Here is a 288,358-nt window from a genome sequence, read left to right as displayed (position 1 = left end):
AAGAGGTGTCTGCAGGAAGCCGGCAGGTCTGCTCGTGAAGGTCCTCACGGAGGGATCGCACTTATCTGAGACTGCGGGTGACACCCCCTCTGAATACACACGTCGACACACTCCTCACTCTTGACACCCCCGAGTCACGGGTGGAAAGGCTGACAGGCTTTTTATTGGTTGTCATCACAGCGCCGGGGATAGTTACAGAGCACCCAGCTGCGACAACTCAAATTGTTGTAAATTGAGCCGCTCGAGGTGACACAAAGCAAAGAACGCAATTTTTTTCGCAATTTAAAATAGTTCCCAGGTGTTTTAATGATAATCCAGCCACCGAGAATTTCAGCGGGCTGACTTTACTGTAAAACTGTCTCTCGAATGATAAATTTACGAGCAGACCTAATCCTCCAGAAACGCCCCGCCCCTTTTCCTCACCCGTTGCATCGCTTTACATTGCCCAAACAGATGTAGTCCGGGGTGGAAATTTGCCATGAAATTGGGAGCCGCTTGGTGAGGAGCTGTTTTCATGACAGTGCACTGACTGAGCACATCCAATCGAGCCACATATCCCCCCCTCCCCCTTTCTCCTCACCCCTGACATCCTCACTTCTTATTATGAAGGGGGAGAGTGGGTGGGCTGTTAGATCTCACGTCTGACTCAATAAATCCTTGGCGGGTTTTTTTTTTTCCCGATTATTCAAAGTACAAATGACTTTGTGACAACCCCATCTTAAAAAAAAACTAGGAGCCTGCCATTTTAAGGTCAGCCTCCATCCAAAATAATAATTTGTGGTTCTAAAAAAACAAATGTACCTTGAATGTTCTCCCAAAAATAATATTCGCAACAGGCTTCCAAGAAAATATTTACGGCGCTAATCTGAACTTCACTCGACGATAAAGGGTGTTGAGGAAAAATATGATGCATCATATCATATTTCCGTCTTTTGCGCTTATCGTCCTTGTATTCCTACTGACTTTGCGATGAGGGGCGGGACTTAGCCAGGACCGGCTGCCTGTCAGTTGGAGAGGCGCTATAGACGAAGCTATCGCCACGACGACGAGTTCCCCTCCACAGGTGACGAGACCCCGAACCCATCAAGGTGCTAAATTGCTCTTTTATTCAACGGGAAGATCTGAGTCCTCCCTCACCTTTTGCTCCCGTCTCCCTCCGACGTGCTTTGGGCTTTTGTTCACCTCTCATATTTGCCCGTCATTGTCACCACGCCGTGGTCGCTTCCAGCCCCGGAGGGCAACGGAGCAGCGGCAAAAGCAGAAGCGGCAGACGCGTCACCCCTCAGTCTCTCAATTTGCTGCTTTTCATTACCCGCTCTAGCCGACCTACTATTTCAGGCAGGGGGCAGACATAGCCATAAAAAGTCTGGACCGGTGACCCCCTCCCATCCCCCCCCCCTGCACGGTCATGGTCATGGGTCACTTAGTGAGTACACGCTGGAATTTGCCTCGCTACGGAAATCCCCAACGGGTGAACGACACTGAGACACTTTCATCTTTATTTCATCTACAGTAAACACCCAGTCACGGGGGGAAGGGGGGGGGGTCCCACAGGTTCACATTTCCGACATTTTTACAGATTTGGGTCTTATGTGTATTGTTGAGTTCCTCCAGACACCTCAGGCTGAATTTAACCTTGCGTAACTACGATGTTCAGTAGAATTGGAAGGTCGATGTTTACACTTTAAAATATGGTGTGAACTATAGACTCATTACTGGAAGGTTTCATTCGAAGCGTAGATTTTGATTTTAATTGGTTTTGCACAAGTTCATGTCACACTTTTGGACCATGTGTTCTGAGAACTACCCTTTATCCAAATTATTTTGCTTAGAAAATTCACTTAGCAGTGAATGATTTATTTATTTACTTTTTTAACAGGTCATCTTGTCGACCTCCTACATATCATCCATATTACACGAGACAAGATACCAAAGAGCCGAGTTGTGGGCTGATGTTGCAGCTGGGGAAAAAAAAAAAGACAATGGCCTTTTTGTATTTACTCGAGTTTCCTTCCCTAATTGAGTCAGCAGCGACCAAAGTGAAGCGATACAAAGCTTTTTTTTTTGTGTTCTATTTAGAAGAAACACCTATTTAAACACATTGTATTTTGCGAGGCCATGCTGGAGCAATTAATACCTTTGCCTCTTGTGGACTTATTCTATATTTTCTATATTTACTCCAATAATACTTCAGAAATAAATCATAGCAACCAGAGGTGTTGCTCCAAAGTCTGGATGATGGATATTTTCCACGCTTGCAGAACCCAGGAAGTCTTCCCATTTCTCCCAGATCGACAGCCATGATGGCAACTAATATTAACTAGGTGTGATCCAATTGTAGTCGCCTCGTCGCCCCTCCCCCTCCTGAAGATTTTAGTACTCCAGCCACTGGTTGTGTCCCCCTTGGCACACACTAACTGGATTTAACCACTGCAGTCTTGACAGTGTTATGAAGCGTTCCTCTCTGCAGGGATGATCTGTTGCTTCTGGAGCTGTTAGTTATTTCCTCATGTTTTCCACAAGCGCACCAACCCCTCCCCCCCCCCCTCTCCCATCACCCCCCATTAACACGTAACACTTAGGAGATCGGCGGGTAAATGATCGACTCGCAGGACAGTTATGGGTCTCTGGCTGCAGATGACGGGGTGCTTTAAAGGCGCCGTAAATTATTTTGAAAGTAAAAGCAAAGGCGGGTGGTTAGGTGGGCGAAGGAAGGTGGGGATGGTGGGGGGGGTTTGTCACGCTATTAACATGCTTTCTATTAGAAATACACACTACACATTTCATTTAGCTGACATTTGTGTGGGCTGCTACAATTAAGGGAATATGAGGCTTTTCTGTGCACTTTGCAACACTTAATTGTACACGGGAGCCGTGTTGGCTTTAAACGAGTTAATTGGAACAGGGAGGGTTTTATTGAGGGCTGGTTGGGGGGGGTTGCTTTTGCGGCCCCTTTGACCCACAGGCATACACCTGGTATTGGGTCAAGTTACAGCTCGGCTCCAAACGCCCGCGGGTCGAGACCCGCTGCTTGGCGCTTGGCCTAATCTAAGGGTGGGCAAAGGATAGCCAGAGGGGCTAACGATCGTCAGCGTCTCTTTTGAACCCAGCCCACCTAGCATTTACATTATCGAGAGTTTGTCAGTAGTTGCATGCCCTTAAAAATGTTTTTTTTATGGATATAATTTGTATCAAGATTGTTATGTATATTTTGAAAAATATTAAAATGTAAATCTGTAAATTAAATTATTATGAATATACTTTCTGTGTATAGTGTACATTAACTTTATTTTTCATTCAATTTAGATAAATAAGATAATCAGTTTAAAATACTTGGATGGTCAAATAAACGTGCATTTAATATGGATTTTTATTCATCATTAATCAAAAAACTAAAAAAACTTTTTTTTTTAGAAATAATTAGTTAATTAATCATAGGTGGTTAATTTATTATAAATACATTTTTAACAATATTGGTTGTTTTAAAAATAAGTGTTCAAAATAAAAAGTCAATTCATGTACACTCCTGTTTTACTTTGACACACTTGAATATTATTTATCTCTTTAGTGGTTCCTTCAGTTATTTTCATCCACATTCATTTGTTCATTCATTCGTTTTACGTCATCGACAAACGACCAAACCCGGGCAGTTTATCCGTCCGCTCTGAAAATCGAAACCACAAAAGTCGTCCTACCACTGCTGTGATTCCTCGCAAGGCAAACATGTTGGATGGGGGGAAAAAAAAAAAGAAAGTCAGTCAGATGTTGTCTTGAAAGGCTGTCTTCTTTTGGCGCTTCCTGCCAGCCTAGCCACAAAGTGATGATTTAGCACTTAAAGGATGGGGAAGGGATTTTGTGGAGCATTAACCTCATCGTGATTTATGAGCTTTCTGAAATACGAGAAGTACATTTTGTCTTTACACATGTTGGAGTGGGCGTACGCGTGTACAGTGTGCGTGCGTGTGCGTGTGGCTGAACCCCTTTGTGTGCTTTTCGATACTGAGAAGACTTGAAAAGAACTCACCGCAGAATTTAAATCCACACACGCAACTTTTCTTTTCCTTTCTTGCGTAAAATATATTGTTTAAAAAGAAAAAAAATGTCAGCAAGTCTTATACAAGGCTCCCTTGTCGTGTTTTATTTTTTAGTTTTTGCCAAAACATTGTCCACTCAACTTTAATTCACACAGCTGAAACACAATGTGATTAAAAAAATCAACATAAAATAAAATACTACTAATAAAAGCTACTCGTATAAAAAATAATATATATATATATATATATTTTTTTTTAAATGACACCCTTTATAAAAACAACATTGAACATAAAAACACACTAGAACAAAAAAATAATTAAAAAAAACTACAGCCCTCTTTATAAAAACAGCATAGAACATATTTTTATCCCTCTCTCTCTGCGTCCCCTTTGCACTTTGTGCCCTTTGACCTGGGGCGTGTCTGCAAGCTAATTAGGAAGCAGCCCGAGCTTGTGCCAAAAGGCAATGCAGCAGCCAGCACACCAGGGGGAGCAGTCACACTGCTCCTTAAGCTCCCCAATTGTCTGGAAGACAACGAGGAGCTTGGAGCGGTCCCATCTTTAGCCCGTCAATGGATATTCCTTGCATGATTACATACATAAACGCGCTTTGGTTCCCCTCCCTGTGCCTTTTACACTTTGCTCAATTGCACCGCCTGAAGTGGCCCCCGCGGCTCCTGTTTCAAATTATTCCAGCGGCCTAATCCCCCCTGCCTGAGCCGACCGACTCCTGCGCAACAAGCAGTGAAAGAACCACCGGTGGGCAGACAAACATGAAAGTCAAAATACTCTTTATTTTTACAATAATAAAGTTCAGGACAACAAAAAGTCGGCAAGTAGTGTTGCCTAACAAAATGTTTCTAACAAAAATAGTTTAATGAAAAACATTTAATATTAGATACACAGAACCCCCCCAGCAAGACAAGAAGTGGTCCGTTTTGTCCTTTGTCGATGCCAGTCACATGACTCAGCACTTCTAACACGCAGAAAACACAATAGACGTTCCCAACGCCAAGCCATTCAGCCGTTTTTCAACAATTGCAGAAAGACGACTCGACGGAATGTGCCATTTTGTGTACAGGCCAACACAATGGAGGCCTCGAGCGGCAACAAAATCGTTCTTATTTACGCCGGTCTAGTTACAGAAATGTCGCCTGGACGTGAATGAGAGCGTTTAGTGCATACGGTGCTTGGCGGCAGTAATCCCAACCAAGGAACGATGTTGACATTAAAAAAAAAAAAACGCTCAACACACCACCTGCCTGTCACTGTGTTGCTAGCATAGAATGATAATTTTCAGTGAAACCATACCCTGGTGGAGAATCACTTGCTCTGCTTGAATGACTTTAAAACATCAAATTGTTTTACTTTGTTCATCGTCATGACGGTTAATTTTTTTTTCCATATTTGAGGAATAATTTTGCCAATTTTAGGTCACAATTACCTGGGGTTGAAATCCATCTTTGAAATTTTGCTTTGATTCATGGGTAAATAATTTTGACACATTAAATTTTGTGTATTTACCAAAAAACCCTTTTTAAATTCTTTTTATGATTTTGTTTGTTACTATTATTGTAAAAAATTATTAGGCAGTTTTATTATTATTGGAAACATACACAACTTTTCTGTTGAAATCTTATTTACGCATTTAATTTTTACATTCATCTTCATTGCTGCTATTATTACTATTACTGTTAACATTAGTAGTAATCAACTGCAAACTACTTGCAATGCTTTTTAAAACAAATCAATTTCATGTATAATAGTCATCATCCCTTAAGGGAAAATTGAACTCCCATTTGGTGCTATATTTAGTGCACATTGGCCAAATAAAGCATTCTGCCTTCAGTAATGTCATTGTATTTGCATGGCCAGCCTTATCTGATTCCATTGCACCTTTTGATCTTAAAACGCAACGTTTGCCTTATTGCACACTCCAAACTTATTGTGTGTGACCCTGTGCCTGCGCGTGCGTGAGTGCGATTTGTCAGGATCAGCTAAGCGTCTCTATTAGCACCCTTCCCAAAGTTGCTTATTGCTCCATATAAGTGACGTACGACGGCGCCTCCATTTTGGTGGCAGGCAGTTACGGGGCGGCGGCGATCACGTGAGGAATTTCTCTGGCTGCCCTTGGTTTAATAGGGTGTGTGTCTGATAGATACTCCCATTTCAGCAAAGTAGTGCACAATGCAGGCGACTCGCCCCCCTCCCCTGCCCATCGTCGTCTTTTTTTTATATATATATATATATATATATATATATATATTGTAATGCGCCGTATATGCCACACTTATCCATGTGAGCGTTTAAAGACGCGAAAAAGAAAACAGCAGCTTTGCTTCACCTGTTCCAAATAAAGAACATTTCATTCGGAAGTGTTTTTTGATTTCGAGAATCAGCACTTTAAAGTACTTTATTAAAAACATACAGTAACGATGTCATTAAATTGTCTCTTTTGCAAATTTCTCTACTACAAAAATGGATTCGGCCACCTGGGGGCAGTGCAATGGCTTACTAAACAAAGACACGAAGAAGAGTTTCACAACTGACTCAGTAAGCTACAATAATACATCCATTGTCAGACAGTATTGTTTGTCCGTGCGTGTTGCGCCACCATTTGTGTTCAAATTTCGTAACACCGATGTTTTGCAATATTTGTTTTGGTTGTTTCAAATACACAAACACATAAAACTTTAATAGCAATCTTTCACCGTATTGCTTGGCCTTCTTTCCATAGCAATTGCTGAACTCTGACTTTCCCACTCCCCCCCCCCGCACACACACACAGACACACACTCTGATTTCCTGTCTTAACAGATGCAGGACGGCGCTGTCGTTCTGTCGCTCTTGGCCTTTCCCTTCCTGCGGGAATCACCTGGCGTTTGCGGCGCGGCGAAACAACTCGTTTATTAAGTTTCCACGCTGTTAATTTCCCGCTTTGTTGTGTCTCTCAAAGACTTCAGCTTACCATGTGGACTTCCTCCTCTGCACCCGCCACCGTCTTCACATAAAATACGTCATGGCTATTAAGTGTCTGCTATTGTCCCGCGTATGGTTATATGATTATGAATCAGTATTTTTTTAGCTTTTGTAACTTTGAATAATTACAGTGGTGGGCGGTCAGGGCAGTCAGAATAATCGTCCATATGCTTCGGCCATTTTTGTTTGCCCGCTGTATGCACCACGTACACAGATCTGCCGACAAAGCGACAAATATATTTTGACCTCTTGTTGCATCCATGAGTGAAAAGTATGTTGTCTAAGCAAGCACTGGGAAATTTAAAGGGAATTTTGAAATCGGGCAAAGCATATGGCGTCAGGATTTTGATCTGAAGCGAAAGCATCCCTGCCTTTCCCAGTCCTGCAGTGTGACGCTTCCCCCAAGCAGCAGCTCACACTTGAGGTGTTTTCATGTCAGACCAGCAGTGAATTTGAGCCCTCAGGGAGGGAATGAGAAAGGGGCGTGGAGGGGGGGTACTCAGCGACTCCCCCAGAAGAGGCCGAGAAATCTATACAGCAGATGTATGACGTTATATGGTCAAACTGGCAAACACAAAAGGTCTAAAAACAAAAGTGGCTGAATTAACAGAGAGGCTTTCAGCGGCGTGTTTTGAAAACAGCCCAGCTGAGCGCTCGCATGCATCTCCTCCCTCGCAGCTCTCTTTTCTCCTTGCCTTATATTTACCCTCTCGCCGTCTGAGTCTCCCGGCCACCCCCTCCGAGACGAAACGCTTGAAAAAGAAAAGAATGGACACCATTTTTGCTAATTAGCTGAAGACTTAACAGGCGCGGCGGCGTTAGGCAGACTGGAAGGTTTTTTTTCGTTTTCTTTTTCATCCGCCGTGCACGGGCTGTCGAGCGCCTTGTGAAGTGGAGGCCGGCCGGCTAAAAGCAAAAGAAAGGCGAAGAGAGAGCGCACAAAATGCTTCTGTGAAGATGTTGAACAGGCCTCCAGTGGGGGTTGAACTCAGAATGAGGGGAGGTGCCGCAGGGGCTAATTATTAGTATTTAACATTTGGGCGCAAAGAAGCTTTAAATTGGAAGTGTAAATGGTTCTGAAGCCCTTTTCCATCTTTAGAGGTGCTCATAGACGTAGTCAAGTCGGCGGGTTTATTGATCTAATACACGTTTTGTCTTTAAAGCCATCCCCTGTTCATCTCTGAGTCAGTCAACGTGTAGGGAACCACCATTTTGTTTCCGTGACTATATTGAAAATTTATTTTTCTAAATAGTTTCGGTGCCATGTGACATCAGTGAGTCTACGTGTGAGTGTTTTGCCGTGAGCTGTGGCAAACAGCAGCTTTTGCCTGATGGTGCTTATTGTGTTTGTGTTTAGCCTGACTTTCAAAACAAAACAAAAAGAATGTTAAATATACACAAAAGAAAAAATGGAAACCCCAAAAAGCCTCGCGAGACGCTTCTTTGATTTTTCTTCCTTCATCCTTTGGTCATTATCCAAAGACTTGGAGAGGTGCTTGCACCGGTTGGGAATGGATTCCACTCCTGGGATTCCACTTCAACAATTGATTTGATTTATAACGTAGAAGTCAAACTCCCTCTGCATCATGCTACAAAGCAACGAAAAAGATTAGCGGTCAATGTTAGCAACATGCCAAACTTTGCCGCATGCAAAAAAAAAAAAGACCACTGCACCCATGAAGGGGAACGGGAAAGATGGAAAGTCCAAACATGTACGGGACTTATAAATTAAGAGCTGTCAGTATTACAATGTATATTAATAGTCACACCTCTTTTTAATGAGTTTGGCATTGGCAGCTGTGAGGAAATACAAGCCATCACAGCAACCCCCCCTCCCCCCCCCCGATGAGAGAAGCTCTAATAAATCTCACAGAGCAAGGCTCACCATAAATATGTATCGCATAAAGCATCTGTTTTACATTCTGCATATAAATCAGCCCCGCCGCTGAATAGCAATGAATCAGACGCCCGACGCTTGATTTGATAACAAATCGACGGCAAACTTGGGAGGGGAGAATTTAAAGCCCCCTAACAGGAGCGCTGAATGCCGGGGTCACTTAAGAGACATATTGGCTGTGTCTAATCTTTTACAACTTGTACATTTTCAAGAAAGAAGGACGCAGCTATGCACTTGGCCCTCATCGCCCCATTTTATGACATTTTGACTCGAAGCGACTCATACTTCTTTTCAAATTATGGTTAAAATTGCGTTTGACTAATGAGGTTAAGCATCTTTAAGCGGGTTGATCACTTATTGATTTGAACATCTTCGTCAATGGTGGCTCGGCTCCGCTTGCTATTGACAAGCGTGCACGGTTTTGACGTTGTGAATATTCAACATGTGTGTTACGGCGGTTAAATTTGCAACAACCGCTTTGTTGGCTACAACTCCTCCTATACAATCACTTCGCAAACATGCAAATGAGCCGTCAACAAGCGGCTAAAAATAAGCATCCCTCTTTGGACGTTTCCGGAGAGTTATTACGCGACGCTAAAATCAACCCCCCGTTTTGCAAACTGAACGCTTTTATTGCGAAACAGCGGCGTTACCTGCTGAGTAGTAATTTAACTCGGCTCCGACGCAGCGTATAGAGAGTCGACGGCTGTTATCAATGAGATATCTCTGCTGGATGCCTTGTTTGCCTCCCAATTGATGTTTACATGGGCGGCCGATGCGAGAATAATGGCTAGGAGGATTAAAACGAAACAATAAAACACACCGATAACAAGGTGGACTAGCGGTTACCATGTTTGCCTCGCACTTTTGGGTTCTGGGTTGAAATCCAGCCTTGTGGAGTTATCCAAGTCTTTATTCTTAGCGAACGTTTGAGGTCCTACTGTATGGTGTAGTGACCCCGGGATATTCTTATATTTGGGAACCTCGGGACCAAAAATATAAGCTCGACTATGCTGGCTTGCAAACGGAGCAAAACAATCGGAGAGACGGGGAGTCAAAATGGGAGGCCTCTCTACAAATATACAAACCATATTGTGATAGCAGCTGGGCTCCAACATCTGTCTGGGAAATCAAATATCCGGGGAGCAGATGTTCACATATAACCACTGGTGTTATTTTTTTGTACTTCACATTGCCCTTGGCCGTTAGGGCGCTCCTAAAAAAAATAAAAAACTTGAATATATCCGCAGAATCCACTGACGCGAAGGCTAAGCACTGCTGCGCTGTTAGCATAGATTAGCTTTAGCTAACATTCCAAGTCCTACCTTCTGAAAATCAAAACAAATTGTCAACATTTAGGTTGTTTGGGTTTTGACTTTTAGTTGTTGCGTCATAGCAGCCCAAGTCAACTCTACCAGAATTGAGAATTAGCTATCTCCAAAGACGGGACGCAAAAGGAAGAAGCAGAAGCTAGTTTGCGAGGTACATCTTGAGAGCACGTTGTTCTCCCCTGTTGTTCGGAACAAGCAGATGTGTTCGCTGAGATTCAGCAGTCTTTGCTCGCTGCAGGGCTTGCTTGGAAAAAGATGCCTGGCGATAGGAGCTAAGGCAGCTCAACGTGATCTCTTGACCCAATCAGCTTTGGCTATTCAATATTTACCGTTTGATTTTTGGCAAAAATATCTTCGTGTAGATTGGGAGTAGTAAATCGACAATGGGTACTCGTTTCAGTCTGTTACAGAAGTATTTACTGATTTGTGGTTGTATTTTCTTTTTCGTGGAGAAGATAGCCTCAGGTTTCAAACCATAATTGTCATTGCTGACCTCCAAAGGTCATTTTCGAAAGTTTTTTTTTCTTTTTTTTTAATGATTTTCAAACTGTATGGCTATTTCAGCAGTTCAACTGACAAGTCACGCCACGCATCGTGAAATATTTTGAGTATTTTCGCAATTTCTATACTTGCCAACCCCAAATTCACCATCTCATTTAAGATAAGAACGTAGCAAATTGTTGCTAATTCGTATGGGATTGGTCTCTAACTCCGCAAGGTTTGACGATTTCCCCCGAGCCGTTGCATCCACTGTATTTGCCTTAGTGTGCTAATTTATCATCTTGAGGTCCAGGGTCAGTCAGCGGCGCTTTAAAATATTTACGCTAATGAAATCCCGCCATTAAAACAAATCTTATTTCATGTATAAGTCAAGACAATTGTGCAATACACAGTGGAAAATTTCATTCAGATTGATTTGCCTCATCAAGATTGATCCTTTCCGTTGACTAAAGAATAACTAAAGAAACGGCCCGTGGCAAATAAAGCAGATTACAGAGAAGGTTTGTTGTGAAAAATGTTCTCTACCGCTGCTTTCACACATGCGAAAACGCTCCGCAGCAGCATGTTCGGCGAGGCTCGTCTGTTGCACGGCGGGAGTATTTGGGGATGATTAATTGCTCTGTCGTGTCAACGGTGCGCGCCAAACAGCGGGATCCTCTGCATATGTAAATACGAGCGGTCCCGCCGCAGCAATCTAGAACAGGATTAACACCGGCGAGTCTCAGGATTGGGACCCTATTCACCAATCTTTTCTATTAGCGCTGACATCCCAGTCATGTTTGGCGAGACAAAACATCCCTTTCCTTTCTCCTGATGCTCACGCATACATCTTGTCATGAAAAGCCTACATCCTCCCTCAGACAACACATTCATCTTGTACACTATTTGGCTAATAAACAACGCATTGTCCTCAGTGTGAGGTGACACAGGTGCAAATAAATAGTGGCGTCATTTTGAAGACGTCGAAATGCTAATGCTAATGTTTATACACGCGAGCTAATAGCGGTGGCAAATCATTTGATTAAAGCAGTTTGACCAAGACATCAAAATGCTAATGCTAATGTTTATACACGCTAGCTAATAGCGGTGGCAAATCATTTGATTAAAGCAGTTTGACCAAGACATCAAAATGCTAATGCTAATGTTTATACACGCTAGCTAATAGCGGTGGCCAATCATTTGATTTAGTTAGTTTGACCTCAAAGAACCAACATAAGGGACTGGGGAAACTATCTAGTATCACCATGACGGCTAGAATAATAATTTGGATGTTTATTGTATATTATTGCAATATATATTGTCCAACTAAAAGGAGCAAGGCTTGGCTAAATGAAGATGAATCCAACACTTCTCATCTCGTAACGCTGCGCGGCTTTTTATGGGTGAACTCGCAGCCCGCTGGCAGGTAAAGGATTTACAGGCGCTCCATTATTAGGGGGACGGCACGGAAAGAGAGGCAAATCGCTATGGTTTTCCGAGGATGTTACGACCTCATCCTAGATTACGCCCGGTGACAGGTTTGTCATCGCTGTGCGCTGATGTTCCGTATAGAGTGCTAGATGTTATTAGCGTCATTGCTCCTAATGTGTCTGCCCCCCCCCCCCCAACCCCTTGAGGACGACAGGTCATATATTGTGCACATCAGTGGAGGAAAAGCTGAGAGCTGGAGATTATTGGATATGCGATTGAGTTAGAAAGGAATTTCAACTTAAGTCATGCTTTTGCCAGAACGCGCCGCAATTCTTTTATGCCACCTGACCTAGTGCTGGGCGTTTGCGCCGTTGTGGGAGTGAACACAGACGACTTCAGAGGGCCTACGATCATTTCCACATTTGCTCGATATTTATTATGATGATGCATCGACTGACATCGGTCTTATTGACAGCAATGATATAATTAATTAAAAACATTTGCTAGGTGTAGGTGAATATATCGTCCACTACATAAAAACTCTATACACTATATGAGTTACTTATTCCAAGTCCAGAAATAAAATATCTATTTTTTGAATATATTTTCTTTGGTCTTTAGACTTTCATTCACGCATCCTTTAAAAACAAAATTCACATGACCTAAAATAACTCATCAGTCACGACTAAAGTTGAGTTATTTATCTGGCTTTCAGTCACTGCCAATCAGTCGGGACAGAGAGCGACAAAATCCCCCCTGAGACGAAAAAGTGCTGAAACCGCCAGTGTTGACAGGTACACCAATTTCGGAAATTCCCATTTTCTCTGTAACCCGGGGCGAGCCACGCGGTCCGACGGAACGTTTTGTATATTTTGGTTGGGATGGAGAGCGGAGTTGAATGGAGTGAATATTGCTGAAAGAGCGTCGCTCGCATCCAGACGCACACAAAAGGTGGAAATGAAATGACTTCCTTTTCTCGGGAAAACACAGGCGCTCTTGACAGAATAATAGCAGCCGGGTAGATGAACAAGGTCCTGCGCCGCCGCCTCTGAAACAACGGAAACTCTCGTGCCGCCTGCTTGCTTTATTAAATGTGAAGGGACACACTCCCCCAAAACAAACACCCTGTCCTGAACATTTGACTTCATCAGTGGCAGGATATCGTAGCTAAAGGTTAGTCCCTTTTGCAATTTTACTATCATGGTGATGACGGACTCATGGATGTTACTTCCCCCCAAATATCACATATTGAGGTAAAAACATGTGCTCATGCATTTGCTAAAGAAAAAAAAATGAACCGACAGATCTCCGTGTCGCATCGAAGCGTCTCCACGACATGTTTTGAATTTTCACCGGCATCAATCTGCACACTGTTAATGATGTAGGACAGGGGTCCCCAAACTTTTTCCTGTGAGGGCCACATAACCTTTCCCTTCTCTGATGGCGGGCCGGTGGCAGTTTGTAACAGAAAAAGTGTGACGATCGTAGGGGAGCTTAAAAAAAATATTGTTTTCCAGAAAGCCACACATAACCAAATAACGGTTATTTAATAACCCTTTCCAGGTTCTTTACAGAAAAAAAGTCAGGAAACAAATAATAACACTATTAATGAAATAAATAATAACTAAACCCTCTCTGAGTTCTTCACAGAAAAAACAGGAAATAAATAACTAAATAACTCTCTCTGGGTTCTTCATAGAAAAAAAACCATGGAACATTAACTTTCTGTTGTGCCATGAACAATCTTAACAGATAAAAGTTCAGCTCAGTTGTCAGAGCAGAACCTCTCTGACACATATGAGCAGTCTCTTAAAGTTCTTGTGTTCTTCCTTATAATCCTTTTGTAGGTTCCAGTAGGCTTGTAGACACTGCTGTCTTTTTTGTTAAAGTTTGATAGTGCGTCATAGTCTGGAGTAAAATTTGTTGTGGCAATTCTTAGGCGAGATCCGAGGTGTTTGTCCGTTTACCTCGATCTGTGACGGGTAGATGTTGACGTTCATGTGGCTGAACGTCACGTCGCGTACGTCGAGCCAAATTGGCAACTCTTTTAAACGCTCGGCACTGTGTTCACCCTGCTTTACTTGGGCGACATTTTAACGGAAGGATTCCAGGGGAAGGTTTGTGGGTGGCTTTAGCGCAAAACTGCATCTGAAAGCTCAGCGCGCAAATTACAAGAATGCTGTCGTCACAGCCCACGCTCTAAATTCGGGACTGATACAAATAGAGCGCGAGTGCGCCATGTCCGTACACGCACTTGTGAGTGTGCACCGAGCTTTCTGACACGGCTTCCGGTAGTAAATGCGCAGGCGAGCGCTTCCCCATCTACTGGGCAAACGCAGTCATTGCAGGCAAAATGAGCAAAAAAAAAAAAAAAAAAGTTTAATAATACAATTTGTTCAGGGTTGGCGGGCCGGATTAAACGGTCCCGCGGGCCGTATCCGGCCCGCGGGCCGTAGTTTGGTGACCCCTGATGTAGGACATTAAACAACCTCATTTGAGTCCCCGCATTCCTCCCGTTTTTTTTTTTTAAAAGCTCCGTCCAATCAAGCAAATGATTCCTCTTGTGCAATATGATAATGACTGCGTGTGTCTTCAAGAGGACAGGGGAGGGCCTCCATAGATTATATTAACGCCGTAAAAGATAATTACCATGTGTCTGCGCATCCTGTAAACTGATGCGCTGGATGTTTGTATCGAGGATTATTAAAGTGTCTTTACTTAATTACTTGAGACTCCGCTTGAGTGCCGATCCAGAGTCGGTCATTTTTCAAGCTCTGTGGAAGGTGAACTATTGATTCATGAATGCAGTAAGTCCTTGAGACTGTTGCTATAGCTTTTTACCAAATTTTGTTATGATCGGATTATTATATATATATATATATATATATATATATATATATATATATATATATATATATATATATATATATATATATATATATATATATATATATATATATATATATATATATATATATATATAATTTTATAATGATTTATTATATTATTTTTAATTATTATTTGAAAATGATTTTATTTATTTTTTAATTTATTCAATGTTTTACCAAGTAAGACAATTGAGAACGCTTTCTCATTTACAATGGCGACCTTTATTATCATATTATTTTATAATTATTTGATTTATTAAACATATTTGCATCTACAAATCCCGTAGCAACCCATTTTGTAACTAAAGCGCTGAGTTGCATAGTTACATGACATGTTTGGCATCTGAGTGTGAGAACTCATTGTGCGTGAACTCGCGTATGTAATTTCATTATTCAAAGCCAGCGTACAATTTATTTTTTTCCACCCTTCATCATTGTAAGCGTCGCTGATGTTGATACTTGACCTGCGCAGGTTATCATTTGTGTATACCTGAGCCCCGCCCTCCCTCCCCCCCGAATCAATTGTCTGCTAATCTCTCACTCTCGCTTTTCAATTGTGAGAAAATGTAACCAGCGCGAGGGCAGACCCCGTAATGGCTTGACCTCTGTGTGCTTTTTTTTTTTTTCTCACACAAACAAAAGGCCTGTGAGGAAATTTGAAAAGTGGCTTAATAATAATAAATGTTGAGAACTCTTCACGGTAACACTGCTCAGAATAGAGGAGGATGTATGCGCTCGTCATAGTTTTATCAGCTCAAATATTTACTTTTATTCATGATTACAGCTTTGTACCATTTGAATTTTCTCCGTAGGTGGAAATTCATTTAATTATTATTAGCACTTCCTTTTTCTCCACCATTTGAATTGGGGTGAACATTGAATATTTTGAAACACAGTAGCACTCATTTGGATCATTCATCTTAAATTCATGACGATTTTATCCGCTTTGTATAGATAATAAGAGGACTAGTTTTCGCCACCGTCCCTTGTCTGCTCACAAAATACAAGGACATACGCCGCATACATACATAAATGTAATAGACAACGGACGGCTATTAAGCGGTCAAGTCATTGAGGTTGACATAAGCGCTCGTAATGAAACTAAACTGCAAAATTGTCAACTTATCTTATTTGCGCCATTGTTGCGTGTTTTGAAGGTCTCCTTTGCGCGGTCATTTAGCCCCTCAATGGCGCATAATTAGCTCGCTTGCTGGACCTTTGGCTCAGTGAGCGCCTGCCTGAAATGATTGGCGTCATGAAAGTTGAAGCTTCATATAAAGCGGCTCCTACTTTACCAAAGGGTGAATTCAGGGATGGAAATATTGTTATAGTCTTACAAAGTGCATGCATTAAATGAGCCTTTCATTGACAGCATTCATGCTATTTAAGCTAATGATGTGATTTGATGTTTATGGTCGTACGGTATATGTTGACATATTTTGTTTTTATAGACTATTTTCATTCAACAAAAAATAAGACATCATAATAATTTGAATGATTGCATAGCATATAAATGTTTTAAAAAAAAAGATATGTTTTAAAACCAAGGACCTGTTGTTGTATTTATTGGAAGTGAAAGGAATCTTTTGGGCAAGGGGCAGGAAGCGTTCTGCCCCGGTGGTGGTCTTGCTAAAATGCTATTATCATTCCAAACTCATCTGACATCGTTACCCTTTAAAATAAAAGTCTTATATGTGAATTTTCCAAGTAAAGTGGCTTTGAGTGTTAAGAAAAGCGCTATATAAAACCGATCTATTATTATTATTATTAGAGATGATTATTTTTAATGCAATGCGGATGTCTGTGTGTCGCCACTTGCTAACCTGCAAAAATTACTACTTTCCTATTAGGCAGCAACTTAAGGTGCTACAGAAAGCACTCGAAAAAAATCGAATTGTTTGCGGACTAGCAGGTAGGCAGAGCTTCTGTATTTTTTTTTTTTTTTTAATTTAGCCTAATGAAATAGCTCAGCTATTTCACTTTTGCAGTATTTGCTGTTAACCTTCCCGGCTCATCCCGATTTCTTTTTTTTTTTCTTCTGTCTACACTCCGAGACAAATCCCCAAGCCCCGCTCGCTGCTTTTATTAAATTCGCCTCAATAAAAAAAGCTCAGACAGGATTTATTAGGTGCTCAGAGCGACCGTTTAGTATTTCCCTGCGTTATTAACTGAAAATCAATAGAAAGCAAAGAAAATGGAAGTCATACAAGTGTTGTCGCCTTTATATTATGTCGGCCGTCGGCTCAGATTCATGGTCGGCGGACTTTCTGCTTACATTGCAGCAGCTCAAGTGGAAGTTATTCATTAGAGGAAGCCGGCGGTCAGATACATTTTCCGTGGCACCTCTGGCACATCTGTCTTGGTGAGGCTGGAATGGAGTGAGAAAGGATGCCGATGTGGCCTGATAGAGATGTCACGCGCAACACGCCGCCCGCCCGATTTATGATTATTTTGTTCTTAAGACCTTTTTTAACACCATTATGAGGCCTGTACCCTTGGAAAATAAACTGTAATAGCATTACGCTTAACCCGCTCTCCCCGCTATAAAAGCCATCAGTCATTATTTCGCCGTGCCTCAACTTCTGCCATTGTCACCCTTGTGGCGATGACAAGGCTTTCATCTTGAGCTTAAACAGAGAGGCTGCTACCTGCTAATTCAATATACTCCCAATGACTCATACAAGGCTAAAAGGCTTCGGAACCTTGCGGAGAATAGTCGTGGTTCAATGTAGCCTGTTATGTTTGGAATTATTCAGAAAGTAATACCAAAAGAATTCAATTAAAGGACAAAAAAAAAGTTTCGCAACTAAATGAGTGTCTACATGTGTTGCTGCACTGTTTGTGTACAAATTTCCGTTGCTTATAAGACTCGGACGACATTGATGCTAGTTTTATTTGCTCATCTAAAGCTATCATGTGTTAGCATTAAGCTAGCTGACTTTTATTGATGTTTTGGTGAATACTTAACATTTGCAACAATTGCATATTTTGAATATGGGTCATTTTGGCAAACAACAGAACAGGAGGATTCATGTTGATATTCACCAAAGATCAGAAATTCAAATGTTTTTGTTTCATCCAAAAAATGATATTTACATTTTTGTGAGCATTTTCAAACTGGCCAATTTGACCCACAACACACCAGGTGGATGTTACTGCAACTCCATTCACCAATTTATATCTCTTCTCTCCTACCAACAATGTCCACGGGTCAATGTGACCCGCTATATCTTAAATCATACACAAATATGAAAATGTAATTTATTTAAATAAATGAACAAAATCAAGGGCAGAATAAGTTCATAACTTCTAACGGGTCAGTTTGACCCACGACATAACAGCAGGGTTAATTATGCTATATGACATAATAGCTAAGCCTCCAAGCAAATTCCACGACAGAGAAATGTGGCTTTGTTCACATATTAGGCCTTTTTTTCTCAGAAAAACGTGGAAATAAAGAGCTTACCCCGGCGCTAATTTAATTACTCTCAGGGACCTCATGACAGTAATGTAAATATTCCATCACAAGAACCCCAGATACAGCCAGTAATTACTTAAAGCTTTCCTTCACATCTCTCCTCACTACTTTTTTTTTTTTTATTACCCAAAAGCTTTTTAACATTAGCACTCTCTTCCTGACAAATTAAATGAAATTTCATTAGTCCGGCCGTCCTAATGGCATGAAACTATCATGTTGTTGTACGCTCTTCACGCCGGGCCGGCCCTAGCAGATTAATCAAATAGTCAGCTCTGGAGTCAAACTAAGGCAAGGCGTGGATCGATCGCCGTGTCCGTGTTTGTCTTGCGTATTGATCTGCATAGCTTCAACATGCGCAGTCCATCACAAAACAATTATTACAATGCCGTGTGCTTAATTAGAAGTGAAAGGAGATTTGGGCTTGTGGTTTATTTTTCACAAATGTCTACCAGCATGCCTGACTGACCGTTGTGTTGTTTTGGTTTAAGTTTGTGATTTTTTTTTTTTTACGCAACATAATACTTGTATTTGCTTTCGAATATAATTTTTTTTTTTCTATTAAGGTATTGAAACATGCTTTGTCTATGTCGCAATATAGCAGGTTAAATGCTCAACTTGATGTGAATAAATGCATAATAGAAAATTCAAATGTGCTTAATGAAGCACAAAATCATATTAGAAGAATGTGTGGGTACGAGCCCATGAATGTTCTTTCCGTTGTTTTTTTTTTTTTTTTAACAAGCCACCATTAGCTATCACATTTAACACCTTGGCTCTCGTCAACTTTGAGCCGCTTGACCTTTCAACTCTGATGGGGTTAAGGTCCTGGCCAAATGCGCCTAGGCCACACGGGACCCTTAAGGGACTTTTCAATCCAATTGGCGTCTGAGAGCGGATGCAGATCTCAAGGTTGCACCTGAGTGTTCAAGGGCAGGTCCAAGTGTAATCGGCACTTAGATCATAGATTAATCTTATTTGCTATCTATTAGGCTTGATTCTTGCTTCCTTGCCTTCCCCCGCCAGCCCACCCCCCCCAAAGCCAGGATTACTGCGATAGTTTAAGATAATGGATTCTTATGGAAGAGGAGGTCAAGAAGCGTTCTTGTTTCCCCCCAACCTACGTATAATATGATTAATCTAAAAGCCACTCTTTCAAAAGAGGTCCCACCTTCGGTGTCCCTAATTGGCAAAAAGGTATAACGTGAGTGGCGGCCAGGCTGCTATTTGATTGGCTCCCCCTCACGTGTAGGTGAGAGGAAATACAATTTGTGTCATTCACTTATTTACCGATGGAAAACGCAGCCGGCGTAAAGTGCGTTTTCCTTCAAAACAAATCAGCCAGGCTGCACAGATGGGATTTATTCAATATATTACGGCTAATCGGATATTCCTAAGCGTTCAACCTTTTCGGTCCCTCCTGTGCATTGTATTGCTATATAATGTCGTACATTGACGTTAATGATCCGAGACCGTATGGATAATTGACATTTCCTTAATAATAACAATAATAAAAAAACATTTGAGTGAGGTGAACGCAGACTTTTAAGACATAAAAGTAGATATAAAAATGGCTCAGTTAACATTTAAAAGCACTTTAAATGCCGCATAATTGTCCATCAACACAAAAGGTTACATTGAGAGATTTATCGATTTCCCTAAGTAGCTCATTCTGATTCCAAATCTTGCCCTTGTTTTGATTTCTGCGCTTTGCCACGCGCCGGCCAGATAAACGGCAGATAAACTCTGATAAAATATATCCAAATGTGGCAGCCTCCCCGATAACCTCCCTAAGACGCGTCGCTTATCGCTTCCGCTCATCAGCAACTGAATATTTATCGCAAACAACAGCCGCGTGTTCATACAGATTATATACAAGTTGCACATCTTGTTTATTTCCCCCCTCGACCCCCACCGCAGCTATATCAAGTATTTTAACCCTGGCTGTTTAAGTCATTGAAATGTTAATCCCCCCCCCCCCCCCCCCAAAAAAAAATAAAAAAAAATATATATATATAATAAAAAAAAATAAAAATAAAAAAAAAAATATATATATATATATATATATATATATATATATATATATATATATATATATATATATATATATATATATATATATATTTCTTTTTTTCCTTTTTTCTTTATATGAATACATATATACGTATATGTATGACCGACTTGAATTTCAAACCATCTGACCCGGATTTGTCACCTCACCGTCTATTTAGCGCTTCAAAAATGAGATTTCAATGACATGGCGGGCATCTGGCCCACCTGCGTGTGTTCCTACCAACCAGGAGCGTAACCTTTTGCAAAGAGAGATTGAGGCCTCATTTCCATGCTCACCCGATAGCGTCACACTACTCTGCTCATTAAAAGCTGTCAGTCACCCAAAGGCGTCGCGCTTTGTTTACACCATTTGTCAACGTCAGTTGTCGTCGTGGGAGTCGAGACGACTCTCGATCGGAAGCTTTTTCCACCTGCGATTAATAGTCGGGTTTGAATTCATTTCGAAGGCATTTCAATATGTTATTGATTCCTTACTTTAAGTCCTGCAATTGAAAATTCTAGTTGGGGGAAGCAAAATATGCAGTGCAATGATGTGGACATATTTCCTATGAGCAATTTATTTTTTGATTACGTTTTAAGCCAACGTTTCCCAACCGTTACGAGTCAAGTGAATATTTTTTGTTTTCGCGTTGACGTTCGGCAGCAGTTTTACGGCTCTCTAACAGTTTTTCCCGTCGCCAAGTAACACACACCACATCGGCGGGATTCGGGCTAAAGCGGCTAGCCTCACACAAAACACCGTAATTTTCGGAATATAAACCGCACCGGACTATAAACCGCACCAGATAAAATTCAGGGTTCATAATTTGCGAAAAAAGTCGTGGCTTATAGTCCGAAATTTATGGTACACACTTTTTATTAAAAAAAAAAAAAAACTACAGGATAAATGTGACATCAAATCCATTTTTTCCAAACACACTCCAAGTAAATTGTTGCAAAGTTTTTCTCTTCATTCCCCGATCCTGCTGTATCCAGTGCTTTTCCTCTCGCCTTCTGATTTACCTCCATATGAGCTTTATATTTTGTGCTGCATAATCACTGCATCAAAATGAAGTTGAAAATGCTAATGCCTCTAATTGGACTGCTAATAGAGACCGTTTCCCCAGCTCCAAGCTTTCGGGGGGTCTGTGTAATCAGTGTCGACAGTCGTTAAGGGAATGGAGAGGCAACTAGGAATGTCAGGAGAGGGCCCGGGCGGTTCCGGCTGACACTACCCCAATCTTCCGGCACCCATTAAATGGCAGTTTCAACACATTACCAACCATAACATCCTTGAATATCACTGATTTTATTTGCAGTATCAAACATTTCATTTCACGCGCCATTAATGGAAAAGTGCTGAGGTTCTAATGCCGCCAAACATTTAGTAACTACCTGGACTCGGAGAACCAATTAACTCCGGCGACAACATGGCCAATTAAACACACAAATAGGTGAGTCCGGCGTTGGTTACTGCCCTAGTAATTTACTTTTGAATAAACCCGTGCAGAAAAATACAAAAAAAAGCACTCGTGGAATTGTCCTGTGAAGTGAGTCGAGGAAGCTAAATGGAGACGAAGACTGTCTTGAAGGATTTCGTAGAGCTGCAGGAATATTCAGTTTGGCAGAGTACAAAAAGGAATAGATGATACGGTACAAATTCACGTAAACGTACGGACAAAGTTTTGGTGAGTAATTCAGCATGGAAAAATCTACGACACATAACGCTAGAAGTTAACGATTTGCAAAAAAAAAGGCTCGTGTTACATCTTATAATGTTTCTCGTTGTTTTATCACCGAACCAGTCTTGCAAAAAAAAACAGCACAATATTAATAGAACTTTGAAATACAGCAGTGTAGTGGGTCCAAATGTTCATCAAAAAAACGATTCTGAAATTGTATATTTGTTTTTGTATTTTGTAAAATCCTACTCCAAGGATACTCAAAACAAAACACAGAGAATATATATTATGTTATTATTTAATAATCGATGCTGAAAGTGAAAAGGAACCAGTTGTGTTTGGCCATGAGTCGGCTGCAGGTGCCACATGCACTAATAAGCTACACTAATTGATAATTCATTTGGATTTCTTGGATCGGATGAAGCTTTCCTGATCGCTTTAGTCATGGAAATCTGCATAACCAGTCTGTGTTAATTCTTGATTTTTCCGAAACTATATGAAGACACCCGAGAAAAAAAACGCATCGTATAAAACAGAAACCTGGAACGTCATTTGCATATCCGAGAAAATGCCCTTTTGAAATAAGGCCGGGAAATGGCTCAGTCCAACATCTTAATGTTAAAAGCCATTATTAATTTTTTCACTTTACCCTTTTAAAGTGATTTCCAAGAAAATCACGGATCATCAAAATCATTTGTTGCCGAGCCGATGACGAGCTCCCGTTTTAACCTAATGTCGTTCTCTTGTCGTCGTACTGTACAATGTCCTCATTTTATTTTCTGTCGCTTTAATCCGTTCCTTTTGACCACCTCCGGGATGGATATCTTGTAGTATTCCCGTTTATTGTTCGGGACCACGGAGGTAGCCAAAGGCCAGGTAACTCGGATTTGACTGGTGTATTCTCTCGTCCCGCAGGACACAAGATACAAATCAAGTTCCTTTGACCCCATTGTCCTCTCCACACTTGGACTCCCCCGAAGGCAATACCCCGGTATGGACTTTCCCTTTTATTTATTTATTTTCTTTAGCTCTAGCTAAAGCCATAAGGTACATACATTTCCTTGGGTAAACTCTGCAACTGCCAGACCAGCTAATGTTTTGATTACAAATGATGTTTACACATCGTGCAGGCTAAATAATCATCATTTTTGTGGAGAAATGCCCGGTTGATATTTTGGTTGCTTTTTCATTTTAATGAACTGAAATTTCTGCTCCTGATCCCACTGCAATATTTTTTTTTGCGGGTGTAATCGATGAACAATCTTCTGTAAGAGAATTAGCTGCAAACTAGTAAAGCCAGACACCCCAGTGGCTCGTTGTACGCCGTGTGGCCGAAAGCCGCTCTTCTTGTCATCCTGACCTTTCTTCCGTTTTAATGAAATCAGAGTTGGCTTCAAAATAAACAAGCCTATTTCCCTGCCCTGTTAGCCCGCAGACGCCGGTGACCTATGAACTTAATTTTCTATCCAAACATATATTCATAGGTGGCACCTTCCTCTATCCGTGATGGAAAGTGTCACAGGTGTTGAAGTCTGATTAAAAATATGATAATGTCCGTGTCCTCGCTCACAACTATTTTGACCATGCGCTGACATGAATTGGATTAAATGTAATATGAGGCGTATTTTATGTGATGCTTCGGCTTGACTTTATAATTCTTACACTGCTGCAATCATTTAAATAGCATTCTTCAGGATGTTGAACGAAAACATGTTTTATTCCGTCGTTGGGAGGCAATGTCGTCAAACATGACCGTTACCATAGAAATATAAAAACTGCTGCGATTTCCAGTCAACCAAATAATCAAACGTATGACTTGGAGGTTTTTCATATTTATCTACTTCACTTGCTTGGTTCTCTAAATTTCGAGTAACATTCTTTCATCTTGGGAATGCTTACCGTATTTTCCGCACTATAAGGCGCAACGGATTATAAGGCGCACCTTCAATGAATGGCCCATTTTAAAACTTTGTCCATATATAAGATATATACATTTGGCCCGCGGGCCGGACTTTGGACACGCTGCTGTAGTGGCTCAATATTGGTCCATATATAAGGCGCACCTGATTAAGGCGCACTGTCGGCTTTTGAGAAAATTTGAGGTTTTTAGGTGCGCCTCATAGTGCAGAAAATAAGATATATGTTAACAAACTAGGACTGAGGGAACACCGAAAAACAGATCCCACCCAAAAATCCAAATTGAACATTAAAACCCGCGGTGTGAACGCAGCCTTAGTGGCACCTGTTTTCCGTCAGTGAGACAAAGAGTATGGACCTCTGCACCCCATAGCACCATCCTTACCAGCACCTTGCCCACAAAGGGTTAATTCAATCATGTCAAAGTTCCCTGCGCCGTTCCTCGCCTCTGCCATCATACTTTAGGCCCATTGGAGCATTTCCTCATTGATGGCACCTTTGGCTTCACAATAGAAGCTAATTTGTTAGAATCTTTCACAGGTCAGGGGCTGCTTAAAGGCGAACAGGGCGCCTCGGCCCCGGCGGAAAAATAGAGCCATCCGAGAGCCGAGGGCAAATTAAATGCCCGCTCGTTTTATGGCCGCGGACATACAAGGCATAAATATCCATTTATTTTACTTCCTTTCGGTTGGCGGGATCTTGCCATGCCATCCCTGTTAACGTAGGTTAATAGATTGATTCTACTGACATGGCTCATAATGAACAGTAAATTGTTTTATCTCTTAAGTCTTATTTGGTCGGCCAGGAAAACATACGAGGTAATATGGCTGTGGCTAAATGGAGCGTATAATAGATCTCTCCCTAAGGCATAAGGGTAGGTTGATGGCGGGGCTATGATTAATGAAAATAATAATGCTCTTGAAATAGACATTTTTCTCCCTTTTTGGCACTTTTGGCCCTCCCCACCCATGGTCATACCGATTGCTCATGCGCAACGTGATGGATTCTTAGCATTTTGATTTCTGTCCGTCGGGTTATGTTGCCTGGGAGAGGCGCTCTGGACGCTTGACTCAACGGTGAACTCAACTCACTTCATATAGCCGTGAGTTCAGCCATGTTGCTGCGATCCAAACTGTGACAAAAATAGCAATATCATCTAGAGACAATGTTACTTTCTGGACTACATTTTTCATTCTTGCTATCGACACAGACGACCAATGAAAACATCCGCTGCTCTACTGCTATTATTTTTATCAAAATGTTGAGTTAGTCCCATCAAAATCAGGTTCTCCAGCCTCCCAAAACTGATCCAAAGAAAAGTTAACTCGGGAGTTTCATCTCCTGATAAAGTTGCTTCTGCGCCTAAATGACATTACACAAAAGCGCCATTGAATGGGCTCCTCCCATTCCGTCATTTAAAGGCACCTCGGCGCCTGATGTCTTCTTTGAACCAAATCAATGACTTTTAATTCTGTACTATTGATATGCTTAGATAATGCACCAATTGAACTGTGCTTCTGTAGATGAAGAGTAATTGGGCCCTGACCCTTGTGTGCTTCCCCATCACCGCATCACCAACCCCAGTACGAGGAAGAGGCTTGGCGGGCGGGGGGGGCTCACTTTGTAGACACTCACTTGTGGCAAGGTGATAAATTACACTTCTTAACTACCATTGATTACCCAGTGTTTCTCGAGCTCTGGTGACAACTGTTCAGTCACTCTGAATGGCTTTTAATGGCACATTAGAGAGAAGAAGGTGTACAGTTTCCCCAACATTGATTCCACTCGCTTGTTGCCTAATAAAGACAAACTGACACGCACTCCTCTTTGGGAATATCCAGCTTCAGATATCCAACCCATTTTTTTTTTTTGCAAAGCAATACATTACGGCTGCGAGTGCACAAATGCTTCCGATGGCCTTGTGCCAAAGTTATATTGTTAGACCTTAACCTTGCGACGTTTTAAAATGTTGTTTTTGTTATTATTTATTGTATATTGGGAGACAGGCCGACAGCTTTACTCTGAGTTTATACTCTTGGGCTTTCTTAGTAGCAGTTAAAGGTGAAGATATTAAAGTTGCAAATAATTGGAGGATGTTGTATGAATGACATTTATAAAGCATGTTAAATCTAAGGAAGGTACAGTTTAAGAATACCGTAAACGTAGACCAATTTCAAGGAAGTAGCTGTAATGCTATCGCCAACTCATGCTAACGCGGTAGTGCAAGTTATATTTTAGTATGTGTGTATGAAAAAAAAACACTTCCAAGTCATAAATGTAAAATTAAATGAAAAGTATGCGGCTAACTGTTCACGTATCCTTAGACCGCTGCGCAAGCTAGTTTATTGCTTGCCATTTATCAAGCGGAAACCCCGTCCGTCGGGTTTGTCACAAACTGAGGGCTACTAGTTTAAAAAGTCAAACAGAAATTCTGCATTTTGGTCAACAACATGGTAACATGTTTGCGGTTGTCATCGTAGCAAAAGCTGTATCGTAGCATTGTGCTAAACAGGCTAATTTTACTCGGGTGTGTCGTGATTTTCGATTTCATTTTTGGGGGAAAAAAAAAAGCATCATTTTTTTACAAAGTACTTGAAATTCTTTCCATTGTCCATTCTCTATTTTTGATACAGGCCAAAGTGACCCTGGTTGTGTATATTTTGATACACAGCTTTCTTTCCGGTCTATTTTTGTTTTTCCTTAAATCACGCTGTGCTTTTGTCTGCAAGCGCTGTGCAAATGCAGGTGTCCGACACTTAAGTATCACACGCCGACGCCACACCGCCCGCCCCGAAACAAATGAAGCGGCGAAGCCTGTCGCCGGGGTCCTATTTTAACCGCGGGAGTGCAATAAGCGGAGCAAAGCTGTGGAGTTGAGCTCACAGAGCGTGTGGGGCTTTGCGCCGCGCACCTGCTCTTTTGGATCTTTTTGATTTATGTACGCACTCGAAGCACCAAATGCACATTGGGTTCAGGTGAATATAGATCAAACACTGTCAGACACTCGCCGCATAACTCACACCACTGCTTTAAGTGCACACGCATGAAGTTTGGTTGAAAAGTTGATGAGTAATAACAGATGAAAAATAAACCCAAAAATTTGCCAGTTATCTAGTTTGGTAGATTAGAATATTGGAGGGGAAGAGGGAGCCATGGGAAAAATTAAAAAAAAGAATAAAATACTGTGAGAAAAATGTTTAAACTTCCAATAATGTTATGAGAATTTATTGTATAACAAAGGTCAAGAGAGAGAGCGACAGCTCACTTCGGACCGTTTGGGGAATTTTGACTTCCCCTCGTTGAAAATGACTGCGTTATTTCATCCTCTTAATGTTATGACATCATTCTCCAGAGCGCCAGGCTGTGCAAAGGCCCTCTTGGAAAAGGCTTGGGTTGTTCTGATGAAGTAATCCATTTTTTGCAGAATCACATCAACACATCGATTTTGCATCTATCATGAGAAACAGTTAAATGCCATGTAAATGTCTTCACACTATTTTATTTATTTATTTATTTTTCTAAATCCAGAGCTGCATCTTTAACAATATTCTAATGAACATTATCAACTCCAACTCGTGTTTTTTTTGGTGTTCTCCTGGAAGATTCAGCGCTCTTCCGTAATTCCGTAACATGAGGCGCACATGAGGCAAACGTAATGAGCTTATCTCTTTTTTTATATAAATATATCCACAGCTGAAATCCATGCGCGAGAGCTTATTGACCTAACGGGCGTGACGGGTTGTGACTTCCTGTTGGGCTTGTGAAGTTTCGAGATCCCCCGGGATGACCACGTCCCGAGCTTGAGCGAAGGAAAACAAGACGGGCCATCCTTGAGTTATTAGTCATTAAGGGATCAACAGGAGTTTACAGGAAATGATCCGCCTTGCTGTTGGAATCAAGCCACAGAGATTTCATTTAAATTACAGCGTAGCGTCATCCGTCCAATTACAAGTATGCTGTTTTGTTTCGGGAGCAATAAAAAAGTTTTACGGCACAAATACACCACCCCCCCCAAAAGAAAAAACGTTTTGTGTGCACGTTTTATGTAAAAAATACTTTTTGGTGACGTGCTGATGACCCATAAACAATTTTTAGGTTGTTAAACTTAAGACAAAGTTCCAAATATGCGTTTGATTCATCACAATTTATTTGATCAGTTTTAGTCAAATTATTTTAGGAATTGTTCTGCTTTTTGACACTAAAAATTGAACCAAAATGACCCTAAAAAAAAACTTTTCTTTGTTTTTATTGTCGGTTTATTTTAACAGTACACGTGAGAGATGTCCTCATCACTGTCCACCTGTAGATATATTTTTTTATTAGTAGTAGTATTATTTTTATCAATTCTTTACATTTGTCGTTGACAAGTGCCCACCAAAAACAAGCCTCCCGTTTTTTGACGTCGACTCAACTTGTCAATCGCGAGCAAAGCAAACACTGCTGATTGTGTTTGAATAGCCAAGGAAAGCATTTTTGACATTTCTGTCAGCTTGTGACCCACTCCTCATCCAGCTTGACCCAGTCCGTCAACAAAATGTCACCGGAGACAAATGAAAAAACAAAAGCAATGAGCCCTCATTTGAATGAGCATAATATCATAATAGCGACAGGTTGAGGAGTCCAAAAGATGCCGTTGGAGCCAACGCCATTGTGCCTGAACCTGATGTCAAAATGCCACGAGACGCGTCCCCCTCTCCCGCCTCGGAGGTCGGGGCTTTTGCCCCTGCCGCGGGCACCGGGGCCGCGCTTAACTCTAGAGTGGGCCTGGCACTTCTGTCAACTCGGCATCATGTGAAAGTGCAGAGTTGAAGCGGTGGAACAGGGTTAAACTGATTAGCAATGCACTTGTGTTCCTCGGGTCACATTCTGAAGAACAAAAAGTCATATTAAAGGATCTTTTTGTTTCTGCGTGGCTCGCCTAATGCCGCGCTTCTCCCGACGTACAAAAGTCACTGACGGATAGCTGCCATTTTTCCTTTTCACTTTTTTTTTTTGAACCGCGCTCTCTTTGTGGATCTCCCCAAATCCCCCCGCGGCCTGAGCCCAGCCTTGTCATTCTTAACCCGCCCTGTCAATACATGAACTCCTCTATTCCTTTTAATTCTCACTTTGTTGGCTTTCACTCAAACTTGTGCTCTGCCTCTCCGTTTCCTTCTCACTTTCACCCACACTCGTCCCTGGGAAATGTGGATCTTTTCCTGACAAGTTCCTCGTGAAGCAAATCCTCCGGAGATCATCGGCCGAGCTCTGCCAAAAAAAAAAAAAAATGTGTGGGAATGTCTGGATGGGAAGGAAAAAAAGAGGGACTTTTAATTGTTTTTCTATTTTTTCATTCTTCCTCTCCTGGAATTAGAAAACAGAAATTATTTTTCCTACAGTAAGTGAGATTACAAAATGTTGGAAGTTCTGAAAATGTTCTCCATATGCTACAAATTACACATCCCAATTTCACGTTGTGTGATACAAATCAAACTACTTTTTTTTTTTTTTTTAATGTACTCATGATTACACAGCGGCTAACCTGCCTGCAAGCAGCTGGAACAACAAGTGCTCTGGCCCGACATTAATTAAGAGCTCCCTCGCTTTTCCCAACCGGTGCGCTGAGGTCGAGAGTTAAAAAGTGCTGCCGGAAGTTCATGCCGTTTGGAATTGGACAAAAATCATTTTACTGTTTTTATTATTCATCCTAGCACTGTGCCTGTTTTATCTCTGTTGACTTAGCAGTCTTTTTATAATCCTTTTGGCTGTGCCGTACTAACTTACAGTATTAGCGGAATAATATTGACCACCCCCCTCGCCTTGACTTTTTTTTTTAAGTCCACTTTGAAAGAGTTTGCGTGTCAGTCGCCGTCCTTGCACGGTGATGGACATGAAAGGGCGTCCATTGTTTCCACACAATGAGCCTCCTTCTTAATGCAGATAAGCATAACAAAGTAAAAGTGGGGGGCCGTCAAACATCTAAAACTCGGGTTGGATTATTTACATATTAGCCCTTCTCATGAAAGGCTGTGCTGAATAAATAAGACGTATCAACTTTGTGCTGAAAATTATTCTCATTAACAGCAGCTACTTTGGACTATTATGCTAGGGTGGCAAATAATCGGGACGATTACGTGTTCATAAATCAGCTGAAAATCAGGGAGAGCGCACTTTGGCTCATTTAGTAACTTTATTGTCTTTGCATTGCAATTGCCGTGATTGCCACGTCTATTACTGCATCACATCGGGGGGCTGATTGCCCACATTTATTCTAAAGATAACAACTGGCTGATGTAAACAAAGCCCGGGAGGACGTTTGAAGCCAAGGTGGAGAAGCCTCGGCCGGGGCGGAAGGTTCCGACGAGAGGTCCGGTAGCTAGCGGCGGGCCGAGGAGGTCTTAACTAGTGCCTGCGACTTGAATGGCGGCTCCACAGGAAGCAGGCCCGCTGGTTTGTTTAGCTGGATGTGATTTCGAGCGGCGAAAAAGGAGGGGGGGGGTTTGGCCCCACACATAGGAAACACAATGGGGCATACTTTCTGAACACGGCTATTAGGCAATAATGATGTGGCTCGGGTCCAAGCCGTTGGCTCTCCGTCCGTGTGTGCGTCGATTAAAATATGCCCCTCCTTGTATTAATCAAATAGTGGCCTCCGTGTGAGGGCGACGCATGAGTGGCTGCTCCTGGAGCAGGAGAGGAAAGGCCACTTCCTCACATTTTTCACCCTGTGACTGTGACACATAGCTTCCAAAGTCAAACGCTATTGATACGTTTGAAATATTTTGTGTAATGGGTTTGTTTTCTTATTTATTTCCTTGGATTGTTTTGCCTTCTGTTTGAAGTATTGTTGCCCATACGGCGTCGCAATATGCAAGTAGGCAAGCTCGGTTTTCGACATTCTCACTTGTTTTTTTATTTGATTGATTTATAGGTATGATTTTAGATTTGTTGTACACACAAATATTCATAGGGTAATGCTTTTTAAAGAAATATTTACCAAAAAATGTTTACGTTACCAGTGCGTTAGCTTAGGTTAGCAGTGGACTACGAAACGGCGTTTATTTTATATTCATGGCCCGCAAGTGTTTGTCATTATCGTCTTACGTCAACTTTATATTCATTGTAATTGCGACTTTACTGCTGCGTTAGCTAGCAGGCAAAGGCGGGTTCTGACTTGCATGCTAATTTCGGTTGCGGCGCCGCTTTGAAAACGTGTCATCGCTGGCTACAGGGAAATACAATTCTCCAAACATCAATTACATCCAAAAATACATTTTTACATGGCTAATGGAACTAGCTAGCATGTAGCCAAAAACGCACGCAACACACGGCATTTATTTTCGAGCAATACCAACTAGCAATAGCATACGGCGCTCTTTCTCTTCCCTCCCCATTCCTTTCAATGTCTTCAAAGTATCTGTACTTTTAATTTTATTGTACAGCTTTTAACTCCTCTTACGACTTGTGTGTATGTGGCTCTTTTCGTTTGTACTAAACCCTCGATACATAATTTCTCAGGATGACCACTCTTAACCCAACTTTCGCCGTAATAACGTCCCTCGTGTGCCGTCCTACAAACAGTGGAATAAATGCGCTATTAACATATTGAGCAAACAGAGAGCAACCCTCCCCAAAAAAAAATCACCGACAAAGACACCCAGGAGTATCCCATTGCAGGAAATAGCTCGTCTCATTTTCTCTGTAACCGATTCCAGGAAAGGAGCTACATGAGAGAAAGAAGTCAAGCGGTGGGATTTAGACCACTGAACAAGATAGATTCTTCCAAATTCTAATTGGACAACAGTTGATTTAATTGGGATCCATTTGGCTGACAAAAGAAAGGGAGCGTAGCGGGCCGGCGAGGAGCGCCTCGAGGGGCCCGGGGCGAACACCGAGCAGCTCCGCTCAGCGCTCGGGGACGGATCACTTCCAAGGCGAACCGTGGGAGCTGGAAGGATGCTCGGCGAATTGGAAGGGAGGGCCGCGGAATTCGCCACAAAGTGAAGCGCTTTCACTAGAGAGGCATCTTTATTTGGAGAAGGGGGCCCCATTTTAAACCCAAAACTTCCACTCGGCCCCGTAATGTGTAACGTGACTCCGACTTGGAGATGAGTGGATATGGTTCAGCGGGAGTTGTAAACGGACCGCCGTTAGCGTGACCCGAACAAATTGTCGGAATCACAGAATAGAAAGAACAGAGGAGGAGATAATGTTTGACTAATTGATTCTAACGCAATCTCTATGTGCAAAAAAAGTCTCAAGTGATATTTTAACATCCTGAGGGGCTAGCCATCCATTTTCTAGACCGCTCATCCTTATTTGGGGTTGAAGATGAGCCCCGTGTTTTATTTATTTATTTATTTTGGGGTTATTTTGGGTTGATGAGGCCCATCCTTTCCATGTGTATTTATTTATTTATTTATTTAATTTTGTTGTTAATTTGTAGGGTATTTTGGGGTTGTTTTGGGTTGAAGATGAACCCCATCCTTTCCATGTTTATTTATTTATTTTTATTTTTTAGGATTTAATCATTTTAATATATTTTTTTCCAACCTTGTGCATAAGTTTGATCACATTAAAAAAATTGGCTACGAATTGGTATCTGTGAAGCCTGCCTTACAGTTTACGTCAAACTTATTAGTCATGTTTGAAGGTCAGATCGTAATTACGTCGTAGCGACCCGCCCCCCCACCCCCTCGATATGACCGGGCCCTCACCAGAGTTTTTTTGTTTGGCCATCGAGATCACAAAGCCTCGCCTCTCGTGTGCTGGCTTGTCTGCAGATGAAAAATATAGTCAGCGGTGCATTGCAGCGAGGGGGGAACGCAGGTGCTGGAGTGTTTTTACTGCCTCTGCAGAGAGGAAGGGTAGGAGAGCGAGGTCACATGACCTGAAGGGGGTTCAGAGGTAGGGGCCAGACCTTCACAAGGGTGCTCCGGGGGATACAGCCACTGCTTATCTCTTCCTCCACTTTTACTTCTTTTTTATCCTCTTCCACAGTACTGCTTTCATTTCCCCTTCCTCTCACTTCAGCGGGACGAGTACCCTTCCATTATTTCCGACCAGACGCAAGCCATTGTTATATTTGCTGACATGCATTTTTTTCGAAGGCTGGAAACACTCTTTTTTTTTTCCTCTCTTTTCTTTTTTTTTTGTACAAATATCCGAAGTGATTGTGAGTTGACGCACTGTCGAACGTTTAACGAGTCGCGATCAATGCGAAGCAAACGGACTCAAGGCAGAATATTTTCTTTTGGCGGCGCCGTTACAGTGGCGACTGTGGGTCGGCTTTTAATCCGCACACATGGTGTGTCGGGCTTGCCCTCACCTTGCCCGGCACTTAAAGAAGCAATCTCTCACAAAGTCCCACCCCCCCCCCACAAAAACCCACGTGAATGTGCGCGGCGCTGATGGAGAATGGGCCCATTCCCGATGTAAATGAAGAGATGCATATCGGGGTTAATCCATTGCTTTGTAGTCACAGCCATACCCAAAGTCTGTCTAATTTCCCCTCACACTCCCTTTTGCAGCCATGAGTGTATCGATCGGGAGTAATTGAAGTGTACTTGATAATCCGTGAGGCAATGGGGTGAGGGGGGGGGGACCCTCAACTCTCACATCGATGCGCAGAGAATGGGGCTCGGAGGTTGTGTGTGTGTTTTGAGTGTAGGGTAAAAAGGGGGAGGGAGTGGGGAGGCAGCGCTCTAATGTATGGGCGGGTAAGGCAACACCCCCCCTCGCGGCTTCTTCTCAGCTGATTAAACTCATTGAGGAGCAGACAAGTGGAACAAATAGATATAAAGGTTTTGCCTGGCAGCTTACAGCCGTCGCCATTTCTTCATTGAAACGGCGAGCCAGCGCATCTACATGCTGAGTTGTGTGCTAATATTTAGCCAGCGCCCGGGTGCGCTTTCGACAACACAACCGGGCACCGGGTGGCAACGCATGGTTTTGTTGGAATGGCAGTTACCGGTGTGGCTAGTGGTTAGCATGTCTGCCTTGAGATTACTGGTGTCAATCTACTCTTGTGTGAGGATGTTCCCCCCTCATACTTGATTTTTTTTTTTTGTGGCCACTCTGGCTTTTTTGTTTAGGGGAAGACCTTAAATTGTCTGTGGTTTTTTGTCTCTGTCAACCAGACGGTGGGGCGCCCCACCTTTTGCCCCACCTCACCTATATCAAGTGGTTTATAGTACTGCACGGTTACTTATTGAGGAGTATTGCCATCACAAGAAACTTATTTAAAGTGCTTTATCAAATATTTGTTTTATATTCATGTGATACAACTGTTTTCATTAAGCCTAATGATTACCGTAATTTTCGGACTAGAAGTCGCGTTTTTTTTCATAGTTTGGACAGGGGGGGGGGGCGACTTATACTCAGGAGCGACTTATATACATATATATGTTTTTTTTCACTTTTTTGGACATTTTATGGCTGGTGCGACTTATACTCCGGTGCGACTTATAGTCCGAAAATTACGGTACTGTAATTTTACAGACGACTGCAATTTCCAACTTAAAATTTAAGTGTGACTCATGCAAAAAGAATTCTCAGACTACAAACCCAACGCAGGACAATGGCAGTAACAAGTTGTCTTTTAAACATGAAGTGCAGTTGCGACCCCTCACTTGTACAACTGCCATGCAGAGGAAGGCGGGGGGGGTGCAGAAAAAAAGAAGAAATAACCATAACTCCTTGCGCCGCCAACCTGCCCTGCGTGACCCCTTTTTTAAGTGGCCAGCGGGTAATTGCTGAGGCGGCGTTCCCCCCATCAGCCTTACAAGTCTGCGTGCGTGTGTTCCTTACGTGTCATCTCTATTTATTATATTCCGCACGCCGCCCGGACCCCCGGTAATCAATTTCACAAGGATACAAGGCTGATATCGGGCCGCCGTGCACATTATGAGGCCAGCCCTCCCCTTATCAAGTGCAGAATTGCCGGCTAGAGGTCACCGGCAGATAAACAGGGATGTAACACAACCCCCCCACCCCTACCTCGCTCACCTGCCCCCTCCTCGGGTGAGCACAAAGGTTGGAAGGTGACGGCGCTACGAGGGGAAGGGGGGCCCACGTGGAACAAAACACCCGGCCGGCGAGGGCTAGCTTGTTACGGACGACCTTCAGAATTTCATCACCGTCGCCTCTCGATGATTCGGAAGCACCCGTCTGGTCTCTCTCTTGAGTCAGCGTTTGTGTGCACATGTGCGGTGTCGGGGTTGGGGGGGGGTTGCCGACACCCTGGCGTTGATTATCTCCAAGCTCTCTTTACGGACCTTTATAGAGCAACCACAAGTCCATCAATCATTTTCTCGGTCGTCCTGCCTCACCGCAGCACGGCTAATATTATCACAATCGTGCACTGGAAAACACAAGCAGGCTTTTTGACTGATGCGCCAGAAATGATGCTTTTTATCTAGCGATGGCCGGAGACCGTTTGTGAAAACCCGATATAACATATTGTGTTTACGTCGCTGGAAATAATCATACCACTTCCACAGATTTTTTTTTTATTCCCGTCACCGGCTGTCCTTCAAAACAAAGTAAAAAAAAAAAAAGTTTCTTGTGCCCTAAGTCCATTTGATTCTTTTAATCTGTTTTTATGGGAAAATAAAATTTTATGCAGTCTCATATTTCAAATTATCAAATTTATTTTCTTTTTATTTGTATAATTTCCCTTGTGTGAACAGTAAAATGTTTTGGGTGTCAATTACAACATCGTTGTCAGTTAATTCCAACTTTTTTTGTGTAGTTTTGTCCTATTACATTTTCGCAATTCCTTGTATTAGCGTAACATAGTACATTTTACCTTCACTGTTTTAAGTTTATTCGAGTAAAATATTGTTTTCTTTTTTTTTTTACAACTTTCCATCCATTTGCATGATTTCTGCATGCAAATATTACAATATATGAAAACGTTCTACCTCATTATTAATTTTTTTAATCATTGCAGTGTTACTCTCATTTCCATTTTTGGACTTTCCCAAAAATGATCCAATTTATTCCTGTGTTGTTTTTATTTGCGATAACTAAATATCGCCGCCCTCCCGTTGATTTATTCTTCTTCAAAAATATCAACTTTGTCACTTTCTTTTCATTTCTAATCCTAATTTCCTTTCACATATTGCGATTGTATGCGATTCATGGATCATCGGTCCTACTCGATTGTTTCTTTTGGGTGTGGCCCTGTGTACTCCTTCCCAATCAGGCAGCCCTGAGAGCGTATGTTTAAACATGTTTGCGGCATGTCTGCGTGTTTATGGAGCTCATTTGTGGTCAGCGGACACGGCAGAAATGTCATGTGCTTGCATCAGCCTTAGTAAACATTAATTACCACTCCATCTTTGTTTACTTTTTCTCGCTGGCCCGCGCCGGCAGCTGTGCATATTTGCCCAGAGGATTGGCTGGCCGTGTCACTATATTTTGGCCATATTCCCGTATTGCGGACTGGGCGGCCTATTAGTATTTGAGGAAAGCTCAATGCTATTAATGGCTAAAATAGGTCAGCGTTGGTGGCGGAAATGATGCGGTGAAATCGAGCAATCTGCCTTTTGTTGTCGACATGCGTCCGGTTGGCCCGACCTGCCCCGCCCCCACGACCGCGCACCTGACCTTGTGCAGCCTTCCAAAGATTTGATGAGTGTTTTTTTTTGTTTTTTTACCCTCCTTCCCCCACCGGCACAACACCCCTGACATCCCTCGGCATGTGCGTCGCACATCCGATCTGTCATTAAACCCTCCGACCGTGGCTTACGGATGCAACCATATGGTGCAGCTAGCCGAGTGTTGCGAGCGAGGCTTTGCCGTGCTCATAATCTGATGAATCTTTCTGGGAAATGAGGTTTTCTATGATGACATCACAACCAATCGTCTGTGCTACAATCTGCCCCCCCTCGCCCCCTCCCACGTTGTGTTGAATTTTGAGTAAATACTTTATATACAGCTGGGGATATTTTTTCAGAGCTCTTTAAATAAAGTCGACTTGGGTTTTTCAGTTATATAATATATACGATAAATCGGAACACTAGGGGGCACTGTGATAACTTTGATGGACGTTCAGTAGATGGCGTGGAAAGTATACAGCACGTTGGTCATATGGTATCAGTGTGTAGTATCGGAGCATTCGGAATTGTCTGCCCTGTTTACCAAATGGCTAGCCTTGCTCGAATGTAAAATTTTTGTAGTTGGCCTCAACTTAGAAGTGACAAATAATAAAGTGTCATTTTTCATTTTCTGAGATATAAAGCCAAATCACTTAAAGTTGAGATTCCTGAATTTTTTTGGAAATATCTCTCCCCTGTAAAGAATCCCAAAAGTTTGTTGTAAATAACACCAAGCGTTGTCGAAAGCCTTCGCCACCTCGCCGCCACATGAAAGGTTGCCAACGGAGGCGTTGCAGGCATGTTCAAATGCAGCACCAACAATAGTTGCCACTTTCGCAGTTAAGACATGACCAGTTGTCTGGCAGCACGCTTAGTATGCAGCTAGCGAAGCGTATCGCACACACGCACACAAAGATGGAGGAGATTTTCCAAGAGGCTCGCCCTGTTCCAAAAGAAGCCGTCAATTCCCTGACCTGAGGGTTGAATAGACGCCGCTGATGTTCTGAAGATGTTATCGCTGCTCAGATTCATGTTTGGTAAAGGCCTGGGGGAAAGCAACTAGAATGGCACTTACCCTCCCCCATTTTAAAATTGTGCATATATTTTTGGATGTACGACCTGTCGCAATGAAGACCGCACAGCCTTCAATCGAGCATGCAGGCTGACAAATTGAAGTATTGTGACGCCATGACACTCTGATGGCTTCACATTGAGATCTCTTCATCACTGCTTAAGCCGTCACACTCCAGCGGCCTCGAGACCATCAATATCAGGTCATTACATCGGAAAGCACCCTCCAAATATCTTCATCTTCCGTACCGTGGGCGAGCAGGTGCCTAGGGGATAGGCTGGGCGCACCCTGAATCATTCACCAGCCAATCGCAGGGCACACCAGACGTACGATGTTTGTCGAGCTGCCCATTTTCCAAAATCGTTCAAAGTCGGCATAAAACTGCGTTGACATCGAACTTGTCTGTGATTGATTTGTCTTTTGGCAAAGTGCGGCAGATTAAGCGGATTAATTGACCTGCGGTAGGCGCTTTTCACAGCCAAATGCCCATCTGTACAGTTCCAATGAATATGCACGGGGTTAAGTGTGCTCTAACCTCGGACATTAATAATCTTGTCAGTGCGTCGCTTTTTTTTTTTTTTTTTTTTTTTGGGGGGGTCATCAAAACGGGACAACTCCTGCCATACCACAAATGATACAACAGTAATTTTTTTTTCTCTTCTCAGGGATTAAAAATAAGAGAACCCAGACTGTACAAACCAAATAACTGCTAGCTTGAATGTGCCGGCGCATAACCGTACGCGACGGTGCACTTGCCCTCTGCTGAGCCGCTATCAACGGCGAGAAAAAGCAAAGGGGTAAGAGGACTGACACAAGGTAGCGTTTGCAATTGGGAGGTTTTGGTTTCAAGCTCTCCAGTCATCAATCATGCTGGCCCTATTCTGCTCTTTGACAGCTCACTACAAGGCTTGACATTTAACACTCGCGAGCCTGCGCCACCGCCGTACACCGCAGACAAAAATGGAATAGAACGACACTTTTCTCCCCCCCCCCTCTTCGGTAAGTGGGCGACGCTGAGGCAAAGCAGATACAAATTAATAATTCCCATCTGCAGTACACTTCAGAGTGTGGAGAGAAATGACTGCCGTCCACCCCCCCTCTCCTCTTTGGCCTCACTCTGACACGCACAAAAGAGCTAAATGAGAAAGTCAAGAGGCCTCTGGGCCTATTAGACTAAATGCTAGTGTGTGTTGTTTCTCTTTTTATGCTGGGATGGACTCTGTGAACTTTGCGAGAGGCCGGACTTGGATAGTTATTGCACCGCTCGTGAACTATTAGTGTTCAGATTATATTTTGGTATCTTAATATTTCAATTAGCCGTGCAGTCACATGCTGTGTGTTTAATAGGCTCAACTGATAACAGCACAGTGGCACTTCATTTAATTAGCAATTCATGCTACAAAACTTGCCTTCAATTTTCGTAACTAATCCACAGTTTTGTGTACTTTTTTAAGTTTGGCATAATCTTAACTAAACTAACTAAATAGCTAACAGCTAAATAAATAGCTAAATTTACTTGATTTCATAATTTCACACAATAAATATGTTGGGAGTAATAAGTCCAATAAAAAGAAAAATAATAACGATAATAAATAAAAATCTATTGCAATAAATGAAATTATCGACATTATTTTATTCGTATTTATTAAGACGTACCTGTAGAACCCATTAAAAAGTTACTTTTTCCAGATGTCTTACACTTTCTTCATCTAAGCTCTGACGGTTGCCGCTGAGCCGTAACCTATCGTTAAGGCCGGCGTCATTTCACTCACTTTAGAGCAAATCGCAGCACAAATCACCACAGCACCTGACCGCCTTTGCCGAGCAATAATAATCCAGATAAGCATAACGCTAAATACCAGGCCACGATCTGTTAACTTTTATGATCACCGGAGTGATTGGCTTATGATTTTTTTTTCGCTTTGCTTCGCCAGAGGGATCGGAAATCGTCGGAAAGAATACGAGAGCGTCTCCACTTTTAAGTCTCCTGCATATATAATTGTCAGGTTTCCCCCACTTAGCGTTGGCACAAACTACCATGGGCATGTCGCACACAATAATGTTTGATATGTACTTAAAGGGCCTCGGCAAGGGGGCAGCGCTGGGGACCGTTCAAGCAGCGTCTACATAAATATAGAGCGCATGTCGCTTTAATTAAAGCCTGTCCTTTTAAAAGCAATTCTAAAAGATAAATGATGCATTAACCGTCGCAATCGAAGGTCATCTAAATAATGTGTAGTACGTTTTATGTTCACTCATTGGACGCCTGCGCTAACCGTGACATTTAACACGTTGAATTTCGGCTCTGACGAAGATAATAATGAAAAGTTTTTCTGCAATTATTATGCGGCGGCTGTGTAAAATTATATCTTTGATAGCTGTTTCCAATATTTTGCACTTCTCGTGTCACCAATGACGATGTAGTACAAATTCAATAAAACCACAAAAAAACAAGAATGACAATTTTTTTTTAAAGACGGGAACTTTTTGCCATCACTTGCTATGTGGCTAAGTGGGGCAGTGACCCACCAGAACCATCAGAGAAAAAAAAAAACTGTACAAGTAATCCCCACTCAGCCTTGGTAGATTTAATCACTCTATTGAGATCCATTCTAGTCTTTCCAGAATTTTTACTAGCTTGCGCAGGTGCAACCAGTTGTTTCCCTGTCGTTGCAATGAAGTAATAATTTCCTACTTGTCGTGAAGACTGTAATTTTCCTCGCTCTCGGTTCTTGCGCTGTGATTTGTTTACCCCAATGGCAAAGATCCATATTTCACCGTTTGACATTTAAAAGGGTGGAACTGAAGGTCGTCAAGAGGTAGGGGATGCGGGCAGACGTCTGCAACTGTTTGTTTACCATAGCGCTCGTTGGTGTCAGACTTCCTGACATTCTTGTACCTTATCTGCGCTATTCCCAACGTCTGCGAACCGGTGCCAGCAAACAGGCCGGGAGGAGGGAGTGTGTGTGTGAGTGTGTGTGTGTGTGTGTGTGAGCTCCGCACTGGGCCTACATCCAAAAGAGTCAGTGCTTGTGCTTTTGAGGAGTCAGGGTCACGGAAGATTAACCCATGTGATCTGGCAACGCTAGAAGAAATGTGACTGAGTGCGGAGCAGAGGTGCCGCGGAGGGCAACGCGGGCCGAAACAGGTTCAGCCCCTGCTTGCTTATCTCGGGAGGTGGGAATGTCGACAAAACTCCCTTGGTCAAAGAGTGCTGAGAGTGGTGTAAAAAAGCTGTTTACAATTCAAGAAGGTCAAGGACTCGAGGACAGATAACTATTAACAGAATAATGCCACAGTCACTCAAAGGACACTGCCGCATGGCAGCCGGCGCGACCATACAAATTATTTTAGGAGATTAATTGGCTTTATCAATTGCTCACGTAATTACCCTTCGCCTCAGATGACTTTTTTGAACGATAAGGCGCACTCAAAGACTATCTGTACCATTGGTCGTTAACTCCGGGTCATGTAAACATGACCTATTGAATATTAAAATCCATGTTTTTCAGCTTCATGTTTTTAATTTGATAGAAAAATTTAATTATTCTTGGAAATCTGTAAAAAAAAAAAAAAAAAATCTGTGTAAGATTTAAAAAACAAAATCGTCATTAACTTTACTTTACTCACTCTCGCTTATCATTATTTAAAAATACACTCGTATGTAAGTCAGCTGGCAGAGGTGATAATCTTTAGCCCTTGAGGATTTCTTCTTTGTTTTTTTCTTTTTGAAGGATCGATTACACATGCCTCAGTAAATAGGTGACAAAAACACAGCGGAGTACTTTGCCCTATGGATCGCCGGGGCAGCTGCGAGGCTGTCAGTCACGCCGGTGAATAGTGTCACACTTCTTCGAGGTCCCTGCCTTCTTCAGGGACCTGCCATCCGACTATCTTGGATCGGCCTGTATCCGTGCAGAGTAGTGTCGGTGACAGGTGGCTCGCCGATTCTCAGAAGCGGCAAACGCACACAATTTCCTCGGACGAGACATTAAGCAAACGTTCCACAATGTTTTTCCACGTTTTATTGTCAAATATAAAAGCAGTCACAAGACCACAGTATTCAAGGTGGTGGTGAGACCAACCTTCTGTATCCAGTGGCTACTTTCTCTTTGCGGCAGCCGTGTCTTGCCCAAACCTGTCTAAACATACAATCGTCACATTGTTAGCAATGTGAAGCAGCTGTTTCCCTGTACTGTATGGAGCCTCCGCTTCTTCAACCCACCTCAATCCTCACCAGCACACATAAAAACACATTTCATTCCCGCACAGCTCATGTGGAGCTATGACCCGGCAGGGCAATTATAGCTTCCAGTCAAACATCGTTATGACCTGATCAATGCAAAGATGAATTGTTGCTTTTTTAATCCAAGATACTGTATATATACCGTAATTTTCGGACTATAAATCGCACCGGAGTATAAATCGCACCAGCCATAAAATGCCCAAAAAAGTGAAAAAAAACATATATATGTATATAAGTCGCTCCTGAGTATAAATCGCCCCCCCACCCAAACTATGAAAAAAAACGCGATTTATAGTCCGAAAATTACGGTAGTCCGAAAGTGTAGACATATACTGAATAGTGTTCAAAAAAATCGTTCAACGCAGAAGTTTTAAGGGTGTATCATTACATACATTTCAAGTGACACATAGCTTGCCTTACTGTGTTTACATTCACAGAATATGTGAAGCGACCCGCATGGCCAGGCACTTAAACTGCACGTAAATACCCCCATGACAGGTGGCAGTGACAAAATGGTTGTAAACGATAAAATATCACGAATACCAAATGTTAACATCGCATTTTATTGATCTGAGTTGACAATTATTTTGGTTATTTAATGATTGACGTGCATGGAGTTTATTGTCCTTTTTTTGTATTTCTATTTTTTTACCATTCAAATGTAGCCTTAGATGCTAGTTCTATGTTTTTACAAATTTATTTCATGCTTGTACAAAGTGACGCAGATGACATTGGATGGTCGAATTATCCCGCGTGTGATGTCATGATATGGCGATTTTAACGCTGACGTTTTATGTGACTTTATAGTACAGTGAATTACTTTATAGTATGGTTAACACTAGATATCATATCGTATCAAACGCTTTAACAATAATAGATGAAAAAATCGAATTGTAAGATGTCCGCATGTATATCGCCGTGCCAACCGATCACAAGCGTTCTACTAGCAAGCGCTACTAGCAAATCTTTTTACAGTAGGGTGCTACAGAAAGTGCACGATTGGGAAAATCTCAAGTTAGATTCCGCAGGACAAAAATTTCAGGCGGGCAAATTTGTCAATAGTGAAAATGTAAATTGTCAGTATTCAACTTTAGCTAAATTGTTGTGTTAGCGTCTAGCGTGTACGGTACATTCAACGTTTTGGCTCATTTGTTTGTATTGTGACACTTTTAAATAATATTTTCCAACTTTAGAGGGAGGAAAGGTGCAAATATTAGTTATTACGTATTCTTGATTGACTTAGGATGGCCAGACTGTTTTTGGGGTGACACTTTTTGGCAATTACCTAGATGCCGTTTGCATTTCACGTAGTGTTTCGTCACAATCCCACATGAAGCCATATTAAATGTGACTGCATCCATCAGCACCTCCCTGGCAGCAGCCCAGTTGTCTGGCTCGGGCTGTTTAATCTATTAAAGTGCACCCGTGCCTTCCTCTGTGACATTGAGAATGTGGGAGCGGCTTCTAGCTGACATCATGCTTAAGGATCAGGCTTCGGCGGACACCGCCGGCTCCTCGTCTTATTGATACTGTGACTTTAATGTCATTGAACGCGTCGTTCGCTCCCTTAATCCCGCTTTCCGATGAGAATAATGCTCTTTTGTTACAGTTAGAATGCATCTAGTTTTTGGATTGCTTTTAAATCAATATGAATCACCCCCCCCTGTCCAAATATAGGGTGAAACCGCCAAACAAATGTTCCCATCGGAAATCATGTGAAGTGGATCCAATTGTTGCTGCTGTAAAATATTTAACTGTACAGGCTATGTTATAAATTGTACATATAAGCATAAAAAAAAAACTCTTGAGGCTCATGATTTATACTGACTTTGCTGACTTTTCAATTTCTTGGTTTGGTACGACTTTTACTTCGAATTGGACTATTTTTAAGTAGGGATGTGCGATAGCACTCACTTAACAGCATCTCCAGGGCTTGCAAAAAAAATGAAAAAATAAGGGGAACAAGTGTCAGTGACGTGATTAGCCTATGCAATTGGTGTAACAAGGAGAGAAAGAGAAAGTGGCGGTAGCTGGTACTTTAAAGTGTCACCGTCTTTGTGGGAATGACTAGTTTATGATGCTGATGTCAAGCATGGCACTCAATGAGGTCTTTGTCCCGGGGGCTGAGACCAGGGCAGTGGGAAAACTGCCCACTCTTAGTCGGCAGTCCCATCCATCTTTCTGAGAGACCTCGGCGTCCCCCTTTGCACCAAAAAAGAAAAAAACTCTTGTGTATTAAAGATCTCTTGGGTTAATGCGCTGGAAAATTGGCTTGCATTTTTATTGGTGGAGGCCGGCTAGATGAAGGGGAAAAACAAGTCATGGAGGCTCGAAAAGGAGACGAAAAAATTTCTGGAGGAGTTACGGCGGGGGCACCCAGGTGGACACTGGTGGAAAACTGTATAACGGAGTCTGTTCTCAGTGCCGTTGGGTTTTTGTGGAGTACAAACAGATACCCTGAAATGAACTTATTTATTTGATATTTCCTCCCACTAGTCACAAATAAATAAATAAAAATATTTAATACATAAAAGTATAATATAATAATAATTAATTATAATGAATAAATAGATAAGTAAATAAATTAATTAAAAAATAAATAAATAAATAGGGGTCATCAAGTATGATGTATTTTCTTTTCCACATTACAAAATGTAATGTTATGAGAATTAAGTTCCTTTTTTTCTTCTTACAAAAGCAATGTAGCCGCCTCCAAAAAGGATGACACCCTCCCGAATAAGTTCTGTTCAGATTCCTCAGAATTTTTGTTTGTATCCCTGCTAAACTGCAATGGGAAAAGATTAGGACTTTTTTCCCCCCCTTTTATCCGTCGGGGGGCACCGCATAATTCTTGTGACATCATATTGTAAAATGTTACCCAAAATGATGTTGGATGTCATCACAAAACCGAAAGTCTACACAATCATCCTGTCCGCAGTCGGACATCTTTTAGTTCCCCCACCCGCACAATTGTGACAGCATGAGTGATGGCGGAGGGCAGGTCCTTAAAACTTGTTTGCTGTGACTTTGCAAAAAGAGAAGTGTGCGGCTGGCTGGCTGGATGATGTTCTCACTCCGATCTCAAGTGTTCCTACCGCCCATTTTTCACCGGCGTCATAACCGGCGCAGACTTGTTGACCCGCTTGACACGTCCTGAATAAATCTTACGAGAACACCGCGGGACCTCTACCATCACATCCGACGAATGCCGTCTTCCTCAAGACACGTCCAAAAAAACGTGCCGGAAAGCTTTCCCCCGACATTTACGGATTGCTGACGTCACCTGCCGCCTCTCGTTCATTTTGATGAAGTGAAGCTCGGCGAGGAAGGCCTCGTCGCGATCGATGAGTGCCGAGTGACTGACCTACTGGACACATTTATGGGTGTGGGAGGCTAATTAGGAAAGACTTCCCAGGCTTTGGAAAGGCAAGCCCAGGGAACAGCTGCCGGTCAGCACTGGACTCCTCCGCTTGGGTCAAATAGGTGGCGGCTGGTCACGGACGCTGGCAGCGCCAAAGGTCCAGAGAGGACAATTTACTTAATGGCCAGCCCTCAGGCTGCCGGGGACTCCTGCTATTTTTTACCCGGGACACTTGTGGATGATGCAGCCAGAGCCAAAAGCATCCACTTAATAATCACTCATAAGAGGGCCACGACTGCAGGAGCATCTTTTGTCTTTAAAAGTGAATTTAATGGAGTGGGACGCTGAAGGGTGCAAAGTAACAACAAATCTATACCAACGCTCGATGTGAAGGTTGGAATCTGGGTGTGGTTCCGTCCAACCTGTTCCCTTCCATCCGCAATCTAAACGTTGTGTTCAACACCCCCAGGAGATCCAGCCGCTTTTGTCCAAAACGTCTCTTAACACGCAGATGCTACAGTAACACAGGCAGGAAATCATGGGCAAACATGACCCTTGACCCCTGGTGTCAGGTGATCCGCCACCACCCCTTTTGAAATAGACTCTCCACTTCTATAAATTAGCCGCTTTTCCCACCGGGTCCTCACATTCATTGAGCTTGTGGTCAACTGGCAGCGATTGCACACTTTGCCCAAAATCTGTCCCCTTTGGGCTCGTTGGGGTCAAAGGGCACACACCGGGGTCAGAGGCGCTCTTTATGTCTCTTCCCACCAAAGGCTTTGTGATGTGTTGAAAAAGCCCCCAGGAAACAAAAGCTGTCAGCAAGGAGGAGCGACGTGGCTCAATGCATCAGCACCGCCACTCGCTGACATCTTTGCTAAAACTTCTCTTTGAGAAAATAGAGATGTAAAAAAAAATCGGAATATGAAAATGTTTTTTTCTACATAAACAGAACATGTATTTATTTATTTATTCATTATTTATTCATTCTTATTTAATTGCTATTTATTTATTCATTCATTTATTTATTTACTTACCACTGTATTTAATCGGACATAAGGTGTAAGAACAAAGTGTGAACAAACCAGTGTGGAAACGATTTATAGGTGCGGGTTATTCTAAAATAGTTCCCACATATGACCCGATTGGCCATTTTAGTCGTCCACATTTGTTGAATCTGCTCCATGTCAAAGTGGAGGCGCGTCCTAATAGGCAGGCAGACCTCCTTTGTTCCCGTCTTCTCTCGTAATGCGTTGCAGATTCCAGAGGTTGAAACTGTCCGGGAGATTTTAAGCAAATGGCATCTGGTTAAAGGTCAGATTCGGGGGGGGTGGGGTGGGATCCCAGTGGGTGAAAGGTTGAATAACTCCAAGGCAACTAGTGACCAACATCTTTTACACCTTACAGCTTTAAGTCACACAGATGTGTACAGCAGTATCGCATAGTAGTGTAGTAGGTCTATGTGTTCATCAAAAATGAGGCAGAGCTTTTATTCTTAAAAAGTAATGCAATTGAATAATGCTATTCATATATTTAGCCTATATTAGAAAAACACATAAAAAGAAATTAAAGTCATGTTTCTCAAGCTAACTCCATTTCCATCCATTTGTAAAATGTCAATGCGCCATCATCCGCTCCTTAATTTATGCTAGTTCAACATTTATTTCCAAGTGGCATGTCGAAAGCCTGCAGAAGTGATTTACAAGGCTTTAGAGTGAAACTTTAGATTCGAGGACGCAACCTTTTTGCTTGATATTTTTCAGGCTTTAAAATCCAAAGCGCAGGTGTGTAAAACGGAACATGCACTTTCCCCGCTTGCAAATTAGACCTGGAGGCTTCTCAGCGAGCTGGAGGAAAATTAGTAGAATAACCGATTGATTCGAACCAGATGATTGCGCCAGTTGGACACCAGAGAGTTTTCATTAGGACCTCTAATTTACGAGGGTCCCTCTGCATTCCAGCTCGTGGATGGCTGGACAGACAGACAGACAGACAGACGGATGGATGGATGGCTTGACTGACCACCGGGTCTTAAATTTTAGCCTCTGAAGCTGAGCTTGTGAACGTGCCCAAACTCAGGTGAGTTGTGTCGTTACCTGAACTCTGAGCAACTGCAATTGTCTTACATATCCTTCTCCATTATTTTTCCAATGTTTTCCTTTTTTTTTTTCTTATTATGAATGAATGAATCTTTATTTCGAACAAGATTTAAAGAATAAAAAAGTAATAAAAAATTATTAGAAAAAAATCCTGAATAATATTAAGCACTCATAATTATTTTATTGACATGATTTAAAGAATAAAAAAAATAAAAAAATATTAATTATTAGAAAAAAATCCTGAATAATAAGCACTCATAATTATTTTATTGACATTATTGAATTGATGAACAACTTAGCATCAAATAATGCTATCGCTGACATTGCGTGTCATCCTTGCAGTGCCCTCTCATTTACAGCAGATGCTTCCAGCAAAGCAGGGCTTAGTGTGGAATTATCTTGTTAAGTTTAGACACTGACACGTCCTAAAATAAAAGCATGCCGCTGAGGCCGGTGTTTGTAAACGCGGCGAGGGGAGCAGGCCTGCCGTGTGGCCGAGCTAATGATGTTGTCGGAAGGGCGGGGCCGCCACGGGAGGCCCCGTGCTGCTGCTTGACTTTCTCTTAGCCGCTAGGTCATGTGTGATTAAGAGGCTTGTGTTACCTGGAGCCCTGCAGAGGATCTTTTCCCTGGAGGGGAGTTTGTCCCATCCTGAAGCATTTTACACTACTTTTATCACCGATTCCTTTCCCGGAGGAGAGCTCACAGGTGCGCTCTTCCGTTTAGTAAGCGGGCAAATGTGTTTACGCCACGTTAATTGTTTGTTGGACACCGTACAAACAGGGATCAGGTAATGCAAGATACGGCACGGAAGGGCAGTCTGCTATCGTAATTACGTACAGTCATCAGACACACAAATACAAAATGGAAATGGTAGTTGCTAGGGGCATGGGGAAGATGCTCACATGGAAATAAATGTATATGATTATTCATTTACTCGCCCACACCCCCAAAAATATTATTAATACAAATTAATGGCATTAAAATCCATTTCACTGGGGAAAACAGTTTGTCAATTTAATAATAATAATAATTAGTAAGAAAATAAAGTAAATTTAGGAAATACTGCATATTTTAATTTGAAATATTTGGATTACTACCTATTTATTTTGCTCATCCTCTGCCGTGACAAGATTCTCATGTTTTCTTTTTGCACAATAAAAAAACAAGCATTTTTTTTTTACTCCCAATGTGCGTTTTTGGCAACTGAAATCCCACGGAACAGTAAAGAGAAAAAGTCCAATAACAACACACAAAGAGTAATAACCTTCCTGTTGATCCATTTATGAACCCAATCGATGTGTTTCACACACACAAAATGCTCCTCTCCTGTTTTTTTATTGACCAAAGATAACAAACAGACCTCAAATTGTTCTTATAAATGACATCCAACTGTGATTACAGCTGATGCCCTGCTGTGTGTTTGTGTGCATGTGTGTGCGGTGAAACAAGGCCGCATGCACGGTAAAGGTAATCACACACACACACACACACACACATAGGCAGAGGTCCAAGCATGACCATGCTCCTGCCCCTTGTTTGTAAAGTGATGAATGAGAGCACAGAGCAGCGCTGGAGGCGCTGACTTGTCTTGAAAGGACACGCTGTCACGCAAAGGCTAAAGCAACAGTCGACGAAGGAACTCGCTGACACTTTCACAGGGATGCTAACTGATTCCGTGAAAGGGTTATACATCAGGAACAAGCGATTTGGAAAATGTTCTGAGCGGAGCTACGATTATTGTAGATTAAAGTTGCATCAGAGAAACGTAGCAAGCTAAGCTACAGTAAAATGAAGCTAAAGTACAATAGAGTATTATAGTTGCATAGGTGGTCATTATTGTCAATCCAAATAAATGTATGAGCACCTCATATACAGTAAAAGCTACAAAACAAACTGACAAATAACTCGTTTTCAAATCAGATGAGTAAAAACTGGTCAAATATTAAAAATAAAAAAAAAGATATTAATAGTGAAGACAATTTGCAATTCCAGTAATGACGCACGAATTTGATGCAAAATTTGTCTTCGCGGGCCACATAAAATGATGTGGCGGGCCGTATCTGGCCCCCGGGCCTTGTGTTTGACACAGGTAAATGTTATTCGTCATTAAATATCAAATTATTTTTTTTACACCCGACTTCAACAATGTAGTTTTGTCGAGAAAATCAACTGCACACTCAATTTCTTAGTCTGTTAGCTGTTGTTATTTGCTAGCTTAGTGTTGGATTGTTGCTTTAGCTTTGTGGTTAAATTGGTCATCATGGATGTTGACAGGAGCTTCCTTTTAGGGTTCCACAGTAAACACCGGAACGTATACGTTAAGCGATCTGTTCGGACTTGATAAGTAACACGAAGTTGGCCATCTTCGAGATGTAGTGTATCCTCCTCCCCTGCTATTGTCTCCAGCTGCGCGCTTTCCGTCCTGCTCGGCTGCATTATCAGACACTTTGCTACAACTCAACGGGAGGAGACGTACGTGACGTCAAACGGCAGAGATGCGTTTAAGAGCTTTTAACTGTCAGGGGAAGAATACTTTATTCTGCGTACACGTCACGACTGAAAAAAGTCTTTGACGTTGTGAAGCTACTTAGAAATTTAAACTAATAAAAAAAAAACAAGTGGCTAGTCCCCAATATTGGTTAGGGGTCATGGTCGTCCTCATATTTAATTTTTTTGAATTTTAGTTTGTATATAACCCCAGAAATGTGGTTAGGACAATCCCTAGTTACGATATTAATTAGCTCTGTCTTTTCCAAAGACGGCACATTTGTATCCTTCAAATGATGGAAATCAAAAGGACAGAACCTAATGAAGCTTCCCGCCCCTCGGCCAGACACGGCGCCCTCTGCCAAAGTGCTTGTAGTTCAGATAGCGAACGACGAGGAGGCGACCGATGTTGTCAACGTGTTGAGTTGTTGCAGTGTAGTGGGAGAACCGAGGGAGACCCAAACACGATTGAGGCCTCGAGTTCCGCCAGCTGCAGTCTGTCTTTGAGGAGGCGATGGAGAGCTCTTCATTGAGCTTGGCAAACGCCGGCTCATAAACTTTCCCCCGTCCCTCCCTTTGATTCTGCTTGGACATCTGCCTGGCCCTCTCATCAGGAATGCGCGGCAGCTGTTTGCTGCGAGTGTCTTCGCCGTGTGAACTCGGGCTTGTGCACGGGTCCCGGCTTAATGAATTGAACCAATTCAAACCGGGTCGCCCGGGACACTGGGCCTCGGTGCATAACTCTCCTCCGGGATGGGGGCGAAAGAAGGGGGGATGACAAGCAAGCTCACAGAAAGAGGCTGGGAAATGTATATTATGGAGGTTAACCATTTGCCCCCGTACTGTAATTGGCTTAGATTGTCTAGCAACCGGATTTGCAGGGGCAGAACCCGCACCATGCTGCAGTGCAAAAGTTCAGTCGCAGCCGACATGATTGTGTGTTCTGTGTGATGGGGGAGGGGGGGTGTCTAACCAATGGGCGACAGCGATGGGAAGTATCTCAGCTTAATAGGTCGTAAATGTTGGCGTTTCCTTCTAATTTCTGCGCTTTAATTGAAAATGTACAATTAGCAATGGGAGCAAGGTAAAATAGTAGTTAGCATGCGTAGCTCACACTTCTAGAGTTGAGGTCAGGGTTCGGGTTAGTTCTAATCGCTTGTTCTATTTCCAGCTTCTGTTGATGTGGAAGTATCGAATCCGCCATTCGGTCCAAACCAAAGCAAAGTCTAAACTTTCCTTTCTCAGACAACCGCCAGTCGTCATTCAAGAAGCGATCTGGCAAACATGGGAGCGAAGGGTGGGGGGGGGTGACAAGAATCTGCATGCTTACGCTGCTTGTTTGTTTGAACGAGGAGATTAAGGGAGGTGCGAGAACATCGAATTCAGCAAAGTAAATAGCACAGGCAGATTGGCGCCACCGCGACGCCGGCGGGGCCCGCTCGGAGAAGCCGTCGCTCCATTTGCCTTATTGGGCGAGCAGGCGTGCGGTAATACCTGATATTGCAAATCCCTCATAAAGTCCATGCGGTGAGATGCTGTTGACAGGCCAAATGCCAGCCCAAGATATGAATTAGGGACTAGAGTCAAACCTCGGCAATAATAATGATAGTAATAGCTCGGATTTATATAGCGGAAATTGATGGGAGGTGTGCAAAAGCCATTTTGCCTTCCAGGGGAGCTTGCTAGCAAGTGAGAGAAAGAGCAAAAACACCAAAGGTGAATTTAAAGAAAGCAAAACTAAGTCAAAGAATCAGAGTTCTTTGTTGCTAGCTTGACGGTTCTCTCTAAATAATTCGACCGATGCTGCGTGAAGCTTACGATACCGATTAATAAGACTCTCTTTCTGTAGCGTTAGCGAGAGCGCTTGATTCTCAACATTCCCGCAATAAGGAGAATCCAAATCATTTTCTCTCCTCGAGTATTCCGACGGCGGGCCGAGCTCCGCGAGCCATGATGAGTTGTTTAAAACCTAATCAGCAACTAACAAGTCCCCGGTTATTTGTTTCTGCCTGGGTACTTGAGAGTTCCCAGATGTTGTGGAAGGCGGGGAGTCGATTGTTTATACAGCGGCGAATCCCTCGCAAACACACGCGCTCTATCAGCCTTCGTGGCTATCTATCAGGGGAGGCGCCAGTTACAGTTTCTGTGAAGTCAGGCAGGCGCAAAAGCCCTTCGGCGGCAAATTACAAGTCCCGCCCCACCTGCTGAAGCCAGCGTGCCGGCGGCGCGGCGTTCAGACGCTAACTCGCCTCCCGATCGATCGCTTGTTGTTGCAGCTGCGCTCTCGTTGATGGTTTGTTTAAGCGGCTCCGCATGCTTGTCGAGAGCGAGGCAGCTGAATACATAAAACGGCCTCAGCCGACCGCCGGGACAAAACGGGATAATAAAAAAGCAAATGGTTTCATCCCGTCTCGGAGGCTCATTAATCGGCGAGGTTGCTTCCTTATTTTTACGACGCCGCTCGTGTAGCGTGGAGCGTCGCTACTCGGCTAGCTGAGCGGCTAATGTCAGGCCTCTTGACTATGACGCTTCCATCTGCTTCTCGCTGTCATGTTTTATGAAAACATTGAGTTCATTTAAGACGTGTCTTTCACCCTCAGAAATAAAGTCATAATTATAGCACACTTTTCATATCGTTTTACCGTGACGACAATACGAACTCGTATCTGGCCTTCAAGGTCGAGCCTTGACTCTCTCCGCACGGAGGTCAGTGACGTCCTCTCTTCCTTCCCTCGGGCCCCACTTCCTGCTGCACACATACAGGAAATTACTCATTTGCCGCGCCATGTCAAGACACTTGCGAGTTGGACTGTAAGGGAGGCTATGTCATTTCGACTTCAAAACCGTATTTGCGCTATGGACTGATTTTGATTTGGTTCATCCACTACTGCATCGGTAGCGCCGAACGAGATTGTAGATGGCGCTGATAGGAAGCGCTGCTCGGCCGCCTTGCTTATCGACCTGTCAGATTGTCTGTAAACAATTGATGATGTCCTGTTCCTCGAGATATTTACAGACACTCTCATTAGAGCTTTACTGCGCAACTCGTTTTGTCGGCGGTTCTTATTTTTTTTCTTCTACCGTTTGGAAATAAAAGAGTTTATTTACGGTACGTTCTCGACAGTTCACTTTGCATTCAAATTACCCATCGAGTGTTTTTAAGTAAAACTACTTTGGACTAAGAGGGATGAGAAGCAGTTTTAAAAGCTACCACTCAAGAAGCATGCTCCACTAGGCCCGTCAGTGTTCCCAAAAGAGGTTTCGAGAGGATTTATTCCGTTGCTACTTGTGTCGATGCTATTTCCTAATAATCACGATGAGATATCACACTCGTGATGTATGTTCTCCGCTAATGAATTCAGTGAAAACATCATCGGACTGCCTTTTGATGACGTGGGAGAAGGGACTTGGATTATCGTGACACTGACATCCTGCGTTTCAAGGTTGCGAACAATTGGAGAAAGAAGGAACGGCATTCCATCGTACTGATCTCTTATCGTAAAATAAGATAACCAAAAGAAGAAAACAGAGGAGTTAGGCTTAGTATCCTGTCTGCCACAAATGAGGCACTCATTTGTGAGAAATTTAAATATACTATATTACACACAACAAACATGCAGTTTAGTTTAGCTTAGCTTTCTTTTGTTTTGTCTTGTTTTGTGAGGGTCAATGGCCACATAAAATCATATGGCAGGCCAGATTTGGCCCCCGGGCCTTAGGTTTGATTACCTGTGGCCTAACCCTAAGGCAAAGTTTTTTTTTTAGAGGTTATCAGAGAAAATATGTGTGCATACACTGACGTAAAAGTAGTATGAGACTGTAAAATTGTTGGTTGGACTCTTGCGACATTCTGTAACATTCTGTTGTCAACCCTAGTTGATTTACATGGCCCTTTGGAAATAACAACAGGGGGTGGGGGGGAGTGAACGTCCCCAAAAAGCCATCACGTGGGTATTTGTGTCGACTCCCAAGGGTACGCGCTCGCCCTAGAAATGGCCGAGGACTGAAAAATGTTGCCAAAGCCGCACGTCTGTTTATGCAGAGCGGCGGGGAAATATTAAGAAAATTCTTTGGCCCCCTTTTCACTCCAAGATAGTTTGGCCCACGTCTCGCTGAGAGCGACCCAGAAACGACCCGCAACCCCGCAACCTTCCTCGTCACATCCAACTGAAACACGTCAAGAAAACAAGGCCAGGATTAATAATATCATAACCGTTTGCGAGCCATCAATCACCGAGTACGTTTATTTACTTTATGCGAAGATAAAACAGAAAATAATCCACACTGAAAGGACCTGAAGCACTTTTTGTCAGTCCGGTTTTGTTAAGTTTAAAGTGAATTAGCCCGTCGTAAATCACATCTCGGACCATTTGAAAATGTCCGCCGACTTGAGTTAGTGTGGTTGTAATACAACACAGAGGGGGATATATCTTTGTACGACTTCAAAACCGCATTTCTGTCTGCTCAGGGACACACAGGAAGTTCTTTGGAGATAAACACAGCAGAACTTCCTCATGTCCTTTCAAAGCATTACAAATCACCCTTCGCCTGCTTTCCCTTCAAAGTGCTTACGCTACATTTCTTCATTGTTTGCTTCGTTTTCTATTCACGTTCGGACTTCCATGCCGTATTTGGACTCTCCCAAATAAAGTATTTTTTTATTTATAAATGTGTTTCTGCGGATGTGTGCGAAAATATGTTGGTATAAAAAAAAAAAAAATTATGCAGACATTCTTCTTGCGTCACTGGGAACTCTTCAGCCAAGTCGGTAATTGCCGAAGACAATTCAATCATCTGTTGTGCTCTATCCGGGAACACCCTTGAGAAGGATTTTTTTTCACCAGATCTGTCACTGAATCGATTTCCTCCTCTTTACCTGAACCAACTGCACATTTTGCATCATGACAGGCTCCCTAATTACCTTTTGCTATTTATGGGCATGCTAACCATCTGTTACTGATTCCTTCATTATCTTCAACAGTACGATTAGAGTTCTGGGGAAAAGCCAAGTTGGGCAGATCATCACAATGTGTGTGTTGTATCGACATGTCTCATTTTGGGATGGTGAATCGTGCTAGTTTGAGTATGCTAACAATTTGACCATGGAATTTTGAAATGTCCTGTAGTCTGATGAGACCAGGACAAGACGGGGTCACAGGACAGTATTCCATCATGGTTACAGCTTCAAGGGGGACCATTGTCTTCCTACCAAAGCTGAAGGTAAAAATGTGGAACTGGCTAAGCATATCTGCAGACCCAGGTCAACAAAAGTTCTTCCACCAGCTCCGTGATGTGGAGATGTGAAGGATTCCAGTGGCTACTTGTCAAGCTCTGGTAAACATCATACACAACTGGGTTAAAGGAGTGCTGGGAAAATAATAGCACACAGATTATTCACACTCTGGACACAATTTGGACATTTTCACTCAGGGATATTTTTTTTTCTTTTTTAGGGCACAGTAAATTTAAACTCTTGTAAATTATACAAGCTACTTTTGCCAATCGACAGTTGTTACAGGACACAAGCAACCTCTCTGGTCTTTTTTTCTTTCTCCACCCTCTCTCTCCCTCTTTCTTTTTCCCAGAGAGGCCATTAGACATAATTCATCTGCCCACTCTGTTGTGTGTTGTTGTTGTTGTTGTCACCGTTTACGTTTGATGAAGTCCCCTGTTGCATTAGTGACCGGCGGCCGCATTGATTGGCCGGCCTCCTTGTTGAATTGACCGGGCCCGGGAGCCACAAGAGGCTTTTTGAAGGCTGCTGATCTCTGATATATATTTGTAGCACATTTGTTTTAATTAAGTTGTTCGCACAGCTTGGAAATTGGATAGGGGACCAAATGACTGGAGCCAACAGTAATAGGGCTAATTGTGGTTAAGGATCAATATTTAGAGTAGCTGGCTATCGATTTGGAGAGCAGTCAGAGCGCTGCTCAAATGACCCGATGGCAGCTATCTGTCTGTTTGCTTTACTGTAGAAACTATTTTCTTAGTGAACACGTGTATTTTGCAATAAAACAGTGAAAGTGTTCTTATGTCTTTTGAAAGCGGAATTTACGGTGTATGATAATAGGAAATGTACTTTTTTTCAAAAGTATTTAGATTTTTGTACAAAAGTAAAATTTTAAAATTCATTCCTCTTGTTAATTGTGCATAATACACATTTTAATAACTTGGCACTATTTAAAAATATAAAATAAAACGCATCCATATTATTTCCATTTATTAACTTACTACATAGTTCTACAGTACAGTCAATATAAAAGTAGTCAAAAAAATAGGGATACCTGAAAAAAACCACCCGAGTATTTGCACCTCATCACTTCTTCCCACTGCTGCAGCCCTAGCAAGGCGGATTTTTTGAAGCTGCTGAAGTGAATGAAATAAAACACTCAAAAGGATTAGAACAATTTAGAAAGCTGGGCCCCTTTTTCTTTTTCTCTTTGTGCCTCTCACACGCTGTGGCTATTTCTCTATACCCAGCATGGGCTCCACTTTGTGGCTTTTAATAACCTACCCCTCCGAGCGTCCACCCCCCTGAGACACATTTCCACCACCCCCTCCTCCTAGCCGCCCAACTTTATTTGCACCGCTCTGTTTCTACCTACCGGCAGCTGCAAACAAGGAGCCCAGCAGCGCAGTCAGGCAGCGGCGGCAAATTTCTTCCAGTTGCTCAACAACATGCTAATACACCCCCGCCCAGATCCCCCCCCCCCTTCTCAGCTCAAGCATTATATTGCAGTTTCATTGACTGGGAGGGTGTTGTGTTGCCGAGGAATCAATAGCTGAGGGGATCCCAGCCTGACCATTAGCTTGTCAGTCAGACCTGTGCGCTTGAAAGGAGTTGCAAGGCGGCGGGCGGCGTAAATACCAAAGGCCACCGGCATGGGAAAGTCGGAATGGCGTGGGCTGCCGATCACGCGCCGCCACCTGTTGTACGGGGCAACATGTGCTGGCTGTATTAACCTTTCGGCTACTGTGCTTTAGCCGCCCAGCGCTACCGCCGCTCGGCCTTATGAAGACTTGAACCCCAAATGATACATTCAAATGATTTTTTTTTTATATGCCTAAATGTAACAGTTTTTTGTTATTTGCTTGTGGAAGAATGCCAGGTGCTTTCCTTTGCAGCTTGTAACATGTTTGATTGGTAAATAGCTGAAATACAGCCTGGTAGTGTTAGTGCGCTATGGAGGGACTTTATTGAACCCTTGGGAAATTCTGCTAGTTATTTTGCTTTTTCTTTCTTTCTTTCTTCCTTTTCTTTTTTTTTTAACATCACAAATATAATAAAAAGAAATGTATCTAATTATTACAACTACTGCTGCTCCTTCATAATTGTTATTATTATTTATTATTATTGTTATTATTATTATTACTATTATCATCATTGTTATTATTATTATTATTATTATTAATTATTATTATCATTTATATTATTATTATTATGCTCCCCAAAAGACATTTGTTCTTGTTGTTAGAGAGTTGCTCTAAACTATTTTTCTTTTAAAACATTTCACATCAAGAAAAACTGCATATAAAGCATATTTTTGACCTTTCTGCTTGTTTTGGATGTTCTGCATCAATGGTAAGCTACAGAACACGCTATTAGCATGATGACCTTTCCTTACCGCTAACCATTCATTCATCTGAAACCTAACCACCATGATGAGTGTAGCAGTATAGCCTGCCTGGGCTCTTACATGCTTGCCACATGTGTAAGACTTCCCAGGACCAGCCCGTGGAAAGTCAATTACTCTCAAGTTTTATCGCTTTATAATATGAGACGTGAAAAGTCGCTCCCACCTGTATTTCTCATTCAGCAATAACATTTGCGTTGCGGCGCCGAGATACGGTAGTAACTCTTCCATCTGCGAGCGCTTTTATTGACGATCTTGTGTTGTTTTTAGAGCTCAGCGACGGGATCCCCAACGCCTGTGAAATCCGTTTTTGTTTTGAAAGTAGCGGTAGATTCGGTCGGCGATTATAGGAGACCGCAATTTCGTGTAAATGCTTTATTATGATACTTGAGTAGATGTTTCGGGTATTTTTACTTGAGTATTGATTTTTCTGACGACGTCCTCAGCAAAAGTCAACCTAAGTTGCTAGCAGGCATAGAACTGTCAAACCAGGGTCGCAAAGGGCCCGAGGTCCAAAGGAGGAGTCAAGGACAGTCGTGGACAGTTTAGGACGGGAGGAGGGAAGGGTCACCGCGGAGGGATTGAGGACCCATTAGCGGCGTTACACTTACTTCCACTTGCTTAGCCGCCGACTTCAACACCAATTTACTGCTCGGCGACGTGTTCCTGACAGTTGAAATCCTACTGACGCCGATTTTACCAACCACGGTTACGTAAATATCTCTTGCAAGTTGAATGAGTCACATTACCGAGATCATAACTCCATCCCGTTAGTCTCATCCGACCTTCAAAACCAAACCACATTTTGTTACAAGTTTTTAATGACGCAAAATACAAACTTAGACTTTTCATTTTGAAATTAGACAATTTTCATTGGCTGTTACAACTTAATATTCTAGCTGGAAAATAGTCATAATAATACAAATAATGCAAACACCATACATTCAAGGACTGTTAAAGAAATCAAAATAATATGCAAGAATGTTTTTTTTCTACATTTTCTCACTCCGAACTTTATTATTGAGCAACTAAAGACATGTTTGTCATGCATATTATTTCAAATACATCCTCAAATTATTCATGCGACTCGCGTTGTAATATTCAGCAGCACAGGAATCAGTGTAAGCTCAACTCTGTCACCTAGCGGTCATTGGTGATACTACAACTTAAAGCACAATCCGTGCCTGCATATTTGTAGTTTTTTTCTTTTCAACAATTTTTTCATATTTTGAAATGTTCCCGTTGTTTCTTTCTAATTCTTACTCATGGAGACATTTCAGGGTAATATTCTATGATCTTCAAATCTTCTCGAGCTCCGCTGAGTACGTATAACGATGTCCACGATATTTTCCCTCACACTCCGGGACGTATTTTATACGTTCCGTCATACTGGCGTACGTGTTGTGTGTAAGACCAAAAAAAGAATAAAGAGAGTGCGAGTCTTTGTGTGGAATTTGGCGAGCTCAACAGAGTCCCTCAAGGGTCCTTGAGCAAAGGGATCTGGGAGAATGTTGGAGGTGCCAAGAAGAAAGACCCCTCAAGAGTGAAAACACACTAGCGTTAAGTTATTAGCTCCACTTTGAGACGTGTATGTGAAACAAGCTCTCACAAGAGGCGCTGAGAATCCCTTAACTCGCATTACTCCACCCCCTGGCTTTGTGTCTTTTTCACAAGGCGACCAGGAGGGTTCTTCTCTCCATGTGGATAGGTCCTCGGGCCCAATTATCTGGCTACAATGCTCAATTAGCCCTAATCCCTCTTTTGGGTTGATAATGGAGGGGCTTTACGTTTTACTTAAGGACTACCAAGCTCCTTATGGAAGGTAGATGTCAGCCAAGATATAAAAAATGATGTTTATAGATTTGTGTCGGAGCGGTTTGGATGAGGAAATCATATTACGACGTTCCCAGATCAAATGTTGTGAGTCGGTCAGTGAGTCGGTCAGTGAGTCAGTGAGTCAGTCAGTGAGTTAGTCAGTGAGTCACTGAGTCAAAGTTACATAAGAAAGTAAAAATGAATTTCGACCTGCACTCTTTTGTCTTCTAAGAATTCATTGCTGGTTGGGTAGCGTCACTTTTAACTGGCCCAACAAGCAATGTAATTTTCTGTCTTGGGATTCGCAATTAAAAGAAGCATTAACCTTGTTTACAGAACACAAGTGCGGGTCTGTGACTGTATTGACATTAAACAGTCGGAGGCTGCTTTGTTGGCCACTTGCCTTCGCTGTGAGTCGCGCTCTTGTGGCGGCGGAGTCATCTCCAGGCCTCCATCTGGGGTTAGCGCTCGCTTCACTTGGGCTCGCAGCTTAACAAAGTCGTTTTGAAATACATTTGGGAGAAAAGAAGGCTTGGAGGGAAAATGTCTGCCTGAGCTTTACGATGTGGTAATTAAAGGCACTGAATAAGGTGACTGCAAAGTAAGACCTGACATAAAAAATAATAATAAAAAAAAAGTAGAAACCTGGCACCCGCAACGTCCTTGTGCTACCACCACTTTTTTTTTTTTTTTAATTCATGTGCCAAAAAGTACACATGATAAAAAGCTCCTTTCAAGGTAAAATAAAACAGTCCTTTGCTTTTATGAGTGACTCTCGTGAGGTATGTGGCAGTTAAGTGTTCCAAAAAGTCTGATTCTGATCAGACCGTCGAGATGATTCTACTCAGTTCTGACATGTAGTGGGAAAAAAAAATCTTTATTTCACCATTTGACACCAAATATTCTACACTCGTTAGGTACCCCTGCTCAATCAGGTAGTAATGCTGAATGCTGGATAGTGCAGGTGTCCCTAATGAAAAGACCGCCGAGAGTAGGTCATATCCGACGTGTCTTGATTCATCCCGCTGATGCCGCTAAGCTCCGTCGCAGGTTGCTGCCAATCAAGGCGCTCCCGACCGTCTGCTCCGCTGGGCCGAGTGGCACTCGGTTAACCTCGAATCAAGGCCCGTAATTTGCGGTTGATGGCACACTTTAAGACCCGACTGATCCCCGCGCCTCGGGCGGCTCGGCGCGGGACTTGATTAGAGGCCGTTACATGTGGGAACGACCGCGCTAACCGCAACCCCGGGGCCAAACATGAGTCGCATGCTCGTCATGTGTCTTATGTGGAGATGCCTTCTTGTAGCTGCGGATTCCGAGTTCCCCTTGAAGGTATTACGACTCAAAGTCTAGCGCGGCTGGTGACAGCCGAGCTCACATGCGCTAATGCTATTGTGTGAGTCGGAAAAAAAAAATCTTGTTAGTATCCCTCTCATTATTATTTTTTCTAATGACACAAACCAAATACAATCTAGATTAATATCTGGACACAATTATGCAAGCTAGAGCTGCAGAGAACTTTGCATTATAAGGATTCAGCTGCCCCCCCCCCTCCCCCCGACTTGTATATTTCACGCTACACATTGAAAGAGGCCAAAAGAAAGGCGAGTAAGACCCCGCCACACCTTTGGACGCCTGTGCTCTTGAGGAATTCCACCAGGAACAAAAGTGGAACATTTGGAACCTCCCCCCCTCCTCCCATCCTTCTGGAGTGGCCACACATACATATAGTGAACAACTATTTGTGCAGTGGACTTGCCGATGGATTCATTAGCGGCCCCTTCATCGCCCCCCTTTCCCGGCTGCCGAGCCCCTCTGTCTTTTTTGTCTTCCTCCCTCACTTCAACGCCTTGCTCTCACTTTCTTTCTTTCTTTCTCCCTTTCTCGCCCTCTGTCGTCTTTTCTCTCCCCTTCACCCCCCAACCCTCTCCTCGGCCCGCCTCGGAGAGCTTTTTAAGGCCGGCCAGTGTTTGTAATTAGCTCCCAGTGTTGGAATGGAACATGTGGAGGTGGGTGTTAATGGGCTGGCCAGGCCCTTACTCTCACAGCGGGCTGAGAGCAGAAACAGAAACCAGTCTTTGTTCTGTGCATTACGAGTATGCAGGAGGAGGTGGAGCTGGAGGTGAGGGGGGGGGGGGGGGGGGGGGGGCTCCTGGAAATATTAACGGGCATATTTGAAGCAAGCTTTATAACGACTGTCACCTTCTGGTTAGCTTAGCAGTGTGTACCCTGATTAAGTTGGGATGGACAACTCAATGCGAATCTATTGCTTTCTCCTATTGCGTCTAATCCGGTATTGATTTGGAGAGTTTTTGTGGGTCTCGTCATGCTAGACATGACTACCAAAATGTCATGTTGCGAAGTGATACGGGCTTCAAGAGTTTTTGTGGGTCTCGTCACGTAAGACATGACCACCAAATTGCTAAGTGAAACGGGCTTCAAGAGTTTTTGTGGGTCTCGTCACGTAAGACATGACTACCAAAATGTCATGTTGCGAAGTGATACGGGCTTCAAGAGTTTTTGTGGGTCTCGTCACGTAAGACATGACCACCAAATTGCTAAGTGAAACGGGCTTCAAGAGTTTTTGTGGGTCTCGTCACGTAAGACATGACTACCAAAATGTCATGTTGCGAAGTGATACGGGCTTCAAGAGTTTTTGTGGGTCTCGTCACGTAAGACATGACCACCAAATTGCGAAGTGAAACGGGCTTCAAGAGTTTTTGTGGGTCTCGTCACGTAAGACATGACTACCAAAATGTCATGTTGCGAAGTGATACGGGCTTCAAGAGTTTTTGTGGGTCTCGTCACGTAAGACATGACCACCAAATTGCTAAGTGAAACGGGCTTCAAGAGTTTTTGTGGGTCTCGTCACGTAAGACATGACAACCAAATTTCATGTTGCTAACAGGCTTCGAGGTGGGGTAATTTTTTTTTTGGTGGCGGGTTTGTAGTTTAGGATAGTAGTCAAAATGGTGAATTTGAGCTTATTTGATGGATGATTTTACAGAATTGAGCATCAAGCCAACTAAATTGCAATAAAGGGACAAGAGTGGTGCTCTACTCCCACTTTCAGAGGATAAAAATTGCTGCTTTGAACGTTCACATTTTCAGGTCAGAGTTCAGTGGCACTGGGAAAGCAGTGGGCGTTCTGTTCCGAGGCTTATTCAAGATCTTCTCCCCCCCCCCCCCCCCCCTCTTGTTGTTTTTTTTTTTCTGGCATCTTCACATGGAGGCTGTGTGGCTGCTGGGGCTCATCCATTATTGTGTCAAAGTTCTTGTCCTGCATCGGCCTGCGAGCAGAGTGAAGCAGCTTGTTTTCATTTGAGTGGTGTAGGGAGTGTGGGTTGGGGGCTTATTGGAGATGGGGGGGGTTCAAGGTCCCCGCCCCTCCAGATGTGCCTTGATCAAGGGAAGTTGACTATGCGCTTTGTGTTGCTGAAGACACTAATGTGATTATGTCACATATTTTCAGCTGATTCCCATTTCTGTGCGTCGTGGTGTGGGGTCCGTGTTTCAATGAAGCCTATCGGGATGGGAGTTGGACGGAATGTTTCTCTCGGCAAGGTCTGAATCCCGGCCAACATGCTTGTGTGTGTGTTTGCTTGGGTTTTGTCCTCACTCTTATATTTAGCATAATCTCTTCAAGTCACAATGATTCACCTAGAATATGTTTTGTTGCTTTGACTACAAACTGTGTATTTATAATAATAATAATAATAATAATAATAATAATAATAATAATAATAATAATTTATACCACCTGTTATGTTATGACAGATGAATTTGCCTCTTCAAGACTTACCATTCCTGGTGAAGATTTACAGATTTTAATTTTCCCCAACGCAACCTACCCAAAATGTATTCAGTAGTGCCACAAATACTGGCAATAATAATAATTATTATAATAATGAAGCTGATGATGATAATAATAATAATAATAAAGGTACTAATAATAAAAATATTAATGGAAAATAATAATAACAATAATAAAATGCCCCGATATCAGGTTCAGCCATTGATATGGAAAAACAAACAAACAGGAAGTCTAATCATTTTCGTTTGGAGCGGACATTTTGCGTGCATTCCAAGATCTCCACACCCAAGCAGACCCTCTGCAACCTTCATTATTATACTTATGGACTTTTATTGGCTCATCCCGGCACTGTGCAGGTGTACCAAATGTCCAGACATGAATATGCAAATTGTCCTGAACAAGCTGCTGTAACTGCTCCTTGCCCCCACCCCGCCTCCCCCCCCCCAAAAAAAAGTGGAAATTCAGCTCTTCATTCGCAGTGATGAAAACACTGAAAGGTTTTCTCCCCCTCCACCCTGCTCTCCACACTACGGCTCATTAGGCCAACAGAAAGAAACGAGACCACCTCAGCACCCCTCGCTGCCAAGTCCGGACGGCTTTTAGCGAACCTGCAGGCATTGTTGGCCCCTGTCCCCGCTCCTTGTAAAGTGCCCCCTAATGCGAGTGCGTGCGGCTAAAGAGGGATACCTACTGGCGACGGGAGACACATTAAATCTGGCAACCTGTCCTCAAACGTGTCATTGCCGGGGAGGATAACGGGCGCCGCGTCACAACCCGCCGTGAGATTAGATGCCATCTGGGAAGACAGCTCTGTCATCTGCGAATCCAAATGGTGAACTCCACTTTTATTTAAGCTGCCAGTCTGTGTAAAAACAGGATTACGCCTCCTGCTCGCCGACTGCGCCTAGATTCCGTCCCTCCGGTGACTGCCAAACGATTGCCGCGACAGGCCGCTGTCTTCCACGATTCGCGAGACGCTTTTTTTTTTTGGTCGCCGTCGAAGCTTAGCCTCTCGGATTTACGGCGGATCAGGTTGCGAGGCTCCGTATCTGCCGCTAGAATGCATAAACTTGTCTGTGCAGAAGGTGTGACGTGACGCCGCTACAACTTCCTTGACCCGTGTTGTCATTCCGGCAAGGAACGCATAACACCAAATGGGGTCTTTATATTCTGGAATCTCGAGTGTCATTCTGTCAACTGCGGTTGACAGCCACGCTCATCCAAGCTTCGTAATCATCCCCCTCAGTAAAAGATGAGGCGCTTTGGAGCCATCACTTTGCTTTCTGTCAACAAGTGTAATTGTTGAGTATAGGTTTCAATCAAGGGCGGCGGGTGGGGGAGGGGTCGGGGCGGACGGGGTCGAATGCCTGTTTACGTGCACTCACGGCTCGGTTTGAATCGCCGCAAACCGGATAATCCCGCTGTCAACAGTTTGTTAAACGCAAGAGCCACTTTCTGGGTTCATCACTGTTTGGAGCAGATTAGCGGAAGCCAGTCGATCTCATATGGCCTGGTCAGAGGCCATCATTGAAGGGCTTAAGGGATTAATGTTGTCTTGCGCTCTCACTCCGTCGCTCTCCCGATATTCAATCAAACTCCAGCACGCGCGGGACAATTTGTCCAAACATGTCGCCGGCGTCATCGTGGCGCTTTTGACGCGTTTATTTGCTGAAATCTCGACAACATCGCGCCAGATGGTTTGCTGAAGGATTTGCTGTTTAGGCCTCCAACGTTTGACAAGCGTCGCGGCGTTGCGCCGCTATCCGTGGCCACTGAGTCAAGATGTCGCCGTGTCCGCTAGCTTGAGAAGGAGGAAGGGTCATAGGCTAAATCCCCGCTTAAAGAACTCTTTTCTATCAACAGACAGGCCATTTCAGTATGTGCCGCAGCAGATGTAATTTCCCCATCTGCTTTATGGCTATTTCTGATCCAGGAGGTTCTTGTCAGCAAACTCTTCAGGACAGATATCATCAGTAATATAAGGACGAGAGAAAGGGGGGGGGGCAATACTTAAGGCCTTAAAAGGCCATTCTCTTCTCCGCTCAGTCATGCGGACGGCTTAAGGAGTCAGAGCGCACGGGTCACAAGTAAACGTTTCACAAACACTATCAAACGGGACAGATTTAAGTGGCTTACGACGGCTTCCTCACGTAAGGATGTTGCTGTTGTGCGGTGTGACTAAGAAAATGGTTCATAGGATGAAATTGGTTGTTTGTTCCCCCCCCCCCCCTTCCATCGTTGAAATAAGCATTAATTTGGCTGCATAGGAGATGAGGAAGTGAGGGGGGGACTTAAGCTCGAGGGTGGGACGGATGGTGACCTATATTTCTGATCCAGCTGTTGGGTCAACATTGTCATCCAATTACACACGAGCTGGCTGCGTTGCTTTTAATTCTCATTGGCTTTCCATAAATAGTGATTTATTTATTTTTTCATTATTTGAATTCGATTTTATTTATTTATTTTTCCCCCCACGGCTTAGTCAGTCTGCGAAATGCCGCGATGTGCAAACGTTGCTGGAAAAGGCTGTAAAAGAAACCAAATGGTGAAACGATGCTGAGTCAGGCTGTTGCTTGTGGGTTGATCACATGAAATTTTCACACAACAGCTTTCATATTTGTGGTCGTATGAAATATATTCATACTTGGCTCGCAGAGCTGAAATTCTACGTCTTGAAGTACTGACATGTACAATCAAGGAAATGTTTTTTATGAAGAAGAAAAATGTTGCATTTTGAGATTTGATTTGTTGGCACCTGTCTGTCAGTGAGTGACTCCAAAAGCTTCCAATTTTCCCAAATGAAGGTTCACATTTGGCCACGTTAGGACCCGTTAATTTGTCGCGGCGAATCTGTTTAACATCGCAAATAAACGGCACTTTCTTACATTTGCATTGGCTCGCCTCCAAGTGGCCATCTGTCATCTGGAGTACACCAAAACTAGTTGCGCATAAGAGTGGAGTAACCGCCCCACCCTCCACTCGCCGCCGTTGGAGACTTATTGTACTTACTTGTCATAGCAGTTCTTATTGAATGCAAAAATTAAAATTTACAACTCCCAACATAGCATTTTTTAATACAAGAGTGGAAGTTGTTTTTGGTTTTTATTATATATATGATGTATTTATTATATTTCCAGTCTTTGTCTTGTCAAGTCAATTATGATATATTTATTATATCATATATATATACATAAATAAATAAAAAATACAAAATAAATAAATATATATATTATATCATATATATATATATACATAAATAAATAAAAAATAAAAAAATAAATATATATATATATTTTTTTTTTAACAATTGAAAAATTATCCTCCGCAGTCTCCATTTTGCTGCAGCAGGCCGTCCGTCTTCTCTGGGGTAAAGTGGAACAACCGCCATGTGCTGTCAATACAAAATTATGGTCAAAAAAGCAACCGCAGCCCGATTCTAAATGACGGGGAGCAAAATGCTCATCAGAAACCACTTTTTTAGGGAAACACTCACTCTCTATTGAAACAAAACAGCCCTGTAAAAGTGAAATCACTCGGTTTCTGCCTCGTTATAGGCGAGCAAAACGTTTGGCTCTGGAGAGGAATACAAAAACAGCATGAGCTGCAGTCTGGCCAGGAATGGCGTACTTATTATAAAATGAAACATTAACTCGGCTCCACCGCATCGTCGCAACACATGTTTGGCGCTGGTTCCGCCGCCCAAATTTGTGATGAAATAATTGGTTGAAGTATTTTTAACGTATGTTGGTACATCTGAATTTTGTTATTCCTCCTTCCCACCTTCCAGTATAAGACTAACCCTGCTATTAATAACGCCTAACCCCTGACTTAACCCTAATCCGCCCTCAACCATTTAACCAAACTAGAAGATCTCGCTAACCAAATTTTTTTCTGCTTATCCTTTTCCTCTCTTGGCCATATCTTCTCTCCTTTCCCTGCAAATGTTGCACGATTGTGTTCTTCCGCACTCCCACAGCAAAGATGGAGCGTCCAAGCACACTTGAAAGAATCCAGCTGTTTCCCCTTGGCCGTTTTTTAACTCCCTCTTTGCCCGCCCGGCGTTGTGTGCGGGTGGGTGTCGCTGAAGACAATGAATTGTTTTCTCGGAGTCACTCAATGCGCGGGACTCATATCCAGCTGTGTTTCCTCAAGCTTGTTACACTTCACTTGTTAAACAAGGCCATTAGTTAGTCAACACTTCTCTGGGCTGGCTGGCAAGGAATTAGTGATGACAGTCTCTCCTTCATGCAACCTCCCACACACATACACACACAAACGCACACACACACACACAAACGCACGCGCCTCCCACCACCACTTTTCTCTCGTCTCCGTTCATGGGAAAGTCCCTGAGCTGCAAAAAGTTACGAGCGAGTGAGCATGATTATGTAGGAAGGCAAACACAAATTGACATTTTAAGTGTTATAAGCACGGCTACAATTGCTCCCCAAACCAAGTCGGTAAATGCTCTTTTTAGTGTGAATACATTGTAAAGTCGACAAAAGCGGTTTGTGTAAAACAAAACAATTTCAATTTAGTGGCCGTTTACATGGCATGGTTTTCAAACCGGCAACACGGCGCATGTCGTAATTCCTGCCATTTGTTTGCACGATAGCGCCAATTTGGAGGAGGGAATGGTTGTTTGAAAGAGTTCAATGTTGTTTGTTTGTCTCGGTTCAAGTGTTGCGTTGTGGCTTTTCGTTGCGTTTTCAGTTTCCTGTGGTACAACTTAAACAAAGTCAAGTTTGTTCGGTGGATTTCCAGTCTATGCTAGGCTAATGCTAGCTTTGCAGTCAAGTTATAATTACAGTACAGTAAACCCTCCAAAGTTCATCACCCCGAATGTTTATAATTGCCAAGATTATTTGAATTTTTTGTTCTATTTTTTTACTACACTTGGCCGAAACGCAACAACCCTGCCATGTTTTATTCCATCGCTTCACAACCTGTAAAAATGCTTTAAAAAAAAACGTAATTTCTCTCCTATTAGCCATTTTATTCACTTTTATTGTTTAAATGTTGACTCATTAGCTTTTTGCAAACAACCCCGTCATTGTTTACGTCTGAACGACGAAAACGTACGAAGACTTTTAAGATGTGTCGTAAGTGTTTGGTGTGTTCCGTGTAACCGCATAACTACTAAAAGCAATTAGCATTTTATGACTTTCATGACTCTCCGGTGTCAGCTTTTCCATTTTCACACGTGCACATCTGGAGGTAAAACTTTACAAAATATCTCCTGCCATGTGACATCCATCCTTCCTTTCAAGGTAGCGACCTGTCACATGGACATGAACATCAGCTGTGGAATGCAATGATGTCCTTCCTCGTGTGACATTGAGGCAACCCAGGACCACCATAGATCAAACATGACCTGCCTTTTAAATAAGCCATGCGTGGGCGACCCCCCCCCCCCCCCCACCACACCCCTTCCTATCACTAAAGGAATGCTTGTTATCAAAATTACCTCCAATTTTCCTGCAGTCGATGATGTTGTTTAAGTGCAACATGTGATAAAAGCTGCGTCGGGAGTTGTCGACACTCGGTAACTGTCAACGGGCTTCATTACCGAGCTGTAAAAAGAAGCTTTCTTTATCACGCGATTGCCACGCAAAGTCCTTGGGAGGAAGCATATGCTCTCTTTCAGGCACGCTCGGTGCGTGTCGGCCGTACGTTTTATTTCAAGTCTCCGGAGGTCCGTGCCAGTGTTTCTCCTTGGAGTTTCGTTTGAGGAATGCAAATGTGCCTTGGGCGCAGACACTCTGTGATTTATCTGCTCATTTATCTTTGCACACATCTGCCCGTGCCCTTGTGTGTCTGCCTGTTGCTCGTTCTTGCCTTCTTTCAGACAGCGCTTCTCCCAAAGGACTTCGGACCCCCGACAACACCCGAGCCCTCAACGCCCCTCCGTTTTTTGCATGTGTTATGTCAAGAATATGAAGTGGTCATTAAAAGGGAGTAGCGTAATCCCCCGGCTTGTCACAGATAGGAACCGAGTAGTGTCAAAGTACCCCAAAGTCCCAAAATACTCTATTGGTGACTGTTGGTGCTGCCAGATTTGCTATTTCACCCAATTTGTGTCACCTTTGACCCAAGAAATCCAATTTGGGTCCAAAACGTACCAACTTGGCTCCATTTGACACAACTTTCTGGGCATTTTTGTCCAAAACGATACGAGTTGTTGGTGATAATTGCCAAAATATTAGTGAACATTTTGGTATATTAAGTTATAGGACATGGAGTTGTCAAGTTCGTCATCAGTTTCTTCGAGTCTGCCATAAAACTCCCTTTGAACATTTGTGTCGTATTTAAAAATAGAATATGCAGTGCTGTCAAGAGGCTATTTTTGAACAACACATATTTTTTTATTCTTAACTTCCATAAAAGTGGGTGTCGACAAAAATGCACGTGGCACGGTGACAATGCCGGTTTACACAAAACACGCCACAAAGGCCACATCGAAGCTTTGTGTGTTTACACGTGTCACTAGCGTGAAGTAAACGCACTCATTCCAGACGTCCTCTGTCCCGCGTCCTCCACCTTTGCGCCCCCCTCGTCCTCTCCAGACGTGGCCCACATTGTGGATCCCACGCAGGCTGGTCTTTCCGGGCCCGGCGCCGGAAGCCCGCTGCGTGTGAGGTCAGCTGTTATTTATCACCGCCGCGCCGTCGTAATTGACTCTCCTTGTCTTTTTGGAGGACACGGGCAGATATAAGTGTGTCAGGACACCTCGGCGCTGTATATCAGCCTCCTCACCCAGGGAGGGGAGGAAAGGGAGGGGAGGGTGCTGTGTTATCATTGCGGACCATAGCCGTGCTGCACACTAAATGAGACACGGTCCAGTGAAAGTTACTCTTATTTTTGTCTGAAACGACTAAAATAGTTATTCATTCATTAATCATTATTAGCTGTAGGTAATTAATTTCATTAGATAATTGTATTATATGATGTACTCATTTTTTTAAAATTTGTATTTATGTATTTATTTATTTTTTTATTTACAGTATATCAGTTGATCATTTTATTATATGATGTACTCTTTTTTTTTTTATTTGTATTTAATTTAAATTGATTAATTACATTTCTTTAATTATTTTTAATTTCTATTTACAGTATATCATTAAAAAAAATCATAGATGACCTCTTAATTAATTTAATGTTTTTTAATTAATTCTTATTTTTATTTACAATATATCAATCGAAAAAAAAAATTATAGATGACCTCATCTGGCCTAAAAGTTGTCATTTGTGGTTCCGTGCTGTTTTTTAGGGGGCAGGTCATCTGGAAGCAAACACTTATTAATGGTTACCTGCTTGACAATCAGATAACAGGTTGCGCTAATGATTAAGCCAAGGTTGAGTACAGGTTAGAGGCCAGGCCATGTGTGCACAAACGTGTTTGCATGAAAAGTGCTGCTGCATGGAAGGATCCGGAACAGAATTGTTGCTCATCTTTTAACCTGTGACGACTTTTTCACAATCATACTCAGTCATTGCTATGTACCTGTAAAGGGAAGAAAGAAGAACTCTTCGTAATGGCTCGTTGACTCCTGATAGAGTCCAAAAAGCAGGTAAAGAGCAAGTTGTCGACTGAGTAGCAGGTCGTGGAAAAAAAAAAAAAACGACACACCGAAGCTGATTTGAGTTCACAAGGTCATTTCCAGCTCGAGGGATTAAGTAAAATAAACAAAAAAACGACACAAGCAGCAATTTATCAGATTTTGTGTTCACAGTCATGTTTTTACGTTTAGCCTCAGTGAAATTAGCCTGTTTTGAGCGGGTTCTCCTATTTCATGCTGTGCTTCCAGTAATGCAGCTCTGCTTATCTTTTTGGCTTTGTGGAGTATGAAAATATCCAACCTTATATTATGTAAATCAGCTCCACTGTTACATCACAATCTTGCTCTTGTGTGTTCAGGTGAAAATGCTAAAATCGCTTAAACGGTTACAATTCTTCCAAACAGATTATTTAAGTTCTTTTTGTTTATTTTTAATTCAATGATATTCTTTTTGTAGTTTGTAGGCAACTTTTTTTAATTGTTTACATTTGAATTCTGATTCAATGTGTAATAATGAGCGTGTTCCAGTCAAACGTGTTCAACATTCCCAATTGTAATCAATATTAATCAAATCAGGCATAAAAGATATACTCTAGAAAAAAAAAAAGAAAAAAAAACTTGCACATTGTAAAAGGGAGGGGAAGTCACAAAAAGGGAGGTCATCTGGTTTCCATTAAGAAGATAAACTGGTTCACTCTGAGCCTTTTTACTGGCTGCTTTTGTTACCGGGGGGGGGACGACCATGGGCGCTCGCTCCATCATCATCCAGTTGACACAACGTTAAAGGCCCTCAAACAGCCGCACGGGGCTTCCTTAATCAAAAACTAATTGAAACAGATATTGAGGAGCACTTACACTCAGCTGGTATCACGGCGCCGAGGCTGGAGACGCCGTTAAACACACTCGACATGGCATGACAAGCTGGAGCGTGTGTGAAATACAACATGTGGAGCTGAAAAGTTGCAGATATGGAGATACTATAAAGCAAAAGAGCGCCTGTCGAGTTGGATTATTTCAACACCAAACAATGGAATGGCGCAGATCCTTAAGGTGGATACGGCGTGGAGAGTCTGAGGAGCGTATCAGATTTTTTTTAGAATCCCTCAAGTCCAATCAATGGCTTGTACAAACTTAACCAGAATATATGTCGGCAGAAGCTCCGCCTCTGAATCTTCAATCATTCAGTCGCAAAAGATTGACATGGTAGCCTAAAAGTCCGAAATTAAATACAGTTTTTGGTAGATGAGAAATTCTTTGATGATAGCCTCAAAGTCTAAAGTTAAATAAAATAAAATAAAAATTTTGGTGGAAGAGAAATTCTTTTCAAGTTACAACCAAGCTCATGGAGCCGATTATGTTCATTAATTGAGATTCCACTGTGCGTAAAATCCATCCATCCATCCATCCATCCATCCATCCATCCATCCATCCATCCATCCATTATCCGAACCGCTTATCCTCATATTGGTTCTCAGAATGTGTGGTCCAACTTGCTAGTCAAAAGCGGACTCACTTTCAGAGGCATTATTTTCCTCTCTTCACAATCAATTAAAAAAAAAAATAAGAAAACGTCATTTGGACCTTGTTTTGAGGAAAACAATTTTTCTCAAGTCACACTCTTGGGACCATACTTTCTGAAAACCACCCCTGGTATCATACACTTGTTCACTGTTACATAATCCCAATCATCGTCTCAATCAAACCGTTCATAGTTGATTAACAGAAGCTCTGCTCATCTGCCCCGCCCTAATTCGTTTTTTCTCGCGATTTCTCTCCCACGGCAAAGTGTGTCGTCTTTGCCAAAAAGACGATCTCCATTATACGCCTGTAGCATGTAATTGTGTTTCAAATGCATGCACCCTGCACCTTGCATCAGCGCCCCAGCCGTACTCCCGTGGATAACAAATGGGCCTTTTCTGTGGGAATTGAGCCTAAACGATGGTTTCACTTAGAGAGCAAAGTGATTGTCCGTCTTCATAAGGCCGCTCTCCATCAAAGAGCAATGAATCCCATCCCCACGTGTCTTTGATTAAACACAGACCCCCCCCCTTCCCCATTATTAAGGCCTCACATCAAGCCTTGCACCTGTAACTTGTAATGGAGACACCCCTCGCATCTGGTGGAGGGAATCGGCGGGCGATTCCCGACTGAGAGCGACGCACCTTTCGCTCGATTCTAATCAACTCAGGCATTTCCTATCGCCGAGGTCACAAAGTTCACCCGCCGAGAAACATCAGTGGTGCTTTGAACCTTAGCCCTGCCTAATGACTGCACCCATCGTACGTTCAAGTGGTGCTCCTTGAACATTATGAAACCAAACAGCCCCCAAAAACGTCCACCAAATAAGTCGCTTATCAAAGACTTGCTAGCTAGCGTTCGATCACTGAGCATCTCTTTCAAGACGTCTCGGTCCGCTCGTTTGGTGTTCAGAACGATCCGGTTCACACTTGAGTGAACACACTCCGGCAACAGAGCAAAAGAAGTTACCAAAGAATAATGTTCAATGGATGCCGAAAATGATTCAAAGGCTGAATTCTCCCTCTCACAGTGGCGGCTGGTTTCTTTTCCATTGTCCCTACATGGGCTAATGTCATTATCTTGTCTGTGAACTCCGAAGGCCTATTCTGCTGTTATAGGATTTGCCGGCACCTTCGCTGATCTCATTGGTCTGGCACAGTGACAAAAGCCAAGACAGGATAAACAAGCACATTTTGTAAAGTGGTATCGATGTACCAGCAGCAACTTGACACTCGAGACCGCTCTGACAAGAAGAAAAGACTCGTAGTGAAGCTCACAGTGAAAGAACTTCTGGGTCTGGCGGAGCCTTTTTCTAAATGTTCGAAGTGTGATTTTCTTAGGAAAGTAATCGTTGTCAGTCGTGGCAATCGTTACCTTGAACCCTTTCAAGCTTTGTGACAAAATGGCCGCCCGCCAAGAGGGATTTGTTTGCTTGATTCATATTTGATTGAGATTATTCGGAATGTTTGTGCAAAAGAATAAAACCCGAATGGCAATTTAAGTTTTCCATGCTTCATCAACAAACTTTATAAGTAGAAAAAATACATTTTTACGCCACTTTTAATTTGAGTTTATAATCAAATGTCTGTTTTCATCCTTTCCTTATAAGACCCGCATAACATTACATTCTCTCATGGCCACATTTATTGATATCAACGAGAAGATTTGAACATTGAATTTTTCCTCCGTCTACATCTACTTAATTGACTGCTGTCTGTATTGTAGCTAAGGAAGGTCGCGAAAGCTTTCATAATTCTACCCTGGAAAATCCTTGGACGACCTCTTCTTGTGTCGGTTGTCATTTTTATTTCCCTGTACTTGCTTCATTGTCCTCATCTCTGCCATTATGCCCAACACACTGGAGGCATCCTTGGGTATGAATGTCAGCGGCCTCACATTAGAGCTGGCCCAATTGTTCTGTACATAACGCCGGTAGTGTAATAGAGCGTTTGATTACAGATAAGCAGACAAATAGCTCCCAGACCGGATGGGGTTCTTTTTGTCCCGAGACTTGAATGTAAGACCACGCCGCATGTCAGCGGCGGGCTTGAGGAGATCGAAATGACGCCGGTGTGGATTACAAAGTTCCTCGTTACAATTTGTCATTTTACGTGACAGTTGGAATTGATCTCCTTTGCCTTCTCATTGTGTGGTGTGAAGTCCTACAACGCTTTGGACGCTTTCTATTTGGATTTTAAAGAGGACGTGTTATGGAAAGATAGCGTTAATCGCCCTGTCCACTGTCAAATCTAATAACCGAATAAATATTCAGATGCTTGGAAATGTAACGCTAAGAATGACAAATAGTGACAACAATCTTAACCCGTCGCTCTTCAACACTTTGTGTTTTGATTGTAAACGTCATCGTCATTTAGTCTAAAAGCAGTCATGTGACGCCGCCGGCTATTCAAGGACCTCTTTGTCCATTCATCAGCACCCCTGATTGTGCCCAAGTCATGGTTAGCTGCAGGCCGGGCCCAGATAGAGATCAGCGGATGATTGGACGCACACATTCTTAACATGACTGACCTGTGACATCTCCGAGGCTGGCCGGCAGCCTGTCATTAGGTGAACAATGGCGCGCTTTCTTTAACTCTTATCTTTCCGCGATGACATTGAGAGTTTCTGCATTAACTCGTCGTCGTTAGAGGCATCGCGCTGATGTTGCATCACCGAGTGATCGCCGAGTGTGTCGGCGGTTCTTTGGCAGCGCGATGACAGAATGACACCGCTCGGGGTTTGCGCTGTGACCCGTTGCCTCCCCCAAGCGCAGCATCTGGAAGTAGGATTAGCATATTGTGCATTAGCATATCTTGCATATTCTTGCATCATTATATGCTAGCCGTTTAGCTCCACTGTAGGCTAGCTGACTCAATGGCTGATTGATCACTTGTAGCATCTTTGCCCAAAGTACTATGACCCAGATTTTTTTTTCCTGGAATCCCAAATAGCTGTCGCTAAAATCTATGTTTTGTGTTTTAGCTAGCGCTAATGGGATATTATTTCTTAATACGCCGAGTCAGGCCTTACATTATGACCTCGCTCGGATTTCATACAAACGCCGCCGGATGTTTGCCCTACGAGGTCCGCGTGTTGGCGTTGGCGTCCATTTCCAATCAAACGCAAAGTGAATGAGAGTGCTTATGTGTTAATATGTCATTTCCAGCGATCAGCCTTTTCTCTCTTGTTTACAGCCGTGCCACCACAATTACAAGCCAGAGAGAGGGGGGGGGGGGGGTGCAGGAATGAAGTGTCTGTGAAAGATTGATAGCTTTGGTCTTTAGTTCAATTGTAAATTAGAATAGCAAGTCCCCGTGGGATACAAGAGCTCTATTTATGATTAAGAAAAAGCTTCCATTATGGAGTGCCGCTTGGAAAAGTTTGCTCCCTCTTCACAAACAGGCAATTAGCTTGATGGAATGGGCTCGACTATTTTTTTCTTTCCCCCGACCCACTTACGTGAACCCATATTATGACCATCAGCCCGATAGTTTATGGTATTATTTTCATGCTGTTTGAATAAACTTTTTTTTTCCCAGCACTAAATCACAGACTGTGTAGTGAGCAGAGCGGGAATCAGAATTGGAGGTTGTATGTTTCGCCTCTTTCCGCACATGTTCGATAGGATTTAGATCAGGGCTCATTATTACTTTTGTTGGGGAGCTAATTCTGGAATGAACTTCTTGTGTTGGAAATTTTGAGGAAAAAAAAAAGCTAAATTAATGCAAGACAAAAATGCTGAGTGAACTCGATTTTTCCGCACCAGCAAATTGTCATGGATGTTGTCTCTTACGTGACAAAATGTCAAGAATCCATTTTGAAACCAACTGTGTTGATGTCATTCAACGTGGCACTAATAGCTGGCAAACACGTTGGAGAGTTCTCAAGTTACGACATGTCATTTGATTTCTTCCTAGCACTTCTCGCTAACGCCGGTGTCCAGTTGTAAAGAGAAATTGTGTTTATTTGTCATTTCCACGTACTGCCTCCAGTCCGTGCTATATATACAGAAAGCGCTCGGTCATCTATGCATGGACACACACGTTACTCTCCGAAGAATATCTTTCACGAGAAGTTCGTGCGCCACCTCAAAGGCCAAATAAATGAGATTAGCACAGATGTCTAAACTTTTTATTTTTGAATTTCTCTTTCGATCCAAGTATGCATTTCACAAGCTATTACTGGACAATTATTTTCTTTTCGTTTGACAAAAAATAGACGCTAAACATGGTGAGCAGTCACATCTGGAAATAAAAAAGGTTTTTGGGGGCGGGGTTAAAGAAACTGATCACACCTTAGTTAGCTAAATCCTGAATATAAGTCATTCTTGTCAATGAAATTCCATTTGATACGTTTTTTTCTTACTTTTTTCAGCATTTCTTTGAATGGATTTAAGTCATTTTCATTTCCAAAAATTTTCTAAAATTAATTTATTGTTTATTTGATAGAAGTTAAATAATAATCAATAAATCAATCAATCAAATTTAAGAAGGAAAAATAACGAATATATTGTTGGGAAAATCGGAAAATCGATTTTCATTTCATTCATTTTAAAAGTGCTTTTTGTAGTATATTATAATAATATATTGCATTATAAAGTTTTCATCAGTGCGATCTCTTTTCTGATTGGCAGAAACTAATCACATGGTTCACACAGCAGCTCTCCATATTTACATTTCTAAAATATTACTTTGCAAATATTATCTGTAATTCAAACAACATAAAGCAATGTCGTCATTACCTTAAGTGTTCATTAAAATACAAAATGCCTTTATTTATAATTCAAATGTTTCTGTTTTAGTTTTTCCATTGACTCGGGTGTGTAAGGCAAGACGGTGTCAAGCGAGTCGCTGTGGTGGCCACTTGACCTGTTGACGCCATGATTGTTAAGTCTTCGTCTTACGAGTGAAAGTGATACTCGCTGACCTTTCAGGTTGCCGCAAGCTTGTTGTCTTGTGATTGTGTCTTACGGCTCGGGGTCTGCAGGAACAGTGGAATTTCCTTCCAGAGAAAAAAATGTCTTTGTTGACAACTTTCTTGGCTGTTTCCACAAACCCCGCCCGCCATTTTCAGAATATCTTTAAGATCGTCACTTTTTAATTTGGATTTGATCCTATTTGTAGCCTTCAACATGACATTAGCCAAAGCGGCTACGTTGATAGCATGGCTTATTCATTTGGAGAGTTGCCAAACAAACTGTTACAGATTTGATGTTGTCTGATTTGGAATGTTCAATCTATTTAGGTTTTCGTTGGAAAACTTAGGAAACGTTTGTTTTCCAGACGTTCGCGTAGAAAATCACAACTGCTCATATCGCCGCCAAAATGGCCGCTTTGAACCAAAATGGCAGATTTTGTGTCTCTTCAGGCATGACTACTTGAGACTTGTGGGACTTCTTCTCAAAGACTCACCTACTACAACAAGACATTTATCACATATATCTCTCCACGTGCACGTCGGTAGATAATCACAACGTAGTCACAATAGCAAAACAATTTCCAAGCTCCCTAACGCCGCCAGCGCCCGCAGCTCTTTTTTCCGTCATGTAGAGAAAAAAGAAAAGAAAATCCTTTTGATACTTTGCATCACAAGCCCGCCGAGTGTTCTCAGCTCTATCGCACCACATTGTGCGGCCGCCCTCGCTTTCATGCTTTGGCCTCGGGGCGCCTCGTCCTCTGCCTGCTGCTGCTGCTGCCGCTGCTGCTGTTGTGAACATTACACTCGTTTATAATGCCATCATCCAGTCAGACGCTCGCCTTTCTGCGCCGCTATTCCACCGCCGCCGTTTACTGCCTGCTCGTTCATGCGGACATTTTTTGTTATTTCATCATCTCGTGTTTAGGGCCGTGTTGTAATCGTTTGTTATTCTTCCCAAGAATTACTCGAGGGCTGTGAATGCCTGAGGAGTCACCAATTTTTGCAAGCGTGGTTTCAGGTGAATTAAAACTCCCTCAGTAGCGCCCCCTGGAAAGCTGAAAAGAATTAGCTACTGACATCAGTTTCTGCAGTGGAGACAAAATTTGGTGGAAATGTCGAACGGCATAGAACTCACAAAAAGGGTTTAAGGACCTGTACACAAAATTGAGCAAGAAATCGGCCATTTTGGTTTGAAGCGGCCATTTTGGACTGAAGAAAATCGGGTGTATTTAATTTGCTCAATTTCAAAGGCAAAAGCAAATCATCTGGATTCAGCTAAATTTTATGAGTAGACTGCGTTCACTTTTTATAATGCAAGTCAACACCAAATCGTGAAACACATTTTGAGCGCTTACATACAGAATTTGCAGAATAACAGACAGGATTTTTTGTTTTGAATTTTTATTTCAGCAAACTAAAATCCATGATTTCTGAAAATGCCACGAATGAAGTTAAAAATAAACACTCAAATAATTAAAAAAATTAACTCATCTGAATAATCAAATCATTTACATAAAATAAATAAAATAATTATAAAAATGTATCTGAAAAATAAAATATGTCCAGAATGAATATATAAAAATATAGAAGTCACAAATCAATCTGAAAAGTATAACTCAGGTTTCACTATATTACATCTAGAATATACTTTAATGATCAACAAACTATTAAAAACACTCCACTCATCAACTCCAACGCTAGACAACAGCACAAACGCGCCATACAATACGCCGTCTGCTGGACAGCCGACACCTCAGAAGAAGAATCAGAAGAAAAATGTGTGCACAGCTCGACCCAAGGGCACTCCGAGCTGCAGCAGTTTTTCTCCGGGGCTTTACATTAGTGGTGGCGAAAATACTCACACGCTGTCCTTACTGATACTTACCCTCACATGTATGTGCTGGAGCCAATCCCAGCTGACTTTGGACCAAAGGAGGAGTACGCCCAAAACCACCCAATCACCCGGCACAATTCACGGTCTTCAATTAACCTGATGCGTTTCTTTGGAAGTCCGGATCCAAACCCACAACCTCAGAACTGTGAGCCACATCCGCTAAGGTTTTTCAAAAGTACATTTCCAGCTCCCTTCTTTGTAACGCCCGCTTGAGTGCATTCAGCGTTGGAACTGCTGATTTTAACAGGCAAGACTGAAAGCAGGCTGGCAGTGGGCCTATAGAGTGATCATTGAGATAAATTGATCTCTATCTGTGCAAATTGCCGCTGTCGTCTGTCATTGGCAAATGTGGACTGTGAAGGCACACACACATTGCAGTTGTGTGTGTGAGGGAGTACAACTTTATGAATAAGGCCACACACAAGTTGCTTAATTTTTAAAAACCAAACACACCCACCATTGAGATGTCAGCATTAATGACACAAGCCTAATTTGAGTCATTTAATGTTACATTTGTAGTACTATGAGCACATGCCAGAATATTAGGTACACACAAAAACCTCCAATACGTCTGTCTAATCCAGCAATCCTGCCTTTAAAAAGACAACAATGCTTCGCTTTGTTCAATGTGATTGACGTTTACAGTATAGTATCATAATCATTATAAACTGTCCAGAAAATGTGACATAAAATTCATAAACATCATTTGCATCAACATCAATTATGACAAAGCAGGCAAAATCTGTTTATTGTTAGAGTTTTGATATTTACACTACATCGGCATTTAAATCCATAAGGGAGAAAATTAAAATGTCAAGGAGACTTTAAAGTAATCTCTGATTTGATAATAATAATAATAATGATAATTAATTAATTGTGCAAAAAAAATTACCTGCATTTTTGAGTGTGTGTGGAAGTGTCCCAGTTGAAGATGTGACAGAGTCGCTCTCTTGAAGTTGATTAGGCCGGTTAACCTTTGCTCCCGCGCCGCTCTGCCGAGGTTAATCAGGCCGGGAACTTTGCGGACCCCCGGGGTCAGCGCTCCGCTATCTGGGCACAGATAACATTAAAGCCGCCCCAACCCACACCATTGCCATTTTTCTTTCCACTTTACATTTTTGGCTTCTTTTATAATTCTTGGTGTTGAATTAGACGCAAAGATGAATTTGCTTTATTATGATCAGTCCAATTTTTCATTTTGTGAGGGATGACATGCACGAGCAGCCCACGTGTGAATTTATATTTTTACTTTTAATACATTCAATGTATTTTAATTAACGGTTTCTTGGTTTTTGCTGATTGTAATTCCTAACTATAAGAATTCAACAAAATACAAGATTTATACTCGATTTTCCCTAAAGTCTTTTATACAAACGATTATGTATCGATCGGCACTGCTGCCAATCAACGCGTCATGTGCTGTGGCGCGCGCGTGCGCGCACGAGTAGAGCTTTGTTCTACTAACATGAGAAAATCACGCGTGTGCGCGTGATCAGTAAATATAAAGTGCACGGCGACATCCTCTTGTCTGGCTCGTCTTAATCGATTGTTGTGTGCATACACACGTCATGTTGTGCAGCAGTGTGTGTGTGAGTGTGTGTGCGTGTGTCTGTGTCCATCATGCCGCCTGAAGGAGAAACAACTGCTAATCACACACAGTAAACTGTAACAACCTGCTATGAACATGCAATAAATAAAATACAATAAATGAATTAGCATACAATACCTGAATTTAAAATCCTGCTCTCATTTCAAACTCACGTTTTTCATTTTACACGCATCCCGTCATTCATTTATATAACCTCACAAATAATTGGAAATTATAAAGATTACGAGACGAGAGTATTTTGTAGCAAATACGCTTGATGATAATGCCAGTTGTCATTTTTTAAAAATATTTATGATGCTTAAGTGACGTTTTATCGCCCCTATCATATCATGCAGGCTGTTTATGATATCATCCTGTATTCTGTTTCAATAAATCCATTAAATGGCCTCATTTATGTTAATAGTGCGCATGCGCGTTCTTAAATGAGCTATAAGTGGTTAAATATGTCATATAATACATGCTTTCTATACATATAACAGCCTGTATACAGACAGGTACCCCCCTCCCCTCTGCCTCCCTCCCTCCCCCTCCTCCCACCAGCACCCCCTCCCTCCCAGCTCTCGACAGTTTTTTCTTTTTTTTCTGCCAGTTTGCGCGCTGTATGAAGGAGACGAAAGGCGCTGGGGATGTATCTAAACTTCGTCGTCCTCCTCCTAATTCTTGACAAGCCTTTCAAATTGATTTCATGCAATTTCCAAATGAGTTGCCTCGGAGCTCTGTGCAAAGTTTTTGCACGCTCAGACATCACACTTTTGCAATAAACGACGAGTTCTTGTTTTGATTTTTTTTTTCTAACTTTCCTTAATTATTTTGTCTTTTGCATGTGGGGAGAAGAAGCCCGCCTGACTCTCACTCCAAGACTAAATTAAAGATTTTAAAGGGGAGAGAAGATGCAACCCGCCACGGACGAGTCCGCAGCGTATGCATTTGGTAGGTGTGCTGCCGTAACAACAACATAAACCCGATTTCAAATGAGTTTGCCTCAGACATTTGAGTCATACAAATAATTTAAGGTGAAGGTTAAATGCATGCAAAAAATAATCTTACAGCCGTTACTTTTAATACAGACATCTCTCCAGTCTATTGCTTTTAAATAACACGACATAGCAGTTTTATCCTCACAAAGCGTGCAAAAATATATACTTACCACAAATGCAGCAATGCTATGTCCGAAATTTTACAAGTGTTTATTTTATTTACCGATCCTCCATTTGTGTAGAATCTGCAAATAAAAGCGACAAAGTCGCGCTAATGAGCAGATAATTGGTTTTAGAATGCGGGGGGGGGGGGGGAGCGGTCAGTTTCGAAATACGAGTTAATCCAAGTCGGCCACCAGTCTGTGCGGTGGTTGGTTTGAGTTGCTCCGAGGCTGCGGCGAGCAGACGACTGAAAGCAGGCTGCCTGTGGTGCGAGTTGCACCCAGCGCGCTCCTCGCTTGCAATCAACAAGGCGATGAATGAACGCGGGGCGGGCGGGATTGCATGTCATATATTTTCTGACGCTGGGGGGCAGCCATACACTATGCTGGGACTACAATGCGTGGAGCAGAAGACAATCACACATACACACACACACCCAGAGTTCAAGTGTCACAGCCTGTGGTCATGAATGAGGTCATAGCCTGGCTTTTAATAATAATATTAGGGAGGGGATTTATTGACAACAGCAGCAAATTTGTGGTTATTTTCCCCTAACGTGTCATCTTATTGAGCATATTGGTTTAGAATTCTAATTATGCGGCTATTTTCTAAAAATAGTGCCAATTTACAGGCATCTTGAAAACCCTCATTTTTGACTTTTTTTATTTGTCACTTGTACTTGGGAAGTCGTGTAAGTACCATTGTACACGTATATTTGAACAGTTTTCATATGAGAGACGGATTGAGCTGAAGTGTGTGTGCGATTGTAATATCAAAAAGCACTTTTGCATCCATCCTTCCTTGCACTTTCTGGACCCCTTATCCTCTTCATGTTTGCGGGGGGCTGCAGAAATTGCTGCAGAATCAGTTTGGGGTCTGCTCGCCAGCCACAGAGCGTATTTTCTTTATGTATTTTATTTTTTAATTGTTTTATGGATTTTATTTTTTGCCATTTTATTGTTTTTAATGAATGCATTTGAATGACTATTTTGTATGTCAAAAATTGTGTGTGAATGGCAGATATAAAGAGAAATGCTACTTAGCCTATCATAAAACTCTCTCTGTATTTATAATTGTTTTTTAGTTTAAAATGTGCATCATGTGTGAATGCATGGGACATTGGGGAAAATCCTTCTTTTCATTTTGTTTTCTGTGTGTAAATGATAATTGTAATATCTATTCTATCTACTATAATTGTGTATTTATTTTACTTCATAATTATAAAAGATTATTTATTCATTTTATTTCATTTTCAACATTTGGATTAAGTATATAATCATCCCCGTTTCCTCTTATTTATTTTAAAAAATTAAAAGAAAGAGCAACGGTTGCTTTATTTGTGTTTAATTTTGATGTCCAAGACAGTATGAGACATATTTTTCATGTACGGTATGCCTGAGAAGAAACGACTCCCCCCAAGCCCCCCACCCACCCTTTCGCCCCTTCTTCCTGGAAACCCGCCTCCTTTTAGGACCCGGCGGCCCTGGCTCGACCTCGGCTGCGTCTTGGCTCGGCACCAAGTGGCACAGCCGCGGCCCGGCAGCCAATGGAGAGCGAGGGGGGCGGTCCTACACACACTCCGCCTGCCTTATATGGCAGCGCGTCGCCATGGCAACGTGTGCTAAGTTGCAGCAGTCGTGTCAAAGTTCACTATATAGAGAAGCTCAGCGAGCTGATCAGAGAGAAAGCATTCTGCCAGCCGTGCTCGTCTTAAGCCAAAAACCTCCCCGACCGCCTTTTTAACATATTTCCACACTTTGATTCGCCTTTTTCAACCACATTCTAATCATAATTTTCATCGCACGGAAGAGAACAAGAACAAGAAGACGAAGACGCGAGGAGGGATTCTAAAAGGCGCAGATCTCCAACATTTGCTGGCTCGAGAAGCGGATTTTTCTTATTCTTTCTTTTTTGTGGAGAGAATTCTTCCAGACTCGCACCCGGAGCTTGTTGGTCCCCCATTCGACCGCCGGTCTTCTCCATCCATCCTCGCCCCCCCCCTTTTCCTACCCTCCTCCTCCTCCTCCTTGTCCTCCTCCTCCTTCTCTTGCTCCCTCCAAAAAGCCAAGCCGGTCCATGCTGTTTGCTCGCTCTCGTCCCGGCACTCGGCCGACCTTCCCCGCCGACGGGGGTGCTGGATGGCCGGCAGTAGGAACCCCCTTGACTCGGCCTCGCTGGTGAGAAGCAGCCTCCTCCTCCTCGTCGTCTTCTTCCTCCGCCTCCTCCCCGTCGTCGTCGTCGAGTCTACTCATTCCCGGAGCGGAGCGTCGAGCGCGGCGCCTCGGCTGTGGTGATATACCCCCACACACCACCAGCACCAGCACCAGCACCACCACCCCGGTCGGCGCGTGGAACGACAACCCTCCAATAAGGTCAAAAGAGAGACAAAACGGCCGATCAAAAAGTTTCCCCCCCGTTGACTGAGAGGCAGATATGGCAATGGTAGTGTGGAGAGGCTCCCAGGACGACGTGGCGGACACCCAGGGCGCCCTCTCCTCGCAGACCCAAGGCGGGCTGGCGCTGGGCAACGCGCAGCCGGGCCAGCTGGGGCTGACGGCCGCGCAAGTGGCGCCGCCGGCTCCGCAAACCCCCGCGCAAGGCGGCCCCAACGGGCAGTCGGCGCCCGGTGGCGGCCAAGGCGCCCAGCAGCAACCGGACAAGCAGCCGCAGCACATCGAGTGCGTGGTGTGCGGGGACAAGTCGAGCGGCAAGCACTACGGCCAGTTCACCTGCGAGGGCTGCAAGAGCTTCTTCAAGCGCAGCGTGCGGCGGAACCTGACGTACACATGCCGGGCCAACCGGAACTGTCCCATCGACCAGCACCACCGCAACCAGTGCCAGTACTGCCGCCTCAAAAAATGCCTCAAGGTCGGCATGAGACGGGAAGGTATTGGGACTTTTTGTTTACCTCACTTTTTTCTTTTATTCTTTTTTTTCTTTTTCGCTTGGCTTTGTGTTGCGGTCGGTGCGCGCGTGTGTGTGCGATGCAGCGGGGGCTCCCTCGCGAGGTAGCCGGCCGGAGCGTGCCTCAGTGCCGCCTTGTGCCGGCGCTCGAGTCGGGGGGACTCCACTGGATCTTTTTATGATCTTGTTGTTTTATGTCTATTTTTGTCATATACTCACCTTAGGCGATCGGATATAACCGTGGGCATGGAATATGTCTAGCTATGCTTACAAAAATAGTCACGCTCGCGGCGCGTCCACTTCCACTCGAGGTCTATTGTTTACCGAGTGTGCGTGGAGTATTCTCGCCAAATGCAACCGTATGGGTTAAGGGTTCCTTCCACACGCGACGCCTTTGTGCATGCAGCCTTCCCCGCTGCGTGTACGTGTTTTACTGCTGCCATTTTGCAAGGCGCTAAGCAGTTGACGTTGAAATCGCCGCCGACCCGCTTGGTCGGTGCTTGACGTGCAGAATTCAGGCTTCAATATCTGTAGTCTCTCTTTTTACTGCAGCCGTGCAAAGGGGACGGGTGCCGCCCACGCAGCCGCACCACGGCCAGTTCGCGCTGACCAACGGGGACCCGCTGCACTGCCACTCGTACCTCTCGGGATATATCTCGCTGCTGCTGCGCGCGGAGCCCTACCCGACGTCCCGCTACGGCAGCCAGTGCATGCAGCCCAACAACATCATGGGCATCGAGAACATTTGCGAACTGGCGGCGCGCATGCTCTTCAGCGCCGTGGAGTGGGCCCGGAATATCCCCTTCTTCCCGGACCTGCAGATCACCGACCAGGTGGCCCTGCTGCGGCTGACGTGGAGCGAGCTGTTCGTGCTGAACGCGGCGCAGTGCTCCATGCCGCTTCATGTGGCCCCGCTGCTGGCGGCGGCCGGCCTGCACGCCTCGCCCATGTCGGCGGATCGCGTGGTGGCCTTCATGGACCACATTCGGATCTTCCAGGAGCAGGTGGAGAAGCTCAAGGCGCTGCACGTCGACTCGGCTGAGTACAGCTGCCTCAAGGCCATCGTGCTCTTCACCACAGGTGAGAACCGGAGCCACTCGTGGAGCGCGATTATAGCACGTTTCTTGCTCTCCTACTCCGCCATTTGTCACCCCGAGTCTTGTTTGGGGCCACTGACAGATATAAATGATGTGTGTGGGGGGTGATGGGGGACTCAGACAGACTTGGGGGAGGGGGTGCCAAAATGATAGAGAGAGAAAGACAACCCTAATATTGCTCAGAGTGTTTGTGCGCGTGTGTGTGTGTGTGTGTGTTGGGGGGTGTCAAGATTTAATGTTAATGGGTTTTTTTGACGTCAGGTTGTGTAAATATCTCCAAATACAAGAAGGTGCTCTCAATTCCATTGGACAATTGTAATGCTCCACAAAAATAACCTACACGCATGTCCTGATGGTCAGCTATGTTGTCATTCTTATTTGGGAACTGTGTTACTTAAAAAAAAAAAAAAATTGGTTACGCATGTGTTGCCCAGTTTTTTAAATCCCGTTTTGGATGTAAACACTCCTGGGTAATTGCTGTCTAAAATACGTAGAAGAATAAAAAATAACTTTGTTGCTCACTAAAAGCACATTAATCATTATAGTTACATATAAAAGGGAAGGATATAAAAATAATCCAGTATGGAGATGCTGCTCAAAACAACAAAAATCTCACATTTTAGTGGTGCCCCCAATAAATATTAATTTAGAACACTTAAAAGTAATTAATTCATGCATTTCTTCGTCAATAAAAACTCTCCATATTTCATAAATTATTTTTTATGGACTACAGCAACAATAACATGTAACGTGCAATTGTTGCGTTATACAAACTTTAGATAATATTTCTATATGGCATTGATCTTTATTTCATATGTAATTTTATTGCAGAAAAATAACAAATTACAAGTAATTGGGTAGAACACATTTGTTACTCAATATAAAACTAAAATATTCATTTTTTCCCCCTATACGCCTTACATGGTTGAAATTGAGACCACAATATTATTTTAGATACACATAGAAGGTCTCATTAGAAAGTGTATTGCTACCAAAGAAAAACAAATCCAAACTTAATAATTAAATATTTGAATGCCCTGCAATGACATCAAATGCTAGAAAATATAAGGACGCACCCATCGTGTACTTTAGAGGGGAGGGGTGGGGGGTGTAAAGCGCAATTATTATTTTTTTTGCAGTAAATCCACCCACATAAACAAGAGTTGATTGTAAACTCAGTGATAATGCGAAGTGAGGAGGGATGGTGCGTGTGGGGTGGGCTTTCCTAAAGGTCAGACCACCATAACACCCCCACAGCCACTTCTTCGTCTTGCACCTTGCAAGCATCAAACATGCATATTGCGTTGAAAATTGAGTTTGTTTGTTTTGTTTGCCCCCCCCCCCTCCTCCCTCCTTCCCACACCCACGCCCTAAATCCACCCCACCCCCATCGCAGACGCGTGCGGCTTGTCGGACGTGGCCCACGTGGAGAGCCTGCAGGAGAAGTCCCAGTGCGCCCTGGAGGAGTACGTGCGCAGCCAGTACCCCAACCAGCCCACCCGCTTCGGCAAGCTGCTGCTGCGCCTGCCCTCGCTGCGCACCGTTTCCTCGTCGGTCATTGAACAGTTGTTTTTCGTCCGCCTGGTAGGTAAGACCCCCATCGAAACGCTCATCAGGGACATGTTGCTGTCGGGGAGCAGCTTTAACTGGCCTTACATGTCCATTCAGTAAAGAAGACACAAGATGACGATGGTGGTGCAGGTGGCGGTGTGCGCGTGTGTGTGTTGTGAGGGTGGGAGGGGCTGCTGGTTGGAGGTGACGATTCAATGATTTTAGCTGCTTCTTCTTTTTATTTGCGCTGAAGGAATATTGGAAGGAGAAAAAAAAAAACTGTGAATTATTCCCTCCCTCACTTCAACCCCCCCCCCCCCGCGTTAAAAAAAAGACACCAATCCACTGACTGAACTGAAAATTGTTTTTGTAACGAAAGCAACGACAAAAAAGGAAAACGCGGGATTTTGTTGAGGAAATTTTAAGTATTAAGTGCATTTTTTTTTTTGTTTCGAAAAAGGAAGGGAATTTTGTTTTTATTCACGTGTCCTGTGTCCAAATGTATAGCTGTGTGCGTGCTTGCGTGGGTGCGTGTGTTTTGTACTTTCCTCCTCCATTTTTGTTTGTTTTCTCTGGTTCCAAACCGGCTTAATATGTGACTGTGTTGTACACAGGTGGTTGTGTTTTTTTTTCCCATTCACGTGAAGAATAATGTGTACAAACAAAAGGGGGGGAAAAAAGGAGAGGAATTAAAACCACAGCAATAGGAGTTGTTCGAGACTTTTTTTGGTCCATCTGTAGAAGCTTCATGCTTGCAAGCGCACTTACGTTCCCAACGAGCCACTATGAATAATCTTGCATCATTTGTCCTCGCTGAACAATTGGCAGCCTTTATCTTTCGTTGAGAATATTATTATATCGACTTGTGATTCCTGGGGAAGGTCAACCAAGTTTAAAAGCCAAGCCTATGTGGCGTTTAATAGCAGTATTACACGACGAAACAATAAAACAAACGATCCCCTTTTGTCCGAATTAAGTGCCTGACAAGCATGACGCGATTTCTCCACAACAACGTGCATGGTGAAAGTGGAGGAATGGTGTGCTTTCTCCCCGATGTGCACCCTTAAGATGAGTGAATCGGCCGTGCAAGCATGCCGATGTGGGGCAGTATTGTTGTAAATATAGGTCAACTTGTTTCTTTTCTACCAGCTCTGTGTGGCCCAGAGCAAATGTGTGGTTGCCATCATTTTCGCTCGTCTTTCCAACGGAGTGTCGGACTCAGCTCGGCTCGGTAGCACTGACGAGTTCTGTACATACATATTATTATTATTAATATTAATTATTATTATGATTACAACCACATTTTCTTTGGTTTTGTTTTCTTTTTTTTTTTTTTTTTGGTTTCATGTATATTTAGACTGTGAATGCATGGCCACAGGTCGCTAACCTATTTTACCCTATTTGCTATATAAATGTAAATGTTCTTTCTTTTTATTGGGTGAGTGGAGGGACTCGAGGGCGGGGGGGTTGTATAGATATAATCTGTGCGTTCACTACACACAAGCCCTTGTATTTAAAGACACGCATACACATACACACATACACACACTCAAAAAAGACACAAATAAGTGAAAATTCATCTTCATATGAGGACTTAGAAACAGGGTGAGCAGGTTTTTATGGGGTGCTTTGCAGTGTGCGTGCGTGCCCGTGCTTGTGTGTGTGTGCGCGCGCACGCGCGTGTGAGCAATTAATTACACACACGTCTAAAAATTAATTAAGAAAATAACGGGAGCACACAACACACACACTGTACGCACGCACACACGTGGACCAGAGAATGATACATGATTGTAATTATGAACCCACCTTTTTTATATAAATATATAAAAAATATATGACTGCAGGGTATTGATAACGTATAGATACTTTTTTTTAAAATGATGATCATGATGATGATGAATTCATTGCAAGTGATACCTGTGAGTGTGTGTGCGCGTGAAAGTTTCTAATAGTTGAACACGATTCTCGTTCGTTCGTTCGTTCGTTTGTTTTGTGTTAGCTTATTGTACAACGAGCATTCTGCTGTAAATTTGTTCTTGGTATTAAATTATAATTTATGAATTTGATATCTTTTCATGGCTTTTTTCCTCTCTCACTTCTTTGTGATGAATGGATGAATTTGGATTCGTTCCTCCTCCTCCTCACTTTTTATGATACTTTTTAATTGTCCAGGTTTAGTGCATCTCCCCCAAAAGTCACCACAAATCCTCTTAAAAAAATGCCTCCAGACGTTTTTGTGTGCTTGTGGCTATTCATTATTAGCAGTGTAACTTTGACGTCTACTGCTGCTGCTGCGGCTGTGTTGCGCATGCGTACTTGCTTTACTTATGATGACTCGGATGATGGGCGTCATTTATCGACTATCTGCAATAGTCGTTATGACGTCACCAAATAATCACTAAATGACGTTTTTGGATCGGTCACAGAATGATCATGACAACGTCATCATTATTATTTCTATGATTATTATTTTAACTCTCAAGTCAATTCTATTCACGGCCATGCGCGTAAGTGACGTAATACGTAGGGCGATATTTGTTTTCATTTGATTACATTTAAAAAGCAAAATCTAAACATTCTTATGTTTAGTGCACATTAGCAAGTCATATTTAGTACTTTTATCAGACCCCCAAATTATCCCAAATTATACTTGTTACTGTTTTTAAGTGACATAATGTTAACATGTGTTACTGTTAACATTTTCTCCATCATGACGTACATTTGCGCATACACATTGAGTGGAGGTCAGGCCATAAATGTAAGAAAATATCGCCATCTACCCGTCGTGCTCGAAAGTGCACACACCTCGTGAACTGAGTGACCAACTCGCACTCACCCACGGTTAAACTTTTTCAGCGTGCTCGTAAGGATTGGGAGCTTGAAACTTAATTGATGCGTCTGCCTATTGGGGACACTTCATTAGGTACGCCTGATGACGTCTTCCATTAGACGCGTCGGAGAAGAAATTGTTGCGCTGCAGAGGCGAGTTTATGTTCGAGGGAACGACATGCGATGCCAAAATAGCTGACAGGTGTAAATCATGATGCGCCACGCTCAATAAATATATTTGGTATTGTTCAGTAAAAAACGAAACACTCCAAATGGAGTGTTGTTTTAGTGTTTAGCAGAAATGTAGCATTTAAATAGTGCAAGTGGATGTAATGTGGATAGTTATAATTCGTGGATTCGAATGACAATATCAACTTTCAAAACCAATTTTGAATTATTTCGTAATTATTTTTGTAAGCGTTGCTCGTTCACATAACAAGTGGAGGGGAAATTGACAGTTGGTGCAAAAATGGGAGTTTATAAAATAGAGGAAAAGGGTGTTGATTTTACTCGATGTTCTTTTGTCATAAAATCATCCGGATCTTGATTTATTTTTTAGTAGATGTTATTAAAAAATAATTAAAATCCAGATGATGGTTGTAAATAAAATTTACAAACATTTTTTTTTCAGTGTAGTGTCCACACTAAATAAACACACGCGCACATTGATTGCAAACCAATCAAAAATGGTCGTGTTTGTAAAGGCGTCCCCCACACTTTGGTGTATTTAAATTGCGCAAAGCGCTCCAGTTAGACAACCTTGAGTTTCACTTTCTCATTATTATTTTCTACAATAGATGGAGAAAAGACCAAACCAAATTAATACAGACTGATAGTTGGTTAAAATGTCACGCACACGCACAGTAGCACTGCATTATTTATTAAGTCTTGCATTTACAACCAATGCTCAGAATGAGCCTTAAAGCATTTGGAAGCCTTCATAAATATGTTCATATGTTTGGTTCTTTTATCGTAGCCAATATTTTGTAATTTTATTTTTGCCAGACTTGAGGAAGCATGTATGTGTGATATAGAGCAAAAGAGCTCAGTTTCATTTAGATATTGAACTTTAAAATAACCTGCAAATAAATACAATTATTTTTATTTTTAAAACAATTTAAAACATAGATGATCATTTTGTGGATAGTCCACATTCATTTGTTCACCACCAGTCCTTATGATTTGTCCCCAAGAATTTGGAGATCACGTGGGACATGTCATCCATTACATTAAAAAAAAGAATAGATACAAACAAACAAACAAATAAATAAATAAATAAATAAATAAATACATACATACATAAAAAAAAGTATTGCACAGGTTCTGGTCATAACTAAACATTATTTATAGCGCATTCAATAACCACCAAAACTCATCTTCATCATCAACATATATTTTGAAGCTGTTTGTAGGTTTTCACAACACTAATTGCCAGTTTGGAGAATTTGAACGCATGTGGGATTCAGCCCATTTCGGGAGAAAAACAAAAATCTCCAATTTGAGAGCCCTCAAACCCTTCAGATAGAAGAGGCCCTGCGGGATGCGTTCAATGTACAATTTTGCGACGTCCAAACCAAACCAAAATTTGTCTCGAAGCGAGTTGTGCTCACAATCTGTTGCTTTAATTTCGGCGTCACTTGGTGAACATCATCATTATTATAATCCATCATCGTCGTAATGACCACAAACAAACCACGCCTTCACACCCACAGGTGAAAAACAGGCAAAAACGTTTTGGAGTTTTTAGTTGTTGGTTTAGTCTATAATTCACTTTGTGCAAATCAAATGTGATAAATATGTTATTATTTTCAAATGTTTGTTTTAAGAGAATGTTTGGTTATCGTTTTTTTTTGTGGTAAAATCATATATCCAATCTCTGGAGCCTTTTACCTTGTCATCTGGACGGAATGGAAAAAAAATGAATGCGAAAGATACCAATTACCTTTATAATAGAAAATATCAAATTCCTAGTATTTATTCATCTTTTAAAACACAGTCTTGCCATTTGATGTACTTCACACACCAAACGTCCAATGCATTTCATTTGCTTCCACTGCCATGTAAAAAAAAAATAGAACAAACGTAAATGTATGCCTTATTATTGTCCTAGAAAAAAAGCGAGTGATAAAAAAAAAAATCAATTGTTTTGAGGACTTAAATAGTGAGCCTGTAAATGTGCTGATGATGTACGCTCAATTGTGGAGATGACATTACAGGAGGAGAAAGAATACACTCGCCCATCCCTGCCTGCCTCTCCCCCTCGTCCTCCTTTCTCGTCCCCCCGCCGCCGAGTGACCCCCACAGGACCTGGTGAGTGGCGCCGGGCCCCGCTGCACTAATAACTTGCAAGTGGCGACCACGGCGTTCATGCAGGGCCGGCTGAATGCATGGTGGTGCAGTACTGGTGGCGTGCTACAGAGGGCGCGCTGCAGCACCTTTCACCTCAGCTGTCTGCTGGCTCTTTCACCCGCTCTTTCACTTGCTTTCCTTTTTAATCTTCATTTTTCTATTCATAAATATACGAAATTATTTTTGTCACTTTTAGAAAAACAAAATATAATTTATATAACAAAGACCTCGAAGGAAATCATTTTTAATTCACTTTTACTCCATCCAAGAATTTACAAATAAAAAGACGCATTTACTGAGGGAATATTTTCAAGTATTACATGGATGGTATAAATGTGACAATTACATGCAGATGCGTCTGATTAAATGACACTATGATGGGAAACGGAATCTAGTCCAGTAATTCAAACTATAGTGAAATATTCAAAATTATAAAAAGGCCGATTGGCCTTCTGAAATTACGTTTAATCGACAGGTATAATTTAAAATGCATCCACACAATATTTAATATGTTAAGTGGCTGACAATTATTTTTAGTTCATCTCGACTAGTTTTGATGCGTTCATTCTGTTATTTATTTTAATGAATCGAAATTCATACTTGCTTAGAAAACATGTTTATTTTCTATTCTTTTCATGCATTTCGTTTCTTTTAACCATATCGACAGCTACAAAGGTGTCTTCAAAAGGTCAAATATTTGTTCAATTGTACAAGTCCAAAATGTGCACAGTCTTTTGCTCCAAGCTTTACATAATGAATTTGCTCTAATAACTGGCGTTTATTTTTATGGCTGTGCGTTTATAATAATGTGTTCAATCCAAACAAAATTAATCCACCTGTCACATTTGTCTGTTTTTTTAAATAACAACGTCCGCTAATGTCAGGACTGTGTGCATTCTCACTCAAATAATTGAAATATACCAAATTTAAATATTAAAAATACAAATGAAGAAAAATATATCGTAAAGCCTTAATTCCAATAAGAATAAAATAAGATCTTTGTGTCAGCTTTAATGTCATTGAATGAAAAAAAATGCAGTGGATTTTGAAGTTCATTAGTAAATAAATCACAGTACAGTTTAGGTCTCTAAATTTCGACATCATGTGTGCACATTTGTTTGAAACTGTTTAAACAGATAGCAAAAAAATGAAGAAACTCGTAACGAATGTAAGAAAATTAAATTGGATTACACGTACAATTTTCTCTCTAAATGTCAGCAAGCTTCAACATGTTTGATTTCAAATACATAAAAATGTCTTTAATTATAAGAGTGTTGCTCACATCTTTGCTCGGATTGAAAAGGAAAGGACAATTTCAAATCTGCAAACTACAGCTTTATCTGCAATTTTGCTCAAGTCATTTCAATGTGACGAAGAAAATCCGAAAAATGTCATAGTTCTTTTAATTAAACAAAAAAGTAAATTTTACACCAGCATTTTTTACATAAAAAAGAGAACCGCGCCATGAATATCTTTTAATTGAAGTTAGTTACAATAAACTACATTGTAAAATAAATACATTTCTTTTGCGCTACTAATTTAAAAACATGAGAAGGTGCCATTAAAAACTCATCCATATGATACTTTCAACTTTTCAGTCGGATCTTTTTTGTGTGAAATTCCCAAACGTGCAAAAAACGAGCAACCTGCGAGGTTTGATTTTTGTTCTTGTCTTGCCTCCTCTTTGCATGGCTGCCGACGATCGTGCATGTTTGGCCGCGGCAGCGGCGGACAATAACGCGCTAATTGTCCAGGTTTTGTGACCCAGCAAATGCGAGGGGGGCTCTCGTGGCTTTGCTATGTAATTATGCAAAACACTTTGCATAAAGACTTTGCCATCCGATCTAATGATAGGAGCCCTCTGCCTTGCATGCGTGGAGCCAACCAGCCGCCGCTGCCGCGCTGCACAAATCACAATCCAGCAGGTAACACACACAAAAACAATCTTGCGTGTCTTTAGATGATCGATATAGCACTGATGCATTCAAATACAGTCGTTTCCAGTGTACATGAAAGTCGAGACACCCTCAAAGGACAAGAAATGAGATCAAGCGAGATCATTTGAAAACATTTAATACCATCCAGAGGCGGAGCTAGGTGGTGGTCAAGGGTGGCCATTAGAGAAGATGTTGGTTAATTTTTTCACTTAATCACTGTCTTCCATGATACATTTCATGCATTGGATATTAATTTGTTCCTGATGCTAGAACAATGAAAGCCCTCTGATGATTCAAAGAGTCAGGAAAAGCCACATCTGAAGTTTATTTTAGTCACTTGTAATGTCGGCAGGTGTGTGCTGACTATCATTTCATGAGTTTTGAATGCACATTTGTGCAACATGATATTATTATTTTTTTAATGTACTCACGTGAAAAGTTTTGCTTGGTTTCAACGGCATTTTAACAGTGGAATCCGTTTAGAGAGAATTTGGTCTCATTTTCTATATTACAAAAACCTGATTTGACTCTTTCTATCCACTTTTGAGCTCATGTTTGTGCCCTCTTACATAGACACAGCAGTGATGTGTTCAATAACAATGATTCATATTTTTTCAGTGTCTTGAATGCAATAGCAGCGATTTTGGAAGCAGCCTACGCGATCCGTGTGACATCCACGCATGTTTTTCCTGGCCACGCTTTCCCCAAGCCCTTGAGGTGCACTCCGCCATGCGTGTGTGCACTTAATAAACACTTGCAGAGGTGTGAATCTGAGAGCTTTTGCAGTAAATGAAGTGCCAGAGGAGCCGGCGAGGAATAAAGACGTGCAGCTGTCAGGGGTCACAAGCGGGCCGAGATTGCTTCCAGACCAAAAGAAAGAAGAAAACACATGTGACCCACGAGAAGACTGCTGCATTTCGAGAAGAGATGAGTGAAGGACGGAAGGAAGAAGACGTGAAGGTGGCCTTCAACCATGCAAACGTGACAGATGAATATTTTCTTCCAAGTGAAAAGCATTGCCAAGTGGAAAAAGTGTGTAGAATTCATGTCGGGTTTCAAAATAAGGTTGGAGTTCCAAGTAGGGTTTCGAACTGGGGTTAGGGTTTCAAGCAAGGGTTAGGGTTTCAAACTAGGGTTTGATATTGATGCCATCACAGATACGGTGTCTTATGTTACAAGGTGGATTAAATGATCGTATATAATTGTAAATTCTACTCTTCTTTTGTTAATGCTCCAGGTTAAGTTAAATGTTTGCATAGCTCCAACTTAAATAGCTTAGCGTAGCTTTCAGAGTAGATTGCGACTTTGAGAAGAAAGCCGGCGTGGTGTTAGAGAGCTCTGATCTCGGCCGTGACAGCTTTTGGTCCGATCAGACAGTTGAACATGCCGCTCCCACTGTCACTTTCAATCTTGGTGTGACCCCGCCGTGCCGGGATGGGGGAGAAGTGTCACAAAGTGCGATGGAAGGCTCGTATTATCCATCCGACAGCTTCACTCATCTGCACGTAATGACAACAAGAACGTCAATACCAAACGAAAGAAAATTCCACAGACTGTGTATTGTCAGACTTTTATTTTGAAAATGACCATTTATTGTATTGATAAACAATAAAAGGAACCATAGCAAGACAGATTTGTGAAACTAAATGGAGCGCTAATGTTTGTGAAAGGTGCCATGCTAGCTTGGATGTATGAATTGTGGCGGGTGAAAAAAACAAACATACTATACTGTATTTATACAGTTTACATGTATCTAGATACACTATTCATACTTTTGGCATGTGTTGATGACATCATCGATGGTCTGGCATTTCCCCATGTTGCGCTGTGTGTGCGCGAGCACTAATGAATTGTGACTAGGAGACTGGCTGGCTCCCGCCGCTGACCTCGGCTATTATTAGTGTGACCTCCCTTTGGCTTGACCAACAATAGCAAACAAAAAAACTGTTTTCGATATGATTGCAGGGAGTACACTCGGGCTGATGAATCTGTACGGGTAAAGCATCGGCAGAATACAACTTTTGTTAATTGCTGAGTTTCAGTGCAGCCCAGTGAATAGAAAAGACTTTCTGGGGCTTTGTGCACACGCCTGCTTGTCTGCCGGCTCCGGGAGTTTGGGTTTTCATCAGTGGTGGTAGTAGCACAGTGTTGGAACAATGTGACGGCGAGGAATCTTTTTAAAACCTCACTCCAACTGCATCAACCGACAGAAAAACGTCTTGCCGGCCGCCATTTTGCTGCACTGCTGCAACGTCAGTTGGTGAACCATGGCCAAGTAAGTAACGTCTTTTCAAAAATGCTGTCTGAATTATACCTGAAAACAAAACACAAAAAGGGAAGAGCATATAGTGACTTTTGGGACAAAGTTGATTTTTCTTTCCCCCATTTCTTTGTCTTTGATAATCACATGACATAAAATAGTCACATCAAATTTCATTAGAAGTACTGTAATTTTCGGAGTATAAGTCGCGGTGTTTTTCATAGTTTGGCTGGGGGGGGCGACTTATACTCAGGAGCGACTTATATACATATATATGGTTTTTTTTTTTCACTTTTTTGGGCATTTTATGGCTGGTGCGATTTATACTCCGGTGCGATTTATAGTCCGAAAATTACGGTAATCCAGTTGGAATGGAACCCGCACACTCTTAACTGTAAGGTGGACGTGCTAACCAAATTATGATAATATTCTATTTCTTACATAACGTTCACAAGGCACGTGCAGGCTTGGCATGGATTAAATGAAGCAGCAGGAAGGAGTCACATGACAACACCGTTCTTATTGGCACATATGATCGACCACTCATTTGCGCCGCTGACCTCGCCCCTTTTCTGTTCCTCCCCACGACCACCGCAGTTAAGAAGGTTCACTAAAAGGTTTGTTATGGCCAACAATTTGCGTGGGTGGACTTTCACACAGAGCACACACCGAGGGGCGGATCGGGTCGCAATTAAAAAGACAATCATTAGACCTTGGCTGACATTTTAAGCAGGGAGCGGCAAAAAAAGGAAAAAAAAAAAGCTTATGAAGACCTCTTTCCATCCAAAGTGAAAAAAAAATTGAAAGAAAAATATAGAGAAATAATAAAAACAATGCTAGTCAATTTAAAATAAAAAAAAATTGAAAAAAAAACATTAAAAATACAAAATGTACACCATACTTTAGTATAAATAACATTTTGACATATTGAATGAAAACACAACAATAGTTTAAACACGACATGGAGAAAAGCATGAAAATTTTTCCACTAGCAAAGCACAAGAGAATCTGCTGATGTGCTGACAATGTGCTAAATGTGTCCGAGTTGAACCTTTGACCTCTGCTTTAAGAGGAAAATGATGGAAGTCATCATCCTCATCCTGGGGGGGGGGCTAATTATGGGATGGATGATGACTTGAGCTCCAAGTGTTGTTGTTGTCAACTGGAGCTATCCTTTCTTTCTGGCAGAAATAGCAAATCTTTTTGTTTTAGCCCCCCCGTTTTTTTTTTTAAATTGCTGGCCACATTTGCACCCCTCTGTCCTTCCCCCTTAGTTTTGCAGGTGTCTCCAATTACCTGTTGGTTTGACTCTTTTTTTTTTTTTTTTTTAGGGACACTTTTTCTTCACAAGCACAACATGCGAGGGCGTCCGTATTGATTGGCAGCAAGTCCACGCACGCACTCGTCGACTCCTCGGCGAGATGGTTGGCATTTCATTATAGACGAGAGCAAGAGATAAGTGGCCACAAGGAGCGCGCGGTGAAATGTAGCGTTGCTAAGAGACGGCGAAGGCGCCAAACTTTAATCAGGATGCTCGACTCTGACCTTTATGCTAATGAGTTTGTGACAGCCATGAAACAAAAAAATAAATCAAATAATAAACAAATAAATCAAATCAAAATAAATTAATTTTGATGTAGAATCTACGAAAAAAAAGAGATTTCTTTTTAAACTTTCCAGGGGGCGCTACTGAGTGAGTTTTGGGCAAGACATGACCTCTAATGCTTTTCATCTGACATATTTGGCGACATGGAGATGAAGCGGTTGCATGACATTTGGCAGCAAGATTATTCACATGTGAGACCTCGACGTGGAGCATCTTTCTTGACCCGAGTGTCATTTAACACAAGCGTGATAATGACGCTATGGAAGGGGGGGTTTGCTTACACAAAGGCCAGGCGAGGTTGCGACCTACCAGAAAGGCCCTATTGGGTCCATCTGAAGAGGACGCCGATAATGGCCTTTTAGGTTTCACCCGCCCCCTCCCACTGCCACCAAAGTCAATCAATAGAGCGCTATGAGGTTACTGTATGTGCAACGGTGAGCTAGCTGCACGCCGGCTAATTGGTAAGAAAACTCTAGCGTTAGATGAAATCCATTCAACCAATGCTGTAGATCAGAGGTGTCGAACCCATATTTGTCGTTTCCTTCGGAAGGGCCATTATGACTGTCAACCCAAATAAATGTATGAACGTCTCATATTATATACATATATTAGATTTGGCCCACGGACCAGAGTTTTACACCCCTGCTGTAGATTATTCTGAAAATATGAATTGATCACAGCGTGCTACAGGCTCACTCTGAAGTCCAAATATGATTTGATCAGGCCAACCATTAACTGTTTACATCCGTGTTGAAGTACATTTGTGTGCGATCACAAGGAAACGTCCCACTTGAAATGTATATGGAGACAGATTGAAAAAATGCAAATGGGAATTGGGCACTTGGACATACAGTGTAAATCCATCTGAAGATCTCAGTCCCGCTGTGGTGCTTGCACAGCCAGAGGGAGGGAGGGGCAGGGGGGAAGGTGGACCGAGGTGAGTAAAGGGAGCGGCGTTCAAAGCCAGCCTTGTCAATAGTACTCACAGTGGGCCAGGAGAGTGTAATAGCACTTGGCTGATTCCACATTGATATCATATAATCCAGTGTGCCCCCGTTTCAATATCATATTTATCTAACCTGCTGGGGGACAGGCTAAGGGGCGGCGGCGTCCCCGCTGCTCGGAGCAGACCCGCTACACGGCGCCCTCGTGTATTCTTATTGATTACTCCCACCCGCACCCCCGACACCGTAATTTAACTCAGCGGGCGCTGCACTTTAATGCTGGAATTCAAACATTCCAGCCACACTTGAAGAGACAAAAAAAAAAGAGACTTTCAAAATGTGCAGAGCCCTCTCTTAAATGGGATCTGAGGGAAGTGGATCATTTCATGTTCAGTGTAGTGTTGGCTCGTGAAAGAACGATTCGTTCAAAAGAACGAATCTTTTCAGAGAACGAGAGTGAACGAATCACTTCTTAAACGGAAATGCACATCACTAGTACAAATGAGTGCAGACAGCCAGTATCTGCCAGGTCGAAATAGCCGACTGGTTAGTGACACAAGCTCTCACGCAGTAAGACCTTGGTTCTATCCCAGGTGTGTGCACATGTATAAATGTCCTTTTAGACTTGGAACCTTGCTGTGTATGCGTTTTTCTTCATTAGGGAAAAACCTTAAGTGAAAGTGAAAAGTACCACACTCACCCCACCTCCTGATTAGCTATTTGATCTGTGACGTCATTCGGGCACCCCTTTAGGTACACAGCCATTTTCAGGTGTACCTAATCTCAGGCCACTTCATTAGGGAAAAATCATGGTCAAAGCTTCACGGAAAGTGAAAAGTGTCTGAGTGACGTCACAGATCAAACAGCCAATCAGAAAGTGGGGGTGAGGGCGGGTGTGGCACTTTTCACTTTCAGTTAAGCTTTGGCCATAATTTTTCCCTAATAAAGTGGCCTGTTATTAGGTACACTTGAAAATGGCGGTGTACCTAATAGAGTGTCCGAGTGACGTCACAGATCAAACAGCCAATCAGAAAGTGGGGGTGAGGGCGGGTGTGGCACTTTTCACTTTCAGTTAAGCTTTGGCCATGATTTTTCCCTAATAAAGTGGCCTGTTATTAGGTACACTTGAAAATGGCGGTGTACCTAATAGAGTGTCCGAGTGACGTCACAGATCAAACAGCCAATCAGAAAGTGGGGGTGAGGGCGGGTGTGGCACTTTTCACTTTCAGTTAAGCTTTGGCCATGATTTTTCCCTAATAAAGTGGCCTGTTATTAGGTACACTTGAAAATGGCGGTGTACCTAATAGAGTGTCCGAGTGACGTCACAGATCAAACAGCCAATCAGAAAGTGGGGGTGAGGGCGGGTGTGGCACTTTTCACTTTCAGTTAAGCTTTGGCCATGATTTTTCCCTAATAAAGTGGCCTGTTATTAGGTACACTTGAAAATGGCGGTGTACCTAATAGAGTGTCCGAATGACGTCACAGATCAAACAGCCAATCAGAAAGTGGGGGTGAGGGCGGGTGTGGCACTTTTCACTTTCAGTTAAGCTTTGGCCATGATTTTTCCCTAATAAAGTGGCCTGTTATTAGGTACACTTAAAAATGGCGGTGTACCTAATGGAGTGTCCGTGTGAATCCCTCATTAAGCGCACCTGCGTGAAAAGTTTTAGCTCCTGCGGAACGTGAAAGTGGCTAAAACTTTTCACGCAGGTGCGCTTAACGAGGGAATAACACGGACACTACATTAGGTACACCCCCATTTTCTAGTGTACCTAATAACAGGCCACTTTATTATCTTGGAAAACATGTTGGAATGCGGCCCCAAGGACTAGCGCTTGATACCTGTGACCTTTGACCATGCTATTTCCCTAATAAAGTGGCCTGTTATTAGGCACACTTGAAAGTGGCGGTGTACCTAATAGAGTGTCCGAGTGACGTCACAGATCAAACAGCCAATCAGAAAGTGGGGGTGAGGGCGGGTGTGGCACTTTTCACTTTCAGTTAAGCTTTGGCCATGATTTTTCCCTAATAAAGTGGCCTGTTATTAGGTACACTTAAAAATGGCGGTGTACCTAATGGAGTGTCCGTGTGAATCCCTCGTTAAGCGCACCTGCGTGAAAAGTTTTAGCTCCTGCGGAACGTGAAAGTGGCTAAAACTTTTCACGCAGGTGCGCTTAACGAGGGAATAACACGGACACTACATTAGGTACACCCCCATTTTCTAGTGTACCTAATAACAGGCCACTTTATTATCTTGGAAAACATGTTGGAATGCGGCCCCAAGGACTAGCGCTTGATACCTGTGACCTTTGACCATGCTATTTCCCTAATAAAGTGGCCTGTTATTAGGTACACTTGAAAATGGCGGTGTACCTAATAGAGTGTCCGAGTGACGTCACAGATCAAACAGCCAATCAGAAAGTGGGGGTGAGGGCGGGTGTGGCACCTTTCACTTTCAGTTAAGCTTTGGCCATGATTTTTCCCTAATAAAGTGGCCTGTTATTAGGTACACTTGAAAATGGCGGTGTACCTAATAGAGTGTCCGAGTGACATCACAGATCAAACAGCCAATCAGAAAGTGGGGGTGAGGGCGGGTGTGGCACTTTTCACTTTCAGTTAAGCTTTGGCCATGATTTTTCCCTAATAAAGTGGCCTGTTATTAGGTACACTTGAAAATGGCGGTGTACCTAATAGAGTGTCCGAGTGACGTCACAGATCAAACAGCCAATCAGAAAGTGGGGGTGAGGGCGGGTGTGGCACTTTTCACTTTCAGTGAAGCTTTGGCCATGATTTTTCCCTAATAAAGTGGCCTGTTATTAGGTACACTTGAAAATGGCGGTGTACCTAATAGAGTGTCCGAGTGACGTCACAGATCAAACAGCCAATCAGAAAGTGGGGGTGAGGGCGGGTGTGGCACTTTTCACTTTCAGTGAAGCTTTGGCCATGATTTTTCCCTAATAAAGTGGCCTGTCATTAGGTACACTTGAAAATGGCGGTGTACCTAATGGAGTGTCTGTGTGAATCCCTCGTTAAGTGCACCTGCGTGAAAAGTTTTAGCTCCTGCGGAACGTGAAAGTGGCTAAAACTTTTCACGCAGGTGCGCTTAACGAGGGAATAACACGGACACTACATTAGGTACACCCCCATTTTCTAGTGTACCTAATAACAGGCCACTTTATTATCTTGGAAAACATTTTGGAATGCGGCCCCAAGGACTAGCGCTTGATACCTGTGACCTTTGACCATGCTATTTCCCTAATAAAGTGGCCTGTTATTAGGTACATTTGAAAATGGCGGTGTACCTAATAGAGTGTCCGAGTGACGTCACAGATCAAACAGCCAATCGGAAAGTGGGGGTGAGGGCGGGTGTGGCACGTTTCACTTTCAGTTAAGCTTTGGCCATGATTTTTCCCTAATAAAGTGGCCTGGTTATTAGGTACACTTGAAAATGGCGGTGTACCTAATAGAGTGTCCGAGTGACGTCACAGATCAAACAGCCAATCAGAAAGTGGGGGTGAGGGCGGGTGTGGCACTTTTCACTTTCAGTTAAGCTTTGGCCATGATTTTTCCCTAATAAAGTGGCCTGTTATTAGGTACACTTGAAAATGGCGGTGTACCTAATGGAGTGTCTGTGTGAATCCCTCGTTAAGTGCACCTGCGTGAAAAGTTTTAGCTCCTGCGGAACGTGAAAGTGGCTAAAACTTTTCACGCAGGTGCGCTTAACGAGGGAATCACATGGACACTCCATTAGGTACACCACCATTTTCAAGTGTACCTAATAACGGGCCACTTTATTATCTTGGAAAACATGTTGGAATGCGGCCCCAAGGACCAGAGCTTGACACCTGTGACCTTTGACCATGCTATTTCCTTAATAAAGTGGTCCATTAGGTACACCTGAAAATGGCGGTGTACCTAATGGAGTGTCCGAATGACGTCACAGATCAAACAGTTGGCTGGAGGTGGGGGTGACTGTGGTACTTTTCACTTTCACTTAAGGTTTTTCCGTAATGAAGAAAAACACATACAAAAGCACCATCAGATTAATGCGGACACCTGGGATCGATCCAAGGACGTATCAAGTAAGAGCCCGCATGACTAACCAGTCTGCTATTTCGACCTGATAGTTACTGGCCGTCTGCACTGTTTTGTACTAGTAAGGTGCATTCCAGTTTGAAGTGAACTGAATCTTGAGAATTGGTTCACTCAAAAGGTTTGTTCAAAAGAATCGTTCATTGAATCGTTCGCTACACTTTCTTATTTTTATTTTTTACCTTGTGTAGTGTACCTATTCACGTGTCCATGAGGTGTACCTAATCACAGGCCACTTCATTAGGGAAAAAGCTTAAGTGAAAAATGCCACACCCGATGTTGATGTTTTAATTTTGTATTTGTTGGATTATAGTTGATGGTGTTATTATACCGAATGTGTTTGAATAAAAGGTTGAAAAAAAAAATCCGTTATGTCGACATTTGTTATTTTGGGGGACACCAACTCACATAAGGTAAAACACATATTGTCATATAAAGCAGTGAACCAAATGTCTGATTTTAAGTTTTAATTGGCAAATGTAAAAAGAAGGAATAAAACACCAGACACGTTTTAACAGAAATGTTTATTAAAATAACATCAAAAGTAAATTTCAAACCAGCAATCCAATGTGAAATTGCAGTAGATATATATATATATATTCATTTAACATTGTATAATTATAAATCATGTTTAATTAGTGTGTTCAAAACTGAATGAGGCAGTCTGAGTGATCCATAGTTCAGTTCAAACCAGCATCAGCCAGGAGGAACGTGCATCAATGAACTGTCACGACTTTGCTTCCGTTAATGAGAGGGAAAGGATTTGATGTTAATGCTGTTGATCAGCACACAGGCTTCAATGCACCTAATTAACTACACACAAAAATAATCAATGACTAAAAATGATCTTGGTGAAAATAGCACGTTTATGTGAGCATTTAGCCGGCGGGCGGGCGGGCGGGCCCTGCACTGTTGCAGGCTGTGCAGCAGAGCGCACTCCAGAGATCCATCCATCTCAATCGGAGGCTGCAGCTGACACCTTACAAAGAGGTACAATTAATAAGGGCATTATCCAGCGGTGGGCAACAATAGAGTCCCAACGCACAGACACCAACCTCGGGAGGCCCGATGATGAAGTGTGTGTGTGTGTCTTTGGAGGAAAAAGGGTCTGAGGGGGGAAGGGTGTGACATGGTGGCTGAAAATTGGATGCATGACAAGCAATGTCTTCACACCATGAATCACTGAAAACATGTGAGGATTGACAATTCTACCAGCAAGAACAGCGTCTCAAAAAGTGTGCCCAAATATTTGACATAGGTGGATAGATTAAATAATTAAATAATCACAAATTATTATCATGAAATTTCATTAAATATTTTCTTAAATTATTAAATTGATCTGCTGATGGAAACAAATTTTTATCTTTACCATTTTATCCAGGGGACAATTTCTTTCCCATTAAAATAATATAAAAAAAAATAAAAAAAATAAAAATAATTAGCAGATGCGTTTCGTCTGTTTTTTGGTGTACACTTCAATTCATTTTTATTTATTTAAACCAAACCCATGATGATGCTGCAATTAAAATTTCATCCTGACCCCTGAAATAAAAAAAATTAAAAAAAAACACATTTAAAAAAAATAAAAATAATTAAAACTATTTAGAAAGTCTAACATCAAATAACTGAACTATAATTTTGGCTTAAAAATAATCAATTGTGAATTATTTTTGAGAGGTCTACATTAAGAAAATTGTCTACATTAAACGAGGTCATTTAACGATAGGGAAAAAAAAATATATGTATGATATATATATACATGTATGTACACACACATACACACATATATATAATGAACAGCTTTTGAGGTAATCCTGTCACTTGGACATGGTGCCCAGATAGAGAGACAGAGAGGAAGGGTGAGAGAGTGAGTAGATCAATCAAACAAACAGGACAAGCGATGATGGCGCTGCCATCAAAGTGTCCTATTAGTGCAGCTTGAGCGCAGCATTGTGCTTCACAGGCTAGAGGGCGGGAACGGCGCCGGGCTGACATTTACAGCAAAACCAGGGGTTGTTTGTGGTCACTGCACTGGAGACAAATGCCGGACCCCGAGGGTCAGGGGGTCACGGGCTACATTTCACCCGCAGCGGAGGTCCCTCTGTTGGAGAAGACAAACAGATAAAGGAGCCGAGGTGTGACGAGCTCCCGCTGTCGTGGAAATCAATGCGAGGACCGGAGAAGGAACTTGTACGTCTCCTCAAGTTCTTAGTCAGTCCTTTTTTTTTCTCTTTATTCCCGCTCGAGGAAAGGATGCGCTTGCTTATGGATTAACGGCGTGATCAATAACAAGATAGGAGGCTGTAAAGCTGAGGAAAATTAATTCGAAATGCAGTCAAACTCTTATCGACCGGCGGCCAGGCTAGCAGGTAGCTGATAATCCGCCAATATTGCGATGAGCGGCTAATCTCTCATTTTAAATATGACCTCCATCGCCGCATAATAAAAGTTGAGAGATGCCACCCATTTTGTTGGCGTCTAATCAGCCCGGAGATTTTCTCAACTATTCATCTCCGTCCGAGCGCTAATCTTCCTTTCTGAGCCCCAGTCAATTAAAGCACTTTCATATCGTCACTGGCGGGGAACAAAAACACTCGCTGAACTTTGCTGTGACGTCACTAGTCGCCAAGTCCAATTTTTTTTGCAGCTTTTATAAACACGATACGCAAACAATGGTATGGAGGATATTCAGAGTACTGAGACCTGGAGTAAAAAAGGAAATAAATACCGTAATTTTCGGACTATAAATCGCACCGGAGTATAAGTCGCACCAGCCATAAAATGCCCAAAAAAGTGAAAAAAAAAAAACATATATATGTATCTAAGTCGCTCCTGAGTATAAGTCGCCCCCCCACCCAAACTATGAAAAAAAAAACGCGACTTATAGTCTGAAAATTACGGTAATCTTTTTCTCTGGACGTCGTAGGATTTCACAAAGCATTAATTGGTGTCAAGGAAGTATGTGATGTTTTTTGGACTGAGGGACAAACTTTGATTCATTTTAGCCCCAGAAGTAAATTCAAGTATTATTTACTACTGTTTTTTTTTTTTTAAACTTCAAATCATCTGTAGCTAATTATTGGTACCTCAACACAGTACAGCTATCCAATCAGCGTGGTCTTCTTCTAATTTCATTCTAGTGGAGTGCAAATGAGACAATCATTTCGTGTCAATCCATCTCATCAACACATGAGGCTCACCTAAATATCATCTTAATTATTCCCCACTGAGATTGGCCAACTCCAAGCTGTCACTCACCTCTTCCCTGGCGAGGACCAATCAAGGCTCGCGGCCTCGCCACCGGGCGCCACTCGGGAGCGGGTCACCTCCGACTCGCGGCCTCCCTTCATCGGGGCTACGAGCTGAGGGGGAGCATCAAAAGGAGAAAAACAAAGCAGGTTAATTGGTGATCAACACAGTGGGACTTTAATGAGGCTGGCTAGCCCGCGGCCGGGCTCGCTTCGCAACTTTCCTCCGTTTTTCTTTGATCGCCTTGGCTTGTTCCGTGTGTGTCATTGTCGCTCGTAATTACCTTTTGCGCCAAATGGCCGCCGTGAGAGATAGGTGTCTGTAATTAATAACATTTCCATAAATTTGAATGGCTAACTAGTCTCATTAGCCGCGCCCTTCGTCTTTTTTGTCTCGCCTCGACTTCTCTTGTCATCTTTTTCCAACTCCGACGATATACAAACGTGCCACTTAGGGCGAGGGACTCGCTTGATGTGCGCCACATTTTTCCAGTCATCCAATTTCACTTGCGGGTCAACACAAATTGTTGGAAGAATGGAAGTTGTTGTTGTTGTTTTTTTCAATTAAGTCAATCAAACTTTGATGAAGTGTAAACACGGAGGAACAGTGGCTAAACGTTATTGGCGCTTCCTGTTTTGGATCGCCGTCGTGTTGGCAGCGAGAGGGCCCGTGTTGTGTTCACTTGACAACTACAATTACACAGAGAAGTGTGTGTGTGTGTGTGTGTGGGGGGGCTCTTTAAGGAAACACATTTGTTTTGATGACTTCCAATATGTGCCAAAGCTTTTATTGTGACACATACACAGGAAACAATTATGTGATCCCCCAGTTGAATTTGTAAGATTGCTCACTTAGAAAGAACTGAGTCAAGCAAATCAGTTCAAAATGCAGAAAAACACACAAAGTGTGCAATTCATCCAGAATTTTGGCAGAGTGTCTGGCACACCTGTTTTGGGAATCCGTTTCTCAAATCCCGATTTTGATAGTACCACCGGCAAGATGAAAAATGCTCAAAAGAAAACAATCAGCAACATCTGCCATCAATGCTTATTGCCCGTTTTCATCTACTCTTCATCGTAATCAATAAACATTTTTGAGAATTTCTTTGCACGTGAGCAAACCAAGTGGAACCAATCACAAGTCGGCGTCATTGGAAAGCGAGGAAACATAAGCGGCTCTCACTAATGCGGCCGTATTAATAATTCATTCCCCATTAAAGACGAGTAGACTCTTCCATATGCCGTCAAGATTGTAATCTGTGTGTGTTTACCTGCCGTGAGTGAAAATGAGGCTTTGCTCAACGATAGCGGGCGAAGCGAGTCTTTGTTGACGCCACTCTATAATCTGCTGGAGAGCAGCCTATCATTAGAGCGGGCGGCGCCCTATTAGACTGACACGGATGCGATGGGGAGCAATTGATTCTGCGCGTCAATCAGCAGGCGGCCGAGAAGTGGCTTGTTTGTGTCGTACGCGCTTCACAACAACCGCTTTGGAAAAGAACCACACCAAGAAGGAGGAAGTCATTAGCCGACTCTTCCTCCTCTTATGCTGTGTTGAACACAATTGCGATTGGAATATTTTGCCCCCCCCCCATGATCAATTCGAGACTTCAGTTTGTACAATTAGGGATAGATAAATAAATACACAAATAAATAAACACACAAATAATTAAATAAATAAACACACAAGTAAATAAACACATACATAAATAAATACACAAATAAATAAACACACAAATAAATAAATGAAAATCATCAATCTGATCAGAAGTTGGACCAATCTATTTCAAAACTTATTTACAATTTTTTTTCTTTTAATAAATGAGGGAAAAGTAAGCAGCATCCCCCTTCCTCCTTTTAAGACTTGCATCTTTATCAGCGGACATCTGAGCCCACTTGGAATGAAAGTCGCAGCTGGAAGTAGAGAATACATCTCACTGGCTAAAAAGGGAAGGGTCCCACCTGATTAAGAAGGGCAGGGGAAAGACTTTGGCAGGCCAATAGGAAGGGGTCAAGGATACCCCCCCCCCCCCCCCCCTACTCTCCCACCCACCACTGTCATTTTTCTATGACGGCCCCTCCCCTCAGGTCAAAGTTGAGGCTGACTTTTCATGAACAGAGCGCTCCGACGTCAAACACGAGATTAAAGCGGCACGGTGGCATCTTGCGAGGGGACCAAATGAAAATATCAAGCGCTAAGCCTCATCCCCCGCCCCCCCTCCCCGATTGTGAAAAGCCAGGGACAGGTATTTCATATTAGAGAAGCAGCCTAGTTAGCAGAGGTGGGCCTGCTGCTTTCCACACTCTCAGCGCCGGTCAAAAGGCCAGGCTGGCTTTGGAATTGCTTTATTGCTGCAATATATTACAGTAGAGGCCCGTGCAAGCAGCTTATTAAGGAGGCAGCCAAGAGATGCCCTCCTGACACACACACACACACGAACACACACACGAACACACACAGCACCTCGCAAACTTTCTTAGAGCGCAGAATGAAATGCTTTTTTTTTTTTTTTTTTTTTTAAATAAATGTTCTATAAAAGTCAACTCAATTACTTTTTGTCAAAAAAAAAAAAAAGATTTTGATTAATGAAGAAATCTATACAATGATTCCACTGTGGTTATTACAAAAGAGCCACGTGTAAGGAAAAAAAGATTTTTTTTGCTGCCAAAATAAAGTCGCAATATTAAAGTCCGTCCATCCGTCCGTCCCTCCCTAACTACCTCCCTCCCTCCCTGTCTCCCTCCATCCATCCAATTCTAAGAGGCTGAAAAAAAAATAGACAAAATCCCTACTTTCGCTTTTTTAGCGGAACAAAATAGATAAATAAAGGCTAAAAAAATAAATAAAAAATCCCAACGCGCCGCTTTTTCCTCCTGGCATGTCCGTATTTCCAATCATAAATTATAGTAAGACATGAGCTGATCTGGAAGGCTTTTCTCTAATCCCCACACCCCCGCCCCCCCAGAAAGGGGGTCTTTACTGGAAGGCAAATTTTGTGATGGAGCGGGCCCCAGTTGCACAATGTTGCGTCGGGCTACAGCATTCAAGCTTAAGCCAACTTATCAACTACATTCAAAGCACATCCATTGAGCTACGCTGCGACCAGACTTTTTTTTTTTTTTTTTTGCAGATCTATTAGGAATACTCTTATCTGTATTTAGCATATGCTGTGTGTGTGTGTGTGTGTGTTTGGCAGCTTTGGACGGATTTACACTCAAAACACCTCAAGCTATTCTTGAGCGAAAACTGCTGATAACATTGGCAAAACTTGTGCAGACAAGCACAAAAAGATAAATTCATTTGACAAACTGTCATATCGCTTTTATTTACATTCTGCTGGTATTGTCCATTAAAAAAGAAATACAATTTAGCATTTAAAACGGTGGGTTTGTTGATTTTTTGGTGTGCTAAAGGTCACAGGTTTTTGTGCATTATCTTGTTTTTATGGTCGAGAATTGAAGGAGGGGAGGCGCGTGAAAGAAATGTTGCAAGTTAGCAGGAACTTTTTCCGCGGCAATTGAGCCACGGCTAATCCGAGCGTGAAGCCTTTCAGTGGGAAAAAGCCCTGCTGCAAGACAGAGAGGGGGAAAAAAAAAAAAGCTGCTGCGGCGGCTGCTCACAAAAGCCGTAATTGCACACAGCACCGCTAATTAGGCTTACATTTGCTTTTAACTACAATTAGTCATTAAAAGGGAAATTTTGTTCCATGCACCAAATCATTAGGGGGTATTTTCTTTTTTTTTCTCACCAAAAATTATTTTAACACCCTTCTGTTATCTTTGATACACTGCGAAAAAATAATCAATATGACAATTACGTCAGTCCTGATTTTTTTTGTTTCGCTTTATTATTCCTATGTTTGCTTTCCAGTTATCTGCATTTTCAAGTAAGCTTTTTTTTTTTACCTCATGAGACCCATTTTTGCTTTTTCTTCTTTTGGGGGGGGGGGGCTTTGAAAGGAGTGTGCATTCACAGTTTCCAAGCAGCAGTGTCCTCTCATACCTGTTGAGAACACTTTCATCCTATAATGGGGCTCATTAGCCACATTGTTAACGGGCGCTGGGAGGGAGCAACATCATAGCTGATAATAATAATAGTTTACTTACTTCTTGAGAAAATGCTGCTGCACAAAAACCACTCTGCAAGAAAAAACACAATACAAATGATTAGTAAAAGAAAACTAGAAACTGTATATATAAATATATTATAATGTTAAAGTTATGTTTTTTTTTTCTGAAAAAGGTTTTTCAAATAATAAAAGAAAGTAAAAAAAAAAAGTTGTATTTGTAACAAAAGAGAATTAAGTCACATATTTATGAGACAGAAGAAAGAAATGTCAGAATATGACAAAAGTATTTGAATATGAAAAAAGTAATAATATCACAAGACAATTTTTTTTTATTTTTGACAATTGTGATGAAAACGCACGTCACAATCTGGTAGTTTTTATAAAAAAAAAAAAATCAGAAAACAGAATGTCATATTACAGTATGATATAAAGTGACATTTACTCTGAAAACATACTACTAATGATTAGAACCAGACTGCCATTACATATTTTATACATTTTAAATGTCATAAATTTACTGTAAATACGTGTAACACTTTTTCTTTCTTTCTATTATTATTATTTTTTTGTCCACCAGTGTGTGTCTGCTAGCACATTAGCGGATAAATGGGATCTCTAAAATGGAAACTAACTCATTGGAATTAAATTTATCAGCATGTGTGCTCAGAGGTAATAAGCTGTCAGTTAGAAAATGAAGATTTGTATTTAGATATATGACAGCAAAGAGGCGGTCGGGGGCCGGTGGGGGTGGGTGAGGTGGGGCATGAATAGGTGGAGTAAATGAAGCTGCTTTACACCTAAATGACTTATTTGGGAGGCGACCAAGAGAATCGCGAGGACGACGAGGGCGATGACGACGACAGCGATGATTGCAGATAATATTCTCCCCCATGGAGCTGAAGATTGCAAATATGAAATAATAATGATGTAAGGCCAGTCCGCAGAGAGTTAACAAGGGGGGGGGGGGGAAGAAATGCATCTTGTCAAACCTTACAATTATTATAATCTCATTAAAAAGGAAAAGAAAATGCTGTGATGTGCTGATGAAAATCAATTTGGGACTTGTATGCAAGCAAAACACCAACTCAAAACAAAAGTTTGGAGTCAGCTGTCCAAGCAGCATACGCTTGACCTTTGTTATGTTGTGGGTCAAACCTGTTTGAGAAGCTGGAGGAAAAAGAATCAGACATTGGTTTTCCTCTTCTTTTTTCATATTTCAGAAAACATTTTCATTCATTTTTTTTAATTGGGGGGAAAAATGTAATTTACTGCAAAAATACATTGTGCTGTTGCATTGTTGGATGATTAAATGTAAAACCGGTCTACTCGACCCTTGTGACAAAGAAAAAAAGTAGCCTTCAGAAATTGAGATTTTTGTTTTTCACTCTTAATTTTCCGAATTAGGAATTATATTCAATATAGTACATTTTTTATGATAACATCTATAACGGCCCATGTCAGAAACAAAACATAAAAAAATTGAAGAACACCTAATTTCCCTATCATTACTCTATTATTTTTAAATAAACAAAGATTGTTTTAGTATGTAGCGTAACTACAAATATACACAAAATAAATAAAATAAAAAAAAAAAAGCTATTTTATTTCTTCGTCTCGTTTACTCTTTGGCTTATTAAATATATGTAGATCAATATTGAAAATAAATTGCTAAAACAGATTTATTACATTTACACACACAAAATGAATTTCCATTGTTCCAATTATATACGTATATATTTTTTATGATGTCACAAAGATCATTCTCCCGTTTCTTTGAAATCGAATAATAGAATTTGCATTGTTTTCCACCCACAAACCAAAATAAAGCCAACTGGAGAGTTTGAAAGTCCACATAGGTATGCGAGCAAAGTATCTGTTTCAAACTGAAAAATTCATCAGAACAGGAGTCCTCTTTTTAAGAGCAGGCTGAGCTGATGAAAGCAGAGCGAGTCGACGTTACAACCTAGTTTGGGGTTTGGGGGGAGGAGGGGGGATATGGGTGGGTGGCTGCGCTAAGGCAGCTGGATTTCAATTGATTAGCTAGCCATGCATGATGAAAGTTTTTTTTTTTTTTCTTTCCCCTGCCTCCCCTCCCACAAGTGACACCGTCGCTGTAGACTTTCAAAGAGAACTACGCCAGGATACTGCTGCAAAAGTGCCAGAAAGCAATCGAGAGCAGATGAGAAGTGAATACATTCAAAGTAAGCACGTGTGACACCAACTGTCTTATTAGCACTGCTAGTACTTTTTATTTTAAGGCATTTGTCACTTGCGTGATGCTTGATTTTGTGTTTATTAGTGGAGTGGTGGTAGAGCTTCCAGGAAATTGAAATCCCCATTTCCATTTTCAAATGGGTTAGTGTGACTTGTTTTACACTTAATCATCAAAACACATTGCAAATCTTGTTTTACTTAATTCGTAAAAAGAAAGTAGGGGAGAACATTTTTTGTCAATTTTTTACTCGATTTTTTGCAAGTTCAACTAAAAAAGGCAGTATTTTTATTTTTTTTTAAATGAAAAGGAAAAAGTGAGGCTACCAGAATAAATGTATCCGTAACTCTAACACTAAACATCCGTCTAGATTTTCAAACGTGTAAATATGACCCACTCTATAGCTTAAAAAAAAAGCAACTCAGTATTCTGAAGTAAATGAAGAAAAACATGACCATCAAAATAAATGTAATCCCAATTTATCAATTTTTCCTTCCAGATTATCCAAATGGGACGTGACCCACTTTACAGCAAAATCAACAAAAAACACAATACAAAACATTATTAATAATTAAATGACAAAAAACATGAGCACCAACATAAATCTAATTCCAATTTAAGATTTTCTATTCTTTCCAAAAAAAGGTCAATTAGGCCGATCTATTTCTTTCTCTGAATCTGTGAAATCTGTATTTGACGCACAATAAAACAGATTAAAAGAAATGTTTCGAGACTTTTGACCGTTCAGCAAAATACCATGGGGGTTCAATATTTTCTCTGCATTTTAAACTTTGAAACGATTCATTTCATAACAAGCACTCCATTTTTTATTTTGGAGGGGAGGGGGTAATATATCAAAAGTGAACATTACATATGAACGCACAGGTTTTATTTTGACTCTCCTTTTAGTACTCATCTAATTGGGGTCCTATCGAATTACAACAATCTGTAGGCGTCAATATATGTCCCCCATCGTGAGAAAGAGTGCGATGCAATAGATAGATGTGCTTTCATGTGAGCAGCGTGGTGTAAACAAGTGCATTATAATAAAAAAAAAAAAAAAGCACCGTCTGTCTAAGGCTCATGTCAGATGCCTGTCAAATCATTGACAAAAAGGAGAGGGGGAGCTTTATCGGATAGCGGGGATCAGCAATAGTGGCGACCACATCATGGAGATGTCTTCCATATGAGGGAGAAGGCTTTGGTGGTGGTGGTGGTGGGGGACTCGAGGGCTTTTTGTGAATTTATAGAGGCGGATAGATAAAAATCAGCTTCATATTCCTCCAGCCAATAGTGCTGATGAAAGCACGGCCGAGAGAGAATTACACGGCAAGAGTTTGGTCAGCGCACCCGACGCCTTTCTAAAGCAGGGAATTGAAAAGGTAATGAGAAAAAGGCACGCCGCAGGTTGGCTCTGTTTAATAAGTCATCATGCCTCGCTATCTATTGTTACGTGGGGGCTCACACTCACAACAGACTACAAGCCCCCCCCCCCATCAACACACGAGCGCTAATGTTCAAAATAAGTCACAGTAAGGCCAGGATAAAGTATATTTCTGTTCTTTAACAATGAAAGTTGAAATATAAAATGAAATTGAGCAATTGTTGGATTTTTGGACAAAACTGAAAAAAAATTAACTCCTGCAAAATTATATTTTTACTCATGTTGTAGGTTTGTGCCTGTAAAGACTTTTTTACTTAAAAATACATAACGTACCTTACCGATTTAGATTTTAGTCGGTAAAATTGTGACAAATAAGGATCATTAGAGATTTAATTTTCAAAATAATTACACCAACTTTTTCATTTATATTTAATTGCAACTTTATTTACATGATTTTTTGTCTTATTATTTAGTGCATTAAAAAGAATAATATGGTGTGTTGAATTTATCCAAAATTATTTATTCAGGTCGTGCACAAAAGGTGATTTAAAAATTTATCTCAATCCAGATGATTATATTTTATGCACTTGACCAAATAAAATGGATTCAACAAAAACATTTTTTCAGTGTAGCCTCTAAATTTGTGTAACATAAATAAAGCTGAAACCTAACAGTAGAAATCAATCTTGTTGATTAGTTTATAATGAAAAAAAAAAAGAAATAATGCCAAAAAAATTAAACTAACTGTAGCAAATGCTTCCGTGTGCAACGAAACACGTCAGTGTTGTCACGTCGAATGCAGAGTGACGTAAACGTTGTCAGATGAACACGCTTGTCACCGCTGCGTTTTGGCTCCTTTTGTAAAAGTGCTTCTTCATCTCGTCGCTCATCAGACAAACCACCGGCGCGCCACTGATCTCTTTTCTTCTCGCCGCAAATGATCTGTCTCCCGGCAAACTCTGCACGTATGCAGAAATTAAAACAAAAAAACAAAAAAAAAAACAGAAAAGGAGCCTGAAAGAAAATGAATTTAAATATGGAGCCAGTGATGAATGAATAAAGCGCTCTGATGACACTTGACACACATTTGATGAAAGGGAGAGTAAAAGCAAAAAAAAAATAATCCAAACTAAAAACGACGATTTTCTTTGTGCGGCGTATGTGTGTGTGATTACAGGCTGACACATATAATAGTCCATATTTCCCATTTTGACAGCACACTTGTCAGAAGCGTCTTTTGTCTCTTTATCATAGCCTGTGGCTACGCGTGAAAACAACACGATTAGCGCACGGCAACCGGAACCGAGCGTTTGTTGTACACTTGTACACTTCCATCTCGCTACGCCGGCCCCGTCGCACTCTCTGATCATCTCGCGGGGGCCGTCGCTGGGATTTCTCCAGCGGCGTTTTTTTTTTTTACCATGGAAATTGTCTTTGACTCCCCCCCGCCCCCTGCTCACCCCCAGGCGGCGGAGGTGGCCGCATCTTCGGACCTGAGCTACCTACCGCTGGCTGCTGACAGCTTAAATCAACTGGCAATTCCTTCTAATGTGGCCTGATGATTAGCCTACTTAGCCTGGCCAATTTCAGCCCGCTGGAAGAAATTTCTGCTTCCCTATCTCCATTGAGAGGACCTTGGCTAGTAAGGACGTCCATTTTATTTACTGTATGAAGCACCTCACAAGGATTAAAATACTGAATCAAAAAAAATAAGTCTTACTGGATTTTCTACCAAAACATGTTTTGGACTGTTTCTCAAAAATGAAGCTTTATTGGAAGAGCGAGAAAGTGCAAGGCTCTATCGCCTTTAATTTGGAGTGAGGGACGGTCTTTAGAAGGCCGAGCGCAATGACCTCACGGGACTGACAGCACATTCAGTACTGACAAATTGAAGACTGTAAGTGACTGTAGTGAATCGGAAAATGAACAGGAAGCCACGACAGGAGTGATGGGACCTGTGGGAGCGAGACAGATTGTCTCTTGGAAATGTTCTGCTGAAGAGACAGCGATGCCATTATTTCCAACACTGGTTGTTTTGCTAGAAAAGAAAGCCGAAAATTAAATAGGAATCCTACCTGTGAGGAAATGCGGTTGAAATCACCAAAGCACCCCATAAATTAAAGAAATCAAGGAAAACCAAAAGTCTACATTTTAAAAGTGGACACTGACCAGGACACTTGATACAAATCTGAGCCAAGATTCAAAGTGTGAAGTGCGTCGAGCGACTCGGGCAACGGAGGAAAGGGGGGGGGGGGGTGTTGAGAATCTGTCAACGTCCAATCTGGGATGTCTTTATTTGACACCGTCGGGGTTTTTGTCTGCTCTTTTGGCGAGGCCGTTCGGCCCCGCTGGTGTCCCTTTCACCCCTAAAAGGCAGCTGGGCCGTGACCCCCGCACCGCGGGGTCCTCAAAAAGCCGAGGGGGCTCACGACATCCTATTCACCCCTCCGCCCCCTTCCAAATAACTTTATTCATCCTGCGCATGGTAGTCGCCACATTCACGCCGATACAATGTGGACACTCGAGGGCATTCAGCCAAAGGGAAGAAGGGGAAGGCGTTATGTCTTCATTTCTCGGGTTTGACAGCTCAAGACGCAATGGGCTTGAAAACGAGCTATGCCCGCACGGCAACGTCCATTTTGGTCGTGGCGAAGTGGCCGAGTGGAGATGAAGGCAGCTGGCGGGGACAGTGGAGCTTATTTTCACCTGCCTAAGAGCCAGAAGCGGCGCTCGGACTAGACCACCCTGCTCCTCTCTCATCATTCATATTCAAGCCGGGGCCTCTTGACAAGTCTGCTGATCTCACTCAATGTTTTGTGATCGGGACAATACGTGTTCAGTGCGTGGGCATTAAAAAAAAAAAAAAAAAAAACTAGTCCGTGCATATCACTCTCCAGAAAATGTCATCAAATGACTCATTCTGGCAGAAGAACAAACAAAACTGAGTCAATGTTTTGTCAATAATTGCACTAATAACTGAGATCCAAATTTTTTTGCAATTTTTTGGAGTCAGCAATAGTAAGCGAAAGAAAAGCGGTCGAAAATCTGCAGACAACAGCAAATTCCTAAAATGTGGCCATGTTGTGATGAATAAGTCATGAGACAGGAGCTCTTGTGAAACTAAATCCAGAGTCTTGCTTTAGCACCACAAAAAAAACAACAACAACAACTGGATTTTTCCTGATGGCATTCCTCACTCGAGTCAATATTGGACAATCCAGCCAATGAGAACCGACTTGAAAAGAAACAAATATAAAGAACAAGACTAAAGTATCAAATTCCTTGTCTCAATTTATAATCAACATCAAAAGCATTTCTCGTTTGCCAAAAAATATCAAGTAGAGCTAAAATCACAACAAGCACAAATTCCACAAACCAAGAGGACTGGAATACATTTGAAAAAACTAATTTAAATTTAAATGAAAATGTGCTCAAATTTAATAATCTCTCAAACAAAAACATTTGAGATGCATGCACTGGCTAAAATTCTTTCTTTTTTTTTTTTGGGGTGGGAGGGGGTTGGATTTTGATATCCTAAAGGGAGGTTTATACATTAGCGCTGTAGTTGCAAAACACTGTTGATATTCAAATGATTATTGTGCAAAATCTGGGATAAGCTTGTGTGTGAGAGCTCTTCTAAGTGCCTACAACTATTGCTAATTCCCCTCACCATTGTGGAGCGAACAAAGGCCTTAATCCCATTTCACTTTTGCGGAGGGCCGGGACTATTTTCCCTCTCGTAAACCAACAACACTCCCCCCCAAGCCGGAGCTGAGAGCCTCTGAGAAAGGGGCCAGTGTGTGTAGACTTCAAGGCCTTTTTTTTTTTTTTTTTTTTTTTTGTGTCCAACTTGGCTAGTGCTCTGCATAAACTTTTAAGTGGTCCCAGTAGACCACAAACACCTTTTTGCCAGAAAAATAAGCTAGCGCAAAATGTAAGAAGAAGTGGGAGGGAAACCAAACACTCTTAACCCGCACAATGCGAGAAGAAAAAAAAAAAAAATCGACGCTCCTTTATGCGCAAGACTGCAAAGCGCTAACATTTTTTTTCCCCCTTTCCCCTCCTTGTCCTCCTTAGAATTTTCATTCTACCGATAGCAAGATCTCTTTCTCTGCATTGTAAATGCTTTAATCCATTATTTATAACGCGGGCCGGTCCACTATCAAAGCGAGCCGGGCGGGAGGATCCGCTGGTTGTACTTTGTAGTGGAGCTCGGCGAGAAGCGAAGGAGAGTACTTTCTCCGGCTTTGACTTCGTACTTTGTTGTTCAACCCGCACTTCATCTTGATGATGTCATCGGCACGGCATGTGAGATATACACTGTTCAGTTTCAGGGCAAAGCGAAACCAAACCAAGCTTATCTTTTTTTCTATTTCCCTGCAGAAAACCATCCCAAGCCATCTTCTTTTAATCTAAATCAATTAGACACCCATGTAGGGCAATCAACTTGCAACTCCTGTCAACGTACACAATACACTGTTAAGAAATCCCAATTACATGGCGGTGAAGACAAGCTGAGCTGCACTTAGGTCATGTTTGTGTCGTTGACTTGCAGTCAAATAAAAAGGCTTTTTTTTTTTTCCTTGCTAAAACACGCCCAGCGGATTCCACAAGTGTTGTCTTAATAACCTCAGGGACACGCTGAGGTGAGTGTAACCTTTCACATACAACGCGCACTCCCGCAAAGTGATAGGCCTTTGCCTGATGTTAATGGTTTTGAACATCCCAAGGTAGCGTGATGTATCTGTGTCCAAGATGGCCTATAACAGGGGTGGGCAAACTACGGCCCGCGGGCCACATCCGGCCCACGGGACCGTTTAATCCGGCCCGCCAACCCTGAAAAAAATTGTATTATTAAACTTTTTTTTTTTGGTCATTTTGCCTGCAATGACTGCGTTTCCCCAGTAGATGGGGGAAGCGCTCGCCTGCCCATTTACTACCGGAAGCCGTGTCAGAAAGCTCGGTGCACACTCAAGTGCGTATACGTACTCAGTAGTACGGAGTTGGCGCACTCGCGCTCTATTTGTATCAGTCCCGAATTTAGAGCGTGGGCTGTGACGACAGCATTCTTGTAATTCGCGCGCTGAGCTTTCAGATGCAGTTTTGCGCTAAAGCCACCCACAAACCTTCCCCTGGAATCCTTCCATTAAAATGAGTCGCCCAAGGTGGACACAGTGCCGAGCATTTAAAAGAGAGTGGCCAATTTGGCTCGACGTACGCGACGTGACGTTCAGCCACATGAACGTCAACATCAACCCGTCACAGATCGAGGTAAACGGACCAACACCTCGGATCTCGCCTAAGAATTGCCACAACAAATTTTACTCCAGACTATGACGCACTAGCAAAAAAGGGAGACCAACAACACTGTTCCCACTGAAAATGAAGGGGAGGCATTTTGAATATGATTTGTACACATCGCAGGGATTGAAACTAGCGACCATTCTCGTTTTCAAACAATGCAGGATGCTCAAGGACATTGATGCACCACTTGTTTGCGACTAATCTTAACCTGTAAAGTTCTTAAGGCTTACTTTAAGGAAGTGTTTCTCGTTTCCTCACCTCTGTTACAAGGTGTTTGTGAGTTAAAACTCTGCTCTGATTTTCAGATACCCCTCACCGTGTTGCCGTTTTGATTACTTTATTTGGATGTATGCGTTCACCGATTCTTCAAGATAATATATTTGGTCAGAATGTTTGCCGTTTGATGTGATCTCATAAGATCTTTCATTAATCTGACCTCCAGGCACTGAAGTGATGGAGACTGTTATTCATAATAACAGTCTCGTATTTTATGAGAATCACTGATAGCAGTTTTTTAGTGAATTATTATTATTATTTTTTAATGCTGTTAATAAATGCATTTGTTTTCAAAAAACTTGTTTGGAATATCCATGCTTTACTACCTACTAAAGGCCAAAATCTTTTATGCAATGACCTTTACAGGTCGCTTATATTAATTCACACAAACACTACGTCCATCTGCTCCTGGTTCGGCCCTCCGGTCCAAATTTAGAACCCAGTTCGGCCCGCGAGTCAAAAAGTTTGCCCACCCCTGGCCTATAATGTTGTTTTCCCCAGCTCGCCTCGGGCAGATAGACGAGCTGCAATGGTTTAAAGTGATATTGAATGTGTTCAATACTAACGCATTCCTCTATCAAACTGTATCGGTTTGTTATGTCAACAGAGGACCACTAGAGACAGTTTCCACTTTTTCGATGACGACCGTTGAACTAACAAAAAATGGCAAATTTCCCAGTTTGTACCATTTTTTTTAACTTTAATAATCACTATTTGCTTACTCAAGTTGGCCCCAAAAATCTGATGAGAATAAAAGATTAAAAAAAAGCAATTTAAATTGTTTTAAATATTACCGGTAAATAGGCCTATTTTTATATGAAAGTCTTTTTCTTATTTAATTAAAAAACTGTGAAAGCAAAAGATTACTTAAACCCATCATTGTAATAATGTGTGTTAAACCTTTCACATGCAATCTTTTTTTTTTTTAATACATTATTTTACTTCACAAAAGAAGTAGGCTACTTAGCCCCCAAGTAGCTTAGCGATAACTGCTAACTTCTGGCTATTCATTAAAATAAAATCTCTTATCAGGCTCGTGGAAGAATTAAAAAAAACAAAAAAAAAGGTAATTTGGTGTGGGGGGGGTTCACCTCAGAGTTTAATGAATAAGAAAGAAGTTGCAAAACAATAGCCCCCGCTGCATTTGGAATCTTAACCCCCCGCGCCCTCATTTGGAGAGCCGGGCGTATCTCCCGGCCGCACCGGTCTAATCTGTGGCGCGTCCGCGTGACCAGGTGAGACGCGGCGTTAATTCCAGATTGCATGGAGAGCGGCGCAGACAGGTAGAGGGACGCCACGGGAGCCGACGTATGACCCCGACAGGGATTGGCAGGCGGGGTGTTAATTGGATCGGTGTGCGATGGGAGGCCGGAACTCCTTCTAGACTCAAAGACGAGTGCTTCTCTTTCGACACGCTCTGGTTACAAGCCAAAAAATGATTTGTGACTTCTTTCCCACTAGGCGCAAAGATATTGTATGGGGGATTTTATAACTTATTTTTGGTTTTATATTTGACCTCATTTAGAAAAAGATAGCGCCCAAGTTAGCATGGTACAGACTTTAGTTTGATCAGGACGGAATGCTGTCAAAATGCAAATATCTGGATGTAAATGTGATGTTCGGTATGAATGAATGTAACTTCATTTGTCATTTATCTAGAAATTGAAAAAAATTACATCGCAATTGTTTAATTTCTCGCATTTACCGGTTGCCTTCACAATGCAAAAAATACACATTGTTATGCAATAAGCAACAGTTATTGCAGCTTTTATTTCAATATGAATACACTGGAAAATGTATGCAACCTTGTATTTAACCTCAGCTATTGTGTTGGATGGAGATGAGCTTTTTTTTTTTTTTTTTTTTTTTATCTTTGTCAACTGCTGCATCTTACTCTCAATAATAAGCAAAAGGATTAAGTGAAATTATATGCAAGCCAATATTTTTTTTTGGGGCACAGCCATTGAAAATGTGTGCGGAAAAGATAATTGTATTTAATAGAGGCATTGAAAAAAATGGCTCCACTTCTAGCTAGACATGGGAACAGCTAATTAAACATGATTTGGGGTAATTGATACATTCGATAACATTTCATCAAGACTTCAACTGCAAGGTAAACAATTGGGTACTGCAAGACTCGCCTCATGCTTGCCAAATAGTGAGACTACTGAATTTGCTAGCTGTAAGCGCAACTGGCCAATTGTGGTAAACTTCATAATATACCTTTGTAAATTGTTTATAAAGTGGTTATTAACACATTTGGAACACTTGATGGAAACAGCGAATTAATGCTTGGACTAGCTAATTGTGCTAAAACAAATGTAAAACTCAAGCTTGCCAAATAGTGAGCGACCCGCCCCCGCTACTATTCTCCTAGCTAAATGATAAATAGGTGTAGCTTATTAACACTATTTTCAATGCGAATTATTTTTTTCATTCTCTCAACATTTTCCCACACTTGGGAGCGGGAGTAATAACACTAAAAACATAATCGAATATAGTGGTTATGGTATGAATGAATGCTCTTTTGGCCGGCTTGTCAACGTGCTATAGATTTCTCAACAGCCGTGGACGAGGCCGCTGTGAGCTGTCAGATTTGCGGCTGATATCTCTATTAAGCAAAAGGGGGAAATCTATTGTTGTCGGTGGGTGTGTGCGAGAGGGGATTTCCAAGCGGGCCGACTTTTTTAAAAAAAACGACAATGTGCACGTTCAGCTTGATCAGTGCGGGAGGATTTCAGGGCGCGTCGGGAGGGGTACTACCCTCTTTGTGGCACATGCTGCACGGACATAATGAATTATATTATAATTACAAAGCGCAGTCTGTAGAAGTGGACAATATAGATATTTGGCCAGGGGGGCGGAGTGTGCTGCTCCATAGAGACCGTTCCACTCCAGACTGCATTTCTATTGAGATCAATTTAACTAAGACACATCTCAATATGAATGAATGGGGCTTTGTTTGGGGAATAAAAACATTTGAACAGGGATGCCTCCTCCTTGTCATTCGCGCAGGGGTACAAGGCCGGTTTTACACGGTCGAAAATGCATTAGAAAACGGATTTTGGAAAAAAAGAATAATACATGGATAACCGGTCGAAAAAGCTGCACACACATGTACAACTGTCATTGAAATCTTCTGTAATGTTGCAGGTCAAATAATCTTCTACATCTTTAATAAAGAGGTAAAAAACCAAGCCTACAGTTAAAATTGTATTTTAAAGTGCAATAAATGGATAGTGTCATATAAATGAGCAATAAAGTCGCCTAACATTAAGTTGAGATTTACAGTTCGCTCTCAATTATGTTCAAGTTGTTTACGTCATGTTTAAAATGTTACCAAACATCGGTAGCCACTTCCATTTATAGCTGTGGGGGGAGTAGTCTCACTATTTGGCAAGAGGGGATTCAAATTCATAGCAAATGGAGGTAGCTCAATTTTGGTGTACAGGAGACAATACAGATGTGTGGCACTTGCTATTTAGTGGGCCCACTTACCGTTGAAAGCAATTAATGATTGTTAATTATGCATTTAATACACAGTTATGACATTTTTCAAACCAACTCATAGTGCATGTATTAGGAAACACTTATTGCTAAGTAGCAGTGATATTTCAGAGCCATCAGAGAGGCTCGTGTTGCTTTTCTGTCTAGTGCGCCATGCTGAGATTGGGCCAAAAAAGCGGTAGGGAGGGGAAGGGGAAAAAAAAACCTGGCAAGCGGCTGAGCAGAGGAGGATTTGACGGCAAGGTGACAAAGAGTTCAAACAAAATGAGGCTTGTAGATTAGCAGCGCTCCCCTTGGTGACAGGTGTCATCTCTGGGGGCAGTCTGTCACTCTGCTGCCTGCCACTCTTCATCCACAATGACGCCACGGAGGATGAGGAGGGAAGGCGGATTCTGCTATAGCTGCCCGGTAGACCGAAACCAAACAACAACAAGCAAAGGTGGAGGAACCGAAGTCAGGCAAATGCTTGATGACTTCCTCCTCTTCTTTGCCTTTGGGTCTTAATTAACCAGTTTGTAAAACCGTTCACATAAGCATTATCATCTTGTTTCACTATATCAATAAAAAAATAACAAATTAAAAAAAATATACGTATATATATATATATATACATATACATACATATATATATATATATATATATATATATATATATATATATATATATATACACATCGCATTTTCCGCAACTAAAAACCTCCAATTTTCTCAAAAGCCGACAGTGCGCCTTATAATCCGGTGCGCCTTATAGTGCGGAAAATTCTATCTATCTATCTATCTATCTATCTATCTATCTATCTATCTATCTATCTATCTATCTATCTATCTATCTATCTATCTATCTATCTATCTATCTATCTATCTATCTATCTATCTATCTATCTATCTATCTATCTATCTATCTATCTATCTATCTATCTATCTATCTATCTATCTATCTATCTATCTATCTATCTATCTATCTATCTATCTATCTATCTATCTATCTATCTATCTATCTATCTATCTATCTATCTATCTATCTATCTATCTATCTATCTATCTATCTATCTATCTATCTATCTATCTATCTATCTATCTATCTATCTATCTATCTATCTATCTATCTATCTATCTATCTATCTATCTATCTATCTATCTATCTATCTATCTATCTATCTATCTATCTATCTATCTATCTATCTATCTATCTATCTATCTATCTATCTATCTATCTATCTATCTATCTATCTATCTATCTATCTATCTATCTATCTATCTATCTATCTATCTATCTATCTATCTATCTATCTATCTATCTATCTATCTATCTATCTATCTATCTATCTATCTATCTATCTATCTATCTATCTATCTATCTATCTATCTATCTATCTATCTATCTATCTATCTATCTATCTATCTATCTATCTATCTATCTATCTATCTATCTATCTATCTATCTATCTATCTATATATATATATATATATATATTAGAGTTGTTCACTCATAGCCTTTGGCCCAGTACTGTCCAAGTCCAAGCAGGAAATACAAAAACATGTAACAAAGGGCACACAGCATAGCAGCAACCATTTTGCCACCAGGGATGGAGCTCACAAAATAAGTGAGCCAGCAGACGGGAGCTATTGTTCTTCAGTGAACAGGGCCCTGTGAGTTTTTGCCCAGACTATTAACAAGTCTGTGATACAGGAAGGTATTAAACGGGGCAGCTCGGAGGCAGCCAGGCTGAGACCTGCCGCTCTCTGCAGCCATCTGCTTCACAGATTGCGGCACGCCATGCTGCCGCCGGACCCTCCGGCTGGGTCCAAGTGGTCCGAGGGTCAGCCGCTCGTTCTTTATCTCTTCTCTTGTTGATTAACATTGGCCAGGTATGATCATCTGGGCAAGGTGACAAACAGGAGGCGAAGAAAAGGAGCGAATGGCATGAAACGTATTCCGATGTTTGGTTTTGACAGATGAAGGATGCCCCCTGTTGACTTTGTCAAGAAAGATCGAAACCAGTGACCAGAGAGAGAGATAAGAAATCATGTAGAGGAGCTCACATTAGAAGGGAAATGGCGCTCCAAAGGTGGATCTGGCGAGAAATTCACTCTTAAAATATTCATTGCGCAGGTTGGGGAGGGAGGAAAGGTTACATCGAGTATTTGGCACCTTCACCAATCGTGAAACTCACTCTGAATTGCAAAGCGAGTGCTGTAGAATCAGACGGCCAATCAGGTGGTGGGCGCTGCTTGTCTACAGCATGTAAAACATTCTTTTCACAGAAACGACGCTAGGCCAGAGACCGTAGGGTTGCACTACAATTACTCTAAAACTATTCAAGTAGCTATCAGGAGGACTGTGTGAAAATTAGTCTTGCAACAAAAACTACATTGTGAGTTCGTGGAATTACACAACAACTCGTACATACCAGGTAGTTACCTGGACTATGCTAAAAATTAGCTAGCTAGTAGTTGTAAGTGACAAACATTACACAAAACAACAGAAATTGCTCAAACCCGGTTACTTGGTTGGATCACACAAAAACTATCTTCATTATTAGTTTGTTAGTTCAAAGGACTACACTAAAAGTATAGATAGTTATGAGTCAAACTACAAAAAAAACGACAGTAAGTGACGTAAGTATTACAGTGAGTTAGTAGCAAATTATGCTAATGCTACATTTACTGTAGTTAGTTGTTTACTTTGGAGGATTACACAACCGCAGTGATAGATAATAGCAAGATGACACTAAAATGACAATTGGGTAGTGAGTAGGGTCACAAAAACTATAATGGTTGGTAAGAGTAGGATAACGCAGAAACCAGAGTTAGTCGGTTGGTTAATGAGTAAGTAGGACTGCCTTAAAAGTTGTCAAGTTAATTTGTCAGTCAATGGGAAGGAACCCACAAAAACAACTACAAAAACACAAATTCCGCTGAAACTATCCTTAGTGACTGAGTTGGATAAAACAAAACCGACTTGAATTGTATTTCCTTGAAATAAATGAAATAAACTCGCCACTGAGGCACTCACACATAGTACACACACGCACAGGCTCTGGGGGGAAAAGGACCACCCCCCGGGCACAGTTGTGGCGGAGTGAGTAATGAGGCGGGCTGTTTCCAGCACGGCTGATGGAGGCGCCCATTAACAGGCACGCTTCAGGGTATCTCTCGGCTACCCAATGGAAATGAGATCTGAAAGAAGCATGTAGAATGTGTTGTCACATCCAAGTGACACTTATTAGCTTTATTTCCTCCTCATTGTTACAGGCGTACCACCTCTGGGTAAATCCACTATCGGGCCACATCTTTGTTGTTTGACGCCTTCGTAGTTATTAGGAGCTGATTCCCGGAAAGATCTATAACGCTATTGAGCAGAAATAAGTTCGCAACTCAATACAGCGGTGTGTTGACTTGTGAGTTATTACTATCAAGCTTCACGTGCAACACCACTCGAGTGAACAGAAATGAGAGATTGGAGATACTGTGTAACGTTCTCACATGTGGGCAAGGAAAACCACAGTTGGCCATTTATTTGAAAGGTCTGACACAAATTGAAAATCTGCTGTAGGCCACAACTCACATCCAGACACTCCCACACAGACAAACCGGTCGACGGGACTTTAGCTCACTCGGCCACGTCATTACACGATATAATCCATTTTTTTCTGAAAATGATTTTACGTTTTTATACAAAACAGTTTTCTATATTTAAAAAACAACTTGTGTCTTCGGGAACTCAAACAGGTTCAAAGTCGATGAAGACGGATCCGACCGTCTGTCCGCTTGTATTTGAATTTCACATTTGACACAATTTTCTGAAGGCCCTCTGTCTTTTAAAGCCACGCTTTTCCGATCAATGTGGCATCAAACCGCTACGACTTGGATGTTGCATGCTCTTCAAGTCTTTGTGAGAGGATATTAGCGTCCGCACGACGACCATCGCAGCACAATTATGTTTCTATCCAGCCGACAGTGTTGAGCCCGCGTAGTATTTTAGCGGCGCGTCGGCCGTATGGACGGCTTTGGGAAGGGTGAGTGGCACCTCATTTCACACAGCCTAATGGCTTGACACCGAGAGCACAGTGAGGAGCTTCCTTTCATTTTTGCGCTCCAACTTTTATGAGACGCTAGGATTAGGGCTTGATTGAAAGTCACCGTGAGCTGACTCCTACAGCGCAGAATCTTTTTCAACTTGACGGCTTCATTTTATTAATGACACGCACGCGTAGATAGACAGCAGTCAACTCGCCTCTCGGGGAGGTTGCCGTGAATTTGACCGCAAAGATGAAGCCGAATTGATACACAGTGTGGACCAAATATTTATGCGAGTAGGATTGAATGGAATGAAGGTTTAAGATCACACAATTGCTTCCTGATACTGGGGATAATGTAATGCTGACACGCCCAAAAATTGGTCATATTCATATTATAAAAACAATTCTTGCAAAGTTGCGCGTCTCGCCAATGTATGAAATATGTCAACCGTACCAACATTCATTTTATACTGCGAAAACATTAATCTATGACTAAATTATTAATCTATATCTAAATGATGTCCTAGATTATTCTTGTAAAATTTGGATTTTAATCTCAAATTTGCAATTTTTATTTTGTTTCAAACATACGACCCAAAAATCTTCAAGATAACCTTAAGCCTAAAAAAAAAAATACAGTGCTTCTTTCACGCAAGGTTAAGAGAACGACTTTAATTCAAAATAGTTTTACATTTCTTTCCAGGTTACCCAAAAGCTTTTTTAATACTACAATGAAAAAGATTTCGTATCGTACCTGTATTTTCTTAACACGGCAATAAAAACAAATATCGTTGTCATCAAAGTGGTTTCGTTTGACAAAATCCTAATCATTTCAAAAGATAGTATAACAAATATTTACTGCGAAAGAAAAACAGCCTCCTCTTAATAATTGACTACACAGTGTATTCATGACACACCCACTAATCATCTCAATTGTTTTTTTTAATGTGCGAGCATGTGATTTGAAAGACGAACCCACAAAGGAGACTAAATGTATCCCCTGCATGTGACAGACACGCCAGCCCTCCAGGCTTAGTTGTCACAAAACCGGCGACCAGTCAGAGCTCGTCAGGTCGCCGTCGTAGCATAATTGTGTTGTGACACCTTGAACCCGCCACTGGTTGTGCCGCGTGCTAATTTTCTGATAGCGCGCCGCGTGGGCTGCTGGAATCACAGCTATGATGGCTGTAATTTGTGCGGCGAGGGAAAAAAAAAAAAAAAAGGGAGGGGGCATCAACAGGATAAATACAAATTAAAATTGATGCTGGTCTTTGAGTAGTTTACGTTGGGGGGGGGGGGGGGGGGGCTGTGCGGAGAGAGCTTGCTATTTGGTCCCTCCATTACACGGCAGGGCCCCGGAGGCAAAGATGTGCTGCAGCATGTGATCACAGGCTTGATAATAAAGCTTAGAAAGCACCTGCTTTCATGCGTGTCGCTTTGAAAATGTTGCATGGCGACATGTCAAGGCTGTTACCCTCCACAATAAACACGCTGGAACAAGCGGGGGAAAAAAAAAGAATCTGCGATTTATCAAACAATAAGAGTGTATCCGTGTGTGTGTTACCATCCCGCAGAGCCAAAAGGGGCGTCCTGCTGGACTCTCATCTCAGCGCGTCTCCGCCCGGCAGTTCAAGAGCTCTTCATTACAGACTCCCCGAACGTCTAAGGGAAAGAAAAGAAACAATGATGAGCACGCCGTGTACACGTAACCTTTCCGAGGCTTCGGTCGACCACGACCGAGAGCGCCGCGGGATCAAAACGGTGACGGATATAACACGCATGTGAAAGTGGTTCACTGACAGGACACATCATTAGGTACGCGGAGAAATTTGCACATGGAAGCACCCATGTGATGCCTGATTTATTTGACCAACTTATTTATTGTACAGTCGACAATGAACAAGAAGCTTTTTTTGTTTGAAGCCGCCATTTTGGACCATTTCCAACATTTAGAGAATCCACTCAAATGAGTCTAAATTGGAAGCAGGTATTGCAGATGTGTTCATCTCCAAAGCAAAACACGGCGCCAAAAATTGATGTTGACGATTCACTACTTGCAGCTGTAATTATGATTATAGCTTGCAGCGGTCCAATCTAAGCCACAAACTAGTTTTGACAATTCATCATCATTTTATATTTTATACATTCGTATATGCGTAAAATGGTAAAAATAAATAATGATGATCAATATAAGTGTTTAGAATTCAAAAATATTGAAATATATGGAAATCTGTATTGATTTGACATTTGCACAACTTCAGGTGGCTGGTAATCTGGAACCCAGGTGCTGCTGTGAGCCACAGCTCACGTCCCAACACTCACCCGCAGACTCCGCAGAGACAGACGGATGTACATTCTTCTCGCAACTTTCATATCACATATTTTCACCGATAATGTTTTGCTCTGGAACATAACGCCGATGAACAAGGTAGTCAGTTTTAGTCCAAACATTCCAAACAGCTTCACAGATCCGTCGGAGAGCGAGTGTTTGCGCAGCGCCGAGGAATGGAGCTTGACAGGCTCATCAACGAGGCGCTTCTCGCAATCCACTGATATAATAATTATAGCGTCCCCCGTCTTTAGTGGAGGTTGATTGTTCTTGCTGTGAGCTAACACACTTAATTGTGCTATGCAAATGAGAGCAATTACAAAGCTTTTAGGTGAAGCGATGACAGCTGAGCTTGGTTTTCCACCGAGGCCTCGCCCCAAAACAGTTGTCATGGGAACTCGCCATAGAATAACACGCACACGCATTCAAACCCACACGCCGTCTAATGGATATAATATCATGATATGGCCGCAAATTGCCTCCTCTCCAGTCGCTGGGGTTGATCCATTCTTTGATTACTGAATATATTTATATTTTGCTTTGACTAAAAAGGAGGTTTGGGTTTGAGTCGGAACGACAAAAAAAAAAATTAACGAGATTGTAAAATATGCTCACATCCATGCAGCGAGACGATGTCAACAATCGGTCAAATGTATCAAAAAGGATTTTACATGATCCCGCCGCACGCATTTAAAAGTTTATAATTGCGAGTGTAATGCTGTGATCAAAATGGCTTCATTGTGCATGTGATATGCGGATGAAAGACTGCCACTGATTGTATCGAGAAGCGTGGAAAGACTCAAACTCGCTGCCAGTCGCACTTTTACAGACAATTAAATCAAGCCACCCATTCATTTTCCTTACAATTAAAATCAATGTTTTCGACGGATATGCAGTTTTTAATCGGAATTTTTTTTTTTAATGCCAGGCAATGAGAGGAACGCCGGCTGCGGTGTTTGCTCCACGTCATCTATATGACAATTAATCTCGCCGAGTCTTTCATGAATTAAATATGAATGAGGTGTTCTGGAGGTAAATGACAAGAGGCAGAGCGTAATTGAGGTGGCGGCAACGCGGCCTTCCCCGACTAATCTCTGACTGGGTCACGTGACTGGGGCCGCTCCCCCAATGCCGGCCGCTCTTTTTGCCACAAAAGCCGGGGCGGCTGGGAAAATTGATTTCCTCGCACGAGGTGTATTTGATAGCTTTTGAAATCAAAAATTGAAATGAACTAACCTGCGCCCCGCACGCAAAAGAGCAAATTAAACAAGCTCGGCGGCGGTTGCATTTTTTTCCTCCCCTCGGAGCTCTGGAGACAAATTCTAAGATGATTCTCAGACCAACAGTAAATTTGTATTAATATCATATTTATATTCATATAAATGTTTGTAATCTCTAATATATATATTGGACCTTGAAGTTATTTTATTCTTTGTAACTGTAAATATGCATTTTTCTATGCAACATCCAGTTTCAGTATTCACTATATAAAAGATGTGTATTTATACACTTGGCTTTTTTTTAAATTAATTTGCAGATTTATTGTATGGTATACCAACATGCAGTCATTTCCAGAATATTTTTTTTCCATGATTTCTTCTATATGAATTTGAGCTTAAAATAATCACCCGTTTGCATGCTATGATCATATATAATTGTGAATTCATTTTCATGATTTCAACCAAATATTCATATAATCCAATTTGCTTTATTATTTGAAATGATGAAGCATGTTCTGTGTATTTTTACCAATCTCAACCAGATATTATTAATAAAGCAATGGAATTTGTGTTTTTAAGATACTATTTGATGATCAATTATAAATATAGTATTTCCTCTTGAAAAGATTTCAACTAAATATACATCTTTTTCTTAATTTAAATTTTTGAATTAGTTGTAATAAATTCAAAATAGTCATGTCTCGTTGCAGTTCCAAGCAAAATAAAATCTCACTATATCAAGACTAATATTTCCATTTGAATAAAAGTCAACTTTAAAGAAAGTATATATATATATATTTTTTTTTCATACTACGCCCACTCCGAAATGGTTAATTCCATCTTCATTACAGGAACAATGTAAAAAGCCGCGCGAACAGACGCGCGTAGTCCTTTGTGCGAGCGAGTCAAAGTGGACCAGACGAGCCGAGGGAAACGAGCGCCGACAAAAAGGACGATGCGGCCGAGCAGATGTTGCTGCAGGTGGACGCCGAGATCAATAGGCGGCGCGGTTACCTGAGCCTCGGCAACTCGTAGCAGATGTTAAACAGACTGATGCCCCCTGGAAGGCTGATCAATGGACAGGAGGCAGATGGACCAGAACATGGGGGAGTGCTGCGAGGCGCTGCTAGTTAGAACACACAAATTGCTGGGGAAAAAAAAAAACACACACAGACAATAGAAGTCACATTTGAAATGCAAGTTCAGCTTTTAGGAGGCGTATTGCAACTTGTGCCAAAAGTCTGTCACGTTAATGACTTAAGTCTTATTTACAGGTAGACGTGACCAGGTGAGAGGAAAAGGAGGACTCAGCACTTCCTGCCGAGCTCCAAACTTGAGCTCATTAGCAAGCAAGCAGCTCGAGGAGGTGTCACACGATGCCACACGACACCAACCTTTAACGCCCATTAGGCAATTAAATACACACTCAAATGGGGGCCACTCGTTTGTTATCAATCTTCTTCTACGAGCACTGGTCAGTAAATTACGCTTGTTTGCGGAGGGGAAATACTCTTTCATACACAATTCGCTGTGTGATTAGAAAACAATGTTGTTGTTTTTTTTAACTAGAAGCACATCTATGAATCTTGTATTTTGATTTAACTGAAGAACAGCGAAACTCAAATTTCAATCCACCAGATGTTGGTTAAAATTATTATTATTATTTTTTTAATCTTTTTTTTTATTGTAATAGCTTTGAACTTTTTAATTGGTTATTTTGACTGAATTGAATTAATACAACCCTAACTCGGGAACGCATGTGTATTTATTGATTGATTGATTTTTAACCTCCTTTTATATTTTATAATAATAATAATAATAATATTAATAATAGAATGGGTCAAAATTGGAAAATAAATCAATGACATAAAATCAATTATATTAAATAGTATTTATGTTTTATATATATATATATATATATATATATATATATACATATATATATATAGTCTGTTTTTTAAATTGTTGTAATCTAAACATTTCTTTTTTTTAAATACTTGGTTTTCATTGAAGGTTGACATTTCAATTTATATTTTAATACCTATCATGATATACCTATGGAGCAATAACAATACAAGCAATAATATATGTTCCCTATCTATATTTATGTTCCATGAATCAAGCTATTCTAACTGTGACAAGGATGCATCGTGGGCATTAATAGCGTCTCGGACACACGACGGCCATTTCAAACGGGAAAACGTTTCCCACGCACTCAAACTCCAACAAACACGCACGCAAGGATTGTCTGACAGGGCACGTCCCCGTGGCCGCGGTTGTCCGAGAAGCAACTTGAACCGGGCGATAACCCGACAGACTTTATCTTGTCTTGGGTGAAGCCCGAAGACGACACTTCAACCGCACGCGGCGACGTACAGCCCCCGAGAGCCCTAACCTTCCCCTGGTCCCCACCGCCGTAGCCTGAAAGCTGTCAGCGGCCCTGTTGCTTATTGATGTTTCTGCATGTTTTATGTCTCGGGGAGATATGACGGCCGTGACACGGTGCTGATTTCAATCGGCCTTCGCCGAGTGACAGCTGGGGCAAGTGAGAAGAAGAAGTAGAAGAAGGGGGAAAAAAAAAAAAGGTTGGGATGTCATTGGCTCAGATCAGATCTGGCCTCGTTCTTCTCCTCCTTTTTAATGAAAATGTTTCATTCACGTCTCACGGCTCTCTCCCCCTGGCTGATGAATTCAAGGAGAGGAAATAAAAGGAGAAACGAATAGCGGCGGAGAAAGAAATTCGGCTTTTGTCCGATTGGGCCGGGGCGAGAAGAGACGATGACCTCCGGAGCCAAAGGTTCTGACACCGCATCAATCCCTTTAGGGGGCGAGGCCTGCCGGACCGGCGCTGGCTGGAGATTACTTGAGCACATCTGAGGGATGGCTCGCTCTATCTATTTCACACGTTCTATGCAGAGTTGTATGCTTTGGATCCTGAGCTGCCCGCTAAATTAGGTCTGAGATCATTCTGCGGAATGAAGGGGAGCCATCCAAGGCAATTCAATCCCACAAGCATTGACAGAGAGCTTACTGAATCCCAGGAAAAAAAAGAAGAAGAAGGGGGACGTGCATCTATTCCCTCTTTCTCTTTATGATAGTGATGAGAGGAATGTAGCCCGGGTAATCCCAATAAGGCTCTTAACTTGCAAATTCAAGTATAGGCACATATGTACCGGTAAGACGCTCCCACGCTGCTTTTTCCACAAGCATATATCGTGGAAAATTCAATTTTTTATTTTTTTTTCAACTGAGCTCAATTAGTTTAACGCTTGGTAAACTACAGTTAGCGTATCGCCCCCCCAAACATCTCAATGCTAACTTAAAAATGAAAAAAGGAACAAAACTGCGTCATAAATCACATGTGACAAATTTAGCCATAACATTAAGATGAATTGGTCAGTAGGCTATGAGTGCTAACAAGATGTAGCAAATATTCAGATGGGGATGAAACAGTTTAGCTAAGATTCAATTTCAATATATTGTCATTATTAACAATACCGCATTCAACACCTCTGAGATTAAACGGTGATGAATTTGGTGATGCAGCGCATCATTAGCCATAGCATTGGCAGCCAACGGGAAGATGCTAGGTGCTAATGATTTGCTTCAATCTTGCTCATAATTCATTATCGTGATGTGTATTATTTTTTTTTTGAATATAATTATCAAACTACCGTATTTTCCGCCCTATAAGGCGCACCTAAAAACCTAAAATTTTCTCAAAAACCAACAGTGCGCCTTATAGTCCGGTGCGCCTTATATATGGACCAAATTCCTAAATTTAAACTGGCCCAAAGCATTGTGTCATGAAATCAATCATAAGTGGCCCGCTGAAGACTATGAATCATGAATCAAAAAGACTATGGATCATTATTTTATGATTATAAAGTAATTTGTTACGTCTGAAGTTGAAATAAAAAAGATAAAATGGAGAATGATTTGATTTGGATAAAAAATCTGACATGATGCATTAATGGTGCGCCTTATAGTCCGGTGCGCCTTATATAAGGATAAAGTTTTAAAATGGGCCGTTCATTGAAGGTGCGCCTTATAGTCCAGTGCGCCTTATAGGCCGGAAAATACGGTACCTTGATTTTTTTTCTTCTTCTTCTTCAATCAGTCATATTTATTTTTTCCTCGTGTCATCTCTCCTTGGACAAGTTAAGTCTTTTCAAAGTTTTTGTTCTCTTCAATCAGATAAAACAGTTCATTTGCTGCACTGTCAAATTAATAGCGCAAGTAGCTCCTTTGCTTTGAGTGCAGTCATATTTTTTTCCCTCTGTAGAAACACAATTACTCCGAGGAGGGGGGTGGGGGGGGGCATAATGAGATTCAAAACAAAGACCAAATTAGCTGTCATTAAATTATTTCAATTTCCTTTCCCCGCTAATAGAAGATTGTGACAGGTGTCATAGTCGGGCATCACGTTGGCCCGGCAACATGCTAGAATGGATAATTGATCCATCAAAACGCATCTAGCTTGGGCAATAACTGGCTCCAGACGGAACGCGCATAGAAAATCGAATTTAAAGCCTGGCGTTGACGGCTCCGCCGCGCCTGCGCTCAGTCGATCAAGTATGTAGTCCCCTTCTGACAACTCTGTTCACATGCTGTTCAATTATTTAAAGCGCTGGCTGGTCCCCAACCACCAGTCACGGTCGGCAGGACATTCCGTACTGGCTCGCACGATAAGATTAAATATTATTTAGTTGGTTTCACTTTGAAGCTGCGTTTCAGAGACAATTTCAGCAGTTATATCGGAAAAGCAGGACAGGCACAACAAGATAGGAACCGGCTCATTTTCATTTACAAAGTCTTGAAAGGCAACGTGCCACCCGTACATCAGCACTTTATTAAATCTGTCTCATAATACCCACTCAACCCTTCCAAGTGACTGTTGACTGCTTTACAAAAGTTCCATCTTCCCCGGAATACAGTAGACACTCAAACGCAACAATGCTTCCAGGACTATTTAATGCAGCTGAAGCGTGAACGTTTGCTCAGTTATTTTGTTTCTGTCCTCTCAACATGATGCCTTGAACTCAGTTACTTGAGATTCAAATCAATGTTTGAATACTGAAAATCAGAGTAATGGCTATCTTTTATAACTGATTCGCATTTCTGTGCTGGTCTGTCAAAATATTGCAAAAAAAAAGTTGGCGACCACTGAGCTAAAAGAAGGAACATGAAAGAGAAAAAGCATTCTCCAAGGAGCTGTCATAGAGAAAGCAAGATGCCACAGGAGGGGAGGGGGGGAGCGTCTGTTGGAGGAATGCCTTCAGTAGCTCAGCTTTTCACATTTTAATTTGAGGTCTGCGACGGTAGAGCCCGAGCGAGCGGGTCCTGGGAGTCGGGCCTGGTGCTCTGACCCCTGAACATAGACTGTCAGCCCGGCTCGGCGGAGGATCACCGGGGGCCGCCGGGCCGGGGCGCTTTGAAAGCCGCCGCCAATTCAGCCCAAAGACGCGGCTGAATGGCCGCCGCTGTCGCAGACGCCGCCACCAGTGAAAAAACAGGTTGCGCCAGGAAGAGAATTTGCTTTCAAAATGTGTTTGTCCTCTGACCTCGCGTCCAACCCCGTGGCCCCGCCGCCTTTGAAGCCCGGAGTATGTTGTTTTTTTTGCATAGGGGGGGCACTGAAAGGAGTGCCCCTGTCAGTATAAATATATTAATAATCTGACAGCTTCATCTGCTTTTGAGGGCCCGGCTTGACAGGCTCACAAAAGGCCGGGCGCTGTCTACACGTCCGCGTCTTCCTGTCTGAACAAGACGCACACACTGAGTTGATTAAGACATCACACTCCTGCCAGCCATTGATTTTTGCAGCCGTCTCTGTCACTTACTGTACCAGAGCCCCCCCGGCGGCGGCGTCCAAATCGACCGCGACAGCCTCGTGTGAGGCGCAGAAAATGTTTGAGAGGAATGCTCAGTTCAAGTAAATGCGCTTTTTATTCCGCCGCGTGTCTTTTAATCTCCTATATGCTCGCCCAGTTGCGGGATCAAACGTGATTATGCGACAGAAATTGATTCTATTTGATTTGGTTTTGGTAAAGACAAAGAATGGAGCCCCTCCCTTTTTTTTAAACGTCAGTTATTATTTGGGTTAGGGGGATAATATATATATCAACAACTGGATCAAATTGAAACAGTTTCCATCCTTTTAAATCAAAGTCAGAAAAAAGGCCCGATTTTTGGATGTTTCGAAAGATTATCCAGCTGTGGCCGAAAAATGGTAAAACTTTGAAAAACTATTGTAAAATTTAAACAAATTGTTAACTGCTACAAAAGTCACTCAACCAGAATGAAATAACAAGGAGAAGAAGTGTCTGCCACTCAATCAGTCGATTCTTCTTCTTCTTGGTATTGTCCGGCCATCTGGATGCCCTGTGGCACGATACTGCCTCTCACAGGTCAATCTCGGTACTACGGCCAAATCTGGCTATGTGTGGCGTGATGTATTAGTCACCGATGAATTTATTCCCCCCCCCATCATCGTGTGGGTTCTCTCACATTTTAATAATCGATTAAAAATCTCGACGTGTGGATTCGATTGGAAGTTTTGATTTGAGCCAGTACGAGTTGAACAAAGGAGGAAGGGAGCGAGTGCATTTGTGCATGTGGAAAAGAGCCCCGCCTCTCAGACGGCGTGGAGAGACAGAGGGAGAGCAGGGGTCAGAGGGAGCACAGGTAATTGAGGTGTCCCCGCCCCTTCCCTCTCCTCTCCCCCTTTTTTTTTTCCGGGGCTTCTCACCCCATCCTTTCACCCCGCCACCCTCTATCGGCACAGCGGGCACAATTACGCTTCCCATCACCCCACCAGCTGGCCCCCGTGATCCTGCACTTCTTACTAAACGCGACTCCATTGGCCCCCTTCCCTCTTAACCTCTCAGCAGCCATTCTGGGGGGAAATAGGCCGAATTGCACGGCACGCCGACAGCGGGAGGAAAAGAACTCCGGGCCGCTACGCTACTTTTCAGCAGTTTGGGAAAATAGGGTCAAATGCAGGTTGTGCATTGAGAATGAAGACTGGGTTCATAGCAGGTGCAGTACGCGGCTTACGTTGTTAATATTTCTTGATTCTCATGAAAGCAATTGCTGTAACTGCAATTAGTAGATGAGATGGCTCTAATTATGATACAGTTCAAAGTAAAATATTGTAAAGGAAGGTCTCTGTCACTCAACTATGAGCGACCTTATATGATGTCGAACGGAAATAGATACACACGCACGCAAGCAGTGTTTACATTCAATTTATCGAGCAAGGAACTTTTTCATGGTAATTGATGTCAAGTATCAAATAAAACTACTCATTTAAAATAAGACAAAATATGTGATGTGCGGATGGATGGCAGCGACATTTTTTTTTGTCCGCTTGTTGCGATGCTAACAAGTTGAATCAAGCAGAAGTGTCTTTCAACATGTATGTTAATTGCGCTTCTATTTTCGGACGCGGACACCTGCGCGTCGGTCTGATCCGATTCCTCCAACACGCTCGCTCGGGGTGTCTCTTGATAGACAGCGTTTTCACCCCATCCCCTCGCATTAATGAGCGGCGAGGCGCTCCAGCAGCGTTATTACCTGAAATAATACCATATGGTAAAATGTAAACAACATCTGCATATTCATGTCACAACTTCATCTGTTTAATTAGTTCCAGCAAAGCAGTTTAGCCTCTGAGACACACACCCCTCCCCATAACCCTTTCCTACCTCCCTTCCTGTCAGAGAGACGTGTCCCGCTGTCGCTCCCGACAGTCCTCCCATTGTTCAAGTGATGCTGCCTAGCACTGACGCCAGGAGTGTCCTACAGGCCACAGATCAGGTGAAGACACTTAGAGAGGCTTCTCAAACCTGTCTTGTAATATATATATATATATATATATATATATATATATATATATATATATATATATATATATATATATATATATATATATATATATATATATATATATATACACGTGTATATATATATATATACACACGTATATATATATATATATATAATTATATATATAAATAATTTTATATATATTATATTTTATATATATAAATATAAAAATATATATATGTATAAATAAATAATATTAAATAATATATACATATTGTATACATTATATATATATATATATATATATATATATATATATACAATATATATATAATATATATATATATATATATATATATATATAAATTCTAAATCCTATTGGGACTCGTATATTCAAAGACAACAAAGGGAGAGAAATAGTTAAAGAAGGAAAAACAGAGCCATGTGGAATGAGAAGCTTAAGTGGGCATTTTCTAATTAAATTCTCCTTCATCAGACACTCATTTGTGCACAGGCATTAATACTTTTGACCCCTGCGTAGCCTGAACGCTAACATGCCTGAGGAGAAAGGGCGGGGAAAAAGAGGAGAGCAATGAAAGCGGGGGGGAAAAAACATGAAGGAATATCTTATTAAAGGGAGTCAGGCGTGTTTTGGCCTCGCTCGCTTGATGGCCGGCTCTCGGTGTCGCGACCTACTGGCGTCGGAGCTAATACGGCAGTGCGCGCCCCGTCATTGTTCTCAATCAATAACTAATTATCAAAGTACTGGCTCCGACCGGTATTGTCCTCTCGGCCCGGAGCCCCTTGTTGCGCGCTGAATGACAGAAATGGGGAAGAAAGGGGAACAGAGGGTGGCTTTTGGCTGCACACTGATGTGCTGCCGCCACAACATCCTTGCAGGCCTTTCAAGGAGCACTGTGCCGTCAGTTTGCATTAGCGTCCCGTACTAATTGATATGAATTAGAACAGAAGAATTATTGTTGCGGCTGAACGTCATAACGATATCCAGGGAGACAAAGAGGGTAGAGAGAACGGCGCACAAAAGTAAGAAAAGACCGAGCAGACTGCTGCAACAGATTGCGATTCAAACCGGTGCTTACCGACCTTTTGAAAGAAAGACTTGCGAAGAATCACACTAAAGTAAAAGGTTAAAGATAGTTTACACTGTGTCGGTCGAAAAGCGCAAATGGACGCTTTCATCAAGCACCTTCAATGGGAAAATACAAATTGAAGTGAAAAATTAGCAACATGCTAGTAGCAGGCTGTAAAGTGAAACACGCCATCTTTGAACTTCCATGGACTTTAGCTAGTTCTACTCTCAGTTGATTTCTGAATTCATAACCCAACAAAATATCAACTTTTTCCAAATAAAAGAGTGTCTGCTGTATCTTAAAGCCTCACCAGCGCTCTAACCGTTGACACAATGTCCTTTTATCACCTTGTCATTGTTGGTTGCTTTTTACAAATGAGCTGACAGAAAAAGAGGGAGCCAGTAATTTGTAGCTGGCAACACAGGCCGGATTGTGTGCTGGTGCCTGTCTGTCTCACTGCTTCCTAATGGGGTGGCTCGTCCTGTCATCCCACGTGGCAGCACAGTTCACTTCTCCTCAATCCCGTCGGTGCCACAGGCACCGGGACCAGGAGGGGGTTGGTTGGTACGTAGCCCCTAGGAGGAGGGTGGGGGGGATGCTTGCTTGCCTCAGTGGCGGGCAGGGGTCAGCCTGGTTAAAAAAAAAGTGCAGCCTCGGGACAGTGAGTCTAATCCCACAGCAAGAGCATGGCAGCTGGAGCAGGCCATCCGTTCAGACTGTATAATGATATCCCTTGCCCTGGATCTGATGTTTGACCTCATTACCAGAGTTTAATTGTGTTTCTAACAGTTTTTCTTCTTTCCTGCTAAAGCCTTTTTTTTCTTTTTTGACAACTCTCCAGGACTTCCATTCTTTTTGCTTACCAAAATTAATTACCAAAACTATGCGGACATTAAGGGACTGAATCACAGGAAAAGGAAACCGGAATCGCTTTAAATAAGCGGAAACGGGCATGTCTACGATGCGGTCGATGTGGACAGTGGAAGTGGAAAAAAATAAAAGAATAGGCTTGCGTGTAGGCAGTTGTGATGCACTTTATGCCAACAAACCAAATGGCAACACTCAAAAGCCATCATATCTGGAGAGTGCACATTTTTTGCTGACTATGCAAAAATCAAATGATCTTTAATTCATACAATTAAAGCAACAAAATACATTCAATGTATGTAATGTATGTTTTCAGCATCCACAGAAGTCATATCTTAAAAACAAAGCCAAAGTTAAATAAACACGCAAGCTAAATAAACAACAGCTCGTTACGCAACTTTTATGTGTTCTCAGTCCTTATTGGACATAGAACGGCAGGTATTGCCAAAAGGTTCATTAACACCTTTGGAATCTACCTGGTCCTTGTCACTTTTCGTTCATTATCCAGGAGTGTGAAATAACCAGACCGAGTACAACAGTATCAGTAAAGTATCAACAACGACAGTGTTGCCAACACTTCTAATTAGGAAAACCCTTCGGAACTGACTGCAGTAGATCTGCCATTTTCCTGCGCTACGATGCTACGATGCTAAAAATCTGACCACATTTTTGGATTCCCTCTCTATAAATAAAACATATAAATAAGTTAAATTCCAACACCGAATAAACACTACAAGAGGACCTGATTTTACGAAAACAAAAAATCCATGCTAGCTGCTCTATTCCCACACGGATCAAAAGCTATTGTTCCAAGTCCTACTCCAAGCCACAAAGTTCCAGAACTCGCAACCCGCCGGCTACCTCCGTGTCACGCGGATCGAACCTCTGCCGTTAATGGCGCCGCCGGTCTTTTGAAAACATCAAATCTCAAATAAACAGGACACGCCTTTGTGTGTTAAGTGCAGGCAAACTCTGGAGTCTGGTCACGGTGAAAGGTCAGAGTCAGAAGGCATCTTCATGTGTGCAAACAGCACGATAGCGAAAACGATGATGCGCCGTATTGGAAATGTCTCATGACTACCACCCCTCCCCTTTTTGTCTCCTCAGGCTTAACCAGTGTAGCAATGTGCCCTTGAAAAACAGATGCCAATTAATTCTTTTGCCTTGCGCGTGCGGACGGATTTTCCAATATTCTCATCATGAAAGAAAAATGATAATTCCGTGACTCATAACTGCCAACAATCCATTTTGAAGCGCCTATTGTCGGAGAAGAGGATACAAGCATGAAAAGCGCTAATCCTGCAACGGGCGGCAGACTTTAATGAGCAGTCTGTCTCGGGCATGTGATATCCTGGCTGAGGGCAAAGCGCCGCATCGCGGGGGTCAGCTCCTAATGGAAGGTTCCGCGGCTTCCCCCTCTCCGGAGAAGGGCGGAGACAACTTAGGTTGACCCGTTAAGTCAACTTACTCTCCTCTGACCCTTTGAAAAAGATGACTGGATATGACAGATTGCCAGGATAGCTACCTGCTGCTTTGAAAACGAGGATGCAAATTCAAATGGCAAAACTTGAACCTTTGGGCTCAAGTGAAACGGAGCTGTCACTTGGAATTAGGCGACTGTTGGGAGTTGAGGCCAGGGGCGGACATCCGGTGGTTCGGATCCACATCGTGATGACATCAGTGACCGACGCTCTGAGCAAACGACGATCCCAGGTGGCATATAAAAAAGGGGTGGTGGCCAAAAGGTCTTAGTAAAAGGGGAGGAAAGATTTCCTCGAAAAGTGGAAACGAGGCTGAATATCATCACCGGACTTGACTGAGCTGCGTAAATAGTCACGGAATGGCAAAGTCAATAATATGTGCAATCTTCGCAGAGAGAAGGCTATAATCAACAAAAATCCATATGGAGGGTTGAATGCCAGAATTTTTTTTTTCTCTCAAATGTCAGCAAAGTGTGTTTGCAGAAGGGCAGGAATGACAGATGAAGAGCGACGAGGTGAGCGGCAGAGACGCTGGGACATGGCGACTCTGTGCTGATGAGGTCCTGAGCAGTCAGGAGGAGGCAAAGGGGGGGGGGGGGGGGAATAGCGGCCCCCCGTCCCGACGCTCCTAAAGTTCCAAAAAGCCAAGAGGAGTCATCTAATGGGGAGGTCCTTTGGAACCTCAATAACAGCTGCTAACAAATGCTAGCCTAACTTGATGTGGGGACTGTATTATGCAAATTAGCAGGCTTGTGACATCACAAGAATGACACATTTTGGGGTAAAGGTGACAATTGGTGGGCGGAGAGTCCCAATTATTTGTATACACGCAATTAAAACGAGTCATTTTTTCAGAATGTCACCTTCAAGTAGCATCATACATTTCAGCCACTTTCCACCCAGTTTTCCTTTTCTCTTCGTAAAATCCCGCCCGACGCTATCGCTATTCTTCTTTTCAGCTCTTTTAAGTTATTATAAACGCGTTCGCCGTCTCGCTCAAGCCTTCTCGGGCTTTCTTGAATAAAATAAGCAGAGATTTGCTGGAAAATCAGTGGCTTTTGTGTGTGGCTGCAGGAGCATGGTGAAATGTTTGGACACTAATACCCATTCATTTCACTAGCGCTATAAATAAAAGCTGCCAGCGCCACGGCCGCCGTGAAGTGGTATTCTTTGGTGCCCAGCAGGATGTCCTGTTCACATTAGCGCAGCGGGGAAAACTGGCCCGGAACAGCTAGACAACTAAATCAAGACATTGTCAACTTCTGACAAAATTGCCAATGGAGGCTAGGGGGGGGGGGCTAGCGTATGTCTGCTAGCGCACACGCATTACAATATAGGGAGAGCGAGCGAAGGGGGGGGGGAATACATCTTTTCAAAAAGATGCTATATTCTTGAAAATAATTGCTTTAAGACTTACACCATGGGGTTCGCGTGAATAAGGCGAGATAAGAGAGGCGGCGCTTAGCTGGAGAAATACAAGCTTAACCTTCAACAGCTTCCACTTCTGATGAGCAGCACCCCCTCTCCTCCATTCAAGCTGAAATTCCTTGCCAAATTCTAATTCGGATGGAGCCCGGCTTCAAACAAGAGTATAATATGAGAGGCGTAATTGATTAATTGATTGTTAAGAATTTGGTTGATTGTGCGGAACTGACGGGAATTGGGTCGAAACGGTGCATGTTTGGAAGTTGAACGACATCCTGTTGGCTTTGAAATTGGAGTTGAGAACATTTTGTGTTCCAAATAAGTTAGTTGGATCTATGTTCAATGACTCTTCCACAAACAGCATGCATTTTACTTGATCACCTAAATTTCGGACAATAAACCGCAAATTCCACCGCCCGAGCATCATGATGTAGTAATTCACAAAGTGTGGTACGAATAACACTGGTGGTACCTCAAGCTCCCTCTAGTGGTATTTAAAGGATTCTCGGAATTGAATTATAAATCAATACAGTACATTTGCGAGGTACAGTTCAGTTGCATTTAACTTAAACGTAAATATTCAATCTTTCAGAACGGTTTGATTTCAAACATTCAATCAGGTATAATTTTTATTTACATTATACTATTTTATAATCATATGTATTTATGCATGATGTTAAGTGTGTGAGTGTTAGCTTTGCATAATGCTACAGTGAAAAAAGGGGAAAAAAAAGCTCCGTACATAAACTTTCCTAACGCCTTCAAACCAAAGCAGGGCAAGGGCGGGGTGGGGGATCAGAACTAAATCTTCCGGAGAAACAGACACAGGGTCAGGGCAAACAGCACACATGTGACCGAATGTCACCAAGCGTACGCCTTTGAGAAACGCAGCAGTATCCCGGACGGGCAAGATTTGCAGGTGGTTGATTGCCTGATCTTCACAGAGGTTAATTCTTAGGCAGTGCTAAAAGCTGCCGGGGTCTGAAAGTGAGTCCCTATCATCAGAGCAGGCCTTAGTGCCAACAAGACCCAGATAATGACAACTTTGACCTCAGCTAAGTACATAACACAGCAAGAGCTCTTGGATGTGCTGCCCGGAACAATGTACGCGGGAAATAGGGGGGGATAAAAAAAAAAAATGCTGGGCCGGAGCCACAGCTGGGACCTACCTTGCCAGTAGGGCTGCCATTTTGATTAGGACCACGTTGAGCCTTTTCATGTAACCAGGTTGGTATTTTTTTTAGCCGTTAGGTGAATTTCATGGGATAGCAAATGAAAAACGGTTTGGCAGTGCCACCGTGAGGTTGCGGAAGGATTTTGTTCTGGACCACCCTCCCGCTTTACTTTGGAGTGAGGTGAACTGGAGATGAGAGGACTGCTCGCCTCTCTCTGCAGGCTCAAAGTTGGGAGAGTCTTTGCTGCAGGGTTCAGTGGACCTTGAGAAAACAACTAGTGAAATCAGTCACCATCATCCCTCCTGGGAGCAAAGCTGACTGGCCACTTCTGAGGCTCCACTGACCCAAGACCTGAACCCTGCTGCTCTCCATTCCCTGCCCCGACTCAGCCGCTGGGAATCTATGACCTCAAGTTCATCGGGAATCACACACAGTTGGAAAAGCGGCGGCCGCCTCTGTCACCATTTTTAAACGGCACGCCGTGCCCTCCGTCGGTTCTGTCACAAGACACTCGGAGTCGGGTAACTTTACATCGGATCATTCGGGCCAGATGGCTCTTAATTGGATGGCCGTGGGAGCATTTGATTAAAAAGGCGTGAGATTGCTGCTGTGACAGACTGTCTACGTGATGAAGAGATGGAAGCGGCGCACAAAGGAGTCGCCGGTCGAGCATGAGGGTGGGCTGTTGGGCGGGCGGTTGTTGCGGGGTGGGGTCTGTGTATCAGACGAGTGCACGGAAGACGCTTTAAAGCGTATGGAACTTCTTTTTATCCAGTTTTATTAATCCACTTGTGTCCATGAGTACTCACTGATACGGAGTACTTTCGATTTATAAAATTCCATTTAACACCATGTCCGAAAATTGTGAACAAAGACTTTTCTTTGAGAACCAGATGTATGGCACCAAGTATTTACTCAATGTCAAATTTCGTTCGCCTTAAATTAAGGATGGTATCTGGTACCCGGTATTGGTGCTTGCCCATCTCGAATAATGATTATTTGCTTTAACTTGTTTATCTGTAGGTGTATATAATGTTTAACAATATATATTTCTTTAATTATCAGAACAAAAATATGCATGATCAAAACAGCAAGAATTTAGCAATTCTCAGATTTGTCGCATGGACTGGGCGAAATTGTACCGTTGTAGTCCTTCCTTGTAACAGGATGTCTACTAGTAAGCGGCAAATGAGGCCATGTCACAAAGGCGGGCGCAGGGAGAGGTTGAAGAAGACGTCAAATCAACAGCAGTCCAACACAGGATCCTATTATCGGTGACACGGTACAGGTGCCCTCAGCCAAAAGCCCGTGGCACCGTCCAACTTTAAGGTGTTGCTTGATTCATTAGAGCTCGTGTCTGGGCCGGGGTGACGACAACCTCGTTGTCCTGAGAGGGGTGAAAAGCGGGATGCCTTTTCTTCCTGTCAACACCGTGTCAGTGTAATTTCGTTTTTCCGACACCGCGGTCTTGACACCTGGAAAGGTTTGACCGAGCGCGGTGGCAAGAGATCATAGGAGAGTCCTATTTAAAGGGAGCGGTTGACACTGTTGACATTTCATTCTCTCCTCTCTTTCGACTGGCTTCCACTTTTTTTCCCCTCCCTCTCTCATGGCGGTATTAAAAAAGGTAGACAACTTGTTCATTGTTTGAAAGGCCAGATAAGGATCAGTCATAACTCCGATGTTCTTTCAAAATGAAGCTAGACATTAACACCGCCGTGCAGGTTTGAAAGTGATCACAGATGGCTTAGGGAGATGGAGATAATAAAATACCTCGCAGTCCGTTGAATTAAAGATGCAATCTTACGTACGTCATTAGCAACGAGGGGACGCGGATTTATTCAGGCAATTACAGCCATGTTGAAGTCACGGTTAACTCACGATCGCAATGCGCTTTTTCAAATTTTTTTATTGTCAAAGTATTTACAGTATGAAGTCAGCCATTATGAGCCCTGGGAGCAGAATAGCTGCCAATGAAGACGCAAGCGCTAATAATGTAACGTGCTCCTCCCTAAGGGAGCCGATCTCCTCATCTGGGTCACTGTGAGTATTAAGAGGGTTAAGGGTGCACGGTAAATTTATTGCAGGTCTTGCAGCACCAATGGGCCAGAGCACTAATGGATGACCTTGGGGTTTGGCCGTTTCAGACTTGAGGAGATCATGTCTCACCACCTCCCCGCCACTAAGATGACCTCGGCCCTCTCTGCCCCCGGCCTCAACCTTTAACTCACTGATCTTTGACCAAATTATTAAGCAGACACCTGCTTTCCGGTGTATGGTCAGGGCATTGGGGGGGGTCGGAGGACTCACTCTGCGTTCGCTAATTTGATGGAGATGTGTGCTTTGACACCATCCGTCTCGCTAAAGAGAAACCCATCTGTTCCCAGCAGTGTAACTTTCACTGACACCGAGTCAGCAGGTTCATGTTTACATTGGAGAGGCGGGGGCGGGGCTTTTTACTTTCTTATCACCGATAGCGTACTACATCTTGTTGGTATTCCTGTATTAGTCAGTAAATAGTACATTTTTTTTTGCAAGAGTTAAATTTTGTACCATGCAATGTCTTCTGGGTGCGAAAAGATGACCGTCCCCGCCACCATTTTTCTTTTCGGCAAAACAAAACATGTTTGAATTCTCTAGCAAGGCACAAGCCATGCCACTTTGAGATATTCTAGTGGCTGACACAATGCATCAAGTCTTCTTCCAAAACGCAAGCTGTGTGGTCTTTGTGATAGCCCTATTACAGCATGAAGGACTCTTACTTTGAGCCACATGTCTATGTGTGTGTTTGCTTGTATGGATAACTGTACTTTCCAGGCGGGGGGACAAAAAAAAAAAACCTGAGATCTTAAGAGGAAGTCTTTGAATGTAGGACATTGGAGCTGTCGCGGCTAATCTCCCCCTACGGCTTTACAGGCGGCTGTGGATTTAGGAGTTGGCATCCTAACTGACCAGTGCTGTTTGATTAGATAACAGAGGGGATCTACTGCAGGCATCAGTGGTCCACCGTGCTGAAATGAAACACTTTTACTCTCCACCCAACCTGCTTAAAACGCAATGGGGGTGATTCTTCAGCTGTCTGAAAAATGACAAGCTGCCAAGCGGCATCCCACCCGAGCGATACCGCGACGCCGAGACGGGGACTGTACCGGACTTGTAGCAGATGTTGGGAATTAGCCGTCCTGCCGGCTGCCGCGGGGCGTGCCGTGCAGTGCGGCGCGGCTCTCCTTGAAAGTCGGAAATGTGGGATTGCAACGCTGCCAAGCTGCCAAACGACACAGAATCGTACTGTCGCATCTCAGTAGCGGAAGTTAATTCGTTCCGGGACTTAGTTCTCCAACCAAAGCAATTTAACCAATCGTATTAAAGGAAAGACTTTTTAATCCGTTCTAGTGTCAAATTTATGTCTATCTAGGTTTTATAGAAATAAATAAATAAAGCCTCTATTGTTATGACATTTCATCTCATGTTGGTTGACTAACAAAACTTAAATGCTTCCACTGGAGAAATCATTACTTTGAAAACATGACAAATCTGTGGTTTTGCTTTAAAGTGGCGATACATATTGCCAACGCAAAAGATTTCTATCGCAATAAAGCCATTAGGCAATAATCGATCCATGTCACACGTCGTATCACATCTACGGAAAGTAAAAAAGGGATATTCTTGCATGTTTAGCACACAATCTATTAAAAATATTTTTATAAATGTGGATATCCTTGCATGTTTAGCATACAATTTACTGAAAATATTTTTTAATTAGCTCAATATGAACTCCAGAAAACACTTGGCCATAAATACAAAATGAATGTAAATCAATAAATACGGTGATGTCGTATTATGCTGAAGCGCAAGTGACTTCATAACTTCAAAATATTGTCTGTTGTTACCAGTAAACGGAGAAATTCATTACTGGGGATTTGACAGTATTTCATTGATCTGGCTCAACAACTGATTAGGTTTTTAGCATTCTTGCAGCTTGCTCAACAGAACCACATCACAATAAACTCCAAAGGGTATTCATTTTAATATCTACCCTCTCAACGCCCGGCTAACCTTTCCCCCTGACCGGTCCGAGCAGGCTCGTCACGCTCCGGTGCACGCCGGGCCCTTTTGTCCGCTGAAACGAATTCTGGCGCATTGGGGTGGATGTCACATCAGATACAGAAATATTTGGGGGTGCCTGCACGGGAGCGAATAATGCGCTACAATGATATCTTTGATCATTGCCGGAGCTCGCCAACATAGGGACTGTGTCGAGTGTGGTTATCTTCAAGCCATTTCTATTCCCTCAGCACAAATCACTGCATAGCACACCCCCCCCCCCCTCCACTCCCTCGTAGGAGGACCGGGTTTCAAAAGCAATTTCAGCTGAAAAATAAGGTGCTTTTCTTCAATTTTCAAGCCATTCGTATTGGGGGTTAGTGTTGTTTACCTACCTAGTACACTGGTATTTACATAGCTCTTTAAAGGAAAAAATAGCTGGCTATGATTTATGGACTGCACCAAGAGTGCAATTTTCTATGTTGAGCAGCTAATCTGAGAGGTCACGGAGAAAGGCCACATTGGCCATACAAATAGCGCGGCCCTTGCACACAGTGTGGGTGGATATTCATTCTCTTTTAGGTCTGATTTATGATATGTAGAGCACACCGAGCTCCACATCTCTTTTGCTACTATATTCCTAGATTATACTATATTGTCGATATAATAGAGGAAAGATGAAAAGGGAAGAATAATTTCACTTTAAGTACTGACATTGATAACACGGCCGTCACAAACCACACCTGTGGTGGACAATAACAAAACGGAGGTTATTCGGGTGTTTGGTTTTCTTGGGTGTGGAAGTCACATATCAGAAGGAACAGCGGCAAAAGTAGTAAATTAGCCATGGTGTTGCGATACGGCCCCAAAAAGTAAAAAAGCTCAAAGGGAAACAAAAAGAAACGGAGAACGCAATGTTGTCAGGTGTTGGGATCGATGCCATGTTTCACAGTTGTAACCTTTAGCCTAGCCCTTGACTTCACGGCGATATGATACCACGGCTGTGCTGGAGATGGAAGGAGATTTTCCCATACTTAGAGAACTCGATACAACCAGGAGACAACTTCTCTCCTCCTTCATTTCCCACATTCATCTTTGTGTCACTGAATTTGATCCGCACAACAGGATAGGATAAATAATCTTTGATGTATCATGTTGTTTTGATTGCTAGCTAGCTAGCTCGTTTTAGATGTAGTATGCATTTGAAAAGATGGCATACCTTCATGAATATTAATGTCAACGTCTTAACGGTGTGGTTCACGGTAAAGATGGCTGCTGTCTATGCTGCAGAGGAGACAACTAGAAAGGTCAGCCAACTCGCAGATTTATTGAAACTAACAAAGGGCATCACAATCAAGATATCAACCGCTGGCTTGAAAAGAAATTCAATGTTTGGGGCTGTGCTGTTTCTAGAACTTGATGGGAATACTAACAAGTCTACCTTGCTGTCTACTTGGAGCTTGTTTTCCTTCGGCACCATGACACATTGGCCTGGGAAAAGTATCGAATGTCAGTTTTGTCCCAGATTCTATTTCATATCGGACATTAAATACTCGTTATTTACAGTGCGCTCACTCCTCGTAGGGCCAGACCAATTTATGTAGGAAGAAGCAGATCAAGTTCAGTCCTTAATGACAACCCCTCGGCTGACCTCTCCAGAGAAAACAAATGGAGCCCCAAGGTGATGCTCCAGTATGGCTAACTACTTGGGTGTCCTAGCGAAAGGAACAGATGTAGCCCTGAGTACCAGGAAGGGGTTAGCTACGGGTCAAGGTCACCATACGCCAAGGTTAGGGTCAGATAAGCTCGACCGGGCTCGGGGGCTTCACATGCCCGCGGGCCGTGAAAGGGAGGCGTGGTGGACGCGCACTCGAGAGCTTTGGCTCAAGTGTTACTCCACCGAGAGCCTCAGGGGCGAGTGAGGAAAGTGGGCACCGAGGTTCAGGACTGTCATATGTCTGCGTTGCACGCTTTCCACTCGAGGACTTTTCTTGGGAAGAATAAAAACAAGCATTGTGGCAGGCTAAGAATAAACCTTTGGCTTCAAACTGTTTATATGGAAAGTCAGTTTTAAAGAGTTGAGGCTTTATCAACAAAACCTAAAACTTCGTATGGGATTTAATGGGAGTTAGGAGGGGCCTCGGTTTATTGACAATACTACCAAACAATATTTTGAGGTTACAGATTTTTCAGACTATAAGGCTCACCTAAAATGTTCACATTTTCTCAAACAACTGATAATGTTGGATGTCTAATTCACTTTTGACATATTGGTTGCCCTTAACGTACATGGTACAGTTTGAATAAATCAACTAATACTCACCTACCCTATTATATATCTATGACTGTATCATCTAAAATACTCAAGCTGAATGTTTCCATAAAATATTTAATAACGTAACACAAATGTTCTGCCACTACTGGATTTTGTTCCTCTAATATACATATAATATTTAGTCCACCCATATAAGAACTCTGTTATGTCACATCCGAAAGGAATTAACTCTAATTGGAAAACTCTAAATAAATGACTTGAGGTTCTTTTTTTTTTTAAGATGAGGAAATGTCAGCCTACGCCATTAGTTACAGCGAGAGATCCCATGGTATTTGGAAGGAATAAATTAGTCTGAGCACATTTATTTGGATTTAATTAATAAGATAACCTAAGTGATTTATTTGATTCCCTGGACTGTGTGGCGCAATAATAAGCTACAGTACGCAAACGGGACAACAGCAACACAGTGAGACAGCAATTACTGTCATATTCACAGGGAGGAGGATGCTAATGGGGAGCTTCTCTGTGGCAGGATCAAATCAAATGTAAATGTATCCCCGTGCTTGTGTGGCTGCCTCTAATTAGCAGGCGCGGCAGAGTTTGATAAACTCTTAAAGATTGAGCGTCCTACCGTTGTCAGCTCATTACACCGCGTGTTCGCGCTGGAAGCAGTACGCGTTTTATTCGCAGTCTGTTTCCCTCAAGCAGCATTTAGAAGTAATAAAGAGCTGTCCGTTTTCCCGGGAATAAGCGAACTGTCATATCTATAGCGTCCTACGCATATTTTAAAGGCCTCGGGAAAAATAGCAACAATGTAGATGAATGAATCGAATGGATAACTCCCACGCACAAAACACCTTTGCCGTAAAAGGAAACACAAAGTACATCCTCTCGGATTAACAATAAAGTCTGTCTTATTATTGCGTATATACATAATCAAACTGACAATGGCTGATTTCAACAAGAACATTTTGTCAGTGTGCAACAATGCTTTTATTATTAGCCACCATTGGAGAAAAACGTCTTTTAATGTAATCAACAAAGCAGTGAGGAAATGGTTTAAAAATAGGATGAGTGTGAACGAGGGATGAAGGAGAGAGAAAGATGACACCACAAAAGGTCACTCCTTTTTCTGTAGTCAATCACTGACATTTAAACGCCACGTTTCAAACGTCACCGATAAAAACGGTGGCAGATAATGGCGAGCGGGCCCGCCGCCGCCGCCGCAATTATAAGCCTAATGAGATGCAAGAATGCAAATGTCTTTGTGCGTGGACGGCCTCCCTTTTGTGGGGCGCGGCAGTCGGCGGCAGCGGCGTCTGCGGCGGGATGATAGATGCCGCGCTGGTGGTGGTTGACAGAATGGTGACATGTGGGTGTGTGGGAGTGAGCGAGGGGGGGGGGGACACAACCGGGGTAAAAAAAAGTGCCATAAACCTTACACAACGAGGAAAAATCTAAAACGGAGTAGAGGTTGACTGAACGTAACCTAAAGTTAATTTACGCTTCATTAAATGCAATTTTTGTATTTTGATGATATCAAGTTGGCATGTCCGATCGAGAGTTAACAGACTAAAAGTGTCCGCTCAAATGTATTAAAAGAAAAAAAACACATTTCTGATCAAAGATAATTTGTCAAATGCCTATCCTGAATCGGGTGGAAACTCCGATTGATTAATTTCCAAAATCTTAAATTTGGGTATAAATCTTGAATTGAGTGAAACGATATTTCTAATGAAATTTTATTAACTTTTCAAAGTATTTTTTTAATCACGCTTGATCAAGAAAGCTGTCAAATGCCAAATCGCTATAATCAATAAAGCTAATCAATAAGGGTGTGGAGCAAGAATAAAAATCCAACAGTCGCCTGAGTAACGTGCCAAATTTAGCCATTATAGATTAACTCCATTTTTTTCCTCCTCCATTTTCACTTCATTGACACTCGAGGCAATTTAGCAAATTGGGACCTCACATCTATGTGTCTCCTTCAAAAAAAAAAAAAAAAAAAAGCGTGTGCATAATAAGGAACTCTGGTACAAATTCCATACTTTGTAGGTTCATCCTCTTTTAGAAGTACGGACCACCCTTCTCCATCGGGAGGCCTGATAAGAAAGGGAAACAAAACATGCTAGCAGTCATGCTGTTTGTTAGAGGCAATTAATTTCTCCGAGGCCTTCGTTCCATTCAGGGCGAGCTTTTGTGCTCTAAATCCCGCTATTGGGGAGCGTCTCTTGTGCGGCGTAGGAGGCTCTGAGACAGAGCGGAGGATCGTCAAGGAGAGGGAGAAGCTTTGGGTGACAGATTATCTCGGGCCAGTTAAGCATGTAATTGCTCAAATGAGTTGAAATCCCTTCAAATAGCTGTCTCGGCACCTCGCCGCACCGACAACTGACAGAGATGAACCTAAAAATGCTCCTGCTAAGGCTTTTTAAAAATGATTATTTATTCACTGTACCTCAGTTCATTCTGAAATATGATACAAAATAGAAGTGGTACTTTATAGTGGTATAGAAATAGTTGGATGACCAGTATTTTTTTTTTTTTTTTTGCAAACTGATTTGCAGACTCCACATGGCACATATAAGATGGATACACTCCTAATTAATTTTGGCTGGGATCCAGGGACATCATGGTCTTCAATTTGTATATTTTTGGAATGGACAAGAAAATTGAGAGAAAATCCACATAGCATGATAGATGAGATTCAAACCCAGAACCTAAGAACTGTAAGGCAGACTTGCTAACTAGTAGATGCTAATTTTGCTAAAACGTGATGTCACAATTCATAGCATAAGATACATACGGTACAGTATCCTAAAAGATAATTTGTCGTTTGCCGTTATGTTCTAAAAAGAAAATATCGGAATAATGCGTGACTTTATTGGTCACGTCGCGGGGACCAGGTAAAAAACAAACAAAAAAAAACAACTGATGTCACTACAATTGCAAATCCACTGACACACACACAAGAATGAAGATGTTCAAGGGAAGCGACAGAGGGAATGTTCCACGCGGTAGCAGACAGATTTAGATCTGGAGAATGTGTGCCTCCCTTCTGCCAAGTCTTTATGGCATCCCTACTGTTGCTACACAGAAAGGAGCCATGCCTTGGAGGGAGGCTCGACACCATGCCAGTCCTCAGAGGCTAATTGAATGCACTGTTCTCTTGAGTGTTTTTTTTTTTTTGGGTGGGAATTATTAAAAAAAAAATTTGCACAGCTTTTTCATATTGGCTTGAATTTTGGCTGATTATACGTTACGTGCGGTTTCCAGTCGTCGGTGTTATAAAAATGGGAAAAACTAGTTTGTTTTGTGTTGAACACCACGGGTGATAGAAGGGAGGGGAATGGGAATGGAAACACGTTGCCGCCGGGTGTGTTCAGCCCACGCCAAATGCCACCCCCGGAGCAGGGAGGGTGTCCCGCATTGCCTTTCCCTGGAACGAACACGATGGAGGGCGTGTGCGTACGTCTGAATGTTATTCACACCGCATCAAACTAGGCTTGCTAAGAGGTGCAAAACTGGGGCTGGCAGCCTCCCAAAGCAAAACAACCTGCAAGAATGTCATGCATGACACGGGCCGGGAACACGGTTCGTGCATGGATTATTAGAGGGAGGGGGAAGGGCTCAGATTTAATAAATAGGTGGACGGAATCCTCATACCACAAAAAATACTCAATTTTTCAACACAAAGTAGATTCCAGAAAGCAATTAGAATCATTTAGGACTGTCGACTTTGCTAAGGTGAGACATTGCGTGGATTGTCTTCACCGTGGCTGACAGGTGACGGTCAGACAAGGTCAGTGGACGTACAAGCTCTCATTTAAAAACACTGACACCGGAGCACAAGCGGGGTTAGTTGGCTCTATCGGAGCTGTCAATCAATTAATGACAATTATTGAGCAAGGACGCGGCGGGAGGTGAGGGAGAGGCGACGAGCGCGACCGCGAGGTGGAAGGGGACGCAACATGGCCAACGGGACGAATTATGGAGATTGAAAAATAATGACCAAAACTGAATGATATTAGCATCGCTAGCTTCCACGTGCGAAATGTCTTCAATGAAGACCATGACAGCTATTTGGACCTTGATTAGATCATCAAGACGACATTCGATAACTTGGTAGAAATCCCGTGAAAAGGAATTAAGTTTAAGCAAATTATGTGAAGAGTTAAATGAAGCGTAAATGATTGTATTATGAGACCGGTTGGCTTTTCTTGCACTCGAAAAGACAAATAAGAAGCCACCGCACCCCGTCCCACCTTAAGCAGGGCGGGACAGTCTCAAACAGGACGGTGAGAGGGAGGGGCAGCATTCCGAAATCATCCAGCTGGCAGGCTTTAATTCTGCACCGTTCTCATTAAAATGCAAATTAAATTTATAATTAGCCAGTGCTGTATCCTGAGAAAGCACCTTGTGTGCAGCCCCAACATATGGGCCAGGCTGCGATGGGCAGTGCCGTCTCTGGGACGGTGCTCCTCAACCGTTGCCGCCCTGGGACTTGCATCTTACAATCGTTGCCAAGTCTTGACCCACGTCTAAAGTTAAGAATAAGGAAATCCGATGCAGAAAGTAAGTCTGAGGAAGCTCTCTCTGTCCCCCCAGACCCGACGAGGCACGGGGAAGCTCGACCCGGTTTACTCTGCTGGAGTTCTCCCGTGTCACAGGTCACCTTGCCGAGGCAAGATCGAAAGGTTTCCGACCAAAATTAACCTTTAAGATAATTATTTTTTTCATTGATAGCAAATCTTTGTAAACACCAGACAACAGTACTTTTTCTTCCCCCAAATGCTTTTCAGTCACTAAAATCGGAGCTGCTGTCTTATACAAGCAATCCCGGTCGGGGGATGACAGACCACAAACTGTAGCGGGACTCTTTTGTTGTCCCGCACAAGCCGGAGCCAAGTTATTCCGGAAAAGGGGGAAAGGCTTTTGTGTGAGACGCTTGACTTTTCCCACTGACACAGCAGAAACGGCACATCAGTCAGTCATCAACTGTCACAGCTTGTAGCTTAAGGGTCACCGCGGCTCGCCACCTCAAAAGAAAAAAGGCCAGATCTCGCCGTGCACTCTCGCCCAGCTGGATGGTACGCCGGTGGAGCGGTGTCAAGAGACCGCCACGCTGCCCCCAAGTCACTCTTTTGTGAACGACTTAGGCAATGAGAAGGTCTCATGCGACCTCTTCAACGCTCCCTTGTCACCTACGCTAGACTATTTGACAGTCTCTTGAAGGCAAGACGGATTTATCGCCAAAGCTGTCACTTGAGTTAACCTGCCAAGGACCATTGGACATGGCCCCATGTCAGAACTCACTGTCTTCTGTCAAGATGTTCATCAAGTCAAGCAAAAGGGGACTTAGAAAAACAAGTCTACAGTGACCCATCGCTGCTTGGAGCAATCGACGTTTTGCTAGCCTATATAAAAATGCTACGTTTGTTGCTAAAACAAAAGTGGACAGTGAAAATCGGCCAATTCAAGGTAGAATTTTGTAGAAGACAAGACAATCTCATATGCCGTATGAAGTTTTGTAATATAAAATCAAGTGGGGGCCGTACCGTCCCTCAAAACTACGAGGCAGACATGCTAGCAACTATCCCGCTTTATGCTAGCAAAACTAAAAAAACGCAATGTTGGGGTTGGACAGGGAGGCCTTCTACCATAATAACCTCATGACAGTGCGGGACAAAAAAAGTCCCAAATGATGTATGGCTCCACTCACTTGACAGTCAGCATGAGACAAAACACAGTTTTCTAAATTTAATCCACCATTGTGCCGGTCGTTCGGCGACGCGCTCACGCTAGCGACTTTGGTGGCGCCACCTGTTGCCTTGTTAATCATAGTGAGAAGATACTCATAAATCATAACCTTCTTCAATTAATCACGCTGTCAGCTCCTAGGTGAGAGGTTGCGTGGCGAAGAGACAAAGGTCATCGTCGTGGTGCGAACGGGTCGCCGTTTACGCGCCATCTCTTATTCTTGGGAAGTGTCAGCGGAGAAGCCGGCGGAACAAAAGGGGGAATCAAAGTCAGAGGGACGGGAGGCAAACGGGTTGGTGGTGGTCGGGGGGGTAAACGTAGGAGAAAAGAAGCGGGGCGCAGCGCATAAAAGGCCGTCAAATTGACCTGTCATTACATCAAGAGAGCGCTGCCACGCCGCCACATTATCACACTCGCCATACCCTTTGAGATGACAGAGTTCCCGCAACTTACCAGGTTCTGCCTTAGCTCCATTTGCATAATTAACTAGTTATTCACATGTCACTCATTGGACTTGCATTCATTTGTCCGGAGACTTCTGATTACACGCCGTGCACTGTATCCGCCGTCACATGATCGGGCCCTGGTAAAAGCACCAATTAAAGTCTATTAATGAGCTCATTCAGATTAAAGTTAAAGGAGCGTGTTCAATGGTTGTTACAAAACAATTTCACGCTGGTTATTGTGTGCCTGACATGGAACTTCAAAATATATTCAAATAGAACCTGCTGATGGGGAATTCAAGGCATGTATTTTGTATTGCATACAAGAAGAATTTGTCTGGCCCTACGGTGGCCTTTAAGGGTCAAAAGCCAAGAAGAGCCACTGGTCCACTGGTTATGGGAGCACAAAAACTTGACTCTAAAAACTAGGCATTTTTATGTAATTCCTCAACTTGCAGCTGAAAACCTCTGATGACGGAAAAATACAATTATGAATAATATGAGACAATGCTGTAAGTTACGGTCAGAGCAATGAAACTATGCCACATGTCTGACATTCAACCACAAGCTTGAAAATTCTTTCAACCCACTCATCATATATTGGTGGCATTTTAACCCAAACGGTTGAAAAAGGAATCGACTTTGTGAGACCTCAATATAAATTTCCCGCAGCTTTCGAAATTATTTCTGACATTCGCTTCATTTGTGCTATTCATTTAGAAAAGAAAAAAGCCATTTGTAAAATATGTGGCCCGTTCCTACCTGCGCTTGCTGTCTTAAAAGCAAAGCGTTTTAACCTTCAAGCAAAAACGGGTCACAATTGATCTGTAATTGGTCTGTAATTTTGCATCTTAATGCGCTATACATTAAAGATGAACTTTAGCAAGCTTGGGATGACAATTTACTCAATTTATTTCTTTGCATTTGTGAGTGACATTTAAGGCTTACAAATGTTGCCGTGCGACTGCCCACTCGTTGTCCACCTTGGAATTTGCCATTGGGTTTGATTCCTTGACGACAATTCGAATACAAATCGGGTCTTAGCTTGAATGATTCTATCGAGGTGACAACCCATCAGGACCTCAAAATACGTTTTAGCTCAGCATGTGGGTGCAAGTTGCGACAGACTAAAAACACTGATAATATTTTATCCCTTTAAATCACCCAGGTTATTTATGCATCATTGGCAATACGGCTTCTTTAGCACTTTGATTAAATGCTTTAATCAATCACAATCCCGGACTGTTTATTAATCACTTTATCAAACAGTTGATGCATTGCTGCATTTAATGGACTCCATTTATTTTGATTTCTCCTCTCTTCATCTTATGGAAGGGGTCTCCCAATCTGGGACAGATAAAAAAAGTGGGGGGCGGGATGCAGGAAGAGGCCTAGTGAGCTCGGTCAATGCGTTGTCCTTAACTTCACTGCAATCACTCTTGAGCAATTTATTCATGACAATGCGTGCCCTGAGCGATGGCTGTAGGTGAGCCACGCAACTTAACGCAGATAAACAGGAAAGCGTTCATTTGTCTGATCACCTGACACCGTGATGATGTATGATACTAATAAGATGAATACACCTTGGTGATTTCCCCCTTACTTAGTTTGCAGTGACTCTGTTAAATGTTACAGGACAATGATTGCGGATTTTCGTCAGTTTTCGGCACAAGAATGAAAAATCCGGCCAGATCGATGATTTTTTTGTATTTTTTATTTTTTAGTCTGATGGGCCACACTGATGGTTTTTTTTGGTTTTTTTTTAGTTCAATGCAGAAAAAAATATGACAGATTAATCTTACGATTAATCGAAAAAATATTTATACAAATATTAATCATATGGCTAAAACACATTGTACATGGTTAAAGTACATAAAGGCACAAACAATTGGCAGACATTGTCTGATGGTTTGAAGGGACAAAATCGGCTGACTTAATCGGTCGGTCAATTAATTGGGCTCTAGAAGAATCTATTCATCTCTTTATCAAACAGGTTTAACTTCTTTTTTTTTTTAGGCCCTGATTGTTGTTTGAGCATGTCGGAGAGAGAAAAAAAATAGATTAATAATTTGTCAGTGGCATCACAATCGGAAATTGGCTAAATTTAATCAGAAGGGAAAATGCTACGATTTTATTTGATTTTATTTTCCACCAAATGTTTTCCACCAAACTGTCCAAGCGTATAGCTGTTCTCTCCAGGTCAACAACGATTAACATGCAAAAGTGGTTGGAGAGGCTAGGGATTTTCATGAATTCCATAATGACTGAAACATCCTAAACTCCTCAGCCTCCATTTCAAGTTGGATACGCTAACAGGACCAAGGTAGTCATTGAACCTGCCGTGATCTGGTCAGAAATAACCCTAATTAGCAAACAATCCACCGCCTTTTAAGCCTCATCCCTGCCAACCCCGCCATCATTCAAGCGTCAAAGTCTGCCGGTCTGGACTCAGACTTTCTGTCTCATCCATTTCTATCACCCCCCTCCCTCCCGCTTCTCCTCCTCTCTCTATTGTGCGCGAAAAAGCTATTGTCTGCATCATCTGAAACCCCGCTCGGCGTTATGAAAAACACGAGTGTACAGGTTTGGAACGCTGAATAGAAAATTGTACTTAAGTGGTCTTCTCTTGCCCACCACCTCTGGCCTCTACCCTCCTCCACATGAGAAGGGGCTGCAGGGGTGGGCTGGCAGGGGACGCCAGCGGGGCAATGGCGAACTTGAAAGCCGCCCGCGTTTGCAGCACTCTTGAAGAGAAAAAGCAAAAAAAAAAAAAAAAACAAGCATTTCACACCTGAAGCCTTTCACGCGGGGGCCTCGAGGCATCCCCTTCAAGGCTTTTAATTGGCTATTGCTTCAGAGCTCGTTCAGAGCGCCCATTATGGCGAGGCGACCGGCGGCCAAGTACGCCGAATGAAAAGGGTGCTTCTCCCAGATGGACCCGGTGGCATTAGAAAGTGCCCGATCACTTCTTGCTGTTGACTGGCAGAGCTATTTCACACGGCGCTGTTCCACAACTCACTCATAAGGCTTTTCAATATGTTTAAAAAAAATGGCATTGTCGTGGCGTATTAATGACATCAAGTAAGGCGCACGCGTCGGAACAAGCTTTACTTTGATACCTTCAACTCGGCCGCTCCTGTTTATAAATGACGGCATGTGAAGAAGCAAGTGAAGGATTTAGTTATTAACACATTAAAACAAAGCCCGCAGCGTGCCGGCACACTTGAGGCATTTTGATCACTTACAGCCTTTGAAATGAAGACATTTGTGGCTTCTCCCGACATAGATTTCATGCTTTAATCTTGGCGGAGGCAGGCGAGCCCCGAGGATACGATGTTCCACTTTTTTGCTTGGCAGATTTACCTTAAAAGATCGAGTCCACCAGACTCCCCCCCCCCTCGCCATCTGCTATCTGAAGTTTCAACCCGCCGCAGCCCCGAGGCAGGGAAGCATCTACTGGCAGCCCTTTTCGAGGGCACCCAGAGTCCCCGTGGATGGACAGCCCACAGGGGAACCAGATAAAGTAGGTGTTTAGACGACGACGGCTTTGAGCTAGCTTAGGACTCGTGGGGACATGCAAACTAATTATGCCGCGTTGCCAAACGGTTTGAGATTACAAAAATTGCAAAAGTGGAGCTGGGATTTTATCAATCGCTCCACTATTTACTCACAACACGGACTAATAGAAAAGTAGGATATTTTCCCGAGGAGGATGCAACAACGATACTTGATTTTGTTAATAAGGACAACAACAAATGCTTAATTAGCTCATTCACATCTGCCCAAATGCCTGTCACACTTTTGGCAGTAGGTACTTAAAAAGAGGTTGGAGCACAAATGATCTGCTATATTTGCATTAACACCTCAGCTGGTGGGCGCAGACAGTCCCAGAAGATACATACCGGGCAAAATCATTAAAAAGGTACAATGCCCCCCCCCAAAATGACTTGCCTCAACATGAATCTTAACAGCTTCAACATGGACCGATTTGTCCGATCTTGTAATAATGAAACAATTTGACATTTGGAACAACTTTGGATTTTGACAATGGAGCCAAGTTGCCCATTTAAATCGAGTTCATTACTCGCACGTTTTTAATGGAACACTAAACCGCATACTTATATACTGAACATAATGCTTGAGGAATAAAAATGACACTTTTGTGAATAAATCATTTTTAAAATGATAAAAATGACATATCAATGTAGGGCTACAACTAAAGGATTTTGAAAATGATCACAAAGGCCCTAAACGATTAATTGAAAAGGCAGAAGAGCGAGCCAGTACCTGCTAAGCTAGCTTCTTCTATGACACTTATCCGGCTGCATTGTGGCACTCTGCTGCCTCTCATAGGTCGGTCTTAGTACTACACCAAACCTCCTCCTGTGTGTGTGTGCACCTAAGTTGCAAACACTGCACAACCCAAGTAAATAAAATCTCCACTGTAACACGTAAATCAGCATTTTCAAGTCAGTCGAGAAATAAATCTTCTCCTCCGCTGTCATTGTTCTTTATTACACTACGATTCATTACATATGAATGTGCTTAGCGTGCTTCTGAAAAAACATCACGTAACGTACTCATAGCTCATGATGGCCTTGTCAACGGCTCGGCTGAGTCGCATTTGTCAACGATGGACTGACAGTGCACAATGAAGCAAGATTAGGAATAACTTTAAACATTCTCTCTCGCTGTGTGTGTTAAAAGAGAGGGAAGTGATTTTTTTTTTTTTAATAAAGGCACTACGGTGGATGTAATCATGGACGCGAGTCTTTTCGCAGGTAGCATCCGTCAGTGCCACGCTGCAACGCGATAGCAGACGCGGGATAGATCACTGTCTGCGGGCGCTCTTGGCCGAGACCTCATCCTTCACGGGGGCCAAACCGGTTGCGGTTAGGGAACTGAACTTGGGACAAGGAGGGCCGCGGGTTCAATATCTCCGCCATACACCGAGCCGAGATACTTAACCCGAGCTGCCGCGCTGAACATTCTGGCTAATAAATAGATGGCATATAAAATGTCAGCGCCGCGCCTGCGGAGAGTCGCGCGGCAATAATAGACCCGAGTATTCCCGGACTCGGCATATCACAATAAAGCAGACAGACATCGCCGGGAGACGGCAAGGGGCATGTTTTCAACGTGCCTGACATATAATACACTCCAATTGGAATTAGTGCAGACTGGAAGATGTTTAAAAGGCAATAAAAAAATCTAATTTTTTTTTTTTTTATTATTATTACTTTTTTTCTTTATATTTCCTCAAAAAATAATTAGAATTTTAGTCTGGTGGTGAAACCCTTGAGTAAGCTATCGTCTCTTTCTTGTATCTTAACTCGTGTTTCGCTCCAATGTTCACAGAGTAAGAAGTAGAAAAAAAAAAAAAAATCAATAAAGCAACACGACAGCGAGTCTCAAGAGGGTTTCACTTTGGATTAAGAACAGAGCGGCGGTGGGGGGGGGGGGGGGGGCAGAATGCAATACTGGGACGGCATTGACATTATTATCAAAATCCTTATTGATTGCTGATGTGTAAAAATAAAAAAAGGCAATCTTACAGGTAGTAATTGAACGGCAATCCGCCACGGCGACTGGGAATGACGTGACATTAAGCAGCGCCAGGCGAGGGGGCAGCGGTTTAAGTGATCTGGCGGCCCTCCTGTCAGGATCGATCAGTGTCGCTGAAATTTAGAGCAACACTCCAAATTGGTCTTAATGGCGTGTTTCATCCTCCCCGCGCCAACGGGGAGCCGGTGGCCTTCATCGCGCCGGGTTCCTTGGCCTCCCTTTCAATTGGGGCGGGCCACTGATCCCCTGCTCGCTGGGCAAAGGGGGCAGCCCGCAGCGTCAAGTGACTCAAATCCCTACTTCTGAGAAGGTGTGTGAAAAGAGACGAAAAAACAAGCCGTATCCAAGCCATGGCAATTTTATGATGAAGCTCTACTGGAAATTTATCTGGTAACATGCTGAAGCAAATTGCCGGATGTTTTCTTTTTTCTCGACTTATTTTTTTTTTCTTTGTGACACTTTGGTAGCAAAATGTCATTTGCAAAATAATAACAAGTGCCTCCTTCTATGTTTTTGTACTATCTTGCTGTGTTCCATTTGGAGAGGATCAAGTCACAGCGTTACTTATATTCTCCACAGAAAAGAAGAAAGGCAATTGAGGTCCCGTCCCCCGTGACCCACCACCCGCAGTTGCACTTGGTTGGGGGATTTTTTTTTTTCCTCCCTTCCCAAGGAGGGTCTACACTTGGTCCATTTTAAAGCAGTTAAAGATAAGAATGGGTGCTCGTTAAAAATCTGGAGCCTGCTGAGCATGCAAACAGACATTATAATCTGCATTTTTTTTTTCAAGTGCGTCAATAATGATATAATTTACTTGTATTTTTATATATTTCTTTTACATTGGTGAAAAAGATAACTTGTAAATAGAAATGTGATTATTTGAGAACAGCAAAAAGGTGACATTTAAATAAAAAGCAGCATCTTTGTTGTATCTATGTCAATAGTGGCGAAAATATGGCCCGCTTTCATCTCGAGCATTTTCATACAATTTAAATAATTGGTTAAAATACTGACTCGAAGCAAAAAAAACCTAACATTTTTATTTTGTTTGTTTTTGTGTAGCTCTATTATATAAATATATATTCTAAAAAAAAATCATCACAATAAAATCAATTAGATATCAATTAAAAGAGACGAATAACAATTTCAATATTTAAATGTAATAATGAATAATCATTTCAAAATTCTTTATTTTTATTTCACTTTACCGACACATTTCACCTTTTTGTGTCGGTCTTAAAAATTCAATGCGAGCCCTTAAAGCACATCCCTGCTCAATATGGATGCGGTTTGGAGGACAGCAAAACCACTCTCGACGCCTTCGACAAACCCGCCCGCTATTTTTTTTCTTAAAAAAAAAAAAAAAGACAATCCAAATTGCTCACGCATTCGCCTCTTATCAACAGCCCGGCAGCGATTGTGATTCATAGCAGTCATTTAGGTGATAATGCATTCATTGACTACACAGCGGTAAACACGGCCATATCCGGGATATCGGCGCCGTTGCAACCATGGCCGCGTTAAACAGAAAAGTGAAGATGGTGTTGATTGATAAATTGACAGGTTAATTTTGGGATGGATAATGAGAGATGCTGGAGAGGTAGACCGCTCTACTTTGGATGCAGTGCCATCTGTCTATTACCGACAGAAGCGCAGCAGACTCGCCGTGTAGGTTCAACAAGGTTCTATTCGCCTTTGTTCCTTTGCATCACAAAATATGCGGGATATTTCCAAAAAGATTGTATATTTTTCTCTCGCAGGATAATGGGTGGCTTCTATCTCTGGTGTATAATTAAGAAAGGGAAATCTTAATTAGGGGGCGAATGAAAGAGGTTTAACTGGAGGTGAGGAAAAGGTTTCCTCTACACATTCCCGCCGCTTGTCACCGCAATGTGCCAAGTCGGCAAAGCAAGCACTTTTAATTAAGTCCGACGACTGTTACTGTACAGTACATCTCCTTCTCGGTGAATCAGCACACATGACCCCGATGCTAATCAAAGGTCGCCATTTTACTTCCACACCTAACGCCCATTATTTCGATCCTGTCCAAATGCATGTTTTTTTTTTTTTTTTTCACCAGCGAGATGTGTAAAGTGTGAGACTCAAAAAGAGCCGACAATTAAAAGTGACAAGACCGGGTATAATTGCACTCTGGGAATTTAGAGTATGCTTACAAAAATTTGCTTTTAAATCAAATCTAATAAAAATGCAAGCTGAATGATGTCTTAACGCAGTGACTGAAGGCAATTAAATTTACATATTGTCGTACTACGGGACTTAAAATGACCCAATTTATTTTCTATTCTTTGTAGCGAGGCTTCAAGAGAGCGTTTTTTTTTTTTTTCCTTTTACGATGTGGCTTGATAGAATTTCCTGGTGAGTCAGTCTCTTTGCTGGAAAAAAAAAAAAAGTCTAATCTACCCGGCGACAATTAATCAGAAAAGAGAATTTTAAACAAATGTGCATTGTGTGATTTTAAAGGAGAAAGTATGAATTCATTTATTTGTATGTAAAAACAAAAAAAAGATTGAAATTACCATAAAATGGCATAATAATGGATATTTGGTCTTTTGGTAGCAAAGCAGAAACAGCTGCTGATAAAAATCAATACAACCGTGGCAGACGACAACACTGTCGCCATGGATGCAAAACAGAGAAGAAAAAAAAAATCAGATTAAAAAAAAATACATTGGATTTATATACACACACATCTAAAGACTAATCCAAGTTAGTTATGTGTATATTATATGCGCAGATTTGTTTTTGTGTGTGCAGGGAAGCAGCATCATTCAGTCGGATGTCTTGATGATGTGCATTGAAATCATTGAATCCAATCAAAGCGTATTAAGCAGCCAAATTGAGTATGAAAAGGCTCGAGCGTTTGACGACGCGGCCGGCGGCGGCGGCGTGTATGGCAACAATGCTCCCTCCGCCGCCGTTTTCATCAGGGGTGCGTTTTGTCGCGCATTGTTGGAGCGCGGCTATGACGGGAAGAAGCTCGGCTTTTAGTGTTATTGTGGCCGAGTAAATACCCGTTGATTAGCAAAAAGCGCACGGTGGCACCAAATGAGTTGCCGCGCTCCTTCTCGTTTGTTCCGCCATCGTCCTGAACTCTGACCAAAAAGAAGAGGTGCAGAGGACAACTCTCGTGGCGGAGGGGGGGGGATCCGCCTTGCTGTTTCTAAAGCACCCAGCAGCTTGATCCCGTGTCACTCCGAGGGCAAGGCTGGCCTCTGCCTTCATTTGCCTTTGAAATCCAAACGTTTAATTGTGGTCAGTGGAAAACGGGGGTTCAATCGAATGAATGGTTGAAGCGTATGAGCGAAGGAGGGCGGGGCCTACTCATGAGCGTCAGCCTGTAAAATGAGTGAGGGGGGGAATTAGAAAATCAAAAGGGAATAATGAAATTAGGGACGGCATGGCGGGAGAACTTGAAGCGCTGACCCCGATCGTCCACGGTGAAATGCGAGAGATTAGCAAACGTTTCATGCTAATTTCCATGGAGATTTCTGTCATTTTGCAAAAATGAGTCCTTCCCGCTTTGATTTGTCCACATTGGGCGCCACTCCTCCTCCTGCCAGCATTGTCGGGGTGGTCCGCTTTATCTCGCCTCGTGGGCCCTTGATGGCCCCTCGCGGCGGCCTGCCCGTCGTGAGATTACTGAAGCGATTTTGACGTCTCTATCAGCCACCGCCGTGCCCCCCCCAACCAGCTTCTCTTCTGCCCACCCACCAGCCAACTCTCCCTGATCCGTCAGATGATGGCTTCATTGGTTCTCGCGGCACCCTGCAAACTCGTACCATCCCATCCCTCCCTCCCTCCCTCCCCCACAGACTGTAGACTGTTTCACCTCTTGCGATCCCTCAGCCTCCTCTCCCTGGGCTTCATCCTGGTTTGTGCTTCTGCCTGCCACATCAAAGGAGAACCCGGGGGTCACGGAGCCACAGGCATGGAATATAAATGCAGCCAACTGTGTGGCAGTATGGGAAATCAATCCTCTAAAGATAGCCCCATACTCTTCATGAACCCATCTCTGATACATATAGAAACACGTACGGGGGGCCCCCCTTTGAGTATTGTGCGGTGACGTTTGTTTGTTTTGCCTTTGTGTTCAACTTTCCTCGTCAACTTCAGCATGACAGTATGACGGCCGAAGAGCGTGAAGGGGGTACCGTGGAATCGTTATAGCAAAAATGTTCGGGGGTTACAAATTCTTAGGATGATTAAGAGCAGTTCTTAACAATCGGAAGATCCATATATGGAAAATAGATGTATTGAATTTTTGTATAGCTTAGTGATATACAATTATGATATTCAAATGAAATTAAAAAATATATTTTTCATTCGTTTTTAAAGCTGTGGAAAAAGTGGGAAACATTTTGTTTTAGTTTGGAATACTCTGTCTTGTTGGAACTTAAAATAAAGTTTTATACAGATTTTTTGTAGCAATAATTTGTACACATGAAATAAATTGGATAAAAAATAAAGGGAGAATTTTGAGTTTTCTGACTAACATTATTTGTCATTCTGTCAAAACCCCAAAAGGTTTTTGCATTGTACTCCCTCAACACATTTTATAATTAGCGCAATAAAATACAAATAATTATTACATTTTTGTTTGGATCTCAACAAATTTGCCAATGAGTACTAAACGTGTGAGTCCATGCAGGAAAATGGAAGAAAAAATAAATAAATAGCGGCACAAGTATGTAAATAACATCTGTTGGAGGTCTGTTTCTCGCCTGCATAAACCGGGAAGGCATTCTTCACGAAACGAGTCATGTGGATTTAACTTGGTGTTTGACACCTGTGATACAGTTGAACTGACAAGCAAATATCGTTGTTGGGGGGGGTTGTTGTTTGGAAGACGTGGCAGACAGATCCTCAAATTGTATCATCCTTCAGGAATGAACAGGGCAAAACGCTCCACGGTCGGTGGACTAGGTCTTTGCCTCGCTGAGGTTTGAGGGCTGTAGATAAACGTTCTGTCGGAGGATGTCATCGTCTACATTAGTGATGGAGATGCCACGCCGGCCGCGGCGTTTGACTGACACCGTGTTTTGTGCAGCTTGACAGCGGCCTGTGAATGCTAACTCCCCTTGGCGGGGTCTCCTGGCCTGGTGAAGCCAAAGCGCGGCAACACCTCGTGGTGTTACACTTTGACATTCTGAAGAGATGACGCATGTCGGCCTTACCTCGGGGGAATAATTGACTAAGAGAAGTTGCAAAAGTTACTTACACTTAAGAAATTTAGATACATGAGCGGTAAAAGTAGGAGAGCTGATTCAACACTTGCATGTTTGTAAATGTAAAAAAAAAAAAAAAAGGTTTGGACTCTGGAATGTATTTACTGTTGGGTACAAAATGGAAAATGTATTTGTCAATTATATAGAACACCCTTGGGAATCTTTCATTATTTTACATTCTGTAGTGCTTGTACAAAGATGAAAAAGCTAGCTTGCTAGCTCACATAGATTTATGCTAGTAACTAGCTCCCGTAGCTTAGTTAACGTTGTGATTTGAGTAGCCAAAAATAAAAAGAAGTAAACTATACTGGCTAAAAGTAGGAATAGGCAAGTCCAGGGATCGGTATTAGTGCTGCGACTAGTCATTTACGATCAAAGTAGAAATTAGAAAAATATATAATCGCTATTAATTTCATTTAATTTGAAAGACAATTGTTATATTGGGATATATAGTCTTTTTTTAATATCTGTCATTGATTATTTGGGGAAAATCTTATCCATCAAAAGTATTAATGATATCGGTACTTAGTATCAGTATCGCTGACACCTCGAGAATTGAGTACTTGTATTGATGTCAGTCTGGTGGTATCAAACAACCCTATTCAAAAATAAATATTCAAGTCCAGCTACCAAAGATCAACACTAATGGAGTATTTGCCCTTCATTACTTCTCACCGCAGAAGATTATTTTAACCTTTAGTCAGTGAGATGACCGTCCCGGCCAGCTTTAACCATCAAACGTCCACGTTTAACACAAAACAACAACCTTCGACGTGTAAAACAACACAAGCAGGAAGGAAGGGGCTTTAAGAATCACTCTGTGGAAACCGCAAGCAGACAGGCATCATCTTCAAGTGTCTCTACCACAAAAAGGCTTCACTCACCACAAGAAAGGAAGATGTGTGTGTTCAGCACAAGCCTAATGCACTTACGGTCGGCCGCAGCGCGTCTACGCTACGGCCGCACAATGGGCGCGATATGGTTTTTTCCATGCTTTCAGAAAGTGCATGCAAGAGTTTCCCGCTCGCTCCGAGTATTCCCGTCAAAACTGTGTTTGCTTGCTTGGGACTATAACGAGTTTTTGGACCACAGGACAGTAAAATGATGAGCGGGAAAAATAAGTGCAAAGTTACTACTAGGAGGAAGAAAATTTAAAAAGTGAATGTAAAAAATTCCGAACAAAGCTAATGTGTTTCTCAAAACGACGATTGAAAAAATATAAATGAATAATTGAATAAATAAATAAAAAAAACTAAGAGAAGGAAACAAGGTGCAATGTTACTAGTTTTTTGGTCTCACTACAGGTTATACGTACATATTTTTATTTTAACAAATAAATGTCAAAATTCATCAAAATGAATGTGTTTCTCTAAATATTTGTCTTTAGATCATATCAACAAATGTTTTACTGCCCCCCAAAAATTTGACTGTTAAGGAATATAAACAATACCGATCAATCGCAATGATAAAAATGCAAAGTTACGAAGGGGGGAAAAAAACTTGTCACTTTATAACAACAAAGACAATAGTGTACTATGTTTTTATTTTTTAGAAAAGACTTGTATTCTTACTCAAATAAAACTCTGAAAGTCAAATGTGTATTTGTAAGGTCTCAATTTGATGTTTAGTACACAAAGCAGAACAATCCCAAACTAGCTGTACATAAGATGATTTCATTTTTATCTTCCAACTGCTTTTTGGAGCATGGAGAACCCAAGTGCCTGCAGCCCTTAAAAAAAAACAAAAAAAAAACATGGCAATGGACGTGCTGTGTAGGCTCGAGGGCTGGACAGTGTACCCCCCCCCCCCCCCCCCACCCCATTGCCCTGCCCATTGATCTTTCCCGTAACTACAGCTCCCCACAGAAACCCGGCGCAATCTACGCAGGGGAGTGCTCCCAGGCACCCCCCACTTCAAAGGTGCATATTTACTCTTAGAAAATTTAGAGAAAGTGCAGCGGTGGATGCATCCTGCAACCTCGATCAATGATAGGGCTGCTCCTCCTGACCCTCCCCCCTGCTGGCTAATAAAGTGCTTCTTAGGCTCGGTGGTTTCTCGGCCAGCCTTATGGGCTTGGTTCAAACTAGCACTTAGGTTGGTTTCCATTGTCTCCCTCCTTTTAATTGATTTTTTTTTTTTCAAACTTGTGGTTGCTCAGCAAAGTTGCAGAATTTCTGCTATTTAAATTCGCTTTATTGTCCGAACCTTGACTCGGTGCTGGTCCCGAGCAGGGTCAGGCAGGGCAGAACAATGTTCAAACTTTTATTGCGGCTAGGAAAATTATGGAAAAAATAGTAACCTTGATTATTTTGCTTGAAGACATGAATAAACAATTATTCATTGAGTTCATAACTTGGTATTTATTCGACCGTTTGACACATTAATCGTGTCTCTTTCATAAAGGATGTTTTTCTGATCCTGAGAAACCAACATTGAAATCATTATTAAATGGAAAGAAGCTTTTGAATAAATGGAAAGAAGATTCTAGGAAATAAGCGCTCTGGAGCAAGGACATTTGAAAAAGGCTAATCCAAAATAATTGTTCTAAAACTTGTCATGAGTAGTTTGAACACTGTTTAAATATTGTTGTTTATTTCAATCCTAATTTTAAATGAAAAATGTTTTTTTTTTTAAAACTATGGCGTGATTCAACAGTGCCTCTGTTGGTTGGAGTGAGACATTGCACTCCATGAATCCATTCCAAATAATTTTGCAAATTTCGATTAAGACTTTTATTCCTTTGCCTACACGCAAGTGTCTTCTTTTTAATTAGCACACATATTATACATATTATAATTAACAAAAAATAAATAAAACTGGACTGAAAAACTATTTGCATGCACATGAAATTACATTCTTATTACTTCCATCAAACAAACTTTACAAAAATACCAGTTCATAATTGACTGTTTATGAATACAGAAAACTACTTCTTTTTTTTTTATCTTTGAATGGCGATAATTTATTTAAAATACTTTATTTGACATAATTAATCTTATCTCATTCTTTTTAAAAAAAAACACAGTAGCTAAAGTGAAGAAAAAATGCTGGTAATTAAGTAGAGCGATCTTTCTACTCGACAGTAATTACAAAAATAAATGTCAACAGTGATTTTTTTTCTTTCTTTCATTTAAATGTCTGCAAAGCGTCCCTGAGGGAGATTAAAGAAATGAAACACTCAAAAAAGTCAGTTTTTTGGGATTGCAAATTTTTCTAACAGGCTTTTAAAATGAACAATAAACTGAAAAGAAAAAAAAAAAAAAGCGTGGTCTAATCATTTGCTAGCTAATTGCTATTGCAAAAAGTCTTATCCGAGTGAGCCAGCATAGCTCCAAAACTATGTGTGGGGTAAACTGGAATATCCATTCATCCTAACTTGTTTGGACTTCTCAGGCTGACCCTCCCAGACATCTTTTATCACATGGTAGTCCAAGTCCCACTCGTCGCTCGGCTAACACGTCGACAGCACTTTGTTAGTAGCTATCATCTTGTAGTGAGCAGACACCGAGAGGGGAGCGAGGGATGTGGTAATCATCTCTATCTCTGGCTCCTTGGCAGCGTCCCCCACCTCCTCCCTCATGCTGGCAGACGCTGGCCATTGAGCGGCTGTCAGGCAGAAAGGGCTGCAGTGATGTGGGAATGAGGGCTCGGGGCTACGCCGCTTTCTTTCTCGCTGAAGCCAAAAAGCCAAAAAGTGGCGTCCCTCATCTTACCTGGCGCTGGCAGTTTTGACAACGCTAACAAGGAGAGCAATGCTAAAGAGTCAAACTCCATTACGCCTCCCTGGTGGGTTGAGCTAAGCTACCACTGCGGCTCTTGTCGTCGCTTCGGAACAGTCAAAAATGTTACGCTAAAACTATTTCAAAACAAATTAGCAAGCCGCGTAAATTTCACGCCAGTCGTAAATACAATCACAGCACTCCAATTCCCTCACGTTTCATCGCTAAGACGTTTATTAGATGCCGGAATAACAATCTGGCACTTTTGCTGTCATAAATAAACAAATGAGGGATGACTCGAGTATTACAAAGAAAAGCCAGAGCCCAATTGTTCGTGCCAAATGATTTGGAAATGTTTCTAATCAGGCAAACTGAGAGAGAAACAACAAAAAGGTTAAGACTTTGAGAGGAAGAAAGAGGAAGATAAATATGATGGAAAAGTGGTCCAAAACAGTAGCGCGCTTTGCTAACTTGCAGTTTCTCACAACCCGAACCTGTGATCTTTCGAGTGATACCCTGCAGTTCATAGCAACAAATACGCTCAATCACTCGGGGGGGATCCGACGTCTCTCTGTTGGCCAATTACTGCTTCTTAAAAGCCCGGGGCGGAGAGGAAACTTTGACTCCTGGAAATAAAGACCAATGTGAGCGAGAGAAACACCGCGGCTATTAAAATCTTTTATAATTCTGTAAATCACCAGCGATTTGTTTTGCCTCGTGGCTTGTTGCGCTACGTTGTTGTTGCTTTCGCAAAGGGCAGGGGGGTGATTACAATTGAGAAGAGCAACCTTGTTTTTACAACTCTGCTTTGGGAAAATAAATAAAATAATTGCCATGGCTGGTTTTTTTTTTTTTCGCGGGCTGTTGTTGGGAGCGCAGAAGGCAAAGATCTCCTCTGTGTCATAATTGCCTGGAGTTAGAGAGTAAAGGCTGTGGACTTCATCTGGGGAGGGAAGCGAAGGGGGGTGTCAGAACTGCTTTATAAAATCAGGGACTCGGGAGGATCGGGCCTCTTTCATTTACGGAATGAAAGGCTTTTTGAAAGAAAGAAAAGTTATCACTTATCTATTGCTGAATTAGACCTTTCCTTGACTGTAGCGGTTTTGCTGTTTATTGTGGACAATCAGTCGTTTGATTATTCAAAGGCGGATTTGTTTTTTTTTGCTCATTTCCTCTTTCAATAGCAAAACATGTGACACGTTGATTAATTTTTTCAACACCGATTCGGAAATGAGTTTGCTTATTCAAACCGAGTGGCGAGTCAAAAGTGCTGAAGAGGATCGCACAATTATGGAGTAAAAAAAAATAAAAAATAAATTACTCCAATGAAACATTGCCGTGTTAACTTTTTTTTTTTTTTTTTTTTTTTAAGAGAGCGGCTTACACTTCGCATGATAATTCAAAATCAGTCATGGGAGAGAAAATATCAACATTGGGCATTTAGCAAGCTGATGGATTCTCCAAAAGCACCTCCTTTGGCTTGCCTGGTGCTCCGGGTTAATAATGGCTCTCTAACATTGACCCCCCCCCCCCCCACACACAACTCGCCCCCCCCCCCCTGTCCAAGCGACCAGACAAGCGACCCGACTGAGGACGCTTTGAAACTTCAGCATCTAATCACCAGCGGGGAGCTGATGGACGAATAGGTCATAAGAAGGATGTCCCCACCATAAATCAGACGACGGGGGTGACAGCGCACAAAATAGGTGAATTGTCCTTGGGTGCGCGATGCAGGCGGCGCCCCCCGCGTCGCACCACCCTTTTTATTATTTGGGAGCGAGTCAAACGGATGCCCTACCAGCCACCCCCCCCTTGTGTTTGCTACCCCCCCCCCTCACGCACCCACGCACGCACACTCTCCCCCGGCCGGACCTCGCTATGAACTGTTTCCAGAGTCAGTTACTGGTGTAATTGAAAGTGCTTTGTCATCGCTTTCAGCCAAACACTGATGGATGTGAAGTTGAATGAGTTTTGGGGTTTAGTTATACGAGTGAGCCCGTGCGAGATTTATCACCGGAGGCTTAAGAGTCTACGAGAGAGCGTTAAAGTGCCGCCGCAGTCGACGTCGTCGAAAACGGGTCATTATTATTCATTAAAATAGAATGCCTTTAATATAGCTGCTTTGCCGTGTGTGTGTGTGTGTGTGTGGTTACATGGCATTTCCACACAAGAGGTGTTCTTAAAGTACTCCTTGGAGAAAAAGAAATACTTGACAAAGAAAGTTATCAGTTTGGATTGAATAGATAAATGCGTGTTTTTTAAAACTCTTCCGAAACCTGCCTGTAATTCATTAATTTTATCACAAGACTTTTTATTTGTATTATAAATTCAAAATAAAAATTACTTTAAGTTAAAATGAATGTTTGTAATTCAAGTGGGGAAAACCTTTTTCATGATATTTTGAGAAAAATGTCATTTTTCACAAGTGCTGATGTGAATGCTCCAGATTACAAATACAAGAGCCGCTCTCCCTGAGCTGAATTTAAAGGGAATGATCTATCTGCATTGATTGGCTGGGCTTTGCCTGTGTTCACTCCCACAACGGCGCAGAGTGGCGCAAACGGCATCTTCCATCTGCGCTAGGCTAGCAAAAACGAAATTGACAACAAATATTTCACATTCAATCGGAAAGTGGCAACTTAGCCAGCCTTGTAATTGCAGCTTTTAAATTAAATTCGACACATCTTATGACTACTTGAGATCAAATCTTTGACGGTGGTCTCCGAAAAACCAATGGAAGCGTTTAATTTCAATCGTAGAACAACAAGCTCATGCAAAACGTGGGAGGGCAGCAAGTTCTCGTTGTCTCCGACTTATTATAGGCTGCTCCCAGCTGCCCAAACCGTGAGGGCCTGGATCACGTCCAGCATCGGCTCTGATCTGAGCCTCTTTGTGATTTGGAGTAGTACAGAGCTGCTGTCTTAGAGCCGTGTTGGAATGCAAGAGGAGTGCGGAGGGAAGTGACCTCGCCGTGTGATGCGAACGCGAGTAACTGGGCAAGAGTAACACACTGAGGTTGGTGGGATTATAAATAAGTAGCTGCGCTGAAGACGGCAAATAGGAGAGGTGAACGCTGATGCCCACAGCGTGCTTGGAAACGCTGGCCTTTCCCAACACCCGCCCCGAGCTGCCAAGGCAGGACGGATAAAATAGGACTAATGAGACCACCCGCCCTAGTCCTTCTCAAATATTTTACCATCCAATTGTTGTTGTCTGAAGGATTGAATGGGAATTGGAGGCTTGACGTTTCGTAAATTGAAACCCGAATCCTTCATTAGTTGACAATGTTAGGATGATTGATTGAAAGGTTTGAAAATTCTGTACATAATTTCAAAAAATCCGAAACGATATCGCAACGAAAAGGCTAATTAGCTTTCTGGAACAAAATGTTCTCGAAATTCCGCCACTCGACAGGAGACACAAAGGCAACGTCGTTAAAAAGAAAGCAAAGCGCTAACCGCTCACTGAAACTAAATATCGCCGAAGGAGAATTCAATTTGAACATATGGTGACGCGCTCTCCTCTAGAGTTTATCTTCCCCCGAAAAATTCGAAATGGGATTTATTGTACTGCTGTTGTTGTTTTAACAAGTTGTCCCTAACATACTGAACACAGTCAAACGGAACGTTTCGCGCACTCCTAAACGTAAATAAACCATTCAAATCAAAAGCTACGCTGTTGCCTGTGGGAAAATTAGCATGCTAAATGAACATTAGCTCGCAGATGGAGCATCGCCGTGGCCGCTAACAAACAATTGATTAACTTGTAAACTCCCGTTGCCCAGCTGTTATTCGGGCTGTTTAGCATAAATAAAAGAGCGGGAGGAGGGAAAGAATCCAGATGCTTTGAGTGCGGCAGGAAAGCAATCTGTCATTGTTCTCGACTAACGCTGATGGATGCCGCTTTGAATGGGGATCGGTTTGAGTTAAACATGACAAAGTGAGGGATGACACGCCACCGGTCACAAAGGTCCGGGGGTCCGGCAACGCCTCCAGCTTTTTTTGGCCAAAGCCGATGTTCCTTTTTTGGCTGCCATGAGGTGAGAAATGAAAAAATTGACGCAAGTCTGCAAAGCAAACTCATTTTCTGCATGACTGCAAATTCAAAGAAAAACTCATTTGGCGGTTTGGCTAACATTAAATTATTGTTATATTTATTTTCTTACTAGGTTGAAGAACGACTTTCACTATTCCGATAGTGTATTTAGCCCAAAACATTATTTGACATGACATTTTTACTAATGAGTTGTCGAGAACAAACCTCATTAATCCCCCAGTGGAGAAAAAAAAAAAACAGTGGCCCGCCAGTTTCATGACAATCTGTCGATTAGATTTTAATATTTTTGATTTATGAACGTCCAAAGGCTTTAGCGGAATGTAATTACCAATAAACAGGAAAAGAATGCCTGCTCCAAACATGTACAAAAGTCATTTCTTAAATCAATACTAAGAACCATACCCCGAAATAAATCACAATTTGCTGAACCGTGATTGGTCGTTACCTGAGTTTTAATGCTTGTTTCAAAAATATTCTTTTTACTCGTCTTCCCCTTTCAGACAAAATGGAACATTTATTTGAAAATAGAGTGCGCTCATGAAGCATCAAGTCAAGATGTAGCCACTTTTTAATCAAACGTCCCCGCCGCCGATTGCTTTGCACCACCGATACATTTTCTCCTGATCTGAGAAAGACAGCAAACATGCCTATGTTTCGTGTGATGCTGCTTTTATTTCTTTCAAGCGAGTCCATGTGGCCAGGCTGTTGGCAGTCTTGGCTCCGACGCGGGCGGCTAAAGCAAATTGTCGATACTAGGCAGCAGAACACACGGCTTGCCTTCTAGGAAAAAGAAACAGCGGAGGAGTTCTAGCAGTCTGCCCACAGACGGGAAAACTCGAGAGGAAACGCCAGAAAGCCATTAACTAACCACAGCATTATGGTGATCTATTAGTTGAAGAGAGCTACAAACGGCTAATGAACTGGACTCAGACACCCCCGCCCTTCCCTCGACGCTCCTTCGGAAGCCATCAAAGACTCAAAGGCGAATGCACGGCACGTAGAAGACAAGAAGATATTGAGAGGCGATGCGAAGACCTCATCTCGTACAAAACAGCATGACAGATCAATGCCTGATTCCCAAGGCAAGGAAAAAGGTTACTCACACTCTCGCTGGGATTACATTTGCGACCCTCGCTAGATCTCAAGTCACTCCCATTCCAATTTAAACTAACTAGTCAAAAAGAAATAGGTACCATCTATATGTATCTCGTGATTAAGATTAAGGTGATGGAGCTTTTTGTGTCTATGGTTATACTAGCGACGTCAGTGTCTGGAGTGTGAAAACAGATCTGATGGAGCGCTGCCCTCGGCTCCCCCCTGATCAGGCTCCAGCAGGTATCCCCCAATGATTGACAGCTCTCGGGTCAGCCGTCCATCTCGCGGTCTGTTAGAGGGTGGGCGGTAAAGAGATTTGGAATGCCTGGGACCCTGATTGCTTTATTGCTCGTCTGTCAGAAGCATTGTATAGTGGCGTATTATTAGGGATGGCCATTTCTCACATTCTGGAAGGTGGCGCGTCTCGGCTCTGCATAAAGAATGGCCACGCTATTCAGAATGCCGCTTTTCTTTTTGGCTGAAAAGGAAGAAAGCGGAGATTCTTCCATGAAAGCGCCTGTATTTGGTTTGTCAGATAATACGAGACACGCGACGAGGGGGGGGGGGGGGGGGGGGCGGGGTAATGCAGGAGATTTGCGATCTCATTTAGCAGTCATTTTTTTAGGTAATACCAACAATGGTCGTGAACATTACATTGGGATTACTCTGATTAGGGATCTAATCATTTCCATTTATTTTTGGATATCTGCGTTATGCACTGCAATAAAGCTCGTCTTTATTTTAATGTTGGTCTTTGACGTCTTCATTTCATGCGCCAAAATATTTCAAAGCGAGAGGAACAATTTGCTTTTTAAACTTGTTTACATGTCTAGTCAGCATTTGAGAATTATTATTATTAATAGGGTTATTATTATTATTATTGTCTGTAAATTTGCAACATTGAGGTTTTGGATAATTCGAGCTAAAAAATGTGACCATTATTATTATTATTTTTTTTATTTATGTCAATTTGCGATATTTGTGATCTGGTTCGTAAGATGTTCTGACTGTTGCTAGCAAAAAAAAAAAAAAAAAACAACAACTTTGGGATTAAAATGGTGTTTGCATTGAAAAATAAAATTCTACATTCAAATAGAGAATCTCACGGTTTCGTTCATTGTAGCATAACAAAGAGTTTCGCCCAGCGATTCAATAGTGCAGCAAACAATGCCCCACTACAAATCCCTAGCCGATTTTTTTTTTTTTTCCAGGCTTGTCATTTCTTCGGCTGAGATGACAGTTATCAAAAGTCATCGGACCGGTGCCTCCAAGTCTCACGGAGCCCAGGTGATGGCTAGGTCTCCTCCCCCGGCGCTCCGGGGCCGAGACAGCTACAAGCCCACCGGGGTGTCATGTCAGCGTCTCCATGGAAATGAGGCGACAAGCACAGACTCACACCTTTGAGGCCATCTCAGAAGAGAGTCGGCATATCACGCACGCCCACCCCAAAATCCGTGACCATCTCGCGTTGCTGACTTCTCGAATGCCACAGCGAGCGTGCTTCACCCTCTGTGTCCTGGCAGTGCTAGCCTTGTGAAGCCTGCCGGGAGCCGTGGTGAGATGTTAGATTAGACCGGCAAGTCTGGACCGATGGGGGGAAAACATCCCGTAGGGGGCTGACCGGTCTGTCTGTGGGCCAGGCTCCATTATGGGTTTTATCTTGGAGTGTGAAAGCATCTCTTCCCAAAGGCGTCTTCTAGTCTATTAGTGGCCGAGGAATTAAGAAATCTTTTAGACTAACAAGATAGGAACTCATTTTTTAAAATATATTCCATATGAATATATTTGATTTGACTCTGGAAACTAATCTGTCAAAATTCTAAAACCTTTGCAACATAATGCCAACATGGCAGTTGATGGAAGGACTGGCAAAAACGTTTGATTTACAGATGGGAAGGTGTAGCGTTCATATTAGCAAACAACGATTTTTAATTAGCGGTAATTGTTTCTCATTGTTTACGTGAGAAAGGAATGATAACCTCATCATCCCTCTCACCCTTCTTACTGGAAGCCATATTGATTTTGCGAGTGTGAGAGTCCTTGCTTTGCCTGGCCTTTACCTCAGGGACAAATCTAATTGTTTATCTCTGGACAGACTTCTGCTTTTCTTTTTTTTTCTCGTTTTTTTACTCCCTTCTGTCTCATTACGTGCCAACATTTGTCAAGTCAAGTCTCTCCACACTCTCAAATCTCGCTTTACAGCATGTCATTCGGCAGCCCACTACAGATGGCTCGCTTATCAGCAGACCCTCCCACATGGAATGCTGTGAACATGACAGCACTAAAGACGTTTAACAAAAAAAAAAAGTGAAACTGACATACAATTTAACCACTCACTAAACACTTTTTTTTTTTAATTTTAGGAGAAATAGTCTGATTACTCATCTGAACAGGATAATTACCAAAAATCATTGCTGAAAATATCCAAAGTTGATATTTAGCTATGTTAGCTATTAGGGAAAAACTATGAGAAGGTTTAATTAAATGTCAAGCTCTAGACTTATGTCGTAATTGACCAAAAGACGACAACACGAGGGATGGGAATACTAATCATGGATCGAGAATATGGTTGTTAGCGTGGAAGTTGTTGTGGATTAATTAAATTTTGTAGCAAAAAAAAAAAAATGAAATGCACCTTTTGACCAGCAGAGGCGCTGTTGTCTTATTTAGTTTGTGATTATAAGAAGAAATTCTTAGCTTCACATAAATTCCATTTAGTGTTCATATATTTTTCAATCAACTCAATATTGAGGATTTTAGATTGAGTGATATATTATCTAATGAACTCAATATTGAATATTTTAGAGTTCGTGACTATCCAAAGATTTTGGTCCTCATTTTTGGTGTACATTATATGTTATTGTTTCCATTTTGTTTATTTCCTGAAGTTCATCTTTTTTTTTTTTCCCCTCTCAATATAAATCAGCCGGTGTCTAGCAAACTTGACCACAATCATATAAGCTCAGCGCTGAGGGCTTCCTGTCGTTCATCAAATAGACTTCACAACATCTGCAGTCTCTTCATGGTCTAGCGCTAAAGTACATCTCTGACATGTCGGAAGAGCCCTCTTGGGCTCTTGAGAACCAAAGGGAGTGGTCTCCTTGCTGGAGCCTGGAGTCAGGATTAAACACGGAGAGGCTCCATCTAAAATTTCATGCGGCTAAAATCTGGAGCAGTCATCCTGAAAATGTCACTTTACCATTTTATTTTTTTGCTTCCTTCTAATTTAACGTACATAAATTTAAAGTAATTTGCCTTGTATATAAATTGTGCTCTACAAATAAACTTGCCTTGCATAATCTCTTTCGGAGTCTGACTAAGCAATTTGTCAAAGTTTACGTTTTCTACAGTACGAGAGCAAAACGGCAGTCCGTGTGTGTGCGCATCGAGTTGTTTGAAAGTGTTTTCTTTCAACGTCATTACCAGACATCCAAACACTCATCGTGCCGTTGGAATCCCTCGGTCCGGTTTTATCAGCGAGTTAACTCCGGCGAAGTAGGCCAGATCGATAAGAACATTCTGAGGGAGCAGTTAGGGCGGAGCGTTAGAGGCTCGGGGTAGGGGGGGGGGGCATTCAGAGAGTTAAAGGTGTGTGTGTAGGTGTGTGTGTGTGCGCCTTCAGGAGCGGATCGATGCACTGACAGCAGCTCGGCTTTGTTCTGGCACAGCGCTCAGATGTTAGGCGTGCGTAACATGATTGCTTGAAGGTTTTTGTTGGGGCTACTTGTGTTTTTTGTTTGTCACTTTGCTCCAAACCCTCCTAGCATGTCCCGCTGTCGCTTTTTTTTTTTTTGACACGTTCTCTTGGTTGGCGGTCTTGTTATTTCTTGCACATTTTCCTTTAATCACCTGAGTGCCATTTTATAGTCGTCACGATTTGACACATGTGAGTGCCAAGGACAAAACCTGAAGGCCGGATAAAAAAAAAAGAAAAAAATGTATGAGGAACTCTGAAAGAAAAATCAACAAGCATCTGCATGCTTGTGAATCCATCTGAAGAAACAAAAAATTTTTTTTTTTTTTTTGAAAAGAAACGTTGGTGCCCTCGCATTCTTTTGATACAACTAATGTTTGCTTTTGTCAGGAGAGGTGGGGAGAGGGCACTCTTTGGAACTCGAGAAATGACGAGCAGCGTCAAAGACTTTTTCATCTTGACAAAAAAACAAAACAATTCTCCATCCCCACGCTAAGCAAGTTAAGCACTATTTGCAGGGCTAAATACTCCAGCGAGAATTCTTTGCCGTGAGAGCTCGGGTGTGACTGAAAGGTGGCGAGCGCAAAGGACAAGTAGGTGTCAATAGACGGACTCTCGGCGCCTATGGGACGTTGAGACGCATGAGCTCCTTTCCAAGGCTTGAATAAGATAGCACAGATGCGCTCTTGTTTGAGCACGCCGCTGCGTCTCATTGTACGTCGGCCTCCCAACACGGCCATTGGCGGGGGACGCGCGAGAGGGTCTCATTAGGACGGGCAGACCAAAACCCGGGGTCAAGGTCTGTAAAGGTAGTCACCGCTGAGGAGCATGCCTCCGAGATGAGTTGGGGAGCGCCGCCGCGTCCTCGCGGCCACCCCTGCGGACCTTTGGACCGCCCCGTCGTGACCTCCCGTAGCCGCTATTATTTGATGAAGCGGAGCTTGATAATTATTTAGTGTGGATGAAGAAGGGGGCATCGTCTGAAAAGGAGTGTCCCACTCTGAGGGGAGAGGATAGTAGGGGATGATAGAAGAAGAAGAAGAAGAAGAAAAAAAACAACCCAAAAAGATCAAAAGCAGGCCTTTCGCTTTTCATGCCTCAGAGGCTCCAAAGAGGATAAAGAACAATTGGGCCTGGGGTATTCTGTCCTCTCTGGCAATTAGACTCAGCTGATGAAGTGAAAGGACTGAATGGCAGGGTTCAAGGCCTTCTCTCGGATTCACACAACAGGGTGTGTTTTTACCCTCTCCTCCTTTATCCCTCATCTCCCCAAAAGCGGCTGAAATATTTCCAGATGAAGACAATGTGACTCGAGGTGCCAAATCGCAATCACGGGTGGGGGGGACTGACGAGATTGAGGAGCTTTAAGAAGGAGCCGAGGGGGCACAAGCGGACCGCTGTGCAATCACATGCGCAAACACATTTTCTGCAAAGTGCCCCCCAGAAAGACGGGCAAAGAGTAAACTCCAAACTACTTTACGCCAAGATTGTCTCGGTAAAGTCCGCTGACTACCCCGCAGGATTCTGATCCACTCTTGGATTGTTAAAAGTAACCAATTAAGTATACCTGAAATAAATTGGACAAAATGTTTCCTTGATCCACAAATAATAATCAAGTGAAAGAAATAATATGAATTTATACACTGATGACACGGCTAAGATTAGAAACGTGAGTGAGAAAGATTCAGCCATGTTGGAAACTTTGTAAACAAGGCACAAATAATGGAAAGAGAAAAAAGATGAAACGGAACACCAACCGTACTGTAGCATTAGCTTCAACCGTTAGCTTTCGCTGATTACGCACAAACGTTGTCTACAGAGCACGCCGAGTCTCCGTCTTAAAAACACGCCGTTCGATTCTTGTCAGTTGATATATTTAGACATTCATTATTCATTAAAGACTCACAAGATGCCAAGTTATGATGCCGCTGTGTAGGCGGAAATCTTAACCTAGCAAATGAATCAGCCTTAATGAAAGCTGCGGTTTGAGGTTTGCTAATATGTTACTGGAAATCTTGTTGTACTTGATTTACATTTTTGATGAAAGACAAAAAGGGGTAGGGATGAGGTTTCAGTTTTAAGGAACATTGAAAAGTAGTTTCAGTTCTTGGATAGGATTTCAGTCGATCACTCGCAAACGAATAGCCGCAAATACACGGTTGACTATTTCACTGTTCTTACAGTGTCCCAAGTCAGTGAATGGACCCAGGGAGTCTTTGATGATGCTGCCGCTCTGCACTAAAACCTTAAGATGATTAGTGATATTCTTAAAACCCCAAGTCCGCTGATAATGTGTTTAAAGAAGCAATACGGCTTTGCCAAAGCTTTGAGTTCAAAGTCTGAGAAAGCATGGGGTCACAATGCCAATGAGCCAAACAAAGAGTCGCCAAAACGGGCTTTGGGAGGGATTTGAAACTCGGGGCCCGGGACCCTTTTGAAGAAAACTTAGCTGTAGCCTTAGACGTACTGCGTATCGCATGATCAGGTTTTTTTTTTGTCCATGCTTAATGGTGAATGACAAAAAGTTCAATTCACAGGGTACAACGTAACATAAATAAGTTGCGATATTGGACTCTCATCGTCTTCCGACACAAATATAACAATTCAAGGCGATTCCAATTCACAGTGATAGCTTGCGTTAATTAAATTGATTTAAGAATTTAGTCATAGAACAAATTACACTTGTACCAGAATTGCATAGATTCAGATTAAACACAAACGACGGTTGATATTTCAAAAGCTATTAAGATATTTTAAAGCCATGCATTCCCAGAAAGAACATCATCTTTTCATCTGTAATATTATAAACTAAAAAGAAAAAGTACATTCAAGCTTCAGGCGATGCGGTGTAAGATTTTTTCTAAAAATCACAACGGCAATCTAGATCTCATACCTCCGCCCGACATTCGCAATAAATAATATTTTATGTGTAGAGACCATCCTTTCAATACTGATAATTACAAAAAAAACATAATTCCATTAATCAGTCTATTAAAACGGGCAGATGACACAGATAGATGTGACACGCCAAAATGATATCATAACAAGCGTAGCTTTTTAATTGCTTACATTTTCCCCCACTTTTTTGAAGGTGACAAGGCCATTACTCTGAAGTCACCATTTATCGGCGCCATCGCGGGAGGATTAATGGTCTCACTCGGGGCCGGTGAGAAATGTTGTCCTGATTATCAGTGCAAGAAAAAGAATCGTGGTTATTTGTCATTGTGTTAAGCAGCGAGAGAGACTAATCAGGCAACCCCCCCTGAGTTAAGAACGTCATTAACCCTTTCGGCTACCGCCGTACGCGCGGGGAGGCGTGGCTAAACGATCCGTCAGTGCCGTTCTATGTTATGCATGGAAAAACTTGAGTGTCGGTTGATATTGTGAAATCATAAAGCTAATGTGGGCAGTGTGTGCAAAGTGGCAAAAAGCAGTCTAAACATTACTACGAAGGACAGCATAATACAACATAAGCTGTAATTCAAAGACGCCATTAGCGAATGAAAACACAACGTTTCAAAATGATCATCGGAGTGAGGCTGCATTCTGCCCACTTTAGAGGCCGTAAGGAAAACACTTTTACTGTGGCGCATCTGTTTAGCGTGCCTTAAACCGGTAGTCGCAATTTGTCGTAGTAGCTCTGGAATTCGCCCAAAATGGCTGCTTCCAAACAAAATGATAGACACTAATTTAGTGTCAATCACAACGCGGCGTATTTGCAACACAGATCTCCCTCTCTGGCCGCTAAAAAAAAATTTATACACCGCTAGCGTTAGCGGCCAATTGCTAATTGCTTCCTTGACAGTGGCAGTGGTGTTAGCCAGCTAGCTGCTCGACTTTAGCGCAGCTAAATATCTAAAAGATACTATAAATATATCTTATCAGTATTGTATCGACAATCAAAGGGCAACATATCTAGTTGCTTTGTAAGTGCGTTAACCAGATGCAATAGCAGCAGCAGCAGCACGACCCATTTAACACATTTGTGTCACGGAGATGTTTCCCGCCCCCTCCAACTGGTCCCCGAGGCGTTTGGACTAGCCGACATTATTTTCCTCGTCTGTCACCTTTCTAGTATCTGTTAAGACACACTGCCGCTGTTTGTGTACGTTTGTGCGAGGGCTTTTCGCTTCCCTTTTTCCCCCATGAATGTTTCATATAACGGAGGGAGAAAGATTGTCCGGTCGGGCCAAAGACAAATTGCTCAGGAACGTCTAAATGGCAGTCAATGATAAGTCATTGTAAGGCGAGTAAGTGACTTCCAATAGAGTGGCGAGGGAGACAGAGAATAATGGCGGAGCACAGGTGAAAAATAGATGTTTGGCTTGGTGTAATTACTCCATTAGGGGGCTCTCTGTTAATCTGGTGCGGCCGAGGCGAGTGTTTTTACAGCGATGGGGGGTGGGAAGGGGGCGGGAGGGGGTGGTGACGGGGAAATGTTGCCCAATCACAGCACGAGTTATGAAGAGTTTACTTGTGGTGAAGGTCCTCATGGGATTTGTATTATGAGTGACAATAGTGTTTTGATCATTGAACTCCAAACTGCAAGGTGTTCCTTAATTACCTGCGATGTCGTCCGTCTGACGCGCGGTGGGCGTGGACAGTGCTTCAACTTCCCGCAAAATCTGGGTTAGCTCCCAAAAAAAACACTCCACTTTTCAGATCATTTTCAAACATTTGGTGTTTGCTTCTTCCGCCTGTGGCGATCTAGACAAAAGGGGGGGGAAAATATGTTCTTAGTTTAGTCCGACCGCACAAGCTGTTTTCTCCAGTTAACTTTTAAAACAGTGCTACGAGCGCTGCCCACAGCTTTATCGCCCGAGCTCAGACTGACCTCGTCCTCACCTTCTTGAGTGAGTTCCCATCTGTTTGGGTCCCACCCTACAATCCAAACCAGTTGGCTGCAGGCCGACTATCTGCGATGGGCTTTTTTCGACGGAACCCCCGAACCAAACCCTGCAGGAGCTGAAGACTCAAGAGTGTGTGTGTGTTCTGTGAAATCTCAGCTCTCACACCTCCGCATTTTCTCGGAAACCCGACAGGCTTGGAGTGTAGAAAGCATACAGACCTTATCATTGTTTTACTCCATTACGAGCAACTGATATGTCTTGTGGTTAAATTGCTGATTTCACTTTGACCTCAACCATTTTCTTTTTTTAAACTGCAACTGTTGTGCTATGTGAAAATATTAAATGTCATTCTTGTTCAATTCTGCCTTTCATACTCTACAAAAGACTGTTGTTGAAAAATAAATACCATTTTAAAAACACACACACACACACAAACGACTGTTAGCCGGTCAGGTTTTAATCACAATCACGTCAGAAACTTTAATACGCCGAGAGCAAACGAATTGATTCAGTATGTTTGCTTTATTGACGCGCTGCTCATAATTACGTTGGTAAGCACTTTTAGAAATTTATTGCAAACCATTTTTCTAGACTCCCAAACTCCGACCTCACTTTGAAATACTGTGCACCGTTTTGACATACTTCTGTGTCCTTAATGTTGTGTCCAGTAAGCGTCCAAATTCGTGGCCTTGCTTGCTTACTTGAAATTGCTGATCCAAATCCTCGCAGCAGCTCATTAGGGGAGTACCCTGACCTTCAACCGGACGAGCTATTAGCAGGCAAAGGCGTACAGGTCTCACACAAAGGCGTTAAACGAGAGAGGGGTGGGGTTGAGTGTACACAATGCGTCCAGCTGGACTATTTTCACCGTGCAAAACGTTACAGGTTGGAACTAGCCGACAGCGAGGTGACGTGAGCCCTTGCGAGCCGTTGGACTATGGACAATTTTGGGGTCGCGCTCTTGTTTTCTCTGTGTTTAATTTTCTATCGATAGTGACACGGACCGTGGTGTGAACCTGGTACCTGTGGTCTCATCCTGCTTAAAGTGCGTGCAGACACAAACGAAAGCGGCGCTCAGCCTCGTCACTGACAGGCAGGCCCAAAGCAAGCAACGCTGATGGAAGTGGAAAATGGAATCGGTGGGCTGCAGCGCCCCCAAGTGTACAATGGCCAAACTGGCAGAGGCAAACCGAGCAGACTGTTCAAGTGCACCTCAATAAGAGAGCGAAGATATTCATTTTTTCAATCGTTCAAAAACGCTGACAGATTCACTATACACAGAGTGAAATATTAATATTATAATTGCTGAGTATAAAAAAAATCACTGTCAATTAGACTACATAAGAAACAAAATTATTTGGGATTGCTTTCAATGTGTTTAATTAATCTGTATATGCAGGTTCTAAATCCCAAAATAAATATTTCTAAAAAAATGGAATTATATAAATAGTTTTGTTTATTCTGTTTTAATTTTCCTCAACAAAAAAGGCTCTTTATTTCAAATAAAACTATAAATAGTACTGCCGTACAGTATCATACCATTTTCATTAGCAGGTTAATAATATACACGGAAAGTATATTATTATTATTTTTTAATTTCAGGTTACAATGGAGTTACGTGCTGCACTTTGACCTAAGCTCAAAAGTTTGCTTCACAGGCCTTTTTGCAAACAAAGTTCACAGCAGCATCCAATTCTCAGGAAACCCATTGCATCACAAGCACAATTCTCCCCTTCATCTGATGCTAATGTAGCCCAAAAAAAAGCGAGCCAAAAAGAAAGCAAGCGATATCTGGCTTTAAAGACATGTCCGTCTGCCGCGCTTGCCGTTTGAAGCCGTAAATGCGACATATAGACTTCAAGAGGAAAGCCCGAGACTGGCGGTTTAAAGATGAGTGCCAGGCAGGCACGGCAACACGGTTCGGGATATTCTGCGGCCAAGCTTGATTATTGGAGATGAAGGACAGCCTGAGAGGATGTGGGACTGTTAAACCCTCCAATCCTTTCAACAAAGCCCTCCTATAACAATCTTCTCTTCGCCGCCGCTGCATTTATTGTGCGCGCCCTTGAGTTGCCGCTCCTTTTCTCTCTCTGCCGAGGGGGGGTATCATTTTGGCATTCACTGGTGAAACGTAGATATTTTGTTTATCATCAATTATGCGCTTATTGTTTGTTTTCCAAAACCATAACAGACCTTGAATGACTGAAGGTGGAAAAAAAAAAAAAAGTGTCGGCTGTATTTCGCAGGCTCATCCTCGGCTAATCACGACGCCGCGCCGTATATCTACACGGCACTTCAACCGTCATTAGTATTATGCCAAAGCCCGGCTGCAGACTCCAAACCTCTGCCCCCCCCCTACTCCCCTTTTTGCTACGAGAGGGCCGCGCTTCATTTAATGCCCCTGTCTATTATTGCCAGAATATCTGAAAGGTGCTAAGCCTTGAAACGGTTCCCGTATTATTTTCGGGGCCGGCTGAATATTTCACGGCGGGAGGCAGAAAATGAGACCTTCCCTCAAGAGACTTCCTGCGGAGCATTCCACGCGGTAAGGTCTCACACTGTGCAAAAGCATCCTTGAACAAACAATTATATATTTCTCCGACGTTCTGCTTTATTTTTCGCCACGTGTCGCCCGCTTACAGGTAAGACGGGAAGAAGGTATTCAAAATGGAAGTGCGTCTTCTCGCTAGCTCGTGGAGAAGCGAGATCAGTAATCAGCGAGGAGTTTTTTATCGTCACCTCACTAGAGATCCCTTCAAAGAGCAGCGGCGGACCTCGGCACATTGATTGCTGAATCACCTCGCGCTGCCTTGAAATCAGATCTCAGTCTTTGGAGAGATTAGCCAGAAACGGTATGTGGGTCGCTGCATGATTTGATGAACAGGTAAAAGTGGAGACAATTGTGTTTTTAAAAAGACTTCAGATTTTGTTTGGGAGTAGAAAGGCAAGAAAAGTTAAGATCTCAGTTGTTAAAAAAAAAAAAGCTTCTTATCATTTCTTGGATCGTTAACATTTTTTGAAAATTCCGTCCCCCATTTAAGCAACATATTGAATGTACTCAACCTCTACTTTAAGCTAGCTTGATAACGAGTGTTTCCCAACAACTTAGAACACGTGCCAAAGTACGGAACATCGACTCGAGTGTCATTAGAATGAAAAGTAATAAATATTACTCACATGAATGTGTTTCCCCTTTCTTTTTGATTGACAATGTTGTTGTCACCTGTTGCCGACCAGACTATTTGTGAGTCTTGTTGAGGTTCAGTTCTGTCTTTGCGCTTTAGGGTCATGCGACCTTTTTGTGACCCAAGTTTACAGGGAATCGGGAGACATCTTGGTTCTGAAGAAGGGAGAAGTCGAGACATACGTGATCATTTTACGAATCAGCAGACAACAATATTTCTGTTGATTCCGATATGCACGCTTTCAAAATGTCATTTTCTCCCCCTTCTTGACATTTTGAGTCAGCATTAAGAAGAAAACTATCAAACAGAGAAAAAAAAATGACAACCCCTCGCAATTTAAGATTGACATATAGGAAACGATTCCATTCCATTCTCGTACGTAAGTAACGAGGCCATTTGCACCTAAAAGTAGATTTTTCCAGCGGCAAAAAAAAGTCAAACAACAAAGCCGCCGCGCTTAATCATTGAAACTTCAGCCGCCGCTGACCTTTTGGGAAGGATCCATATCTGCCTTTCCTGGAGGAAAGGATGTGGATAGCGAGGCGCTTGTGTCCTTTGTGTTTGGTGAAGATATTGAGCGTTTGAAGTGTTAACACTGACACCGAGCCTTCGGGGTGAGCGGGCAAAGGGGAACATGTCACACAACGGGACGGGACTTGGATCTTTGCTTCACCTCTGCCGACCTCTCGCTCGCGTGGCTTTTTCGGGGCTTGCTACTTGGGGCTCACTGTCAGGCTCCATCTTATCACCCCAATATGCGGAAATGGAGCTGTTTTGGGAATTTTGGAGGAAGACAGGAAGCTAACACAAGCGTGGGTACATTCCAGGTTAGGAATTCGGAATTTTGGGTGGCATGTGTAGTTTTTACCGATTTTGCAGTACCTGCAAAACTATGAGGAAAAAAAGTTAACACTAAAAAATCCTAATTACAGTAAGTATGTGAATGAAAATCCCATCATGACTATCAAATATTTCATTTAAATAATATTTAAGAATTAATAACATGATAGATATAATATATTATATTAAAATAATATTTGAATACTATATATATATATATATATTATTTTTTTTATATACTTGGCTTCCTGCATCTATGCTTCATTCTAAAAACTATTTGTTGAAATGACATTCTCTTTCCACCCGCTTTCATCGGCCATCTATTAAGCATGGGCTGTCACGCAAATGACCTTTGCTAATGAAGCTCTGGATTTGGGATGACAATGTTTCTTGTGTGATCTTCCCATGTTAAATGCCTCCAGTAGCTTGGCTGACATACTCCATTGAGGCCACACATAAAACAGTGTGCCATCTGCACCTGAAGCATTGCTCTCGGCCCCCCTCCCTCCCCCCTTTCTCTCCATGCCTTCCTCCAGCCTGACCTCGCCCTTCCCATTCCGGGCTAGGCAAGCCGAACCGAAGGCAACTTTCAGGGGAGAGGGGGGGCTGTCTGCTCATATCAAGTCAGGGGACCTTTTCAGAATCGGTTCAGAGATCATAGCAAGTGGAAGTCATGGAAGAAAATGACCCTCTACTCCAGGCTTGATCGGATCTTGGCCCAGTCAAACCCGGCGGGCCTCGGGTCTCTGGACAGCTCCATCTCTGCGGGCTCGGACCCTCCCATAGTGGGAATGAAAGAGGGCACCGAGAGGGAGCGGCGGTTCTGATGTGTCAGGCTCGATGTCCTGGCCGTCTCGCAAAGCCAAGTGGGCAAAGCAAAGGACACAGCCAGCAGGCAGCGGGCCAGAACCAGACCCCGACATTGTGTGACATGTCAGCTAATGGCTGTCGTTTTGCTTTAAGTCTCTGCGGCCGGGGATGATGACATAGGTCATCACGGGGAAGGGAAATAAACAAATGAACAAACTGCTGGCAAAAAAAGAAATCAAATAATAAATAGTACCAATTATCATCTGTTGCTAATTACATACAGATGTTTTTTTTATTTGCATGGCGATAAAACGGCTCACTCGGAAATTTATTCCACTTTTGCAGCAAACCTTTGAACTGTAAACACGCATACGTTGAGACGGAGGGAGCTAGTTGCTTCTTGTTGACGCAAGATTATTCACCATGCGTGTCTGAGCCTCGTCTACTTGACTCCCCCCCCCCCCACAGATCCCAGCATTCATTAAGATTACGTAGCTACTTTAAATCCATCGCCTCTTTGCATAATGGCGAGCGGGTTCCCCTGGCTGGTACTGTCTTTCAAGTGCTCGCCAAAGGATGGGACTGAATTTTAAACGGCGCCGCGCCTCGCCTCCGAGTTGACCTTGCGCAGAAAGCCCAGTGATCTCATTCTTTGCCGTGGCGCAAAGCCGCTGATTTCCTCTGTTGCGGCGTTGCTGCCGTTGAAGAAAGGAGCCTTGTACGCGGGGCCGCCGTGCATCACTGCGGGCTACTTCCTCCGACCGGCTTTCTTTAAACAGAGCGGCCGGGCAGGGAAAAGGAGCTCCATTCATAACGCTTTGATATGGAAATCTAGGTTAATTTCTCTCTCCAAAGGGAGTCATTTCCAGGATTATTATCCATCTTTGGCAGGTAGATGAGCGCGGCCATTTTAAACCAAAGCGCTGAAAAGTGCCTTCAGTTATTCATTTGAAAATACTGATGGGAAAAAAAAAACAAGACGATACCTACGGAACTAATTAATAGAGTGTGGATGAATACTATACAGTGATCCGCGTTTCGTTTATCACGGCTTCACTACATCGCGGATTTTTTTTCCGAAATTAAAACATTTAAAAGTCAAAATAAAACTTTTAAAATGTGTCTAACCTTTAGGACAATGTAGTATTGCTTCGTTTACATTCCTTTAGAAGTCCGTTTTCGCGTGTTAGCACGATCGTGAATTAGCATCTTTCCGCTAACTCGTTAGCCTGCTCACTACTTCTTGTTGGTGACGGTACTTCGCGGATTTCACTTATCGCGGGTGGTTTTTGGAACCGATTAGCCGCGATAAACGAGGGATTACTGTACACGTCATCAAAAGTATTGGAACAGTGAGGCCGCGTTATTCAGTAGGCAAAGATGAGTGAATTTTAACTGTTTCAGTCAAAATGTAGTTTGTTTTTTCCTTAAAAAAAGAAAAAGAAAGTCCTCCACTTGCCAGTCATCATGCTGAGACCACTTTCTCCATGTCTCCAAGTGCCTGAAAGCATTTATTGGAGTGACGCCCAACAGTTACTCTGATACCGTGCCTGTCAGTCTCAGGCAGTGCCAGGCTGTCCGACGCAACTCAGGGTAGGTGACGAAGGTTAATATTGCCTAGCGCTCCAAATTCAAATGACGACAAGACGGGCTCATTGATGAATGACTGATAGTCGACCCCATATTTCACTTGTCATTGCGCCGGCTAATGCTTCCTCAGACAAGCGTTGTCAGAAGAGGTTCGCAGCTTAACCCTTGCTCGTCTTCGCCTCTCCTCGCCGCGGCCGTCACAGCCGATGACTCAACGCGACTTGTCGTCAAATGTGATTAGGAAGACTCGGCGGCATCAGTCAGCGCGGAGATTTTCTTTGGGTGTTGGTTTGTGCGTGGTGTGATCACACAACAAGCACTGGCGGAGCTAGGTTTTTTTTACAGGGGGACTGGGGGGGGCAAAGATATCAAAATTAAAATTAAACCCTCACAAATTATTCAGAAAACAATTCAAGGAAAGATTCCTTGTAAAATCCTTAAGGGGGACGTGGAGAGTCGTTCAAAAAATTCCAGAAAAAATCGTGAATACCCAAAAATCAATTCTCTGGCCTGCCAGTTGGGGGAACATAAATCACAAATCTAGGACACTCATTCCTCTAGGAAGAACGATTCATAATTGACAATTTTCATGGAAAACGCGATGAGCAGTTTCATCAAAGACTTCTAGAACAGGACATCATCTGCTTACGGCAATTGACAAGAGCACGAGAGCGTCCAAAATAAAAAACTTCTGAGCACCGCTCATGTAAGACGTTTTTTGTTTAATTATCAAAGGATTTTCTCGTTGACATTTTGATTGCCATTGCCAGCTGGACCAAAGTGTTGCATTTGAATGTATTCTTTGTTTTCAAAAATTAGATTGTGTTCCAACGCCGACTGTTCTACTTAGTGGGACTATTCAATGGCTTGTCTGTTAATCATGACCTTTAAGAGAGAGACACTAACATGGATCACCTTAGTAATGTCACATGCTGGCTTTCAGAGAGCGAGCTCCTCAGGGCGAGAAGGATCCTCGATATGCCGTGGCTTTGTTAGGGGGTCTCCATAGCTGCGTCTTGCCCCTGGGTTTTGCTCTTTGGATGGTTTGGCTGATGAAACCTTGCGGTGAGGAGGGCAGATGGGAGCACTTGGGAGTGGTAAATGAAAGCGGGCACGAGAATGACCTGCGTCATCTGCGGTTCACTGGGCACAAAGTCGAAGGGCAAAAGGATAGAAGAGGCATATTGCCATGTAAAAAGGTCAACGCAGTCAAAATGGATGTTTGGTGACGTCCTGAATTTGATTTTTCCCTCATGGTAAATTGTCTCTCGAGTCATATGACACCAGAACAGTCTTCCGACATTCCGGCGTGCTTCATCAGATCTTACGATTTGCGAATAAAATATACATCAAGTTTTTGTGGAGTACAACATTATCGCCAGCCTGTGTCTCAGTCAACATGCTCGTCTTCCCGGCCTCGGCACCACATAGCCATTAAGCACCATTACCGTGCGGGGCCATTTCATGGTCAGAGAGCATTTCAGTGCTGGCCCTCCCTGGGGCCACAGAATCAGCCAAGTGACTTCCAACCCTGCGCCAGCCTACAACAAATGTTTTACATTTTGTTGTGGTTTTCATTCCACTCTTTGCCTTTTACATCTACCCGCCGTGCACTTTGACACATCAAGTGTGACTCGGCTATACACGACTGATGGCAGTACGGTATAGCCGTATTGAACTACAGCCCCCTGAGAATGGGTTTAAAATGCTGCCGTCTTGGATCGAAGAAATAACGGCAGAAAAATATTTTGGAATATTCCAACATTGCTGTCACTTTCAGTATTCTTACCCCACTATGCATATTAATTCCTGTATTGAGGTGCACACACTAGAAGTTACTGTTTAAAGGTAAAAAAAATATATTTTTTATTTATTATTATTATTATAATATAATTTATTATTATTTAATGATAATTTTAAAAAAAAATTAAATCCAGATGCTGCTCTTCATTGGAAGAATCAGACAAGTTAATATTCAATTCTCTGGCTCCAAGCACATTTCAGGGAGGGAGGGGCATGACCCTGCCCGCCCCCCCTAGCTCCGCCAGTGCAAAAGAGCCAATATCGTGTTATCCATAAAAACACCCTGTTATTTAAAACAAAAATCTATTCTTCCCAAGTAATTAGTGTCAAGACAGATTTTTCGAAACTCAATAATTTGTAGTCTGATGCAAAATCCCGTACATGCTGACACCACGTCGCTTTACAGAATGAACAATCTGGATCGGTATCAGAACAAACTGAGGCGAAACATTTGTGAACAAACAGCGGCGGCATGTGGCATAGAGTCCAGCAGAAGGCTTTTCCTCTCGGCAACAAGCAGATGTTGCCAGCCGATCGCCTCTCAGTGTCACTGCCACCGTCAGTTCCATCCCCAATGTTTGACGCATGGATTAAAAAAAAAAATGGATAGGCGTCAGAGCAAAAACCACCGCAGCGTGGAAGAAGACAGAAAGACCACCCGCTGTCAGTTTGTGCACCATCTGAACAGTCAAGAGCTGACAGCCATCACAGATGCACTCTTTACGCTACCTTGATGCTCAATAATTTGCACGACAAAATCCACCTCATCGATTTGCGACTCAGTTCTCGCGCAGGTTGCTTATTAATTTGGCGCCGTCACAGCCGTCAGCTTGACGTTGTCGTTCAGTACGGCGGGGATCCGAACGTGCCGCTTCTGCCTCACGCTGCTGGCGGATGACACTCGGGGAGAGATCACTGGAGCTCAGTGGGAAGCTTCCTCTCAGCTGAACTACACAGCTGTTTAGCTCTCAAAACTTGACTGCTCGGCATATGTTGCGGAAAATCACTCTGCTGACAAATGTGTGCCTCGTTTCGACACGGTCTTGGTAAAAATGTGATGGATATCTTTTTCTCTCTCAGTAAAACTTTACCGAGATTGGTGAATATGTTTTGTTTCTTTGTTTGCTATGTTATATTATTTATATATTATACATATTTTTTTATTGATATTATTTATATATTAAATAAGATATATCCACATTTTGTTTGTTTGTTAGCTATGTTACATTATTATTTATTATTATTATTATTATTATTATTTATACAAAATTGTATAGGCTTACTGACATTGTGTATTAATTATGGGTTGATAAAATAAAAAAAAAATCAGATTTTATATTGACCTAATTTTGTCCTCCAAGTTAAAATCCATGGATAATAGTGATGAAAAAATTGATGATTACATTGTAGGTGCACTAGATTGTTTCTCAGCATCAACACTGACTATTCTAAACAACAGGGGCGGGTATGTTTGAGTGACTTTTTTTTTTTTTTGGTGGTATGACCTAGCAGGACGACACAGCAGGCCTCAGGACAAACCTCGGCGTCTCTCGAGATAGAGAAGCTGGCCAACTGTGTTGACTGATTGTTAGCATTAGTGGCTGTGAGTGTGATTAATATGCCTGCCCGTTAACATGTAGCATGGACAAAAAAAAAAGAGGAGGGGTGTAGAATATCATTTAAGTGGCATGGCTGCATTTCAGATCTTTTAAAGCGGAAAAATGGCACACGGTGAACACGGCTCAGGTGTTATTGTATTTGTTCCCGCGGCTCAGTTCTGAGGGAGCGCACGCCGGGTCTAATGAGCTGGTTGTGTGGGATGCTCCAAGTGCTGCCGAGGCGCTGGCATCTATTTTAGTGAGTTTTAGGGACGGCGGTAATTGCTACAGTGTGAGGTTATTTTGTTCATTCACGCCTGAAGCTGCAAACTTCCTGTCTGGATGGAAGGGCAGCGATATTACCACACTGTTTTCGACGAGTACACGGCGTTATATTTAGCATTTTAACTTGCACACGGAAAAGAAGGCAAGATGTGTTCGTACTGGTCTTGTACGACGTGGGGTCATTCGATACACAGCGCCGCAGATGTTTGTTGTAGTTCCGGGTTTGACCTGTGAGAGGCAGCGGTGAGCGACTGCAATAAAAAACAGGAGGAACTATTAGCTTGTCTGCTAACGACAGACTTGGTGAAATTCAACCTTAGTATAACGCGGCGAGAATTTTGAAAATTGAAACTTTTTCGGGGGAATTTATGCTTTTGTTTTCACGAGGAAAGTAGCCTTTGTGTCAGAAAAGCAGATTAAAATTCGAGCCAATTTCATTTTTTTCCTCAAGATATATTCCCACAATGTACTTTACCACGCTAAATTAACATTTTTAACATTTCTCGACTGTCGAGTATTTCAAGATCACGTCCACACACCAAGTTTTTTTCATTTGGGTGCAGGTGCCGTAAGGTAGCGTAGCGATTAAGCGAGCTGCTCACTCAACATCTGTCAGAGGTTCATGTGTGTAGCACAGATCCATGGCTGGGGCACTCCCTCGGTGCCCCTATGGAAAAAGAGGCCTGCCAGAATGAGGAATGATAGCTCAAGCCCTTATTATTAGAATTAATTGTCTTTTAGTCATGCGTTGGAGCAGGACTGCCAAGGTAGGAAGGCAAGGTGGGGAATAATGAGGGCTCTGTTGAAGTCGTCATGTTTTCTTTTTTTTTTTTTTTTTTTAAAAGCACCCCATGAAAAAAAAAGACGTCTCGGCTCTATTGAGGTGATTTAGCTCCGTGACAAGTCGTGACGACGTTTATGAGCAGCGATGAAAACTAAAAAGATCACAGCGATGCTTGTTCACATCAAACGGCAATCGCCCTCCCTTCACACTGACCTCCTTTGGTACTACTTTCCTTTGTTTGAATTCTTACCAGCTGAGATTCAGTTCAAACTGAGAGCACTTGTGAAATCTCTGAGACACATTAAATATCTTTTTCCCCAGAGTGGTGACACAACTTGAATTTGCACCAAGGTAAAAATTGTCCCCGTCGGTTGCGAGCGATACGATTACGTGCTCGAACAGACAAGCCCCCTTCAAGAACTTTTGCAAACTTTTGCAACTATGATGGAATATCTGTCAGCGGGGCGTCATTAACTTTGCGCATGATTAAGTGAGTATTAACCAAACTTGTCAAGCGGGAAATGTGTTTATGTATAGACAGCGATAAAATATTTTATTTGTTTATTTTTTATTTAATTTGTGTTTTCTCATTTTATCATGATATTATATTTATTACAGTAAACAATTGCTATTGCCGGGGTATTCACAGGATTATTTTTTCAGAAAATATTTTTATCCATGACACCCCCAAAATTCCCTTTTTAGTGCGTGTGCATATCTCAACGTACGACTACGCTTGTCCGTGCGCTGCTACCGTACGTGTTGTGTTCACGGTAGAGGTGGCCGGTGGCGCCGTACCAAGCCGTCACGTACCCGGGGGATGAGATTTACCATTTCAAAAGAGGCCCGTGTTTGGAAACTTTAGCGTGCGCGTACACACACAGCGGTAGAATCACCCACCCACCCACACGGCGCTTCCCCAGCTTGAGGACGTGCGACGTGGGCCGCCGAGGCTTGTGTGAACAGATGGGAGGGAACCAGCATAAAATAAAGTTAAACTAGAACAGAATGACTATGCAAGTGGTGTGGCTGCCCTTTGTTTGCTAGGAAGGTGATCCTCAGCAGCTGGGGATGATGGAACGCATGATTAAAATTACTAGAGGGAATGATTAATATCTCCTTAAAGCCCACACTTCCAGCATATCAATCATCTCATTACAGTGGAAAAGTTAATTGTGTGAGGGGAGGGTTGGGGCCTCTAAACCGTGAAAAAGTAGCCCACCCCTCGACATGTTTACACACACAACAAAACCGGCCCGATAACTCGACTCTGTTTCCCCAGTTAGAAATTTGCTCGCCAGGATCGAAAGCATTTCTTTGACATATACTCACGGGCGGAGCTAGGGGGGGAGGTATAGGGGCACTTCCCCTCCAGCCCCTGAAATATGCTAGCAGATTCCGGGCCAGAAAATTTTGACTGGAATTTTGTTCAACAATTCCTCAGCATCTTTTCGTAAGGAACACGTAATGAATTTTTCTGAATTTTGGAAGTTTGTAATTGTTTTATGGTTTGTTTCGCGGACCCCTCGAGATATCCGAGCTGCGCCGGTTCACGTACTAAAATGAACTAATGATTTCGAGTAGGCATTGGAATCACAAAGCAGAAGCTCTCGAGTGGCGCACAATCGGTTATGCTAGCTTGAGATCTGTTATGCTATCTTGAAATCAAACAAAAAATATCACGACTAAAAATAATCCACTGGAAAACTTTGGAACACTCCACCCTCAAAACGGAATGAGGTGCTCCTGATTCACGTGCTAACAAAACAAGCATTCGTACTCCGGCTTTTGCCGCCGTTGCATTTTCCGCTTCATTCAGCGCCACATTACGGAAGTTTGCGATTCTAAACCACGAGAAAAGGCAAAACAAATGAAGCGCTGTACAAGGCCAGACGAGAGGAGATGAGAGTTCCTGTGCCTACGGTGGCCCGCATTGCCCTTGCCTTTGCCTTGCTATCCCCTGGCTGCCAGGATGTCCTACTCTTTGCCCTCTCTGCTCTAGTGCGCTCGCTCCCGACCGCCCCTCCCACCTCTCCCTGCGTGCCGACGCTGCCTGAGCCAGCTGCTCCCACTTCATCTTCAGCAGCGTCACCGGGCGGGGTATTAATCATGTTTTTCGAGGGGGACACTCCGCTATTTATCTCCCTGACACCTCCAGCATTCAGAGGCCCGTTGCTGGGCACAGCCCATTGAGTAGTAAGATTACACATTACTTCGCTCCATTGCTTTTCCCTGCCCTCTCCATTGACTAGCTGTTCCGCGGCGGCGTTGAGCTGGCGCCATCTGACATAATTTATGCCGTACATGTATAAAACACACAGCGCAATTTCACCATTATTGCCGTATTTCACATATTTGCCAGTGTTAAGCATACGAATCAAACATCATCGCCGAACCCGACTGAACTCTCAGGGAAAGGGGGCGGGGCTTACTGGCTTTTACCCGGCCGCTGGTTTTAGCTGTAAATTTGCAGTTGTGGCGTCGGCACCGACGGCAGCCGATGGAAATGCGGCAGTCGAGATGACTCGGATTCAGTCAAGGACTTTGACACTTTTTCATGGTTTTGGAAAAATAATTGTCACAGAGGCCAATTAAATTCCTCTGCATGATGGTACAGAACTACTATGAAAGGGAAGCGTCCATCAATGAATGAACTCGGCACTAAAATATGACACACAACCCACTTAATGTTTTGTCCATTTTGTTGCAGTCTGTCTTGGACCTTGGTTCTGCTTTTCACTTAGTGCTCCATAAGCCCTTGTTATAAATGACCATTTTTGTTTTTGAGATAGCTTTACGACCCGAGACACTCAGTACGAATAATTGCATCTCTTGAATCCAATTCTACAAGTTGACCCTTTACTTTTGTCTCTTCAACTTCATATTGACATATTGACGTTCATTTCAGAGCAAGCCACGGCTTTGAATTTCCATCGAGTGGTCGGGCTTTGAGGAGGGGGATGAAATGCGGGAAGGTTTGCGTTGCCATTTCCCAACAATTTACTTTAGTTTCAGTAAAAGTGTGGAAATTTGCAGATGGTAAGAATCCAACACTACCTTCCGCATTGGAGATCATTATCAAGCAACTGAATTAGACAAGGGGATGAAGAAGGTGTCTCGGAGAAAGAGGAAGCCGTTATGTCGGCTGATGGTCGGCCTAATGGGGTGATGGGGAAGCTGAATGAAGGAGGAATTCTCCAGGGAAGCCCGCAGTGAGTTCTGCTCGAGTGTCAACCAACTCCACTTGTGAAAATGGAGGATGGAATTGCTTGAAATGCTGCCAAATAGTTAATCAAATATCTGTTCAAAAGGGAAGTGAACATTTTTAGAACAATAAAGCCAAGTACGCTCTCAGCCTGGCCGACACACTTCTTTGCCATTATGGTTTTCACCCTTTTCCCTTTTTTTCAGTATTTTTTGTAAAATAAATAAATAAATAAATAAAATAAAAAATAAATATTTAAAAAAAACGTTTTAATTATTGTGTTTATATCTCCAATTAAAAATCATTTTAATTAAATTACGGTTCTGGTTCATAAATAGGTCAAAAAATGCTGATTTATTTTCCCCCCCAATTAACGGCAAATGTTTTATTTGGATTTGCCGCAAATATAATCAGTCTGCTTTCATGGAGGCTGACAGAAATTGGAGGCTATTAACCGGTGACAACGTACGGTCTCTACTCGTTTCCTTCTACGGTATCGACACAACCCGGCCGGGTTTGAAATGTTAAACATCAGACGGACCGTTGGCGCCTATATAGACTGGATCGTCTCAGATGAAAGCCACGTACTCTCGTCCAAACCTTGAAAATGGATCGCACTATACGGCAGTGATAACAAGAATTTAGCTTCAAACAGGTCCGACATCAAATGAGCACCAGCAGGTGCGCTAGTCGGGTGCATGAACGTCACTACTTGTGTGCGTACTGTACATTTCTGCCATGATTATGTTATGTTAGACTGAGTGCATAGGTGTGTGTTTTTTTTCCACCCAGTCGCCCCCTCCCACCCCTGTCTGGCCTCTAATAACACATTGTATATTGTAGCTGAGGCCCAGAGAATTTGGACACATCACCTCTCTTTTGATGGCGCCAAATGGAGACGGGAAGAAAGGGGACAACATTTGGACCGGGGATTCACCAAAGGGAACAAGATGAAAAGGAAGAGACAAGATGGCAAGAGAACCCCCCCCCCCCCCCCCCTCGTCCTCCTCCGTCATGACCGACAGAGTGGCCCATTCATCTGCTCTAATTCGGGGCATTAGTGCCTCACAGGATCAACAATGTCAAGGCTACAAACAAGAGTTGTTGTTGACTTTGCTGCTGCTGATTCTTTTTTTTTTTTTTTTCCATGTCCCGAAGCATTCTTTTATACAGTGTGGCATTGTAAGGTTATTGTGGCCGCGTCAAAGTCAGGATCTACTATTAAGGCTCATTCAAACAATGTCGTTTTCTGTCGTTACCGCGCTGGCCGAAATCGATGCAAGGCAGATAAGACATCAGTGTTATTTTAAAGTACCGTAATTTTCGGACTATAAGTCGCACCGGAGTATAAGTCGCACCAGCCATAAAATGCCCAAAAAAGTGAAAAAAAAACAAAACAAACATATATATGTATATAAGTCGCTCCTGAGTATAAGTCGCTAACCACCCCCCCACCCAAACTATGAAAACAAACGCGACTTATAGTCCGAAAATTACAGTAAATGTTGTAGAAGTCGTTTTTGTTGCAGGCCGCATTGTCGTCATCGTTTCCCTCGGATACGGTATAGGCTTCACAATAATCTGATTAATAGTTCGTTTTGAAATCAGTAAAAACTGTTCAAATAGTTTAAAAAGATTAACATTGCTAGCAATAGCTTTATTTTTAAAAAGTGGAGACAATTTGGAATTTTAGTTATGGCAACTAATTTCTATTCGCGGGCCACATAAAATGACGTTGCGGGTCGTATTTGGCCCCCTGGCCTTCAGTTTGAGACTTATGTCAGAGACTGATCGGTATTAAATGAAAATTCCACTGCTAATATTCCTTCTAATAATATTCTATTGATTCGGATCAGTCCGTGCAAACTTGTGGCGTGACCTTTCCATCTGTCGCTCAGCATCTGAGAGGGTTCATCAATGCAATTAGGGATCGCTATGTCTTACTTTTTAATTCGCTTCAAATATCAACTACAAGTGATATTGGAAACTCCATCAAAGCTCAGCGTCACTGCGCTGTGTAATCAGTGCTGTCATTTTAATTAAGTGCTCATATTTCAAATGCCTGTTTTAATAACTGGCCTGTTTGATTATTCGTCTGTCGCGGTCCCTTCACGGTCAGCATCAATAGCTAATCGTGAGCAAAACAAAAGTGGGTGTCGGAACTTATCATTTTACGGGTGGCGCTTGGAATGAATTAGAATTTCAAAAGAAAGGAAGCCAAGGTTCATTTTTCTACTCTACTTACAGAAATAGCGGGATGGAGTGACTGAAGTAAACATCTTATACACAAATATCGAAATGAATACATTTCGAAATATCATCTATCTGCCTCAGTAAGAGCTTCACAAGTGGCTCATTAACAACTCCAAACTACTTTTCATTCATATAGCCTCAATCTACCTTCATTTCACTTCAGTGTCTCCTGGTACTTGTAATTCATAAACTATTGATTCAGTCAGAGTCATAATCAGCACTGTGCGTCTCTTAATTCACGCCAATTAATGTAGTTATAGAGAAAAAACAGCTATCCTTCAGATTTTTTTTTTTTGTAGACTGCTGCTAATATACTGCACGCGCTCAGCAAACCGGAGTTGTGGTTCTACTTCACTCACTCACGTAAAGCTTATTTATTCAAAAACACACTTTAATGAAGCTTATTAAATTGTGCCAATGTTTGTGACGTGGCCAATAATGGCACGATTCAGGCCATTTATTTGAACTTCACCCTCAAATAGAATCAGCGAGCATCCCATGTGTATGCAAAGAGAGGAGGAGCACCATCGATCCTTTAATCCGTTCCCAAAGGTTCCTTTAAGAGAGGTGCATTAAAGGAGCCCTTAAAATCCGGAATGGCCAATAATGAGCAGCCATTACTCAAATTACATCCAGTGCTTATTGGCTTTAGGCTAATGAAGAAAACACGATCAATCATCATCACGGCCCCGTGTCGTCTTGTCAGATGGCCGCACTTGAATCGTGACTGGCGGGGCAGAGCTCCACCTACTGGGAAGCGCATCCTTTGAAATAAAAAAATAGAGTCCAGCCTCTGGATTCCGTAAACGTACGCTCATCTTCTCCCGCTTATTCGCCGCCCGACAGTTCACCTGCCCTCAATCTCGGACACCGCAGAAGGTCTAGAGCAAACTTTTATTGCTGATCCAATCCTAGTTTAAATCCAACGTGCAGCAAAGCTTCTAAAGTTGCCTCCCGTCAATAATGAGGTCTCATTTACACAAATTACTCCGAACGCTGATTAGGTATTATCTAACGGCAAGGGCCGCGCCGATCAATCATCATCAGCCCGGGGACCGTCAAGGAACATCGAAAGGTTAACCCGGATCTTAAAAGGGCCTGCCGGTGTCAGCAGAATGCGAGCGGCGGGCCTCGGCGCTGTCGATAGAGCGGCCCGACAATTAGGTAATGATTCGGATAGCGGCACCTGGGACCCCGTGAGAAAATGAGCCGTCGTGGCATAATTTCACAATGATTTGTTTATAAATCCATTCCAGCGAGTGGATAAAAGTCGGCGTGGTGATATGAAGTGCTTGTCAACTGCAAACTTTGCAAAGAGCTTTCTGATGATTGTCAGAAACACAAAATGGAAATGCTTTGTAAATGTGTTAAACGTTGAAAACGACGATTTGAACCCGACTGATTTTTAGTTATTTACGGATCATCGAGCGGAAATCCTGTGGCGCCCTACGTCAATTTTCTCGTTCAAGATTGATTTACCTCGTGTCTGCTGATAAAATGTCTTTATGGTGTTGATTTTTAAACGAGTGGATTTCTGTGACAGCTTTCTCAGATGAGAATATTACCTATGGATTCCCGTGATGGCGTACGATCCAATCCAGCCATCGCTCTTTAAATTTGCTTTGGCAATTCCATTTCTTGGCAGGAAGCATAAAAAAAAAAATTTGCTTTTTGAAAAATCACTTGAAGGTTGTTTTTTGTGTTTGTTCTTTTCAAGTGATGATTATTTATGACAGAAGAAGAACATCTATGTCAACAACGCCCGGGTGTTTACGATTTCATTCTCCGAATTAAATAGCACGTTTTGTGTCTTTGTTCCGTCTCGGGTATCATATTCTGCTTACATTGAGGACTATTTTTTTTTGTCGTCAATGGATTTTGTTGGGATTTGATCTTTAAGAAGCTCACTCCTAATATCAAAAGAGCTGCGGATATACGTTAGTGGCATCCATAGAGATGATTTATCAGCAGGAGGGTCACGACACAAAGCCCCCAAATAGGACAAACTCCTCCGAAAACTCAACAAGCTCCAACCGGTTCCTTCTTCCGTGCCAATTAAAGGCCACCTTTAGCCAACCAAATGTTTGCTCATTGGAAAACCTTGTTACCCAAATCAGCTGGTGGCCCTCGGCATACGTGTGGCCCACCAGGGTTGAAGGCCAGAGCATGCTGTGTGCTTCCGCTAATACAAATGAACTTCTTCAGCGAGGTCTGACTCTTATGGCGGTGAACAAACGCCGCAGCCTCTTTAGGTAATGGGTAGCAGTGGGACACACAAGCGAAACCGTGAGACATAAAGGGCCGCTGCCTCCGGATGGGGGCGAGTGCTTATCAGGCCGCCGGGATTATCACGCGTCCCCCGCTGCCAAGTCACATGCGCTCGCTGCTCTCCTACAAACAAGTCGCGTTACAAGTGTTATTACGGTCACCTTTTATCCGCTTGCTTTTGCTAGCGAGATCATCAAATGAGCCACAGGGCACCAGAAGTACGTAAGCCGCTCGAGGGGGGCGAACGTCTTGAGACGCTCTTACTAGTCGTCTTCAAGAAAACCGAAAATGACCCGGCGGTGACTCCGGATGATATTAGCGTTAGCCTTTTGATCATTACCTGCTTAGCATCGCGCATCTTCATTACCGGTCGTGGAATTCACAATGTTAGTCGTGACGTTTTCCGCAACGGTGGAAGGTAATGTGTTTATTTAATGACGATTCCTGCCATATATTTAAAAAAAAAAAAACTGAAATGATTGACAACAACCATTCAGCGGAAGTGCGCGTAGCATTAGCATACATGTCCGTCGCGTCTGGCGGGAGAGGACGTTTCCTGTCATTTCTTCCCATGGACTGGTTCCGCCTGATCACTGTCAATAAATAAATCTGATAATTGTCAGCACCGACAGCTGTTTGTGACAGCTTTGTTGTCTTGACTCGCCGCATCCTGTCATTCCTGCCGAGGAAAAGCGGAGTCTTATATACTCCGACTGGCATCCGGAGAACGGCAACATTTGCACATGAATCAATTGTCGGCGTCACTGTTCTCTGACAACTCGGTGACAGCTTCGATATGCCCGCCGTGTTGTTGTACGCATTTCTTCTCAGCGGCGTATTATTTATTTTTTTTCCTTATCATGTGTGATTCGAGAAATCTGGAATATCAAGGTTGTACCTATCATTATAAAAACACAAGCATGGAAAATTCACAATAATGGACCGGAGCAAAATGTGCAGAAAAGTAGATGAAACATCCTTTTTTAAATTGAATATATATATATATATATATCCTCTTTCAACAGCTACTTGAAAGTGAGCTTTTCCCGATTGCGGCTCTTGTTGCTCAAGATAACTGCTTGACATTTGCTAAATCAGTCGGTGTCAGTTTTGCCGACTCTACTTGAAAGCGCTCCTAACTTTGGCATTTGCCAATACTCTGTCACTCAAGTGTTTTTTTTTTTTGTGGTGACTCACAAAGCAGATAAATAAAAACTCGGAAAGTGGAGAAAACAACAACTGTAATTTCAGAAAGAAATATCAACGGGAGACACCCAGAGTTGTGTTTTTAAATCTTGGGCGTGGTAAGAGTAGCGTGTACAAGTGACGAACATCATTTCAAGGCTTTCGGAAAGTTTATTTCTAATTGGCTGTTTCAATTTTACACTAATTCCATCTAAACAACCCAAATAATTACGATTCGGGGACAAACTGAGGGGTCCAACCGAATGAATGCACAGTAGTGCTGTTAGCATAAAGTAGCTATCCGAGCTGAAGGGTTAATAAGTTTGCGGCAATGAAGATGAACCTGAGCCAACAAAAAGCCACTTAGACCGGTAGGCAGCGGCCCATTGATCGACGGCGGCGAGAGGAAACCCTCTCCACTTGCACTTAATCCCGCACGTCACTTCAATGTTTTGCCGGTGTCAGTGCACTCGCGGGGCTCCCGGTGCAACGCTAATCGCAGCCATCAGTGTTCTTTGAGGCTTGACCGGCCACAATCATCTGTTCACGTCAACGATCGTGCTCGCGCACTTGTGCCTAATGGCTCTTAAGTTCCTCCGCCCTCCAAGCTTCCCCTGCACCCTCACAGCCTGTAAAGCTCCGGGGGTGATCAATTAAAATCACTACAAGAGTTAAAGGCCTATCAATAAACAGTCCCCTATGACTCAAACGCAACCTGTTGAAACGTGAATGGATTCGGCTCATTCCCTATCACGTGTCATAAATACGATCATGGGCAGCCGATTCTTCCAAAATCAATGGAAAATTCATTTTATGTTGTTTTGGAGATATAAAAGATTCCAACTGGAGTCATTTAAATAACTCCTTGGGGTCACCAAATTGCCAGATGCACCGGGAACGCATAGCACGGTCTACCAAATTCACAACCAAGCCTTGCCCGGGCAGGAAAATGAAGATAACGCAGCAAAAATAGAGCCCTCGGGGTGAGGAACTGGACTCCCTCGTAAACCGAAGACCCCCTTGTACGTTACTGAGTCCGTCCTCTGCATAATAAAATCCACCATTAACATTTACACACAGGCATTTGCAGATTCAAGTCGAGTTGATAAACACAAAACCGGGATTAGAAATAGCGAGACAAAAGAATTTTCATGAGGGTCGTGGTTTTACGGCTACCTTTCCGTCGCTACGTTAGCGATTGAAGTTGATGCTATAAATGGGTCGAGGACCTTCCTCAAGAGAGAATTGGATGACACGAGTTAGTAAATCTTACAGAGGCGCCATCTGCCTCTGTATTGGGAACGCCGACCTCTGCTGACATTTATAACCGATCAGACGCCTGAAAAGCAGACTCAATGTCAGTTGTAAAACGGAGAGTCAATCTCACGATTGTTTATTTTCCAACAGAGTTGAACGTCTTGTGAGCCAAGTTAAGCGACCACGAAAAAATGTTCACGTGTGAATCTCCTATTTAGAGCGAGAACTGCAAAAACTTCCCTTCTCACACTCTGTGAACATATTGACTGCCCGAGGGCAGTGTAAAGTGTTGGCGAGTGTGCGTGGTGATCAAGTCCAGGCCGTGTAACTGACACTATGGAGTCGGTCGTGGGTGGATAGCATCGCCTGCGGCGCGGGGTCGTGACACTGACGTAGCGGACTTTCTCCCTGTCCTTAGCGGGGAGTGACACAGCGAGGCCGCTCGCTGATGCCTTTCACGTGGGAATCGCAGCTCGGAGCGATACCGAAACAAAACCTTCTGCGTGACTCTGTGGGAAAATTCAGTTTGGACTTGTAGAATCCCTTCATGTTTCCTCTAAAGTAAACTACAAGTCCAAAGTTTATTGTTCCAGATTTTTTTTTTGGTCCAAAGAAAGGGAACAGCTGCGTTTTGAACGCTGCCCGGCAGGTCACGTAATCGAGGCCAACTAAAAATAAATGGACTCAACCATTGTTGTGGATTGGGAGGCCGAGTTATTTGCTATCAATTTGCGTTCACCGGGGAGTTCTTTCGATTTAAAGAGTGGATTCTTAATTGGCTCCGACAGTGGAGACGCATTAGCGCTGTCATTCGGTTAAATATTCTCAAGATAGCCTCGTTTGACTGCAAAGGTGTCAAAGTCTTCCGCTTTGCCGCGCTAAACCTCCGAGCGCTGCTAATCAGTTTGTGCGCGTTGAAAGTTGTGACTACTGAGCCATCCCATCTCCGCAGCTCAAAGACTTCGCTCCTATGGAACAGCGGGGGGGCCGCTCGCCAAGTTCTTTTTGCAGAAGTTCTGCGGGCTTATTACTCAAGGGGGGTCTCTTGTGTTTTTTTCCTCGCATGTCCCATGGGTGTCTTTTCCAGCTGTAATGAGGCCTCCTAGACCAGAAAGCTGCCTTTAAAACAGGGAGTAATGAGTCCTTGTTGGCAGAGAATAAGGATTCGCCGTACTCAGTGGAAAAGAGAAGGTCACAGAGAGGAGTTTTATTTTGGGAAACTGTCTCGTTTCAGAAGCAAACACGGCTTGAAGGGAAACACTACAAAGTCCTCGTCCAAAAACCGGTTGTCACGGTCGGATGGCATTTCAACACCTTTGATGCGCCGAGGTAGACTTAACAGCTTGGGTTCTCTACCTGATGTTTGGAAGTGTTGACAAAGCAACATTCCTTAGGGTGAAGCAGCTCTTCTTCCGCTAAGAAGTATGTAGGTATGTAGATCTTCTCAGGTGACGGACAAATCAAAGCCAAGGTCAAACATACAGCGCAGACAAGCGTAGATAAAGTTCAACATTTCATTCTGTCAAATATCACGACAGTCTTGTTATGAGCTTGCCAAGGTCAGATTCAAGAAGGATTTTTTTTTTATAGGGAATGCATACCAAGTACAGGGCGAGCTATTATGTACAAACGCTGACGTTACAATCGAGAAATTTAACCAATGGCATAAAAGAAGTCATGGTAGCCTGACATTGACCTTCAGCTAGGAGATTGAGTTGAGCATTTGCTAACCTGCGCTTAGGTGGAGAGGCCAAGGCAGGCACTTGGCGGCAGCCTCACGTCATCTCTCTGTTTCTAGTAATAACGGCCGGGGCCGCCTGCCTCGGCGACACATCCGAGCGTAATTGGCCCTGACAAGAGGGCAAATCATCAACGCGGGCCTGATAAGCGTTACGGCGCCATGACAGCAGGCAGAAGTGTATTAGCAACAGTGTGACATATCGCATTACCGCAGTGAATACAATCAAGGAGATACTAAACATTATGGCAGTTTCAATGACCGTCCGTGTCCCCGCTCTCCCGCCAGGCCCATTACGTCTTAGTTTCCGTTGCTGATTGGTCACGCGGATTTGTGTCACCTTAGACTAAATGGCTGTTATAGGGTGATATTGTTGGTAAGCAATTAAATTGGGAGCCTTTTGTAAGACTTTTGTCCCTTTGTTGCGTTTGAATGTCTTTACTTGGATTCTCCCTCCACTTTCCGTTGCGAGACGGCCGATTTCTCCCACGCAGGAACAGTGGAAAATCCATTTCAGCGGGGCAGTGCGCAATGTGTAACAGGAGCCTCGGGGTAGCGCGACAGGTCCTGAACTTGATAACTTGTACATGTTTTATAGCCGCTACGTTATAAATTATTTCCACAGGCTGCGGTCTTGTGGGAGGTGGTGTTGAGGGAGGGTTGTATTCTCTCAGCTTCAGTTACTGGTAACATCTTTTAATGACATTAACAAATTTGCCGCTCTAGTGTTACAAGAGCTATGGAGGAAATCTTAAACGCCTCCACGGTAAATACGAGGTTATGATATTATCTGGCGGTGCGCCGGGTGGATCGTATGGCTATTAAAAGTGGGCCAGCAGTGGTAACAATTACGCACATGAATGCCCCCGCGTTGCCGCCTAACAGCCTGTCTGCATTTCCTGTTGTAACCGTGAGCTATGGGCCCGAAAACACCCGGGCTGCAAACACGCCCTTTTTACGACTCAGTCTACATTTCTTTGCTGTTCCCGCTCGGATTGCTAATGAGGCCCTAAGAAAAACCTATGCCCAAACATTTTAGAGCTCACACGTGTGCCTTTTGTACATTCAATTAGCCTCACGTTACGTGTAGTCATCCTCACCAGGCATCTTCGCTAATCCCGTTAATGTACATGCAGAAGTAACGTGGCGTTTTTCCAGGCGTATAATCGCAAATCAGACGGCCATCCGTGTAATACGTTACGTCACCCGGTAATAAAACCCAAGCAGCCTAATATAATCCAAGCTTTGCCCTTCGCATTAGTCAATGTACGAGTGGAGGCAAAAACTAATGGCCCGATAAGGCGACGGGACGCGAAAGGAATTATAACATCATTTAATTCAGCCATGCCGGGTGTTTTATTTAAGTTTTCCTGACATTGTAATCTAGACAAAATACGAAAAGAGATAACGAGGATTTCGGATCTGATATGGATGCCTGGAAAGTAATGAGCTGCCAGATATGATCCCAAAAAGCCTCCGAGACTTATTCTTAGTCGAGCGTCCGCACGAGACATGACAACTTTTAATCTTGCCGCGGAACCGTGCCAAAGCTCGTTTTATCCCCCAAGACAGGGCGAGGGATTTGCAAGCACTAATAGAGTTCATAGATTGGAGCATGTCAGATAACGAGTCAGTGGAAGTGAGTGACAGCGGTGGTCGCGTGACTCTCGCAGCCGTTTTCCCGCAACAATGCTGACTCGTGAGGTTGCGCCGCGAGTCTTGAGGCGTTAGAGCGCCGAGCCGGCCGACAGATCTTCATGGGCAGTGACACTTTGCAAATATCTCAATCTGGCGAAAGCCACTCGGGGTGACAATGAGCGGCGCTGTGAAATTGGAGGAGTCAGCAGCCAGCGTTTATTTCATCAGGCCCGTTTCCCGACGAGGTGCAATTGCCTGACAGCTGGAGGTGATCGGTGCATATGTCAAGACTCCCACAGGCCCGTTGTCACCGCTCGTTTCTCTAATGAGAAGGCGCGGCGGCGGCGGCGAGACAAAAGAATGGCAGTGGAGCACATTACGCCGCGTCTAAAAGGTCCGAAGTCACATCCGAGTTGTCATGTGACATTGCGATAGGGAGGAATGGAAATCTGTCATATAAACAAATTGCCGATTTGGCATCTGATGGCTGAAGTCTTTGGACAATTGTCAGTCTTCAATGAACTTTAAATGTGTGTTATGCCAGAGAGTTACCAAATTGGGACACCCAAGCAAATAGACTATTTCAAAGACTTGAGCGACCCCACAAACTCTAACTGCCCCTAAAATAAAACCCGGCCTCTTTTCTTAAATAGCGTAGAGTCAAAGAGAATGGCTCGCATTCGACCTTATATTAGAGGAGATGGAAAAGTAGTTAGCCAGGAGCTATGCACAAACAGCTGTAACAACACTCAACAAAGTAGGAAAATATTTTCAGAAGGAAACGAGTAATTCCGCGCTCAATCCAAGGGCAAGGTGAGGACGAAGACGCCACAAGTGAATTGCTAGCACCTGAGCGTCCACCTCCGTGACCCGCCATCTTGTTATCCCTGTTTGAAACAAAGACATTTGGTTCTTTGCGCCGCTCAAGTGACACTTGCAAAAGTAAATATGAACTCAACCCCCCCCGTCCATGGAAATCTAATTACGTTAAGTGCAGGCATATGTTGAATCACAGACCTGGTGTCGTGCAATTGTCATTTGAGTCAACTTTGACCTTTCCAATGAGGTCTGGAACAAACTGATTTCATCTGCAACAGCTGCCCTATTTTTCTTCTTTTGCTTTTATTTTCACGACTCGTGAAACGCTCGTGATCCAAAGAGGCTCACGTTTCTGTCCACTTGCATATGTCAGGACCTTTCTCAACACTTTAGGTTTCAACCGCTATTACGTTGACCAGCGTTTAATTGAGCGTGGCAGTGCGTCTGAGTCTGTCACGGAAACACGATATGGACCAAATAAAGTCGAAACATGTCAATAAAATATCCCGGGTCGCTTTTCGGACAATATACATTCATAACAATTCATTAAGTCACTTTACAGAAAAACAAGCCTCACAGTGTTAAGTTAGTGCTAATTAGCATGCAAGCGCTGATTAGCACGAGACTGTTTCTCAACTAATTACAACTTTCACACCATTGCCAGCACGTTAATTGGTATCTACATTTACTTACACCCTCAAACAACCACTTTGACCTTATTTTTAAGACAATTCGTAAATATTTTCGTCAAGCTCGTATCGTAGTTGGTGGTGGCTACCTTGTTTGTTTCCATGGTTGGAAGGGGATGGAAATAACAGTATTTGAGATAGTTCTTAGAATTATGAGCTCAGTATAGAAAAATTATTTGTACAAAGAACTGACCTAACTGACCCTTAACGTCAGCCAAGGTATTCACATTCACTGAAAACGTGTGCCTTGAGCATTTCTCCGACTCCTACATGCTTAAGCGCAAATTTTTCACACACAAAAAAAAGTGGCAACATCTTTCAGGTCATGCCTTTATACAATCGAAAACCAATTTAGAAGGCAAACGCAGAAAAGAAAAATTGCGACGCAACACGTGAAATAAAACAAATACCGCGACATAATTGCCTGTTTTTTTTTGTAGCTAACATGTGTGTGGTATTTTTAATTTCGCCTTCTACTCCGGGAATGCTCTCGTTACCATTATTGTCGCGAGTACAATGTTAATGGATGGATGAATACTTAGCAAAACAATAATCCATATGAAAGTGAGGAAAAACAAGTCATCATGTTTAATCAATTCACGCCTGATGAGCAGTTTAAAGCAAGGTCAAAACATGGCACCGCCGCGCGTGCTTTGCAATCGGCGAGACAAAAAGCCAATGTAAAGCGCAGCGTTTAAAAAAGGACTTGTGTGGTGATACTTTTTAATTGCTTCAGACAAAATTTGTTTGGAGGCAGCGCTCATCAAATTGAAAAACATGAAAGTGGATTTCAGCGGGTGAACGCGTAAAAAGGTACGTCCTTGGGGAGTGCTGTGTTGTGCCAGTAATGAGTGGTGGGCATGAAAGACTCCACTCCGACAGATGTATCCATTTAAAAAAAAAAGAAATAGCTGCGTTTAGCACGGCGCGCTGAACAAATTGCATGCAACTTTCACAACGCCACGTGTTTACTTACACTCGTGGGGACGTGTCATTGTTATCGGGGGGCCCCCCTCAGGATGTTAGAGGAGACTCCCATTGGCCCTACGGTCTAAATAAACCGTGACAAGTATTCTAGCTTTTAGACAAGCTGTCATAATTGAGGTGACATGGAAAGGAATTAGCTTTGGGATTTGGTGCAGATGTGCCACCTTACTTCCTTTGAGCAAAGCGAATCATATGTGCACGTTAGGCGCGGGTAATTACGTGCCGGCGACAAATGAAATGTTTCTTCCCGGCTTTTAAAATTGATACAATACTCGACGAGAATATTTGCTTGTGGTGTAATTAAGGCACGGTTTGAAGATACGAGTGTGGTTTCTCTTGTTAATAATTTCTAATTTGTTAACAAGGTCATTCCCTGCTGCGGGGACTCGCCGCCCGCATGATTAGGCCCTCTCATCGAGTCCTACTGGCGAATCACAGAAGGTCAAAACGACAGCGCTGACCACTTCTTCACGCCGCTCGGACAGGACGTTAAAGACTTTTGTTCCACTCCTTACACGGGCAATTATTTGTGGCACGATTCCACCCCTCCCCGTAGGGCTCTGTGACACAGATGTGGCTCTGGGGGTGATGGATAGTGCTCTATTGAATGAAGATGAACCTTTTCCTTCTGGCGAAGAGAAGGTGTTGACACTGTGTGCTCTTGGTTTCCTCCACTCCTCCTGGAGGGTGCAGTCATTTATCCTGATTTAGTGCAGAGAGGTACATCAGTACCTCCTTCTCGCACTGGACAGAGACAGATACGCCGGCTCTCATGCTATAAACCTCCCGAGGATGCTGTTTAGGATGGTGGGATGGAATCAAGCGCAAATATTTTCTTCAGGAAAATTTTTTGTTGGTTAGATACCAACTTAAGCAAAACTATATGGATATGTTTTAATCAAATACATTTCCTCAGGCTTTTAATTGGTTGTTTTTCTTCCTACGCGGTGGTTCTTAAAAATTAAATTGAAGATAATAGTTGGGGCTAGAGAGTTAATTTTCCCCATAAATTATTTTACAAATGTACTATTGTCAGGTCTTAATAGATTCAACAAATAGAATCAAAAGTGTTTATATATTGTAATTTCCTCTAAGCATAGGAGTCAAATCTTTGTGGAGGGAAAAATGTCATTACAAGTTAGTTAGCAAAAAAAAAAAATGTCACCAGCGCTTCCCACGCCGCTAATGGCGATGACGTGGAAATAAGTGGCTAGCCGTGTAGCGGCAGCGGAGGCAGGGGATGTGTTAATTGAAAGTTAGGATCATTTTGCGGCCATTACGCAAGGATACCCGAGACGCGTTAATGCCAGCGAGTTAGGCGGCACCTGCTGTCACCGGCTAATTGCGTTGGGCTCGGTCATGTCTGTCACAGAGCGAGTGTTCCCATCATGCTCTTTGTCTACTTACGGGTGTATTACCAGCTGAGCTGACATTACCCAGGTGGCCACGGGGGAGCTGGAGCCAGCCTGCGACCTCCGAAGCCTATATAGATCTCAGTCATGTCATTATTGCGCCATTTCATTGCTTTCCTTGCCTCCTTATCGTAAACCTCTCGATCTCATAAATCAATCGGAGTCTATATGAAAGGGATAAATGTCCATAAATGTATTAGAAAAGGTACAAGCGACGAGCTGGAAGGAGGTTAGCTGTTTGGTTCAAGCCATTACGAGTCTGCGCGAGTGCCTGGTTGTGAGCTGCGGTCAAAAGCAGCTCCTGTGTGTGTCCCAAATTCGACAACTGTGGATCTCCTTTCCCGCAGTCAAGGGCATCTCAGTAATATACCTAAAACATTTTTAAAAAATGCTTGCTATGAATGATAGATGTACGCGATATAGCCTATCGGTTACGGTGCTACATAAGTCGATCCGACAATTCCGCAACGGCAATTTTGCTCTGATATGATGCGACTGGCAGCTTCTGGCAGCACACTAAAAAAAACAAGCTGTGTTTCCTGTTCATCCTCACTTACATATGCATCAGTGCCAAACCGGGGGTGCCGCGCAGATGACTCACCGAGGAGCCATACTGTGCTTTTGAGGACCCTGCTAGGGCTTGCAATGTATAATCTGATTTAAACCAGAGCGCGCTCCTATTTATTTTTAATTGTCCCACTTTAGCATTTAAGAGCTATTGATCTCCCTCCCGGAAAAGCATGAAGTGACAGAATCACTATTGTGCTCCCTGCTTGGTGAAGGTGCATCAAAGGATATTTTAATGTCACTGACTTTCTGAGGGAATTTAAAAAGCCAATTTGAAAAGCTCAGGAGGGCGGGCGCGTATCGCTGGCGGAAATGTACGTGACGGTCATTTGGAGTCAAAACAGCTGAGGAGCTGATTTTACCGCATGAAATAGCATTTCACTTCAAAGTCATAACAGTCGTTATGCAAGACTAGGTCGGATTTCGATCTGAAGGTTTCTTCTTCAACATGCTACAGGTCTTGGGCATCTTTCCCGAGTTTTTAAAAAAGATCCCAGGTGTCTTAATAAAATTTGTTTTCCTCATGGGTGAACACATTTTATGGGGTCTCATCCAACTGCTCACCCTTTGCTCCAAGACCAATAAGGGGCGGAGCTAGCTATTTGCAAATTTTAAAAATGGAGGAACTTTTCTAGGTAAACATTTGCCATGTTTATCCTGTAACCCCATGATTTATTTGTCTACTAACCCTACGCTCGGCTGTTTTTCCCCGAAATACATCCTAGTGAGACCTCTCCCTCCCTCATGCCGGCCGTTCTCCCACCGCCCACAGATGTTTTGATTAGCAGCAACTCGTATGCCGGTCAGATCCTGGGATTAATGATGGATAATTTGCCTAAGGTTGGCACGGCACACCAGCGCACTGCCAGACTTTGGCTGCCATATGGGCAGAAGCAGCTGTTTTCATTACTCTCCCTTGCCCAGATGTGTCAAACAGGATGCCGACTTCAATCGGCAGTCTTGCTGGCACTTGGTAGGGGGCTGCTTTCTACTAGCTTGGCAGCTAATTACTTTAATGTAGCCTAGGATGGAGGTTGTGTTTTTTTTTTTGAAAGGCCTTTTGCAAACAGTCGAATGCCAGCTGTCACCTCTGTGCACAATGAGAGAAGATGGATAGGTAGTCGCCGTGGATCTAATGAGGTTGGCCCCGGGCGCCAGACCGGGATCAGGGGCCGCCTCTTCTCGGGAACGGCGGGAAGGTCATGGCAAAATATACACGGCGCCGTTTTCTCTTTTACATTTCGTCTCGTCCGTGGCTCTCTCTTTGTATTAAATGGAACGGTTGTAAAAGTCTGAGTCGCCGGGGGTAACGTGCCAAGACCACACACAGGAGAAGCTGGCACGGGAACAGAGAGTGGCGAGTGAAAACAGAGAGGAGGATGCTGCCAAAATGTCAGCTGGGCCTTTACATGGAGTTGCACGCACCGCGGAACATGTGTTGGGCGTGTTCGCCGTCCTGCTGAGCAGCTCGCTTTTATTGTTCGCCGATAAATCCCCAGATTTGTCACAAATGTCACTGTCTCTTTTTTTAAATATATATATATTGTTGCTTCTGTGTAGCATGTGGTAAAGACGTCTGCCTCAAAGTTCTGGTTCTCAGTTTTGGCTCTGGTTTTCCCGAGGTAGGGTTGTCACATAGACCACAGATGGTGGAAGGTGGTCTCCAAGTGGTTACTTTACAGAAGCCAAATTGACATCATCTGCAAGTGGGGGATCTTGCTGATCGCGATAAATATAATTTGATACACATTCATTTATGCGTTGTTTAGAAAAACGTTCGAATGGGGCTGTTGTTTAGTAAGTCACATAAATATTGAGGAAAAAGAAAAATCACAATTAGATTACTTTGTTGACTCGACCACAGGTGTGAAACACAAGGCCTGGGGGCCGAATCCGGCCCGCCACATCGCTTTATGTGGCCCGCAAAAGCAAAATCAATAAATCAATGTTTCTTGTTAAAATACCAAAACTCTCAATTTTCTTTCCTGTTAATAACAGTGTAATATTGCAAGATTTTTCCCAATTTCAAAACAAATTGTTGAACCACCTATTCCTTCCTATTTAAGCCATGAATGTCTCCACGAGGGATATCGTAATGCTGATGCGGCCCACAACAAAAATGAGTTTGACACCTTTGCTCTCGACTGTTGACGTGAATGCGAATATACTTGCGAGCGTAACAAGGATAGAAAATAGATAGCGGTTACTTCTTTCTCCGAGCACGAAGGTGATTGACAAGGTACAAATTAAACACGCCTCTCTTTCCACACCATTGACAAATGTCAAAGCGTCTAAATGATACAAATAATAGCTGGGTGCAATTCAATCAATGGCATCATCACGGTGGCGCGGGGCATCAATCGCTTTTCATTATGTTGAGATGCCATGTCTATATTTGCACTTAAACAGTGCCCGCTGGCGAGAGTACGGCAGCGACACCGTCTGTCTGGAGCCTTTCGATATTTCCATCAATAAGACGCAATGCTTTAACACCTGCTCGTCCTCCGACGAGAGGCCCGAGTCAGTCAATAGGCCGTCGTGGTTGCCTACCGAGGCAGAGCGTGATGGCTCGCGTTGGCCTTATATTGCCAAAGGTGAACGTTGTCTTTCATTTGACATACAAAATAATGTTATGAATGCAGTGGAAAAATAAGTATATTTTTTTTAAACTTCCAAAACTACAGAAAAAAAAACTTAAACCACCAATAAATATTTTTCTTTTTTTTTTTCTTTTTAATTAATTGGTAAATTAATTTTAGAATCGACATGGGCCTGGAAAAAATTCACATCGGTCACAATTACACTTTATAAATGTATGTCTTGTCATTTTTCAAAATACAATGCTCTTTTGCTTTACTAAGTTCGCTAAACAAAAAAGACATTTTCAACGCTGGAATGAATTGTTGGCATTCGATTCATAGCAGTGCAGAAAATTAATTGGATCTACAAATCCAGCAAAGTCACCAGGGTGTTGTTTGCTTCGCAGCTGTCTGCTTTTGCGTCATTATTGATCTTAATGTTCCGCTTCATCTTTTGCCGCCCATCGGGGGGAAGGACGGGCAAAGCGAGTGTTTAGCGAATCAAACGATATTTTTAGGCAACATCGTGCCATGACTGACATTTTGCTCAAATTACCAGCAATGCCTGAGGGAAGGAGCGTGTCAAACCTTTAAACTGTTATTATTCCATGCACACGTCCGCCAATGTATTATTCAAAGTGGTGTTTGTTCATTGAGGCTCCCTTTACACTTTTCCGTGTCGCGTCCAATACTTTTCATAGTTGTGCTCACTTTTGGGCCTCCGAGTGGCATCTCCCACAGGAGTCCATTATCCGTCTTAGCATATGCAAAAAGCTCATCGGATCGTGTATCGCACTCACTTAGGGACTTGACACCCGCATTACGAGACCGCTACTCGGCTGGCGGCATTGCGAGGGCCACGTCTCATTGAGTAAAACTCTCCCGGTGCGCTGATGGGGCTTGTCAAAATGTCACTCGAGCGTTTGGAGCAAACAGAAAGGGCCGCGCTACGACAGCGAGGAGACATGTCGGTTTGATCGACTCGGAACGAAAAATGTTTTAATGATAGTGCGAGAGTTGGAAGCTGGAATTAATTCCGTTGAGATGGAGCCTTTCGTTTGGGTGTTTCCGTTTTATGTGAGGAATTGACTAATGGTGACGGTCGATTTTTTTTTTAAAACTTCTAAAACGTATGAGCGGGGGGGGGGGGGGGTAATTTGATTGATTGATTGATTGACCCCTTTTTGGATTTCAAAGCACCTAACTTGCACATTTTCAGAATATAAGAGGAAGCTGGAGTACGTACACAAGCAAGATTTTTTCAAACATGAGGTAGACATGCTAACCATTAGCCATGCTAACCATTACAGTCGTAAATCTGAAATTGACAAAAGACATTGAGCGTCATTCTTCATTTTGTTCAGAAATGATCATTCAACTCCACGTCTACACCCCAACCTGCAAAATTCGATTTTCTTGATTAAATTAAATCGGAAACTCAAGTGAGGCATTGGCTCAAGGCAGTGAGAGAATGCATAATGCCGGTTTGTACAGAGAATGAAGTGTTTTGTTCTGGACCCCCCCCTCCCCAAATCCATTCGGACATTTCGGAATTTTTTTTTTTTTAACTGGCCGGGTCCGCTTTCTTCTGTGTTGTGCCAGCATCAGCGCCTGAGAAGGCTTTGATGTGTCCCTGCTGCGCCGTCCCCCCCGTCCACCCTTACCCCAACCACCCCCTCCAGCTCCGATTGGTGGAGAGCCGGTGGGGCCGGCGGGCCCCGACGTGGGAGTGGGACGGGGTGGATGAAAGCTGTCGGGGCAGCGAGGGGGCACCTGTACACAGAGCCCGGCCTGTGCGCCTGCTTCATCTTCAAGCGTTCGCCTTGACCGTCATCTGAACTCGGGTGTCAGCGACCATCACACGGTCGCTGTGACCTCCCTCTCTCTCTCTCAATTTATTTCCTTTCTCGCTCACTCCACATCCTCCTCCTTTTTTGGCCGCTTTTGTCTGTCGGCCTCTTGTGTGACAGGTGAATCTCTCTATTAATAGGAACGAAATGAGATTCTCACGAGTTTTAAAACGCATACAATGTTCAACACAAGTTGGGGAAAATGACCATTAAATGGCTTTGTAAAGCACAAGGCTGTTCTCACTCTTCTGTGGGAATTGGATTAAGCATAAAACGATCCTCGCTGCCATTTAGACTTTTCCAAAGGTCAAAGAAAAAGCGCCACCTTTCTTTTTTTTTTTTTTCCTTCTTCACACTGACATGTCCCAGCAATAAGAGCACTGTTTAAGAATGAATGTGTGTCTCTGTCATCTTATTTCCTTTGATTGCCAAAGAAAGGAGACTTTTAGTTCATAGCTAATGTGTGGTCGAGGATGTTGGTGATAAGATACCTGCTAGATTTTCACACTTTTGGGAAAGAATGAATTTATCTCGTGTTTAATGTGTATTAACCCACTGTAGTAAAGCTGTATGCTATCAAACTTTTATTAAAATATCTATCCAGCCATTTTTGTGGCTGACAGAGCAAGAACTGCTAATCAATTTTGCGCCAATAGACAATTTCGACTCCAGTACGCGTTCTGCTGGATATCGATATGTGTACGTCTAGTAAAAACCGTTCAAATATTTTAAAAAGTTGAACGTCATAAAGATCGATAGCAATTTTGCAAGTCCACTGCACAATTAGTCTTTGCGGGCCACATAAAATGATGTGGCGGGCCGTATCTGGCCCCCGGGCCTCGAGTTTGACACCTATGCTTTCGAGCAACATTCGACTTCTCAATACCTGTATTGATAAATGACCTATGATCCCACGTGCCTGCACTAGGTATACACATCATTGTTGTATAAAGAGAAGGTGCTAGCAGAATATTATTTTTATTGACGCCGTGACCCCGCTCTCGGGTGTTGCTGATGTGCATCGCGTTCCCGCTATTAGCGAATGCTGCCGGATTAAAAAGTCGCTATGTATTTTTTGGAGTTGTTTGTGAGTACGAAGCGCTCGCTTGACCCTGAGTAAATGCAGTTGTTGCAGAAGTGACCCACTTGTAAATGAGGGTCATGGTTCAGGTGCCGGAGGTCACCACCACTGGCCCTCTCCCGAGCACGGGGAAACCTTAGCGGCCCGTTGCTGTCGACCCCCTCCGACTGCTGAACGTGCATTTGATTGCGTTAGGGCCAATAAGGGCGGTGCTGGGAGGTCACCTCCGGACTCATTGAGATGTGAGAGGTGACAGGCGCTGAGGTCTAAGCCAATAGAGCTCAAACGGCATCTGTCAAATGCGCCGGACAGGAGTGTTTGCTCAGCAATCATGGCGCATTCTTCAGAGGAGACCCGTTGATAAACTCTTTTAAGCTACTGGCAATGTTACAAAAAAATATTGATTATAAATACTAGGGGTGTAATGAAAAGCAATATGAATGGAAAATCTACATTAAAATGTATTGTCCTTGAATGTCTGACATAATTTACATGGAGAACCCTTGAAATAAAATCAAAAACCTTTGGCAATTTAGCATAGTTAGTTTGCCATCGGGGCTCACTCTGGCAAATTCCAAGTTTGTTGTCATGAGAGTAGAATTAGGAATCTGCGTTACACCACCTGCGCCACAACTTTGACCACCTTTAAGCTGCTTTAACCAATAAACTTCCTTTCACAGCAACCCGTTTTCTGTTACCATGACCACCGAGAACCAAATTCCCCCAATGTAATGAGGTACTCTGTGTTGACTATCAACATTACGAGAACACACAGGCGTCTGTCATTGACAATATCCAGCACCCAGAGGAATTTACAAAACAATCCGGACAACTGATAAAACTAAACAGACTAGAAACATGTGCGAGGAGGTCTGTCTGGAAAAACTGGAAGGAGTTATTACCAAAATAAAACATGAGGGAAAAGAATGTAAAAGACTTTCAAGGCTTGTGTGCCGGAGAATGCGGGCGCATCAGAGCACCGCCATGCACATCACTTAGACTAAATCCCAAAGGCCGTGACTGGCGCAGCGTGTCCCGCATTAGCTCCACCGCAGCGCGCTGAAATGCACTCGCCTGAGTGGAATGAGAGCCACCAGGCACCATGCACACCACGCCGGCGGCTTTGTCAGACACAGATCAATGCGCGGCGGAGCTCACTCAGAGCCAGACGCCGCCCCTGCCGGCCTGCCTGCGAGGACAAATACACCATCTTGAGGGGGGTCATTAAGACGCCTCGGACATGAATGCGTTTCTTAAATCGAGCTTCTCTATATTTCTGGGGGGGGCGACCGATCAGGTGTGTACAGCCAGGATAGAAGCAGACCCATCCACAAACAAAATAGATGGACGGTCAGAACAGTGCACTAAATGAGGGCTACTAAATTAGGGAAAAAAATGCCGATCTACATCCGAGATTCAGAGAAGAGAAAAAACAATAAACGTGACTTCTGTCTAAGCACTAAATGAAAGTGGGTCATTATTGTAGGGCCGAACTCGGTTTCAGCCGCACCGCCGAGGACAATCATTTATTTATGAAGTGGCCTGTGACTTGAGAGCTCTTGAACTTAGATCCATGGATCTCCTGAGAGGATTACCGTGCATGCTGTAACAGAACCGACGTGCGTTTAACACCAGCCGAGGTCGCCGACTTTGAGCCAACATGTTGTTAATAATACTCGTTTGCTATATTTACTCTGCGATGAGTCATTCGTCATCAACTGTATCCTGGTTGTCCTCGTTTGGGTTGCGGTTGAGGGCCAGCTGACTTTGGGTGGGTGGCGGGGTACACCGTGGACTCATTGTCATCCAATCACAGGCCACATAAAGACAAACATTTCCTCTCACATTCTTGCAGTTTAGAGTCTTCGCTTAACCGAAATTGCTTTGTGGGAACAAGTTGGAGTACCCAGAGCAAACTTACAAGAACTCTAGACTTGGATGGTCCAACAGAGATCTGCTAACCATCAGCCAATCTTCTGCAAAATACAATTTTAGAGTTTCTTGAGTGCTCATTTTGGTGGTACAAGGACACTAAGACCTTAGACAAAAAAAATCACGCTCACATTTACAGCTTTTAAAATCGCAATCGACCCTTAATAGGCTTTTTAAAATTCTGAATAAAATGTGAAAGCCTGGAGTATGGTTCCACAAAAAAAACAGTATGAGGACGGCTTCTAATTAAAACAACAGTCAGCAAGGGTAGTCGACCGTAACCTTCCGGGAGGCAGAGTTGAGGTGCAGTTAACTCAAGGGGAGCATCCGTCAGAACCCGTCAGCGCCCGGCCCATGTTGTCGACATGATTGGCAGCGCCGGTTGCTCATCACGACTCAAAGCACTCTGTCGCGGCAAGCACTGAAACTTAGGCCCTATTGTTTAACATCTCCCAAAGACAGGAGGACACAGAAATTATTCTGAAGAGCAGGAGGCACACGCTGGAAGGTGACCTTTAACTGCACTTCCTTAGCTGAATCTCATCCAATTAGAGGACTGTATATTTTCCCTAATAGCAGCTGATGAGGCCGGGCGTATGAGCCGGCACGCCCGGCCGACGTTGCTATGCAGCGAGATGGCTTCTTAGCGGCGGAGGAGCGCAGGGGAATAAGTGAGCAGAGAGCTTTAATTTGATAGGGTTAGAATCCTGCAGGCTCCGGGGTCGTGGGTCACCAGGAGCTCGCCTCGCGCCCAATATGAAGAAATCACAAGTAAATTGCTTACATCTGCCGCTGGTGGTTGGGACGGCTGTGATTGGATCCCCCCCCCCGGAGGTGAGGCGCTATCTGACGTGGGGGCTTGTGAGGAAGGGGGGGGGGGGGGGGCCAAGGCGCAATGACGGCCTTGTAATTGGAGTAATTGGCAATTAATTGTGTGATTCACACATACGCCATTCTGGATCTAAGTGCTTTGTTTTTCATTCTTCTACCCCATTTAATTGTCCTTCTCAAGCGTCCATGTTTCTCAACCGATATAAAGTTGATATGTTCCACTCGTTCGGAACAACGGTGCGACAACGTTGGTGGAAATGCATTTCGTGGGTATTGAACACAGTGCCCCAAAATTTACTCAGTAGCACACCCTGGAAAGTTAAAGAAAACAAAAGCAGCCGGCAATATCAGTTATTTGGTGTTAAACGTGCTAGTTATCAGTCTTAAGATAGTTTAGCAATTAGCATGCCATATTTTCTATCCATAACTTCATCTGAATGTTACTTGTCAGCGCTGTAGCTTATTCGCCATTGTGGAAGTAATGATTACTAACTTAGCTAGTAGCTAGCCGAAGCTTGACGCTAGCTAGCTGCTAGCACACAACGGTTCTTCTTCTACTTTCTTTAGGCTGTTGTCTCAGTAGTTATTTTCAGTTTTGGCAAAATTTTCCCTGCAAACTATGATACAAAACCACTTCTTTTAAGCCTTAACTGTAATTTAGCTTTTCTGTCTTTTTCCAAATATTCACCGTATTTCAAATTAGTTGTTTAATGTTTCACTTCTCTGTTGATGTTGTCCTACACGCTTTGATGCAATCCCGACGAGCAGCCGCAAAATCTCCCCGGTGAAGCCCGAGCCGACAAATGAGGCGCAACAAAAGTGCCACGTAAAAATGACTATCCATCAACAATGTCCCTAGTCTGGAACACTGGCAATAATACAGCCAATGAATAATCTTATCAGGTCAAAGTTGGAGACGCTCCATATTGCATCCTCCGCATTCTCATCCGCTACCAAGCGGCTTGTTTGTCTTCCGTTGGTTGTGATTATACCTCGGCCATTTTGTTCCTCAGCGTTGGGACACGGTCCAACGTAAAATGGGCCAAGCTGTGAATTATCACAAACGCTCTGGCACATGACACCTCATTGCAAGGTCTTTGTCACCAATTATGTGTCTATTAAGAAACAGTCAATCAGTCAACGTGCAAATAGGCAGGCCTCGGAGGGCCGGCGCTATTGACGGACGGGATGCTGTCGATAGTTCATCTGATATGATTTAGCCCAGGGGGGAAACTGTTTGCTCCACACACACACGCATCGCTTTGCTTATTGACCAACAATTACTTTAACAAGCCTTTTTAATGGACGCATATTATTATTCGCATTGGATTTGCAGTTTGTCAACCGTTCATCAGCACAGTACTCTCCCTTTCTGTGCGTGTTATGTAATGTTTTGTCTGCTAGCCACATTTGACTACACCTCACCACAAATTGGATGTCTGGCTGGCTAATTTGATTCCTCCCTCCCAAAAAAAGAAAAAAAAAAAACCCTGAAAGGAAATTCCTGTTAGCTGCCTCTAATGATGGACGCTAATATTTTGCTTTCAGCGCAATGCTGCTGCACCTCAGCGCAACACCCAATGCTAAATATATAAATATATATACCGTATTTTCCGCACTATAAGGCGCACCAGATTATAAGGCGCACCTTCAATAAATGGCCCATTTTAAAACTTTGTCCATATATAAGGCGCACCGGATTATAAGGCGCACTTCCAATGAATGGCCGATTTTAAAACTTTGTCCATATATAATATATATACATTTGGCCCGCGGGCCGGACTTTGGACACGCCTACTGTAGTGGCTCAATATTGGTCAATATATAAGGCGCACCTGATTATAAGGCGCACTGTCGGCTTTTGAGACAATTGGAGGTTTTTAGGTGTGCCTTATAGTGTGGAAAATACGGTGTGTGTATATATATATATATATATATATATATACGCATACTTATATACACAACGTATATCTACAGACACACGTACACGCAGAAATGCGTCAAGAAATCAGGGAAGCATCAAATGAGGACTAACTTGCGTGCAGCTCACTCTATTGCAGTCATTTTGATCACGTCATCCCCTCTGGAAAATTGCAATTAAGTTGTGCGAGATAAAACATGCCAACTACTCTGCATTTCAAGGCTTGATTGGCCTATCAGCGAGGCAGCGCGGCGCCGTGGTTTTTCATCACTGTTAATTGATCCTTTCTTTAATTAACGTGGAAAGGAAAGCCCGTATCTTGCGCGCCTGGTGTCTGTCTGTCATAACACAATAAAGGCCCTCTTCCTCACGCCCTCGTCCCTGCGCTGGCTGGCCGGCGGCCAAATGGACTATTTATGGCGCGGCGATCTCACCGCGACGACTTCAATGGCCGGCTTGATTTTCGCCGGCAAATTCTCATTTGCATGAGGTGGCGCCTCGCTTTTAATATGCATGTGAAGGTTAGCGCTCGGGCCAAGCTGCTCTTTCTACTACTATTGCTCGGACTATTGTTCCTCTGGCTCCTCCTTGTCCCCCCCCAATGTCACCAACACTGACACATTTTTCCTCTGATTCAATTAGAGCGAATCCTTTTGGGTTTTTTTTTCCTTAAACATTTTTCTTTTGTCCCACTCTGTGGTCTCTTGCTTGAATTTGATGGATTTGAATTCAACATTAAAAAGCAGAAATGTTATAAGACACTCTCTGGAATACCTGTTTCCGATTGGGCCGATTCCCTTCCAAGTTAGTCAAAGTACAAATCCTAAAATTCCCCCTAAATGGTTGCCTCAAAACAAAATGGCTTTCCTCTTTAATTTGAATAGATTCTTCAGATTTTGGTGATAGAATAGTTTTAGTAGTAGTCTTTAATTGTGTGAAGGCGAAGGCCTTCACACTTATGTTATTCTACTCCATTCACTTTATTGTGTGAAGGCGAAGGCCTTCACACATATGTTATTCTACTCCATTTACTTTATTGTGTGAAGGCGAAGGCCTTCACACATATGTTATTCTACACCATTCTCTATTATTATTGTGTGAAGGCGAAGGCCTTCACACATTGATATTGTACTTTATTATTAAACAACTTATTCCTCCCATTTTTTTGACATCTAACTACTCCCACATGCTTCAACCGATTCACCTCGTTCAACCTTTCACACGTTCCAAAAATTCATGGCACGCTTGCCAGTATTTTTCGCGTTCATAACATTTACCGTTTTTAAGTAATTAGCAAATTTGTGCCTTTTATTTCCCCATTCATTCTTAATGGCAATGTCAACCCGAGCCAGTTTCCTGTAGTGGGTTCGATTCCCACATTGGGCGTCATTAATTATTTTACTCTTTATTCTTCCCGCTTATCATTTTCAACGCTTATCATTTGTAACTAACATTCGCATTCAACATTCATTACATTAAGCAATTTCCACCACTTTGATTACGTATTCGCATTCAACAAACACATTCATTACATTAACCAATTGCAACCACGACATAGTAAGGGACTCAATTAGCTCGTGGGAAACACAAGTGATTCCAGTACACGAGCATCATTCCCGAGTGGTATCAAAACCCGCGTCAGTTCGATTCCCACATTGGGCGTCATTATTTATTTTACTCTTTATCCTTCCCGGTTATCATTTTCAACGGTTATCATTTGTAACTTTTGTCATTCGCATTCAACATTCATTACATTAAGCAATTTCCACCACTTTGATTACGCATTCGCATTCAACAAACACATTCATTACATTAACCAAATTCAACCAGCAAGAAGGAAGGATCCTCATTAGCTCAGTCGGAAACACAATTGAAATGTCAACCCGAGCCAGTTTCCTGTAGTGGGTTCGATTCCCACATTGGGAGTCATAAATTATTTTACTCTTTATTCTTCCCCCTTATCATTTTCAACGCTTATCATTTGTACCTTTTTTGTAACATTTGTAACGTTTCATTTTTAACGCTTATCATTTGTACCTTTTTGTAACATGTATTTGTAACATTTTCCCATTTATTTCACAATTATCTATTTTCCCTTTGTATTCTTCCCGCTCATCATTTTTAACGCTTAACGTTTGTAACTTAACATCTGCCTTCGCCTTCACACGCAATTTCTTCCGAAATTGCAATTCTAGTTATTGTGTGAAGGCGAAGGCCTTCACACATATGTTATTCTACACCATTCTCTATTATTATTGTGTGAAGGCGAAGGCCTTCACACATATGTTATTCTACACCATTCTCTATTATTATTATTATTGTGTGAAGGCGAAGGCCTTCACACATATGTTATTCTACTCCATTTACTTTATTATTATTGTGTGAAGGCGAAGGCCTTCACACTTATGTTATTCTACTCCATTAACTTTATTATTATTATATTTTATTCTCCTCACTTTTTTGACACGTTTCATCTTCCACACAATTCATCCGATTCACTCCATTCCACTTTTCACGTATTCCAAATATTCACGCGACGAGCGCTTGTATTTTTCTCGTTCCGAAAATTTACCGATTCCGCAAAATTCCCAAAATTCCGACAAATTTTTCCCCATTCATTCTTAATGGCACATTCGACAATTCACATTTACGTCGTTCCAATTTGAAATTCACATCATTCAACACATTCTAATCGCATTCGGAAGGATTCTCGACATTCCCAAAATTCCCAAATTCAAAAATTTCACGTTTTCACGTTAAAAATTCCGACAAATTTTCGCAAAACTTCGTTTTTCACCTCTAACTTCTACATTTTTCAACCGATTCAACCCATTCCAACTTTCAACTGTTCATCTTTTGCCTACCTATTCCACAACTTCCCACTTACCACAAACTTCACATCTTTTATTTTGAAATTCAACCAAAATTCTCTAAAATTTCGTTTTTCTACTCTAATTTCCACATTTTTCAACCGATTCAACCCATTCCAACTTTCAAGTGTTCATCTTTTGCCTACCTATTCCACAACTTCCCACTTACCAAAAATTCCACATTTTCAAATTTGAAATTCAACCAAAATTCTCTAAAATTTTGTTTTTCTACTCTAATTTCTACATTTTTCGACCGATTCAACCCATTCCAAATGTATTCACCTTATGCTTCCCACATTCACTCCCATTCACCCCCACTTCCACTACGCTTACACATTCAACCCTTGACCCCCAATTCCAGTGTGGCGGCCATCTTGGATTGACCCTAAGGTGCCCCCAATGAACCCAAAATGAACCGGAAGTGCCCCAAATCAAACCGGAAGTGACCCCAAATACACTGGAATTGACCTCAGGTAAACCGGAAGTGACCCCAGATCAAACCGGAAGTGACCCCAAATGTACCAGAAGTGACCTTTTTAGACCGGAAATGACCCCTAATAAACCGGAAGGGACCTCAGACGAACCGGAAGTGACCCAAATTAAACCGGAAGTGACCCAAATAAACCGGAAGTGACCCAAATCAAACCGGAAGTGACCCCTAATAGACCGGAAGTGACCTCAGGTAAACCGGAAGTGACCCCAAATGAACCGGAAGTGACTTTTTTAACCGGAAGTGACCCCAAATAAACCGGAAGTGACCTCAGCTAAACCGGAAGTGACCTATATTAAACCGGAAGTGTCACAAATAAAATAGGAAGTGACCCAAATTAGACCGGAAATGACCCGAATCAAGCCGGAAGTGACCTTATTTCAACACTAAGTGCCCCAAATAGCTACATTTGCGCTAACGTCTTCGTTTTTTGTCCGATTTAACCCGTTTCAACATTTTTACCCCAAAAGTGAACCTCCTGAGGCCGTTTTTTTTGTTTTGTTCCAAATTTAGAAAGATTTTGGCGCAATTGCTTTTTTTATTTTCCCATTCATTCTCTATGGGGATTCAACATTTGTTCTAACTTCTACATTTTTTAACTGATTCAACCCGTTCCAACTTTCAACTGTACATCTACCTATTCTACAACTTCCCACTTACCAAAAATTCCAAATTCGGAATTCAACCAAATTCTCCAAAATTTCGTTTTTCTACTCTAATTTCTACATTTTTCAACCGATTCAACCCATTTCAACTTTCAGCTGTTCATCTTTTGCCTACCTATTCCACAACTTCCCACTTACCAAATATTCCAAACTTTCAATTTGAAATTCACCACAAATTCTCCAAATATTCTACATTTCTCAAGTAATTCAACACGTTTCAACATCGCTCGGCAGCATTCCCCGAAAAAGTTATTCATACATTTCGCCTTCACACGCAATTTCTCCAGAAATTGCAAAATTCTAGTTATTATTCTATTTTATTCCCGCCACTTTTTTGTCCCGCTTCTTCTTCCACAAAATTCATCCGATTCACTCCATTCCACTTTTCACGTATTCCAAATATTCACGACATGAGCGCTTGTATTTTTCTCATTCCGAAAATTTTCCGATTCCGCAAAATTCCCAAAATTCCGACAAATTTTTCCCCATCCATTCTTAATGGCACATTCCACATTTCACAAAATTTCGTTTTTCACCTCTAACTTCTACATTTTTCAACCGATTCAACCCATTCCAACTTTCAACTGTTCATCTTTTGCCTACCTATTCCACAACTTCCCACTTACCAAAAATTCCAAATTTTCAAATTTGAAATTCAACCAAAATTCTCTCAAATTCTGTTTTTCTACTCTAATTTCTACATTTTTCAACCGATTCAACCCATTCCAACTTTCAACTGTTCATCTTTTGCCTACCTATTCCACAACTTCCCACTTACCAAAAATTCCAAATTTTCAAATTTGAAATTCAACCAAAATTCTCCAAAATTCAGTTTTTCCACTCTAATTTCTACATTTTTCAACCGATTCAACCCATTCCAACTTTCAACTGTTCATCTTTTGCCTACCTATTCCACAACTTCCCACTTACCAAAAATTCCGAACTTTCACATTTGAAATTCAACCAAATTCTCCAAAATTTCGTTTTTCCACTCTAATTTCTACATTTTTCGACCGATTCAACCCATTCCACATTTATTCCCTTTATTCATCTTATGCTTACCACATTCACTCCCATTCACCCCCACTTCCACTATGCTTACACAATTCAACCCTTGACCCCCAATTCCAGTGTGGCGGCCATCTTGGATGACCCTGAAGTGCCACCAATGAACCCAGAATGAACCGGAAGTGCCCCAAATCAAACCGAAAGTGACCCCAAATAGACCGGAAGTGACCTCAGGTAAACCGGAAGTGACCCCAAATCAAACCGGAAGTGACCCCAAATGTACCGGAAGTGACCTTTTTAGACCGGAAATGACCCCTAATAAACCGGAAGTGACCTCAGACGAACCGGAAGTGACCCAAATTAAACCGGAAGTGACCCAAATAAACCGGAAGTGACCCCAAATAGACCGGAAGTGACCCCAAATAGACCGGAAGTGACCTCTGGTAAACCGGAAGTGACCCCAAATCAAACCGGAAGTGACCACAAATGAACCGGAAGTGACCTTTTTAGACCGGAAGTGACCCCAAATAAACCAGAAGTGACCTCAGCTAAACCGGAAGTGACCTGTTTTAAACCGGAAGTGACCCAAATAAACCGGAAGTGACCCAAATTAGACCGGAAATGACCCGAATCAAACCGGAAGTGACCTTATTTCAACACTAAGTGCCCCAAATAGCTACAATTGCTAACTTTTTCGTTTTTTGTCCGATTTAACCCGTTTCAACATTTTTACCCCAAAAGTGAACCTCTTGAGGCCGTTTTTTGTTTTTTTTCCAAATTTAGAAAGATTTTGGCGCAATTGCTTTTTTTATTTTCCCATTCATTCTCTATGGGGATTCAACATTTGCTCTAACTTCTATATTTTTCAACTGATTCAACCCGTTCCAACTTTCAACTGTACATCTTTTGCCTGCCTATTCCACAACTTCCCACTTACCAAAAATTCCAAATTCGAAATTCAACCAAATTCTCCAAAATTTCGTTTTTCTACTCTAATTTCTACATTTTTCAACCGATTCAACCCATTCCAACTTTCAGCTGTTCATCTTCTGCCTACCTATTCCACAACTTCCCACTTACCAAATATTCCAAACTTTCAATTTTGAAATTCACCACAAATTCTCCAAATATTCTACATTTCTCAAGTAATTCAACACGTTTCAACATCGTTCGGCAGCATTCCCCGAAAAAGTTATTCATACATTTCGCCTTCACACGCAATTTCTCCAGAAATTGCAAAATTCTAGTTATTATTCTCTTTTATTCTCCACACTTTTTTGTCCACTTTCATCTTCCACATAATTCATCCGATTCACTCCATTCCACTTTCCACGTATTCCAAATATTCACGCGATGAGCGCTTCCATTTTTCTCGTTCCGAAAATTTTCCGATTCCGCAAAATTCCCAAAATTCCGACAAATTTTTCCCCATCCATTCTTAATGGCACATTCGACATTTCACAAAATTTCGTTTTTCACCTCTAACTTCTACATTTTTCAACCGATTCAACCCATTCCAACTTTCAACTGTTCATCTTTTGCCTACCTATTCCACAACTTCCCACTTACCAAAAATTCCAAATTTTCAAATTTGAAATTCAACCAAAATTCTCCAAAATTCAGTTTTTCCACTCTAATTTCTACATTTTTCAACCGATTCAACCCATTCCAACTTTCAACTGTTCATCTTTTGCCTACCTATTCCACAACTTCCCACTTACCAAAAATTCCGAACTTTCACATTTGAAATTCAACCAAATTCTCCAAAATTTCGTTTTTCCACTCTAATTTCTACATTTTTCGACCGATTCAACCCATTCCACATTTATTCCCTTTATTCATCTTATGCTTACCACATTCACTCCCAATCACCCCCACTTCCACTATGCTTACACAATTCAACCCTTGACCCCCAATTCCAGTGTGGCGGCCATCTTGGATGACCCAGAAGTGCCACCAATGAACCCAGAATGAACCGGAAGTGCCCCAAATCAAACCGAAAGTGTCCCCAAATAGACCGGAAGTGACCTCAGGTAAACCGGAAGTGACCCAAAATCAAACCGGAAGTGACCCCAAATGTACCGGAAGTGACCTTTTTAGACCGGAAATGACCCCTAATAAACCGGAAGTGACCTCAGACGAACCGGAAGTGACCCAAATTAAACCGGAAGTGACCCAAATAAACCGGAAGTGACCCCAAATAGACCGGAAGTGACCTCTGGTAAACCGGAAGTGACCCCAAATCAAACCGGAAGTGACCCCAAATCAACCGGAAGTGACCTTTTTAGACCGGAAATGACCCCAAATAAACCGGAAGTGACCTCAGCTAAACCGGAAGTGACCTGTTTTAAACCGGAAGTGACCCAAATAAACCGGAAGTGACCCAAACTAGACCGGAAGTGACCCGAATCAAACCGGAAGTGACCTTATTTTAACACTGAGTGGCCCAAATAGCTACATTTGCGCTAACTTTTTCTTTTTTTGTCTGATTTAACCCGTTTCAACATTTTTACCCCAAAAGTGAACCTCCTGAGGCCGTTTTTTTTGTTTTGTTCAAAATTTAGAAAGATTTTGGCGCAATTGCTTTTTTTTATTTACCCATTCATTCTCTATGGGGATTCAACATTTGCTCTAACTTCTACATTTTTTAACTGATTCAACCCGTTCCAACTTTCAACTGTACATCTACCTATTCTACAACTTCCCACTTACCAAAAATTCCAAATTCGAAATTCAACCAAATTCTCCAAAATTTCGTTTTTCTACTCTAATTTCTACATTTTTCAACCGATTCAACCCATTCCAACTTTCAGCTGTTCATCTTTTGCCTACCAATTCCACAACTTCCCACTTACCAAATATTCCAAACTTTCAATTTTGAAATTCACCACAAATTCTCCAAATATTCTACATTTCTCAAGTAATTCAACACGTTTCAACATCGTTCGGCAGCATTCCCCGAAAAAGTTATTCATACATTTCGCCTTCACACGCAATTTCTCCAGAAATTGCAAAATTCTAGTTATTATTATTATTCTTCTATTTTATTCTCCACACTTTTTTGACACGTTTCAGCTTCCACATAATTCATCCGATTCACTCCATTCCACTTTTCACGTATTCCAAATATTCACGCGACGAGCGCTTCCATTTTTCTCGTTCCGAAAATTTTCCGTTTCCGCAAAATTCCCCAAATTCCGACAAATTTTTCCCCATTCATTCTTAATGGCACATTCGACATTTCACATTTACGTCGTTCCAATTTGAAATTCACATCATTCAGCACATTCTAATCACATTCGGAAGGATTCTCGACATTCCCAAAATTCCCAAATTCGAAAATTTCACGTTTTCACGTTAAAAATTCCGACAAATTTCCACAAAATTTCGTTTTTCAGCTCTAACTTCTACATTTTTCAACCGATTCAACTCGTTCCAACTTTCAACTGTTCATCTTTTGCCTACCTATTCCACAACGTCCCACTTACCAAAAACTTCACATCTTTTATTTTGAAATTCAACCAAAATTCTCTAAAATTTCGTTTTTCTACTCTAATTTCTACATTTTTCAACCGATTCAACCCATTCCAACTTTCAACTGTTCATTATTTTTCTACCGATTCCACAACTTCCCACTTACCAAAAGCTTCACATCTTTTATTTTGAAATTCACACCCAATTCCTTTTCCCTTCTCATTTCTACATTTTTCAACCGATTCAACCCATTCCAACTTTCAACTGTTCATAATTTTTCTACCTATTCCACAACTTCCCACTTACCAAAAACTTCACATCTTTTATTTTGAAATTCACACCCAATTTCCTTTTCCCTTCTCATTTCTACATTTTTCAACCGATTCAACCCATTCCAACTTTCAACTGTTCATCATTTTTCTACCTATTCCACAACTTCCCACTTACCAAAAACTTCACATCTTTTATTTTGAAATTCAACCAAAATTCTTTCAAATTCCGTTTTTGTACTCTAATTTCTACATTTTTCAACCGATTCAACCCATTCCAACTTTCAACTGTTCATCATTTTTCTACCTATTCCACAACTTCCCAAAAACATCACATCTTTTATTTTGAAATTCACACCCAATTCCTTTTTCCCTTCTCATTTCTACATTTTTCAACCGATTCAACCCATTCCAACTTTCAACTGTTCATCATTTTTCTACCTATTCCACAACTTCCCACTTACCAAAAACTTCACATCTTTTATTTTGAAATTCACACCCAATTCCCTTTTCCCTTCTCATTTCTACATTTTTCAACCGATTCAATCCATTCCAACTTTCAACTGTTCATCATTTTTCTACCTATTCCACAACTTCCCACTTACCAAAAACTTCACATCTTTTATTTTGAAATTCACACTCAATTCCCTTTTCCCTTCTCATTTCTACATTTTTCAACCGATTCAACCCATTCCAACTTTCAACTGTTCATCATTTTTCTACCTATTCCACAACTTCCCACTTACAGAAAACTTCACATCTTTTATTTTGAAATTCACACCCAATTCCCTTTTCCCTTCTCATTTCTACATTTTTCAACCGATTCAACCCATTCCAACTTTCAACTGTTCATCATTTTTCGACCTATTCCACAACTTCCCAAAACCTTCACATCTTTTATTTTGAAATTCACACCCAATTCCTTTTTCCCTTCTCATTTCTACATTTTTCAACCGATTCAACCCATTCCAACTTTCAACTGTTCATCATTTTTCGACCTATTCCACAACTTCCCACTTACCAAAAACTTGACATCTTTTATTTTGAAATTCGCCACAAATTCTCCAAATATTCTACATTTCTCAAGTAATTCAACACGTTTCAACATCGTTCGGCAGCATTCCCTGAAGAAGTTATTCATACATTTCGCCTTCACACGCAATTTCTCCAGAAATTGCAAAATTCTAGTTGTGTGAAGGCGAAGGCCTTCACACATATGTTATTCTACACCATTCTCTATTATTATTATTATTATTATTCTTCTATTTTATTCTCCACACTTTTTCGACACGTTTCATCTTCCACATAATTCATCCGATTCACTCCATTCCACTTTTCACGTATTCCAAATATTCACGCGACGAGCGCTTCCATTTTTCTCGTTCCGAAAATTTACCGATTCCGCAAAATTCCCAAAATTCCGACAAATTTTTCCCCATTCATTCTTAATGGCACATTCTACATTTCACATTTACGTCGTTCCAATTTCAAATTCACATCATTCAACACATTCTAATCACATTCGGAAGGATTCTCGACATTCCCAAAATTCCCAAATTCGAAAATTTCACGTTTTCACGTTAAAAATTCCGACAAATTTTCACAAAATTTCGTTTTTCACCTCTAACTTCTACATTTTTCAACCGATTCAACTCGTTCAAACTTTCAACTGTTCATCCTTTGCCTACCTATTCCACAACGTCCCACTTACCAAAAACTTCACATCTTTTATTTTGAAATTCAACCAAAATTCTCTAAAATTTCGTTTTTCTACTCTAATTTCTACATTTTTCAACCGATTCAACCCATTCCAACTTTCAACTGTTCATTATTTTTCTACCGATTCCACAACTTCCCACTTACCAAAAGCTTCACATCTTTTATTTTGAAATTCACACCCAATTCCCTTTCCCTTCTCATTTCTACATTTTTCAACCGATTCAACCCATTCCAACTTTCAACTGTTCATCATTTTTCGACCTATTCCACAACTTCCCATTTACCAAAAACTTCACATCTTTTATTTTGAAATTCACACCCAATTCCCTTTTCCCTTCTCATTTCTACATTTTTCAACCGATTCAACCCATTCCAACTTTCAACTGTTCATCATTTTTCTACCTATTCCACAACTTCCCACTTACCAAAAATTTCACATCTTTTATTTTGAAATTCAACCAAGATTCTCTCAAATTCCGTTTTTGTACTCTAATTTCTACATTTTTCAACCGATTCAACCCATTCCAACTTTCAACTGTTCATCATGTTTCTACCTATTCCACAACTTCCCAAAAACTTCACATCTTTTATTTTGAAATTCACACCCAATTCCTTTTTCCCTTCTCATTTCTACATTTTTCAACCGATTCAACCCATTCCAACTTTCAACTGTTCATCATTTTTCTACCTATTCCACAACTTCCCACTTACCAAAAACTTCAATTCTTTTATTTTGAAATTCACACCTAATTCCCTTTTCCCTTCTCATTTCTACATTTTTCAACCGATTCAACCCATTCCAACTTTCAACTGTTCATCATTTTTCTACCTATTCCACAACTTCCCACTTACCAAAAACTTCACATCTTTTATTTTGAAATTCACACCCAATTCCCTTTTCCCTTCTCATTTCTACATTTTTCAACCGATTCAACCCATTCCAACTTTCAACTGTTCATCATTTTTCGACCTATTCCACAACTTCCCACTTACCAAAAACTTCACATCTTTTATTTTGAAATTCACACCCAATTCCCTTTTCCCTTCTCATTTCTACATTTTTCAACCGATTCAACCCATTCCAACTTTCAACTGTTCATCATTTTTCGACCTATTCCACAACTTCCCAAAACCTTCACATCTTTTATTTTGAAATTCACACCCAATTCCTTTTTCCCTTCTCATTTCTACATTTTTCAACCAATTCAACCCATTCCAACTTTCAACTGTTCATCATTTTTCGACCTATTCCACAACTTCCCACTTACCAAAAACTTCACATCTTTTATTTTGAAATTCGCCACAAATTCTCCAAATATTCTACATTTCTCAAGTAATTCAACACGTTTCAACATCGTTCGGCAGCATTCCCCGAAGAAGTTATTCATACATTTCGCCTTCACACGCAATTTCTCCAGAAATTGCAAAATTCTAGTTATTATTATTCTTCTATTTTATTCTCCACACTTTTTCGACACGTTTCATCTTCCACATAATTCATCCGATTCACTCCATTCCACTTTTCACGTATTCCAAATATTCACGCGACGAGCGCTTCCATTTTTCTCGTTCCGAAAATTTACCGATTCCGCAAAATTCCCAAAATTCCGACAAATTTTTCCCCATTCATTCTTAATGGCACATTCTACATTTCACATTTACGTCGTTCCAATTTCAAATTCACATCATTCAACACATTCTAATCACATTCGGAAGGATTCTCGACATTCCCAAAATTCCCAAATTCGAAAATTTCACGTTTTCACGTTAAAAATTCCGACAAATTTTCACAAAATTTCGTTTTTCACCTCTAACTTCTACATTTTTCAACCGATTCAACTCGTTCAAACTTTCAACTGTTCATCCTTTGCCTACCTATTCCACAACGTCCCACTTACCAAAAACTTCACATCTTTTATTTTGAAATTCAACCAAAATTCTCTAAAATTTCGTTTTTCTACTCTAATTTCTACATTTTTCAACCGATTCAACCCATTCCAACTTTCAACTGTTCATTATTTTTCTACCGATTCCACAACTTCCCACTTACCAAAAGCTTCACATCTTTTATTTTGAAATTCACACCCAATTCCCTTTCCCTTCTCATTTCTACATTTTTCAACCGATTCAACCCATTCCAACTTTCAACTGTTCATCATTTTTCGACCTATTCCACAACTTCCCATTTGCCAAAAACTTCACATCTTTTATTTTGAAATTCACACCCAATTCCCTTTTCCCTTCTCATTTCTACATTTTTCAACCGATTCAACCCATTCCAACTTTCAACTGTTCATCATTTTTCTACCTATTCCACAACTTCCCACTTACCAAAAATTTCACATCTTTTATTTTGAAATTCAACCAAGATTCTCTCAAATTCCGTTTTTGTACTCTAATTTCTACATTTTTCAACCGATTCAACCCATTCCAACTTTCAACTGTTCATCATGTTTCTACCTATTCCACAACTTCCCAAAAACTTCACATCTTTTATTTTGAAATTCACACCCAATTCCTTTTTCCCTTCTCATTTCTACATTTTTCAACCGATTCAACCCATTCCAACTTTCAACTGTTCATCATTTTTCTACCTATTCCACAACTTCCCACTTACCAAAAACTTCAATTCTTTTATTTTGAAATTCACACCTAATTCCCTTTTCCCTTCTCATTTCTACATTTTTCAACCGATTCAACCCATTCCAACTTTCAACTGTTCATCATTTTTCTACCTATTCCACAACTTCCCACTTACCAAAAACTTCACATCTTTTATTTTGAAATTCACACCCAATTCCCTTTTCCCTTCTCATTTCTACATTTTTCAACCGATTCAACCCATTCCAACTTTCAACTGTTCATCATTTTTCGACCTATTCCACAACTTCCCACTTACCAAAAACTTCACATCTTTTATTTTGAAATTCACACCCAATTTCCTTTTCCCTTCTCATTTCTACATTTTTCAACCGATTCAACCCATTCCAACTTTCAACTGTTCATCATTTTTCTACCTATTCCACAACTTCCCACTTACCAAAAACTTCACATCTTTTATTTTGAAATTCAACCAAAATTCTCTCAAATTCCGTTTTTGTACTCTAATTTCTACATTTTTCAACCGATTCAACCCATTCCAACTTTCAACTGTTCATCATTTTTCTACCTATTCCACAACTTCCCAAATACTTCACATCTTTTATTTTGAAATTCACACCCAATTCCTTTTTCCCTTCTCATTTCTACATTTTTCAACCGATTCAACCCATTCAAACTTTCAACTGTTCATCATTTTTCTACCTATTCCACAACTTCCCACTTACCAAAATCTTCACATCTTTTATTTTTAAATTCACACCCAATTCCCTTTTCCCTTCTCATTTCTACATTTTTCAACCGATTCAACCCATTCCAACTTTCAACTGTTCTTCATTTTTCTACCTATTCCACAACTTCCCACTTACCAAAAACTTCACATCTTTTATTTTGAAATTCACACCCAATTCCCTTTTCCCTTCTCATTTCTACATTTTTCAACCGATTCAACCCATTCCAACTTTCAACTGTTCATCATTTTTCTACCTATTCCACAACTTCCCACTTACCAAAAACTTCCCATCTTTTATTTTGAAATTCACACTCAATTCCTTTTCCCTTCTCATTTCTACATTTTTCAACCGATTCAACCCATTCCAACTTTCAACTGTTCATCACTTTTCTACCTATTCCACAACTTCCCACTTACCAAAAACTTCACATCTTTTATTTTGAAATTCACACCCAATTCCCTTTTCCCTTCTAATTTCTACATTTTTCAACCCATTCAACCCATTCCAACTTTCAACTGTTCATCATTTTTCGACCTATTCCACAACTTCCCAAAACCTTCACATCTTTTATTTTGAAATTCACACCCAATTACTTTTTCCCTTCTCATTTCTACATTTTTCAACCGATTCAACCCATTCCAACTTTCAACTGTTCATCATTTTTCGACCTATTCCACAACTTCCCACTTACCAAAAACTTCACATCTTTTATTTTGAAATTCGCCACAAATTCTCCAAATATTCTACATTTCTCAAGTAATTCAACACGTTTCAACATCGTTCGGCAGCATTCCCCGAAGAAGTTATTCATACATTTCGCCTTCACACGCAATTTCTCCAGAAATTGCAAAATTCTAGTTGTGTGAAGGCGAAGGCCTTCACACATTGATATTGTACTTTATTATTAAACAACTTATTCCTCCCACTTTTTTGACATCTAACTACTCCCACATGCTTCAACCGATTCACCTCGTTCAACCTTTCACACGTTCCAAAAATTCATGGCACGCTTGCCAGTATTTTTCGCGTTCATAACATTTACCGTTTTTAAGTAATTAGCAAATTTGTGCCTTTTATTTCCCCATTCATTCTTAATGGCAATGTCAACCCGAGCCAGTTTCCTGTAGTGGGTTCGATTCCCACATTGGGCGTCATTAATTATTTTACTCTTTATTCTTCCCGCTTATCATTTTCAACGCTTATCATTTGTAACTAACATTCGCATTCAACATTCATTACATTAAGCAATTTCCACCACTTTGATTACGTATTCGCATTCAACAAACACATTCATTACATTAACCAATTGCAACCACGACATAGTAAGGGACTCAATTAGCTCGTGGGAAACACAAGTGATTCCAGTACACGAGCATCATTCCCGAGTGGTATCAAAACCCGCGTCAGTTCGATTCCCACATTGGGCGTCATTATTTATTTTACTCTTTATCCTTCCCGGTTATCATTTTCAACGGTTATCATTTGTAACTTTTGTCATTCGCATTCAACATTCATTACATTAAGCAATTTCCACCACTTTGATTACGCATTCGCATTCAACAAACACATTCATTACATTAACCAAATTCAACCAGCAAGAAGGAAGGATCCTCATTAGCTCAGTCGGAAACACAATGGAAATGTCAACCCGAGCCAGTTTCCTGTAGTGGGTTCGATTCCCACATTGGGAGTCATAAATTATTTTACTCTTTATTCTTCCCCCTTATCATTTTCAACGCTTATCATTTGTACCTTTTTTGTAACATTTGTAACGTTTCATTTTTAACGCTTATCATTTGTACCTTTTTGTAACATGTATTTGTAACATTTTCCCATTTATTTCACAATTATCTATTTTCCCTTTGTATTCTTCCCGCTCATCATTTTTAACGCTTAACGTTTGTAACTTAACATCTGCCTTCGCCTTCACACGCAATTTCTTCCGAAATTGCAATTCTAGTTGTGTGAAGGCGAAGGCCTTCACACATATGTTATTCTACTCCATTCACTTTATTATTATTATTATTATTATTATTATATTTTATTCTCCTCACTTTTTTGTCCCGTTTCATCTTTCACATAATTCATCCGATTCACTCCATTCCACTTTTCACGTATTCCAAATATTCAGGAAAGGGTGGCTTGTATTTTTCTCATTCCGAAAATTTTCCGATTCCGCAAAATTCCCAAAATTCCGACAAATTTTTCCCCATCCATTCTTAATGGCACATTCGACATTTCACAAAATTTCGTTTTTCACCTCTAACTTCTACATTTTTCAACCGATTCAACCCATTCCAACTTTCAACTGTTCATCTTTTGCCTACCTATTCCACAACTTCCCACTTACCAAAAATTCCAAATTCTCAAATTTGAAATTCAACCAAAATTCTCTAAAATTTCGTTTTTCTACTCTAATTTCTACATTTTTCGACCGATTCAAACCATTCCAAATGCATTCACCTTATGCTTCCCACATTCACTCCCATTCACCCCCACTTCCACTACGCTTACACATTCAACCCTTGACCCCCAATTCCAGTGTGGCGGCCATCTTGGATTGACCCTCAAGTGCCCCCAATGAACCCAAAATGAACCGGAAGTGCCCCAAATCAAACCGAAAGTGACCCCAAATAGACCGGAAGTGACCTCAGGTAAACCGGAAGTGACCCCAAATCAAACCGGAAGTGACCCCAAATGTACCGGAAGTGACCTTTTTAGACCGGAAATGACCCCTAATAAACAGGAAGTGACCTCAGACAAACCGGAAGTGACCCAAATTAAACCGGAAGTGACCCAAATAAACCGGAAGTGACCCCAAATAGACCGGAAGTGACCCCAAATAGACCGGAAGTGACCTCTGGTAAACCGGAAGTGACCCCAAATCAAACCGGAAGTGACCCCAAATGAACTGGAAGTGACCTTTTTAGACCGGAAATGACCCCAAATAAACCGGAAGTGACCTCAGCTAAACCGGAAGTGACCTGTTTTAAACCGGAAGTGGCCCAAATTAGACCGGAAATGACCCTAATCAAACCGGAAGTGACCTTATTTCAACACTAAGTGCCCCAAATAGCTACATTTGCGCTAACTTTTTCGTTTTATGTCCGATTTAACTCGTTTCAACATTTTTACCCCAAAAGTGAACCTCTTGAGGCCGTTTTTTTTGGTTTTGTTCCAAATTTAGAAAGATTTTGGCGCGATTGCTTTTTTTTATTTTCCCATTCATTCTCTGTGGGGATTCAACATTTGCTCTAACTTCTACATTTTTTAACTGATTCAACCCATTCCAACTTTCAACTGTACATCTTTTGCCTACCTATTCCACAACTTCCCATTTACCAAAAATTCCAAATTTGAAATTCAACCAAATTCTCCAAAATTTCGTTTTTCTACTCTAATTTCTACATTTTTCAACCGATTCAACCCATTCCAACTTTCAACTGTTCATCTTTTGCCTACCTATTCCACAACTTCCCACTTAACAAATATTCCAAACTTTCATTTTGAAATTCACCACAAATTCTCCAAATATTCTACATTTCTCAAGTAATTCAACACGTTTCAACATCGTTCGGCAGCATTCCCCGAAAAAGTTATTCATACATTTCGCCTTCACACGCAATTTCTCCAGAAATTGCAAAATTCTAGTTATTATTATTATTCTTCTATTTTATTCTCCTCACTTTTTTGTCCCGTTTCATCTTTCACATAATTCATCCGATTCACTCCATTCCACTTTTCACGTATTCCAAATATTCAGGAAAGGGGTGCTTGTATTTTTCTCATTCCGAAAATTTTCCGATTCCGCAAAATTCCCAAAATTCCGACAAATTTTTCCCCATCCATTCTTAATGGCACATTCGACATTTCACAAAATTTCGTTTTTCACCTCTAACTTCTACATTTTTCAACCGATTCAACCCATTCCAACTTTCAACTGTTCATCTTTTGCCTACCTATTCCACAACTTCCCACTTACCAAAAATTCCAAATTTTCAAATTTGAAATTCAACCGAAATTCTCTCAAATTCCGTTATTCCACTCTAATTTCTACATTTTTCAACCGATTCAACCCGTTCCAACTTTCAACTGTTCATCTTTTGCCTACCTATTCCACAACTTCCCACTTACCAAAAGTTCCAAATTTTCAAATTTGAAATTCAACCAAAATTCTCTCAAATTCCGTTATTCCACTCTAATTTCTACATTTTTCAACCGATTCAACCCGTTCCAACTTTCAACTGTTCATCTTTTGCCTACCTATTCCACAACTTCCCACTTACCAAAAATTCCAAATTCTCAAATTTGAAATTCAACCAAAATTCTCTAAAATTTCGTTTTTCTACTCTAATTTCTACATTTTTCGACCGATTCAACCCGTTCCACATTTATTCCCCTTATTCACCTTATGCTTACCACATTCACTCCCATTCACCCCCACTTCCACTATGCTTCCCACATTCACTCCCATTCACCCCCACTTCCACTATGCTTACACAATTCAACCCTTGACCCCCAATTCCAGTGTGGCGGCCATCTTGGATGACCCTGAAGTGCCACCAATGAACCCAGAATGAACCGGAAGTGCCCCAAATCAAACCGAAAGTGACCCCAAATAGACCGGAGGTGACCTCAGGTAAACCGGAAGTGACCCCAAATCAAACCGGAAGTGACCCCAAATGTACCGGAAGTGACCATTTTAGACCGGAAATGACCCCTAATAAACCGGAAGTGACCTCAGACGAACCGGAAGTGACCCAAATTAAACCGGAAGTGACCCAAATTAAACCGGAAGTGACCCAAATAAACCGGAAGTGACCCCAAATAGACCGGAAGTGACCTCTGGTAAACCGGAAGTGACCCCAAATCAAACCGGAAGTGACCCCAAATGAACCGGAAGTGACCTATTTAGACCGGAAATGACCCCAAATAAACCGGAAGTGACCTCAGCTAAACCGGAAGTGACCTGTTTTAAACCGGAAGTGACCCAAATAAACCGGAAGTGACCCAAACTAGACCGGAAGTGACCCGAATCAAACCGGAAGTGACCTTATTTCAACACTGAGTGGCCCAAATAGCTACATTTGCGCTAACTTTTTCGTTTTTTGTCTGATTTAACCTGTTTCGACATTTTTACCCCAAAAGTGAACCTCCTGAGGCCGTTTTTTTTTTTTGTTCCAAATTTAGAAAGATTTTGGCGCAATTGCTTTTTTTTATTTTCCTATTCATTCTCTATGGGGATTCAACATTTGCTCTAACTTCTACATTTTTTAACTGATTCAACTCGTTCCAACTTTCAACTGTACATCTTTTGCCTACCTATTCCACAACTTCCCACTTACCAAAAATTCCAAATTCGAAATTCAACCAAATTCTCCAAAATTTCGTTTTTCTACTCTAATTTCTACATTTTTCAACCGATTCAACCCATTCCAACTTTCAACTGTTCATCTTTTGCCTACCTATTCCACAACTTCCCACTTACCAAAAATTCCAAACTTTCAAATTTGAAATTCACCACAAATTCTCCAAATATTCTACATTTCTCAAGTAATTCAACACGTTTCAACATCGTTCGGCAGCATTCCCCGAAAAAGTTATTCATACATTTCGCCTTCACACGCAATTTCTCCAGAAATTGCAAAATTCTAGTTATTATTATTATTATATTTTATTCTCCTCACTTTTTTGTCCCGCTTCTTCTTTCACAAAATTCACCCGATTCACTCCATTCCACTTTTCACGTATTCCAAATATTCAGGAAAGGGTGGCTTGTATTTTTCTCATTCCGAACATTTTCCGATTCCGCAAAATTCCCCAAATTCCGACAAATTTTTCCCCATTCATTCTTAATGGCACATTCGACATTTCACGTTTACGTCGTTCCAATTTGAAATTCACATCATTCAGCACATTCTAATCACATTCGGAAGGATTCTCGACATTCCCAAAATTCCCAAATTCAAAAATTTCACGTTTTCACGTTAAAAATTCCGACAAATTTTCACAAAATTTCGTTTTTCAGCTCTAACTTCTACATTTTTCAACCGATTCAACTCGTTCCAACTTTCAACTGTTCATCTTTTGCCTACCTATTCCACAACGTCCCACTTCCCAAAAACTTCACATCTTTTATTTTGAAATTCAACCAAAATTCTCTAAAATTTCGTTTTTCCACTCTAATTTCTACATTTTTCAACCGATTCAACCCATTCCAACTTTCAACTGTTCATTACTTTTCTACCGATTCCACAACTTCCCACTTACCAAAAGCTTCACATCTTTTATTTTGAAATTCACACCCAATTCCTTTTCCCTTCTCATTTCTACATTTTTCAACCGATTCAACCCATTCTAACTTTCAACTGTTCATCATTTTTCTACCTATTCCACAACTTCCCACTAACCAAAAACTTCACATCTTTTATTTTGAAATTCACACCCAATTTCCTTTTCCCTTCTCATTTCTACATTTTTCAACCGATTCAACCCATTCCAACTTTCAACTGTTCATCATTTTTCTACCTATTCCACAACTTCCCACTTACCAAAAACTTCACATCTTTTATTTTGAAATTCAACCAAAATTCTCTCAAATTCCGTTTTTGTACTCTAATTTCTACATTTTTCAACCGATTCAACCCATTCCAACTTTCTACTGTTCATCATTTTTCTACCTATTCCACAACTTCCCAAATACTTCACATCTTTTATTTTGAAATTCACACCCAATTCCTTTTTCCCTTCTCATTTCTACATTTTTCAACCGATTCAACCCATTCCAACTTTCAACTGTTCATCATTTTTCTACCTATTCCACAACTTCCCACTTACCAAAAACTTCACATCTTTTATTTTGAAATTCACACCCAATTCCCTTTTCCCTTCTCATTTCTACATTTTTCAACCGATTCAACCCATTCCAACTTTCAACTGTTCATCATTTTTCTACCTATTCCACAACTTCCCACTTACCAAAAACTTCACATCTTTTATTTTGAAATTCACACTCAATTCCCTTTTCCCTTCTCATTTCTACATTTTTCAACCGATTCAACCCATTCCAACTTTCAACTGTTCATCATTTTTCTACCTATTCCACAACTTCCCACTTACCAAAAACTTCACATCTTTTATTTTGAAATTCACACCCAATTCCCTTTTCCCTTCTCATTTCTACATTTTTCAACCGATTCAACCCATTCCAACTTTCAACTGTTCATCATTTTTCTACCTATTCCACAACTTCCCACTTACCAAAAATTTTCACATCTTTTATTTTGAAATTCACACCCAATTCCCTTTTCCCTTCTCATTTCTACATTTTTCAACCGATTCAACCCATTCCAACTTTCAACTGTTCATCTTTTTTCTACCTATTCCACAACTTCCCACTTACCAAAAACTTCACATCTTTTATTTTGAAATTCACACTCAATTCCCTTTTCCCTTCTCATTTCTACATTTTTCAACCGATTCAACCCATTCCAACTTTCAACTGTTCATCATTTTTCTACCTATTCCACAACTTCCCACTTACCAAAAACTTCACATCTTTTATTTTGAAATTCACACCCAATTCCCTTTTCCCTTCTCATTTCTACATTTTTCAACCGATTCAACCCATTCCAACTTTCAACTGTTCATCATTTTTCTACCTATTCCACAACTTCCCACTTACCAAAAACTTCACATCTTTTATTTTGAAATTCACACCCAATTCCCTTTTCCCTTCTCATTTCTACATTTTTCAACCGATTCAACCCATTCCAACTTTCAACTGTTCATCATTTTTCGACCTATTCCACAACTTCCCAAAACCTTCACATCTTTTATTTTGAAATTCACACCCAATTCCTTTTTCCCTTCTCATTTCTACATTTTTCAACCGATTCAACCCATTCCAACTTTCAACTGTTCATCATTTTTCTACCTATTCCACAACTTACCAAAAACTTCACATCTTTTATTTTGAAATTCACCACAAATTCTCCAAATATTCTACATTTCTCAAGTAATTCAACACGTTTCAACATCGTTCGGCAGCATTCCCCGAAAAAGTTATTCATACATTTCGCCTTCACACGCAATTTCTCCAGAAATTGCAAAATTCTAGTTTGAATAGATTCTTTCGACTTTGTTGATAGAGTCGTTTGACAAATAAAATTGTTGGCTTTTGCTCTTTCTTTGCCTTTTTGTGTTGGGTCCATCTACGTTTGAATAAATGTGATTTTTTTTAAAACATATTTTTACAGATGCTTTAGATAATGGATGAATGCGCCTCAAATCTGGAATCGCAACCCAGAGGGGAAAAACAAAAGACGACCAAAGGAATGCTTTAATTATCAACCTTCATATTTGTACATTTCTGGTTTGCATGTCAGAGTCTAACTTTTTTTTATTATTATTAATTAAAAATGAACTTCAAAGTGTTGGCAGTCTCCGCCGAATTTTCTTTGTTAAAGTTTCCTGGGTGCGGTCTTTAGGACTTACATTTCAATACTTTCTACACCCTCCCCACACGCCTTTTTTAAGCGTATTTCAGTCGTTAGCCTGCTATTCTGACAGTTCTACCTGCAATAATGACCGCCGCCTCCAGGAGGTGTGAAGCTGGGTCTTAACACTTGGCCTTTTTCACCGAGCGTATGTGCAGTTGCCATTGGAGCGTAAAGTGCATTTTTCTTCTTCCTCCCTTCCTTAACAGAAAGGCTGCAGAGAAATGAACATGTGAGTATCTGTTTCTGTCTAATTAAATCCACTGAACAGCCCTCCGGCGTCCTCGGGCGCTTTCTGCGGGTGCACATTGCCACCTATTGACCAAAAAAAGAAAACTCCAAGCATCCGCTCGGTCCTCTCTAGGTTCTTTTACTGCCTTGATTGCTGCTAACTGCTGATGGTGGCATCAGTCACGGCGTGCCAGGATAAAACAACTCTTTTAAGATCACATATCTCTTTTGAAGGCTTCTTTATTACTATTTGTACAACACGCCGGGGCCGCCTCTAATGGCTGCAAAAATCAGCCAAGCTGGGGGCGTAAATGCAAGCAAGTAAGCGGCGGCGGCGGCAGCGGCGGCGCTCTTATGTGTTATCATGGCTGCGAGGTGTGTTTGGTGCAAAAGGCCTCCTCATTTACGGTCACTTGGTCGCTGTTGCTGCTTTTGGAGAACAAAGGCGAGAAGCAGAAGTGGTGGCGAGAGGAGCAATTTTTGTCCATCAAGGGGGCTTGTTGAAGAGTTCAATTATTTGTCTTGTGAAGTATTCCGGGGATGTGGTCAGCTCATCAGCGACAAGACGATGGTGAAAGTGTTTGGCGCGTGGACTTGAAGGGATGAAATGCTTTTTTGGGAGGATAAGATGAATGATCAATCTGTTTATCGTGCGGGATGTTTGGTGAAAATTCGAGATTAGAAATCTTAATGTAGTTTCTTTAAAATGTTCTTCCTCCCACACACAATTAACACAATTAAAAATATTCTTCAAGGCATCCTGTCACTCTTTACTGTAAAATGGACTCATAAAACAAGACATTAGGTTCGTTTACCCACCAAAATATTTCACAGACGCGTATGAAAGGTATGCTAGCTTAATGCTAATAACTAATGAGAAACACCGTACACGGGCTAATTAGCATTGCCGTTCCAATCATTCTAAACCTTATGACAACATAAAACGGAATACTGCAATGACACTGTAGGACAAAAATAACTAAAATGAGTACCATGTCCATAAACAACACTTAAACTATAGCGACTAGCAAATATTAACATAACTAGCTTCAGACAAAACCACACATACGCAAGATATCATCCTTTCTCGGCAGCTTCTATTGAAATCCTCGCAATTTGACTTCCATCGACAGATTGCTTCAGATGATGGGAAAAACGGGCAACTTCGTTGCCCACCATAAGTTGAAACGGCACCCAAAGAAAGAATTGAGATCCAGTGGAGTTAGAGTGGCTGTTAAAAGCGAAATCCATCACCAGTTTGTGTAAAAACGGATCACTTTCACAACTCCTGATAATGCCCATCCATTTCTGGCAGTCAAACAGACTCTGGAGAAGTGACTGATTTTACGGCCAACTCAATCATCAAGAAAGCGCGTGTAGCTTTAAAGCCACGGAACTCCGCTGTGCGCATGTTAACACCATTAAATCACCTCAAATGTCTTCATGATTCAATCTTGCCCACAGCCGACGACAAGCCAATTGGATTTCCCCAAAGTGGCTGTCCATTTCCTGTCTGTGTGTGACGAGTGGTCGCCCGGCAATGTGTGTGTGTGTGTTTGGAATACCCACTCGCCATAGTCCCCCCCATATCATGTTTGGTGTAAAGCTCACGGACCAAAAAATAAGACAAAAGCTACAATAAGGAAACGAATTGGAGTCAAATTTGAAAATTCAGTTGCCCGAAGGCAGAAGCCAGAGTCACTTAGCAACATGAAATTTGGTAGGCATGTCTATCATGAGTAGACCCACAAAAAATGTCTCAAAAACCCTTGCCCAAAGAGAGAGAGGAAGTCTGGCATTCTATTTTAAAGCAGTTATTTTTGACTATTTTATTTTATTTTATTTTAAAATTAAATTAAATTGTCCGACTACGATCAAATTTGAAACTTGTGCACTGGACCATAAGGTATTTCTTTCTGAATCTGGGGCTGCCACTGAATGCTGCACCGACCCAAAAAAAAAAAAGTTACGTTCTGAAATTACATAAATAACCTCCATCCACCTGACAGAAGTCATATTTGACACATTTGTATTCCCCTTTTTTCAAGGTTAGTTATTTCGGGATGGCCTTCTTCTTAAGGATATTTTTGTCAGCGGCCTATTGGGGGTCTCCAAATTTTGGGGGCGGTGCACCCAGATGAGACCATGGCCTTGTGTTTGGCTGTCAGTGGCACTCTATAGCACGGCTGCTCTTAGCGGCCATGACTCCAATGACCTGCTTTCCCGCTCTCTACTGAATAGCTGCTGGCACCTCTCCCTGGCCTGTCTACTAGATGAGACACAAGTTTAAAGAGATAGCCCCCCCCCCCGCCTCTCTTCCTCACGTGGTTTCTCTCACGCCCGCTCCACTCCCATTACATTTTGTCCTTGATTATGTTATTATCCTTCGTGTGATGCCTGTGTGTGGCTATGCCCTGCAGGTCAATGGAGAAGAATCACACACAAATAAAATAACTATTTTAGGGCTATTTCTTTTTTCTTTTATTTTCCCGTGGGCACACTGATGGAAGTGAAGATAGAACAATTAGGTATAGTGAGAATTTGTGGAGTACATGCTTTTGGGCTCAAGAGCAATGGAGGTTTTTAGGGTTGGGGTTTGTGGTTAGACGTTGCCATTAGGGTCCTTTTGGTTGTATGAAGAAAAATAAAGCATGTTTATTTTAATCAGTTGGCTTGGTGATAGTATTAGGGGAGTTTGGGTCAAGGGTCAAGGTTTGGTGCAGTAACATGGCTATGACTTGGGGTTAGTGGCTAAGGTAAGGGCTTGTTTTGGGGAACAGGGTGAGGGATACTGTCATGTTTGGGACGTTGTCACGGTGGTACGTTGGAAGTGTGCAGGGGGGAGTTGAGTTTTTCAAAAACAGCAAAGTAGAAAGTGAACAAATGAAACTCACCACCACAGAGGAATTAGGACATCATTGAAAAGGAAGAAGGAATGGAAACCTGGAGAGTAAAAAAAGAAACAGACTGACGTGACAACGAGGCACACAAGACGGGCTGGAGAGTGCTGATTGGTTGACAAGACAGGCTGGAGCGTGCTGATTGGTTGGTTGCAGGGTTAACAAGCAAATTGGCATGATCGAGAAAATGAAACAAAAGCAGAGCACAAAAATGACAAATCAATGATGGGATTCAAGGGAATAAACATTTTGGAGTTTCCACCGCATCTATTTTGAATCAACTCACCTGTTGAAATGTAAATTCCGGCCAATATTTCATCTCTTTGGATCCACTTTAGCATCTTCTTCTGCTGACACTAGACCTATTCAAATTCTGGCGGGAGAGAAGAAGTAAATCATTTTTTTTGGACCCACTTAACAGTGGCTCATGCAAAAAAAACTTTCGCTTCCACTTTTTATCAATCTTGGAGGTTCGGTATTTGCACATTCAAAAAGGGCTGTACTAAATGAGAGCGCATGGCTGCGGCGGCCACAGGGGTCGGCTAGCAGGCGGGAATGAGACGAAGCAGAGCACAAAAGCGCGCCGACGTAACATGTGGGCCGCATTAGAAAAGGTAACCGCGGCGGTCCTTGGAGAAAAAGAAAAACTCTTTGGAGGGTACGGGAGGCCGAGGAGCGGCGGCAGGTTAGTGTGTCAGCGGGGAGTCGGCGTATGAAAATGATTAGAGGAGCAGGTGCCGCTTTTAGCACTGCTCAATGCACCCTCATTAATCTTACATTGTCATAAGGCATTACAGCAGATGATACTTTACGAGCGTGTCACATTCCTCATCCTGGTGTGTGTGTGTGCGTGCTTTGTTTCATATGGAGAATATTTGGAGCGTCATTACCATTATGGAGCAGTCCTTCATTACAGCCTTGAATGTGCACGGAGAAGAAAGAAGGGGGCCTCTTAATCATTCTAAGTGGATTACTTCACTTTGCCTATGACATCACGCTACATATTACATACATCATGTATATTGTTTGACATGATCACAACGGAACAATCATCCGGACCGCGGATTGAAACGTGAAAGGATTCGCTGACACGACGATGAAGCGGTGCCTCGACAGGTGGAAAATAAAATCCGGGTTTTTACCGACTTCATGTTTGGAGCTTCACACGTTCACTTTCGTCACTCAAGTTGAGAGAAAAAAATTAAATAATTGGCAGTGCACGGCCGATTCAAAATGGCACCAAAACAGGCTAATTTCACTCAGGTATAAAGTGTGCTATAATTCTTAATTCTTGTGATGATTCGATGAAAAAAAAATGCTTGATCATGAAAATAGTTTTGACATTTTGTCAACATCGGGGAACTATTTGAGATGATGAAAAAAAAAAAAGCACGGTTCCTTTTTTTCTATTTGGATGACAATAGCGCACTTCGGTTTGTGTTAACTTAACACTTACATAATGCGCTACTCCCAAACTTTTACCCAAGCGCAATTCTCCACTGTGAGTGGGTGGTATCGCCTCAGTAATGATTTACAAACAATAAGTGGAGGAATGAACAAATCAATAAATCACACTCTCTCTAGATATTTGCAAGGCAACCTTATTTCTATATCTAAGGTGTTTTATTTGGGGTTTTTTCTCTCCGCCTCTGCCAGGCAGGAGCCCGAGAATCCCAAATTATCCAGGGGGGTTAGGGGGCGCCGTGCTCCCTGAGCCCCGAGCCCCACAGTGGAGGTAACGTATTCAATGGCCCGCGGCGAGTGGAGGAGAGCGGGCGGCCCCGCTGCATACTGATGGCGGCCAGAGGAGCCTCGTAATTGGAGCTGCCGAGGAGAGGGGAGAGGAGGGCAAGCGCGCCCAGATGATTGCTTTGTTTTCTGGCTTCCTGTCGGCGCGTCTCAAAACTCCTCCCCCCTCCAATATCACCTCCCCCCCGTCCCTCACCCCCTCCTCCCTACTTTGCTCCAAGTCGAGCCATGGAGAAATTGAATAGAGATACTCACTAATTGGTCTCTTGCTGCTTCCTTAAAAGGACAATAGCCATTTTTTCCCCCATTTGCCTATTGCAGTGTTTCCCAACCTTTATGGCGCCAATGCACATATTTTACATAAGAAAAATCTGTTTCATAATTTCATAACCTCATCTAACGCACATAAACTAGCTTAATGCTAACATATGATGCGTCTAGCCGTAGATGGGCTAGGAGGAATTAGCATTAATGTCAATGACGGTGATCGTTGAACGATTTGAACGATTCAAACGATTGCTACAGGTGGAGAATCAACACAGCCAATCAGTTTTGGGAACACGGAAGGAAGCCGAAGGAAACCACGCAAGCAATTATGAACTATGAACCCAATCTGCCCCACGTGGAAACGCCCCACTGATCCGGGAGTCGAGAGTTGATGCAACTTGATGGCGTTGTTTTGCAAAGTTGTTCAACACGGGGCTTGTTTTAATCACATGCAAATATGGAGAAATATACAAACCACCCCCGGCTGTGAATTACAAATGTGTCCTGTACAACTAGAAACAATAATGTACTTTTTTAGTCTTGTGCGTAAATCAGATCCCAACTGTCATGAGCTGTTAATTTTACCCAGCACGCTCCTTCCTTGGGACCTGGCATATTCCTATTCATCTGCAGCCTATAGAAGGTGTCAAAAGGAGGCGTCCTAATTGCGTCCTTGATGAAAGCCTATTAATATTGAACGCTTGTGCGCAGAGAGACAAAAAGCCGATGCATTCACGTCTCTAATGATACCTGATTCCCTCGGGCTGTGTGGCCAGACTCGCCGGCGCCGATTTATCACGGGAAAAAAAATAAAAAATAATAAAGAATGGCACCGTTTCCTCAAGAGGCGACGAATCACATTACGTTATGTCACTATTAATTATAGGGAAATGCCAATATTTTATTATTCTACTTGAATTTTTTTTACATGTCTGTATTTCTTAGTTTTACTCCATACAGATCATTTTACTTACGCGATTAAATCAGATATATTCTTTGTAAGTCTTAGCATTTTCCTTTGTATTGTTTTCTGAGAAGCTAAACGTGCCCGCTGTTCTAATTCCAGCGGACTGGCAAGAGCCTCCCATGCGACCTCGTCTTCAAGTGAGCCACTCGTGGTCCTCGGGTGTCAGGGCTTGGCAAACCTCTGATCCCGGATCAGCCAGCCCAGCTGTTGTCTTCATTTGAATGCGCTGGGAATAATATTAAAGCGGAGTCGGTTGAATGTATTAATGAGCGGGGGGGGGGGGGCCTCGGAGAGCTGCTTTTAAAGGCCAATGATTTCATGCGGGCACTTAAAGGCCATCGTCGTCTTGGAAGAATTATGGTGTCGTAACGCCGCTGTAAACTGCTATTAGTCACCATTTTGCCTCTTTTGTTACCTCCGTTTGGCTCTATTCCCAGTGTACCAGACGCAAAATGGTACACCCACATGCCAGTGACACCCCATAGCTGCCAGTAATGCTCACTTAAGATTGACACACACACACACACACACCGAGAGGCATGCATGAATTGAATTTTAGTTCGAAACTTCCATGTGGTTTTTAAACAATCAGCAATCCAGTTCAATTTTTGAAGTGAATACCTAAATACGACCACCGACGTGTAAATAAAACATGCAATGACTCCTCCCTATCTTAGCTTTGGGCTGATTAATTATTTTTGGAGGCGGGGCCTGGCATGTGACAAGACTGCGTGTGTGAGTGGGCGTGAGCTGTGGCCGTCAGCAGCTCCTGCGTCACATGTTTTACGGCTTTTCCGGTGCTCTGTAATTGGCGGAAAAGTGCGACGGTGATTGCGGCTCTCCTTTCCCACATGCACAGCAAAAATTCCACCCTTGAGTAGTTGTGAGTCAACGGCAAACCAAAGTGACAGACAAGCCTTCAAGTCAACTTTTATCGCTTTGTCCGACGTGTTCGTGACTAAGGATCCGCCGAAACGAGCGGTCCGTTCAAATGAAGATGTTTACCATGCAACATTAGAGGCCTTCTCTCTCGCGCGCTAGTTTGATGCCCGCCTTGGGGCTCAACATCAGAGGAACGTCGGCATAGAGAGGAAAACAGGTTGTATGAGGTTCCGCACAGACACTCGCGCACATTCTCACACACGCACGAATGCACACAACACACACACACAGAGTGCCTGTGGTGCTGCCTGAAGGACTGCCATGGAAACAAGCAGTGTGACAGGCTCTGGGGGGGTGCGTGTGAAGGGGGGTGGTCCGCAACAGCTGCAGGCGCTTCCTTTTTTGACAGCCAGATGAAGACATCACTGTCACACCATGAACAACTACTACTGGGGAGTTTCAAATGGGGGTCCTCAAAATGGGGTGCACAAAAATGCAGTAATTCTGAATCATTTTTGCATTATTCAAACAAGTGCATACCTACATATGGGAATGGGTGTACAAAAAATATAAATAAGTAAATAAATAAATTAATTAAAAAATATATATATATATCCACGACATCCACAGTATTAGTGATGAGGTCATGTTAGCTACTGTGTGGTTCAAATGTTCATTAGCAAGCATGTAAAAAAAAAAAAAAAAAAATTCCAGCTCTGAATTCCTGGACGATATTGCATTGTGACACTTCATCCTCTCCTTCGGGAGCAAACACATTGATAAATAATTCTGTAACTACAAAGGCGTGCCTTCACGGTGTAAGCGCGCCAGTGCGTGCAACAACCGCCGTAATCCTGCTGTCACACTCTTCGTTATGATCCAGTGGGAGGAGGCCATCGGCTTCCTAATGACCTCGCTGATACACATCTGACAGCTTTGGAAGCACAACAACTAATGCGCATTGTGAACTGTTATCACATGAATAAGCAACCATGTGAGCCAGTAAGTGTTTTTGGTTCGAGTTGATTTTTTTTTTTTTTTAAACAATATGAAGTTGATTGAAATCCCTTAAAACTGAAACTGGTTAGTCCTCTCAGGAGACACAGCTTTCGGTATTCCGCCAGTGATCTGATGGCACACCCAAAGCCCATCACAGCTCCCTCCAGAGCCACCACCTGAAGGTGGGTTTTGTGTTTGTGTTGGGGATTTAGCTAGTGGAAGCTTCGGGGGTCACCTCTCACTTTTGAAACGGACCCCTGGTGGCAGTTCCTGGGAGAGCCAAGTGATGTCTCTATCAGCCTGTCAAAAAAGAGATAGCCCGGGGCTCCACCGGGGTCCCCCCCGAGCCAATCAAAGTCTGCACAAAGGACAGATGGATGCTCTTTCACCACTGGGCTACTGCTGATGAGAATGAGGAGGGGGCGGCTGTCCCATCAGACCCCCCCCCCCACCACGCGGCAGATACAAACACCCTAACCCCCCCGCAAACCTCAGATCAGCTCTGACTATGTTTATTTTATATCGTCACTCCTCCTCCTGGAATGAAATGCAGCAGTGGTTCTCAACTTTTGCTGCGCCAAAGCACACATTTTGCATCAAACACAGAACATCAAAATTTCCAACAAAAGTGTATCAGACGAAATAATGTGAATCACATCTCAAAGTACTCGAAAATACTTACCCTCTATATGTCAACAGGTGAATACACCCATTAGGTGAACCTTCTGCCCGATTTTTTTTTTTCTGGCAAAAAGCTTAAGCTCAACTTCTCCGGCAGTACAGCGCTTGCAAATCGCTGAAATGATTGACAAACTGTTAGAGATTTTTTGGACATTTATTTCATTTTAAATAACATGGCATTGTATGAAAAGTTAGTTGCAGAGATTCAATTAACTGAAAGCATAGATACGACATCCTTACCGAAAATGGACAGCAGTGCAAAAACAGAGGAACTCCGACGCTCGTTGGCTTTTAATGATATTAGCGCACGGATCAAGAGCAATATTTTGCCATCGTTTGTTTTCCATGAATTGTTAAGTCCGGTATTAACTTTAGCTTTGGGCGAATATCTGAGCAAAAAAAAAAAAAAAAAAAGGAGGATATCTGAGGTAAACCCCATTCCTCCATTAAATTACATCCAAAGACGAAGGCAATGTTTTTATTTTTATTTTTTTTTACCTCCCGGCTGATGATTGACGGGGCCGTGAGCTGCCCTCCTCCTCTTCCTCCTCCTGCTGTCAGCCGGGGAGGCAAACACACAAGTCGGAGGGCGACGTGGGGGGGCGAAGGGTGCCGAGTCGGGGCGCTCCAGTGGAGCTCGGGTGGCACCGGTGCGTTGTTTGTCAGGCGGACTGGGTCGGACCCCTGCTCTCTTACTTCTTCTTGCGTGGCAGGTTGTGGCCGGTGGGCGCTCTCAGTGCGCTGTGGCGCACCTGCAAAAACAAGCGGGAGTTTTTTAGCGGGAGCCAGGTAATCCGAGCTCAGCCGAGCGTACGGTAATGGCTCCCCTGAGGAGAAGCCGGTGCGGCGGGGAGGGAAAGAAAAGGCAAGGCCGGCTTGCGATGTAATGAATCATTTTTTAAACACGAGAGCAGAGGGGATTAATCACGCACGGGGAAGGATTTCAGGAATCAAAGGGGTGTTTGTACTAACGCCTCATTTTGCGCCCCAATCACAATATTAGAAGCGGACATCAACAGTTGAGATGACTTTCAAAGCTACTGAAACTTACGTCCCTGAAGAAAACTAAAATCAAAGTCTAGGAAAAACACGAAGGTAGTGACGAACGGGCCGGGCCCTCTCCTTGAAATAGCTTCACATTATTGTTACTCATTTGGCGACTAGCCTGCCTCAAACCAAATTGGCCAACTACAAGTTCCATTTCATGTACGTGTCCACGAGACTTATCCAGTCATAAGAAATAGACTTCTGAAAAAAAAAAAAGGACAGAAATAAAATATATCGACTAAAAGAACAGTTTGAGTGCAGCATAACAAGTAAATGCTGCGTCACCATGTTTACGCCCTACTAATTAAACCACTTTATCAATTTCTCATGTTACGGCAGACACGTCCACGAGTATTTTTGTGCCAGTAAATCTTCAGTTCAGTACATATGTCAAATTACCCAAGACTCAAGTTTTCAGCGTTTCCTCCTTCTAAAATCGTGAAGAAATAAGATTCAGGCGCTGCACAATTTCTTTTTCCAAGTGATCACGGGGTGTCGTGAAGCGGGAGCGAGCTAAAAACAAACGTGCTAAAAAGTTGCTTTTGAAGCACGGCGGCAGGCGCTCAAACAAGGCGGCAAACGTGTTGGGTAAAAAGGTAAAGGAAACGTTATGCTAATTAGCCGGGCGGCCCGCTATTAGAAACAGGAGATGCGAGTGCGGGAACAAAGTGGCAGCTTGGTGCACGGCGACATGAAACCGTGCTCACAACTGACAGATGCTTCTCATTTCCGCGTTGTCAGAAGTCCCGCGTTTGAGGACGACTTTGTAGATTGGCGCGGCCCGCTAATTGCCAAGTCACATTTGCAAGAAGGACAGGAGTCCATTTGCAGCCTTTGTGGTGTTTTTTTTTTTTTGCCATCGCATCCGACAATTGTTCCGAGTCAACAAAAACAAAATATGCGCTTTCTTACAAGGGGTCTCATGGGTATATGACATTAAGGTTATTGCAAGCGATAATAAAAGGCACTTGGGATGACTCCCAAGAATCTTGAAGCTATTTCCGATGTGAGCTTTTTCTCAAAAAAAGTGTTGTTTCCGTGTGTGTGCTATTTCAAAGCCGAAACAAAAAAAATGAAAAAAAGTATCCCAACGGGGGAGGAAGACGGACAAAAGGAAGCGGAATCAAAAACGCATCCGCCACCTTGTTTTGCCAACTGGGCCGTTCCAAATCTCAAACGAGACAGGCTCCAGCCACATCACAGACGGCTTGGCCGTGTCTTTGCCGCGGGAGGACATCAAGGGTGAGAGAGTCTCGGCTGGATCCGCACCGTCAGGATTTCTTTTTCCCCCCGGGGTTCGGCGAAGGGGTGAGCTACCTGGGAGATGAAGGCAGCGACGGGGCACTTCATTTCCCCGCACGGCCAATCTCTCGACATCTTTACGAAAGCTCCGTCACGTCAACAGCGCGAGGCTAATGTGTCGTCGCGCCGCGCATTCGTTGACCTCCGGCACCAAGCAGCAGAGCCGCTGTTGCCAAGTAACAAAGTAATACTTTGTCACGGCTTTAATGGAGAATTTTTAGTTGATCCTTTTAGAGGCACTCCATCATGTTCCTCATCTCCATTTTTTTGCAGATTGGTGGTTGCTCGCTTGTTATTACGCCCCCTAGTGGTAGCCAGATGTAATCGTGGCGGCCAAAATCGTCACCGTGATTAGAATTCGATTAATTGTGCAGAAACTATAATATGAAAAGAAAGGTTGTGATTTACTCCACCGAGGCGGCACAGCCACCTGAATCTTAGCACTCCTCGGCTCGACCTGACGCATCCGAACATCTCCTCGCTGAGGATAATTGGGCCGAGGGGCCGCTTTACAAAAGCGTCGCTCCATTAATAATCAAACAAAGCCACAAGATGCATTTCCGGCCCGCTTGGGAATTCTCCTATGGCAAATAATGCAAACAAAGGGGGTCCCTATTTGTATGGGAAAAACAAGGCCCTTTTACCTTCTGAACATCACACGGCATTCTCTTGAGGAAATCCAGCAGCTCATTGTTGTCGATTGCATACGGGTTGCGCAGCTTCTTGGTGAATTTGTGAACGCCTGTGAAAAAGAAAGAAGGATCAAATTTATGATCAATTCCATACGTCGGTTTTCTGGAATCCTGTAAATAAATACAAGTCAGCACAATTTGTCAACGGCGATCCGAAGCGGGTTCCCCGTTTTGTTTCATTTCGGAAAGACGAGCCAACTTCTGCTCACTTTCGAGCGCAACTCGGTGAGACACTGCGCGGAAATAAGCGGAAAAGCGGTCGGTCGGTCGGGCGCTGCCAGCTAGCGAGCGCTTCACCTCAACGCGCAGACAAAGAACCCCGGGACCTAAATCTGTGCGCGCAACTTGAAAGGCTCGCCTTGAAAACCGCAGGGATGGAGTTTAACAGGAGAGGCAGAGAAGCGTGTTTTTGTTTGATACGAAGCGATTCTGCTATCGATTGCGTCGAAGGCTGCGTGGAAACACAGAGCGGCTGTGGGCTGGCGAGCCGGTGGAGGAGAGCCCGTGGAGGGCAACGCATCTCCCTGACCACCGAGATGACGGCCTGCGCCGTTTCGCCACACTCGATAATGAGAGCCGGGGCCTTCAGAGCGCCCAAGGACACGCCGTTCGTTATATACGGCTCGCCGGCTCTCCTTTGTGTTCCCTAAAAACCCGTCGGCTGCAGATGTCTGATGTGGTTACATGTGCAGAGGTGTATGGGAGAGATCTTGAAAAGACTTCACTTCATCAGATGATGGGCGGAAAGTTAGGACACGCAGTGCTTCTCGAACTGGGAGTGTGCTAAAACATTTTTTTTTTTTTTTTTTTGCACAACAGTGTGAATGCACTCACCCCATATGAGCACCATGTAGCGCAGTGGAATTAAATATAATAGCGATGTGGCTACAAAGAGGCCCAGGCAGGCCAGACACGACATGAAGGGAACAGACCAGTTGAACAGGCTGCAAAAAAAGAAAAGGAAGACCAGCATGAAAATCTATTCAAAACAAACGTGGTATTAAAATAGATTTGTTTACTTCTTTATCCGTTCCCCGATGGTTGCAAGCTCTTCCAAAACGTTCTGGACTGTCAACACAACTTCCTGCACCATGTGTATCTTGTCCATTAAACCCTTTTTTCCAGGTTCCTAAAAAAAATAAAAAAGCTAGAGGTCAGTTAAGAGGACAGCCAGACACACACACACGCACGCACAGACCATTTTTTTTCAAGAGTCCATCTTAGTTGAATAACCCAGAGTGTGCTTCACCTTTTATCGAGCCGTTATTTACATTTAACGGGCTGACATCCTAATTGAGTGTGGCAATGTGGTGAGTCAACATGCGCTAGGTAGGGGGTGCTAGCGAGATGGAGGGTTTGTCTTTTTGATCACATCAAGGCACAAAATAAGGACGCGCACGTGAAGCCTTCCAGAGGGAGAGGCGAGCGTGGAGATAACGCCGCCTAAACGAGGCCTGAAAAGGCTCACATCAAAAGGAGGGAATAATGACAGCAATGATGACAGAGAGGATGGAGGAGGATGAGGAGACGGGGGGGCAGTTGCTACGGAGGCTGGAGGATGTCTGCCGTATATGTTTATGATACCGGACAAGCGTATTGACGGGGTCCAGGCGGGACGCCGGACGCTATCACGGTTCGGTGAGGCCGCCCATGGGAACGTGGCGTCTTCAAGCGAGGGCGGGGGGACTCCCCGCTGTCAGACCCACAGGAAGCGAGCCGTTCCCACACTAGTACGTCCTCCCCCGCCGGGCGTCGGATCCTGGCTCCGCGCTGGAGGTCCGCCGCCGGCCAAAAAAGGCAGAAGCATGGCAAATATGCTTTGCTTGAGAGGAAGATCTCACGCTCGCATCAAGGAGACTATCAGTGTTTGGACTTCCAGAGTTCAGTTTGGGACATGATGCACTTTGGAATTCTGATGGGTACCAAACCATACTTTGTGTCCCCTTTAAGAGGCGGGGTTATGGTGGTGTGAGCGTCTGGTTGAGAGTTGTGGCCTACAGCAGCTTTCATATGAGTGCACTCTGCATTGTGTTTTATTGCTAAAAAGTGCCTTGGTGACTATGGCTCGGCTTTTTTTTAAATCCGTGACCTGCGGAAAGCCATGAAAACACAAAGCGAACTATAGATACCGCATGCATCTACCGTATAATAAGCGCGAAAACTCACAATAGAACTACAGCGAGCGAGAATAAAGAGCCAAAGTGTTGGCTTTCATATGTGAAAAGAAAGCAAACAGACAAATAGATGCCTTCTGAAGTATAAATAAATAGGCGGCTGTGAAGATTACCATTATTCATGTCCTCCTCCATCTCCTTGGTGACAAGACATACTTTCCTTTTTTTTTTTCTCCCTTCAAATTGAAATAAAACCATTTGAAACGGGCTGCACAAATTTGAAACGTCTACTGATTGGGGAAAAAAAAAAAGCTGCTAAAATCGCATTCTCATATCAGCTCAGCTTACTTTGATATTTATGTTAAGAACGTCAATTTCCTTGTTTTCTACTGTCAAATAAATACAATGTATAGAAAGCAGTTGATGGTGTCCTGGTAGGGCTCCAGATGAAGGCACGGACAGTTTGCTGCACTCAAGGAGACCCGCTTGAGGGACGGAGCGACCGAGTGACCCCCCCCCTTGCCCCGATCTCGCACCCCGCCTTTATAACTCCCCCTCTGGGAGCGAGCGAAGGGCGGCCCAGCCCGTTTCATCTTCCACCGAGTTGAGTTCTATTGGAAATCTCGGGACTTGTTTTTGCCTCTCCTGTTTCTTTGTGTTATGATTAAACAGCGTCCGCGTGCACAATTCATACCTAAGGCCAAAGGGAAGTCACTTTGCCCACTCGTAATTTGTAAGCTGTTTGGTCCCACCCCTGAGGACAGATTTGTTCACAGGCCGAGGATCTGTTGTGTATTATTCCGCTGTACCACCGCGTCGCCTTTCGACTCTCTTTAACATCACGCCTTAGCGTTTGCCTCCTCGGGGGGAAGAAACGGGAATAAAAAACATATTTCGGGTGGTAATCGCAACCCCCTTACGGGGAGGGGAGTCTTTCGCGGCACGTTAGCCGAGAGGCTTTGAAGGCGTCAAACTTAAAACTGATCACTCTTTAACCCCAAATATTTTGAAGACAGACTTTGATAGGTGTAAAGCGACACGGGCTTGATCTCGCCGAGCGATATGGCGCTCGAGTGACAGCGCGGACCATAACACCGCTTTCAAATAAGCCACTTTAAATTAAAGCTGACAGCTTAAAACAAACACGGGCCGCTGCCTAATTAGTAAATGAAAGGAGATATTTCTTTTTTTTTTTCTCTCTCCCCCTCTCGCAGTACGCGGGAGGGCTTAGCAAGGCTCGCGAAAAAATGTTCACAGAGCTTTAAGATGAGAAGGAGACGTCGGCGTTTCGTCGCCGAAATGACAAAGACCTTGATCAAAAGCGGAGGTTCAAGGTGAAAACAAACGTAATAAATATCCTCCCGAGCGTCGCTATTACATTAATTACACGGCGGCCATCTTGTCACATAGCTATAAAAACCTTTTTTTTTTTTTTTAACCGCTACTTTCTGTGAACTTGCGTGCGTGCGTTTGCAGACATATCATGCGAGTTTCATCATCCTCGCAGACAGGATGTGCCGGTGTTTTTTTTCCCCTTCCTCCCGGTAGCCCGCGGTCATCACAACAAAATATATTGAGCGCATTATGGATATGAATGCCGGGCTTGGACGCAAGGGTCAGCGCTGGCAGGCTTTGCGTTGGGCCCCGCATAAAGCAATAATGCACATGGCTGTTAACTGTCCCTTCCTTACACCAAACGGGAGGATGAGTGTAATTGAATATGGTATTCCGTGGCATGAGGAGAAGTCTAGATTTTCAGCCTCTTTAAACATTTCCTGTTGTTTTAGTTTTCCCGCAGACAGTAATAAAGATGCTTTATGATTTTTTCTCACCATGTGAACTAGTGGAAGTGGCTCATAAGCCCTTTGGGCAAAATGTTTTTTTTTACAGCTACTTTGGGAGTAAATATCTCCCACTACTTTTCCATTTAGACAGTCGTGACACAAGAGATCTAAATCAGTCCACAGAATGCATTTTACGAGGCCAGAAAATGTGAATATACGTGTTATAATAAAAGGCTTACAGGACGTTAGTGGATTTATTTAAGAGACGTTGACCACCGCAAGATACGCTCGGGAATGTCATTTATTGAGGCTATACGCAAGTAAACATTTCGGACAGTTGTGAAAAGTGCTTAACTCGTTTGCCTCACGTGTCTGATGTTTTGACTTTGCTCTGGTTTCCTAAAAAAATGTATGTGTTCACCTTAGGCCCGTTAAGCAATAAGGCCAAACGCAACTGTAAACAAATTATAGTCAGTGACTCACATCTGGCAAATCACCCTTGCGCACACACCGACTCGCCAATTTTTGAAAAACTACGACCTATATTGTTAGCTCCATTTGTCAATTGCACTTCAGCAACAGAGACTCTCCACGCTTCGCTTTTTACGAGACGTATCTGTGCTGATATCAGCCTTATTTCAAGGTCTCGGTACTCGCAACGGCCTCTTGTGGCTGTCCTATTTTGGGGGGAGATTTGATGTATCAAAAGCAGTAAAAAAAAATTTTTTGCCACGGCTAAATAAAAAAACAGAACAAATTTCGAGTTGTATTTATAACGGCACGGCTTGGCCGGAAAATCAACATATTTCGATCAGTCTATTTATGTTTCCTTAGGCCATCAAAAGTCGGCATTCAAGGGAAAACTTTTTTTTTTTTTAAACGAAACCTGAAGACGTTACCACCAAAACACATTATCTGGTAGAAAAATAAATAAAATCGGAGCGAGAAGAGATAAAATACCTTCTCGTCGTCCTCTTCGTCCTCACCCGTGCTCATGTTCACCTGAGAGAAAATAAAAGGGCAGAGAGAGAAATTCAAGTGAATGGGACATTTGTGGGACGGGAGCATCTTTAACAAACAGCTCGTAATGAAATTTCCTTTGAGTACATTCACCCCTATTGGGAGAGGCTTGTTTCCATAGAAACAGCATCATGAAGTGACCTCACTCACACAAAAGGAAGAGGTGAAAGAGAGCCTTCTTCACGCGAGCACTGTCGCACAAAAGCAATCTCATTTCTCCGCAACATAAGCGCACAAAAAAAAAAAAACACGGGGTGGAGGGAAAAAAGAAAACATTTAATTTGGATGTTGTTGCTGATATCACTTTATATCAAGTCATCCCTGACCCTGCCGTGACATTGCCTGAGAACAGAGCTTTTGTCATTGCCAGCCGGAGGGTTACCAAAGGGTCTCGGCAACTGGGTGTGGAGGGTGAGCTCGGGATTTAACATTGCCCGGGGAGGCAACCTTTGCTTGCAAACGCGCTCACTGTTGGGGAGGTGGGGCACCACTTTGGGGAGGACGTGTGAGCGGGCCAGGCTTGGGGCAGGGGTGGGAGTCGGAAGTGTGAACGGCATTAACCTTCAGAGGCATGTGGAGGGCAAACTTCAAGCCCAGAGCGGTGGAGATGCCACAGATTGGATGGATGTTTTGCGGTCGGTTGCATTTTTGTTTATCGGCTAGCAAAACGCTATTGTCAGTTCTGTAGCTAACTAAAACGGTGTATTTTTTAATCTTGATATAATTGTGCTTGCTGTGTCTTAACATAGTTGATATTTAAATGTCTCCTGTCTCACACACTTCTCACCACTACTTTTTCTTTCCTTCCTCCCCTCTTGTCGACTTTGTCCAACACCCCGCGGGCTTAATTTGAACTTGTTGCACCGTTTGGAATTACCGCCAACCCACACACCAGACTGACGTTCTCCCAACCCACACTTTAACTATAATTCAAGTAAATGATGTCCAAAGTGCCCACTTTTCCAATCCGACGCCAGCGGTGAAAGCTACCGCTGCTGCTCAGCCTAAAGACGGACTTGTGATCATATGTAAACGGCGGATTGTGTAGGTTTCTTCGCTTATGCGCAACGGCAACGGCAATTTTCACTCACCGGCTCCTGGTTGGAGGTGACGCTTCTGCCACGGAGCTGAAAGTAGTTCCAAATGAAGAGCAGGAGCAGGAAGAGGGGAAACATGAAGAGCTCCCAGTGCCAAACTGTCACCAGGAAGATCTGAGGAGACAAGACAGATTAAATATACGCAACCTTCAAATTGCCCGTGCGGCCGGAACGAAAACAAAAAGTAAAATTGATTCGAGCGCTTTGGAAATCTCCGGAAAGCCTTCGGCAACAGATTATGTCTGAAAATTCCAGAGACAACTTTTTAATACGTCCAAATCCTATTTATACACATAGAGATAGCGCTGTGTTGGCATGGAGCATTCCTGCTGAATAGAAAATATGACGGATAGGCACGGCACGCCGTCTTTTCTAACCGCCGCGTCAAATCCTCTTAGAGTCAGAGACGGCAGAGAAGCTCTGACGAGGCACATATGGCGACCGGAGGAGCGTTTGCAGCGTTTACCCCCTCGGCCGCCATGATACTGACCCCCCCGGTAGAAATAAGGCGGATCATGCTGAATGCGTAATCCCCTTCTAATTCTGTAAAAGAGTAGCGCGCTAAACGCCGCTGCATTTCACAGCGGAGTGCTAATTGGATGCTTGCTTTCAAAGCCACTTAGTGGCAAGTCTAATGAGTCTGCCTACAACCCAAATGATGGGCAATGTGTGAAAAGGATTTTATCAGGCGCTTGACAAGGAGAAGGTGTGTGTGTGTGTGTTTAATGTCCCAGATATTAAGTTGAAAATCATATAAACTCGACAAGGCCATGTGAAGTACGTGTATTCATTTATTATTCGGTTTTCAAATTGCGGCCTCCGGTCAGATGAAATTTGGAAACAGCCTGACTGTTAAATGTCACCGATAATAAAAAACAAGCAAATGACAAGTTGGGTTGGTCGTCAGATAATCTCAAGGCACATTAGTACAACTAGGCATGCCAAGACAAGTACTTAATAACCGCCATGACTTCCTATGAGCTGTCGGAACTTCTCGCAGAAATGAGTCAACTCGCCATCTCTTTAAAGAAAAAGTACGACTTAAAGTAAATCCTAGTTTATTTCCTAGCAGTGACGACTGGAGCTCGTACCCACGCTAGCGCCTGAAAGCTATGAAATAACAACAGGCTCAAAAGAGCTGCAGGCTGCTTGGAGAGTGAACAATATGTTTGCGTTAAAGCCCGAGACAGGATGTGAAACACCGAGAGAGCGAGAAAGAGCTCGGGGTATAGCGAGGCCCTGCAAACAACAGACTGCTTGTGTCACAAGCGGCTCGTGTACGCGTCGGCTCCCGGGGCCAGTCTACCTAGTCCTGCACCAGGACTCAGGGAACAGTGAGTAATGCAGACAAACGCCCTCGAGCATCTCCACTGCACCACTTAGTATGCTTTGACAGAGCAGTAGGTGAGCTGAGGCGACTACAGTAATGCGCCGCTATTCGTAGGCGGATAGTTGCCTGATACCAATTGTGGAAGAACTGCGAATAATTAAAACCACCCCAAAAAACCTGAAGAGCTTCACTCAGTTACTGTGAGTGATTAAAGGAAATTAAAGAATATATGCCAATTGAGTCTTGGTCTGTTGTCTGTCTACTTGTGCTGCTGCACCTTTTGTGTTCAATTAGCCAATCCTTAAAAGCTTATGAAACAATCAGCATCTATATGATTGTTTCCATTAGCTCGTCTATGGTGTTTCCCATTATTTGTTAGCATTAAGCTAGTGCACTATTTGAAGGCTGAGACATGGCTTTTTTTTTATCTTTTTTTTTATCTTTTTTTTTTTATAAATATACAATTTGTGATTCTCTTTTGTTATGTGAACTGACCTGACTTAAGTTGACTGCTACCGTACAGTGTAAGCAAAAACGTGTATTTGCAAATACTGTAGGCAGGGGGTTCGCTGTACAACGGGTTTCACAAATAGACAACATGCTGCTGTTATTCTTTTAATAGCTCATTTGCATTACAGTAACAAACTAGCACAAGCGGGGGGGTAGAAGTAAGAAAAAAAAAAAAACTAAACAATGAATATGCACGGGGGGGGGGCTCTGTTATGAATAACCTGCGTCATGAGTTGTCACCTCAGCTCCCGTGAGCGGCTTCCAGAGCAACGCCCCCCCACCCCTGAGGAATTCAACTGGCTGGCCGACTGGTCGCTTGTCATATTCTCCCCGTATTCCCATTATAGAAATAAAAAAAAAAAGGAAAGGAAAAGTGACACGAGCCCAGCAGGAATGTCGCACCTCCTTGTTCTCGCCTGGCGAAAGCTGCCGCATTAACCACTAAAAGTCTAATTGCTCGGCCTCCGTCTTCTCGCGCGAGTCGACGGAGGAGGCCAATTCATTTTTGCCCGAAGGGGGGGGGGGGGGTAGAGAGAGAGAGAGAATCTGTCACAGGTATTCATAATCGCCCACTAATGCAAATTTCTGCTCGCCGCGTTCCAGCTCAGCGGACAAGATAAAAGCCTACAGGAAGACAATGGCTGGTGTCGGGAGAAAAGTGAGTGCCTAAATGAGGGTATAAACCAAAACTGTCAGACGAGCTTCTCCATTCCTCCCTCGCTGGTGTGTTCTGTCTTTACAAGCATGTTTTGGGATGAAAAGTTAAACATCTGGGTGGTTTAAAAAAAAAAAAAAAGGGGGGGGTGACGACTTTCACTCAGGTACTGTCGTTATCAAGTCTTCTAAAGTAATAAGCAGAGGTAAAGATTGGGTCGCCCCCCCCAAAAAATATCCCCTCACATCTTCCAGAGTCCCTCAGCTAGAAAGGAGACGAGACTAATTCCCCCCCCCAACTAAGTGGCTTGTGTTTTATTAGCAAGGCGGCTGAGTGATTAAAAGGACACGTTGGACAAAGTGCAACTGTAAATCTGTATAAAAATAATCCGCGTTTTAATTGCCGTCAAAGACGAGCGCGGGCGCTTTTCTAATTCTCCCTCCCCACCTTCCTTCCATCAACAAATTACATGCGCTGAGCGAAAACCTCGACCTTCTGAAACACGGGTGGGGTGGGCAAAGTGTGGCTCGCGGGCCACAACAGGTGGTATTTTTTTTCCCGGAAACACCATAGCTCTAAATTGTAAACTCTAAAATGCACAATCTTTTAAATGTCAAAATTAAAACGTAGAATTCAACCACCTTAATAATGTATTAGAAAATAAAGACGTTACTTAAAAATAATAGCTCTGATTAAAATTTCCTGTTGACCTGGCTAATTATTGTGGACAAAACCCTTTGGAAAATGGATGGATGAATGTAAATATTGGTGAATTATTCAACTGGTAATAATTATTATTTAAATAGAAGCTCTTCGTAAAATAAACACGACAAAAACACTCATATTCAATTTGAAATAACATTTAAAAGGATTATTATTTTCAATCTATATTGAAAGACTAATATGGCATGAAAGTTTGCCTACCTGGGCTAACAAATAACTAGCATTTGAATAAGCGTTAGCGTAGAAGTCAAGCAGGAGCGTCTCTACCGGGTCGCTGAAAAATAGCTGCATGATTCTGTTAGGTCTAAATACCATCAGACATTAAACCACACACTGGAAGGAAGAGGAGAAAAGAACCAGAACAGGTTTACTCGCGAGGAGAACGATAGAGAGAGGAAACTCGGTTACAATCTCCATCAATTCTGAGTTCTCCCTCCACGTGCTCCTCTATTTAATGTTTTGGTTGCCCTGGTTACAGAGGCGTTGCTACACTAAAGGGAGGGGAGATTGTGTCTGTAGCAACGCTGATTAGCTAAGGAATGTAGTGTGGTGTGAATTAGCACTTCATTGTCGGCCCGTGACCCCCGCAGAGTTTGTCCATCTGTTCTCCTCCAGTTGTTGGCCGAGTCGTCCCCGAGCGAGATCAGATAACTCCTGTGGAACAATGCAACTAAACCTTGGCTAGACTTTATCTACTTAGTAAATTAACACGCAATAAGAATGAGTGACTTGTCCTAAACACTTTAACAAACATTGAGTAAATATGGGATAACTTGTAACCATCTATGAACCAAACCTACAGTTAACTAAAAGGAATGAAGTTTCTTTCAACCAAATAAGAACATTTCGCCTATGCAAATAAGCTCTGCTCATTGTTAGTGAAGGCTTCTTGCAGAAACAAAAACACACAGATAACATAAGGACAGGAAGGTTACATATGGCTGACAGAGATCAAAAGACTTCCCTGTCACTAAAGAGAAAGAACCTAGATGAAAGGAAAGCCATAAACTCATAAATGACAAGGCTTTACTTAAATTATTCCAACAGATTCCAAGCGGGGGACCGGGCGAGGAGACAAACAATGTATTAATAAAGCAATTAGCACTTAGCGGCGTATTAAGTGTAGCTATGATGGAGATGCACTTTCATCGCCACCTGTAAGCAATGAGAAAGGAGGGCAAGTAAATCTACCAGCAGGGTTAAGAAGATCCTGACAGAGTTGTTTTACTGCGCCATTAATATTATTCCGCTAAATGTACCGTGCAGACCCTTTGCTTGGCCGCACCAAATAATAAAGCACTCAACGATTAAAAGTGTGAATAAAACAACTGAAAGCTGAGCAAGCACGGCAGCTCCGGTCCTACCTACGGATGGAGCACGGCGGGGAAAAGGTCAACAAAAGGGGCTTTTGTTCAATGAATTTGTTCGACAATAATTCAAAGGCTATTAAGGCATTATTAAGGAATTAGATACAATGAGCTCCGTGGAACTCAGAATCCGTCTGTCTTTCTCCATAAAATTGACTAAAATCACATCTGCGCCACAACTTAGACTGGCTTTTAGCTGGTCTAAATTCCAGTCCACTTTCTGTCACTAGATTGTCAGGTGCGTAAACAGCAACAGGGTCTTTCATATTGCCAAACAGGGCAAACTTGACCTGCCCCAGCATGAAAATGAAGATGCAGCAATTTTTACGCCGGTCGCGTTGAAAGGATCAATTTGTCTCTGCGGTGAAATGAATTAACATGGTCAGAAAAGTCAGATGAATCAAAAGGCGCATGCACACGTCCGCCCGGTCTTGAAACCGAAGACCGTCGGGGCTCTCGATCGGCTGTAAACGCAGAGCAATGAGACATGTAATGTGTGTTGAGATCGGGCCAGTGTAGGGGACAGGCTTTTGGAAGGGGAGGGGGTGGATGTCCGCAGGCAGGCGGAGGAAGCGCAGATAAGATTTCTCTTCGGGGCACGCAGAGTGAGGGTGTGTGGGCAGCGTCGGCGCTCGGAGCAAATTATTTCTGAATAAATATTTCACATACGCTCAGCTCAAGTCGTATCGACTGAGGAGGAGCAAGAGGAGGAGGAGGAGGAAGGGAAACAGAGTTGCGAAGAGAATGAAAAGACGGGGAGAAAACTTCTTTTTAAGCAGAGGTCAGTTGTGACACCAAACAAAATTACACAGGTCGCACTCGCAGTACTTGATATATGCGCTTGCAAAATATGGCAGTGATCAGTCATTGTCACTTATTTCAGGGCAATTAGAAAATAAACCAATTTGTCCGAGGAGATAAGAAAATGCTCGTGAGGACGTCTGCACAGTCTCTCCATCGACAGGCAAAACATTAGCATGTGCTCCCAAGGGCCAGATCTGGACTTCACAACGCCACCGCCACCCCCCCTGCCTGTCTGACACATGCCAGGGCCACAGCGGCACCAGCACGAAAGGGGGGCCGAGCCGGTCAGCAGGGGGGCCCCGTAGTGGCTGTCAGCGGCCGCCGCGCTGACCCCGCACTCGGGCGCTGGCCACTAGTGTTTAATCCGTGTCGGGTGCGTTAACACTGAGCGACCTCCTGGGTGACAGATCTGCCATGTGAGCCTTTTCCTCTTACCCAAAGGGTGGGGGTAGGGGGGGAAATGGCATGGACTCGCTGTCAACTCCACTCACACATACGTTAACGCGCCAGGGCGCGGAGGCGGGGTCAGCGCCTCAAGTGCCTGGGCCGAGATGTCCACTGTGGCCGGTAAGGTGGCGAGTCAGTCATTAAAATACGACATACGCCGTGGGGTTAAACACAGAGTGTTCTTCCGTGAGAGGCGACTTGTAATGAACAGTTGAAAGGAAAAAAAAAAGAAAAATAGTAAAAGAAGCAGAGGCTAAATTCCAAACTGAATATGTAAACATTGGTTATAGACTTTGATGAAATTTGCAAACAATTTTTTATAAAGAAGTAGAAGTAGACCAGCCGTTTGGGGGGGGGAATAAAATTCCCAATGGCCACCACGTCCCACAACATAAATAATGTTTTGCCACAACATCATCATGTTGTTTGTATGGAACATCAATATAAACTGGTTCATTATGTAGACCGATACTTTTGGAATCATTTTCATAGCCATAATGAACAGGAAATGTCGACGGGCTGCGTTTCAAGGTTGCATTCGACCCCGAGAGCTGTCGCCCGACATTTACGCCGCCTTAAATCGGCAAGTGCTGCCAACGTGAAATTTAATAATTAAGAAATACACACACTTCAACGTCACGGCCGTTGCCGTTTTTGTTCCCACCGCACAGGCTGTGAAAGCTCCCACAGCTCGGGGAGAGCTAGAGAGCGTAACCCCCATGAGAGTGAAGAGGCTCTCCTTTTGAGGCCTCCAACTTTTTTTTTTTTTGTCCCCCCCCCCACACACACACACACCAAAAGAGAGAGAAAACAGATGCAAAGCAGAAACAAAGTGACGATTAACAGCCGAGCCGTTGGACTTGCAAAGCCTCCACTTTTCAGGGACGGGTGTTGACAAGAACAATTACCACTGAGTCTGATTGCGTCTTTGATCTGAGGTGTTCTGGGTAATGGCCGCCGCTTCCAAGGGTTCTGCATAGGTGGTCACCCGAGACCCCCGGCAGGCCCTTGCCTCAACGTTGAAGTAAAAATTTGATTGTCAATTATCTATACTGTAGAATTCTCATTTTACATAAGTGCTAACCTGACACGTCACTTGCTAACTTGGCAATCACATCTTTGCCTCTCTCTATTTCTGTCATGTAGGAAGGAAAAGAAAAGATTGTCAGAAAAATCAATACTCAAGTAGAGTAACCCGAAAATCCATTTAAGCGCAGCGACGACGGACTCGTACTTCCCGCCGTTGGCCGCCAAGTGTATTTACAAGTGCGTCGTATCAAAAATTCATCAAATGAAATCTGTACAAAGTGTGATGTGAGCCAATCAGCATTTTAGAAGCAGTCGGGGAAAAAAAAAAAAAAAAAAGGCAGTTGGGGTCAAAAAGAGAGCCCACTCGAGCTATATACAGGTTTCCCAAGCAGCTCTCACGTTGAAATATTAATTCTCCTTAAATACTTTAAGCGATTCTAATGACAGAGAAGCTCCGAATCAGCTTTCAAGTGCAAATGATCCCTTTTCTCTTTAAGTCGCCATCAAAAGTTGAACTTCTGAAGACGATTAATTTGCCTGGCTAATACGTGCTAATTGAAGATTTTCTTCCAACTTTTATTTTGCACTGCTCACAAAGCATAGGATCTCACAACTAACTTCTTCCCCAAGAAAAGGCTTCTGCGAGGGGGAGAGAAAAAAAAGTGTCAGCCGGCCCTCACTCACCGTCTCCAGCGGTGCTATAGCGCCATCTAAAGGTTGCATACTAACATGCAGTAAAGAACTCTGGGTGACCCCTCCAGGAGGACGTATGGCGCATTCAACTGCATCTTAGTGGGCCAAAAGAACATCAAAAGAAGGTTATTCTAAAGATTTTTTTTTTAGCTGTCACAGTGCCTCGTTGTTGTCAAACTCTTCAGAAGCTTCAATTCGAGGCTCATTACGGTCGCACAAACAAGGAGAAGGCTGGGAGAGGGGAAAAAAAATAAAAAATCTGTTTGTATTGGAATCCACTTGTGAAAATGTTATTCCCAAACTTTTTTGTAAGAACGTGACATCATGAAAAAAAAAATTTTTACTTAATTAGCAAGACAACATCTGCAGTGCAACAGTGGCTAATTCAACAAAACTTTTTTTTACCACTTCCAGCCTTCAATGCAATCACGAAGCTTTTTTTTTGTTTTGTTTTTTAAAATGACCAAGGAAAGTCAACTCCACACTGAGATATTCCAACTGAGAACTTTTCAATGTGAGGCAGACGACAATTTCACCATGCTGCTAGCCAGTTGTGCACATTGCATTGATTTTCCAAACGGTTTTAAAATTAAGATTAAAGGGAGAAAATGTTCCTTTTGCGTACCGTGAATAATCTGTCGTGCGAATACCACATAGCCGGCACACGCCAATGAGATCCTTCATAATGCACACTTGCATCTCCATAAACAGGATAAAAATGGCGGCTGCGTGCCGTGGCGAGGTCAGAAAATTGGCCCGCTGGAGCGAGTCATATAATAGCTAAGTATTTCTGGTAAAGCACTAGCCGAGGAACATCCCCGTGGTCCCAGCAGAGGCGGCGGTAATGCATTACAGGATGTATGCGGTGTAAAAAGGCTCACGCCGGTCCGCCCGGCTTGATAAATAATGTATCGTAATGTATATTGAAGCTGCGGCGCAAACTGCAGCTTTTCCTACCGGCGTAGCCTGGGAAGCACACACTAGTGGTATAATTATGCGCATCGCAGAGGCAAGCAGAGGCCATCTGTCAATGTCGGAATCAGTTACCTTATTACCACTGCCTAAAGATATAAAGATAGGAGTGGGAGCCGCTTTCATTAGAGCGCACGGGCGGCGTGTTGCGTGGTAGACGGCTCCAAAGACGAATCTAATTGCAGATGATGACTGGGAGGAGGGGGTCGCTGTACGGAGGCCGGCCTCGGAGTGGCCGGGGGCATGGCGCGCCGAGGCCCGCCCGTTAGCCTTTACGGCTAAGGTGCTCGTTTTCCGTTGGATGCATGTGAATGATTGGCAATTTAAAAAAAGAAAAAAAAATCAGGTGAGATTGAGATGCGATGGCGGTTAAGGATGAATGTCAAATCAGGATTTGGGGGCAATTGAATTTGACATATTGTTCATAGGTTAGTCTGTGTTAGTATGTCTGTTGCAAATTGTTTTGGTACAGTCTGATGTACTTTCAAAAAAGTGAATATGAGCTGTACGTCGTCAGCAGATGAGCTAACAGTTAGCAAACCTCCTCCAATTGTGTGCACTCTTTTTCGTCGTTATCCCGCTTTAAAAAAAGTAAAAATAAAATCTACCGCTAAGTCTATTAAAGTTGTGCCTCCCGTAACTTCTGTACATTCCGTACGTCGGCGCTCGGGTCTTTTCTCTGAGCCGTCACCTGTCGGCCCCCCACGTCTCCGATGGCAAACATTTCCCTCAATTCTGCCTCCCACTCACTCGTCTTCTTATACATTGTTCTCCACCTTTCCGAGTATCTGCGCGTCGCCCTGTCTGTCTGCGCGTCTTGCCATTCCAAGCGAGCCTGAGCTACGTAGGCTTACAGCCTAAGGGCGAATCGCTCCTCGGGCTCTCACAGGATACGAGTTGCGTGTCATCCTGAGAAGGCGCGGACGGAAAGGAAAGGTGGCCAAAGGCTAGCCCTTCACAACACGCCCCGTCTGTGACCGCCTCCTCACCCTGACGAGTGTGTGCTCTTAATCATGACATTACGGCGCGCCGCTCTGAGGAGGGATTCGCAGGGGCGATGCGAGATTATTTTAGCTTAGGGCCTCAGATCACGTCGCCTCATTAAAAACAGCTAAACAGAGGCATTTAAAACGCCGGTTCACATCTCGGAGGCAGGCCGTCACGTGATCCTCCCCCGGTATCCCCCTCCTGGCGGCGTCCCTCGGGGTCGGGAGGCTTTGCTCACAAGTCAGATGCGCAAACGTCTCAAACTTGGACTCTAAAAGTCATCACAACTGGAGGAGAGCCACGCGGGGTTTGATTGAAGGATAAAGGGCGTACACGCGGGAGCAAAACAGAAGGAAGGCGGACATTGGTTTTCCTTGAGCGATTCTCCCCAGTAGGACAGACACGTCTCAACCTCCGGGCTCAAAGGCATTTCATTAACTAACGTGGAGCAATGACTTACCAGGAAGGCTATGAGGCTCCGTTGAGTGTTCTCCCACTGAAAACAGCTCTTGATGTACTGCAACGTGTAGAGAACTGCTATGCTGATTTTGCGAACTCGATAGATATTGTGGGCGAGAATCTGAACGGGGAGGAATTGAAACAAAGCGGTGGTTAGTATCACTGGACATGAGCGCAATGAGCTTTTATTACAAGAGTGGACTAACATAGAATTGAACAAATTTATATGAAGAATTGTCAGCTTATTCATAAGTGAGGTAAAACAAAAATAGAATAAAAAGTTAAAATGTGTGAAATAGTGAACTTTAATAATACATCTGTGAATCTGTACTTTTTTAAGGATAAAATGTCATTTAATTTTGATTTATTAATCATCATAAAATGCTCAATCAGCAAAATCAATCATTCCTTTGCACACTCCTGCTTTATCATAACAAACGAGTAGTCTGATACCTTTTTCGAGAACTTCACATTTTCCTCTGTAAACTTTTCTTCCTTTGGTTGGAAACTTTTGATACCAGCTCGAACCTAGCAGAAGAGAAAATAAAAGATCATTTTTATATTTCAAACTACACGAGGCATCTTTGGAAACCTTTTTCCGCTTACTTTATTGTAAATAACCTCTAACACAAGCGTGATGGTTCCTTTGGCCGGGCCACTCAAGTCCTCTTTCTTCAAGTAGAGACAAATCTGCTGCTCATTTTGCACCTTTGAACACAGTCAGACGTATTACGCTTGTGAATGAAGTGCTGCCGCCGCGAATGCAAATACAAAATGCACACTAGGTTTGCTTCAAGCAAGAAAAAAGCATGCAGGGGCAGAAATGTCGCGGCTTACAGTCAGTAACGGAATGGCAACTTTGCCCAAAAAGTCCGGTGCTTTGTCTCCGTTTTCATCCAGGATGGTCAGCTCCACCACATCATGAATGTCCTTAACCGGGCTGCGGCATGACAACATGTCATCATATACAACTTGAATAGAACAAAGGTTTCAATATTCCCTATTGACCTTCTTACAATGTGATTGCTGTGTTCCACTCCGGATTGAGGCTTTTGTAGATGGTGTGGGTTTGAAGTTTGCTATTTCCCAGTGCCATCTCACAGAAGGGGTTGCTTTTCCCTGCAAACGGCAATGCCGAGTTAATCATTAGGACATCAAATCATTGTGGGGAAGAGGAGCGCGGTGAACGCTTACCATTGATGTCTGTAGCGGGGAGATCGTTGGCTTTTAAAACCTTGACTTGGAGGAAACCAATTTCGCCCTTGCATTTATACGAGTTGCGGAGGCTCTGCGGGGAAAAAAAAAGGCAAATGGGTAATAAATTGGGGCTATTTACGATGGTGTTCAAATCATTATCAGTGTTTTGTGATTTGTGTCCAGCGCTTTGTTGCAATCGCATCATAATAAATAAAGTTGTGAGCCACTTTAAATGTTCTCTCTCTTCTTATGGGAGTTCATTTGTTTTGACTTTCAAAAATTATTAATAGATTTATTTTATTTTATTTTATTTTATTTAAATCCCACACGTATTTGCCATGTTGTCGTGGTAACAAAGGTCATAAGACTTTGGCCCAGCAGAACAATTCTACTCAAAAATATGCTCCCACTTACAAATTTCTCCACCACGGCGTCTCTCTCGTCAGGCTTCTCCAAAGGAGCCGTCTCAATGTCGGAGATGGAGACGCCCCAGCAAGGCAGCAGGGTGACCAGAAACACCAGCCTGCCCTTTCCCGGATCCAGCATCTGCGTGTAGAGCTGCCTCTCGTTAAACACCAGGTTGGACAGGTCAACCTCGAACCTGCGGCACACAAAGCGATTCCGCTGGGAAGGTGAAGGCCTGTGCTGAGCTCCATTAACATGACCCAGCAGGAAGTACTCACATTCCCCACGATTCCTCACCCTTCCTGCCTCTCTTTAAGTGCACCTCCACCTGCAGAGGTGCCTGGTTATCTGCAAACTGATTGAAGTCAAAGCGCTCTCTCCACTGGGGGTTGGCTTGAATGCAGAGGTTCTGAGGGCCCACAAAGACACACTCATCATTGTCCACGCAGACATTTACATCCGGCGCCTTATCAAACTCAACGTGACGGCTGGATTAAGTCATCACGCGGGACAATCGGCGGCGGAGGAGGCGGCGGCGAGCGCGTTGGTACGCTCCGGTGGCCACGGCGGGATTGTAAACGTTGACAGCTCCCAATTAGAATGGCCTTTGTTGGACAAACAAACAAACAAGCGGAGAGGGACGGCTGAGAGGTTTACAAAGGAAATGACACGACAGCAGCGAGACGCCGCAGACTCGCCGATGCTGAGCGAGGAAAAACAAGTCCAGGTAGATGAACAGTGGCGTGCTGCTTATGCAAATGAAGGTGGAGCCCGGCCGGCAGCAGCGATTGAGTGGCAGGCCGGCCCGCTCTAATGAGCCGCGGCCCGGTGAGCCAAGGTGGAGGTGAGTCACACAAGCGAAACGAAGAACCCCCGCCCTCCACGCAAAAAGAAAAGACAGTAAAAAGAGCGTGAGGAACCGGGGAGACTTTTTGAAAGTCTAACCTTGCTCTTGTACTTCTGGTCGCCCAGTCGAAAGCGGACATAGATGTCGCCTTGGCCGTGTTGCGGTAGATCCTGACCCTCCACGAGCGTGATGGCCAGAGCCCCCGTCCACATGCGGCTCTTGGGCTGACTCCTCTGCATGTCGGCCGAGCTTGGGTGCTGCGTAGCTTTCTGCAGAACAGTGAGAAGATTTTTCACATGACGCTTGTTGAGTATTGTTGAGAGTACTCCCTACTTTCATGTTTTTTTTTTTTCCCTCCCTTAGCGACCTGCTAAATAAAAACTTACATTGTTTGTAATTTTTCTGTCATGGCTTAAGATGTGGCAATATTCTGCCAAAAATCAGGCTAGCAAGAAAAAATTAATTGGTGTCAAAGAAATATATTGATACCTTTTTTTTCCAAGATCAAATCATTTGTAAGCCATTTATTTTTAAGGGTTGTGACATATCTAAGTTCTAAACTAACTAAATCCGGTCCGTGATACAACTCCATCAAAAACTGTTACAAATTGGTAGTTGAGGAGAGTCCCCGGCCGGAAATTATAATCCACCTTCAGGGTTTCAAATTGCACACGCTCCCGTTCCCGCCTCGGCCTGACGCCTCGTCATGTTTCGCCGAGCGTTTTAAAAGTAAGACAAGGGTTTACACTATGCAACACATCTCTGTTGGACGACATTAGCACGTCTCCTTTCTGACAGGCAAGGCTGGCAAAAAGAGAAGGAGGGGAGGAGGAAAAGAGAGCGGGACGACAGCGTGCAGCCAGATGTCCCGGGCTGTGACAGTCCCACTCATCACTGGCTTCCAGGCTGAGTGTTGGGAGTCAGGACACTTGGCACGCTGCAGCGGAGACAGCAGGCGGCAGTGAGTAATGATGCACGGCGAGCACGCGCGGCTCTCGCTCATCAGCATATTATGGAAAAAAATGCAGCACGTATGGCCCACATTGCAGTTCGTTCCGTACGTGGGTACAGCCTCGAAATTCAGAGAGTCCGCGCCCACAATATTAGGTACACTCGATTAGCACAAATGTTAATATCGCTCTGTTTTGAAAAGCTATGACTTACATTCATGTGATAATTAACCACTTCCGCCCTAAAACAAATAAATGGCTTACAGATGGTTTAGGAAGACAACCCAGGCTAAATTTAATAAACGGCTCAAAGCTTGTCTCTTGGTCCAGATGTATCACTTGGACGTATTTCCTAGGACCAGCAGTACTACTTTCCTATTTCAAAGAATAATAAAGGATAAGTGAATGGTAAAAGCGCAGTGTGTCAAAAAATCCAATGGAAAAAAAAATGTACGTCAGGAATGTCATGACCCGAGGACGCCTTGGGTTAGCTGTCACTCAATTTTATGAGACGGGACGCTTAAAAAAATGGGGTGTAAAGCGTTCTCTAATTCTTCATCCTTTGGGTATTTTCTTGAAAGCATGTCACAGAAGTGTTATTAAGGGACCTGGGTTTTAAATAGAGAGGGAGGGGAAAAAAAAAAGAAACACGATATGTCGCCTTTAACATAAAATACGCTCCAACGCTTTGCATTAGTCAACATGTCGGAAATTGAGGACAAGCTCGGCAAAGGGACTTTTCCCGGTGGGCGGCGAGGAGGGAGTAAGCGAGAGCGGCCTTGATACGTTTCCCTGTTAGTGTTCCCGTGAGGCTGCTCGGCGATAGCGCGCTGCTGTAAAAAACACAAACAGCAGAAGAGGTTGCGCCAGGCCCACGGTAATTAAAGAGCGGGACCGTCATCCCCTCAGACCTCTTTGATTGTTTGGCTTCTGGAGCTGGAAACATACCCACGCCTCCCAATGCTGTCGCCCCGGCCCCTCCCGCCCTCGCTACGGAGGTCGCAACCTGCTTCGCCACCCAATCCGGCCGGGATCAAAGCTCATCTCGGGGACCTGAATTAACACGGAGGCCCTATAAATATCAGCCCTCTTCCAAAGGCGAAAGAACAGAGGGAGTGGGACGGCGATAGAAAACAGGCCTCAGCCAAGTCGTCCCAAGTGTTTATCTTGGCCACGTTTCTAACTCGGCGGCCAATAAAACAATTCCACTTAACTGTAAGTGGCCCCCGAAGAGAATCTATTCCTGGTCCTAAAAAGGGCCGCGCGATGGCTTCCATATGGCGAGACAGCACGGGGACCGGCGCAACGAGCTCAGACCCGGGTCCATTTGGCCGCCGCCTCGCCGCTGTCCGTCCACAGCTGCGATATTACTCCCCAACATCTGGGTTATTGCCCACTTTGCCTGGGAATTATCGACCGTGCCGATCTTAGGCGCGTTGCTCTGGCAGCGTGCCGCCTTTGCCGCCAGCGTCTCCCTTACACGTTTGCAAACGGCGGCGACGAGGAAAAAGCACGTTTCGCAAAAGACAGAGGGGGGGGGGGAGCGGAGCTGTAAAAGCTGGCGATTCAGCACTTCCAGGATAGGTGTTAAAGATATTGTCAAAAATGATATGAGGGAGGTGGGGACGGCTGCCATTGTTACATTGTCAAATTAGCACGATGACTTAGGCGGCGGAAAAAAAGCCTGCAGAGTCCCATCGCACGTTTTCCGTCTCCCTTCGAGTACCTTTAACCATCTGTAGTGCACCAAAATGGCTTCATTCCTTTGTCATCTCGTTTCAAATTGAGATGCTCTGCTGGACCATCAAGAGACGCAACAGTGGCAGATGCGGGGACCGCATCGGTGTGAATATAAACCCACTCGGTGCGGCGCGAGTCGGGCCCGGACAGCCGCACGACTGTTTCGCACCGAATCTAATTACGGCGGAGGCGCGTCGAAAACCACTTGAGAGGCAACGCAACTTTGTTTACTACAAACGCAATTACTGCCCTGTAATACTAAGCTTTTTTAAAGACAACACGTGTTGGATCAGAATCTCACATTGTGTTTTTTTCTGCTGATAAATGATAAGCATATGAGGGCCGCCACAGTGGCACTGAAATCAAGGTTAGAGCACAAAAGTCCACAGAGCATTCACCTTGGTCTTTGTTGCACTACAACACAGTGAGATACTGCCCCCTAGTGTTCATTCTTACCTTTGTCTTTTTGGCTGGCCATCTCTGTACAAAGAAAACATGGACAAGAGTCAACACAACACTTTTTTTGACGCAGACTTTTTTATGTTACGAATAATATTCACCCAGTTCCGTTTGATGGTGGCGTCACGAAACATGAGGCACACGTCCACCGAGATGATTCCCATGTCGTCTTCTTTGCTTTTGGGATCGGTGAGGGGCAACTCCAATTCATAAGTCCTACAGAGAAAGGGGATGTTTGATATTATATCTTACACACGTCCCTAGAAAACTTTTCAGGCTTTCAAATCCCTTTAACAAACTGAGTAATATATGATTGCGTGACAAAAAAAAAGTGAATTTAGACCTAATTAAGTGGAAAATGTATTGTATGGCAAAGATTATCGATGCTTTTTCATGAGTTGTTGAAACGGAGTTAAAAATGTGTTTTACAACAAGAAGCATGCATTTGTCAAGGGAGGCCATTTTATCTTTACATAAAAAAGTGAAGTTGGATTATTGTTTTTGTTTTTTTATTCCTACCTAATTCCTACATCAAAATCAATTAAAATTTTAATTATGTTCTAATCTCTTGAGATGTTAAACTGTGAGGTTTTCTTTGCTCTAACTAATTAAAATCCAAGTTAATAAGAAAGACAAGTTATATTTTTTGAACTAATTTCTAAAATAAATTCACTTTTTTTTTTTACAGAATTCTAATTTATTGAGCCACAGCAAATTATCCTGAACTGGATTTCAAAACAGCACATGCTTTAACAAGTGGTGGCTGCAAAAAAAAAAAAAAAAAGATTTATGTACATGGTGCTAAAGCTGTCCAATAACATTGACGGCCAGTTTTTATGAAATACTTTTTGCTGTAAAAAACATTTTATTGCCTGCACCTGCCTAGTATTGTTTTCACAACACAGCTATAGAGGGACACCACTCACTTGTAAAGTTCGAGATTCTTCAGCGAAATGCTGCTCGAACCCATGAAGTCATCGCTCGTCAGGTTTTTATCATAGACCTGGAACAAACATGATTGGGTAATTGATCGTTTGAGAGTGATTTGCCCGTGTCAGATTGATGACAACTTCGCCTACCCGGACATCCACGACGTGTTCTCTGTCCCGCAGGGGATAGGAGAAGAACTCATTCCACTTGGGATTCAAGTTTTTATAAACCACTTTGCTCTTGTAGAACTGCTTTCCTTCCAGTTTGAACTTCACGTACGGGTCGCTCGTACCTTCAAAGCACAGCGGGGTACGTATTAGCATAACGCACCGTGGAGGTCGTTGAATTGTCTTGTGTAAGAACATACGCCGATTCCAGAGGGGGGGAGGGGGGAGTACCACACACAACGCCGTTTAATAGCGAAAGAGCCGAAACACTCGTGCAGCGTGAGACGAGCGAAAAGCGAGACTCTCGAAGCAACCGGTGTTAATCTCCCAGGCTTGTTAATAAAGTCTGGGGCCAGGGAATGAGATTTCTTTTGTTTCTGCAATTGCCCTGAAAAAAATGAAAGCCATTTCCATGCCTTGGTTTGTGTAGCGCTGGTGGGGGGGATAAAGGGGTGCTGGCGAGAGCCTGCAGGGATGCTTGAATCACATGACAAAGGCCCTGTGGGGATGGGCTGTCAGGCCTGTCAGCTCCCTCCTCCAAATGAACATCTCGCAAAAGGCAGGCAGGACCCACAGCAGCTCCACCCTGCCAGCCTGTGACAGGGAAACCTCCAGGCAACTTGACAGGAGGAGAATGTGGCAGATCGGGAGGAGAAAAGCTCTGGCACAAGCGAGGACGGTCACGATGGAAATTAATGGGGGGGGCGAACCTAAAGAGTGCGAGAGGGGGGCTGGTGGCGTGGGTCCTTTTCAGAATATGTAATGACAACGTACGCCCTTGGTGAGCCTTTGGCACAATGCTGATTGTTGGGCAAACAGGGGCCGAGGCACGGAACGTGTGTGGCTTGCATCATCGCCGTGCCATCTTGTCAGCGAGGAGGGCGCCCTTTGACATCACATTGAGACGTCCAACTCGAATAGAGTGAATACCCTGGGAGGAGGGGGGGGGGGATACATTCCAGACGTATTGGTGGTATATCCCCACTTCTTCATCTCTGCGGATGTGCTAACCGCTCAGGCACAATGCTTGTTTTGGCCCTGTGACTCTGTCTGTATTATAATATTTTCATTTTATTCATCGTGCTTTTTAAAATGTGCTATGATTGAGAAACGGATGACATTAATTACTGCTGGATGTCGCTGCTTTCACTAGTTCAAATTTACCGGTAGTGATAGGACTCTGGAAGAGGTCAATAAGGTCACCAGGAAGGAAAAAAAATATATATATATCTAAATTTGTACACTTAATAATCTGCCTCCAGCCAGTTTTTGATTGTCAAGAAGTTGAAGCGGATCACGTCATTTAAAATGACAAAAATGATGAATCTCAGACAATTAATTGCCAGTGGGTGCGGATGTGAGCTTGGAGGGCCGCCTTCCTTGGGATTGACAGCTGATCAACCAGAAAAGGCTCCACCCACCACGCACTCCACGCCAAATTGAATTTGAGAGTTTCAATATACTGGTATCACATTCTTTGCGCTCTCCTACTGGTCTGACAGCATATCTTTCAAGTGCGCAGACTGTACACGACCACAACCCTTTGCCGGGAGATGATATCGTTCAAACGCTCCAATTGGCCAAAAACAAAAGAGTGAAAGTATAGGTACTGTTAAAAGGTGTTGAGCAATCAAAATCAAGTTGGGGCGGTTTGTGTGGGAGCAAAATGTGCAAGTATTGTTCACCTACCGCGTTTGTCTCGAATGACCAGGTTTTGTCCATGTTTCAAGCTGATGCAGAGCAGGTACCTCTGGAGGGGGGCCGGGAGTTGGAGGTCCGAAGTTGATGTCGAAAGCTGCCCACCCCCCCCAGGGGAAAACATTCATGTTATTTGTCGACGTGTCGAATGATTTGCAGATTTGGGGCTGAGCGGCCAAGGTGAGCACTTACTGGGGTTTCGAGTGGGTAGGGAAGACTTTCCTCAAAGAATTCAAATGGTTCACTGGACATCTGTTAGGAGATTGCAAAGCAAGTTAAGGAAGTGAATGCAAATCGCGGTACCGACGAACGTTTTGCAACAAACTAGATTGCGTAATGGCGTACGACGATGCCATGTTTGAGGAGTCACATTAAGTTTGTCGCCTTGTTCCACCTGATTCTACCAATGTCTATCAGACTGACCTCAATGTCCTCCTGAGTGGCTCCTTCCAGTGAGGATTCCTCAATGCTGTAGTCATTAGTGATGGCGGAGAACACATCGGGATCCAGTCCCTCCGTGTCCGTCAACCACCGCATGGCCGCCTGGTCTTCGCCGGTCCAATACTCGCTGACGCTTTCCACGCCGTCGGCAGGTTTAGCGAGAGACTCTGACAGCAAGGGCGTCTTGTCTCTGCGTCCCGACAGTTGGAATTTTCCAGAAAGCGGCCTGTCCCGCTTGAAATGCACAAAACGGGGCTGCGCGTTGATGTTTGGTTTTTCTCCCGTTGAGTTCGCTCTGGCCAGAACTTCTGAGATCGACGCTTTGTCCGTCGGATTGTCTTCGTAGAGCCGGGAATGTTCAGAGGTCATTGCGGGATTCAGCGCTGGTGAGCTGAATGACGATTTGGGGAAGACGGTTCGCGGGGTCGGAACGGGGTCAAAGGTGAACAGGGGTCCTTTTGTGTCTGCTTTCTTCTCCGTGTTTGACATCATCGCGTTATTAAATTCCTCACTGAGATTGAACGGGGACGCAGTTCTAACAGAGCCGCCGTCCGTGACAGTCGGGCCGTCGGGGATGGAGCCGCTCGCGACGGAATCGCTATCGCTCAATCCAAAAAATACGGCCTCGGATGTTCTGACCAAGGCGCTGATTGGAGGAAGCGCTTCGTCCTTCTCGACATTCAGTTCCGGTACGGATAGACTGCGCCTGATGGATACCGGTGCTTTTTGCTTTGGCTTGTTTGCCGCCTTCTTACCCGGCAGCCTCATCAGATTGATCAGTTTTGTCTTCAAGCGAATATTATCCATGACTATTTTCTTCTTCCCCTCCATTTTGAGTGGTTCCTTGGAAATGGATAAAGGAGACATTTGAAAAGTGCACAGGCAGAGTTGGATGATGGCAACTTAATGAATGACAAAGCATTACTCTGTGACTCACACAGGTGTCTCAAACTCAAATGCAACATTCTAACAATTTGATGAAACTACGAGTCGCTACAAATTTTATTTTTTTTTTTAATATAGTTCAATAGGAAACAGAAAAAAAATTTCACAGTAATAAAAACTTTAGCAGTACTATAAATCTTAAGCCACAGGTGTCAAACTCAAGGCCCAGGGGCCAGATACGGCCCGCCGCATCATTTTACGTGGCCCGCGAAGACAAATTCGTGTCTCATTACTAGAATTGCAAATTGTCTTCACTTTTAATATCTTCTTTTTTTTTTAATATTTGACCAGTTTTTACACATCTGATTTGAAAACGAGTTATTTGTCAGTTTGTTTTGTAGCTTTTACTGTATATAATATGAAGTGCTCATACATTTATTTGGGTTGACAGTCATAATGGCCATCCCAAAGAAGCGATGACTACAATGCGGCCCGCGAAAAAAACGAGTTTGACACCCCTGTCTTAAGCAATGCCAAAATAGCTCGCTACATTCCGAAAATTAGAATAAATACAAGATAAAGTAAAAGAAGAAGATTTCTTCATAAACTTACCCTGCGAGAGCAGTGAAATTCAACCCAAGCTGCCTCTTCTGTCAAACGGCGTCGCAAAATCCAAGTGGCTTTCAACGAGGCGGCGCAATCATATTCATGTATTTGTTTGAAATGAAAGTCAAGCGTCAAAATGCGTCAGTCGGAGGTCGGTCATCGGTGGGTGTGGCCCCACTGAGACTGGCCGTACCTGTCTTGCGAGACGAGTTTCAACACCTGCGAGAATGCAACTGTTGCATTTCGGAGCGGCGCTGTACCTCCCCCAAACGTTACGAGGCGTAAACAAATGAGTTTTTTTTAAATGATGTCACAAAGTCAATTTCGAGACTGGGGTGTTGACCTTTACTATCCAACGAGACATCGAATTTTAGCTAGGGATATTTTTGTAATTTTATTATTTTCCAAAAGTGGACATCATTTCTGCAATAAAACTGCTTTTGGTTAAACCACCCCTGACTTTCTTCATGCAGGGATGTCCGATTTATGTGATGTCACAATCATATGTAAACTTTTAATTGGGTCGGAGTTACGGTAAGTTTGTTTTATTGATCGCCCTGCACTTTTTTTTTTACATGATAACACAATTATCTTGCTTAGTCCTGAGTTACGGCTCACACACCCCTGCGGGTCTCCGGAGCCCAATTTGAGAACCACGGTGTTAGACACATTTAAAAATCGGCGCCTTTGCTTACTTTGATCAGAGGGGCGGGAAATCGTTACAATTCGCCCTCATTTTGTGTTGCTCCTGCTTTACAAGTGAAACTCTCCATCCTGTCATGACTATCCAAAAATACTCCTAGATGAAAAAGGACAGACATGAAGGCGGCATATGAAATATTGGCAATCTCTTGGTCATTTCAGGTCTTCCAAACTGCCCCCCCACCCATATTTGTTTACTCATCATTTGTGTTTGCAAAGTATAAACTATGTCTTTCCCCATCCACACAAAAACTGAATGCCAATGAGCCGGTGGTGTTCAACTGTGTCTCTCCCCCATTGGACACCGCCAGGAGAGTGGAGACTGTATGACAACAGATGCGTTTGAGTCTGGGCCCAAGCTTGTTCAATATTTGCACAGGTCTTAACGATGGATCAGGCCCACACGAAAGAACCCCAGCTTGGCTCCTGGTTGAAAGGCGGGATTTAGGGGGGATTGGAACAGGGCAAGCCCCTCCGGCAGGTGGCTCCTAGCCCCTTCTCGTGCAATTCAAACAAGGCCCAAAGCCTACTTGGTTACTCTACACATGCACACTGGACCTGTTCCCGCCTGCTGCACAGCTGGTCCAAAAAGAACACGCACTTGATAGCATCAAATAGAAAACGTGACATGTTAAATACACAAGGGATCTACATGAATCTCCCTTTTTTTTTGTTTTGAAACTTTTTCACCCAGCATCATAGTGCAGTTTTGAGTGCCAGATTAAAGCTGAAACTAAATCAAGATGTTTCCGAACAATCATTCACACCTATGGACAATTTGGTCTTCAATGAACCAAATATGTCATTTCAAGTTGGTGAAAAAAAATTAAGTTGGGTACCTACCTGGACATAGTTCACTTGAGCACGAGGAAATCATGGAAACTTCACACAAGAAGGATTTCAACCCCAAACCTGACAAGTGTGAACAAAAACTCACTACTACTACCACTTCTGACATATTATTATATTATATCTCATGAGAAATTATATTTTAGCACTTCACAATGACAATATACAAATTACCTGTCCGGTGACGTCGACGTATGTTGGAGTCACGCTTTATAAAACGATAGAAATGCTGTAAAACTGAACAGTATCAGGTAGAGTTTTGCAATAAATGACACATTAGCGATAGTTCTGTAAATTATATCATGAGTTTAGTGGTTTAAATATCGATGAAAGTAAATAATTAAGAAACGTTAACAACAAGCAGCACCTCGTTAGTCTTCTTCGACGCCATTAATTCAAGGTTAAAAGTGGAACATGTTATCCATGGTCACACAGCACCACATGGAGGCCGAGGGGTGGAACTGCAACTACTTGGTGGACGGATACTGGACGTACAAGTAAACAACTAAATCATTACGCTTAGGCAGTAAAAAGACGAGATAAAGTAAAAAAAAAAAAAAAAAAAAGTTCAATTAAACAATTTATACATTACATAAGGTAATATTTATTTGGTTCTAGTTTGCATTAGTTGTGTCAAACACAAATTGAAAAAGTTGGTTTTTCTAGGTCAAGTATATTTGAATATTGCTCAAAACAATAAATCTTAGATCACATTAAATGACTATAGAAAATTTTAAAGGCGACTTTTACTTGTTTGTGATTTTCATTTTTTGAGATTCTTTTGTAGCTTTGAGAAAAACAATGGGTCTACCGGCTTTGTACGCCATATTAATCTTAATAAATGAATGTGCTTGAATTAAAAAAAATACATATAAAAAAATGTAGTTACATGTGAGCACACAATAATAGTGCTTCAAGCCAATAATTGCATTTAATGAGCAAGTCAAAGATGAATTAGACACCACGTCCAGTCTGAACATACACTGATGTGTTTAATCAAGTTTCTTACTGTATGTGTGTGTGTATGTGTGTATCTTCACAATAAAAAGACAAATACTATGTCAGCGTTTGTCATTTTATATATATATATATATATATATATATATATATATATATATATTACACAGAGAACAATATAACCTAAATGACACATTAAAAGCCAATAACTGTACTTTTCTGAAAATACAAATTTTGTACAACAAATATCTAATAGCATAGTATTTGAATTTTTCAATAAAAACTTCACTTGATTTTTTTCCATGATAGGATGAAAATGAAATAAAAAGCAGTTTAACTTAACATTTTTTCTCTCTTTTTTGGGGGGGGAGGGAGAGGGGGAGCAAAAACTTCATTGTTGGCAACAAAGTCCAGCTTGTGCCGCCAAAACGGTCCGAGCAGTCAAACCGAGAAAACAGCTTTTTTTTTAAATTTTTTTTTTTTTTTTACTGAAGTCAACTAATTGGGATTACAAACACTGAGCAAACACACACACTTGTGTTTTTTTTAAATATATATTAAAGCTAGCAAGCAAAGCAAATTGTCATTCCTTCCACATTTGTCATCTTGAGCAAGAGTGTGTCACTGACTGTTTATTGGCCGTGCGCTTTTTTTTTTTTCTTGAGAACCGTGGTGTGACTTTTACTGAGTGTTGTCGTATTTCTTTGGGAT

At 42.6% G+C, this 288,358-nt stretch overlaps 2 protein-coding genes across 5 annotated transcripts; one reads left to right on the top strand and one right to left on the bottom strand.

Moving 5' to 3' along the window:
* The first annotated feature begins 83,450 nt into the window (after window positions 1–83,450).
* nr2f2 (nuclear receptor subfamily 2, group F, member 2) lies at window positions 83,451–89,538 on the top strand. Of its 2 annotated transcripts, none has more exons than XM_061282678.1 (3): window positions 83,451–84,804; window positions 85,356–85,901; window positions 87,315–89,538. In XM_061282678.1, exons 1-3 carry the CDS (start codon window positions 84,351–84,353, stop codon window positions 87,587–87,589), a joined length of 1,275 nt encoding a protein of 424 aa, XP_061138662.1. In that variant the 5' UTR covers window positions 83,451–84,350; the 3' UTR covers window positions 87,590–89,538. The 2 variants fall into 2 exon arrangements, with proteins under 2 accessions (XP_061138662.1, XP_061138663.1); XM_061282679.1 differs by having other exon boundaries at window positions 83,454–84,804; window positions 85,374–85,901.
* A 15,622-nt stretch (window positions 89,539–105,160) lies between these two features.
* Window positions 105,161–285,317, bottom strand: LOC133156403 (multiple C2 and transmembrane domain-containing protein 2-like). 3 transcript variants are annotated; one of them, XR_009714858.1, is made up of 32 exons: window positions 285,146–285,317; window positions 283,631–284,491; window positions 283,400–283,459; window positions 283,199–283,304; window positions 281,492–281,634; window positions 281,339–281,415; window positions 280,514–280,628; window positions 280,410–280,433; window positions 277,362–277,532; window positions 276,695–276,825; window positions 276,426–276,612; window positions 276,009–276,102; window positions 275,831–275,933; window positions 275,652–275,754; window positions 275,421–275,522; window positions 275,268–275,342; window positions 274,816–274,935; window positions 264,833–264,952; window positions 263,682–263,723; window positions 259,843–259,952; window positions 259,658–259,767; window positions 258,776–258,873; window positions 256,281–256,534; window positions 255,784–255,897; window positions 250,524–250,610; window positions 188,852–189,014; window positions 185,389–185,531; window positions 132,076–132,208; window positions 129,077–129,174; window positions 110,845–110,877; window positions 106,748–106,851; window positions 105,161–105,590 (listed from the first exon to the last, which is right to left on the bottom strand). XR_009714858.1 is itself a non-coding variant. In XM_061282076.1 (23 exons), the coding sequence occupies exons 2-23, from the start codon at window positions 284,477–284,479 to the stop codon at window positions 256,475–256,477; spliced, it is 3,000 nt and encodes a 999-aa protein (XP_061138060.1). In that variant the 5' UTR covers window positions 284,480–284,491; window positions 285,146–285,317; the 3' UTR covers window positions 255,918–256,474. The 3 variants fall into 3 exon arrangements, 1 of the variants encoding a protein (XP_061138060.1); XR_009714859.1 differs by lacking the exons at window positions 105,161–105,590; window positions 106,748–106,851; window positions 110,845–110,877; ... (2 more) ...; window positions 185,389–185,531; window positions 188,852–189,014 and adding an exon at window positions 247,560–247,947; XM_061282076.1 differs by lacking the exons at window positions 105,161–105,590; window positions 106,748–106,851; window positions 110,845–110,877; ... (4 more) ...; window positions 250,524–250,610; window positions 255,784–255,897 and having other exon boundaries at window positions 255,918–256,534.
* Between the last annotated feature and the right edge of the window lie 3,041 nt (window positions 285,318–288,358).

This window comes from Syngnathus typhle, linkage group LG7, assembly GCF_033458585.1.
Source record: "Syngnathus typhle isolate RoL2023-S1 ecotype Sweden linkage group LG7, RoL_Styp_1.0, whole genome shotgun sequence".
Lineage (NCBI taxonomy): Eukaryota > Metazoa > Chordata > Actinopteri > Syngnathiformes > Syngnathidae > Syngnathus > Syngnathus typhle.
Note: the sequence above shows the minus strand (reverse complement) of the source record. Positions and strands in the feature narration are given on the sequence as shown.

Excerpts from the sequence above, each read along its gene's own strand:
- nr2f2 (XM_061282678.1), top strand. The coding sequence starts at position 84,351 with ATGGCAATGGTAGTGTGGAGAGGCTCCCAGGACGACGTGGCGGACACC. Across the intron at positions 84,805-85,355 it reads GGTCGGCATGAGACGGGAAG|TCTCTCTTTTTACTGCAGCC; the intron begins GTATTGGGACTT and ends CAATATCTGTAG. Across the intron at positions 85,902-87,314 it reads CATCGTGCTCTTCACCACAG|ACGCGTGCGGCTTGTCGGAC; the intron begins GTGAGAACCGGA and ends CCCCCATCGCAG.
- LOC133156403 (XM_061282076.1), bottom strand. The coding sequence starts at position 284,479 with ATGGAGGGGAAGAAGAAAATAGTCATGGATAATATTCGCTTGAAGACA. Across the intron at positions 276,826-277,361 it reads ACCAGAAGTACAAGAGCAAG|AACCTCTGCATTCAAGCCAA; the intron begins GTTAGACTTTCA and ends GTGGGCCCTCAG. Across the intron at positions 274,936-275,267 it reads ATGTGAAGTTCTCGAAAAAG|ATTCTCGCCCACAATATCTA; the intron begins GTATCAGACTAC and ends CTCCCCGTTCAG.